This window comes from Microcaecilia unicolor, chromosome 10 (genome assembly GCF_901765095.1).
Source record: "Microcaecilia unicolor chromosome 10, aMicUni1.1, whole genome shotgun sequence".
NCBI classification, from domain to species: Eukaryota; Metazoa; Chordata; class Amphibia; order Gymnophiona; family Siphonopidae; genus Microcaecilia; species Microcaecilia unicolor.
In genome coordinates this window covers 215,158,828-215,447,185 of record NC_044040.1, presented here as the reverse complement: position 1 = coordinate 215,447,185, position 288,358 = coordinate 215,158,828, and the positions used below count along the sequence as shown (strand labels likewise).

At 45.0% G+C, this 288,358-nt stretch overlaps 6 protein-coding genes and 1 pseudogene across 9 annotated transcripts in view; 4 read left to right on the top strand and 3 right to left on the bottom strand.

Moving 5' to 3' along the window:
* The window catches only part of LOC115478387, an 85,640-nt pseudogene extending 34,973 nt beyond the window's left edge, over positions 1-50,667 (bottom strand).
* A 19,785-nt stretch (positions 50,668-70,452) lies between these two features.
* On the top strand, positions 70,453-126,074 carry LOC115479253 (organic solute transporter subunit alpha-like). Of its 2 annotated transcripts, none has more exons than XM_030217094.1 (9): positions 70,453-70,530; positions 97,923-98,017; positions 99,638-99,792; positions 106,608-106,681; positions 112,417-112,575; positions 118,937-119,048; positions 123,645-123,791; positions 125,457-125,562; positions 125,766-126,074. In XM_030217094.1, exons 1-9 carry the CDS (start codon positions 70,487-70,489, stop codon positions 125,909-125,911), a joined length of 1,038 nt encoding a protein of 345 aa, XP_030072954.1. In that variant the 5' UTR covers positions 70,453-70,486; the 3' UTR covers positions 125,912-126,074. The 2 variants fall into 2 exon arrangements, with proteins under 2 accessions (XP_030072954.1, XP_030072955.1); XM_030217095.1 differs by lacking the exon at positions 70,453-70,530 and adding an exon at positions 77,446-77,551.
* A 4,803-nt stretch (positions 126,075-130,877) lies between these two features.
* LOC115478491 (choline-phosphate cytidylyltransferase A) lies at positions 130,878-179,930 on the bottom strand. 3 transcript variants are annotated; one of them, XM_030215859.1, is made up of 10 exons: positions 179,836-179,910; positions 178,449-178,541; positions 169,520-169,683; positions 156,579-156,678; positions 152,969-153,085; positions 151,919-152,070; positions 143,863-143,941; positions 137,017-137,159; positions 135,755-135,943; positions 130,878-133,928 (listed from the first exon to the last, which is right to left on the bottom strand). In XM_030215859.1, exons 3-10 carry the CDS (start codon positions 169,628-169,630, stop codon positions 133,719-133,721), a joined length of 1,101 nt encoding a protein of 366 aa, XP_030071719.1. In that variant the 5' UTR covers positions 169,631-169,683; positions 178,449-178,541; positions 179,836-179,910; the 3' UTR covers positions 130,878-133,718. The 3 variants fall into 3 exon arrangements, with proteins under 3 accessions (XP_030071719.1, XP_030071718.1, XP_030071720.1); XM_030215858.1 differs by lacking the exon at positions 178,449-178,541 and having other exon boundaries at positions 179,836-179,930; XM_030215860.1 differs by lacking the exons at positions 178,449-178,541; positions 179,836-179,910 and adding an exon at positions 177,161-177,180.
* On the bottom strand, positions 140,079-143,547 carry LOC115478490. Its single transcript, XM_030215857.1, has 2 exons — positions 143,396-143,547; positions 140,079-143,314 (listed from the first exon to the last, which is right to left on the bottom strand). The coding sequence occupies exons 1-2, from the start codon at positions 143,538-143,540 to the stop codon at positions 140,244-140,246; spliced, it is 3,216 nt and encodes a 1,071-aa protein (XP_030071717.1). The 5' UTR covers positions 143,541-143,547; the 3' UTR covers positions 140,079-140,243.
* Positions 179,931-180,080: 150 nt separating the features above from the next.
* Positions 180,081-200,119, top strand: TCTEX1D2 (Tctex1 domain containing 2). The gene is made up of 6 exons (XM_030216096.1): positions 180,081-180,298; positions 188,659-188,792; positions 192,478-192,547; positions 194,233-194,296; positions 198,676-199,293; positions 199,816-200,119. The coding sequence occupies exons 1-5, from the start codon at positions 180,234-180,236 to the stop codon at positions 198,721-198,723; spliced, it is 381 nt and encodes a 126-aa protein (XP_030071956.1). The 5' UTR covers positions 180,081-180,233; the 3' UTR covers positions 198,724-199,293; positions 199,816-200,119.
* Positions 200,120-242,843: 42,724 nt separating this feature from the next.
* On the top strand, positions 242,844-273,415 carry PDCD1 (programmed cell death 1). Its single transcript, XM_030216674.1, has 6 exons — positions 242,844-242,909; positions 244,052-244,245; positions 256,327-256,677; positions 262,716-262,871; positions 264,445-264,479; positions 272,559-273,415. Exons 2-6 carry the CDS (start codon positions 244,167-244,169, stop codon positions 272,739-272,741), a joined length of 804 nt encoding a protein of 267 aa, XP_030072534.1. The 5' UTR covers positions 242,844-242,909; positions 244,052-244,166; the 3' UTR covers positions 272,742-273,415.
* An 11,978-nt stretch (positions 273,416-285,393) lies between these two features.
* Positions 285,394-288,358, top strand: part of LOC115478770 (receptor-transporting protein 3-like) — a 15,207-nt gene continuing 12,242 nt past the window's right edge. Inside the window, exon 1 of the mRNA XM_030216369.1 lies at positions 285,394-285,536. The gene's annotated coding sequence lies outside the window, so the exon portion shown is untranslated. The remainder of the gene's footprint in view (positions 285,537-288,358) is intronic.

Sequence of the window (288,358 nt, the reverse complement as noted above, 5' to 3'; positions counted from 1 at the left end):
GGGGTGGGGTGATCACTGAGGGACCCACCCCACAATAGCCAGGCCCCCTGCAACCAGTCACAGAATCTATGACAAGGCAGAATTGGTGTGTAGAGCCTGAGCTCTTCCATTAAAACTTGGGGACCATGGGTTGGTTTTAGCAGACAATGGAAAAGGTGCCGGTACTCAAATGCCAGGCCACCCTTCAGGGGTGGGGTGATCACTGAGGGACCCACCCCACAATAGCCAGGCCCCCTGCAACCAGTCACAGAATCTATGGCAAGGCAGAATTGGTCTGTAGAGCCTGAGCTTTCTACTACTACTACTACTTAGCATTTCTATAGCGCTGCTAGGGTTACGCAGCGCTGTACAAGTTTAAACAAGGGGAAGGACAGTCCCTGCTCATTAAAACTTGGGGACCATGGGTCAATTTTAGCAGACAATGGAAAAGGTGCCATACTCAAATGCCAGACCACCCTTCAGGGGTGAGGTGATCACTGAGGGACCCACCCCACAATAGCCAGGCCCCCTGCAACCAGTCACAGAATCTATGACAAGGCAGAATTGGTGTGTAGAGCCTGAGCTCTTCCATTAAAACTTGGGGACCATGGGTTGGTTTTAGCAGACAATGGAAAAGGTGCCGGTACTCAAATGCCAGGCCACCCTTCAGGGGTGGGGGTGATCACTGAGGGACCCACCCCACAATAGCCAGGCCCCCTGCAACCAGTCACAGAATCTATGACAAGGCAGAATTGGTCTGTAGAGCCTGAGCTTTCTACTACTACTACTACTTAGCATTTCTATAGCGCTGCTAGGGTTACGCAGCGCTGTACAAGTTTAAACAAGGGGAAGGACAGTCCCTGCTCATTAAAACTTGGGGACCATGGGTCAATTTTAGCAGACAATGGAAAAGGTGCCATACTCAAATGCCAGACCACCCTTCAGGGGTGAGGTGATCACTGAGGGACCCACCCCACAATAGCCAGGCCCCCTGCAACCAGTCACAGAATCTATGACAAGGCAGAATTGGTGTGTAGAGCCTGAGCTCTTTCATTAAAACTTGGGGTCCATGGGTCAATTTTAGCAGACAATGGAAAAGGTGCCATACTCAAATGCCAGACCACCCTTCAGGGGTGAGGTGATCACTGAGGGACCCACCCCACAATAGCCAGGCCCCCTGCAACCAGTCACAGAATCTATGACAAGGCAGAATTGGTCTGTAGAGCCTGAGCTTTCTACTACTACTACTACTTAGCATTTCTATAGCGCTGCTAGGGTTACGCAGCGCTGTACAAGTTTAAACAAGGGGAAGGACAGTCCCTGCTCATTAAAACTTGGGGACCATGGGTCAATTTTAGCAGACAATGGAAAAGGTGCCATACTCAAATGCCAGACCACCCTTCAGGGGTGAGGTGATCACTGAGGGACCCACCCCACAATAGCCAGGCCCCCTGCAACCAGTCACAGAATCTATGACAAGGCAGAATTGGTGTGTAGAGCCTGAGCTCTTTCATTAAAACTTGGGGTCCATGGGTCAATTTTAGCAGACAATGGAAAAGGTGCCATACTCAAATGCCAGACCACCCTTCAGGGGTGAGGTGATCACTGAGGGACCCACCCCACAATAGCCAGGCCCCCTGCAACCAGTCACAGAATCTATGACAAGGCAGAATTGGTCTGTAGAGCCTGAGCTTTCTACTACTACTACTACTTAGCATTTCTATAGCGCTGCTAGGGTTACGCAGCGCTGTACAAGTTTAAACAAGGGGAAGGACAGTCCCTGCTCATTAAAACTTGGGGACCATGGGTCAATTTTAGCAGACAATGGAAAAGGTGCCAGTACTCAAATGCGAGGCCACCCTTCAGGGGTGGGGTGATCACTGAGGGACCCACCCCACAATAGCCAGGCCCCCTGCAACCAGTCACAGAATCTATGACAAGGCAGAATTGGTGTGTAGAGCCTGAGCTCTTCCATTAAAACTTGGGGACCATGGGTTGGTTTTAGCAGACAATGGAAAAGGTGCCGGTACTCAAATGCCAGGCCACCCTTCAGGGGTGGGGGTGATCACTGAGGGACCCACCCCACAATAGCCAGGCCCCCTGCAACCAGTCACAGAATCTATGGCAAGGCAGAATTGGTCTGTAGAGCCTGAGCTTTCTACTACTACTACTACTTAGCATTTCTATAGCGCTGCTAGGGTTACGCAGCGCTGTACAAGTTTAAACAAGGGGAAGGACAGTCCCTGCTCATTAAAACTTGGGGACCATGGGTCAATTTTAGCAGACAATGGAAAAGGTGCCATACTCAAATGCCAGACCACCCTTCAGGGGTGGGGTGATCACTGAGGGACCCACCCCACAATAGCCAGGCCCCCTGCAACCAGTCACAGAATCTATGACAAGGCAGAATTGGTCTGTAGAGCCTGAGCTTTCTACTACTACTACTTAGCATTTCTATAGCGCTGCTAGGGTTACGCAGCGCTGTACACGTTTAAACAAGGGGAAGGACAGTCCCTGCTCATTAAAACTTGGGGACCATGGGTCAATTTTAGCAGACAATGAAAAAGGTGCCGGTACTCGGTACCCCCGAGTACCCCCTCAGAAAAAGCCCTGATAATATGTAAACCACTTCGGTTGTACCACAGAAAGGCAGTATATCAAATGCATAACCTTACCCTTAAAACAGTGAAAAGACAGTTGACTGAAAATTCACCAGATCAGACTAAGGGTGCCAGAGAAATAGCTTCCCCCAAAAGTAGGCCAGTGCATTTCTGTGGGAGAAGCAGTTCTACCTTCTACGGCTTAGAAAAACTTTGGGGCCGTTTTACAAAGGTGTGTAAGGATCTACACGCATGCAGTGCATGTCAAATCAGCATTACCACCTGGCTAGTGCGTGCATCTAATTCCAAGTTTGGCTTATTTGCTTATTTCCGATCTGAAGAAGAAGGGTTACCTTCGAAAGATAATCAAAAAATGTATCAAATTAGTCCAATAAAAAAGGTATCATCTTATTTTCTTTTCTATATTTTGATTTATTTCTATTCATTACCTATAGAAAAGTTTCAGAATCTTCTCCTCCTTTCTAGCTGTCCTTCATTTCAGGAGAACCCAAAGTACTTTCCATGTTGCCATATTCCCTTTACAGTGTATCTATGTCAATCTCTCTAATGCAAGCTTGGACTACCTCATAAAATTCTTCAAAGGGCACAACACTTGCCAGAGCTAATTTGGACACTTAGCTAAGAAAGCTGTTTTCCGAGAACCTGTATCTGTTATATATTTTCGGCTCTTCCATACCAATTTAAAAAGCCACTGTCACATTTAGGATTTGAATTTAATTTCGTATACTTCTGAATTCAAGCTGAGTTACAAATTCAGATTCAGTGGGTAGGTCCCTGCCCCTAGGAACTTACAATCTAAAAGCCTTACTTACCAGGTAACCGTAGAGTGTTAAATTTTCATCCAGGGAGATCACCACATTTATTTTAGTGCTGGCATTGGTCCTTAAATTAATACATATACTTATTGTCACTCTCTAAATAGATGGTGGAGGCGTGGCCTTGTGTTTAGAGCACTGGTGTTAAAGACATCCAGAGGTGGCCGGTTCAAATCTCACTTCTGCTCTTTGTGATCTTGGGTAAGTCACTTAACCTTGCATGGCCTCAGGTACAAACTTAGATTGTGAGCCCCCAGGCACAGATAAATACCCAGTCTACCTGAATATAACTCACCTTGAGCTACTACTGAAAAAGGTGTGAGCAAAATCTAAATAAATACATGTGGAGCCCCATTTTAGACACAACACAGAGACTGGAATTGAGATGTCCAGGTAAGGATATGCTCGATTCCAATGGTATTTTAGGAAAGGATCCATAGATATAAAGCCTTTTCTAAACTACCTTGAAAACAATTTTTTCTGTGTGCTCATATAATTTTCCAGGGACACTCACAGACCTCACAACTGGTTTCACACACTCACACAAAACGCAAGGCAACCCGGAAGTAGACACGGCCCTCGATATACAGCTATCAGGAGGACATGTGACTCCAGCGGAACCGGTGCCCTACTGACAGCGTTACATGGAAGGCACTGTCCCATGTCAGTCTGTTGCCTAAAGTTTAGATAATGTTTTATTATTTGTAATGGTTGATCAGTATTTTGAATAATGTTTTTATATGTATTTATTTTCAGGGATACATTACACAGCCAGAGCACTTGGTTCATGGGTTCCTTGAGACCACTCCATTGTGAAACATGGTCCGTGTAAGGACCCGAAAGAATTTCAAAGCTAAGTGCCTTTGCATTTGATTACACTTGGTGAATATTTAAAAAAATATGAAAAATAGTATGCGATGATTAGAATCAGTGGGACTACAGTTTAGACCATTCTTGTCTGTGAGTGTCCTTAGAAAATTATATGAGCGCACATAAAAAATTGTTTTCAAGGTTTTCTATATAGGACTTATATTGTAACTGTTTGGTGATTATTTTATCTCTGTGGATGTCCGTAGAGCATTACTTTATTTCGCAGAGGTGTTGTATGTATTGTTCCTCTCGTTTTTGGAACTGGGATTTTCTAAAATACCTGCAGGAATGCATGGGGATGTGCCAGCTATGTGTAGTGGAAAACAACCGTGTTGCATGTATGGAAAACATTAAGGGGGGGATTTTATATATGGCGACTGAACTTGTGCACGCAAATTTGGCAGTGCGGGCCAAATTGCGTGTACAATTTAATTAACAAGCCAATCAGTGCCGATAATTGGCCAATAACAAGCAATTATCGGCACTAATTAGAATTTACGCACGCAACTTTCTAAGCATATTCTGTAAAGTGCAGCACATAAATTCTAAAGTGTGGATCTCAGAAGGGGTGGGGCATGGGCATTCCTAAAAACTCTGCATAGTGTTACAGAATATTCTCGATCTGCGACTAAGTTAGACACGGGAATTTACAACAAGTGTGAATGACTGTGCTGCATCTTAGTCATGGAGACGGGTGTATGCGTATTAAAGCAGACCTAACTCTAGGCGAGGTTTATAAGAATCCCACTAACAGTGGAAAGTTGGCAACTTATAAATATAAGTTCTGGTAACAAACCTACATATGTGACTGCTGCTAATTAGACATGTGAGGCTACAACTGTCATTATTTGTAATTTGGAGGGGAAAATAATGGGGGATCAAGGAGGATACTTCCCTTTGTGCCTTCTGTAAAGGGATGGCAAAAATGAGCAATTCTGAAAAACTTCTGCATGCCAAGGAGCAGATGTAAATCCTGACGAACAGATTTTCCTACATAAGAAATAAGAATACACATGTAGATTTCAGTCCTGCCCCACGTCCTCCTAATTCTATATAAGATGCCACATTAGGCAGCTCTAGGCACCTAATTCTAGGCGCTCAAATGGGGGTAAACGACAGTCAGGAGTCCAAATGGGGGTAAACGACAGTCAGGTGCTCAAATGGGGGTAAATGACAGGAGTCCAAATGGGGGTAAATGACAGTTGCTCAAATGGGGGTAAATGACAGTTGCTCAAATGGGGGTAAATGGCAGTGAGGAGTCCAAATGGGGGTAAACGACACACAGGAGTCCAAATGGGGGTAAATGACAGTTGCTCAAATGGGGGTAAATGACAGTTGCTCAAATGGGGGTAAATGGCAGTGAGGAGTCCAAATGGGGGTAAACGACACACAGGAGTCCAAATGGGGGTAAATGACAGTCAGGTGCTCAAATGGGGTAAATGACAGTTGCTCAAATGGGGGTAAATGGCAGTGAGGAGTCCAAATGGGGGTAAACGACACTCAGGAGTCCAAATGGGGGTAAATGACAGTCATGAGCCCAAATGGGGGTAAATGACAGTCAGTTGCTCAAATGGGGATAAACGACAGTGAGGAGTCTAAATGGGGGTAAACGACAGTCATGAGCCCAAATGGGGGTAAATGACAGTCATGAGCCCAAATGGGGAAAAATAATAGTCAGGAGTCCAAATGGGGGTAAATGACAGTCAGGTGCTAAAATGGGGGTAAATGACAGCAGTCCAAATGGGGGTAAACGACAGTCATGAGCCCAAATGGGGGTAAATGATAGGAGTCCAAATGAGGGTAAATGGCAGTCAGTTGCTCAAGTGGGGGCAAACAGCATTAGGCACTATAAATTAGTGCCTGAGTGGTTTAGTGTATAACTGCAAAGAGGGCGGGGCATGGCCAGGTCACACACAGGCACCAATCTTATAGAACCCTGCAAGCTACACGCCCAGGTGCCAACACGTACACGGTGGAGGATTAGGCTGGTATTCTCTTCAGGCCAGCACCTCAGAGATCCTTAGGACTGTGTTTGAATCACCCCAAGCCTGTCTGCGTCACTTGCCGCTTCCAAATACAACTGGCGATGCTTCACAGCAGTGGTGTGCTGGAGCAGGCTCGCAAGAGCCGGTTGTTAAGTTTTTAAGAATTTTGGGAGCCGGTTGTTAAAGTAGGGCCCTCCATGGCTACTTTAACAACTGGCTCCCAAAATGTGGGCTTGTGCCCCCTGCTGAATTATCTTTTACTTTGCTGGTGGGGATGCTGAGCTCTTCCAGCCAAGTAAATAGACAACTGCTGCTCCCCACTCCTTGTTTCCAGCTCTGGGCAGCAGGCTTGGACTTCTCGAGCATGTGAGAGAAGTTCCAGTATGCTGCTCAGAGCAAGACGTAGGGAGTGGTGGCAGCCCATTTATTGGCTGCCAGCAAAGGTATGCCTAGCGTGCCCACATGAAGGGAGAGAGGAGAGAGAGGCAAGTGTTGCTCCCCCCGGCCCCCCCTGGCCCTTCCAACTGCAGAGCTGGCTACGTCCGGAGAAAGAGCCTGTTGTTAAAAATTTACCAGCACACCCCTGCTTCACAGCCTGGTAGACTTCAGTGACTACAGGACAGAGTAGCACAGGAAGGAAAAAGGAGCAGAAACACCATGCTGACTGCAGGACAGGTGTCCCACACTGGCACCTGCAATGTGATTTCTGATACCTGCTGCACTGCCCAGGCTGCAGAGGAAGTAGCAGGCAAAGCCACTCTCAGAGCGGTACTTGGCATTGGCAGAAAGTGAAGCTACAATTAAACTGTTACAGCACCTGAGGCACCTTCTCCCCACACAGCCAAGCCTGGAAGCGTCTTAAAAACAGGAACACCCAGAGCAACGCTGCAACACTCCAGCCGCCTCAGTTCTGGTCCTGACAATATGTTGCAACACTACTACTACTACTACTACTTAGCATTTCTATAGCGCTGCTAGGGTTACGCAGCGCTGTACAATTTTAAACAAGGGGAAGGACAGTCCCTGCTCAGAACACTCCAGCCGCCTCAGTTCTGGTCCTGGGGTCCTGTTGTGTCAGGGGTCGTAAACAAAGCAATGTTAATTATTTATTTATTTATTACATTTGTACCCCGCTCGTTCCCATGTACAGCAGGTCCAGTGCGGCTTACATAGTAAAAGAAAGCATCTTACATGGTAAAGAATACAGTAAAAACAAGGAAATGTAGGAACAGTATTATAAATTGTGATGATCATAACTACAATACAAAGCACTGCACGGATCGACTTTCACATACATGAGCACACAATACTGGAATACACTACCCCGCAGCCTGAAAATGACCTACGAACTGACCGACTTCCGCAAACTACTAAAGACTTATCTCTTCGAGAAAATCTACGGCAAGGATCAAAACACATAAAGCCCATGCAATCTCATAGACACGCACCAATACACTCTCTGAACCTCTACTCCCGCGCTCTCACCATTCTTAAACCCTACCTACTGACCAAATTTGTCAGACCTCCCTATTCCCTCGACTATGTTTCCCCCCTCTCAACTCACCCCTGTTATAATCCACTATTCGATCCCCTAAGAATATCTTGAACTTACTCTGTCTTATATAATTCTTCACAATGTAACCCATAATTGTACTGCAACCAACTGCACTTCCATTTTTACAATGTATTGTAAGCCACACTGAGCCCGCAAATAGGTGGGAAAATGTGGGATACAAATGCAAATAAATAAATAAATAAATAAATAAATATACTTACGTTATGAAAGGCATTACAAAGGACATGTGAAAAGAACTTAATGAACTAGAATAGGGAAGGTAGACAAGGATATGACAGGTGAAAGGGAAGGAGAATGGGAGGGAAATGGTCAAGGATGGAGGGAAGAAGACGAGGGATTGAGTATAACATTGGGGTCAGAGTAAACGTCGACGTCTTAGCAGGAGTATCGTAGGTGATCTGGTGGAATTAAGCTGGTCCATTAGGGTAAACTTGTTTGAAAAAAAAAAATGGGACTTTAACATTTCCCTGAAAGATAAATAGTGATTAATAGCTCGGATGGGTCTTGGGAGAGCATTCCAAAGTTGACTACCCACCCCCCACCCCCAACACCCAGTCTACTATCCGTATTTCCGCTACCACAAGGAACATAGTGTGTAAATCTGTGCACACGGTACCAACCCTCTAATACAAACAGTGCTCCCATGCTGCTGTTTGTTATTCTTTATTTTCATGTTTGTTCCTGTACTTCTTACATCAAAGACAGATCTATGGCTCATGACCAAGTTTCTAAGACAAAAGGCAATCCGATAAAAGGCTTCGCTTGAGATGATTTCTTTTGCTCCATGAACACATTCTTTTTCAGGCCTCATTCTCCAGCTCCCCCTTTCCTCTGGCCAAACACACTTGAAATTGAAGCTGGCTGCTTTATCCTATACATAACCAGATGATAATAGGCTGCAGCACACTTCATTTATTGTATATTCGGTTCACACAGTTTTGTTGGTATCTCGGAGTGGAGGAGTGTTTAGGGTGGTGGACTTTGGTCCTGAGAAACTGAGTTTGATTCCCACTTCAGGCACAGGCAGCTCCCTGTGACTCTGGGCAAGTCACTTAACCCTCCATTGCCCCATGTAAGCTGCATTGAGCCTGCCATGAGTGGGAAAGTGCAGGGTACAAATGTAACAAAAATAAAATAGATACTATTGGAGATTCTACATGGAATGTTGCTACTATTGAGATTCTGTTGCTACTATTGGAGATTCTACATGGAATGTTGCTATTCCACTAGCAACAATCCATGTAGAAGGCTGCGCAGGCTTCTGTTTCTGTGAGTCTGATGTTCGTGCAGGACGTCAGACTCACAGAAGCAGAAGCCTGCGCGGCCACATTGGTGCTCTGCAAGGGCCGACATTCCATGTAGAATCCCAAATAGTAGCAACAGTGGAGGAGTGGCCTAGTGGTTAAATAGTAGCAACAGTGGAGGAGTGGCCTAGTGGTTAGGGTGGTGGACTTTGGTCCTGGGGAACTGAGTTCAATTACCACTTCAGGCACAGGCAGCTCCTTGTGACTCTGGGCAAGTCACTTAACCCTCCATTGCCCCATGTAAGCCACATTGAACCTGCCATGAGTGGGAAAGCGCAGGGTACAAATGTAACAAAAACAAAAAGTGAAGCCTAGTCAGGTATGGTATATATTTCCCCCTCTCCAGAGTGCTTACAACTAGGTTTTCACCTGAGGCAACACATAGTGAAATGATTTGCCCAAGGTCACAAGAAACACCAGGGGCTTAGGGGACACACAAGGAACTTACATGGAAATACTTTTGAAACAAATAAGAAGAAATATTTTTTCACTCAGTGAACACAAGTATCTTATTCTACCGTAATACCATTTTGTATTTGTTCTTTACCGGCTTGGCGTACGCCTACGGTATTATGTAAGCCACATTGAGCCTGCAAATAGGTGGGAAAATGTGGGGTACAAATGCAACAAATAAATACCATGTAAAATGAGTTTATCTTGTTGGGCAGACTGGATGGACCGTCATTTACTATGTTACTATGGGTTTAAAAAAAAGGTTTGGACAAGTTCTTGGAGGAAAGGTCCATAGTCTGCTATTGATATAGACAAGGGGAAGCTACTGTTTGCCCTGGGATTGGTAACATGGAATCTTGCTACTATTTGGGTTTCTGCCAGGTACTTGTGACCAAAAATCCATCAAGTCCAGCATCCTGTCTCCAGCAGGTCACAAGTATCTGGCAGAACCATAAGGTGTATCGTTCATACCCAGAGATAAGCGGTGGCTTTCCCAAACCTACATAGCTAATAATGTTTTATGAACTTTTCCTCCAGGAACCTGTCTAAATGGCAGCGATGCTAACTGCCATCCTTGACCACATTCTCCTGCAACAAATCCCACAGCGTAGCTGAGCCTTCAGTGAAAAAATGACTTTCCATATTTTTTTAAATCAATCTCTACCAGTCGAATTCAAAGTAACTCTTAAATACGAGCCTGAATTCTCAAAATCAATGTATTTTCTGCACTCCAGAAGCATTCTGCTTTAGATCTCATTCATCATATATCCCCCGTCTTGTTCAATAGAAGCAGTTATCCCCATCTCCGTCCCTCTCTCTCTCCTCATGGAAACCCATTAAGATACATCCTCAACCTCAATCTTCTTATTGTACCTGCTGAGATATATCACCCTTTTGATTTCTGATTGAAAGACAGATAATATGCATTTGCTATTTTGCTCAGGAATTGCTGGGTTTTTCCTTCCTCTAAGATGACAAACCAAATATCCCATGACTTTACTTCAATCATCTTTCAAAACCGCTTATCAAATGATGGTGATTCATCTGTAGGTCCACTTGAACAAATGTATTTTTAGCCATGAAAACAGCCAAAGTAAAAAGTCCCTTTCCAACCTACCCAATATTAAATGGGAAGATCCCTAGTACTGCCAATTTACTAGACATAAGTACTTTTGTAGTACAAAACGTTATGTTGCCATCCAGAGATAGTGGAGCTGGCCAGTGACTACATTTATATATTTACTAGTAAAAAAGTCCCGTTTCTGACACAAATTAAACGGGCGCTAGCAAGGTTTTCCTCGGAGTGTATATGTTTGAGAGAATGTATGTGAGAGTGACTGTGTGAGTGAGAGAGAGTGAATGTGCGAATGTGTGTGTGTGAGAGAGTGAGTCTGGGTGCGAGTGTGTCTGTGAGAGAGAGTGTGTGTGTGAGAATGAGAGTGTGTGCAAGTGCGTATGTGAGACACAATGTGAGAGAGTGTTTCACACAGATACAGTGTGTGCGAGAGAGAGTGTGTGTGAGACACAGACTCTCTGTGAGACTGAGTGCAAGAGAGTGTGTGAGTGACTGTATGACACATAGAGAGTGAATGTGTTACAGTGTGAGACATTGAGTGTGTGAGAGTGAGAGAAAGAAAGACATTGACTGTGAGAGAGAGAGAGAGAGTATGTGAGAGAGAGAGAGAGAGTGTGTGTGACAGAGATACCTCCCCCCCCATTCTGGTGTCAGGCCCCCCTCCCTCCCTCTGGTGTCAGGCCCCCCCTCCTCTCTCTCTGGTGTCTGAGCATTACTGTGCAGGACGCAGAGCTCTGGCTGTGCTTCAAGGAATTGACCAATCCTATTTAATAGAATGCACCTCCAACATTCTGAAGCCGAGAAACCTCGTGTGGTTGATCACTTCTGCTTGTGACGAACCCGGAAGTACGTGATGTCAATTCAGGAGATGGATACAGAGAGAAGGAATGCCTCAGCCATGCAGTCAGCTTCAGAATGTTGGAGGTGCATTTTATTATATAGGAAAGGAACTGACCAATCCTATTTAATAGAATGCACCTCCAACATTCTGAAGTCGAGAAACCTCGTGTGGTTGGTCACTTCTGCTTGTGACGAACCCGGAAGTACGTGATGTCAATTCAGGAGATGGATACAGAGAGAAGGAATGCCTCAGCCATGCAATCAGCTTCAGAATGTTGGAGGTGCATTTTATTATATAGGAAAGGAACTGACCAATCCTATTTAATAGAATGCACCTCCAACATTCTGAAGCTGAGAAACCTCGTGTGGTTGATCACTTCTGCTTGTGACGAACCCGGAAGTACGTGATGTCAATTCAGGAGATGGATACAGAGAGAAGGAATGCCTCAGCCATGCAGTCAGCTTCAGAATGTTGGAGGTGCATTTTATTATATAGGAAAGGAACTGACCAATCCTATTTAATAGAATGCACCTCCAACATTCTGAAGCTGAGAAACCTCGTGTGGTTGATCACTTCTGCTTGTGACGAACCCGGAAGTACGTGATGTCAATTCAGGAGATGGATACAGAGAGAAGGAATGCCTCAGCCATGCAGTCAGCTTCAGAATGTTGGAGGTGCATTTTATTATATAGGAAAGGAACTGACCAATCCTATTTAATAGAATGCACCTCCAACATTCTGAAGTCGAGAAACCTCGTGTGGTTGGTCACTTCTGCTTGTGACGAACCCGGAAGTACGTGATGTCAATTCAGGAGATGGATACAGAGAGAAGGAATGCCTCAGCCATGCAATCAGCTTCAGAATGTTGGAGGTGCATTTTATTATATAGGAAAGGAACTGACCAATCCTATTTAATAGAATGCACCTCCAACATTCTGAAGCTGAGAAACCTCGTGTGGTTGATCACTTCTGCTTGTGACGAACCCGGAAGTACGTGATGTCAATTCAGGAGATGGATACAGAGAGAAGGAATGCCTCAGCCATGCAGTCAGCTTCAGAATGTTGGAGGTGCATTTTATTATATAGGAAAGGAACTGACCAATCCTATTTAATAGAATGCACCTCCAACATTCTGAAGCTGAGAAACCTCGTGTGGTTGATCACTTCTGCTTGTGACGAACCCGGAAGTACGTGATGTCAATTCAGGAGATGGATACAGAGAGAAGGAATGCCTCAGCCATGCAGTCAGCTTCAGAATGTTGGAGGTGCCTTTTATTATGTAGGATTTATTAATTACATTTGTACCCCGCGCTTTCCCACACATTGCAGGCTCAATGCGGCTTACATAGTAAATACAATTACAAATATCCCATGACTTTACTTCAATCATCTTTCAAAACTGCTTACCAAATGATGGTGATTCATCTGTAGGTCCACTTGAAAAAATGTATTTTTAGCCATGAAAACAGCCAAAGTAAAAAATCCCTTTCCAACCTACCCAATATTAAATGGGAAGATCCCTAGTACTGCCAATTTACTAGACATAAGTACTTTTGTATTACAAAACGTTATGTTGCCACCCAGAGATGGTGGAGCTGGCCAATGACTAGATTCTATCCACACCTACAAAATAATGGGATTGGATTTGGGTGTTCAAAACAATGCTTCACTAAACATTAACAGCCAAAATAAGCAAGCACAAATTTCCCAGAAACACCATGTTCCACTAATGCTGGTTCACATTGTGAAGAGGTCCTGTATTCCCCTGATGCAGCTCCAGTAAAGCAAAACAGGGAGCATCCCTGTTGGGATTTTGAAGAGAAACGGGACTTGATATACTGCCTTTCGGAGGTTTTTGCAACTACATTCAAAGCGTTTTACAGATATTCAGGTACTTATTTTGTACCAGGGGCAATGGAGGGTTAAGTGACTTGCCCAGAGTCACAAGGAGCTGCAGTGGGAATCAAACCCAGTTCCCCAGGATCAAAGTCCACTGCACTAACCACTAGGCTACTCCTCCACTCATTCCACCAATAAGAGCCAACCTCATCAGTGATGTCACAATGGCTTGATTGCCGATACAGTTCCCCAGGATCAAAGTCCACTGCACTAACCACTAGGCTACTCCTCCACATTCCACCAATAAGAGCCAACCTCATCAGTGATGTCACAATGGCTTGATTGCCCGATACTTGGCTCACTTCTGATATTGTGATGTCATAAGGGAAAGGGGGAAAGGGAAATGGAACATGACATACCGCCTTTCTGAGGTTTTTGCAACTATATTCAAAGCGGTTTACATATATTCAGGTACTTATTTTGTACCAGGGGCAATGGAGGGTTAAGTGACTTGCCCAGAGTCACAAGGAGCTGCAGTGGGAATTGAACTCAGTTCCCCAGGATCATAGTCTACTGCACTAACCACTAGGCTACTCCTCCACTTATGACTATGACTGTCACTTTATTTATTTATTTATTTATATATGTATGTAAAAAAACTTTTATTCTGCTGAGTCAAATGTCCTTGGTGGATAACAATGTCTACATTCATAATATAAAACCAGCAACATCCAGTGATACATACATCGATGCCATCTGTATTCTTCACAACACATTAGAGGAGTGGCCTAGTGGTTAGAGCACCGGTCTTGACATCCAGAAGTGGCCGGGTTCAAATCCCACTGCTGCTTCTTGTGATCTTGGGCAAGTCACTTAACCTTAAATTGTAGCAGCCCCCAGCCCAGCAGTACCTCCCACCCACAGCATGCTGTCATATTTGGTGCTACAAAAATATATTAATTTTTGTATTGCCGGTGTGTACCCGGTGGTAATCACTGCCCGGTTACTGCCGGGTTAGCGCGGGAGCCCTTGCCACCACCTCAATAGATGGTGGTAAGGGCTCCCCCCCCCCCTCCAAAAAAAATGGCCGCGCTGCCACACAGCCATTTCTTAAAAAAAAAAGAAAGACCTACCTTGTACTTGCTGTGGTAAAAGGGGACCTTGGCGTTCATCGAAAACACTTGCCACCACAAGCACAGGCCCCCTTTTGCCGAAACTTGGTAAAAGGGGTCCCTAGATTGTCAGCCCTCCAGAGACAGAGAAATACCCATTGCACCTAAATGTAACTCACTTTGAGCTACTACTGAAAAAGGTGTGAGCAAAATCCACATAAACAAATAAATAAACAAGATTCTGAAATCCCAAAGAGTGACAAGATTCCATGCAGAATCTCAAAGATCAAAGAGTAGCGACATTCCATGTAGAACCCCAAAGAATACCAAGATTCTGGAGTGGAGGAGTGGCCTAGTGGTTAGAGCACTGGTCTGCTGCTCCTTGTGATCTTGGGCAAGTCACTTAACCCTCCATTGCCTCAGGTACAAACTTTGATTGTGAGCCCTCCTGGGACAGAGAAATATCCAGACTACCTGAATGTAACTCACCTTCAGCTACTACTGAAAAAAGGGTGAGCAAAATCCACATAAATAAATTAACATCTCATCACCTCACAAAGCATTTAAAACTCTGAATACTCTGAAAAAAACTTCATTGGCTCCCATTAAAGGATCGTATCATATTCAAGGTCTGCACCTTGGTTCATAAAATCATTCATGGAGAGGCCCCATCATGCATGTCAGACCTAACAGATTTGCCAGCAAGAAATATAAGTAATTCATCACGCACTTTTTTGAACCTCCATTACCCCAACTGCAGAGGTCTTAAGTACAAATCTTTACATGCATCTGGCTTCTCTTATACCTGTATGCAACTATGGAATAAACTACCTAACACCATAAAATCTGCATGATCTGGCAACCTTCCGAAAATTACTAAAAACCTACCTGTTTAAAGAGACTTACAAAGAGAATCCTCCGTAATGTCTTGACTAATCTACATCAGTACTTGCCAATATTGAACTCTCTTAATTTAGACACTTTAATCCACATTATCATTATTGAACATTATACCTTGTCTTACCCCCCACTCACATATTCCGAATTACTGACTTATTACTTCTAATTTACCTGTTTTTCTTTGTACCTTATTTGCAACAATATTTTGTATTCTGTTAATGATGTCCGCCTTTGCGACATAATGTAAGCCACTTTGAGCCTGCAAATAGGTGGGAAAATGTGGGATACAAATGCAGCAAATAAATAAATAAATAATTTTCTATCCGCTTAACTAAGTTCTCTCATCTCACCATATGCCTGTATAAACAAATATGTTTTCAGCTCCTCCTTGAACATCCTGGATTTTTCATAACCTCAATGGCAATCTGTTCCACGTAGAGGAACCCGCTACATAAAAAAATAGATGATCCAAATTCATTTAGTTTCACCAAAGGGTACGTCGGTAAATCAAGTATTAATTGATCAGCAGATCTCAATGCTCTCGGGGGCTGAAACTTTTGAAGCTTGGACCATGATAATCTTGAAGACTAAGCATAAGATCTTAAACTTAATTTGGTACTCTATAGGGAACCAAAGTAAATATTTCAACACTGGAGATATGTTTTGTTTTTGTTACATTTGTACCCCACACTTTCCCACTCATGGCAGGCTCAATGCAGCTTACATATTGTATACAGGTACTTATTTGTACCTGGGGCAATGGAGGGTTAAGTGACTTGCCCAGAGTCACAAGGAGCTGCCTGTGCCTGAAGTGGAAATCAAACTCAGTTCCTCAGGACCAAAGTCCACCACCCTAACCACTACGCCACTCCTAGTGTTCATATTGACTCTTGCAATACAATTTTGTGCAATGTTGAAACTCCCAGCAACAGACTATTGCAGTAGTCAAAGCATGACACAATTAAACTTTGAGCTACTATCTAACGTTAAAAGGGGTAAGTAGACCCCTTCAAGCATCAAACTGATCTCAATTTTAAAAATACCTGTTTCAAAATTTAACTTATTTGCAATTTCATTGTAAGCCCGGAGTCCACTATAACCCCTAAATTCCCAAGATCGCATTCAACGGGTATAGCTTCACCCTCAAACTGAAACACTACCGGCACAACAGTTGACGTATACAATGTCAACAGTACAATTGTAGGGGGGGGGGGTCTTTTACAAGCGCGTGCTAAATGCTAGAGAAGCCCATAGGAATATATGGGTGTCATGTGCTAAAAACACTAGCATACCTTTGTAAAAGGAGCCCTTAGTTTGTTGCACTAGAAGACAAAAAAAAAAAAAAGATAAGTACATAGTTCAGAATTAAACTTAAGTTGAATGGAATAATTCATAGAGTGACATGTTGCTGATCTGGACACAGTTGAAGTACAAAAGGTATTTTGGGGAACCAGGGGACACAAGATGAAGCTAGAATATGGTAGATTTAAAACAAACAGGAGAAAGTTTTTCTTTACTCAGCATGTAGTTGGATGAACTCTGGAACTCGTTGACGGAAAATGTAGTGACAGCAGCTGGCCTTACAGAGTTTAAAGGGGGTTTGGACAGATTCCTGAGGGAAAAGTCCATTGAACATTATTAAAAATTAAAATTTTTTTGGGGGGTGGAGGGGGGGTTGCCGGGTTCTTGAAGCCTGGATTGGCCGCTGTCGGAGACAGGATGCTGGGCTTGATGGACCATTGGTCTTTTCCCAGTATGGCGGTGCTTATGTTCTTATGTTCTCACAACTCATAGAGTAGGGGTTCATTAGAGCAGATTTAAATGAGGTCTTTTTTCTCCACTGCCTTTTTTGAAATGATATTTAAATACTTAGATTAACGTGTGCACGTTTTTGGCTGCTTACAGTAATATTTGATAAAGAGAAGGAGGCAAGCTACTTTCATATGAGCTCGGCTTAAAATAGCGGAGCACTGTTACAGAATTTCCCTCCATAGCGGAAAGTACATGGCGAGATGTGGTGGGATTTCTGCATAGTGGAATCCAGCTTTGTGCTTCTTACTGTCTGCCGTCCTGCAGTTCATGTTCATGTTGTGTCTAGTGGTTGTTTATTTCCTGAGTCTTAACTGCCCTTATCTATATTTTTGGAATCACGGAGTGTTCTCTGTGGCCTGTCCGTCATCAAAATTTAAAAAGGCGACGGAGCAGCAATGTTGTAGAATATTCGCCTTGTCATTTATGATTTGAGTTTTTCTATTTGCATTTGTTTGGCAATTAAAAGCAGGCATCTGCTATTATGACAATAATTAATTCCTAAAATCTCCCATTTATTTTCTTTTGGATTGAAGGCGTGTATTGGAAGTGCCCAGCTTTAGTTATCAGATAATTATCCAAGTTCTGTTCCTGAATATCGTCAATCAGGGTCGGACTGACCATGGGAACAATAGAGCAGTGCCCGAGGGCCCATAGCAGTGGGGGGGGGGGGGGGGGGGGGAAGAGGTCCAATCTCCCCTAGATTTTATCTAATTTAATCACTTTTGACAGGTGTCTAGTGGCCCATGGCCCTTATTACCCAAGGGTCCAGTACACTGTCAGTCTACCCCTGTCGGTAATGTCTGGGTAACTCCTGACTCTTCCCCCCAGCCTACCCTGGCTCTAAGCAGAGAGCGCCGTGCTGGTCAGACAGGATATTCACTGGCAATATCTGGTTATGTATATCCTGTGAGGTCTCGGTTGTGCCAGGGTAGGATCCTCTCCTCCTTACTTAACTAGTGCTGAATATTGAGCCTGTAGATCTTTAAACCTGCTCCCTCATGTCTTTATATCCACTAATGCACGACCCCTGTAGATCAAGTCAGTGAGCGCACGGCCACACTGTAGCGTCCTCTGGATTCTATATATGGTCCCTATTTTGGGTACACTTTGAGATATGTGCATCAGTGGTGTACCTAGCTTGTTTGCCACCAGGGACAGGTCACTGCTGCTCCCTCCCCTAGCATGTCCCCCCCCCCTCCCCGAAGCATGTCACACCTGCCCGAAGTGCATCACCCCACGCACCACCAACGCAAGGCGGTGTGCAGAGCAGGTGCATGGCTGTCTGCTCTGTCGGTCCCCTGCCCCGGAACAGGAAGTAACATCAGAGGGGGCAGGGGACCGGCAGAGCCAACAGCCGCACACCTGCTACACACACTTCCTTGCTGCCTGCACCCGGGAGCAGACCACCCCCACTGCCTCGCCCTTGGTACGCTACTGATGTGCATGCAAACAGATTGGATAATGAACTCTGAACCATCAATTAGCATCAATAATTTGTTGCTAGAACCAGTGGTGTAGCTACGTGGGGCCAAGGGGTCCTGGGCCCCCGCAGATTTGGCCCTCGACCCCCTGCCGATGACCCTCTCGACCCCCCCTCCCGCCGCCAACCCGCAGCCGCCGTGGGCTACCTTTGCTGGCGGGGGACCCCAATCCCCGCCAGCCGAGGTCCTCTTCTTCCCATGGGCATCGTTCTGTTTCTGACGTCCTGCATGTTGTACGTGCAGGACGTCAGACTCACAGAAACAGAACAAAGCCTTGCAGATCAGCCAGGCAGGAAAGGTAGGCGATGGCTGCGGCAGGGGAGGGTTGGCGGCGGGAGGGGGGGGTCGAGAGGGTCGTTGGCAGGGGACGTCAAAGTTGGCGGCGGCGGCGGGGAGTCGGCAATGGCGGGGGGGGGGGGGGGGGAGTCGGTGGCACCGGGGGGGGGGGCTAAAATGTGCCCCCTCACCTCGGCCTCTGGACCCCCCTCCTGCTGAAGTCTGGCTATGCCCCTGGCTAGAACCCAATCATTGACGGTTCAGCAACAAATTATTGATGCTAATTGGCATGCGCATCTGGATGCGCACTATCTATAAGGCACAGCACCTTACTCCCAAAAGAGGGTGTGTGATAGCGTTTTGAAAAGTTGCGCGTAGAATTACATAATACTGCCTAGCCGCGTTGGTATTTATACCAGTTTCAGCAGGTGTAAATCCAGTGCCCAAAAGTTAGGTACAGGATCCACACTAAATGTTATATTCTATTTAAGTCCTGCTCCTTTTATAGAATAGCGCATATTGCGGGATTCTATATATCACATCTAGCATTCTGCGCTGAAATCTAAGCGTATTCCATAAGAACGTACCTAACTTAATTGGCTTAACAAGCCAATCAGCGTTTTTAACAGTACTTAACAAGCAAAAAATGAGCACTAATTGGCAGTAATTAGAATTTACGCACACAACTCGCTAAACGTATTCTGTAACGAACTGCACCTAAATTCTAAAGCGCGCAGTTCAAAAGGGGCATGGGCATTCCCAAATTTACACGCGTTATTATAGAATATGGCCCAGTGTACGTAAATACACGTGCAGGGATTTGTGCTACGTGTAAATGGAGGCGCATAGTTTTAGGCGCTGGGATATCAACTAAATGTATATATACTGGACCTAATTTTGTAGCATACGCTTAGGCGGAAATGTTTTCTGAGTGGATTTTTTTAAGCGCCGTATATAGAATCTGGCCCTTAGCACTGAATTTTTTTCGACACCTATGTTTTGTCGCTGTTTACTGAATTCCCTCCTGGCTGTGCAGAAGCACAAATGATACGTGCTCAGGGTCGCTGAGAGACAAGGCCAGGCCTGGGGCAAGGCCGCCCCGCTGCTGCCGCCCCCCGTCGCTTGCCCTGCCGCTGCTGCCCCCCGTCGTTCGCCCTGCCGCTGCAGTCCGCGGTCTCACCTGCCTACCTCCACGGCTCTGGGCCCCCTGCATTAAAAGCGGCAGTCGCAGATCGCCTCTCATCTGGCCTTCCCTCCCTGTGTCCCGCCCTCATCTGATGTAACTTCCGGTTTCCACGAGGGCGGGACACAGGGAGGGAAGGCCCGAAGGGAGGCGATCTGTGACTGCCGGTTCGAATGCAGGGGGCCCGGTGCCGAGGAGGCAGGCAGGTGAGACCGGGGACTGCAGTGCCGGTGGCCTGAGCCCGGCGCCAGGCCCCCCTTGGAGGTCCGGGCCCGGGGAATTTTGCCCCCCCTGCTCCCCCTCTCGGCGGCCCTGTACGTGCTATGCTATCTTGATGTCCTGAATAAGTTGCAACCTTTCTGGTGGGTTCCCTAAGCACACTTGCTCCTGGAATGACTGACTTCAATGGTGATCCTGCTGGTCCAGGCCTGACTTCTTTTTCCTTTTTAGTTTCCACTACCTGACCTTGCCCTGACACAGAGGTAGCTCTGCATTAGCCTGCTCCTTGGCTTCTAAAGTGTTCCCTGTTTCAAGTCCTTGCCGGAGTAATTAAAGGATATTCCCTGTAGGCGCCTTACAGTCTTTCATCTTCTGCACTTCCCCATTCTGAAAAGCCTCAGATAACAGCAGATTAATTTCTCACTGCTATATTTGAAAACTGCAGAAATACGACTTTTGCTGTAATTACACTTGGATCAAGCAAAAACCCTGGAAAACCAGCAACCTATCAGCAAACGACAATAATTACATATCTTTGCCTTTGCTCTACTTATCCCAGTGTCTCATATAAAAGACATTTTGTTTCCTTGGCAGTGGCCAGCACTCGGAGATTAGGGAGTTATAAAAATCTTTATCGTGGGTGAAAGCGGCACTGTGACTGCCTGTTGAGGCTTTGTTTTCGTCATACACGACAGAAATTTAAAATAAATCTGCATTAATGGAAACAGACCACGAGGGGAAGGCATTGCAGTAAGAGCATCTGGATTTATAATGAGCTTACAGCAAACCGTTCCCAAAGGCCCCTGTTTTATACAGGGAGAGTCTGTGTCACACGAGGCAGAAATCATGAATAACTGTGGTGTATGAATTAATAAATGAAAAACACTCTAGTAAACGTTGAGTTTTCTTCAGATTTTTTTAGTGCCCGAGAAAAGATTATCTTACTCTCTCTTATACCAGAGGTGTAGCCAGAGCTGTCATTTTTGGGTGGGCCCAGAGATAAGATGGGTAGGTTTTCCAAAACGCAACCCTCCCTTTGTCCTGCAGCTCTGTTCCTCTCCTCTTCCCCCAGATCCGGCACCCCCACCCCCCCCCCCTCCATGGCCTGGCAACTCCCCCCACCTCAGCACCTTCGTCAACAGCAGCAGCAGCAGCAATGCACATCAACTGCCTACTACGCTGGCCCTGCGCAGGTTTCCCCCTGCTATATATACTGCCAGAGAGGAAACAGGAAGTGATGTCAGCAAGGCCGGTTGAACAAAGGGAAGCCCTTGGGGCCAGTGCACAGGTAGCAGACATGAATTGCTGCCGGTGTTGGCAAAGGTGCTGAGGTAGAATGGGGCGGGGGACAAATGCCGTACCTGGGGACAGAGGAGAGAAAGAGAGGAGAGCAAGGTGGCTGCCACTGAACTGTTTTGGGGACCAGATAGCCCACCCATAGCTACAGGTTGCCAGGTGGAAAATTTTTTTCCCACCCAATCCAGCCTAAAAACAGCCCAAAACCCGCCCAAACTCAAACCCCGCCCCTGACACCCCCACCCCCGCGTCATCACCCCCGCCCCCGCCGTCATCAACCCCGCCCCCGCCGTCATCGACCCCGCCCAGAACGTCACTAACCCCGCCCAAAACGTCACTAACCCCGCCTCCCGCGGCCAAAAAAACCGCCTGAAAACCGCCCAAAATCAAAAGAAAAAAGCCCAAAAAACCGCAACCCGCCGCGGGCAAAAATTTCCGGGGCGGGTCGCGGAAAACCACCCAATTGGCAACACTGAGCTACACCAGTGTCTTATACCAGCAACTGTTCAGTAATTTGCAGAAGAAAGAGCATATTTGCTAAGACATGATAGAAACGTTTAAATATCTCAAGGGCATGTACAGGAAGAGAGCCTTTTTCAAATGAAGGAGAGCTCTGGAATGAGGGGGCATATGACGAAGTTAAGAGAAAATAGGCTTAGGAGTAACCTAAGGAAGTATTATTTCACAGAAAGGGTGGTGGAGGTGTGGAATGGACTCCCGGTGGAGGTGGTGAAGTCGAGGACTGTTCCAGAGTTTAAAAAGGCATGGGATAAGCATGTGGGATCGCTTAGGAAGAGGAAGAATTAGGGGTTACAGAGGATGGGCAGACTCGATGGGTCATGTGGCCTTTATCTGCCGTCATGTTTCTATGTTTCTAAGGTGAGCCAAGCCGTAATGTGAGCTTAGCACACTGAGAAAGGCTTTACTGCAGGATGCACTAAAATGTCATGTGGTAGCTTTCCTGTTTGCAAGCGCAAATCGCACACTATTTATTTTTTTTTTGATCCACGGAATCTTAGCGGAGATTGGGTGGCAACACCGGTAATTGGGAATATAAGCCAGTGCTGGGCAGACTCCTACGATCTGTGCCCTGAGAATGGCAAGGACAAACCAAACTCGGGCACACATATGTGGAGGGGCATAATCGAACGGGGCGCCCAAGTTTTCCTGAGGCCGGCCCCGCACGACGGCCCCGTTAAGGGGCGGGGAAACCGCTATTATCGAAACAAGATAGGCGTCCATCTTTCGTTTCGATAATATGGCCGGGGACGCCCAAATCTCAACATTTAGGTCGACCTTAGAGATGGTCGTCCCCGGTTTTCGACAATAATGGAAACAGAGGACGCCCATCTCAAAAACGACCAAATCGAAGCCATTTGGTTATGGGAGGAGCCAGCATTCCTAGTGCACTGGTCCCCCTGACATGCCAGGACACCAACTTGGCACCCTAGGGGGTACTGCAGTGGACTTCAGAAATTACTCCCAGGTGCATAGCTCCCTTATCTTGTGTGCTGAGCCCCCCAACCCCCCCCCCCCCCCACAACTGTACACCCCTAAGGGGTGAAGGGGGCACCTAGATGTGGGTACAGTGAGTTTCGGGTGGGTTTTGAAGGGCTCACATTTACCAGCACATGTGTAACAGGTAGGGGGGGGGGGCCTGGGTCCACCTGCCTGACGTGCACTGCACCCACTAAAACTGCTCCAGGGACCTGCATACTGCTGTGATGGAGCTGGGTATGACATTTGAGGCTGGCAAAAAAAAAATTTAATTCTTTTTTTTTAGGGTGGGAGGGGGTTGGTGACCACTGGGGGAGTAAGGGGAGGTCATCCCCAATTCCCTCTGGTGGTCATCTGGTCAATTCAGGCACCTTTCTGAGGCTTGGTCGTGAAAAAAAAATGGACCAAGTAAAGTCGACCAAATGCTCGTCAGGGACACCCTTCTTTTTTCTATTATTGGCCGAGGACACCCATCTCTTAAGCATGCCCCAGTCCTGCCTTCACTACACCTCCGACACGCCCCCGTGAACTTTGGTCGTCCCCACGACGGACTGCAGTTGAGGGTGCCCAAAATCAGCTTTCGATTATGCCGATTTGGGCGACCCTGAGAGAATGACGTCCATCTGATTTGTGTCGGAAGATGGGTGCCCTTCTCTTTCGAAAATGCCCCTGAAATTATCACATACCGTGTAAAATCAGTTTATTTTCTTGGGCAGACTGGATAGATTGTTCAGGTCTTTATCTGCCGTCATTTACTATGTTACTAAATAGCAAAGTATCTAAATAAGATGTCGGCATGTTATGCCTTTTTTGAAAAAGTAAGTGAAGTTTAATATAAACAGGTCTCAGAACCAAAAGCTGTATTCATAATGCCCTTCTGTGCAAGCATTGAATTTAAGAATGCCAAAGGATCAGGCTTCTTTCCTGAGACTTGTGGCCCTGGAGGAAATTGCTTAATTCATGAGGTGAGCATCAGAACCAAACATTTCTTTCTGTTTAACAGCAAGGAAGCCAGATTCCTGGGTTAGTACTCAAAAGGCATGTGATGACTTGTGAGGCAGACGAACTTTCAGGGGATTTTCTACAAACGACTCAGTTTTACCAGAATGAAAGCACACAGCTAGGCGCTTCTTAAAGCTTCAGGAGCGACTGACTTCAGTTATCCTTCCCTGGTGAACTATTTCCAGATCCAGAACATTGTATAATTAGTGGGGAAGCCTAAATTTACTGTTAATTCACTGGACATATTCATTCGCTCTCTCTGGGTTTCATAAACCTCCTAATTCTAAAACGGGACACTTAAATGTAAGCGTTTCTTGCATGTTCAAACTTATGCCCAAATGAAATTGAACTGTTCCACAAAATTAGTGAAACCAAAAATCGTGGAACCCTTACACATCCAAATGACAGGACAATCTAGTGACCACAAAAATGTTTCTGCAAACATACAACACTTTTTTTCAAAGACTTTTTTGTGTATGCATTTGCGCGATTTTTGATTTTATGTTTAAATGTAAACAATACGAGCACTTCTGCGGGCGAATGCACACATGCACATAAGTGCTAGAACCGCGTTTAGTGTTATTCTTCAAAGTACGCACAGGAAGAGGGGCACTTACTGGGGAGGAGCCTGGGTGGGGCACTCGGAGCTCTCACATGTGTAACTTGCAGAATACTAGGGACAGATCCCTGCACAGGCCTACTGGGCACAGCCCAGGGGCCCAAAGGTCTGGGGGCCCCTTCTCTTTATCAAAGTGGGCTTTGCGTAGCAGGCTACCTGTACAGTTCGATGATTGTAGTTTTCAGGAATGTGATAAATCTATATATATAAAACTCACCCTCAACGTTCTGAAGACAGTGACGTCAGTGAAGCCAAGCCCTGACTTCCTTCAAAAAGGTTTGAAGGTTCGTGGTGGTGAAGCCACCAAAATCGCTCCGGGCCCCGCCCTCGAGGGAGGAGCAATGGCAGAACAACGAAGGGGTTGGCAGGGAGGGAGGCAGGGGGTGGGAAATCACTACGGGCCCCGCCCTCGAGGGCGGAACAATGGCAGAACAACCAAGGGGTCGGCAGGGAGGGAGGGAGGCGGGAAATCGCTATGGGCCCCGCCCTTGCGTCAAATATCATGACGTTGAGAGTGGAGCAATGCCACAACAACGAAGGGGTTGGCAGGGGGGGTGTTGCTGACGAAAACCTTGCTAGCGCCTGTTTCATTTGCTCAGAAACGGGTCTCTTTTACTAGTCTATTTATAAACTCTGCGGAAACCCTGATGTTTACCATTTATTAATGCTCATGTCAATATCCTAAAACACTAGAACATAAGTATTGCCATACTGGGTCAGACCGAAGGTCCATCAAAGCCCAGCATCCTGTTTCCAACAGTGGCCAATCCAGGTCACAAGTACCTGGCAGAAACCCAAAGAGTAGTAAGATTCCAGAATCCCAAAGAGTAATGAGATTCCAGAATCCCAAAGAGTAGTAAGATTCTGGAATCCCAAAGACTAGCAAGATTCCGGAATCCCAAAGAGTAGCAAGATTCCATGTAGAACCCCAAAGAGTAGCAGGATTCTAGAATTCTAAAGAATAACTACTACTACTTAACATTTCTAAAGCGCTAGTAGGGTTACATAGCGCTGTACAGTTTAACAGAGAAGGACAGTCCCTGCTCAAGGAGCTTACAATCTAAAGGACAAATGTACAGTCAGTCAAATAGGGCAGTCAAAATGGGACAGTGTAGATTTCCTGAATAGAAGCATAAAGGTTAGGTGCCGAATGCGACGTTGAAGAGGTGGGCTTTGAGCAAAGGTTTGAAGATGGGCAGGGAGGGGGCCTGGCGTATAGAATCAGGGAGTTTGTTCCAAGCATGGGGTGAGGCGAGGCAGAAAGGGCGGAGCCTGGAGTTGGCGGTGGTGGAATAAAATCTATAAGGTGATACCTTTGCATTGGACTAATTTACGTTTAAGACTGTTTATTGAACTTGTTTGTTATTGAAAATAGTATACAAACATACAACATTAATATGCAAAGAAGTAGAATAACATACCAAGCACTTTTTATTTTGAGATCCTCCCCAACCCTTAAAACAAATGAACAGGTAACACCAGTAGTCAGTATAACAAACAGTAATACAATAGTTAGCATAAACAGACAGAGGAATTGGTTCCTTATACCACTCCAGCAATAGTATACTAAGAACATAAGAACAGCGCTGCGTACGCCTTGTAGCGCTATAGAAATGCTAAATAGTAGTAGTAGTAACAGCCATACAGGGACAGACCGAAGGTCCATCAAGCCCAGTATCCTGCTTCCAACAGTGGCCAAGCCAGGTTACAAGTACCTGGCAAGATCCTATAACAGTACAATACATTTTATGCTGCTTATCCTAGAAATAAACAGTGGATTTTGCCCAAGTCCATTTTAATAATGGCTTGTGGACTTTTTTGGTCAGGAAGATAGCCAAACCTTTTTTAAACCCTGCTAAGCTAACCGCCTTTACCACATTCTCTGTCAGTGAAGTCCATAGTTTAATTATAAGTTAAGTGAAGAAATATTTTCTATGATTCATATTAAATTTACTACTTTGTAGCTTCATTGCGTTCTCCCTAGTTGTAGTGTTTTTGGAAAGAGTAAACAAGTGATTCACATCTACCCATTCCACTCCACTCATTATTTTATATATCTCTATCATATTTCCCCTAAGCCGTCTTTTCTCCAAGCGGAAGAGCCCAAGCTGCTTTAGCCTTTCCTCAAAGGGAAGTTGTCCCATCCCCTTTATCATTTTCATCACCCTTCTCTATATCTTTTTTGAGATGAGATGACCAGAATTGTACACAGTATTTGAGGTGCAGTCGCACGATAGAGCATAACAAGGGCATTATAACATCCTCATTTTTGTTTTCCATTCCTTTCCTAATAATACCTCACATTCTATTTGCTTTCTTAGCCGCCGCTGCGCACTGAGCAGAAGGTTTCAACATGTCATCAATACTGACACCTAGATCCTTTTCCTGGTTGGTCGCTCCTAACATGGAACCTTGCATCACGTAACTATAGTTCGGGTTCCTCTTTCCCACATGCATCACTTTGCAGTTGCTCACATTAAACACGTCTGCTATTTGGATGTCCAGTCTCCCAAGGAAGCTTGACTAGTACCCAGATGCACCCCTCTGCCATCTCAAAGTTGCCCTGCATAGCAAGGGGCTCATCTGGGAGTTGAACCCAGGACCTCTCACACCCAAAGCCAGAATCATACCCCTAGACCAAGAAGCCAGTTAACAGATGTTTCTCACTATCTACCGATTCTCATGTCAGTCTGTAACCACTGGAACAGCAACAAATTAACCGTGGCTGGCAAACAATTCGAGTATTATTTGATTTATAATCCTCCTTGAATTGGATGTTTCTGGATAAAGCAGAATGCCAGTGTCAGTTTAAATTAAACAGTCCTTGGCATAATGCAGATCACCAGATATAACAATAGCAGGTCCATGAGAAAATGTTTAAAGGTCGAATTAATCTGCAAGTGTGACATCGGAAGAGACTATAACGAACAATAAAGAGGTGAGTTCCAAAACCTGTTTTCAAAAATCAGTTCATACCAGAAAGAGAAAACCTTTATAGACAGCCATAAGATGTGTGCAATTTGTACTAAAAGGCATTTATTCCTAAGCTTTATGATATTCAGTGGAAAATTTTCTTACGTTAGATAGAATTCTTCAAAAACAAATGTGCGTTTATCCAGAAAACGGCTTTTCGTATTTCACAGGTTTTGGAATTCACCTCTTCAATTGTCAGGTGATGATGGTGCAAAACTAAGGTCCCTGTTTACTAAGATGCGTTAGTGTTTTTAGCGCATCTTGGGTGTCACCCTTGGGTGTCTTTAGCATTTAGCATGCGCTAAAATCATTACGCACCCTAACAATGTAGAAAACAGCTGGCTTGGTATTGGTAGCTCACTTAAGTGCTGTGCACCGCCATTGGCAGGCCTGGGTTTGATTCATAGGCTCAGCTTCTGCTCCCCAAGTCATCTGGGACTGTAAATGTTCAGAGTCAGCTTTCACAGCCCTAAAGTGATGCCATACTGGGACAGACTAAAGTCCATCAAGCCCAGTATTGTGTTTCCAGTAGTGGCCAATACAGGTCACAAATACACAAGTACCTGGCAAGAACCCAAAACAGTAGAACAGATTTTTGCTGCTTATCTTAGAAATAAGCAGTGGAGTTTTCCCAGTTCACCTTAATAATGGACTTTTCTTTTAGGAAATTAACCAAACCTTTTTTAAACCTCGCAATGCTAACTGCTTTTACCACATTCTCTGGCAGTGAATTCCAAAGTTTAATTACACATTGAATGAAGAAATATTTTCTCCGATTTGATTTAAATTTACTACTTAGTAGCTTCATTGTGTGCCCCCTAGTCATAGTATTTTTGGACAGAGTAAACAAGCGATTTACCTCTACCCATTCCATTCCACTCAGTATTTTATAGACCTCTATCATATCTCCCCTCAGCCCGTCTCTTCTCCAAGCTGAACAGCTGTAGCCACTTTATTTAGCCTTTCCTCTTAGGGAAGTCATCCTGTTCCCTTTATCATTTTTAATACCCTTCTCTGTACCTTTTCTAATTCCGCTATATCTTTTTTGAAATGTAGTGACCAGAATTGCTCACAGTATTCGAGGTGTGGTTGCACCATGGAGCGATACAAAGGCATTAGTACATCCTCATTTTTGTTTTCCATTCCTTTCCTAATAATACCTAACATTCTGTTTGCTTTCTTAGGGAAGTGGAAAGGAAGATCGGGGAGATATAGGATAAGGGGCTTGGAAGATAGAGGGTGAAAGGGAAGATGGTGGGATGCTGGACGTGGGGGTGGAGGAGAGGTAAGAATGGATGTTGGACACGGAGGGAGGGAAGATCAGGGGAGATGCTGAATATAGATGGATTTAACAAAAATCAGGGGAAATGCTAGATATGGGGAATGGAGGGGAAGAGGGGGTGATTCTAGACTGGGAGTAGAAAGGAAGATCAGGAGATGCACTAGATATGGAGGGTTGGAAGGGAAGGGAGGCAGAGATGCTGGATTTGGGGGGTAAAAGGGATGATCATGGGAGACGCTGGCCATTAAAGGGTGAAAGAGCACAGGAGAGATGCTAGACATGAGGGGAAGAATGAGGGAGATATTGGATATTGAGGTACAAAGGAAAATCAGGGGAGATGTTGGATATGGGGGGTGGAAGTAAGTGAGGGAGATGCTGGATATAGAGGGTGGGATGGAGGAGAAGAGGGGGAGATTGGCATGGATATGAGGAAGGAAAGAGAAGGCAAACTACAGATAGGTGCAGTAGAACAGAGGGAGCATAAAGGTTGAATGGTGAGAAGGAGTGATGAAACAAAGCAGATAGAGAGAGGCATAAAAATAAATGAAAGAAAGCTGAAAGTGAAAGATCAATGTCAGAGAAGGATATATGGGAGGAAGTGAAGAAGACAGGAAAGAGAAAAGAAATGGCAAATGGATAGGAGACCCTAAAAATAGAGTTGAGAAAAGCAGAAACTAGAGACTTGGGACCAACATGGTTAGAAAAAGAAAATCACCAAACAGCAAAGGTAGAAAAAATCATTAGTGATTGGAGTATGTCAGTTGTGTCTTTGTATTTTGCACAGTACATGAGGAAATGCATCTCCTTCTGTTTCTATGGTGTTGCACTGCATGCAGAGTGTGGCTTCTTGGGTTTTCAGCTTAATTTATGTCAACACATTTCTGTTTTTAGTTTGTGATAGTTTATTCTGTAGTTGGTGAGGGTGTATGTGTTCAGCATGTGTGACCGAGGCCTGTTGTTCTGTTTCTACGGAATTTCTATGTAGGGATCCATAGTAATCTGGCTTCTTAAGTATTCCCAGTATCCCCATTGATGTTATAGAACCCATTGCAGTATTTACAGTGTCCATCAACCGAAGCAGCTCAGCCAGAGGCTTGAGGTAGGCATCAAATAAAATGGGAGAGCGTATGGATCCCTGTGACACCCCACAGTTCAGTGACCAAGGTAATGATGTACTGTTGCTCAATAGAACTGATTGTTGTCTGTCTGACAAATAAGATTTGAACCATGTAAGTACTCTGCTACTGATACCTTTTTCTGCCAGTCTTGTAAGCATGATATTATGATCCACAATATCGAAGGCTGGTGAGAAATCTACCTTCCTTGTATTTTACAAAAGGCTCCACATTCAGCAAGCCTTTTGAAAGCATATAGGAAATTATATACATCATGACCTGAATGTCCCAAGTCTGTTTAGATGCCCTGCACAACATTGGGCTTTACACTTATTTATTTATTTATTTATTGCATTTGTACCCCACATTTTCCCACCTATTTGCAGGTTCAATGTGGCTTCCATAGTACCGTCAAGGCGTTTTCCCAGTCGGTTGATAACAGATACAAGGTTGTATAGTGATCGAATGAGTTATAAGTGGAGGGTCGCAAGGGATGATGATTGCTTGTTGTCCAGTACGATTATAGTCTTGCTGTTTTGCTGGGTGAAGAGGTTTACGTGGGGTCGTTGGGGTAGGCCATTTTGAAGAGGTTGGTTTTTCGTGATTTCCTGAAGTTCAGGTGGTTGTGCATTGTTTTCACAGATTTGGGGAGGCCATTCCATAGTTTTGCGCTTATGTAGGAGAAGCCGGATGCGTAAGTTGTTTTGTATTTCAGTCCTTTGCAATTTGGGTAGGGTAGGTTTAGGTAGGATCTTGACGATTTGACTTTGTTTCTTATTGGCAGATCTATAAGGTCTATCATGTATCCTGGGACTACGCCATATATGATTTTGTGGACTAAAGTGCAGATTTTGAAGGTGGTCTGTTCTTTGATTGGGAGCCAGTGCAACTTTTCTCGAAGAGGTTTGCCATTTTCGAAGCATGTTCTGTTGAATATCAGCCTGGCTGCTGTGTTTTTGGGTGGTCTAGAGTTTTTTTATGAGTTGTTCTTTGCAAACCGCGTAGATTCCGTTGCAATAATCTGCATGGCTTAGGACCATTGATTGTATTAGATATCAAAAGGTTGCTCTTGGGAAGAAAGGTTTTAATCGTTTGAGCTTCCACATTGAGTAGAACATTTTCTTTGTTACTGAGTTTACTTGGGTCTCAAGAGTAAGGTTGCAATCAAGTGTGACGCCAAGTATTTTCAAACCTCGCTCTGAGGTAGGGAGGGTATGTCCTGGAGTATTTATGGTTGTAGGTTTGTACTTGTTATGTTGAGAGGAAAGGATGAGGCAATGTGTTTTTTCAGTGTTTAGTTTCAGTTGGAATGGGTTAGCCCAGGATGTACAACTTAACTCAACGATGAAGCTTATTTCTGGAACCCTGAAATCTGCTTTAGCTGAATGGCTATCGCTATTGTCGAATATAATTCTGCCTTATATTTGAAGGGATGCAGCAGTACACAGAGAAAGTATATGAATCAACAGTAATCCAGACCTCCCAATTTATAAAGATCTTCAGAATCCTCTTAATTGCCATATAATCTTCTAAAAGCCTTTTAGTGCATAAGCTGAATACCTTTTGAATGAATATCACTGAAGAATCTTGAAGGAAAGTCTTGGGAAAATACATATTTCCATATCTAGTGCCTGCCCCAACAATTTGACAACCAAGTTTTAACCTGCCACCTATGTGTGGACAACTGTTAATATGTTTTCAGCCGGACATGGGCGAATGTGTGGCCACCAGATGTTTAATTGGTACTTAGCAAAGCATCTACCTGTGAGTGAATGACTGGAAATCTGGATTAGACCGTGGAGAATTCAAATATAGATCAGACTGTGGCGAATATACGTACGAACATCCTGCTCCACATTCAAATCTGAGACTGATTTGTCAGAGTTGCATGTACTCTTTAAAAGGCACATTAAATGGGTTTCAGAAAGTAGAATTAAATCTCTGGTGATAGCTTCATGATCTTAAAGCTATATGAAAGAAACAAAACGATTTATGTGGAGCAGAAATACACAAAATATGAATGCAGACAGACTAAAGGAGAAGCAAGCTCCATTTGAATACCAGTCAGCAAAGTATTGTGGTTGTAATACTGACCCCAGTGTATTTATTCATTTCCAGAGGTGCAACTCTTTTATCTAATACATGTATGCTATATCAGTGTTTCCTAACAAGTCAAAATGAATATGCATGAGATATATGGGAGATCCAGTGTATGTAAATCTATGCTAATACATCATGCGTATTCATTAAACATCCTATATAATAATTCTCACCTCCAACTTTCTGACTTGCTGCCTGGGACCGTGGCTCATTCCAAGTTGGTCTGCTAGGCTCCGTAGATCAGGCTGACATCACCGTAGCCATTGTGATGTCAACTTCAGAACCCGGGGGGGAGGGAACATGCCTCACAGCTCATCCATGTCCAGAGGAGGGTCACTGGACATGGGTGGCTGGAGGGGGGCAGGGGAGAGAGGAGGGTCGCTGGACATGGGTGGCAGGAGGGGGGCCAGGGGAGAGAGGAGGGTCGCTGGACATGGGTGGCTGCAGTGGGCGCTGGGGGAGAGGAGGGTCGCTGGACATGGGTGGCTGCAGGGGAGACGAAGAAAACCTTGCTAGCACCCGTTTCATTTGTGTCAGAAACAGGCCTTTTTTACTAGTATCCTATAAAGCAGACCAGTATCGAGTTGGGATCTCCTGCCCTATATCATTACCAACTAGTTTCTATATTATTTTCAAAATATGACCAGAGGTACTTTTCTGGAGCCATATGGTAATCCTATCTACAAGTAATGTATTGTATAATGTTATCAGGACTCCTGCACTCACCCCTTCACCCCCCTTCATCCCCCTTCTCCCAGATGACAGAACCTGTGTTACTGTCCCATTCCTTCTAGCCTGCATTGGTTGATCCAGCTTTATCTGGGTCCACCAACCCCTGCAGGATGCAATAAAAGGAACAAGGTAGCAACACTGGGTGCATCAGACAAGAGAAGAAGGGGTGAGTGCTGAGTCTGCCATCAGTGCTTTACAGTTTCAGGAACCCGCATCCTGTCATGCCAGTAGGACTCTGCTTTCAGCCTCCACTACCTGATAGATAGACACAGGGCTTTCTTTGAGGGGGTGCTTGTGGGTACTGAGTACCGGCACCTTTTCCATTGTCTCCTAAAATTGACTTGTGGACCCCAAATTTTAATGAAAGAGGTCAGGATGTACACACTAATTCTGCCTTGTCATAGATTCTGGGACTGGTTGCAGGGGGCCTGGCCATTCTGGGGTGGGTCTCTCAGTAATCTCCCCACCCCTGAAGGGTGGCCTAACATTTGAGTACCGGCACCTTTTTTTGCTAGAAAAAAAACACACCGGATAGACACCACTTTCTAGTTCCATGTGACTGGGCAGTTAGTCCAGACAGGCTTGTCCAATCCTTGAGAATGCAAGCAGATCAGATTTTCAGGCTATCCCTGACAAATAGGAATGAGAGAGATCTGCATACAGTGGATATACTGGGCATGGAAATTTTTCTCATGACTATTCGTTATGGATATCCTGAGACCCTGACCCGTGTGCAGCCCTCGAGGATTGAAGTTGGGCAAGCCTGGTAAGAAGAGGGGGTTTCTTTGTGTGTGCGTGTGTGTGTCCCCTCCAAGGCTTCTCTTTCCTTCAGTTTCTCACCAGAGAGCTATCATATGTGTCTCCCTGTACTTTACTTTCAGATATTTCTTCTTTGTGGGCCGGGGTAACTGCCACAATCTTCTGTGGCTAAGAATCCAGCTCCTTACTGAGGAGATCTTTTACTAAAGATTAGCTTGAGTGGTCTGCAGCAGGGCCCATAGGAATAAAATGAGACCTGCTGCAGAAAACTCGAGCTCACCTAGTCACCTTGAGTAAAAGACCCCCCCCCCCCGGAATGACTTGCAGTGCCACTAGGTTTCCCCCCCCCTCCTCAGTGGCTTGAAACAGCTGTATTGCCGTGTTACTATGAGGAATAGGACCACTTAGGCTTTTGCCTGCCTGAGCCTTAAGTTCGCACTTTTTCCCCGCCACTGTAATTTCTTGACCTTCCCTGCCTGCTCTTTCTTCTGTGAATTGCCTATCTGTGAGCACAGTCTGGGAGGGGACATCCTCCAAGCAGTCCTGTGATCTTCATCTCTCAGCAGCAGATGGTACTGAGAGGAACTCATTTCGGGGTACAAATATGTTTTAAGCAGGAGAAGCCTCTTATCAGCCGTGCACCAGGTCTGACAGACACACACAGAAAAAGTTACCTAGCACCAAGGCGACTTTCAGTTCACAAGACGAGAACGTTGAAGACATCATTCATAAAAATCAAAGGTGAGGGTTACTGTGAGGTACCAGGCATTTCTCACTGTCCTGAAACCTCTAGACACTCTGGTTGGGAGACACTTTTCTTTACAATACTCATATCCAACGCAGGATTAACCCTTCAATGGGGTCTAGCCATTGGGCCTTCCACCATAATAGAAATACTTTATTGAACCCTCACAAACCTATAAACGCCAGTATGTTCACTTCTACATCAAACACATCATATTAAACTGGAGGCTTTAATGTACACCAGACCCCGGCAAGCAGTCTCCTCCCCTTTTGTCCTCCAGATCCCAGCAGGTATCCTCAGCCGCGAAAACTTGCAACAGTTAGCTGATGGCTCACTCTTGCCTGCGCCTTCCTGTGCGGCGATTTTGCTTCACAGCAGACCGATGGGGGCCTGACGACACCAAGGGGGGAGGGTAACACATGGCACAAGCTGATGCCACCTCAAATGCCAGCTTAATGATTCTAGCAGGGTACCACTACATTGTATCGGCTGATGCCACTTCTTTTCAGATGGCAGCTTAATGATTCTAACAGGGTGCCACTTCATGGTACTGGCTGATGCCTTCTCTTCTCAGATGCCAGCTTAGTGATTCTGCATAGTACTAGCTGATGCCACCTCTTCTCAGGTGCTAGCTAAATGATTCTTGGAAGTGTCAAGTCTCCAAGTTTCTTAATATTTATTATCCTGCCTTACAATTTAATGAAAAGAATGGGTTAGGAGTCCATGGCACTGACTGATACCACCTCTTCTCAGATGCCAGCGTAATGATTCTGGGAAGTGCTACTGCACTGTATATGTAAAGTTAAGTTGGCAACGCTGGAAGGTGCCAGGCATTATAATCGTATATTAATTTGTTATATACTGATATGTAGTGCTGCATATAGTGCCTTTTCCTCCAACAACTGCCTTTTCATAGGTACGGTTGTTGGTCTTTGAGTCCTGGGAGTTAGTGCTGTTATGGTAGGTATTGGTTAGGTTTTGAGTATATTTTTGCACAAGTTTGTGCATCATTTTTTCCACTAGAGGGATTGTATGTTGGCCTTACTGAGAGGACAGCAAAACTTTAATATAATTTTAATTTGTTATAACATCATACAAAGTTTATAAAATTGAACGTACGAGCATGTGTCACTTTTTTCTTTCTAGAGAAGTTGGATCAGTGTAATTATTATTATTTATTACATTTGTACCCCGCGCTTTCCCACACGTGGCAGGCTAAATGCGGCTTACATAGTAACAATATAAAGAAGAATATACAGTTTGTGGTAAACGCAAAATTAATGGGGTTATCGGAATAAATAAGTTGAAACATAGGAGGAATTGGGTTCAGAAGGAAATGAGCATTGGGAGGTAGGTGTAGAAAGATGGAAAGGAATGGATATGGGGTAGCAAAAAGGCTAATGGGAAACATGGTCAATGTATAACTGTTGTCTATAAGAATCATGTGGACAAGTTTTGGTTAAGTTGGGTCATTAGAGTTGGCTATCTTGAAGAGATGGGTCTTCAGTGCTTTTCTGAAGGGCAAAAGTCCGTTAATGGTATGGATAGGTCTTGGTAGAGCATTCCAAAGCTGGCTACCTAAAAAGGAAAAATTGGATGCGTAGAAGGATTTGTACTTAATACCTTTGCAGTTGGGGAGGTGTAGATTAAGGTAAGTACAGGAAGACGTCAACCTGTTCCTGGTTGGGAGGTCGATAAGGTGATTTATGTAGGCGGGGCCTTCTCCGTGTAATATCCTGTAAATCATTGTGTGGACTTTAAAGTTAATTCTTTCTCTGATGGGGAGACAGTGAAGTAATGGACTAAAAGAATAGCATCTGCACAGTAGTAGGAACTAATAGTAAAAGTCTGAATTAGAAGTGGACTGAGAAAAAGATTAAAGAGATAGGATGGAAGAATTGAGCCTTGCGGAACATCACAGGAAAGAGGGTGCAACGATGAACAAGACGTCAATGAGTTTATGCATTAAAGAAATAATCTTAAAAGAGATCCCAAAAGTTAAATTGTGAGCCCAGTAGGATTCTTGAAATCGAGATCTTACAAAGTGAAAATGAAAGGAACCTTATCCTCTCCTTGGTCACCGGACTGTGGTGTCCCTCAGGGCTCTCCACTATCACCCATTCTGTTTAATGTAACGATGTCACCACTAGATAACAGACTAGAAACAGCAGGATTCGAAACTTTCATATATGCTGACAATGTTACCATATACATAACCTTCAAAAAGAACATTGAAGACATCTTACAAAAGGCAAAACTTGGCTTAAATTTGATGGAAACCTGGGCCTCAGAATCCAAACTAAAGCTAAGTAAAGTGAAAACTAAATTAATGGTTACAAACAATTCAGAATACGGCTGCTCGTATCATCTGTCAAGCCTCAAGATATGACAGGGCCAAACCACTTTTATATCGTCTTCATTGGCTTCCGATAGTTTATAGAGTAAAATTCAAGGTTCCCACTTTGACATATAAAGCGCTCCATTTAGCAACCCCATCTTACCTTGCCAATCTTACTATTCCATACACACCGACACGAACACTCCGTTCACTCAATAACAATAGACTAGTGATCAGGGGCGTAGCTAGGTGGGGCCATAGGGGCATGGGCGCCAAGTGGTTACAACACCAGTTTTACAATCCAGACGTGGCCGGTTCAAATCCCACTGCTGCTCCTTGTGATCTTGGGCAAGTCACTTAACCCTCCATTGCCTCAGGTACAAACTTAGATTGTGAGCCCTCCTGGGACAGAGAAATATTCAGAGTACCTGAATGTTATTCACCTTGAGCTACTACTGAAAAAGGTATGAGCAAAATCCAAATAAATTATTGGAGATTCTGTTACTACTATTTTACATGGAATGTTGCTATTTGAGATTCTATATGGAATGTTGATATTATCTGAGATTCTACATGGAATGTTGCTACTATTTGAAATTCTGTTGCTATTATTTGAGATTCTACATGGAATGTTGCTATAGTGGAGGAGTGGCCTAGTGGTTAGAGCACTGGTCTTGTAATCCAGAGGTGGCAGGTTCAAATCCCACTGCTGCTCCTTGTGATCTTGGGCAAGTCATTTAACCCTCCATTGCCTCAGGTACAAACTTAGATTGTGAGCCCTCCTGGGACAGAGAAATATCCAGAGTACCTGAATGTAACTCACCTTGAGCTACTACTGAAAAAGGTGTGAGAAAAAAATCTAAATAAATAAAGATTCTAGAATTCTAAAGAATAACAAGATTCCATGCAGAATCTCAAAGAGTAGTGACATTCCATGTAGAACCCCAAAGAGTAACAAGACTCTTTGGGGTGGAGGATTGGCCTAGTGGTTAGAGCACCAGTCTTGCAATCCAGAGGTGGTTGGTTCAAATCCCACTGCTGCTCCTTGTGATCTTGGGCAAGTCACTTAACCCTCCATTGCCTCAAGTACAAACTTAGCTTGTGAGTCCTCCTGGGACAGAGAAATATCCAGAGTACCTGAATGTAACTCACCTTGAGCTGCTACTGAAAAAGGTGTGAGCAAAATCTAAATAAATAAAGATTCCATTCAGAATCTCAAACAGTAGCAACATTCCATGTAGAACCCTAAAAAATAACAAGTGGAGGAGTGGCCTAGTGATTAGAGCACTGGTCTTGCAATCCAGAAGTGGCCGGTTCAAATCCTACTTCTGCTCCTTGTGATCCTGGATAAGTCACTTAACCCTCCATTGCCTCAGGTACAAACTTAGATTGTGAGCCCTCCTGGGACAGAGAAATATCCAGAGTACCTGAATGTAACTCACCTTGAGCTGCTACTGAAAAAGGTGTGAGCAAAATCCAAATAAATAAATAAATAAGAAATGGCACAGCTCCAGACTATATGGTACCATTAATAAACTTACCTCAAAGAAACACTAAATATGATATCTCAGACTACACCTCCCAAATTGCAAAAAAGTGATCTATAAAACTGTCCACTCTGTAGACTTCACTTACTTAGGAACCAAATGGTGGAACTCCTTACCACCCAAAATTGGAAATGTACAGAAATATACTAGATTCCGCAAAATCCTCTAATCGTTCCTATTCAAACAAACTCTCATAAAGAACAGTCATATCTCAAACAACTAATTTACTTGAATTGGTTATTACTCTATTTACCATTAACCTTCTCTTTGCTTCATGTACAATTTCTCATTCATAATAGATTTTCTGAATGTTAAACATCCATAGTTATCCCAGTACGTTTATGATACTGTATTGTAAAATTGGATTCTTACAACAAATTACTTTCTTATGCATTATTCTTTGTTATGTATCCTATACTGTTTATTGTAAGCCACATTGAACTCAAACTTGTGTGGGATATAAATGTCATAAATAAATAAATAACTGTTTTAGTTGTACCACAGAAAGGAGGTTTATCAAATCCATTCCCTCACCACATACTGGTTCTTCCTTCAGTTCCTTCCAGTTTGACTCCACTGGTATCTCACTGTCTTTTGAAGGCAGATGCTTTTGATACACTACGGTGTTTTATTCTCGATTCGGTTCCTAAAAGAGAACATGGAAGCGACTGGAATACTTCCCTGTTAACGCTGTGAGAAGGAATTAAGAACAGTAGAGCTTAAAGGCTTGAATGACAAAACTGAATGGCACCTCTCTAATGATTTCTTACATTGTTTTTACTTGCACAATCCTTGTGTTTTTCGCTGTTTGGTTCTGCATTTTATTCTTATCTTTTTTAATATCACCTGGCCTCTTTGGATCTGACTGATGACCCCTTGTTCTAGAACCTGTTTTCTCTAATTATTTCACCACTAGGAATACCTTGGCAACCCAGGTACAAAATGTCATCTAATAAAGTTGCCTGAATCTGAATATGTTTCTGAAGAGCTGAGTGGTAACACTAGCACAGGTTTTGCTGCCACCTAGAGTGGAAGCCAAGAATTACCAGGAAAATCAGGAAAATACGAGTAGAGTTTAATCCTGCCCAAGCCACGTCCCCTTGTGTTGTGTAGATTTCCATGTGTATAGAGCAGCTTTCTGAACCCAGTAATTCCACATGTATGCAATATAGGCATATAAATGCTGCTATTTACATGCGGATATGGTTCTAAAACAGGGGTTCTCGACCTTGGGACACAGCTAGCCAGTCAGGTTTTCAGGATACCCTCAATGAATATACATGAGATGGATCGGCATAGAATGAAGGTAGTGTATGCAAAATTATCTCATGCATATTTATTGTGGATATCATGAAAACCCGACTGGCTGAGAGTGTCCCCAGGACTAGGTTTAGAACCGCTGTTTTAAAATAATGGCTAAAGTGTGATCCACACCCACCCCGCCCCACCCCCTTTCACACTCTCACTCCGCCCCTTTTCACACCCTCGCTCTGCCCCCTGTCACATTTTCCCCTCCCCCCTGTCACACACCCCATCACCCCCCCTCCCCGTCACCCCCCTCCCCTTACCTTACTACTGCCCTGGTGGTCTAGTGACCTCTTCGGGGCAGGAGAGAGCCCCCTCTTTCTTGCCCGGAGCCTTGCCCTGCATGCATCCTTCCTGTTGGTGATCTCAGCGCCGATTCAAAATGGCCGCCAAGAGTTGAAGTCTTGCGAGGTCACGTCAACTCTCGGTGGCCATTTTGAATCGGCGCCAAGATCACCAACAGGAAGGATGCATTGCAGGGAAGCGCTCCGGGCAGGAAACAGGGGGCTCTTTCCTGCCCCGAAGGCGGAAGAAGTCACTAGACCACCAGGGCACTAGTAAGTAAGGGGAGGGGAGGCTAGCAATCTGCCCGTTTGTCTGGATTTCTGGACAAATGGGCAGGCTGGTGGGCGGGCCGCCCTGTAGGAAATCCGGACAAATGGGCAGATTGACAAAACCTGCCCAGTTGCCCGGACATATGGTAACCCTAACCCAGTGCATCCAGGGGTTCTCAACTACACTGGCTACCAGTACCTTACAGGGCTAAATTTAAAACTCTATGTTTGATTTTCAAGGTCCTCAGACAAAATGGGCCAGAGCACTTCAAGAATAAGTTAGCACTTTACACACCTTTGAGACATCCCTCAAGGAGCATCACTATCTGTACCCTCATCAAAAGAAACTGTACGACGTGATACCTGCCAGAAAGCCTTCTCAGGAGTAGTCCCCACACTCGGGAAGCAGGTGAAAGCCTGGCTCTTCTCCTAAGTGTTTCATACATATGGCAACTGACTATACACTCATTCTGCACCTGGACTACACACCCTGGAACTTAGACCAGTTCCTTATATCTTGCTTAACTGTACAAAGAACTTGCTTTGAATTTAGCCTCCCATTTAGTTATCCCAACTGAGTCTGTACCATCCATCTTGTCCACATCTATATATCTTCACTTGGCCTCTCAGCTACATGGTAAGCAGTATTGTAGAAAAGCATTAGCATCATATCTATGTTATTTGAATGTTCTAACGTGTGTTTATTAGCTTGTTCCATTTCTAGTAAGCTAACATCATATTATATCTATGTTATCGAATGTTCTAATGTGTGCTTATTAGGCATTTCATTGGTATTATGCTGACCATATTATATCTATGTTATTTGAATGCAGTGCTGTTAATTGTGAATATTTTTATACTGTTTCACGTTAGTCCTTTTATTAGGGTGTAATTTGCTGTTCTCAAGTTTACCTCTTTTCTTGTATTTATGTTTTATATTTGGTTATTTTACTGTTATTATGCTGTTAACTGCTGTACACTGCCTTGGACAAATAAATCTCAATAAATAAATAAACCCAGCCCACGGGGTACACCAAGCCAGTCAGGTTTTTAGGATTTCTGCAATGAATATGCAAGAGAGATTTGCATACAATGAAGTCAGTGCATGCAAATTTATCTAATGCATATTCATTGAGGATATCTTGAAAACTTGGCAGGTTGGGTGTGGCCCGAGGACTGGGTTAAGAAGTGCTGATTTAGTCTGAAACCAGAGGATGGATTTTTTTTTTTTTTTGAACCGGTGCCTTGTTTCCTTTTTTAGAGATCACTCATCAGAAAGGCAGAAAGGAAGGAGGGAAGAAAGATTTTCACCTGTCAGTGATTCAAATCTCTACTGCCGAGAACAGCTGCACTTTCAAAGTATCATCAGGCTTTGGGGGTGATAACGGTTTTGTAAGCATCAGACATTGTTAAACCAGCACTGACAAAAACACGAAACAGGTAGTAACCTCTGCATGTGGTCCAAAGTCCAAAGCAAGAATAGAGGGTGCAACAAAACACAACCAGCCAACGGGTTGAAGTCAGAGAGTCCTTTATTCAAAGCACCACTAACTGGACCCAGGTATTGGTGCTTTGTATAAAGGACTCTTTGACTTCATGTCATTGGCTGGTTGTGTTTTGTGGCATCCTTTAAACCAGCGCTGAAACATTCTGGGACATTTATTTCATTATTTATTATTTATGGCATTTCTATCCCATATTAGCAGCCCAAGTGAAACTCAGGTTCAATGTGGCTTACAATCCTATCTAATAATTCTCACCTCTAACGTTCTATCTTCCTGCCTGTGCCCGTGGCTTTCTTCAGAGTTGGTCTGCTAGGCTCTGTAGATCAGGCTGACGTCACATAGAACGCCAGAGCTGGAGGAGGAGGGGCGAAAGGGGCAGGGCACAGGGGCGGAGCCGGAGCTTGAAAGAAACAGAAGCGTTGAGGGGCGGAGTAGCCCAGAGCGTCGCAACCAATGGCAGGGAAAGAAAGGTCGGAGTCCTTCTTGGGCGTGAGCGAGGGGGCAGAGCCTCGGAGAGCGTGATGCTGTGCCTAGCCGGCGCGCGGGTGCGCTCGCGCGTTCCTGCGCTTGGCGCGGGGGAGGGGGGATCTCAGGAGTTGGAGCAGCGCTGCAGAGGAGGAAAGCAGGTGACGGCTGCGGCTACCCCTTCGGGCCCCATGGGAGGGTGTGTGGGCAGCCGCCACGACTCCTCGGAAGGGAGGGAGGGAGGGAGGGAGAGACCTTGAAACTGGGAGGGAGGGAGGGGGGGACCCTGAAACTGGGAGGGAGCTTGAAACTGGGAGGGAGGGAGGGAGCTTGAAACTCGGAGAGAGGGAGGGAAGGACCCTGAAACACGGAGGGAGGGGCTCTGAATCTCGGAGGGAGGGAGGGACCCTGAAAGTCAGAGGAAGGGAGGGAGGGGACCCTGAAAGTCTGAGGGAATGTAGAGTCTAAATGTCTAGTGTTTGGGATGAATCCTTATGGTATGCCCAGTGGCGTAGCAAGGGGGGGGGAGGGAGGGGCGGTCCGACCCGGGTGTCAGCTCGGGGGGGGGGGTGCTCTCTGCCAGCTCCCCCCCTTGGTGAATCAACACCCCCCCCCCCCCGACCAGCTCCCGCACCCTACCTTTAAAAAGAATATCGGGAGCACGCCTGCCCTGCACGTAAAAGAAATGTGGACCTCGGGTCTTCCCTCGTTCTATCTGTCCTGCCCTCCGCTGATGCAACTTCCTATTTCCGCAAGGGCAGGACAGACAGAGCGAGAGAAGGCCCGACGGTCCACATTTCTTTTACGTGCAGGGCAGGCGTGCTCCCGATATTCTTTTTAAAGGTAGTGTGTGGGAGCTGGTCGGGGGTGGGGGAGGGGGGTGCCATCGTGCTGCACCCGGGGGGGGGGGGGGTGCAACAGCGAACCGCCCCGCCCCGGGTGGCAGCCCCCCCTGCTACGCCACTGGGTATGCCTTCTTGAACAAGTTGGTTTTCAGTAGTTTACGGAAGATTGCCAGGTCGTGCATTGTTTTTATGACCTTTGGTAATGTGTTCCATAATTGCGTGCTTATGTAGGAAAAGCTAGATGCATACAAACAAGCAGATGATTTATCTGCTTACTTCCGTGTCTGATATTCAGTGGACCTAACTGTTTTATACTATTTTATTGATTTCGGCATTTCTACCTTACATTTTCCAAATTCTATTGTTTCAATGTGGCTTACATAGAACGAGGGAGTTACAATGAAACAGGGATATCCGATTCATATTGATCAATATGGCTTGAGGTAGGACAGGGGTATCCATACAAAGATAGGAAGGAAGGGGTCTGGGTAGTGGAAGGATATCTATTAGTAGAAGGTAGTGTGGGGTCGGGTCCAGGCTAGAGGAGGAGAGGACGCTACGGAGTAAGAGATGGCAATTCATAACTGATTTATAATGGGGCTTCGTGGAAGGATTTTTTGACAAAGTATGCCTTTAGCTGCTTACGAAACATCAGGTAATTTTGTCCAAGCATGTTAGCATTTTAGGGAGTGCATTCCAGTTCTTAGTGCATAGACAGGTAAAGCCCGACGAACAGACCGTCTGGTATCGTAGACCCTGGCAGCTGGGGAAGTGGAGTGTGAAGTTGTCCTGTGCTTCGGTGTGTATATTGCATAGCGGTAGGGTTATTAGGTCTGACCTGTATTTAAAGTTAGGATTGATACTTATGCGGTCCACCTAAATGGATAAATGTTATCTTAATAGCAGCTAAATATCGCTCTTTATGGATACATTTTGGCCCTGCCCCAGAACACCACTGGCTACTCATTTTTGAAAATGGATAATTTTTGAATGGAGTTATCTGTCCAAAATTCAGCATCCTCTGACAGAGCACATGGGCCCTGTATGGAAGACAATACAGAGCTCTTCCTATCACAAAGGTCCCATGGAAAAGTACTGCAGGCATACATTGTTGGATGGAGCCAACTTAATTGCTTGTCGGGTCCCTGAGACCAGGGCTCCACTTTTCTCTCCCTCCTCTTCCTTGTTGTTGGCCCCCTGGTGGTTTCAATCACAATGGCCTTTCAATATCAACTGTCATCCCATCCACATACATCAAACTCTTAGTCTTCCTCCTTTTTATTCCTGTCCATTTTCTGTCCCTTTTCTTGTGCATGGAATGCTAGCTCAATGTCCAATAAACTAATCCAAATTCACTCCATCCATCTCCTTCATCTGACTGAGCTCTGACTTTCCTCTAATGCCCTTCTCACTTGATGCTCTCTTGTTGGAGGTTACCTCTTCTCCCATGCACCTAGCGTGGAAGGGCTGCAGCTGTGGTACCAGGGTGCAACTCTTCCTCTGCTGTGGTTTTAGCTTCTTCCTTTCAGGAGCCTACCATCTGTCAGTTCACATCTGTTGACCCTCCTCCTCCTCCTCCTTCCTTTCTGACTTTGATGCTTTCGTCTTGTTTGCTTAACTTCCACATTAATGGCCTCTCTCACTCTCATGCCTCAAAGTTTCTTCCTCATATGACTTCCATTTTCTTTATGCTGTATCACCCTGTGATAGCATTGTCATTGTACTGGGTAGTAGCCCATCACATGTACAGGCAGCTGACAGTTTAAACCAGAAAAAAAAAGTCTCTATCATACTTTTATTCATGCAGTTGGGTTCACTACATTTATTTTTTTTATTTTTATTACATTTGTACCCCGCGCTTTCCCACTCATGGCAGGCTCAATGTGGCGGGCAATGGAGGGTTAAGTGACATTGCCCAGAGTCACAAGGAGCTGCCTGTGCTGTCCTCAGTTCCCCAGGACCAAAGTCCACCACCCTAACCACTAGGCCACTCCTTCACTGTTGCTACTATTTGAGATTCTACATGGAATGTTGCTATTCCACTAGCAACATTCCATGTAGAAGTCAGCCCTTGAAGAACACTAATGTGGCCGTGCAGGCTTCTACATGGAATGTTGCTACTATTGGAGATTCTACATGGAATGTTGCTATTCCACTAGCAACATTCCCAGAGTCACAAGGAGCTGCCTGTGCCTGAAGTGCGAATCGAACTCAGTTCCTCAGTTCCCAAGGACCAAAGTCCGCCACCCTAACCACTAGGCCACTCCTCCACTGTTGCTACTATTTCAGATTCTACATGGAATGTTACTATTCCACTAGCAACATTCCATGTAGAAGTCGGCCCTTGAAGATCACTAATGTGGCCGTGCAGGCTTCTACATGGAATGTTGCTAGTGGAATAGCAACATTTCATGTAGAATCTCCACTAGTAGCAACATTCCATGTAGAATCTCCAATAGTATCTATTTTATTTTTGTTACATTTGTACCCTGCGCTTTCCCACTCATGGCAGGCTCAATGCGGCTTACATGGGGCAATGGAGGGTTAAGTGACTTGCCCAGAGTGTCAAGGAGCTGCCTGTCTGAAGTAGGAATCGAACTCAGTTCCCCAGGACCAAAGTCCACCACCCTAACCACTAGGCCACTCCTCCACTGTTGCTACTATTTGAGATTCTACATGGAATGTTGCTATTCCACTAGAGAAGTCGGCCCTTGCAGATCACCAATGTGTCCGCGCAGGCTTCTGCTTCTGTGAGTCTGACGTCCTGCACATACGTGCAGGACGTCAGACTCACAGAAACAGAAGCCTGTGCAGCCTTCTACATGGAATGTTGCTAGTGGAATAGCAACATTCCATGTAGAATCTCCAATAGTAGCAACATTCCATGTAGAATCTCCAGTAGTATCTATTTTATTTTTGTTACATTTGTACCATGCGCTTTCCCACTCATGGCAGGCTCAATGCGGCTTACATGGGGCAATGGAGGGTTAAGTGACTTTCCCAGAGTCACAAGGAGCTGCCTGTGCCTGAAGTGGGAATCAAACTCAGTTCCCCAGGACCAAAGTCCACCACCCTAACCACTAGGCCACTCCTCCACTCAAAGCCTGTCCTCTCTCCGCAGGCAAGTCAGTTTATTTTATTTATTTATTTATCTCATTTGTACCCCACAGTTTCCCAACAGCGTCAGGCTCAATGTGGCTTACAGCGCACCACAGAGAGAGACGCCAATGCAGTATAAAGAAGCTAATACAACAGAAAACCTACACAAAAAATAATGGGGAGGATGAGGAAGGGGTGGGAGGAGTAGGGGAACCAGGAGAGAGGAGGGAAGGGGAATGTGTCCAAAATTGTCTGTAGATTGATGCGCATCCAACAGTGGAGACACATGCTGAGTCCTTGGGATAAGTGTTTCCAAATAACATGGTCTTAAGTGATTTCCTGAAAGTTTAACATAAGTAACCCTTCGATGTAACCACCACAAAGGCCTGGTCTCTAATGGTCTGACAGTCAAACACAAAAATGGGTTCTAGCAGTCTCTGTATAGAAAGGCCTGTCCTACTTTACAAGCTATAGTATTCAAACTCTTTCTCAGCAATCCTCCAGCGATGTCTGGCCAGGTTTGGAGGCTACTGCGAGCAAGGAAAGGAGACTAACTTCAGCCACTGTTGGCAGGTCATAGTAGATGACAGCAGATAAAGACCTGTACGGTCCATCCAGTCTGCCCAAAGAGATAAACTCATTATATAAGGTATGAGGTGGAGGAGTGGCCTAGTGGTTAGGGTGGGGGACTGTGGTCCTGAGGAACTGAGTTCAATTCCCACTTCAGGCACAGGCAGCTCCTTGTGACTCTGGGCAAGTCACTTAACCCTCCATTACCCCAGGTACAAATAAGTACCTGTATATGTAAGCCGCATTGAGCCTGCCATGAGTGGGAAAGCACGGGGTACAAATGTAACTAAAAAAAAATACAACATATGTATACCTGAACTTGATTTGGCCATGCAATTTTTAGGTCAAAGAGCGTAGAAGTCTGCCTGGCACTGTCCTTGTTATCGAAGACCTTGATAAGCTCCATTCCAGCCCATCCAAATCTATGCAGCCATGATCAAGGCACAAACTGTAGAAGTCTGCCCCGTACTGGCTTTGCTTACTCTTTGGATCCAGTCTGAGCTTCTCTGATTCTCATTTTCCTCTAGGCCACACCCTCCTGCCTAGGCCTCCACGGTTTGGGATTCTAAAGATGGCCTGGAGAAGATGTGCCTTAAGGGGAACTAGGTTTCACCTAGGCACTTCCTCACCCCCTTCCCCCTCTGACCAACATGGCCACAGACTCCTCCAGTACAATTCTTTGCCTCTCAGTCACCTTTTGGAATCTCTAGCATACCAGGCAATTATTTCTGTTAGAATTGCTGGCTCTTGGAACACCCTGGGTAGTGCATTCCATATCTGTGGGCTGATCTTTTGGCGTTTCTGGGCGGTAAGTCCACTAGGTTTAACATGTAGAGTGGGGCATCTGCGTGAATGATTTTGTGTACGGTTGTGCAGATCTTGAACTCAATTCGTTCCTTGAGCGGGAGCCAGTGTAATTTCTCTCTTAGGGGCTTCGCACTTTCGTATTTAGTTTTTCCAAAAATGAGTCGGGCTGCAGTGTTCTGGGCTGTTTGGAGTTTTTTAATGGTCTGTTCTTTACAACCTACGTATAGAGCGTTGCAGTAGTCCAGGTGACTTATCACTAGTGACTGTACTAGGGTGCGGAAGATGTTTCTTGGGAAAAAAGGTTTTATTCTTTTGAGTTTCCACATTGAGTAGAACATTTTTTTCGTTGTATTCTTCACATGGGTGTCAAGTGTGAGGCTTCGGTCAATAGTGACTCCAAGAATTTTCAGATTTTCTGAAATGGGAAGTGTGCAGTATGGTGTGGTTATGTTGGGGTAGTTGTTTGTATTATATTGGGAAGTGAGAACTACACATTGAGTTTTTTCTGCGTTAAGTTTTAACTGGAATGAGTCTGCCCAGGAGTGCATGATTTGGAGGCTCTGATTGATCTCGTTGGTTATTTCGTTTAGATCACTTTTGAACGGATGTGGATCGTGACATCATCAGCATGAACCAGAAGGACAGAAGTCATTTGGGCTGAAGAAAGGAGGAAGCAATGACAGCTGAATTTACCTACAGGAGAGGCAGCTTTGGAGATGGGAGAGTCAGTGCCAGTTGGGGGGGGGGGGGGTCACACCTGGGGGGAGGGCGTAAGTAGAGAGTGCTAGAATAGGGTCTTGAGGCTGGAAGCAGGTGAGTACTGGGAGCCAAGCTGGGGAGAGAAGTGGACAAGTAGTGGGGCTAACTCTGAAGGGAGAAGAAAGAAAGTAGGGATGGGTGGCCAGAACATTTTTGTTCCTTTTGGGTTTTTCCTGGTTTTTTTAGTGCATACTTCTCTTGAAGAATGTGTGCTATATGCACTCTCTACTACTACTACTACTACTATTTAGCATTTCTATAGCGCTACAAGGCGTACGCAGCGCTGCACAAACATAGAAGAAAGACAGTCCCTGCTCAAAGAGCTATGTAATAAAAGTGAGCCAAGTATAGGACAATCAAGCCATTGTGACATCACTGATGAGGTTGGCTCTTATTGGTGGCCTGAGGCATTATGACATCACAATATTAGCTCTGGTTACAAGAGACTACTACTACTACTATTTATCACTTCTATAGCACTACAAGGCGTACGCAGCGCTGCACAAACATAGAAGAAAGACAGTCCCTGCTCAAAGAGCTTACAATCTAATAGACAAAAAATAAAGTAAGCAAATCAAATCAATTAATGTGAACGGTGGAGGCGAGTGGTTACAAGTGGTTACGAGTCAAAAGCAATGTTAAAGAGGTGGGCTTTCAGTCTAGATTTAAAGGTGGCCAAGGATGGGGCAAGACGTAGGGGCTCAGGAAGTTTATTCCAGGCGTAGGGTGCAGCGAGATAGAAGGCGCGAAGTCTGGAGTTGGCAGTAGTGGAGAAGGGAACAGATAAGAAGGATTTATCCATGGAGCGGAGTGCACGGGAAGGGGTGTAGGGAAGGACGAGTGTGGAGAGATACTGGGGAGCAGCAGAGTGAGTACATTTATAGGTTAGTAGAAGAAGTTTGAACAGGATGCGAAAACGGATAGGGAGCCAGTGAAGGGTCTTGAGGAGAGGGGTAGTATGAGTAAAGCAACCCTGGCGGAAGATGAGACGGGCAGCAGAGTTTTGAACCGACTGGAGAGGGGAGAGGTGACTAAGTGGGAGGCCAGCAAGAAGCAGATTGCAGTAGTCTAAACGAGAGGTGACAAGGGTGTGGATGAGGGTTTTGGTAGAGTGCTCGGAAAGAAAGGGGCGGATTTTACGGATGTTGTAAAGAAAGAAACGACAGGTCTTGGCGGTCTGCTGGATATGAGCAGAGAAGGAGAGAGAAGAGTCAAAGATGACCCCAAGGTTTCGAGCTGAGGAGACAGGGAGAATGAGAGAGCCATCAACAGAAATAGAAAACGGGGGGAGCGGGGAGGTGGGTTTGGGGGGGAAAATGAGAAGCTCGGTTTTGGTCATATTTAATTTCAGGTGGCGTTGAGACATCCAGGCAGCAATGTCAGACAAGACAGTGCAGGAAAGAGTGTGCACTAGTGCATTACACAGATCGTGCACACACTTATTGGTGAACAATATTTGTTTCAAACAACAGCCCATCCCTAAAAGAGAGTCTGTGTGTGAAAGTAAGAGAGGGAAAGAGAAAATGACAATACAAGAAGGAGAGTGAGAAAGATAGTGTGGGCAAGGTAGAGTCCATGGGACGGGGAATGTGGAAGAGAGAAAGTTACTGCCATGAACCTACAAGAATCTCAAGGTGACCAGAATGCAAAAGTTCCCAAGCGTTATCTTCCTTGCATCCTGTGTGCCTTTGCCTCATCTCTCCTCTCTTCAGAGGCAGCTTCTTCCAACACCATTTTGGACATATCTGCCCCACTCTCCCCTGCTGTATAAAGCCCAAACTTGGGCCCCGATGTGCAAAGGTCCTTCACTAAAGCCAACGGCGCAGACCCCTATAGCACAAGAACAGAGCAGAAACCTAGCTCTCAAGTGCTCAAAAGAAATGGTATTCAAACTGTACGTGCATTACGAAACCAAGAGCAAGGGGGAAGAACTACCTGGTGCACATGTGCAAGAGTTTGGCAGTAAGTACAACCTTTATGTGCATGCCCAGGCAAGACCAGAAGTGCAAGCATACATCAGGGTTATTCTTCTGCACCTTTAAATATAAGTGTTCAAAAATGTTCACTTGAAAAGCTCATATTTAAGTGCGGAAAAACAAGTGCCAATGCTTGCTTGCATTTTCTGTTTTGCTTGGGCTCGCACATTTTTGTTTCTTGCTATCAGCTGCTTCTTAAAGAAGACAAAACCAACAATTTAAAATGAGAAATTCTCAAGCAATGCTATCTTCAAAACCTTCAATGCCACCCCCGAACTAGCTCACCTTCAGAGTTTGCTTCCATGTCAGATGGAGGACCTTCAGCCACTGTTATGTCTACAGTCCCTGCAGCTCTGAGCCCCCTCTCCTCTCCTTGCTTTGAAGAAGGAGGTGTCAGAGTCAAAATGCGTGCCACAGCCCACACAGCCTTGTCCATAGCTGCCCAGGATGGCAGGTAGGAGTCAGAGGCTACCACAGTAGTAGGTCGGGAGTGAGGAGGGGCAGCGTGTGATGATTTTAATCCTCAACTTGCCGCCCGAGTCACATTGGCCCTGAGAAGGAAAGCTTTATAGTGCACAATCAGACAGCACAAAATTCGATTATGGGCTTCAAAGAATAACCTAATGGTTAGTACAGTAGGCTTTGACCCTGGCAATCTGGGTTGAATTCCCACTGCAGCTCCTTGTGACCTTGGGCAAGTCACTTAACCCTCCATTGCCCCAGGTTCAAAAGCCCTCTAGGGACAGAAAAAGTACCTGTATATAATATGTAAACCACTTTGAATGTAGTTGCAAAAACCTCAGAAAGGCGGTATGTCAAGTCCCAGTTCCCTTTCCCTATTTGAGATTCTACATGGAATGTTCCTACTATTGGAGATTCTATATGGAATGTTCCTACTATTGGAGATTCTACATGGAATGTTGCTATTCCACTAGAAACATTCCATGTAGAAGCCTGCCCTTGCAGATCAGCAACACAGCCGTGCAGGCTTCTATTTCTGTGAGTCTGACGTCCTGCTCATATGTGCAGGACGTTAGACTCACAGAAACAGAAGCCTGCGCTGCCGCATTGCTGATCTGCAAGGGCAGGCTTCTATATGGAATGTTGCTAGTGGAGGAGTAGCCTAGTGGTTAGTGCAGCAGACTTTGATCCTTGTGACCTGAGTACAATTCCCCCTGCAGCTCCTTGTGACCTTGGGCAAGTCACTTAACCCTCCATTGCACCAGGTTCAAAAACTTAGATTGTGAGCCCTCTAGGGACAGAAAAAGTACCTGTATATAGGGCCTTATTCTATAAAGGTGATGCTCCTCAATTTAAGAGCATAATTTATGGTGATAAATTACAAGCATACTATATGAGCCAAAATAGATTATGCTCATAATTTAGGAGCATCACCTTTATAGGATAAGGCCTATAATGTGTACAGTGCTGTGTACAACTAGTAGTGCTATATAAAAGATTAGCAGTAGTAGCAGAGAAAAGCAAATGTTACAGTTAAATAACACTTCCCTTCCCAAATTACAGGACATAGTCAATCAGTGAGTTTTTTTTTTTTAAACACTGACCACAGTGGTCAAAAGATATCCAGGTATTCAGTGCCACTCTCTGGATAAGAACATAAGAACAGCCATACTAGGGCAGTGCAGTGGTCCATGAAGCCCAGTATCCTGTTTCCAGCAGTGGCTAATCCAGGTCACAAGTACCTGGCAGAATCTCAAAGAGCAACACGATTCCAGAATCCCAAAGAATAGCTAAATTCCAGAATCCCACAAAGTAACAAGATTCCAGAATCCCACAGAGTAACAAGATTCCAGAATCCCAAAGAATAGCAAAATTCCACAATCCCACAGAGTAGCAAGATTCCAGAATCTTAAAGAGTAGCAAGATTCCACAATCCCACAGAGTAGCAAGGTTCTAGAATCCCAAAGAATAGCAAAATTCCAAAATCCCACAGAGTAGCAAGATTCCAGAATCTCAAAGAGTGGCTTTGAATATCTGGAGAATGCAGTTAGCACTGGAACTTACCCAGATAGGGCTGGATTCCATATATGGCACCCAAATTTGGGTGCCAAAATAATAAGCGCCAAGCGCTGTTTATAGAATAACTCTTAGCGCAGGGATCCACGCTCAATTTTAGACACACGGATTTACACCAACTGAAACCTGCTGTAAATCCTTGTGCCTAAATCAGGCGCTGATCTGCATTATTCTATAACACTGTGCAGAAATTCTAGGAATTCCCCAGACCCACGCATGCTCTTCCCATGGCCACACCCCCTTTTAATCTGCGCTTAAAATTTATGTACACCTCTTTAGAGAATACCAACTACCAAGATGCTAATTAGCTCATTCAATTAAATTGTGCACGCAAATTGAGCACCTGTCCAAATTTGTGTGCGCAATTTTGAGCACCATATATAGAATTAGGAGGATACTGTTTATATTTATATTCAGTTTGCTATCTGGATAACTTAGGACATCAGCCTTTTTGCTGTCCAAGTTATCTGGATAATGGACTAATATAAATACAATCCGGATAAGTTCCAGGACCATCCTGATCCCCCCACTCTCTGGATAATGCTGAGGTGGTCTTAAGGATATGTAAAAGCACCGTCTGGATCAGAAGAGTGCTTTTCAGTATTGACCCAAGAGTTAATAATGTAAATCACCACGAGTATCAGATATTGAAAAAGTATACGGAAGAACATTCAAAACTTTCCAAAGTCACACAAATAGATATTTCACAACTAGTTGTTATGTACTTCCTTTCCAGGAGGGAACTTAATCTCAAACTCTATACATCTGGTAAAATAAAGAACTGAAAGCTAACCGCCCGGGGTCCTGTCAAAGGGGCGGTTGCAGAATGAATCAGAAAATCATAAAGATTAAAACACAGCCTGGGGGAAAGCAGTGCGAAGAGGAGGTAATTCTAAGTTCTGCTCTTTGAACAGTCACCCTGGGTTGATGCATCATGGCACCTGGTAGCACCAGTCCTGATGGGGGGTATTTCCTCAGCAATCTTCCCTTCCATTTGTCACACCCTAATGTCACTGTTTCCCCTGCCTGCATACATGCAAAAATCCTTCATTGGATATGTCCTGACCTGCTGCCTCTTCCCTTTTGCATTCAAACCAGTGGCCTAGATAGATGGTTATTTTTCTTGGGGGGGCTGAGCTAAAGTGTATGGGCACAAATTTTGCCCTTTCCCCTGCTTTCTATGCCCTGACCCTGTGACCCTCAACTCAAAATTGTAAACACCTGAGCTGGCAGGGATCCCCCAAGCCCCGCTAGCTGCTGAAGAAATCCTCCCCTGGCATGCTCAGATTTAGTGCATGCATGAAGACCAAGTATATTGGGGAGGGGGGGAGGGGCATGGCAGCAGCCCATTAAAATGCCACCAGTTGTGAGTACAGGGAAAGGAGATGGGATTTGATATACTGCCTTTCTGTGGTTACAATCAAAGCGGTTTACATATTATATTCAGGTATTTATTTTGTACCAGGGGCAATGAAGGGTTAAGTGACTTGCCCAGAGTCACAAGGAGCTGCAGTAGGAATCGAACTCAGTTCCCCAGGATCAAAGTCCACTGCACTAACCACTAGGCTACTCCTCCACTCATTCCACCAATAAGAGCCAACCTCATCAGTGATGTCACAATGGCTTGATTGCCCGATAGTTGGCTCACTTCTGATATTGTGATGTCATAATGGAAAGGGGGAAAGGGAAATGGGACTTGATATACTGCCTTTCTGAGATTTTTGCAACTACATTCAAAGCGGTTTACATATATTCAGGTACTTATTTTGTACCAGGGGCAATGGAGGGTTAAGTGACTTACCCAGAGTCACAAGGAGCTGCAGTGGGAATTGAACCTGGTTTCCCTGGTTCTCAGGGCCACCAGAGAAGGACCTCTTCCACTGGCGGGGCTTGGAGATCCCCGCCAGCCATAGCAACGGAGGGGGGGGGGAGCCTGAATCAAAGTGGGTAGGCTCAGGCCTTCTGCTCTCTCCCCTCCCCCATGTCTCTGCCACTGATTGAAACTACATATCTCCTTTGCTTTGATTTTCGTGCATCCCATCAGTCTCCAATGATCCCATCAGTCTGCTAATGGCCAAGTCCAGGGACTTGATTGTCATGTTCCTGGTGCAAAGGTGGTGGAACAGTGGTAGAAAGATCTCCTTTTTCCATGTCCAGCCTATCTAGTGGTCCAGATATAGAAAATCTAAAATGAGCTTCTTGGGGCCTTTCTCTCTTCAGTGATTGAACAGGTTCTAGTGAACGGAACGCAAATGGTCTCTTAGGACGTATTGACCGGCATAAAAGCACATGCCATGAGCTGATGGAGCATAGCTTGGTTTTTTTTCAGTGCATAGCCCAGAAACTATGGAATATGCTCCCTATACACCTTAAAATGCAAACCCCCCTTCAACAATTTAAAATTGACTTAAAGACATTCCTATTTGTAGGTGAATATACTTAACACATTTCCTTTACAAACCAGAAGTGATAACTGAATGCATAGCATAATCCAGTTGTGTTCCCTCCCCTCCCCTCCTATCCTGTTGAGGCAGCCATGGGCAAAGAAAGTGTTAACTCTGAGAAATGATATTAAAAGCTTGAAGTTTGAATTCTAGCTTTTTACCTTGCAAGCAAGATAAAGGAATGCAGGCTGGAATTAATTACTAGAAGTCTAGCGTTTGCCGGGCTGGGTTAGAAAGGTCAGAGACAGGAATTTCTTTCACCCTTGTGAATAATGAATGCTAGCTCAACATTTGTATACTGTTAGGCATACTGTAGTTTAAAGCTGAAATACTATTTCAGAAGTTCTTGATATGTAGATTTTGTTATAAGAAGATAGCTTAGATATATAGACCATTATAAGTATGTAGAATATGTCTTATAAGGATGCTTACTTTAGAATATGCTGTATTCTGTGTAAATTAATAATTCTGTGTGGAATGTTTGTATTATTCTTTGTCTGACGTTCTAAGCAAAGACTGTAGTGAAGAGGTCAAACATGTGTTTTGACTTATCTGCAGTTCTGGCTGGTTCAATGTATAAGCTGATAGGTGAACGAGGTCAGGACTAGTCAGCTCTCTTCTCCTTGATTAATTGTAGGTAAATGTAGAAATGGTCCTGAATGCCATTAAGTAAGATTGGCCCTTGACCCCTTTAATGAATACCAGAGTTTAGTTAGCAGTTAGTACTAGGAATATGAGAAATCAATCATAATAACATGTAAGAGACTGGAGCCCAAATGTCTGGTGTAAGGGGCCCCAGGTCACAGGTCAGTTTAGGATGCCTGGAACCTATGTAACTGATATTTTTAAAGTAATGATTGGTTGAGGCAAAGTGACCAATCTATTCCTTAACCAATTGGAGAGTAAGGGGGGGCTAGGCTAGGAGGGGGATAGAAACTGTATTTAAGTAAGAGCAGAAGCAGTTTACGTCAGAAGAAAGGAAGGAGAGCTGAAAGAAAGCTGGAAGACAACAGGAAAGGAAAGAGAGCAGAAGGAACAGACAGAAGAGAAGAGAGCTGAAGAGGACAGACAAAAGCCATAACATCCAGAGAGAGAGAGAGAAGAGAGCTAGAACTGATGTCCTGCTTTGTTTGCTGGCAAATAAAGAAGATTTCTCCCTCATTCTGGTGTGTGCTGTCTGACTCCTGAAGTATCACAAATTCCTATCTCAATTCCTGCAACAATTCTTGGTGGCAGCGGTGGGATGAATCCTGCATTAATCCCAGCACCCAACTGACTGGAGAACATTCGCCGGGTATGTATTCTGTATTTTGTATTGTAATTCTAGCTAGAAAATTGTAAATCAGCCCCTCAAAAATTGAGGAAGGAGAGCCTGATCAACTCTCAGCGAAGGCCCTAGTACCTTCTAGTCGTGGGGACTAGAAGCGAAACCGCTTGAGCTTATCTGTATCTGAGAAATCTGAAATTGTTGGGTGGGATTTTCTGTATGGAATGTGTGATGCGTGAATGTTAAAAGAGTGGGGACCCCTTACCGCAAATCCAAAAACTCCCTCCCTTTTGTGTGTTGTAACTGTAAGCATTATGGGTGGGACATCATCTAGACAAATTGCTACCCCCCTAGATTGTATGCTTAAGAACTTCAAAAAAGGATTTTTAATTAATGACTATGGACAGACTTTAAGCTCAAGTACTTTAAGAACCTTGTGTGAAGTTGAGTGGCCATCTATGGGAGTGGGGTGGCCCCCTAGTGGCAGCTTAGATATTGAAGTAATCCGGAAGGTTTACAGCATAGTTGTAGGAGAACCAGAATATTCTGAACAACTCCCTTATATAGATTCCTGGGACAGCCTTGTGACTGACCCTCCCTCGTGGTTGAAAACTTATATGGGATCCCCAGTAAAATTCATGTTAGGTCGTGTTCAAAGAAAGATTAGAAAATCTAAACTAGAAGAGGGAAAGAGCCCCAGGAAGCCTACCACCCAATCGGTGGCTTCCGCCCCTACCCTGTCCGAGAAACCCATACTCTCTGATGACCCCTCAGACCTTGAGCCACCACCTTATGGCCCATTGTTGGGGTTCCGTGCCACCCCTAGAGATCCACGCCGCCCAGCCCAAGCTTCTCCAGCACAGGCTTCTCCGGATAGTTCTTCCCCTCCTGTGCCACACCTGCCACACCCTAGGTTGGACTTTTCACCCAGTCTCTACCCTTCTCTGCCACATCCTCTCCTGTTAACCTCCGAAGACCCGCTTTGGGTTCCACTCCCTGACTCCTCAACTCCTGACAGCCCAGCCTCTCCCTCTAATACCCCTACCCATTCATTAGGGGCCCGGCATCCCTTTCAATGGACTGAATCACCTGTGACCACCTCTCAGTCTATGAGTACCCCTTCCCAACCCTCAGGGGTTCAACATACCTCCACTGAATGGGTTAGACCCGCTGCAATTACTTTTGAGCATGATAGGAGGGTAGCTCCTAGCTCTACCTCAGGTTCCATTCCCACCTCCTCGAGAGTTCTGCCACTCCGACAGGTAACCATCACTCGACCGGATCCTAATAATGAGGGTCAGGTTATACAGGCACAGGCCTATCAGTATGTACCCTTCACAACCACCGATCTCCTGAATTGGAAGACGCATTACCCCTCTTATACTGAAAAGCCTCAGGCAGTGGTGGACCTAGTGACTAGCATTATGGCCACCCATAACCCAACCTGGACTGATTGTCAACAACTTCTCCTGACCCTCTTCACAACTGAGGAGAGGCGGAAGATTTTGCAAACTGCTGAGGCCATCACGCGAGAGCGTGTCCCCGGGGGGACACAGGACCCAGAGGGATGGGTTAGAGCTTGGTTTCCTCGCGCAGCTCCAGATTGGGATCCAAATGATGGGCAGCACTATGAACTGTTGTCTGGCTATTGCCGGGACTTGCTGGAAGGTATGAGGAAAGGCATAAAGAGGCCCATTAATCTGGCAAAGGTCTCTGAAATTCTCCAAGGGGCAACTGAATCCCCTGGGGCCTTTCTAGAGCGACTAATTGAAGCCTACAGAACATACACCCCATTTGACCCTGAAGCCCAAGAAAACCAGAGAATGGTGAATAGTGCATTGGTGGCCCAGAGTATGCCAGATATCCGGAAGAAGTTGCAGCGTCAGGAGGGATTCGCAGGGATGAATACCACCCAGCTAATTGAGATCGCAACCAAGGTTTTCATTAATAGAGATCAGGAGGTGCACCGAGAGGCTGACCGGAAGATGCAGAAGAAGGCCGACCTTTTAGCGGCAGCCATTACTAATTCCACCCTTAATCGAGGTCGACCTCTAGCTAATGGGAAGCCAAAGTGGGACCCCGGACCACCAGCCAGGCCCCGAGATTCCTTCAATCAATCCCGGCCAAGGGGGGAGAATCCCAGACCAAGATTGGAGAGGGATCAGTGTGCCTATTGTAAGGAAAGAGGGCACTGGAAAGATGAATGCCCCCAGAGGCGCCAGGGACTGAGAAGGGGACCAGGAGATCGAGGAAGCCGAGGCCGAGTTCGAGAGGGAAGATATGAGCCTCCTGAATCTGACATCATCGGGATAGCTGAGATGGCAGAATGGGACGAATAGGACAGACCGGGTTCCTACAAACTGGGCTCCCAGGAACCTATGGTCAAGTTAACTATAGGGAGCCGCTCAATTCCATTCATGATTGATACAGGAGCTGAACATTCTGTTGTGACGGAGCGATTAGCGCCTGTGTCTGGAAAAACTGTCCGAGTGGTGGGAGCCACGGGGGTGCAGAACCGGAGGCCCTTCCTGACAACCCGTAGATGCCAATTAGGCTCACACACAGTCACTCATGAATTCCTGTATATGCCAGACTGTCCAATCCCTTTGTTAGGTCGAGACCTGCTGTCCAAGCTTAGGGCCCAAATTTCCTTTGACTCTGATGGCCAGACTTCAGTCTCCTTTCGGCCCCCGATATCCAGCCCTAAGGGTATATTGAGTTTCTGCTGCCCCCTTGAAGAAGAATGGCGGCTGCATCAGTCGCATGGCCAAGTTGACCTACCCCTGGCAGACAGCTTTCAGGTCAGTGGGGTATGGGCAGAAGATAATCCCCCAGGGTTGGCCCGAAATATTCCTCCTGTACATGTAGACTTACTCCCAAGTGCCCGGCCAATCCATCTTCGCCAATACCCAATTCCCCGAAAGGCTCTGGAAGGGATTCAAGCACATCTGAATCGTTTGTTATCCCATGGAATTATTCGTCCTTGCCAGTCTCCATGGAATACGCCACTATTGCCAGTTCAGAAGCCAGGGACTGAGGACTACCGGCCAGTCCAAGACTTACGAGTGGTCAACAAATCCACTATTTCATTACACCCTGTAGTGCCTAATCCATATGTCCTGCTAGGATTGATACCTTCTGGAGCTACCCATTTCACGACACTAGACCTAAAAGATGCCTTCTTTTGTATTCGGGTGGCCCCCGCCAGTCAATTGCTTTTTGCCTTTCAATGGGAAAACCCAGTAACAGGAAGGAAGCTTCAGTATACATGGACCCGCCTGCCACAGGGGTTCAAGAACTCCCCCACTATTTTTGGGACAGCCCTAGGGCAAGACCTTAAGACTTTTAAATCTGAGCCTTCCAGGCGAGTTTTACTCCAGTATGTAGATGACCTCCTGATTGCAGCAGTGACCCAGGAAGAGTGTTTTGAGGCTACCAGAGAATTGCTGGAGCTACTCTTGGATGCAGGCTATAAGGTCTCACGCTCAAAGGCCCAACTTTGTCAGTCAGAAGTGAAGTATCTGGGCTTCTGTATTTCCCAGGGAAGTCAGAGACTGGATGCTAGTAGGAAGCAAGCAGTTGCTGCAATTCCCCAACCCAAGTCCAGAAGAGAAGTTAGGGAATTTCTGGGAGCAGCCGGATTTTGCAGAATTTGGATTCCAAATTTTGCATTGATGGCGAAACCCCTTTACCAAGCCACAAAGGGGGGTGAAAAGGAACCATTTGAATGGGGACCTACAGCTCAACAATCCTTCATTGCTATAAAGAAAGCCCTACTCCAAGCCCCTGCGTTAGGCCTTCCTGATGTGGAGAAACCTTTCTCATTGTATGTCCACGAGCGACAGGGGGTTGCTCTGGGTGTGCTGACCCAGATGATGGGATCCTGGCAGAGGCCTGTTGCATACCTGTCTAAACAGCTGGATGGAGTGGCTAAAGGATGGCCAGCCTGTATGAGGGCCATTGCAGCAACAGTCTTACTGGTCCAGGAAGCTGATAAGTTGACCTTGGGGCAAGAACTGGTTGTTAAAGTCCCCCATGCAGTTCTCACCCTCATGGAGTATAAGGGCAACCACTGGTTTACAAATAACCGTATGGTTAAGTACCAAGCTAGCTTGTGTGAGAATCCACGGATACACCTGGAAACAGTGGCTACATTCAATCCTGCTACTCTTTTGCCAGCATCTGAGGGACCACCAGATCATGACTGTATCCAAACTATGGATGAAGTGTACTCCAGTCGACCAGATCTTAAAGATGTGCCTTGGAGGGACCCAGATGTAATTTATTTCACAGATGGAAGCAGTTATGTGGAGAACTCTAAGCGACTGGCAGGCTATGCTGTGGTGACAGAGGACAAGGTGATAGAAGCAAGAGCCCTGCCCCAAGGAACTTCAGCCCAGAAAGCAGAACTTGTGGCCCTCATACGAGCTCTGGAGCTAGCAGCAGGACTGGTAACCAACATTTATACTGATTCTAAGTATGCCTTCACAACCCTACATGCTCATGGAGCTTTGTATAAGGAAAAGGGACTCATAAATGCTGCAGGCCAACCTGTTAAGTATGGACCTGAAATACTTCAGCTGCTAGAGGCTGTTTGGGCCCCCAAGAAGGTAGCTGTCATTCACTGTAGGGGACACCAAAGAATAGATACTCCAGTGGCCCGAGGGAATCGCCATGCTGATCGGGTGGCCAAGGAAGCTGCTCGAGGACCCCCAGCAAGTACTGTGACTCCCCTGTTCCAAATCCGACTGCAAGAATGGACACCTATGTATACCCAAATGGAAGAGAGATGGGCTCAAGAGGAAGGTGCAGTAAGGAGACCTGATGGCTGGTTACATCTCCCTGATACCAGAGTTCTGGTGCCACGCCATCTAGCTTGGCCTGTAGTGTCTCAAGCTCATGACCTATCACACTTAGGGAAAACAGCACTAGCCCGCCTACTCAATCGAGTAGTGGTGCTGGAAGGATTGGATAGTCTGGTTGCCACTGCCTCTGCCCGATGTACTCTCTGTGCCCAGAATAATGCTCGTCAGGGACCCCGTATTCCACCAGGAGTTCAGTCTAGAGGACTAACACCCTTTGAGTCCCTAGTTATAGACTTCACAGAAATGCCCAGGAGCGGTAGGCTCCGATACCTCTTGGTCATGGTCTGTACCTTTTCTGGGTGGGTGGAAGCATATCCTACAGTCACTGAGAAAGCCACAGAAGTAGCTCGAGCTCTCCTTAGGGATGTCATCCCCAGGTATGGATTGCCCCTTGCCATAGGTTCAGATAATGGTCCCGCCTTTGTTGAAGCTACACTTCAGGCCCTGTCCCGCGCATTGCGCATTACCTGGAAATTGCATTGTGCCTATCGTCCCCAGAGTTCAGGGCAGGTTGAGCGAGCAAACAGAACCTTGAAAAATAGCCTAGCAAAGATTTGTCAGGAAACCCAATTGAAATGGCCACAGGCATTGCCACTAGCCCTCTTCCGCCTCCGATGCACCCCAACTAGAGGAACAGCCCTCTCTCCCTTTGAAATTGTGTATGGGAAGCCCCCAGCCATTTTACAGGGAATTAAGGGAGACATAGGGATTTTAGGGTCTGCCCAGGTGCAGGAGCAGGTAGCCCTCTTGGGAAAGATAATTTCTGAGCTTCAGTCTTATGTGAGAGAAATAAACCCTGTCCCCTTCCAGGCTCAGGTACATTCCTTCCTGCCAGGGGATAGAGTTTGGGTGAAAGATTGGAGGCTTCAGCCTCTGGGGCCCCGGTGGAAAGGACCTTTTACTGTTTTGCTTTCTACCCCTGCAGCTGTGAAGGTCGCAGGGATTACTCCATGGGTCCATTGGTCTCGAATTAAGTCTGCTGATCAGACTGAGCCCAGCACGGATCAGACGGAGCCTAGACAGTGGAGAGCAGAAAGTGATCCAGCGGAGCCATTGAAGTTGCGCCTGACCCGAACCAAAGAATCTACTAGCTGAAAAGAAGGGTCAACTGCATACTGCAGGAGCTGCTGAACTTCGGCTTCACACTGAGACTCTTTCTTGCCCAGATTCTGGCTTTCTTGGAATTTGAAAGCTTGATCCTTGTCAGTTGAGGGTCTATCCCAACTGGTATAAGAACTCAAAGACTGAGAACACTATATTAGAGTAATCTGTGATTAGCACAGACTGTTGAAATATTATTGCTTAATTAGTTTGCTGTATTTGTTTTAGATTAGGAAGAAAGAAAATGTTAGTAGTTTGGATGCTTTTGTTGTTTTCTACTCCTTGCCTCCTTGTTCCTAATACCCCAACTCGCTCCAACCTTTGGTTACACTCTGTCCAGGAACTAATTAGTCAGGCAAAGATTACTTCCCCTTGTATTGTGTGTTCCCGATTTTCTCCTTATACCACAGATGTCCCAGCTGTTCCTGTCCCTGTGCAACTCCCAGCTCTTATACCTCCCTATTTTTCGAGTTCAGGCCCTTGGAGCCAGGATTATACTTGGTGGTCCTTTTATAATGCTACTTCCCCCTATGACTCTTCTCTAAGGCCAGTTTTTACGTCTCCCTATCCAGCTTCTGGAGTGTTTTGTTTAACAAGAAGCATCTCAACTGTTCTTCCCATTCCCTGTAACTATACTAATGTTCTCCCAGAAAAAGGAGAATCTGTGTGGGTAGTTTCTCCAGGTACTCCTATGTGCCCTGCTACCGTACCTGCAGATTATGACCCAGGTGATTATCTGGCTCCTAAGCGTACCACTGAGAAGACTATAGTGTCCAAGCTTATTTTCTATTTTCATAAGTCCCCGGGGTATGAAGAGTTACTAACAAATGAGCAGCCTGTCACAATTGGGGATTGGCGCCTATGGTGTGCAAAGTCTCCATTTCGTCTTCGTTCCCCCTGGGATAGGGGCTCGCATTATGGGCACCCTAAGTACCCTGTCCAGCCTGAGCCAACATTTATTGGGAACTTTCCTCACCCTCTCCTTGGTCATTACTGGCTCTGTGATAATGTCCTCCACATGATTCTTCCCTCCACATATGATTTTTGTGTATTGGTAACCTTGAATTATTTTCCTAAAGTTATTCCTCTTAAGCCACTATCCCCGCACCGTTCTAAGCGAGAGGCTTTGTCCTTACCCTCCTCCGTTGCCACAGAGGATGAGGCGATTGAATTAGCCCTCCAGTATATTAACTCTACTTATCCTCTGACTAAAAAGAGACTTGTAGCCCTTTCTGCCACGGCCTGGATTCCAATTGGAGGCCCGGTAGCGGGTATTACTGAACTAGGTATGGCTACTCGGAGACTTCAGTCCCTACTTCATGTTTTAGTTCATGAGCTGAATGTGGTAGTCAATGCATTGCAGGATCAAATTAATGAATTAAGTATAGTTTCTCGGTATAACCGTATGGGCCTTGACTATCTCTTTGCAGCCCAGGGTGGTCTCTGCACAGTGTTAAATTCTTCAGAGTGCTGTACTATTGTCATAAATAGGACGCATGTAGTTAGGCATGCCATGGATAAAGTCCTACAGTTGGCTAGCCTTAATGTGGAGGATTACCGAGGAGGATTAGACCTTACCTCCTGGTGGTGGTCATTGACCTCCTGGATACGTCCCTTGTTCATTTCCCTAATAGTCTTAGTTTTAGCAGGGTTGTTGTTTTGTTTCCTGGCCTCATGTGCTTCGGCAGTATGCCGTCGGACCTTAACAAGTAGGGTAATGGTGGTTCATAAGTCTATTCCTAATTAGGATCACTATAATCTCCAGAGTTTGAGTTGTGAGACTTATCTCTGCATAAGCTGATTTTAGTCTCAAAGGGGGGAATGAGGCAGCCATGGGCAAAGAAAGTGTTAACTCTGAGAAATGATATTAAAAGCTTGAAGTTTGAATTCTAGCTTTTTACCTTGCAAGCAAGATAAAGGAATGCAGGCTGGAATTAATTACTAGAAGTCTAGCGTTTGCCGGGCTGGGTTAGAAAGGTCAGAGACAGGAATTTCTTTCACCCTTGTGAATAATGAATGCTAGCTCAACATTTGTATACTGTTAGGCATACTGTAGTTTAAAGCTGAAATACTATTTCAGAAGTTCTTGATATGTAGATTTTGTTATAAGAAGATAGCTTAGATATATAGACCATTATAAGTATGTAGAATATGTCTTATAAGGATGCTTACTTTAGAATATGCTGTATTCTGTGTAAATTAATAATTCTGTGTGGAATGTTTGTATTATTCTTTGTCTGACGTTCTAAGCAAAGACTGTAGTGAAGAGGTCAAACATGTGTTTTGACTTATCTGCAGTTCTGGCTGGTTCAATGTATAAGCTGATAGGTGAACGAGGTCAGGACTAGTCAGCTCTCTTCTCCTTGATTAATTGTAGGTAAATGTAGAAATGGTCCTGAATGCCATTAAGTAAGATTGGCCCTTGACCCCTTTAATGAATACCAGAGTTTAGTTAGCAGTTAGTACTAGGAATATGAGAAATCAATCATAATAACATGTAAGAGACTGGAGCCCAAATGTCTGGTGTAAGGGGCCCCAGGTCACAGGTCAGTTTAGGATGTCTGGAACCTATGTAACTGATATTTTTAAAGTAATGATTGGTTGAGGCAAAGTGACCAATCTATTCCTTAACCAATTGGAGAGTAAGGGGGGGCTAGGCTAGGAGGGGGATAGAAACTGTATTTAAGTAAGAGCAGAAGCAGTTTACGTCAGAAGAAAGGAAGGAGAGCTGAAAGAAAGCTGGAAGACAACAGGAAAGGAAAGAGAGCAGAAGGAACAGACAGAAGAGAAGAGAGCTGAAGAGGACAGACAAAAGCCATAACATCCAGAGAGAGAGAGAGAAGAGAGCTAGAACTGATGTCCTGCTTTGTTTGCTGGCAAATAAAGAAGATTTCTCCCTCATTCTGGTGTGTGCTGTCTGACTCCTGAAGTATCACAAATTCCTATCTCAATTCCTGCAACACTGTCATATAGTGTAGCTCAACCCCTTCTTCCCTCACTGTCACTATTATTCTATGCACCCCTCCCTTTATTTTATTTTTTTGTTACATTTGTACCCTGCGCTTTCCCACTCATGGCAGGCTCAATGTGGCTTACATGGGGCAATGGAGTGTTAAGTGACTTGCCCAGAGTCACAAGGAGCTGCCTGTGCCTGAAGTGGGAATTTAACTCAGTTCCTCAGTTCCCCAGGACCAAAGTCCACCACTCTAACCACTAGGCCACTCCTCCACTGTTGCTACTATTTGAGATTCTACATGGAATGTTGCTATTCCACTAGCAACATTCCATGTAGAATCTCCAATAGTAGCAACATTCCATGTAGAATCTCCAATAGTATCTATTTTATTTTTGTTACATTTGTACCCTGCGCTTTCCCACTCATGGCAGGCTCAATGTGGCTTACATGGGGCAATGGAGGGTTAAGTGACTTGCCCAGAGTCACAAGGAGCTGCCTGTGCCGAGAATCTAACTCAGTTCCTCAGTTCCCCAGGACCAAAGTCCACCACCCTAACCACTAGGCCACTCCTCCACTGTTGCTACTATTTGAGATTCTACATGGAATGTTGCTATTCCACTAGCAACGTTCCATGTAGAAGTCGGCCCTTGCAGATCACCAATGTGGCCGCGCAGGCTTCTGCTTCTGTGAGTCTGACCATGCAGGACGTCAGACTCACAGAAACAGAAGCCTGCGCAGCCTTCTACATGGAATGTTGCTAGTGGAATAGCAACATTCCACGTAGAATCTCCAATAGTAGCAACATTCCATGTAGAATCTCCAATAGTATCTATTTTATTTTTGTTACATTTGTACCCTGCGCTTTCCCACTCATGGCAGGCTCAATGCGGCTTACATATTGTATACAGGTACTTATTTGTACCTGGGGCAATGGAGGGTTAAGTCTTTCTACTAGAATGTAAGACGCTCAGACATTTTTTGATGAACGGGATAGAAAGTCCTTAAATAAACTTGGAAATCTGGAGCAGAGTTTGGGTGAAGCATGGGTAAGGTCGTGCATAAGTTGTAAAATTTGCTAACCATACATGTAGTTGAATAATTTAGGTACGGACATTTACAGCTTAGCAGGAGTTAAACCTTTGGGCCTACAAGATAGATGCAATTTCTGCTGCTTATGCTAATATTTTACAGACACACGTCGGAGAAGGGAGCTCTGTAAAATAGGGGTAACACAGTGATTCCCAATCTTGTCCTGGGGGGGATCCCAGCCAGTCAGGATATCCACAATGAATAGCAGAAAAGAAAAACGTGGTGAAATAAAACAAAATGTATTCAGCGCAGATACATAAAATCAGCGTATAACTTTTCTCTAACAGCACAACGTGGCCATGTTTCGCCCTCTGAAGGGCTGCGTCAGGAGCTTAACTTGAAACCAGCAAGGACAGTCCAATGTTTTCCCTGTCGGGTTAGTGCAGTGCAGTGCAGCGCAAAGAATAAGGCTCAGAAGCAGTGAGTTGTCTTTTTCAAGCAGCTGCTGGCAAATGGGCGATTAGTGAAAAGTTGTTTTTATATATCTGGGCTGAATACATTTTGTCTTATTTCACCACGTGAGCCTGCTTTTCTTTTCTGCTGTTCTGGATCTTGCAGATCGCTTGCCTGTGTGCGTTTTGGGACCTTCTTTCTTTGCAAGGCAAGATAATCGCAATGGATATTCACGAGATTGATTTGCATACACTTTGAGGCATATTTTCAAAGCACTACATTTCTATGGAACTTTGGAAGGCTAAGTGCTTTGAAAATATGCCTTACTGTCTCCTTGGCATGCACTTCTATCTCATGTATATTCATTGTGGATATCCTGACTGGCTAGAGATCCCTCAGGACAGGTTTGGGAACCCCTGAACTGACATTTACATGGCAGTTTCACCTATTAATGTTTAGAAAATACCAATGTGTTTTTTCTAGCAAAAAAGGTGCCGGTACTCAAATTCTAGGCCACCCTTCAGGAGTGGGGTGATCACTGAGGGACCCACCCCCAATAGCCAGGCCCCCTGCAACCAGCTACAGAATCTATGACAAGACAGAATTGGTGTGTACAGCCTGAGCTCTATTATTAAAACTTGGGTTCCATGGGTCAAATTTAGCAGACAATGGAAAAGGTGCTCAGTACCCCCAAGTACCCCTCAAAAAAAGCCCTGGAAAATACACTCATGAATGCCAAAACTGTGCTTACGCATTGTACACATCTTTCATAGCATGTATTTTACAAGACTGGGTGGAGCATGACCAGGACTCACACTTACACACATAGCTTATAGAATACTACAAAGTTACACGCACATCTCCGGCTGGTGAAAATCCTCACACCCAGTTTCTATAACCGTGCGCCTAAATCTTGGGAACACTCCTGACCCGCCCTCAGGGCTGCAGAGAGGGGGGGAGCAAAATTGCCCGGGCCCAGTGCCGGCAAGCTTCGTCCTCCCTTCTTCCAGGTCTATTCTCTCCTGCGTGTCACCCAGGATCCGGATGATTACATTAACACGATATTGCATTAATGCAATCATCCGGGTTCCGACTCCTGGCACACAGGAGCAGGAGAGGACAGATCGAGGGAGCAGTGTCCTTTACATAGAGAGACGCTTTTGGTATTTTGTGCCTATATGTATAATCCATGGGGTGGAGATTCAACGGGGTTTAAGCAGGTTCCTCCTGAGACACCAATCATGCATTACAGAGTGTATCCAATTTGAGGTTAAAATCGCTACTGTAAATTGAAAGTATTAAAAACAAAATCCTTTTGTTTTAAATAATCCAAAAAGTACCACAGACAGGAGCTCTGCTGGCTTTTTTTCCTAACCACAAGTACCTCCCTGCCATACCCCCAGGGCCTAATCAAATGAGCTCAGCTGGGTCAGTTAGAAATATCAGCTGTATTTCAAGAGCAGGAGTGAAGTGTGGTTGGCTCCTGGCCTCCATTATACTTTTAGAGAGCTTCTCTCCCTGCTCCAACTACACACTTAGAGGGTCGATATTCAGAGTGATTTTACCAGTCAGAAATCACTTGTTTGGGTCTAACTCAGTGGCGTAGCCAAGGGTGGGCCCAGGCCCACCCACTTTGGGCTCAGGCCCATCCAGTAACACTACACCTATGATGTGGCTGGCAGGCATTCTTCCCAAGCCCCACCAGCCGAAAACTCCCAACAACTGTCCCTCCTGCATACCTTGTAAATAGATCTTCACCTGCAACAAGTAGCGACTGATACATACTGCTCACACCAGCCTAGGGTTACCATATGGCTCCAGAAAAAGGAGGACGGATTGAGCCAGCCGGGTTTTACTTCCATTGAAGCAATGGAAGTAAAACCAGGCTGGCTCAATTACTTCCATTGAAAGCAATTGCTTTCCATTGAAAGCAATGGAAGTAAAACCCGGCTGGCTCAATCCGTCCTCCTTTTTCTGGAGCCATATGGTAACCCTACACCAGCCCCACAGCCTTCCCTCTGACATAGCCCCGCCTATGCGGAACAGGAAGTTGCATCAGAGGGAAGGCTGTGGGTCCAGCATGAGCAGTGTGTATTAGTTGTTGCTTGCTGCCGGTGAAATTCTATTTAAAGGGTATGCGGGGGAGGGGGGATATTTGAGAGACCATATGACATGTAGGCAAGAGAGGGAGAGACCTAATCACTTGTGGGACAAGGCGGAGTTCTTCTGCCCACCCATCTTGGGCCCAGGCCCACCCAAAATTGGGTGTCTGGCTACGCCCCTGGTCTAACTGCTGATTTTCAGCGGCATTTAATCAGTCAGCGCCATTGAAAATAACTGGTTAGTGCTGAACTGAAAACTGGCTATTGGGGGGGGGGGGGGGGGCATTCCAGTGGCGGACTCGGTACTTGACCGATTAAATGCCGATATTCAGCACTTAACCAGCCAGGTTAACCACATGACAGTCAGTCCTGTCTCTGTGCTGTAATCCTGTGTCTGAACTGTAATTCACCTGGATCATGGGTTTGCAAAGGCATGAAATTAAAACCAAAATTCAAATTTAAAACCATCCAGATTTGGGAAGGATCTTCCACTGGTTGAAGTTTAGTGGAAGGTGTTCAAAGATCTTTCAGCATAGATTTCAAATCTGCATGGAAAAGAACTGTTACGTTCCCGGTTAGGGATTTCCAAGGATAATTACATAAGAAGATAAGCATTGCCATACTGGGACAGATTGAAGGTCCATCAAGTGCAGCATCCTGTTTCCAACAGTGGCCAATCCAGGCCACAAATACCTGGCAAGATCCCAAAAGAGTAAAACAGATTTTATGCTTTTCCCAAGTCCCTCTTAATAATGGTTTCTTCTACGAATCTGTCCAAACCTTTTTAAAACCCTGCTAAGCTAACTGCCTTTACCACATTCTCTGACAACAAATTCCAGAGTGTAATTACACATTGAGTGAAGAAATATTTTAAATTTGCTACTTAGCAGCTTCATTGCATGGCCCCTAGTCCTTGTATTTTTTGGAAAAAGTAAACAAGTGTTCACATCTACCTATTCTACTCCACTCAATATCCTCTATCATATCTCCCTTCAGCCGTCTCTTCTCCAAGCTGAAGAGCCCTAGCCACTTTTGCATTATTCATAAGGCTAATATTTGAAAGGGCACTTCATTCTGTAATACCTCTTTCTAAACTATAGCACTCAGTAACTTTTCTAGAGGTTACCACTTCTGTACAATATTAACTTCTAGAATGAAGTGAATGCTGTTTAAATGCTCAGGCGTTAGTCATTAAGAACCAGGTCAAGCCTGGCTTTTACTGTCATCTTCCTGCGTCTCAACCTATCTGTGGATTGGAAGGAAGCGTTGGAACTAAAGTGGTTGTGATGAACAGTTGCCTAAACCCAGGCCAGTAGAGTATCTAAGGAGGCTTCGGCAACTGAATTGTCCCATAGGGGACAGCAGCGACTGACTGGATCTGTGTGGGTCTTGGGTTTCTGGGCTGAAAGAAAGAGGAAGGGGCCAAAGCTGGGGAAGGGCATACACGGAGAGTGGCAGAACAGCATCTGGAGACAAGAAAGGGGTTGAGTCCTGGGGTTCCCTGGTAATGGGAGAAGCGGAAGAATGAGGAATTGTAAAAGATTCCCTTGAACAGTACTTGCAATAGTGAAACAGGCTGAAGTCCTCATTACTTAGCAAAAACATTAAATAATCTTCGAGTTAATTATCTACCTCTGTGAGTTCTCTAGTCCAAACATTGCCCAACAATGAGTGTAAACTAACTCAGTCCAAAGGAATTGAAGAGGAAACATTAAAGTTTATGAGGAACCCCAAATACGTGGCAGGCTTACAGGGTCGACTGCTGCATGACCATTAAGGGAGAGACATTATATTTGGGGGGAGAGGGGGCAGAGTCCTCTCTTGCATCTCCCAGTTCAGTCCCCAGATGTTTCCCTTCCTTCTTTTCTTCTATCTCGATTCTTGGACCAGTTCACCCTCTCCCTAGCTTGATTGTTGGTCCAGCCCACTCTGTCTAGCTTGATCCTTGGTCTTCTTTTCCTTTCATCATCGTCTCCTTTTTTTTTTTTTTTTGCTAACCTCATGAATCCAGCTGAGCCGGTTGGGCAGCAATACCCTACTAACAGGTAGGCTGCTTTGGGAAATGTAATCAGGATTAGTCTACAGAAATATTTCTCTACAGAAAGGGTAGTGGATTGTGTAACAGCCTCCGAGTGGGGATGGTGGAGGTGAGAACTGTATCTGAATTCAAGAAAACATGGGAGAAGTGCCAAAAATCTCTAAGGGAGAGGAAAGGGTTGGGCTGCTGCTCTGGATGGGCAGACTGGATAGGCTGGAAAAGGAAGTAGCCTCGTGCTTAGAGTAATGGACTGAGAACTTGAGATGCCAGGGTTTGAATCCTGCTTCGGACACTCTTTGCGATGTGACTTTATTTCCCAGTGACAGTACTCAGCTTGTAAGCTACTGAGGGCAGGGACATTTTGTACTTGAAGACTTGTCACACATGTCCAGTAGTGCTACAAAAATAATTAAGCATGTTTTTTTTTCCGTCATCATTTCCTATGTTTCTACTGCAAAGGTATTAAATACAAATTCTTCTACGCATCAAATTTTTCCTTTTTAGGTAGCCAGCTTTGGAATGCTCTACCAAAACCTATCCGTACCATTAACGACCTTTTGCCCTTCAGAAAAGCACTGAACACCCATCTCTTCAAGATAGCCTACTCTAACGACCCAACTTAACCAAAACTTGTCCACATGATTCTTATTGACAATAGTTATATCCCATATCCATTCCTTTCCATCTTTCTACGCCTACCTCCCAACGCTCATTTCCTTCTGCACCCAATTCCTCCTATGTTTACTTACTTATCCGTTAACCCCATTAGTTTTGCGTTTACCACAAAGTGTATATTCGTCTTACGACTTTGTAATTCTTTATATTGTTACTATCTAAGCCGCATTGAGCCTGCCATGCGTGGGAAAATGCGGGGTACAAATGTAATGAATAAATAAAATAAATACTTATTACCAGAATATCTAATCTCAGTCAGACACGCAGAACACAAACTGGCCAATGTTTACAACCATTTAACCAGCCAGGAATGGCTCCTGGATGGTTAAATGGTACTTAACTGGCTATCTGACAATATTTAGTGGGAGACAACCAACTATCTCCCGCTGAATATCGCCAGTTGGTGTTTAGTGGATAGCCGGTTATATTATACTATATAACCAGCTATCTGCCAATATACAGCGCATTCTGGCTAAGTTTGGTAGCCAAATTAGACTACTGAAATGGCAGAAATAGGTTTGGCCAGTTCCAACTTAACCAGCCAGAGCTGAACGTCGACTTGGCTGATTAAGTTGAAACCAGCCAAAAAAAAAACCTGGATGCTCAAAACGAGCCGTGCCGGGCCGCAGCATTCTGAATCATCTGCAAAGCCTGAATCCTGGATTCAGCAATACCCAGATACAGCGCATTGCAGAAATCGATTCGAGAAATCATCGTACTCTGCACTACAGACCTAAAATCATGTTTTGACAACAGATTTCAACCTGGTCAGTAGTACTGCTGCACCGTCTTATAGAAGGCCTGACTCTACCCGAGAAAAACCTTTGTAAAATTACCCTCCATCCCCCTCATTGTATTTATTTATTTGTTGCATTAGTATCCCACATTTTCCCACCCATTTGCAGGCTCAATGTGGCTTACAATATGTTACAACGACATTTACAGTCAACGTGTAATTAAACTCTGGAATTTGTTGCCAGAGAATGTGGTAAAGGCGGTTAGCTTAGCGGAGTTTTAAAAAGGTTTGGACGGCTTCCTATAGGAAAAGTCCATAGACCATTATTAAATGGACTTGGGGAAAATCCACTATTTCTGGGATAAGCAGTATAAAATGTTTTGTACATATTTGGGATCTTGCCGGGTATTTGTGACCTGGATTGGCTACTGTTGGAAACAGGCTGCTGGGCTTGATGGACCTTTGGTCTTTCCCAGTATGGCAATACTTATGTAGAATAAGAATTTCAGAATATAGATACAGATAAGGTGTAATCTTTAGTGCCTAAATGTGAGCGCTGTTTGCACACCAAGATTATACAGAGAAGGGGAAATGGTACATAAGTACATAAGTAATGCCATACTGGGAAAAGACCAAGGGTCCATCGAGCCCAGTATCTTGTCCACGACAGCGGCCAATCCAGGCCAAGGGCACCTGGCAAGCTTCCCAAACGTACAAACATTCTGTACATGTTATTCCTGGGATTTTGGATTTTTCCAAGTCCGTTTAGTAGCGGTTTATGGACTTGTCCTTTAGGAAACCGTCCAACTTCTTTTTAAACTCTGCTAAGCTAACCGCCTTCACCACATTTTCCGGCAATGAATTCCAGAGTTTAATTACACGTTGGGTGAAGAAATATTTTCTCCGATTTGTTTTAAATTTACTACACTGTAGTTTAATCGCATGCCCCCTAGTCCTAGTATTTTTGGAAAGCGTGAACAGACGCTTCACATCCACCTGTTCCACTCCACTCATTATTTTATATACCTCTATCATGTCTCCCCTCATCCGTCTCTTCTCCAAGCTGAATAGCCCTAGCCTCCTTAGTCTTTCTTCATAGGGAAGTCGTCCCATCCCCGCTATCATTTTAGTCGCCCTTCGCTGCACCTTTTCCAATTCTACTATATCTTTCTTGAGATGCGGCGACCAGAATTGAACACGATACTCAAGGTGCGGTCGCACCATGGAGCGATACAACGGCATTATAACATCCTCACACCTGTTTTCCCTAGGTTGCGGGGTGGTAGACTTAGGAGTAATGTCAGGAAATTCTTTTTCACGGAGAGGGTGGGCAGATGCATGGAATACCCTCCCAAGGGAGGTGGTAGAGACAAAAACAGTGACGGAATTCAAAAAAGTTTGGGATGAACACAGAGGAACCTATTTAGAAAATAGATGGTAGAAAACAAAAATAAATTATTAAAAAAAAACACTTAAATGGCTGCAGGGGCTCATTCTTCCGCTTCTCCCATCACTAGGGAACCCCAGGACTCAACCCCTTTCTTGTCTCCAGATGCTGTTCTACCGCTCTCCGTGTATGCCCTTCCCCAGCTTTGGCCCCTTCCTCTTTCTTTTTTTTTTACCTAAGTATGTAATTTGGAAGTCCCCTTGCATTCCATTTTTATTTTCAGAAAACGATAAACTACTGTTTGATTTCTTAGTTTCTGTGGCATTGAAATTAATAATCTGGCATTGGAAAGATAACTCTCAAGTCAATGTTATCCTTTGGTGGAACTGGATTTTATTACACAAAATCTATGAGCAGTCTGCAATAAACTCTGGACATAAAATTAGTCATCAGAAATGGAAAACTCTTGACCTTTTTCTCTCATCTGCAGCTTAAACTTATAGAACTTACTTGCTTGAACTCAGCTTTGTATACCTTATCATATTGTGCATTAGCAACTATTTACTACTATTTAGCATTTCTATAGCGCTACAAGGCGTACGCAGCGCTGCACAAACATAGAAGAAAGACAGTCCCTGCTCAAAGAGCTTACAATCTAATAGACCAAAAATAAAGTTAGCAAATCAAATCAATTAATGTGAATGGGAAGGAAGAGAGGAGGGTAGGTGGAGGCGAGTGGTTACGAGTCAAAAGCAATGTTAAAGAGGTGGGCTTTCAGTCTAGATTTAAAGGTGGCCAAGGATGGGGCAAGACGTAGGGGCTCAGGAAGTTTATTCCAGGCGTAGGGTGCAGTGAGACAGAAGGCGCGAAGTCTGGAGTTGGCAGTAGTGGAGAAGGGAACAGATAAGAAGGATTTATCCATGGAGCGGAGTGCACGGGAAGGGGTGTAGGGAAGGACGAGTGTGGAGAGATACTGGGGAGCAGCAGAGTGAGTACATTTATAGGTTAGTAGAAGAAGTTTGAACAGGATGCGAAAACGGATAGGGAGCCAGTGAAGGGTCTTGAGGAGAGGGGTAGTATGAGTAAAGCGACCCTGGTGGAAGACGAGACGGGCAGCAGAGTTTTGAACCGACTGGAGAGGGGAGAGGTGACTAACACATGTTGTTGTTGTTTTTTCCCTCTTGTGTTATATGAATCTTTCAAAAATCTAATAAAAATATTTAAAAATAAATAAATTATTTTAAAAAAACACTTAAATGGCTGCAGGGGGTGGACGTGTACGTGACGCTCGGACGGCTACTTCGGCAGTGAAGAACTAAGGTCGATGCCAGGCAGACATTGTAGGTCTGTGTCTGTATATGGCAATCCAGTTTAGGATAGGCTGGAAAGGGTTTGAATGGCTACTTCAGTAGCTGGACAAGAGGACAGTGCTTTGTAGACTTTTACGGTCCTGGATCCGCAAATGACAAGACGGATTTGGATAGGCTGCAGCAGTGGTGTAACAAGGGGGGGCGGTGGGGGTGCTCCGCCCCGGGTGCACACCGCTGGGGGGTGCCGCGGCGCGCGTCTGGCTCCGAGTTCGCTATCTTCGCTCGTTCACTGCAGCTCCCTCTGCCCCGGAACAGGTTACTTCCTGTTCCAGGGCAGAGGGAGCTGCAGCGAATGAGCGAAGTTAGCGAACTTTTTGGAGCCGACAGGCGCGCGCAGCGGCACCCCCCCCAGCGGCGTGCACCCAGGGGGGATGTCATTTCGCTGGGGGGGGGGGGCATCGGTGATCCGCCCCAGGTGCCATCCTGGCTAGGAACGCCACTGGGCTGCAGTGAGTTTTGACGGCAACTCCAGTAGTTGGAATATAAGGACAGAGCCGGGCAGACTTCTACAGTCTCTGTCCCAGAAACACCAAAGAAAGACTCGCGATAAAGTAGATAATATCACATTCATTGTTGATTAAATCATTAATTGATAATGAGTGTGACTGTTGGGCAGACTGGATGGACCGTTCAGGTTTTTATCTGCCGTCATCTACTGCGTTACTATCATTACTAGTACATACACACATGAATGTCACATTCACACTTGTGAGTGCTGTGTGTGCACACGAGTTATATAGCGCATTCACAGGGAGAGGCACATGGGTGGGGCATGAGCATGTCAAATAATCAGGTTATAAAATACCATCAGTTCACGTTAAAATGCTGCATTTAAGTGCGCCATAGACATGGCGTAAGTGGGCACATCTAAATGTTGGCATGCAAAGTTGGCCCCAGATGCTGTTATAGAATTTTAGTGTATTGAAATTTACTATACCACTCAAGTGACGAGCAGAGCAGAGCGGTTTACAGGCTAAACATAAAGTAAGAAAGGAGAGGTTCCAATGGACCTGGCACTAGACACTTCGGGGACTCAGGAGAGGACCTGATAAGCTTGGTTAAATAACCAAGTTTTTACATCAGCCTTGAAACTACGGAGCTCCAAAGGAAGGCTGTTCCAGGTGGAGGGAGCTAAAAAGTACACCTGGTGGACTCAAATTGAGCTGCTTTAGGGTTGGGCAAAACTAAACGCTGGTCATTTAAAGACCGGAGGGTTCTACTAGGGCAGTGCGGTATGGTGAGGTTGGATAAGTAGTCTGGGATTCCAGACCTCGGAGCCTTAAAAGTTAGAACTGCAACCTTATAAATGATTCTCTGCTTGACCGGCAGCCAATGGTGATTCTTAAGTAGATGGGTGGCATGATCCATCCGGCGAGCATGGCACAGCAATCTGATGCCACGCTCGCCGTTCAGATCATGTGCTGCAATTTACCTCCTAACTTTTGGCACTCTTTGTACAATTGCCCCTAGAGGGCAACCGAAACCAGTTTCTTCCCTTTTGGCTGAAACCAAAACTGCAGCTGAAATTCACTGCTCAGTGTCAGCCAAAGCCGAAACCGAAACTGTCCCGGTCCCAGAACAGGAATAGCCCCCACTTCCTCATCCCCCTGCCCCAAACAGAACCTCTCTTTCCACCCAGAGCCCCCCAGGCCACTGATGTCTAGTGGGCTAGTTCAGGCAGGAGAAATCCCCAGTCACTCCTGCCCATGCAAACCCCACTGACAAAATGGCTGCCGGGACCTCCCGCAGCAATTTCACGAGACTGTTGTGAGAGGTCCCAGCAGCCATTTTGAGATTGGAACCGACACTGGTAGGAATGGCCGAGGAACGTTCTTACCTGTGAGTCCAGGAGAGGAGCTCCTTGTGTTTGGAGAGAGAGTGGGGGTTCCTTGTGAAAGGGGGAAGGAATAGGGGATCATTGTGTCAGAGGGGGGATAGAGCAAGGGCTGCTGGCTGCACAGCTCAATTGCAGCCAAAAATGCACCAGCATTTTCAGCTGAAACTGAAACAAGACCAAATCTGATTTTTAGGCCAGTTTTGGCCAGAGAAGCCAAAACTAAAACCAAAATTCAATCAGCCTCTATTTGCCCCACCCCCCCATGTTCACATTTTTTCCAGCATAAAAAGCAGGTGGAAATGATAACCCACAGCGAGTTTTAAAACAAAAGCATGCACTTTCCCTTTGAAAACCGATGCAAAAATCCCAGTGGTGAAAAGTACAATATGGTCTTTATGCTGGCAACGGCAGTTTGAGAATTACTCAGCCCTGTCTTATTATTTTGGCAACATGTAAAAACTGCAGAACTGCCAAGATAGCCGGTTCCAGGAGGGAGACTTTTGCCAGTCAAAGCTCTTGAACTTACATCTTAAAACAGTGGGGTATTTATAATCCTTGTTTTACCCATTGAAATCAGTGCTGCACGTCCCATATAATGTATCAGGATAAAGTTGTCTGAAATCTAAGACTGGCGTTAAATCTCCCCCCTAGCGTTGGGCAACTTGGCAGCTGTGAAACGGTCTAATACAATTTCCTAAATCTGAATCTATGGCCAGGATTCTCATGGGTGCTCTGTTTGCCTCTGTAACCTCCTGTTCACTGTGAGCTCTTAACTGCCTCCACGTTCTCTTGGTGACTGGAAGAGCTGAGAGTGGGGAAACTGGGGGGCAATGCCCTCTAACGCCTGCCTGTGAAGCCCGGCCTGCAAAGAGGCAATGACCAGAGACACAATGACCTTAGGGAAAGATCAGAGTTCCCCTTCAGTCAGGAGAGAAGACTGAGCGGGTTGGGTTGAGCAGAGCACGGGAGGACCTGAACAGAAGGCAGAATGGCGACCCCGGCTGAGTTCGAACCAGACCATAGGTAGCAGCTTCTTCTCTTCCTGGTGCAGGTCTCACTCTTCTCTCTTAACGCATGTTTCTCTGCCACAGGCGCGTCTCAGTCTGGGTTGAAAACTGTCTTGTTTCATTCATTTGCAAATAGCATAGCTACAGTAATTTTAAACTGCAATTATTGCTAAAGATACAATTGGAACTTCTACTTATCATTTCTAAAGCGCTACCAGACGTACGCAGCGCTGTACACTTGAACATGAAGAGACAGTCCCTGCTCGACAGAGCTTACAATCTAATTAGGACAGACAAACAGGACAAACAAGAGATAAGGACAAAGAGCAGAATGATTCCGGAATCCCAAAGAGTAGCAAGATTCCGTGCAGAATCTCAAACAGTAGCAAAGATTCCGGAATCCTACAGACTACTACTACTACTTATCATTTCTATAGCACTACTAGACGTACGCAGCGCTGTACACTTGAACATGAAGAGACAGTCCCTGCTTGACAGAGCTTACAATCTAATTAGGACAAACAAGAGATAAAGGAATATTAAAGTGAGGATGATAAAATAAGGGTTCTGAACAAGTGAATAAGGGTTAAAAGCAGCATCAAAAAGGTGGGCTTTTAGCTTAGATTTGAAGACGGCCAGAGATGGAGCTTGACGTAGCGGCTCAGGAAGTCTATTCCAGGCATATGGTGCAGCAAGATAAAAGGAACGGAGTCTGGAGTTAGCAGTGGAGGAGAAGGGTGCAGTTAAGAGAGATTTACCCAGTGGAACCACTTAAAACATATTTTTTTAGCTGACAAAAATACATAAAACTAGGATCTTCCTGTGACAAGGGACGTAGAACACAAGGGTTTTGAAGACGGCGTATTTTCAAAGCACTTAGACTTACAAAGTTTCATAGGTTACTATGGAACTTTGTAAGTCTAAGTGCTTTGAAAATGAACCCCGGTCGTGTTGTTATTACACGATAAGCCTTCATTGTGTTCTACCACCAGGATAATGTCTCCAAACAGGTTACTTTTGCACATACTATGACAGGAATGAACCTCACCCCTAAGCCAGGGTGTGAGGAGGGAGGATCTCAGTCTCTCAAATTTCCTGTTAATGCTGACCATGATACTTGCATGATGCCAAAGACAGCTTCCTTCTGGAGGTCATAGGATGTAATATGCATAGGCGTGCTTGGAAATTGCTTTTTAATCAGGCCTGTAGCATCTATTCTCCTCCTATTTATATCCCACTTTCTAGCAGCAATCCTTAGTAGGGAGTCATTGCACCAGAGCTCCCTCTGGAATCTTCTATATCCAGCCATTACGTGTCATCATTGAGCAATGGCTTCTTCCTGTATCGGGCAGTCTGTGAACACTGCTTCCACAGCAGTGGATGGGCCAGGGAGCCGGGTCCTCAGCATGCCATGGCAGCGTAAAACACTTGCAATGTGCCACCAGGTTAGCCCAGAAGTTAGCTTCTTAAAATACAGAAGAATGGACTTGGGAAAAATCCACAATTCCAGGAATAACATGCAGAGAATGTTTGTACGTTTGGGAAGCTCGCCAGGTGCCCTTGGCCTGGATTGGCCGCTGTCGTGGACAGGATGCTGGGCTCGATGGACCTTTGGTCTTTTCCCATTGTGGCATTACTTATGTACTTATGACATGATAGAGGAATATAAAATAATGAGTGGAGTGGAACAGGTGGATGTGAAGAGTGTGTTCACGCTTTCCAAAAATACTAGGACTAGGGGGCATGCGATGAAACTACAGTGTAGTAAATTTAAAACAAATCGGAGAAAAGTTTTCTTCACCCAACGTATAATTAAACTCTGGAATTCGTTGCTGGAGAACATGGTGAAGGCGGTTAGCTTGGCAGAGTTTAAAAAGGGGTTAGATGGTTTCCTAAAGGACAAGTCCATAAACCACTACTAAATGGACTTGGGAAAAATCCACAATTCCAGGAATAACGTGTATAGAATGTTTGTACGTTTGGGAAGCTCGCCAGGTGCCCTTGGCCTGGATTGGCCGCTGTCGGGGATAGGATGCTGGGCTCGATGGACCCTTGATCTTTTCCCAGTGTGGCATTACTTATGTACTTATGTTATTTGTCATACCAGATAATAATACTCTGCAGATGAGTTTCGGTTACCTTTCTTTGTCTTGCTCTCTGACTGTCCGTTAGTTTCTCAGACTTACACAGAGACTTTCTGATACACTGAATGTGCTGGGGAATCTTCAGTGAAGAAAAGAGGATTTTCTAGCATCAGAGAAATAATACATGAAAACATAAACCACTCCTTCTACTCAGAAAACCTTTGTCAGATAACTATATGCCACCTTTATAATGAAGTCGTTACAACCTTTTTTTTCCCCCGCAATTGCTGGGGGAGATTACATAGTACTTTTTGACAACACGTATTAATCTTTCCCTCCTCTTTTTGTAGACGTGCACTTTGCAGAAATGTATCATGTTATAACTTACTGACATTTATCATATTTTTGTTATGTGATTATTCCATAGCGCTGTTAAATGTTTATGGTTTACTGAAATGTTATATATACTGCTCTTCATGAGCGCACAGCAAAGTAGTTTACGATCAAATAAATGTAAGGAAAGGAACATCGATAAAATGGATAGGATAGAAGAGATGAGAAACTTCCCGAGCCTGTACGTCTAGCCCCGTCTTTGGCCGTTTTCAAGTCCAAGCTAAAAGCCCACCTCTTTGACGCTGCTTTTGAGTCCTAACCACTGCTCACTTGCCTGTACCTTTCATCCCCTCCTTTTAAATTCCCCTTACCTCTTAGTTGCTCTGTCTGTTACCTGTCTTATCTAGATTGTAAGCTCTTTGAGCAGGGACTGTCTTTATGTGTATGGTGTACAGCGCTGCATATGCCTTGTAGCGCTATAGAAGTGCTAAGTAGTAGTAAGTAGTAGTAGTATACAGGCTAAAAGCAACTCCCCCCCCCCCCCCCCACAAGATTCAGCCGGTGGCAGGCAGCACGGTTAGCTGTTGCTGCCAGCGCTGACCCCAGATATCGAATGCCAGGCCGTATCCGGTGACCGGCATTTAATATTCGGTTTCAGTTTTGGCCGCGGCAACTTAACCAGTTAAGTGAATATTCAGCGCAAGCTGGTTAAGCTAATGGTGGTTAAAGATAGGTCTGCTATTAGCGGTCTATCTTAACTGCTCATCGTAGCCAATTTAGCACTGAATATTTGCGCAGAGCCAGCTACGTCACATGACGTAGCTGGTTAGCGGCTAGCTGCTAAGCGTTAATATTCAGCGGCGATAACCGGCAATACCGCGCTAAATATTAGCGCTTAGTCAGATAAGCACTATTTAACTGGCCAGGGGCCGTTTCTGGCCAGTTAATTAGCGCTGAATATCGGGTCCAATGTGTAAATTTCTGATACTGTATCATGTTAGTCCTATTACTAGAAATCAATTTGCTATGTCCAGGTTTACTTCTGATTCTATTTATGCTTATATTTGGTCATTTTACTATTGTTTTGCTGTTGAAATTGTAAGTTTTATGTCAAACTAGTAAAAAAGGCCCGTTTCTGACACAAATGAAACGGGCGCTAGCAAGGTTTTCCTTGGAGTGTGTATGTTTGAGAGATTGTATGTGAGAGTGACTGTTTGAGAGTCAGAGTGAAAGTGTGAGTGTGTGAGAGAGAGAGTGAGTCTGGGTGTGAGTGTGTTTGTGAGAGAGTGTGTGTGTGAGAATGAGAATGTGTGCAAGTGTGTATGTGAGACACAGTGTGAGAGAGAGTGTGTGTATGAGACCAAGCGAGTGTGTGAGTGACTGTGTGGCACATAGAGAGTGAATGTGATACAGTGTGAGACAGAGTGTGTGAGAGTGAGAGTCAGAAAGACATTGTATATGAGAGAGAGAGAGTGTGAGCCGTGCCCTCCCAATCCATGGGCATCTGTCCCCTGCCCCCTCCATTCATCCTTTTCCAGCAATTCCCCTCTCTCCCTGAGCCCTGCCCTCCCAATCCATGGCCATCCATGTTTCTCTGTCACCTGCCCCCTCCATCCCTATCCAGCATTTCCCCTCTCTGCCTGAGGCCTGCCCTGCAATCCATATCCATCCATGCCCATCTGACCCCTCCATTCATCCCTATCCAGCAATTCCCCTCTCCCTGAGTCCTGCTCTTCCAATCCATGCCCATCCATGCTCCTCTGTCACCTGGCCCCTCCATTTTTCCCTATCCAGCATTTCCCCTCTCTGCCTGAGGCCTGCCCTGCAATCCATATCCATCCATGCCCATCTGTCCCCTCCATTCATCCCTATCCAGCAATTCCCCTCTCCCTGAGTCCTGCCCTTCCAATCCATGCCCATCCATGCTCCTCTGTCACCTGGCCCCTCCATTCATCCCTATCCAGCATTTCCCCTCTCTGCCTGAGGCCTGCCCTGCAATCCATATCCATCCATGCCCATCTGTCCCCTCCATTCATCCCTATCCAGCAATTCCCCTCTCCCTGAGTCCTGCTCTTCCAATCCATGCCCATCCATGCTCCTCTGTCACCTGGCCCCTCCATTTTTCCCTATCCAGCATTTCCCCTCTCTGCCTGAGGCCTGCCCTGCAATCCATATCCATCCATGCCCATCTGTCCCCTCCATTCATCCCTATCCAGCAATTCCCCTCTCCCTGAGTCCTGCCCTTCCAATCCATGCCCATCCATGCTCCTCTGTCACCTGGCCCCTCCATTTTTCTCTATCCAGCATTTTCCCTCTCTGCCTGAGGCCTGCCCTGCAATCCATATCCATCCATGGCCATCTGTCCCCTCCATTCATCCCTATCCAGCAATTTCCCTCTCCCTGAGTCCTGCCCTTCCAATCCATGCTCATCTGTCACCTGGCCCCTCCATTTTTCCCTATCCAGCAATTGCCCTCTCTACCTGAGGCCTGCCCTGCAATTCATATCCATCCATGCCCATCTGTCCCCTCTATTCATCCCTATCCAGCAATTTCCCTCTCTCCCTGAGCCCTGCCCTCCCATCCATGCTCCTCTGTCCCCTGGCCCCTTCATTCATCCATTTCCAGTAATTCCCCTCTCTCCCTGAGCCCTGCCCTCCCATTCCATGCCCATCCATGCTCCTCTGTCCCCTGCCGCCTCCATTCATCCTTTTCCAGCAAGTCCCCTCTCTCCCTTCCATGACCCCCCCCCTCGCATCCATGCTCCTCTCTCTCCCATGTCCCAGCCTGGCCCGCCCTCTTCTCCCCCCCCCCTTCGCATCCATGTCCCCCCCTTCACATCCATGCATCCCCCCTCCCCTTCGCATCCATGCATCCCTTTTTTTTTTTCTTCTTCGTTTTAACTTTACCTCCGTGGCGGTTCGTGCAGCGAAACGTCAGGGAAGGAGGCGGCGCTCCCGACGTCTTGCTTTCCCTTCGCTGTCTCCCGCCTTCTTTTGAAGGCGGAACACAGCGAAGGGAAGGCTAGACGTCGGGAGCGCCGCCTCCTTCCCTGACGCTTCGCTTCCGGATTTGTTTGGTTTGAGGTGAGGGCGGGGCAAAGACGGCTGGCTGGCTTGAAGGCTTCACACCACGAATCCACGAACCCTTCAGCCTGGGAGTGACGTCAGATGGCTTCATGGCTTCAAGGCTTCAAGGCTTCAGGCTTCAGGCTTCAAGGCTTCACAGAACGTTGTCCTCAGAACGTTGAGGGTGCGTTTTATTATATTAGAAGATTGTGCCTACTGTATACAGCCTTGGGTGAATCTCTTCATAAAGGCAGTTAATGGATCGTAATAAATAAATACACAACTGTAAACTCCTGAGTACTGGATGGCTTGGAACTCAGTGATCCTGGAAGCATGTGTCCTGACTGTTTGCTGCTTTTATTATGAACTAGTATAAAAGGCCCGTTTTGGTAGGCAATGAAACGGGTGCTAGCAAGGTATTCCCCCCCCCTCCTCCCTCCCTCCCTGTCTCCAGATCTCCCTTCCTTATTCCAGACCCCCCTCCCTCCCAGACTCCCCTCCCTCCCTTGCTTCCTTCCTTCCTTGCCTTCTGAGTTCCAGACCCCCCTCCCTCCCTCCCTTCCTTCCTTGCTTCCTTGTTTCCGAGTTGCAGACCCCCTCCCTCCCTACCAGTTCAAGGCCCCCTGACGCCCGTCCCTCCCTCCCAGTTCAAGGCCCCCTCACACCCCTCCCACCGAGTTCCAGATTCCCCCTCCCTCCGATTTCAACACCCCCCTCAGCGTTAGTGACCCCTTGACCCCCTTGCCGCGACCCTGTCGACCCCCCCCCTTCCCGCAGAAAACCCTCCCCCTTCGCCGTTGCGTACCTGTGCTGACGACAGACACATTTCTCTTTTTCTCTGCGCCGGCGATTGGTGTTGTTCGGGTGGCGGATAGGTCCGTTATGCGTCTGAGCGATGCGATTCAACGTCATGACGATCGGGCGCTAGCAAGGCCCCACCATCCCTCCTCCTCTCCCTCCCAAGGTGAGTTGGTGAGTGTGAGTGCTCCGCCCTCGACGTCATCACGTTGTAACGCGAGGGCGGGGCACACACTCATGGGCAAAAGCGATCTACACAACTACGGAAGTTCCGGTTTCATTAGAACGTTGGAGGTGCGTTTTATAGAGAGAGATGGTATGTATAGAGTGACGTTAGTCCACTTTTAAAGGTAATAAATAGAAATAAAACAAAACAGAGAAAAGAAACTAAGATGATACCTTTTTTATTGGATTAACTTGGACTAACTAACTGAGGTTCATAATGGTGGCAGTTAAGAAGGTAAAGGAAGTTTACCTGAATAAACCAGACACTGGAAGAGAACACCAGGAGCCAAAATGGTTTTGTCTCACTGCCAGCTGGATTATGGATTACTAGTAAAAGAGGCCCGTTTCTGGAGCAAATGAAATGGGCGCTAGCAAGGTTTTCCTCCCCAACACCCCCCCCCCCCCCCCCAGGGGTGTGCTGGTAAATTTTTAACAACAGGCTCTTTCTCCGGACGTAGCCAGCTCTGCAGTTGGAAGGGCCAGGGGTGGCTGGGGTGGGGGTGGGGAGCAACACTTGCCTCTCTCTCCTCCCTCCCTTCGTGCGGGCATGCTAGGCATACCTTTGCTGGCAGCCAATAAATGGACTGCCACCACTCCCAACATCTTGCTCTGAGCAGCATGCTGGAACTTCTCTCACATGCTCGAGAAGTCCCAGCCTGCTGCCCAGAGCTGGAAACAAGGAGCGGGGAGCAGCAGTAGTCTATTTACTTGGCTGGCAGGGCTCAGCATCCCCACCAGCAAAGTAAAAGATAATTCAGCAGGGGGCCCAAGCCCACATTTTGGGAGCCAGTTGTTAAATTAGCCATGGAGGGCCCTACTTTAACAACCGGCTCCCAAAATTCTTAAAAACTTAACAACCGGCTCTTGTGAGCCTGTGAGAGCCTGCTCCAGCACACCACTGCCCCCCCCCCCTTCTCCCTCCCTCCCTACCTACCTACCTACTGACCCCTTCATCGTTCTGATGCCATTGCTCCGCACCTCCTGAACGCACCGTATGCCATTGCTCCGCCCTAAGTGTGTGACGCCATTGCTCCGCCCTCGACGTCATCACGTTTGACGCGAGGGCGGGGCCCCGAGACTTGGCGATTTCGGTGGCTTTTCACCATCACGAACCCTTCAAACCCGTCTTGAAGTGACGGAAGTGACGTCAGTGTCTTCAGAACGTTGAGGGTGAGTTTTATTATATAAGACTAGTAAAAAAGGCCCGTTTCTGACACAAATGAAACGGGCGCTAGCAAGGTTTTCCTCGGAGTGTGTATGTTTGGGAGAGTGTATGTGAGAGTGACTGTTTGAGAGTCAGAGTGAAAGTGTGAGTGTGTGTGAGAGAGAGTGAGTCTGGGTGTGAGTGTGTTTGTGAGAGAGTGTGTGTGTGAGAATGAGAGTGTGTGCAAGTGTGTATGTGAGACACAGTGTGAGAGAGAGTGTGTGTGTGTGGGCGAGAGAGAGAGTGTGTGTGAGACACAGATTCTCTGTTTGAGTGAGTGTATGAGACCAAGCGAGTGTGTGAGTGACTGTGTGGCACATAGAGAGTGAATGTGATACAGTGTGAGACAGAGTGTGTGAGAGTGAGAGTCAGAAAGACATTGTATATCAGAGAGAGAGTGTGAGCCGTGCCCTCCCAATCCATGGCCATCTGTCCCCTGGCCCCTCCATTCATCCTTTTCCAGCAATTCCCCTCTCTCCCTGAGCCCTGCCCTCCCAATCAATGCCTATCCATGCTCCTCTGTCCCCTGCCGCCTCCATTCATCCTTTTCCAGCAAGTCCCCTCTCTCCCTTCCATGACCCCCCCCCCCTCGCATCCATGCTCCTCTCTATCCCATGTCCCAGCCTGGCCCGCCCTCTTCTCCTCCCCCCCTTCGCATCCATGTCCCCCCCCCCCCTTCGCATCCATGCATCGTTTTGGTTTTTTTTTTTCTTCTTTTTCAATTTACCTCCGTGGCGTTTCCGGCAGCGAAGCGTCAGGGAAGGAGGCGGCGCTCCCGACGTGTAGCTTTCCCTTCGCTGTGTTCCGCCTTATTTTGAAGGCGGAACACAGCGAAGGGAAGGCTAGACGTCGGGAGCGCTGCCTCCTTCCCTGACGTTTCGCTTCCGGATTTGTTTGTTTTGTCGCGAGGGCGGGGCAGAGACGGCTGGCTGGCTGGCTTGAAGGGAGGCTTCACACCACGAATCCACGAACCCTACAGCTTCAGTGACGTCAGATGGCTTCACAGAACGTTGTCCTCATTAGAACGTTCACGGTGCGTTTTATTATATTAGATCTGCTTTTCTGTTTTTTGGTATATGGCTACTTTAAATTAGGCCACTTTGCAGCATAACGTACAAGTACATCGCAATAGCAGTAATTTTCCTTTCCGTTTGGTATATGGAGTACTGCTCCTGGATTTCTGGTGAATTATTATCGTATTGAGACTAACACAGCGTGATGTTTACTCCCTTCAAGTGGGAGTCTGGTGGGAAAATCACGCTCTGAGCTGCCTTGGACAATGTTTCATTAGAACAAAAACCGGAAACTCGAATTAATTTATCAGCATCTCCTTCTTTCACATCTTTACAATTATACTTAGATATAGACACCACCATACATGATGTGACAAGGCTGATTTTCAAAGCACATAGATTTACAAAGAGGGGCATTTTCAAAAGGGACGTCCAAATTGCGATTTGGACGTCCTTCCAAAACGGCAAAATCTAGGGGCGGGGAAACCCGTATTTTTGAAACAAGATGGACGTCCATCTTTCGTTTCGAAAATACAGTCAGGGACGTCCAAATCCTTAAATTTCGCCATCCCTAGATTTGGACGACCCTAGACATGGTCATTTCTGATTTTCAGTGATTTTCGAAACCAAAGACGTCCATGTCAGAAACGACCTAATGCAAGCCATTTGGTCATGGAAGGAGCCAGCATTTGTAATGCACTGGTCCCCCTGACATGCAAGGACACCAACTGGGCACCCTAGGGGGCACTGCAGTGGACTTCACAAATTGCTCCCAGGTACATAGCTCCCTTACCTTGTGTGCTGAGCCCCCCAAACCCACTACCCACAACTGTACACAAGTACAATAGCCCTAAGTGGTGAAGGGGGGCACCTATATGTGGGTACAGTGGGTTTGTGGTGGGTTTTGGAGGGCTCACTGTTTCCGCCTGTCTGAAGTGCACTGCACCCACTAAAACTGCTCCAGGGACCTGCATACTGCTGTGATGGACCTGAGTTTGATATCTGAGGCTGGCATACAGGCTGGCAATCAATATTTTTAAAGATGTTTTTTGAGGGTGGGAGGGGGTTAGTGACCACTGGGGGAGTAACAGGAGGTCAATGCCGATTCTTTCCAGTGGTCATCTGGTCATTTTGGGCACCTTTTTGTGCCTTGATCGTAATAAAAACAGGTCCGGGTGAAAACGTCCAAGTGTTCGTCAGGGACATCCTTGTTTTTTTCGATTATGGGTCAAGGATTTCCAAGTGTTAGGCACGCCCAAGTCCAGCCTTCGCTATGCCTCCGACACGCCCCCTTGAACTTTGGCCGTCTTTGCGACAGAGCGCAGTTGGAGACGTCCTGAATCGGCTTTCGTTTATACTGATTTGGACGTTCCAGGGAGAAGGAAGTCCATCTTCTGATTGATGTCGAAAGATGGATGTCCTTCTCTTTCGAAAATGAGCCCAAAAGTCACTTAGGCTTTGTAAGTCTTTGTGCTTTGAAAATGAGCAGCAAAATATGAATCCTTATCCAAAGCAGTTTATAACCAAATATGAGCAGAAGGGCTCTTTTACTAAACCACGTAGCCACCTATATGCACCCGTGTGCCAATTCGGAACTACAGCCCGGCTACCGCGTGGCCCGGGTGGTAATTTCATTTTTTACGTGCGCCGAAAAATATATTTTATTTTCCACTGTGCAGCGCTAACTGGGTGGTAATCGGCATTGTTTGTGTGCTGACGAATACCGCTCGGTTAATGCCTGAGACCTTACCGCTAAGTGAATGGGTGATGGTAAGGTCTCAGGCCCAAAATGGATGTGCACCAATTTTCATTTTGCCGCATGTCCATTTTTAGCCAAAAAAAGGTCCTTTTTTGCAGGTGCGCTGAAAAATGGACCTATGCACATCCAATGAACGTGCCTACACCAGCGTAGGCCACTTTTCGGCACACCCTAGTAAAAGAACCCCCAGAGTATCAAACATATAGAGACTGGACTTAGAATCCTAATGTTTTTGTAACATGGGTTGCTTTACGTGATCACTGCACAACACGACGCGGCATGAAATCTTCATGCTGGTTTCATGGAGAAGCATTCCGTTGATCTTTCTTCCTTTGTGGTGGTCTGTGATGTCATAGAAGGGCACTGTAATACAATGTGGCATAGAACTTTCTGGCTGTTGTTATGGGGAAGCATTCCGTTGAATTTTATTTTTCCTTTGTGATGGTTTGTGAAATCATAGAAGGGCACTGTAATACAACATGGTATGGAATCTTCTTGCTGTTGTCACGGGGAACAATTCTGCTGATTTCTATTTCTTTGTGGTGGTCTGTGATGTCGTCTAAGGACACTGTAACACTGATACCTCAGCAAGTAATTGTAATGTGACTTTGAAACTAGCTTAGATCTCTGTCCTTGTGTACCCTGAAGCACAAGGCCAAAAGCCAAGTGACTGAGGCATCTGAACTATCTCCTGATTTCATAACTGTGTCCTCTCCCTGCCAAGGTGGAAAAATAGCTCAGGACGCAGAAAGTGATACTATACGGGCCTCAGTCAGGGCACTACCACTGGGATACCAGTTAATTGGGGTCAGCATGGGTGTACACAGAAAAATAGTGTTGTTACACTCAGTTCTAAAAAAATTGCTACCATGCCAAAAACTGAGGAGACACAAAGGTTTCCCCTGCACTGCTGAAACTTCCAGCTACGCCTATTGAAGAAAGACCCTGATATACCTGGATTTTAGTTCTTGGGGACCTCCATCCTCCACCTCCAACAGGTCTGCTTTTGAGGATATGCAGACTAAATATTCATGAGACACTTAGAGGGGCATAATTGACCAGAAACGCCTATCTCCATGGGCGTTAATCTCCGAGAACGGGTCCGTGAAGGGGCGGAGTGAACCGTATTTTAAAAAAAAAATAGACTACTACTACTACTACTATTTAACATTTCTAGAGCGCTACAAAGTGTACGCAGCGCTGTACAAACACAGAAGAAAGACAGTCCCTGCTCAAAGAGCTTACAATCTAATAGACAAAAAGTAAAGCATTTAAATTTAAAATATTTAAAATAAAAAATTTAAAATAGACGCCCATGCTTTATTCGCCAAGGTGTGAGCTGGGCGTTTTTGCTTTTCACCGATAATGGAAAATGAAATCGCCCAGCTCAAAAACGAATAAATGCAAGGCATTTGTTCGTGGGAGGGGCCAGGATTCATAGTGCACTGGTCCCCCTCACATGCCAGGACACCAACCGGGCACCCTAGGGGGCACTTTTACAAAAACAAAAAAAAGGTAAAAGAGCTCCCAGGTGCATAGCACCCTTCCCTTGGGTGTTGAGCCCCCCAAATCCCCCTCAAAACCCACTGCCCACAAGTCTACACCAGTACTATAGCCCTAAGCGGTGAAGGGGGGCACCTACATGTGGGTACAGGGGGTTTGGGGGGGTTGGACGACTAGTAGCATTAAGCAGCACAATTGTAACAGGTAGGGGGGGGATGGGCCTGGGTCCACCTGCCTGACGTCCACTGCACCCCCTAACAACTGTTCCAGGGACCTGCATACTGCTGCTTGGGAGGAGGGTATGACATTTGAGGGTGAAAGTAAAAAGTTGTGAAACATCATTTGTTGTGGTGGGAGCATAGGCGTAGACTGGGGGGGGCGAGGGGGGGCAGTGCCCCCCCAAACGACGCGAGGCGCTGCCGCGCCATTAGTTAAAAAAAAAAAAAAAAGTTAAAAAAAAAAAAAAAAAACACATGCAGGCACGCGGTCCTCTCCGTCCGCTTGGCTTCCCTGCCCTCTCTATCTGCGTCCCGCCTTCCTCTGACGTCATTTCCTTTCGGGCGGGACGCAGACAGAGAGGGCAGGGAAGCCAAGCGGACGGAGAGGAGCGTCTCCGTCTACTCCTCTCTCTTCCTCCCTCCCTCCGGCGCAGGCAGCAGTCTTTTCCAGCGTTCCTGGCAGCGGTAGCGTTGTACACGCTGCCTTTGGCTCTGCCCTGAAGCCTTCTCTTCAAGTTCCTGTTCCCGCATAGGTGGGAACAGGAACTTGAAGAGAAGGCTTCCGGGGCAGACCGAAGGCAGCGTGTATATCGCTACAGCTGCCAGGAACGCTGGAAAAGACTGCTGCCTGCGCCGGAGGGAGGGAGGGAGGAAGAGAGGGGGTAAACGGAGTCACCATCTTGGACCTCGCGCGGGGGGGAGGGGTGGGGAGCAGAGGGAAGATGGATAGTACTGGGAGGGGTGGGGAGCAGAGGGAAGGAGCAAGAGATGGATGGGACTGGGAGGGTGGGAAGCAGTGGGAAGGAGCAGGAGATGGATGGGACTGGGAGGGTGGGAAGGAGCAGGAGATGGATGGGACTGGGAGGGGTGGGAAGGAGCAAGAGATGGATGGGACTGGGAGGGGTGGGTGGGGAGCAGAGGGAAGGACCAGGAATTGGATTGGACTGGGAAAGGAGGTGAGCAGAGGGAAGGAGCAGGAGATGGATGGGACTGGGAGGGGTGGGGAGCAGCGGGAAGGAGCAAGAGATGGTTGGGACTGGGAGGGGTGGGGAGCAGAGGGAAGGAGCAAGAGATGGATGGGACTGGGAGGGTGGGAAGCAGTGGGAAGGAGCAGGAGATGGATAGTACTGGGAGGGGTGGGGAGCAGAGGGAAGGAGCAAGAGATGGATGGGACTGGGAGGGTGGGAAGCAGTGGGAAGGAGCAGGAGATGGATGGGACTGGGAGGGCGGGAAGGAGCAGGAGATGGATGGGACTGGGAGGGGTGGGAAGGAGCAAGAGATGGATGGGACTGGGAGGGGTGGGTGGGGAGCAGAGGGAAGGAGCAGGAATTGGATTGGACTGGGAAAGGAGGTGAGCAGAGGGAAGGAGCAGGAGATGGATGGGACTGGGAGGGGTGGGGAGCAGCGGGAAGGAGCAAGAGATGGTTGGGACTGGGAGGGGTGGGGAGCAGAGGGAAGGAGCAAGAGATGGATGGGACTGGGAGGGTGGGAAGCAGTGGGAAGGAGCAGGAGATGGATGGGACTGGGAGGGTGGGAAGGAGCAGGAGATGGATGGGACTGGGAGGGGTGGGAAGGAGCAAGAGATGGATGGGACTGGGAGGGGTGGGTGGGGAGCAGAGGGAAGGACCAGGAATTGGATTGGACTGGGAAAGGAGGTGAGCAGAGGGAAGGAGCAGGAGATGGATGGGACTGGGAGGGGTGGGGAGCAGCGGGAAGGAGCAAGAGATGGTTGGGACTGGGAGGGGTGGGGAGCAGAGGGAAGGAGCAAGAGATGGATGGGACTGGGAGGGGTGGGGAGCAGAGGGATGGACCAGGAGATGGATGGGATTTGGAGAGGTCAGGCACAGCAGAGGGAAGGAGCAAGAGATGGATGGGACGGAGGGATGGTGAGCAGAGGGAAGGAGCAAGAGATGGGAGGGTGGGGAGCAGAGGGAAGCCTACTGGAAAGAAGACACTGCATAAAACAGAAGACACTGGGATCAAAGCGAATAGAAAAACTACATGATCAGACAACAAAGGTAAATAAAAGTTTATTTTATTCATAATTTATTAATTGAAATGTGTCAGCTTTTTGAAATGTGCATCTGTGATATTTTGCCTGTAAATTTCATTTCCTTCCTCCATATTAGCATATTCATTTGCATATGTATATATGCAAATGATATGCTAATATGCTCCGCCCATTTTTTGCCCCCCCCCAAATGAAACAGTCAAACTACGCCTATGGGTGGGAGGGGGTTAGTGACCACTGGGGGAGTCAGGGGAGGTCATCCCCGACTCCCTCTGGGGGTCATCTGGTCATTTAGGGCACTTTTTGGGGCCTTATTCGTCAAAAAACAGGGTCCAGGAAAAGTGCCCTAAATTCTAGCTACAAACGCATCCATTATCGGCGAAGGGCGCCCATCTCTGTTCGGATGATAACCACGCCCCAGTTCCGCCTTCACCACGCCTCCGACACTCCCCCGTCAACTTTGTCCGCATCCGCGACGGAGTGCAGTTGAAAGCGTCCAAAGTTCGGCTTTCGATTATGCCGCTTTATTTGTTTTTGTGAGAAGAACGCCCATCTCCCGATTTAGGTCGGAACTTGGGCGTTATTCTCGTTCGATTATAAGCTGGTTAGTCTATGGTTTGAGTAATTTGTGTGATAGGGTATGCTGAAAACCAAGCTTGGCTGGAGCAGATTGAAGATGGAGTTAAGAGCTATTTATGCAAAGGGTCAGAAGACAGCAAGATATGTCCCCCCCCCCCCCCCCCACCAATATTCAAAAACATTTAACCGGCCAGGGTCGGCACCTGGCTGGATAAATGCCCCATAACCATCTATCCAGTGGGAGATAGCCAGCTTTCTCCTGCTGAATATCTCTGGTTAACAGCTAGCAAATAGTTATATCAGCCGACATAACCAGCTCTCTGCTGATTTTCAGCCCCACTTTAACGGCTGTATTTGGCTCCTTGAATACGTGGGATATCTTTGGCCGGTTAGAAGATAACCAGCTAAGTCTGAATATCAACACAGCTTGTTATCTTCTAACCGGCCAAAAATAAACCGGATATTCAATGCCAGGTCACCGAAAATGGCCCTGCATTGAATATCCGGCTTTAGCTGGGCTAACTTCCGCGGTCTGAATATCGGCCCCATACTGTCTGCAAATCCCAAAACACCAGAGAATATAGTGATAACTTACCAGTATAGGTGGCCCTGTTTTTTCTACTGTATTTATTACTGGGTGGCATTTTAACTGAGTTTTTGGGTCTGATCCATTTTGTGACCTATGGGCAGTGGCGTACCAAGGAGGGGCGGTGGGGGCGGTCCGCCCCAGGTGCATGCTTCTGGGGGGGTGCCACGCGCCTGTCGGCTCTTTGTTTTCATGCTCCCTCTGCCCCGGAACAGGTTACTTCCTGTTCCGGGGCAGAGGGAGCATGAAAACGAAGAGCCAGCAGGCGCGCTGCACCCCCCCCCCCCCAGCGGCATGCACCCGGGAGGGGGTTCTTTCGCCGGGGGGGGGGGGGGGCGCTGCACCCGGGGGGCGGGGCGCATCAGCGATCTGCCCCGGGTGTCAGCCCCCCTAGGAATGCCACTGCTTATGGGGGTTTCTCGTGGGGCAATTTCTCCAAAGGAGTTAGTTTTGTGCATATAATGACAGGAATGAACCTCACTCCTAAGCCAGGATATATGGAATGTGATCTCAGTCTCTCAAATTTACTGCTAATGCTCGCTGTAGTACTTGGATTGTGCCAAAGAAAAGCTTCTTTCTGGAGTTCATAAGATGTAACATGTATGTAGGCAAAATATACAGATGCTCCTGAAGTTCTTTTTGATCAAGCCTTTGGCACCCAAAATGATGGGAAATATTTCTATATCCTTCTGCCACGTTTTCTTGGTCTTGGACTGCATTTCATAGTACATAAATACCTAAGTGTTGCCACACTGGGACAGACCAGAGGTCCATCAAGCCCGGCATCCTGTTTCCAACAGTGGCCGATCCAAGTCACAAGTACCTGGCAGAAACCCAAAGAGTAGCAACATTCCATGTAGAACCCCAAGGAGTAGCAAGATTCTAGAATTCTAAAGAATAACAAGATTCCATTCAGAATTTCAAAGTGTAGCAACATTCCATGTAGAACCCCAAGGAGTAGCAAGATTCTAGAATTCTAAAGAATAACAAGATTCCATTCAGAATTTCAAAGTGTAGCAACATTCCATGTAGAACCCCAAAGAGTAGCAAGATTCCATTCAGAATCCCAAGTACATAAGTACCTAAGTGTTGCCACACTGGGACAGACCAGAGGTCCATCAAGCCCAGCATCCTGTTTCCAACAGTGGCCAATCCAGGTCACAAATACCTGGCAAGATCCCAAAAATGTACAAAACATTTTATGCTTAAAGATCGTTTCTCACTCTATACAATTCACATGGGGGGGGGGGGGGAGGGAGATATCAGATAAAATACTTTTATTTAAAATTGTATTTTATTTTTATTGAATTTTCTATTTTCAGCTATTGTATAGGAGTGTGGTAGCCGTGTTAGTCCACTCTTAAGGTTATCAATAGAAATCAAACAAAATAAAACATGGAAAAGAAAATAAGATGATACCTTTTTTTATTGGACATAACTTAATACATTTCTTGATTAGCTTTCGAAGGTTGCCCTTCTTCGTCAGATCGGAAATAAGCAAATGAGGTAACAGATAGTATATATAAGAGAAACATCAAAGCATTACTTTGACAGTCTGACAGAGTGGGAGGGTGGGAGTATGCATGGGGACATCAAAGCATTTCATTGATATTCTAACAGGATGGGTGTTGGTAGGTGAGAGGAGGGTAACTCTGTTTCTCTTATATACACTGTCAGCTAGCACATTTGCTTATTTCCGATCTGAGGAAGAAGGGCAACCTTCGAAAGCTAATCAAGAAATGTATTAAGTTATGTCCAATAAAAAAGGTATCATCTTATTTTCTTTTCCATGTTTTATTTTGTTTGATTTCTATAGATTCTACATGGAATGTTGCTATTCCACTAGCAACATTCCATGTAGAAGTCGGCCCTTGTAGATCACCAATGTGGCCGCGCAGGCTTCTGCTTCTGTGAGTCTGACGTCCTGCACGAAACAGAAGCCTGCGCAGCCTTCTACATGGAATGTTGCTAGTGGAATAGCAACATTCCATGTAGAATCTCCAATAGTAGCAACATTCCATCTAGAATCTCCAATAGTAGCAACATTCCATGTAGAATCTCCAATGGTATCTATTTTACTGTCATAGTAATGCTTGAATGTTTTCACTTATATACACTGTCAGCTAGCACATTTGCTTATTTCCGATCTGAGGAAGAAGGGCGACCTTCGAAAGCTAATCAAGAAATGTATTAAGTTATGTCCAATAAAAAAGGTATCATCTTATTTTCTTTTCCAGCTATTGTATGTATGCTTGTCTGGTTTGTATCTTTCAGGCTCACTACACAGATTTAGACTATACCTCTCTCTGCCCTCTCATCTCCCGGTATGTGTTTCAAGCCTCCCACCTTATCCCGTGACACTCACTTTGCAGATTTGGACTATACCTCTCTCTGCCCTTTCATCTCCCCGGATCTGCAGTCCTCTCCTAGTATAAACCAAAGACACCCCCCCCACACACACACACACATTGCTTTTGGTAGTGGGATGTCACTATGTTTCTAGCTGTCCTTCAGTTTTTAGCTTTATTGACTTTAATTTACCTGTATTTGCCCCATTCCGTGTTTTGTTATGGCGCCATATTTCGGGTCCTCTCCTAGCAGTTGCAAGTGGAACTGGTCACTTTTTCACCCACTTTTCATGGCAGAGATCTTATTTTATATATTGGTAGCTGAACTGGTTGGATGAAAGCGTTGAATTTGTTTTCTATAATCTAAAACAGTTGAAATAATTCTGATGGTTATTATTGACGTAAGGTACGTGAACTATTAAGACAATTGATCCATGATATCTGAGGGAGCAACTGGCGAGTGTGACAGAAACATAAGAGCATAAGAGTAGCCATATTGGGTCCATCTAGCCCAGTATCCTGTTTTCCAAACAGTGGCCAAGCCAGGTCACAAATGCCTGGCAGAGACCCAAATCATGGCAACACTCCATACTACAAATCCCGGGGCAAGCAGTTGCTTCCCATGTCTGCCTCAATAGAAGACTATGGACTTTTCCTCCAGGAAGTTGTCCAAACCTTTTTTAAACCCAGATACACTAATTGCTGTTACCACCTCCTCCGGCAAAGAGTTCCAGAGCTTATCTATTCATTGAGTGAAAAAAAAATTTCCTCCTATTTGTTTGAAAAGTATTTCCTTGTAACTCCCTCTAGTGACCCCTAATTTTTGTACTTTTGAAAGAGTAAAAATCTATTCACTTCTACTGGTTCTACACCACTCAGGATTTTGTAGACCTCAATCATATCTCCCATCCGTCTCTTTTCCAAGCTGAAGAGCCCTAACCTTTTTAGCCTTTCCTCATGCGAGAAGATTTCCATCCCCTTTTTCATTTTGGTCGCTCTTCTTTGAACCTTTTCTAATTCCACTATATCTTTTTTGAGATACGGCGACAAAAACTGAATTCAATACTCAAGGTGTGGACTGAGGAGTGTAATTATCCAGAGGAGACACATATTGTACACCAGAAGAGCCAACTCTGTGGGTGCTGAGCACCCCGATATTGAGCAATGTCCTTTATTGTGTCCAAGAAAGAGTAATATGTGCTTTTGGCACCCCCAGTTATTTTGAAATGTTGGTGCTTTTGTTGTACTAATAGCTCTGGGCAGTCTGTGTGTGAACCGCTATCGGGGACGGCGAAGACGAGCTTGAAGACCCCTGAGGAAGGCTTTGCAACTGAAACACGGACTGTGTAGGGTCCAAATTTTTGGTGCTCTTACCACTGTGGTTTCGGTACTGGTCTTTTGGACTTGGTTTTCTTCCACTCTTGTGTACTTTGCTGCTTTTGTTGTACTCCAGAAGCTCAGTGTCTCTATTATTATGTAGTGGTATTCCTGTCAGCTGAGTCCCTGTGAGTATATATGAAAAACTGTTTACCTGACCATAACCTCCAGGGCCTAATCCTTGTCTCAGGCCTCTACTATAGTGGGCAGACTTATACAGTCTGTGCCAGAGCTGGTGGTGGGAGGTGGGGTTGGTGGTTGGGAGGTGGGGATAGGGCTGGCCAGACTTATACGGTCTGTGCTAGGGCTGGTGGTTGGGCGGTGGGGATAGTGCTGGGGCAGACTTATAGGGTCTGTGCCAGAGCTGGTGGTGGGAGGCGGGGTTGGTGGTTGGGAGGCGGGGATAGTGCTGGGCACACTTATACAGTCTGTGCCAGAGCCGGTGGTGGGAGGCGGGGATAGTGCTGGGCAGACTTATATGGTCTGTGCCAGAGCTGATGGTTGGGAGGCGGGGTTGGTGGTTGGGAGGCGGGGATAGGGCTGGCCAGACTTATATGGTCTGTGCACTGAAGAGGACAGTACAAATAAAAAAGTAGCACATATGAATTTATCTTCTTGGGCAGACTGGATGGACCGTGCAGGTCTTTTTCTGCCGTCATCTACTATGTATATGTTACTATATAATGATATTACTAGTTCAAATTCCAAGTTCCAAGTTTATTTATGCTTGATGTACTGCAAATCGTGGGACATCTATGCATTGCATAATATTCCTATGTCTCTGTGGGGTCTCTTTCCTGTGTGGGGCCTACTTCCTGTCTCAGACCTGCATTATGGTATTCATGATATTCTCCTGTGTCCCTGTATCCTCTTAGACCTGTTTCCTGTAGAAGATGGACATTATGCTACCAAATGAGGACTCAGTTTTTGGAGGAAGAATTATGGCCTTTCCTGACTGTTTTTAGCCATTCACTCCAGATGCATTCTGGTATCGTAGTTCAGATTTGACATGGAAGACGCAGGGGTATAAATTCAATAGTTAAAAATGATAAAAGCTTCTTTTCAGGGACCCTTTCCACTTCATGGCTGTGCTGTGCTTCAGTGTTAGAGGAATTCCTATGTCTCTGGACCTCTATAATGCCCCCTACAACCACTGCACTTTGATTCATTTCTAGTGAGGCTACAGATGGTGGATGAGGCTGTCTAGTTGATGGATTTCAGCGTTGTCTGCATGTATCATTCGCAGGTTGTTAATCATTTATTTGGACTTTTTTTCTTTTGTAGACTGCCTCAAAATCTTACTGACCTACTTATTACCAACTACAGTGTACCTCCAGCTTGTCTCTCAAAACCACCAACCTCTGCACAACTTTTTCATGGTAAGTCTGGGAAAGTCCAGCCTGCTGGATTATATCAGATGATAAGTAGAGGAGTGTGGTAGCCGTGTTAGTCCACTCTTAAGGTTATCAATAGAAATCAAAGAAAATAAAACATGGAAAAGAAAATAAGATGATACCTTTTTTATTGGACATAACTTAATACATTTCTTGATTAGCTTTCGAAGGTTGCCCTTCTTCCTCAGATCGGAAATAAGCAAATGTGCTAGCTGACAGTGTATATAAGTGAAAACATTCAAGCATTACTATGACAGTAAAATAGATACTATTGGAGATTCTACATGGAATGTTGCTATTCCACTAGCAACATTCCATGTAGAAGGCTGCGAAGGCTTCTGTTTCTGTGAGTCTGACGTCCTGCACGTACGTGCAGGACGTCAGACTCACAGAAGCAGAAGCCTGCGCGGCCACATTGGTGATCTACAAGGGCCGACTTCTACATGGAATGTTGCTAGTGGAATAGCAACATTCCATGTAGAATCTATAGAAATCAAAGAAAATAAAACATGGAAAAGAAAATAAGATGATACATTTTTTATTGGACATAACTTAATACATTTCTTGATTAGCTTTCGAAGGTTGCCCTTCTTCGTCAGATCGGAAATAAGCAAATGTGCTAGCTGACAGTGTAGCCCACCCTGTCAGACTGTCATAGTAGTGCTTGAATGTTTTCACTTATATACACTGTCAGCTAGCACATTTGCTTATTTCCGACCTGAGGAAGAAGGGCAACCTTCGAAAGCTAATCAAGAAATGTATTAAGTTATGTCCAATAAAAAAGGTATCATCTTATTTTCTTTTCCATGTTTTATTTTCTTTGATTTCTATTGATATCAGATGATAGAAAGCCATCAATGTTGGGACTAGTATAGTTAATACATAGTAGTTATAGCACACAGCCTCACCAGCTACTGAATTCTGGGTATTAAATAACATTCATAATGTACTTTAGATATTCAGCAGCTGGATATCACGGTATGGAAATGAGTACAGAGGGTGACTCTCTTCCTACAAGAGTAATGAGATAGACAGATGTGGAGCAGTCCCGGGGTTGTCCCAGGGTCTCTGTAGACTTTCAGCATCAGTTTCTCTTAGAAAACCAGAACTACAAGTCCAGAGATGCAATGGAATAAAACCAGGACTGGATCAACCTGTACCTGCTGACACAGATCCATCTGGCAATGGTTTCTGGAGAGAACGGGAGAAATATGCTCATCTCTAAAACTTGGCTTCTCAACTTGGCCTGGGTAACTCAGTGAAAGTCCTATGTACTGCTATGTGGAAAGATCCTGGTTCTACCCCCAAAGTTAGGTCTTCTACTCCCTGGGTCAGCAGGGGATGGGGATGCGGAGGAGGAGGAGGAGGAGGAAGTCATAGTCATCACTCAAGGGTGACACCTGCTAGCCAGATACCAGGCCTGCAAAGGCCTACTGAGGACAATGCACTGGAAGAGACCTTCTCTCCTTAACTAGGATGAATAGTACAAGATAAAAGATGTTCTTGAGACCAGCATGCATCATGCATGACCTTATGAAAGAATTATCATTAACGCATGGGGTCCGAGTTGGACAAAGTAACTTGTTTTTCTTTCTTTTGCTCCAGCGCTGGATACACTGGAACTTTCCATCTTTGGGATCCTGACATTCCTCACCGTGCTATCATTCATCATCTTTGTAGAAAATGCAGCTTATTTGTCCAAGAAAATTCGCTGTTCCATTAAGCAGACAACTCTCATTTGGAGTAGTGCGACACCTACTGTGAGTTGAAGCTTTGTTTTATCTGAGGCTAGGGAATTATACTCTTCTGCAGTGTCTGAATCTAAAATATATTCCAGCACCTTCCATTGCAGGGATTGAATGGTGTTCTAGTACTCTGAATGTGTTTAATCGAGTCTGACGTTCAAAACTCTTTTTCGAATAGTGGAACCAAAGTAAATATATTCTGGAAGGGTTTAAGGCTGAGGAGAGAAATGGGTAAGACTTGGATCCACTCAATAGCTCTTAATGGTTCCTTATCCAGGAAAAGCACAAGTCCCTCTGCTATCAGAGCGCATTTTCAGCAGTCCAGAGGGGCGGCATTTGGATTTCTTCATACTTGGAACGAGAGTCAAAGGTTAGCAGACAATCCAAGGTCAAAAATGAGGTTTACCATTTATTGGAGACTTAATATGCCACTATTTAGCAAACTGCCAAAGCAGTGTACACATAAATCCTAAAATTAGGAAAGAAATACAACTTAATATACAGTAGTACGTACTGTAGAAAATAAAGGAGAAACAGAAACTTGACATAACCTCTAGCTGCCAAATTCTATAAATGGAACCTGAAGTTGGGTGCACAAAGGTATGGCCAGTTCTAGAATAATTAGCTAATTGGTGCTAAATTGGCACTTAATTGGAGATAAGTACCGGTAATTGGCATTGACAAGCACCAATTAGCACCTGGAAGAGTAAACCTGCATTTTTTAGCATTAAATCTTAGTTGCCAATTTCTGGACCATTCTTCAAACTTCGCTAGATTTATTTATTTTTTTTTAAATTTATTTGTTGCATTTGTATCCCGCATTTTCCCACCTATTTGCAGGCTCAATGTGGCTTACATGGTACCGTGTCGGCATTCGCCAATTCCGGTATGAGCAGATACAAGGTGATATTATGGTCGAATAAGGATCGTATATGATATACACATTGGTGATCTTAGCGGGGAAGAGTTAAGTATGTTCGTTACGTGCTTTGACTTCGTTGTGTTGCAGGTGTTCAGTCTTTATGTTGGGTCGGTGGGATATGCCTTTTTTGAACAGGTTTGTTTTTAGTGATTTCCGGAAGTTTAGCTGGTCATACGTTGTTTTTACGACTGGGTGTCCACTCTGTTACACAGTTTGTATCATCCACAAAGAGACAAACTTTACCAGACAGTTCTTCTGCAATATCACTTTAGAAGAATGTTAAAAAGAGCCAGCCCAAGGACAGAGTTAACATCCTTTTCCTCGGAGCAAACTTCATTTATCACTGCCCTCTGTCTCCTTCCACTTAACCAATTTTTTACCCAGTCAGTCACTTTAGGGCTCATTCTGAGAGCACATGCTTGTTTTTTTAATTATATCTGTGGAACCCAGTGGCGTAGCCAAGGGTGGGCCCGGGTGGGCCCAGGCCAACCCACTTTGGGCTCAGGCCCACCCAGTAGCAGCACACCTATGATGTGACTGGCAGGGATCCCCAAGCTCCACCAGCTGAAAATTCCCAACAACTGTTCTTCCTGCATACCTTGTACATAGCAGATCTTCACCTGCAGTGAGACGCAACTGATACATACTGCTTGCTTTGGCCCCACAGCCTTCCCTCTGATGTATTCCCGCCTATGCGGAAACAGGAAGATGCATCAGAGGGAAGGCTTTGGGGTCAACATGAGCAATGTGTATTAGTTGCTGCTCGCTGCTGGTGAAAATCTGTTATTTAAAAAGGTATACAGGAGAGGGGGGGGATGTTTGATAGACCATATGGCATGCAGGCGAGAGAGGAAGAAACCAAATCACTTGTTGGAAAAGGCAGAGTTCTTCTGCCCACCCATCTTAGGCCAAGGCCCACCCAATATTGGGTGTCTGGCTATGCCCCTGGTGGAACCATGTAAAAAACTTTGATAAAATCCAAGTACACCACATCTAGCATCCCTCCCATATCCAACTGTTTGGTCATCCAGTCAAAGAAATCAATCAGATTTGTCTGAGAAGACCTGCCTCTAGTGAAACCATGCTATCTTGGGTCTTGCAGAACATTTGATTCTAGAAACTTCACGATCCTCTGCTTTAGAAGCATTTCCATTAGCTTACTTGCTACTGAGGTCAGGCTAACAGACCTCTGATTCCCAACCTCCTCCTTACTTCCGCTCTTGAGCAGAGGGACCACATCTGCCCTTCTCCAGTCCTCCGGGACCACTCCAGACTCTTAAGGAAGCTTTGAAAAGGTTAGACATGGAGCCTCTAGAACAAAGGTCCTTGAGTACCCTCGGATGTATCCCATCAGGCCCCATCGCTTTGTCTATTTTTAGTTTAGCTAGCTCCTCACGAACACAAGTCTTTTGAGAATCGGTCCTGGTCTATCACACATCCATTTCCATTAGCATTTGTTTTCTGCAGTCTTCCCCCTGACCTTTCACTATGAACACAGAACAGAAATAATTGTTAAGCAGTTCAGCTGTATCTTTATCAACTTCTACATATTCCCGCGGGAGGTGGTGGAAATGAAAACAGTAACGGAATTCAAACATGCGTGGGATAAGCATAAAGGAATCCTGTGCAGAAGGAATGGATCCTTAGGAGCTTAGTCGAGATCGGGTGGCAGAGCCAGTGGTGGGAGGCGAGGCTGGTGGTTGGGAGGCGGGGAAAGTGCTGGGCAGACTTAAACGGTCTGTGCTAGAGCCAGTGGTGGGAGCAGGGCTGGTGGTTGGGAGGCGGAGCTGGTGGTTGGGAGGTGGGGATAGTGCTGGGCAGACTTATATGGTCTGTGCCAGAGCCGGTGGTTGGGAAGCGGGGCTGGTGGTTGGGAGGCGGGGATAGTGCTGGGCAGACTTATACGGTCTGTGCCAGAACCAGTGGTGGGAGCGAGGCTGGTGGTTGGGAGGCGGAGTTGGTGGTTGGGAGGTGGGGATAGTGCTGGGCAGACTTATACGGTCTGTGCCAGAGCCGGTGGTTGGGAGGCGGGGCTGGTGGTTGGGAGGCGGGGATAGTGCTGGGCAGACTTATACGTTCTGTGCCAGAGCCGGTGGTGGGAGACGGGGATAGTGCTGGGCAGACTTATACGGTCTGTGCCAGAGCCAGTGGTGGGAGCAGGGCTGGTGGTTGGGAGGCGGAGCTGGTGGTTGGGAGGTGGGGATAGTGCTGGGCAGACTTATATGGTCTGTGCCAGAGCCGGTGGTTGGGAAGCGGGGCTGGTGGTTGGGAGGCGGGGATAGTGCTGGGCAGACTTATACGGTCTGTGCCAGAACCAATGGTGGGAGCGAGGCTGGTGGTTGGGAGGCGGAGTTGGTGGTTGGGAGGTGGGGATAGTGCTGGGCAGACTTATACGGTCTGTGCCAGAGCTGGTGGTGGGAGGCGGGGCTGGTGGTTGGGAGGCGGGGATAGTGCTAGGCAGACTTATACGGTCTGTGCCAGAGCTGGTGGTGGGAGGCGGGGCTGGTGGTTGGGAGGCGGGGATAGTGCTGGGCAGACTTATACGGTCTGTGCCAGAGCTGGTGGTGGGAGGCGGGGCTGGTGGTTGGGAGGCGGGGATAGTGCTGGGCAGACTTATACGGTCTGTGCCCTGAAAAAGACAGGTACAAATCAAAGTAGGGTATACACAAAAGTTAACACATATGAGTTATCTTGTTGGGCAGACTGGATGGACCGTGCGGGTCTTTTTCTGCTGTCATCTACTATGTTACTATGTTATGTTCATCCTTGAGCCTCACAATGCCATTTTGGCACTTCCTCCTATCACTTACATAGCTAAAAAAATGTCTTTTACTTTATTGGCTCTCTTTTCCTCCATTTGTATCTGTGCTTTCCTGACAGCTTTTCCAGCTTCTCTTAGCTTTTACAGGTATTTTTGCCTGTCTTTCCTCTTTCTAAGATCTCTTGAAGGCTAACCTTCTTTCCCTTACCTTTTCAGCTAGTACATTAGAGAACCAAAGCAGCCTTCTTTTCCACATATTTTTATGCATATTTTGTCGCCTTTAAAATAGCTACTTTCAGGTTTGCTCACTTCTGTTCCCATCCAACTAACAACCTTCCTTGAGATATTCCCCCATCTTGACAAAGTGACGTCTTTTGAAGTCTAGAACCTTGAACCTTGAATAAGCCCTCTCTTCCTGTGCCATAATATTGACCCACACCATCCGGTATCACTAGATGCCAAATGATCACCCCCCCCCCCCCCTAATATTGGAAATACTCTCCCCGTTTGTAAGCACCAGGTCCCGAATAGCTCCATCCCGCTTGGGCTCCAGTACCAATTGCTGGAACATTTCTTCCGGTAGCGAATCCAAGGTCCCCTTGCTTCTAGTTGACCCTGCTGCAGGGACGCCTCAATCAACATCCAGCATATTAAAATCACCTATTAATAGTACTTCCCCTTTCATAGCTATCTGTCCGTTTCTTCTGACTGTGAAGGAGGCCTGTATATCACACCACTTTTTTTTTTAGACAGAGTTCGACTCAGCTGTTTACAACAAACATATACCAATCAGCAGGTCTCCCTTCCACTCTTTGGCCCAGGTCAACCCTGCTTAGTGGGAATGCTTCAATGCGGGCTCCTGTTTCCTCTGGCACCTGCTGCCTCTCAGCTCCTGCCTCACACATCCATGTCTCCCTCAGTTTAGGTGCTCCCTGAGGTTGCACTTAAGTGGTATTCTAACAAAGGACCAGCAACTCCCATCATTTCATAAAAAGGAAATTTGATTTTATTTTCCACAGCTCAGTTATCACCATTTCCACAGCGCTTGATACTGCCTCATCTCAAGTCATTGACATTTGTTCACATTCACAATGCCCAATTGAGGTTCATCTCAAACCTTGCTGAATATCGTTCATTACACTTTAATGCCACCTTATCCCTCTTCAGGTAGCTACCAGTTGTCCTGCTGATCAAAAGTTCATTCCAACATACAGTTTTACTTTCCTGCTCCTTTAACGCTCTGGGTTACTCACTGCCACAGATTCTTTCCCAGCTGCCTCAATTCTCTCCTTCCAATTTTAATCAGTTGAGGAAATACAGCAGCCAGTAAACCCCTCACCTTAACACCGGAAGCCTGGGCGAATGCAGACACCTCCATACTCTCCTCCTTACTCCTTTCTGCCTCTTCCATTTTATCCCATGCTATCTCTTCCTCCTCCACCCAGGGCTCTCTCAGCTGCTCCTCAATCCCCTGATTGGAAACCATCTCCCAATCCTGCCCCTCCCCCTCCACTTCCTGTGAGTCCTGTATTGGGTCAGGTGCATTGTGGGGATGGTAGTCCCTAGCCTTACTCCTCATTCTAATCAATCTCTTACCCACCAGGGGGTGAGCTTCTCACCTATAAGGGATGTGTGCCTGCCTCTTTAGCTCCTTCCTGGGCTGCTCTCGCTTTCCTCGAGGTCGTCCTCTCAGCAACCCCTTACAATACCTAGAGTTACTGTCATGTGCTAACGTCATTAATTTGTGTCAATAACTTGGTCTTATTCCATAAAATAGGAGGCTATGGTAAAATAACACTCGTTAATGGCATTAGGGCACATACAGTGCCGATAGTCTCTTTCTCCCTGTCTTTTGTAGTCCAGTGGGGAGGAATTGGAGGGTTAAGGCTGGAATCAGAGACACTTCTTTCAACAACAAAAAAAAACCCTACCAAAAGTGGCATAAATCTGCCAAACCAATTTTCAGACGTTTTTCTATGAAGTCCATCAGAAGAGCGTTCAAATCACAAGGGGGCATGTCAGGGGCGTGTTAAAGGTGGGATCTGGGCGTTCCTAACCCTTGGATGTTTTTCAGCCATAATGAAACAAAACAAAACCATCCAGGACTAAAACTAAGGCATTTTGAGTTAGACCTGTTTTTATAATGAATAAGGCACAAAAGGGAGTCCTAAATGACCAGATGACCACTTTAGCGATTCAGGGGTGACCCTCCCAATACCTCCCCCAGTGGTCACTGACCACCCCCCAAAAATGTGAATAAAAATATGACTTCCCAGCCTCAATAACAGCCTCATATGTTAGAGCCAGGTCTATGAGGGCAGCATGCAGGTCCCTGGAGTAGTTTAGTGGTCAGTGCAGTGCACCATGGCGTGGGGGACTCTGGTCCCTACCTCCCTCTACCTGTCACATTTGTGGAGGAAACTGTGAGTCTTCCAAAACTCACCAGAAACCCACTGTACCCACATATAGGTGCCCCCTTCACCCATAAGGGCTATTGTAGTGGAGTACAGTTGTAAGCAGGGGGTTTTGGGGGGCTCAGCAGACAAGATAAGGGAGCAATGGTGAGATGTGTACCTGGGAACATGTTTTTTGAAGTCCACTGCAGTGATCCCTAAGGTGCCCCATTTATCTCCTGGGATGTCTGGGAGACCAGTCTTCTAAAAATGTTGGCCCCTCCTACAATCCAATGGCTTGAGTTTCTACATTTTTCACTTGGACTTTTTTTTTTTATGGACCCAAAAAAAAAAAGTCCAGAGCACAAAACCTTTTTAGAAAAAGTATTTTCAAAAACAAAAGATAGACATTTTTCTTTTTGGAAAATAAACTTCTTTCTTATTCAGATTTTGGACGTTTTGTGCAAGACGTCTAAAGTCAGACTTGGACGTCATATCGAAAACGCCCCTCCACGTTCCATAGACAGCAGAATGGGTTGGGACACTGGGGCTAAGGCCCTACCAATTTATTCCCAACATAGCATCACCAACTAGAGATCTGGGGAGGGAGGAGGGAGAGGCTGAAGCTTGGTTTATTTGGTCCCTCCAACCAAAGAGGTGTTCCACTGCCCCTGCCTTTGGTGGAGAAAGGCCCTTTGTGAAGTTTCTCCTCCTGAGAAAACTCTAACCATCTGTTCCTTTCTTCCTTTCCCAGGTCGTCTCTGTTTTCTGCTGCTTTGGGCTGTGGTTCCCTCGATCCATGATGTTTGTGGATATGTTCGTTGCTACGTAAGTAACAGTACCAGATCATGTTGTGTCTAATTCTGCAAGCAAGGACTACAGAAACGCACAAAGCATCATATTGAGGGCCTGGGCTTGGGTGATGAAGATTGTGAAAACCATGAGATGGGGATTTTCTGTATGATCTGTAGTATTTCTGTAATTTATCACGAGTTTCCGGTTCCCCATGACTTTTACCCAGTTTCTGCTTGTTCAGTGGCACCGGAGGCCCTACGAGAATCTGTAGGTCAAAAGATCATCATGTGCTCAGAGAGCTTTAATAATGTAAATTATAATGTAATTATAACCCTAGGGTGATATTCAAAATCCCTTGAGTGATACCCGCAGAAGTGCTTTTTACTGTAATTTTCAAAAATTTTCAACTTTTTCAAGGTTACACTCTTGATACAGAAAGTGTTATAACAGTTTAGAATTTCTAGGTAAATAAGGTAACATAGTAACATATAGTAACATAGTAGATGACGGCAGAAAAAAGACCTGCACGGTCCATCCAGTCTGCCCAACAAGATAACTCAAATGTGCTACTTTTTGTGTATACCTTACCTTGATTTGTACCTGTGCTCTTCAGGGCACAGACTGTACAAGTCTGCTCAGCACTATCCCCGCCTCCCAACCACCAGCCCCGCCTCCCACCACCGGCTCTGGCACAGACCGTATAAGTCTGCTCAGCACTATCCCCGCCTCCCAACCACCAGCCCCGCCTCCCACCACCGGCTCTGGCACAGACCGTATAAGTCTGCCCATTACTATCCCCGCCTCCCAACCATCAGCCACGCCTCCCACCACCGGCTCTGGCACAGACCATATAAGTCTGCTCAGCACTATCCTCACCTCCCAACCACCAGCCCCGCCTCCCAACCACCGGCTCTGGCACAGACCGTACAAGTCTGTCCAGCACTATCCCCGCCTCCCAACCACCAGTCCCGCTTCCCACCACCGGCTCTGGCACAGACCGTATAAGTCTGCCCAGCACTATCCCCACCTCCCAACCACTGGCTCTGGCACAGACCGTATAAGTCTGCCCAGCTCTATCCTTGCCTACCAACCACCGGCTCTGGCACAGACCATACAAGTCTGCCCAGCACTATCCCCGCCTCCCAACCACCAGTCCCGCTTCCCACCACCGGCTCTGGCACAGACTGTATAAGTCTGCCCAGCACTATCCCCGCCTCCCAACCACCAGCCCCGCCTCTCGATCTTGACTAAGCTCCTGAGGATCCATTCCTTCGGCACAGGATTCCTTTATGCTTATCCCACGCATGTTTGAATTCCGTTACCGTTTTCATTTCCACCACCTCCCGCGGGAGGGCATTCCAAGCATCCACTACTCTCTCCGTGAAAAAATACTTCCTGACATTCTTCTTGAGTCTGCCCCCCTTCAATCTCATTTCATGTCCTCTAGTTCTATCGCCTTCCCATCTCCGGAAAAGGTTAGTTTGCGGATTAATACCTTTCAAATATTTGAACGTCTGTATCATATCACCCCTGTATAGGTAGTTTATAACACTCAAGTCCAACATAATATGGATCCAAGTTACATTATACAGGAAATACAAAGAAAAAAAAAATTAAAGGTTTAGTCAGCACCTAGCTAGGACAAAATAAATTAGAAACTTAAACTCCTTCCGTTCTTTTAGAAGATATGAAAGATGTCAATTGAGAAGGATCCAGGAAAACGTATTTAGAGGATTTATAACGAATAACGCATTTACAAGGAAACCTCCCAGTTGGAGAATAGCAGGTTTCAGCAACAAAAATTGTCTTCGTCTTTTCTTTTGAAATATCAGGAAACATATTTATACATAATCCCAGAAAGAGTTTAGCTCTATTCTTAAAAAAATAAACGAAAGAGCCATTGCTTGTCAGGATTTAAGACCACGGTTGCTATCAGAGTAGCTGCTTGCACTTGCTCAGTTTCAGAAGATTCTAGAAATGTTGTCAAATCTAAAGATTCTGTTTTATCCCCTTGGGGAGTCGCTTTTTACTTTTAAAATGTGCAGTTTTTCTCTGTTGAAGTCGATATGTAGCTAAACTTTATCGTCATCAGCAGATCAGGAACCAGGGGGCATCTAGTGGCAGGGCCAAAAGTTATACAAGTAGTGAAACTATTAAAACACGATCTGGATAACTTTATCTGTGTAAGTGAACTGCAAAAATTACAGTCCTAACTTTAAACTGAAAACATAAGTTTAGCACTGCATATTCAGTAATCCAATTTATGCATATAGGCCTGTTTAAACTCCACTTAAAAGGTATCCAGATAACTTATCTGGATATTTATATATGTGAATATCGTCTTCCCGCCTCACCCCCTCCCCCTGTGCATTTTTACATATTTACATAAACACGCTCTTAAAATGTCTCTTTTACAAATGATTATTTTGAAGAGAGATGTTGTAAGAAAAAGGATGTCTATAATCACAGTATTGTTCTTTTTGCTAGGATTTTGAGTTTGTGCTGCACTAAAACTCCTTCAGTTTATCCTATCATGGTTTTCTCTGCAAGTTAGCTACAAAAATGGGGATCTTTAACACATTTATCAATTTTTTTTATTATATTCCCTGTTCAAACTGATTTTAATGCATCTAATTTTTTTCTGATTCTTGATGGTATATTTATATGTTTTGCAATCATTAATGGCCCTATTTCCTTGGTGAGCTACAACTTCACAGAGTTGAACTCAAACCAATTGTGTTCACCAGAACACGCTCACTGGTGACATGTGAAGCCCCGTTTTACATAGAACGTAGAAACTGGAACTGAGACATCCAGGGCGGTACACAGGGCTGGACCCCAAGTTTTAATGAGAGCTCAGGCTCTACACACCAATTCTGCCTGGTCATAGATTCTGTGACTGGTTGCAGGGGGCCTGGCTATTGTGGGGTGGGGTCTCTCAGTGATCACCTGAAGGGTGGCCTGGCATTTGAGTACCGGCACCTTTCTTTGCTAGAATAAATGCACTGGCGGTATATGTCAATGTCTGACAGTATTTGAGAAAAGGATCCACTGATGTGGAGCCTTTTCTTAAATACACGCAGGATGGACGTGTGTTATATTGGCTACTTGTGACGGGAGCATCTATTTAGGTGTCTAAAACATCAATGGCAGCAATTTGGCAACTTAAGATGTCTAAATGTTGATATTTACATGTGTCTGTTGGTATTTCAAAAGCTAGACATGTAACTACCAGCACACGGGCGACTGTGTTCACCATTTTGGAAATTTACATGCCTATCTGCTTCCAATTATGCAGAGAACTTGAAATTATTTGGCACAATCGAATTTTGGGTGGAAAAAGTAAGGGGAATTAAGGGGACAACCTCCCTTAATCGATATTCAGCGGGGGATAACTGGCTAGTTGAATATCTGTGATTGGTGACCGGCGGGTAACCGGTTATATCATGCCATAGAACTGGCTATCTGCCGATTTTGAAACTGGGTTTGGCAGGTCATGTTTGGCCACATCAAACCCTGGCATATCTTTGGCTAGTTTAAAGATCACCGGCTATATCTGAATATTGACATAGCCAGTTATACTCAGCCGAAAACCCCCTGGATATTCAATGCTGGTCACTGGAAAAAGCCCGGCATTGAATATCCGGGTTCAGAGTGGACTGCGGGGAAACAGTTGGGCTATCTGCCACTGTCTGGGAGTAGACATTCCTGGGGAGTAGTTTGAAGTGTGCGGAGAGAAGCTTGCGTATATTTTATAAAATGTGCATGAATACGCATAGTGCATGCATGTACACACGCATGTACACACACATACACACATATTTACATCTTCAGAGCAGTATTTATTTATTATTACATTTATATCGCATATTTTCCCACTGATCGCAGGCTCAAAGTGACTTACAAAGTCTGTAGTGCAAGCGACAGCACAAGAAAAACAATTATACAAATTGACTACTGCAACCTACTCCTGACCGGCCTCCCATGTAGCCATCTATCCCCTCTTCAGTCCATCCAGAACTCTGCCGCACGTCTTATCTTCCGCCTTAACCGATATACTCATATCACCCCTCTCCTCAAGTCACTCCACTGGCTCCCGATCAGGTACCGCATACAGTTCAAGCTTCTCCTACTCACCTACAAATGCACTCGATCTGCGGCCCCTCCTTACTTCTCTACCCTCATCTCCCCTTACGTTCCTACCCGTAACCTCTGCTCTCAAGACAAATCCCTCCCTTCAGTACCCTTCTCCACCACCTCCAACTCCAGGCTCCGCCTTTCTGTCTCGCCTCACCCCATGCTTGGAATAAACTCCCTGAGCCCATACGCCAGGACCCCTCCCTGCCCATCTTCAAATCCTTGCTCAAAGCCCACCTCTTCAATGTCGCCTTCGGCACCTAATCACTACACCTCTTCTCAGGAAATCTTAACTACCCCAACTTGACATTTCGTCCTTTAGATTGTAAGCTCTTCTGAGCAGGGACCGTCCTTAATTGTTAATTTGTACAGCGCTGTGTAACCCTAGTAGCGCTCTAGAAATGTTAAGTAGTAGTAGTAGTAGTAGTAGAATAAGATATAAAATATCAATTTAAGCATCAAAAGGCAAGTGATAGTGACAGGTAATTATTGTCCTTGGATCTGAATGTATAGTAATAGTTAATTCAAGTTAGGTTAAACCTGGGGAATAAGCCTTCTTAAACAATACTGATTTCAATCATTTTCGGAAATTTAGGTAGTTCTGTGTAGATTTTACTTCTTTGGGTACAGCATTCCATAATTGAGTGCCTAGATATGTAAAGTTGGCGGCGTAAATTGATTTGTACTTGAGGCCACTACAGTCTGGGTATAAGATTGTGCGTCAGCAGGGGCTGCCCGACCTGAAGCGGGGGCCTCAGGTGGCACTCTTCCGGGAGCAGCAGCTCCCCCTTCCTTCCTTCACCCCGTTCCCCGAGTTTACCTTCTTTTTACATTTTTTTAAAAGTTGGTGGCAGCAGGCGATTCCCATACGCTGCCCTGCCACCGGCACCCACCTCTTCTCTTTATTGCTGCTTATTTCACTACTACTACTACTACTTAACATTTCTAGAGCGCTACTAGGGTTACACAGCGCTGTACAAAATAAACAAAAAGGACGGTCCCTGCTCAAATGAGCTTACAATCTAAAGAACGAAATGTCAAGTTGGGGCAGTCTAGCTTTCCTGGGTAGAGGTGTAGAGGTTAGTTGCCGAAAGCGACATTGAAGAGGTGGGCTTTAAGCAGAGATTTGAAGATGGGGAGGGAGGGGGCCTGACGTATGGGCTCGGGGAGTTTGTTCCATGCGTGGGTTGAGGCGAGGCAGAAAGGGCGGAGCTTGGAGTTGGTGGTGTTGGCTCCTCAGAGGCGGCCACAGTAGAGAAGAGGGCAGGGCCGCGTATGGAAATCGCTGCCGCCTTCTTTTGGAAAATGGAGAAAAAAAAAGGTAAACTCGGGGAACGGGGTGGAGGAAGGAAGAGGGGAGGTGCCAGAACGTGGGGCGGGGCCAGGATCTCAGTCCTGCCTCAGGCAGCATCTTGCCTTGGGCCGTCCCTGTTCATCGGTGTTTGTGTGGTATCAGAGCTGAATCCGGGAACCTGTTTTGTAAAGGACACATCAGCACCTACGTTGGGTTTTTAAAACAGACTCCTGTTTGGACTTCTCACCTAGACGCCTGGTTATAAAATCAAGCCCTGTCTGTCCTGTTCCGTGTTCCTCATTCAGATATTCTCTCTCTCTTTTGTTTCTTTTTTTAGCTATTTCTCCTTTCACTTCTATCTGATACTGATGGTGATGATCCAGGGCTTTGGTGGAAAAGAAGCACTGGTGAAAACCCTACAAAACAAGGCCATGGTGATCAGTACTGGTCCCTGCTGCTGCTGTTGCCCCTGCTTACCTCGCATGAAAATGACCATGTAAGAGCTTATGAATTTCATTGTCTTAAAAAGGGGGAAATCTATGTCTAAAATGAGTGCAAGAAGGTTTAGAGATAGACATGATAAGAACATAAGTGTTGCCCTACTGGGATAGGCCAAAGTCCATCGAGCCCAGTATCCCATTTCCAACAGTGGCCAATTCACAAGCACCTGGCAGGATCTCAAAAAGAGTAAAACGGATTTTATGCTGCCTATCCTAGAAATAATAAAAAAATATAACAAAAAATGGCAACCCTCCACCACTTATAATTTGAACCATACACAACAAACTGTCAGTGGAGCAGCTCACACTTCCTAGAAATAAGCAGTGGATTTTCCCAAGTCCGTCTTAATAATGGCTTATGGAGTTTGCTTACCGGAAAGTAGCCAAGCCTTTTATTTAAACCCTGCTAAGCTAACCACTTTTGCCACATTCTCTGGCAACAAATTCCAGAGTTTAATTACACATTCAGTGAAGAAATATTTTCTCAAATTTGTTTTGAATTTACTATTTTGTAGCTTCATTGTGTGCACCCTCTGGTAACAAATTCCACAGTTTAATTACATGTAGTATGACGAAATAGTTTCTCCAGTTCATGTTAAATTTACTACTTGCATGCCCCCTAGTCCTAGTATTTTTGGAAATGGTAAACAAGCAATTTAAGTCTACGTGTTCCACTCCACTCAGTATTTTATAGACCTCAATCATATCTCCCCCTCAGCCATGGGACACAGGGATACAGATTGTTTTGGATATAAGTCTCAGAAATTTTGCTGGCTGTGGGAATTATGGCAAAACTTGGTAGCCTGAGTGTGGGCTAAAGTACTCACCTTGTATGAAAGAAAGTTGAATATGACAGCCCATTAGCAGAAGTGATGGAGTTCGCCACTGTAACAGATTCAGGGCACACTTGGGACAGATATGGAGGGCAGTGGTATGTACGGGTTGAGAGATCAAGTAAAAGGCATGTTGGTGGGGTGGATGAGGCAGCATTGGGTTGCTTGTATATGGGAATTTATGTGCTAATTGACCCAGAGTAGAAACTGGATGGAGCATTTCTGTTTTTATCTGCCATCATCTTCTGAGCGATTACAGCATGGCTCTCGCTAGTGACATTAGGGTCCACAGTAACATGGAGCAGCAGAGTGTTGATAACAGTCCATCGTAGAACAGTTTGCTATTAGCACTGCCAGCTCTGCTATTTAAATTGGAAGAGAAACTTTGGGAGTCACACCCAGTAGCAGTACACCTATGATGTGGCTGGCAGGCATTCTTCCCAAGCCCCACCAGCCGAAAACTCCCAACAACTGTCCCTCCTGCATACCTTGTAAATAGATCTTCACCTGTAGCAAGTAGCGACTGATACATACTGCTCACACCAGCCCCACAGCCTTCCCTCTGACGTAGCCCCGCCTATGAGGAACAGGAAGTTGCATCAGAGGGAAGGCTGTGGGGCCGGCATGAGCAGTGTGTATTAGTTGCTGCTTGCTGCCGGTGAAATTCTATTTAAAGGGTATGCGGGGGCGGGGGGATATTTGAGAGACCATATGACATGTAGGCAAGAGAGGGAGAGACCTAATCACTTGTGGGACAAGGCGGAGTTCTTCTGCCCACCCATCTTGGGCCCAGGCCCACCCAAAATTAGGTGTCTGGCTAAGCCCCTGATCCACACCATGATTCTAGTGCAGATTTCCAACTTCTAAAGGAGGCTAATTTCAATGGTCTGTTCCCAGATGTTTTTAGATAGCATCTGAGAATCAGGTGATCCCATACATGTGCTGATTCACTAACACTTTCTCCTATTCTGTATTTGTGGAGAAAAAAAATCTTGGGGGGTGCTTTTACAAATCAGGCGGTAAGTCCAGTGCAGGCTTAGCACTCACTAAAAAGGAAGTAGCACCGGGCTACTCCCAGCGCACTGCCATATCTGCTGCTACAAAAATATTTTCATTTTTGTAGCGTCAGTGTGTACCCGGCGGTAAACGGGCAGTGCCATGCATTGCCTGGATACCGCTAGGTTAACGCGGGAGCCCTTAGCGGCACCTCAATGAGTGGCGGTAAGGCCCCCCCCCAACAAAAAATGGACGCACGGCAAGTGCTTCATGTGTCGCACGAGCATTTCCTCAAGAAAAGAAAGACCTACATTTTACCTGCCGCAGTAAAAGGGGGCCTTGGTGGGCATCAAAAAACACGTGCTGAACCCAGCGCAGACCCCCTTTTGCCGCAGCTTGGTAAAAGGGGCCCTTAGAAGTTTACAGATGAGTTCAGAAAATCCAGCTCCAGGTTATACCACAGGTGCTCAACAAGCAAGATTATTACTAGACTAAGCATCATCTTGGGCATTATAGTACAATAGAGCCCAAAGACCCCCGTTTGCATTTTCTCTTCATAAGAGATACAGTACATGGATAAGGCTTGTAGGAAGGACAGGATGGCCTGCACTGAAAATGGGCTGTACTGCGAGAGGACTGTTTCAGCACCTTCATCAGCAAAGGGGCTAGGTGGGCACCTTACAAAACGGCCAGTTTATTGAGTCATGAGATCAAATACCTGCAAAAAGTAGTATAAGTAAACCGCTTTGACTGTATCTACAGAAAGGCAGAATTATCAAGTATGGAATAAACAAACTTCATGGACTCATCGTCAACAACTCAAGCCTTAATAAACCGGTTAGTCTTCAGGTGGACATTATAAAGGAAAGGGAAATGGGACTTGATATACCGCCTTTCTGAGGTTTTTGCAACTACATTCAAAGTGGTTTACATATATTCAGGTACTTATTTTGTACCAGGGGCAATGGCGGGTTAAGTGACTTGCCCAGAGTCACAAGGAGCTGCAGTGGGAATTGAACTCAGTTCCCCAGGGTCAAAGTCCACTGCACTAACCACTAGGCTACGCCTCAACTCATTCCACCAATAAGAGCCAACCTCATCAGTGATGTCACAATGGCTTGATTGCCCGATACTTGGCTCACTTCTTATATTGTGATGTCATAAGGGAAAGGGAAATGGGACTTGATATACCGCCTTTCTGAGGTTTTTGCAACTACATTCAAAGTGGTTTACATATATTCAGGTACTTATTTTGTACCAGGGGCAATGGAGGCTTAAGTGACTTGCCCAGAGTCACAAGGAGCTGCAGTGGGAATTGAACTCAGTTCCCCAGCATCAGAGTCCGCTGCACCGAAAAATGTCCTGTGCTGGCGTACACACGCGTATTGGACACGCGCAGGTCCATTTTTCAGCGAGCCTGCAAAAAATGCCTTTTTTTTGGCTGAAAATGATTTTGCTGCACGTCCATTTTGGACCTGAGACCTTACCGACACCTATTAACGCGTTAACTGGGTAGTAATGGTCTACACGCTTACAATGCCGATTACCACCTGGTTGGCGCTGTGTGCCGGAAAATTTCCAGCGTGCTTATTGGACACATGTAAAAAATGAGATTATCACCCAGGCCACGCAGTAGCCGGGCGGTAGTTCAAAATGGACAAGTGTAGGACACGTGTACGTGGCTTAGTAAAAGGGCCCCTGTTTTTGGGTTGTTTAGATTTGTAGTTATGGCTACTTTTACTGAGCTAGTTGGCTAGGTAGAGTAAGATATGGTGAGTTGTCTTATCCTGCTGTTTTTGAGAAAAGAGCTAGAGGTTTATCACCCTTTAACTGATTTTAAGCCTTCGCTGGAAACTATTGATATTGTATTGACTAATGCAAGATCCATTAGAAATAAAATAGCTGTTTTATTTGATTTTATTAAGGAGAAATATCCAGATATTATATGTACCACCAAACCATGACTTGTAAGAGAGGAGGCAGTGGTAGTTAACAATTATGTTTTCTTCGGTATACAGCCTTTTCACAGTCACATGAGGAGAAGGGAGGAGGGAGGCAATGGTAATTGCTAAGGATGTTTAATTTCTTAATAAAGCTTGTACTTGTCATGCTGGTGAGGAAAAGTGAGCCTTTGGGCCACTGCCGAGGAGCAAATCACCCAAACAGGAGTCAAGGCAGACCACAGACAGACGGGCACAGGCCGGACTGGAGCAGCTGGACTGGAACAGAAGCACTAAGCAAAAGCAAGAGAATAGTCCATGAATCAAGCAGAGTCTTACCGGCAGGCAGCAAAGCAGAAGGGAAACCAGGAACCCAACAGAGTCTATAGGCTGGCAGCAATCAGTAGTAAACCAGGAATCGAACGGGGTCTTGGGCAGGCAGCAATCAGAAAAATAAACCAGGAAGCAAGCAGAGTCTTGGGCAGGCAGCAGACAGTAGAACAAACCGGGAAACAAGCAGAGTCTTGGGCAGGCAGCAGATAGTAGAATAAACCAGGAAACAAGCAGAGTCTAAGACAGGCAAAGAAAGCTTTCAGGGCAGGAACCACAACAGACCAACAAGGACAAGAACATAACTGAAGACCTCTGTTGCCAAGGCAAAGCCTGAGAATTCCCAGGTACTTAATAAAGGCAACATACAAGGGAGTTCACCAGGTAAGGGTGCTGCTAAGTTCCAAAAATCCCAAGACAGTCTCGAAGGCTAGAAGATCCAGACCGGACCGGCATGACTTCTGGAACATGAGAAACAGGACACAGACAGTCCATCGCAGCCACCAGGTCTGACCACCAGGTGGCGAGATGAATGAGAGCATGAAACATGGGCACAACCGTGACAGTACTGCATTGGAAGGAATTGAATTCCTTGTACTAAATTCTTCTATCATGAATATAATTCTCTGTTTTGCAGCCCCAGGTGTGTTACATAGCAATTATTTCCCTTGGGTTGAATTTTCAGCAGCTTTAAATTGTTCAAGTTCCAAAATGATTGTTTTGGGAAATTTTAATTTGCACGTAGACACTAATAGTTAATCATTTTTTTGTTACATCTGCCATATTAGGTTGGAAACAAATAGTTGAAGTTGCAACTCATAAGGGCAGTGCTATTTTAGATTTGCTTTTTATTGATAAGAATCTATCTTGTGATTTTGTTTGAGATAAAAGTTATCTCACCAGGCTCATGGTCTGATCACATGGAGATAAAATTTCAATTAAGATTGGAGAGTGAGAGATTAAATCCTAAAGCTCCAAATTTTTGGTACAACACTTTAGTTTCTTCTTTGGAGGAAATTGTGCTTTTGAAAGCCGCATGGCTAAATGGATGAACTGTCTAACCTGCCGACACAAATCAGAAGATGGGCGTCCTTCTCCCAGGGTCGTCCAAATCGTTATAATCGAAAACCAGTTTTGGACATCCCCAACTGCTTTCTGTCGCAGGGATGGCCAAAGTTCAAGGGGGCGTATCTGAGGCGTAGCGAAGGCAGGACTTGGGCGTGCCTAACACATGGACGTCCTCGACCCATAATGGAAAAAAAAGGGCGTCCCTGACGAGCACTTGGACGACTTTACCTGGTCCTGTTTTTCTTATGACCAAGGCATCAAAAAGGTGGCCGAAATGACCAGATGACCTCTGGAGAGAATCAGGGATGACCTCCCCTTACTCCCCCAGTGGTCACTAACCCCCTCACACCCTCAAAAAACATAGATTGTGTATTTGTTTCTGTTTTCATTTGAAAGTGCATAGTTCTATTTTGGCCTTTTTTTTTGCCTATGTTTATGGCTGTGACTCACTTGCTTCTGTAATGTTTCTCAAAACTCAATAAAGACTTCTACAAATTAAAAAAAAAACATCTTTAAAAATATTTTTTGCCAGCCTCAGATGTCATACTGAGGTCCATGACAGCAGTATGCAGGTCCCTGGAGCAGTTTTAGTGGGTGCAGTGCACTTCAGGCAGGCGGACCCAGGCCCATCCCCCTCCCTACCTGTTACATTTGTGGAGGAAACAGCGAGCCCTCCAAAACCCACCAGAAACCCACTGTACCCACATCTAGGTGCCCCCCTTCACCCATAAGGTCTATGGTAATGGTGTACAGTTGTGGGTACTGGGTTTTGGGGGGCTCAGCACACAAGGTAAGGGAACTATGTACCTGGGAGCAATTTATGAAGTTGGTGTCCTGGCATGTCAGGGGGACCAGTGCACTACGAATGCTGGCTTCTCCCATGACCAAAGGGCTTGCATTTGGTCGTTTCTGAGATGGGCGTCCTCGGTTTCCATTATGGCCGAAAACCGGGGACAACCATCTCTAAGGACGACCATCTCAGAGGTTGACCTAAATTTTGAGATTTGGGCGTCCCTGACCGTATTATCGAAATGAAAGATGGACATCCATCTTGTTTTGATAATATGGGTTTCCCCGCCCCTCCATTGGGACGTTTTGCGAGGACGTCCTCTACAAAATTTGGGTGTCTCTTTCGATTATGTCCCTCCACGTTACTATTTGTGTACATAATTCATTTTTACTGTTTGCAGGCGAAAGTTGAATATATTTATCCTTGGAGTTTGCCAGCTCGTTTTTCTGAAGCCAGTGTTTACCTTTATCGGCATAATGTTGTGGTCAGATGGGTCCTTTGATGTAGAAGATGTGAGTATGGAAGCTTTTCTTTGGGATGAATTTTCAAACAGTGGCTCGGCACTTCAGTTAGACAGGTACTTATGTTTTCAACCGAAAATGTGCTTAAATGTAGCAAGATTCTAGAATCCCAAAGCATAGCAAGATTCTGTACAGAATCTCAAACACTAGCAAAGATTTTGGAATCCTACAGACTACTACTACTTATCATTTCTATAGCGCTACTAGACGTATGCAGCAGTTCCTGCTCGACAGAGCTTACAATCTAATACTACTACTACTACTACTATTTAGCATTTCTATAGCGCTACAAAGTGTATGCAGCACTGCACAAACATAGAAGAAAGACATTCCCTGCTCAAAGAGCTTACAATCTAGTAGACAAAAAATAAAGCAAACAAATCAATTAATGTGTAGAGGAAAGAGGAGAGGAGGGTAGGTGGAGGCGAGTAGATACAAGTGGTTACAAGTCAAAAGCAATGTTAAAGAGGTGGGCTTTCAGTTTAGATTTAAAGGTGGCCAAGGATGGGGCAAGACGTAGGGGCTCAGGAAGTCTATTCCAGGCATAGGGCGCAGCGAGACAGAAGGAGCGAAGTCTGGAGTTGGCAGTAGCGGAGAAGGGAACAGATAAGAAGGATTTATCCAGGGAACGGAGTGCACGGGAAGGGGTGTAGGGAAGGACGAGTGTGGAGAGATACTGGGGAGCAGCAGAGTGAGTACATTTATAGGTTAGTAGAAGAAGTTTGAACAGGATGCAAAAACGGATAGGGAGCCAGTGAAGGGTCTTGAGGAGAGGGGTAGTATGAGTAAAGCGACCCTGGCGGAAGACAAGACGGGCAACAGAGTTTTGAACCGACTGGAGAGGGGAGAGGTGACTAAGTGGGAGGCCAGCAAGAAGCAGATTGCAGTAGCCCAAACGAGAGGTGACAAGGGTGTGGATGAGGGTTTTGGTAGAGTGCTCGGAAAGAAAGGGGCGGATTTTACGGATGTTGTAAAGAAAGAAACGACAGGTCTTGGCGATCTGCTGGATATGAGCAGAGAAGGAGAGAGAAGAGTCAAACAGGATAAACAGGACAAATAAGGGATAAGGACAAAGAGTAGCAAGGTTCCGTGTGGAATCCCAAAGAGTAGCTCGCCTTTCACCACTGCTGCCGCCGGGACCCCGGTAAGATGACTTTTAAGTTATGGGCGGCATGCAGGAAGGCGAGGGGCAGGCGAAGGACTGTTGTGGGAGTGGGAGAAGAGATTGGGCAGCGGGCTGGCTCCTGGGGAACTTCCGGTTCCGGCGGGGAAATATTAGGGGTGCTCGAGCACCCACAGCACCTACGGAGTCGGCGCCAATGCTCTTATCTGTACCCTTCTCCTCCACTGCTAACTCCAGACTCCGTTCCTTTTATCTTGCTGCACCATATGCCTGGAATAGACTTCCTGAGCCGGTACGTCAAGCTCCATCTCTGGTCGTCTTCAAATTTAGACTAAAAGCCCACTTTTTGTGAGGCTGCTTTTAACTCCTAACCCCTATTCAGTTGTTCAGTACCCATGTTTTATTTATGGTATTTATTTGTTACATTTGTATCCCACATGTCCCCACATATTTGTAGCCTCAATGTGGCTTACAAAGTTCCGGAGAGGTGAGTACAGACTCCGGCGGACAAATACACTGTAGAAGTACAATTAATTAGATTTGGTGTGGATTGTCCCATGCAGTTTGCAAGAATGGGATCATGTGGAAAGGGATTGAGTGTTGTCCGTTTCTTAGTTTAATTGTTGTGTTTCATTATTCGATGTTTATGTCAGTTCTGCAGGGTAAGCCTTTCTGAAAAAGTGAGTCTTTAGGTTTTTTTTTTCGGAAGTTTAGATGATTATTCATGGTTTTCAGTAATTCTCTTATCCCTTATTTGTCCTGTTTGTCTGTCTTGATTTAGATTGTAAGCTCTGTCAAGCAGGGACCGTCTCATATGTTCAGTGTACAGCACTGTGTACGTCTAGTGGTGCTATAGAAACGATAAGTTGATTAGGGACCGTCTCATAGTAGTAGTAGAAGCTCAAGGATTGGTATCATCTCTCAAAAAAAAGTGACTAAAATCTCCAGATAAAAAAAAGAGGTTTTAATGAATTCTGTTAAAGCAAATTGGTTGCCGGTTCAGACTAGAGTCTCCTTTAAAGCCTGTACAACTATTTTTAAGATATTGCACGAAATAGCACCACAATACATGCTGCCCTTGATAGTTTTTCCTAATCTTAGTAATGTAAGGCGGCTGAGACACTTTGGTGTTACATCTACCGTCCTCCAGGGCTGCCGAGAGACTAAGCCGGGCCCAGGGCAAGGCCGGCCGCCTCTACCACTGTCGCCTCCCTCTCAGGCCGCCGGCACCACAGTCCCAAGTCTCCACCCGCCCAACCCCCAGCCCCGTCGACAGCCCCCTCCGTCTGCCACCGGGCCCCCCGCATTCAGATCGGCAGCGCCTCACCTCCATGTGAAAGCGGAAGATCACCCCCCTTCGGGATTTCCCTCACTGTGTCCCGCCCTCGTCTGATGTAACTTCCTGTTTCCGCGAGGGCGGGACACAGGGAGGACCCAAAGGGAGGCGATCTGTCGCTTTCACACAGAGGTGAGGCGCCGCCGATTTGAATGCAGGGGGCCCGGTGGCGGATGGAGGGGGGCTGTCGACGGAGCTGAGGGCAGGCAGGTGAGACCGGGGACTGCAGCACCGGCGGCCTGGGAGCAGGAGAAGGAGAGAGACCCTGGCGCCGGGCCCCCCTTGGAGGTCCGGGCCTGGGGAATTTTGTCCTCCCTGCCCCCTCCTCTCGGTGGCCCTGCCCTCCTCTGAAGTCATGAGTCCGTAAGCAATCTGAAAAAGTTAAGTTTGAACTTCTGTAACTATTTTAATTTTTCATGTAAAAGGATGGGTTTTGGACTGTTGTATTACAAATTCTAATCTAATCTAAAATAAATACTTCTATACCGCAAACACCTTATACATTTCTATGTGGTTTACATAGAAGAGAAACCAGGCATACCTTGTACAGTACAATTCAGAATATCTAGTTACACAATTAAAATGGAGTGGCCTAGTGGTTAGGGTGGTGGACTTTGGTCCTGAGGAACTGAGTTTGATTCCCACTTCAGGCACAGGCAAATCCTTGTGACTCTGAGCAACTCACTTAACCCTCCATTGCCCCATGTAAGCCGCATTGAGCCTGCCATGAGTGGGAAAGTGCAGGGTACAAATGTAACAAAAATAAAATAGATACTATTGGAGATTCTACATGGAATGTTGCTACTATTGGACATTCTACATGGAATGTTGCTATTCCACTAGCAACATTCCATTTAGAAGCCTGCGTGGCCACGTTGGTGATCTGCAAGGGCCGACTTCTACATGGAATGTTGCTAGTGGAATAGCAACATTCCATGTAGAATCTCAAATAGTAGCAACAGTGGAGGAGTGGCCTAGTGGTTAGGGTGGTGGACTTTGGTCTTGGGGAACTGAGTTCGATTCCCACTTCAGGCACAGGCAGCTCCTTGTGACTCTGGGCAAGTCACTTAACCCTCCATTGCCCCATGTAAGCCGCATTGAGCCTGCCATGAGTGGGAAAGCGCAGGGTACAAATGTAATAAAAAGTAAATAGATACTATTGGAGATTCTACATGGAATGTTGCTACTATTGGACATTCTACATGGAATGTTGCTATTCCACTAGCAACATTCCATTTAGAAGCCTGCGTGGCCACGTTGGTGATCTGCAAGGGCCGACTTCTACATGGAATGTTGCTAGTGGAATAGCAACATTCCATGTAGAATCTCAAATAGTAGCAACAGTGGAGGAGTGGCCTAGTGGTTAGGGTGGTGGACTTTGGTCTTGGGGAACTGAGTTCGATTCCCACTTCAGGCACAGGCAGCTCCTTGTGACTCTGGGCAAGTCACTTAACCCTCCATTGCCCCATGTAAGCCGCATTGAGCCTGCCATGAGTGGGAAAGCGCGGGGTACAAATGTAACAAAAAAAAAAATGTAAACTAAATCATAATCCTTACTATAAAAACTTCTCAAACAGCCATGTTTTCAATGATTTCTGAAATAAAATAAGGCTATTAGAATATGCAATCATGAAAGGAAGCTCATTCCATAATTCAGTACCCGAAAAGGAGAAATGAAAAGCTGGGAGGTTGCCACCTGAGTCCTTGGAAATGTTGCTTGCAACCAAAGCCGTGGTTGAGCATTTGTGAATTTTGAAGGGGCAGCTGGAGATAAGCTGGGAGCAATAGTCAATGAGACGTTACTATTGGATATGATGTGATGAACATTGCAACATCAAGATTTTTAGTGTTTTAGTGGACAAGAGAGTCAGCAGCTAACAGCACTGGGCTAAGTGTTCACTTCAGATATTGTGGTGCACTATGACAGCAAAAGAGAAATGATTATAATCACTCTTAAATGTCTTTTACTGGAGACACTATGTGAGTGATTTATTATTTCAAGCGAGTGCTTTAGTATTGGTCCATAGGGTTATTGCAGGTGTTAAGAGTCCAGTATACAAGGAACTATTTGTTTATTGGTTTTCGTTATAAGCGGTGTCATAAATAAGTCCTCTGGCTTTTCCTACAGACTTCTCTGACAAGTTCCTCTCTCTGGATAGGCGTCTTCCTTGGAGTATCCATGACCTTCGCTCTGTGGCCCATTGGGATCCTTTATCAGGAAGCAAGAGTACATTTAGCAGAGCAAAACATAAAAACCAAATTTTCTGCTTTCCAGGTAATGTTGTTTATGGTGGTAATGGATAGATGTTTTTTTGCAAAATGTTACTGGTGAATGTCAAGCTAAGATAACCAGTATTGTATATTAGGCTTTGCGTTATTTATCAGCACAATAGTCTGAACTGGTTAAATTAGGCAAGATAGAAAGAAGTAAGACTAAAGAAATATGATCATTTTTTTCTCTCTAGAAATATATTTATCTGGTTAACCTAGGTGGCAAGTGGTTTATTAAAAGTTGACCACAATGTACATTCAACAGTATCAAGTGTACAAATAGTTGGACTTAGGGGCGTAGCTAGACTTCGGTGGGAGGGGGGTCCACAGCCTAAGGTGAGAGGGCACATTTTAGCCCCCCCGGCGCCCCTCCCCCGTCCCTTTCGACCTCCCCCTCCCGCCACCGACAACCCTCCCCTGCCACCGCCAGGTACCTTTGCTGAATAGCTATAAGAACATGTCACTTCTGGTTCCCACCTACACAGCAACAGGGGGTGGGTCTCGGTGGCAATGTGCAGCGTGCCTGAGCATGAGGCTCCACAGTGAGATCGCTGTTTACCCGGCTAACAGACATCATTGCGGTAGAATCATGGTACAGCTGAGAGGAAGGTTTGAGTGGAGGTGGCTGACCACAGGGAGGTGGCGAGAGGTGAAGATCATGGTGGACCATCTGTAGGATTGGGGAAAGGAATGAAGGAAAGATCATACTGGACCACGTAGGAGGGGAAGGAAGGAGTGGCCAGTATTCAGACTAGTGCCAGACTAACTCAGTGCATAAAGTTAGGACAGCCTTTTGATGTCCTAACTTTATGAGCTTACTTAGCTGGTGAGCAGACTATCATCCAAACTCCGCCCATAACCTAACCAGTTAGGGAATGGCTGGTAAGCAGTGCTATATAACCAGGCAGGACAGCAAGCCTCTGAATATCTACTCCTAAGAGTTGAACTGGGCATGGGATAAACATAAAATAATCCTCAGTTGCTGAAAGTGGATAGAGAAAACATGACCTAGCAACTGATTCAACAGGTTAAGAGGGTATTGGGGGAAACACAGCCTAAGTTACTAAAGGCAGGGAAAGTAGAAAGAACAGAGGTTAAATGAAAGCTTAGTAATCTCTGTGGTGACACCAGCATTCATGTGGTTGATAGTAGGCTGCAGGTTCTGTAATGAACAAAGTCTTTCCATAAATACAGGCATTCAGAAGGCTACATGAGGGACCTGGGAAGCTCGATTTACATCACCTTGGGATGTAGCTGTCTAGTAGGCTGTGAGTTCTGTAATTAACTAAAGGTCCTACTGAAAGGTTCATCCAGAAGACTTAAGAGGTCAAGTGTTGCTGGCTATTTAGATCATTACAGGGCCAATACGCTGTTGCAAAGGTGGGGGTGTCAGAGCAACAGTTGGTCAGTGCACCACAATCCCTTGAGCCGGCACCGTTACTATGTCTGCAGAATAGCCAATAAATCTGCAAAGGATATAATGCAGAACATTGCCCAACTCTGTATTAAATACAACAGTGCAGCCGTGGTCTGCTGCACTGGAAGAGCCTGAATGGGACAAGGTCTCCCACAGCTTCTGCAGATGGAGAGAACTTCCTGTGCTCATCTGTGTTCTGTAACCTTGTATTGCAAACAGAAAATTATTTGCTGCTTTTTGTTGGTGTCCTAGATTCTCCTGATCCTGACCGCACTTCAGCACTCCATCTTCTCGATCCTAGCAGGCAACAGCCAAATCGCCTGCGACGGTCTACATTCTTCCAAAGCAAGATCTCAGTGTAAGCCCAGACCTACATCTAACTCTGCTAACTTTCTTACGCTTTTGCTTTTTACAGTACAGGGCAGGTACCAAGCGGTTTATCTGTAAAGCTGCTAAGTCACAGCCTAGTGCAAGGTGCATCAGCTGCGTTCCTCCTGCCTCAGCTTTGGTATTTGCTCCTAAGAAATCTTTTTAACAAGTTTATTTCCCTGTTTGCTCAAGTGATGCACAACCAGTTGCTGATCGTGGAGACCTTCCTTCTGGCCATTGTTGTAAGGACGAGATACAGAAAGCGGGATGAGAAGGCAGGTTATGGTGGGCTGCCTGTTGTCACATTAGATGAAGACGCCGATGGAATAAAAGTGTAAGGAAAAAAAGGACCCGTTCTGTCACAACAATCATTTAAAGAAAGAATAAAGAAAGTCAAAGAAATCCTACAGGATGAAAAAAAAAAAGTTAATCCTGAAATTCTCAGCCAAAATGTATTCATTTGGAGCACTAAAAATGATAAAGAATATTTTCTTCTGCTTATTTCTGTGCAGTATTTTGTCAGCTGTTTGGCACACTGCATGTCTATACACTTTCTAAGTAGGTCTCTTCTCAAACACAAATAGCCTCTTTCTATGCAGCTGACACTGTAACCTTTTTTTCTAAAAATCAATAAAAGCATCACTTGAAATCTAATGGGTGGGAGGACACCACCCAAATACCTTGCAATGCCTGTACATCTGCTCTGAAGTTAAGAAAAAGCTTCAGTTCAGCACAGAGGAAAGGGGCCAACTGAAGTGTTCCAAGAAACATTTCTGCAGCCAGAGCTCTGATGGATATGGTTTCAGAGTTGTGGGTGAAGTTAGCTGGACGTAAAGGTTACAGAAACACAAACCCAGAGCAACAACTGCCCTTTTATGTGCACAGCCAACGGCAAGGGGAAACATGGTTTCTCCACCCTGCTTAGATAGCTGGAGCTCATATCCGTTGTTCAGCTTCAAGAAGCCAAACACAATCCCTCTGTCCTCTATGTGCACATATTTCCATCAGACTCAATTGCAAACCAAAAAGTATGCAAGGTTTGGGGTTTGATGCTGTTGGTACCACTGCTGTCTATCTTTTCACTCCACAGATTGTACCTTACCACTGATCATGGTGGACAGCTCCATTAGCCAGTCAGTACTAAGGGAGTTAGATTATTGGAGCAATTAACTACTAACGTTCCACCAAATTTTAATGGAATGAAATTCAGACACAACTGATGCTAGGTTCAAATCGAATGCATCTACAGCACCCTTCTCATGTACATAGAGGTCCCCAACTTCAAGAAAGGCGGCTGGTATCTAAGACCATTCTGGATGAAAGTGACAGGAGGGAATAGCGTCTGTTTTTCCCCATATATATATATATCTGATTTCTGTGGTCTCCCATCACCATGACAAATGAGATTTGGTTGGTGCGGATTCATAAGAATAGTTTTGTCAGTAATGGTCCCAGTGTTATGGAACTGCCAGGGGGGCTGGGGAAAGATGGATTATTTAACTGTTTAGGCGAGGGGCAATGACTTGGCTTTGTCAATAAGTTTTTGGAGCTTGCTGAGCCAAGCAGGATGGGTTGATGTTAATAGGCAGATTGAGAGGAGGGAATTTTGAGGATAAGTTGGGTGGGTATCGAGATCTGTTTTACCAAGTCTATGGTAGGGTTTTAATTAGAATTGGGATTTAAGTGGACTTATGGTAGGGGGGTTAAGTGGATATTGGAGTTTGTTCAATTGGGTTTATGGTAGGGGTTGGGTGAATATGGATAGAAATGTGGTGGCTGGGAGTGAGTTTTGGTGCTCATTTTCAAAGCATATAAACTTACAAAGTTCTATTGTAACCTATGTAACTTTGAAAATGAGCCCCATAGTAACCTATGTAATTTTTTAGGTCTGTGCGCTTTGAAAATGAGCCTCTTCTGTATTTCTGTTTTATTGTAAAATCACCTTGGATTGTCATAGATAAGGTAATATTTGTTTATATAGATAATAAATATACCAAGCCAGTGCAGCAGGAAGCTATGGGCTTCCCTATAGAAATTCCTATACAATTAAAGGGCCCTTTTATTAAAGCTTAGTGGGCATTAAATGGCGTGCAGCCTATTTTATACCTATGGGCCACAAGGCACTTAGTGCACATGCTAAGCTTTAGTAAGATGTCCCTTAGCCTAGTGGTTAGTGCAGTGAACATTGATCCTGGGGAATCGGGTTTGAGTCAGCTCCTTGTGACTCTGGGCAAGTTACTTAACTCTCCATTGCCCCAGGTACAAATAAGTACCTGTATATACCATGTAAACAGTCTTGAACGTATTTGCAAAACCCACAGAAAGGCGGTATATTAAGTCCCATTTCCCTATTTGAGACTGTACGTGGAATGTTGCTAGTGGAGTAGCCTAGGGGTTAGTGCAGCAGACTTTGATAAGTCCCACTGCAGCGCCTTGTGAGTCTGGGCAAATCACTTAACCCTCCATTGCCCCAGGTACAAATAAGTACCTATATACACTATGTAAACTGTTTGAATGTAGTTGCAAAAAAAAAAAAAAAAATCAAGGCCGTACATCAAATCCCTTTCCCCTTCTTTCAAGTAAGACTTATTTACCACTTTTTTCTACAGCAAGAATAATGCAGACATAGGCAAAACATTATTAAAGCCGAAGAACTATTCTAACTATTCCATAGCAGGGCAGTCTATACTTATAATGGCAACAGAATACACATTATTTTTATTTTTGTTACATTTGTACCCCGCGCTTTCCAACTCATGGCAGGCTCAATGCGGCAATGGAGGGTTAAGTGACTTGCCCAGAGTCACAAGGAGCTGCCTGTGCCTGAAGTGGGAATCAAACTCAGTTCCCCAGGACCAAAGTCCACCATCCTAACCACTAGGCCACTCCTCCACTGTTGCTACTATTTGAGATTCTACATGGAATGTTGCTATTCCACTAGCAACATTCCATGTAGAAGTCGGCCCTTGCAGATCACCAATGTGGCCGCGCAGGCTTCTGCTTCTGTGAGGTACGTGCAGGATGTCAGACTCACAGAAACAGAAGCCTGCGCAACCTTCTACATGGAATGTTGCTAGTGGAATAGCAACATTCCATGTAGAATCTCCAATAGTAGCAACATTCCATGTAGAATCTCCAATAGTAGCAACAGAATCTCCAATAGTAGCAACATTCCATGTAGAATCTCCAATAGTATCTATTTTATTTTTGTTACATTTGTACCCCGCTCTTTCCAACTCATGGCAGGCTCAATGCGGCTTACATGGGGCAATGGAGGGTTAAGTGATTTGCCCAGAGTCACAAGGAACTGCCTGTGCCTGAAGTGGGAATCGAACTCAGTTAATACTGTGAGCTATGACTCAGCTACTCTGTGCCTTCTAAAATGTAGAACTAGGAGAATTCAATCACTTTGCACATGCAGTCCAATGTGTTTCATGTAAATTAGTGCAAGCTTCATTCACTATACTGGTATGAAGTTAATTACAGGCATTCATAAGTGTAATTATCAGAGATTTTACTATCCTGTGTGCTTAGTGGTTGAACACGGTGGTCTTCTATCCTCTGCCTGAGTAGAAGGCACCTTGAGGTTCTCGTCCTTCATCTTCGTCACTTTTTTCTACTTGGGGTGAATCCTCGACCCTGCATTGTTAGGTGGGAGCTGGATACATGCAGAATAGTATACTCAAGTATGAATTTCAATAATTCTCTGCACCAAGGTAATAGCAATTTAAAACAAAACTACAGGGGTTAATATTCAAAGCAATTTAAATGGCCAGGAGAGGCCCATGGCGGTTTAAAGCGCTTGTGCAGGACTGTTCAGCAGTAAATTAACTGAAGAGTGCTGCTGAATATCTCCCCAACTGCTAATGCCGAAACCGGCTAGTTTGTGGGAAATCCGGGGGCGCAGTATGAGAACAGCAGAAACAAAACGGTTCTTTTACAAAGGTGTGCTATTTTTAGCTCATGCTAAATGCTGAGACACCCATTATATTTCTATGGGCATCTTGGTATTTAGCGCCAGCTATTTCTAGTGTGAGCTAAAAACACTAGTGCACTTTAGTAAAAGACCCCCCCCCCCCCCCCACTCCCGCTTTATCCAGTTAGCAGCAAATTTCAATGCACTGACTGGGCAACAGCAAAGGCGTAGCTACGTGGGGTCACAGGGGCGTGGGCCCCCACAGATTAAGCCCTGGCCCCCTCTACAATTGACCCCCCCCCCCGCATCAGGTACCTTGTTTGCTGGCGGGGGTCCCCAACCCCCACCAGCCGGAGTCTTCAGCACCGGTCGACTCCGGCGCCTTCGTTGTGTGATAATCTGTTTCTGACGCCTTACGTCCTGCACAGGGCTACATACAGGACGTGCACGGTGCAAGACGTAAGGAGTTCGAAACAGATCACCACACAGCGAAGGCACCAGAGTCGACTGGCGCTGAAGAAGACTCTTCGGCTGGTGGAGGTTGGGGACCCCCGCCAGCAAACAAGGTACCTGGCGGCGACGGGGGAGGGTTTTTGCAGTGGCAGCGGGGTGTCCAAAGTGGCGGGGGGGGGGGGGGGGGGGGGAGGTGGCTAAACAGTGCCCCCCCCCCCCAGCTCAGGCTCTGCTTCGTATATTCACTCCATTACTTGCTGGACTAATTTTCCACCAAGCAGAGTGCGCCTTTGGTCAAGGAGTACTAAGTAATCTATCCATAGAAACTGTTCAACTCTCAAAACATATGTGAGCGGGTTGTTCCTTAACAGTGGCACAATTAATTCAGACTCAATCCCTCTTTTCAAAGCAGAAAGGAAAAATGACTGATCAGTAACAGTTTCCCAGTGGACTCCAGGATTAATCAGGCACACAGTAAAAAAAAAAAAGGGAGGGGGCAGAACTCCAGTCAGCTATTTTAATTCTGGGGGGGGGGGGGGGGGGGGGGGGGGAGGCTTTTTGGATCATGACCAGGATTTTTGTGTTTTTTTTTTCATTTATTATTTAACAAAATCTTAAAATCTCCCAAGTAAACCCAGCCAGTGGTGCTCAGTGGCTGAAGTTGTTGGTGAATTCTCCACTATGTCTCAGTTATTTCTAGTGCCTCTCCCCTCCCTCCCCCCCCCCCCCCCCAGTATAGAACATGTCACATTACTACATGCCTGACAATAAAGGATAAGCCATGGGAAATAAAGCAGCTGAAGAATTTGAGAAGTTCAAAATAACCCGTGAAAAGCAGAAATCTGAGCAGACCAGACGACCTTCAAGATATGACCTAATCATACAAAGAACTGAAGCCCTACACCCCTTGTGAATATACACGCAGACTCAGGAGCCAACATTAGGATATCATTTATTCAAGTCAGATATCAATTCTTGATTAAAAATAGCAAACCGTGATGGCATCCAAATAAAAGCATGTGAGGAAGTCAATCCATGCGGCTTAACATTTATTCAGAGCCCTACTTGAATCTTAAAAAGGAAAGATCACAAATATATTCCAGAGGAACAGTGAAAAAATCAGTAAGGACTGCTTTGGGGGCTTGCGTGATCTTGCACTTGGCTACGTGTGATCTTATTGCTTGGACATTTATGCTATGGCTTTGCAGGCACACAGAAAAAGGTGCAAGAGACAGAACAAGTCGCTTGTAATTGAGAAAACACAAATACATGGTGAAGGTCGGAAGCTGTCCCTTGACGGGACTCACATTTCCTAACACTGAGCCTCAGAAAACCCACAACTTCCACACAACTAAACAAACCGTTACCTCTCAGAGTTCTCTGACTGAAGGGGGGTGGGGGGGGGGGGGGTCCACAAACTTGCCTCTAGTGTCTCCATGATCAAGGGACTTGGAAGTTGTGGAGGGGTTACACAATGAGCTCATAAATCATACCAGAGTGAGTCTTACTCACTACACCCAGACTGACAAACAGTAGGGTCAAACCTTCAAGACAAGCAGCACCAAAACTCACACTGTTGCACAAACCCAAAATACCAGCCAGGTGCTGACGTTTAAGAGAAGCAGCTTTCTTAGAATCACACGCGCTAATACAGCCACTATGATGAATCCATCTATTCCCAAGGGGCAAGGGCTCATTTGCGACAATGCTCTATACACTCACGCTTCCAGAGTAAATAAGTGATTCTCCTTAAAATATTCCTTAAAACTTCTCAACAAAACTGAAACTAATTACTATAGTAAACCTGTGCACCAGAATATTAAAGTTATGGAAATACTTAATGGTTTAATTGGAAGGACTGTTAAAAAACATTTTACATTCCAATCAAGAATATCAATGTTTTGTGACCCACTTAAAAATCTATACCTTGCCTAATCTCATAGAAACCCCCTCACACCAGAGCTCCACAGGGAGCTGGCTGAAGTCAAGTACCACAGGTGGCACCAACAAGGGTGGTTGTGGTACGGAAACCGAGCTGTCACACTGCCCAGTCACAGGGGCGAGACTGTTTGGCCAGTCACAGACTGGAACTTACAGTCCCCAGTTCTACCCACTGGAAATTGGTACAGCAGATTCCAAAAATGCATCAGAACAGAGTTGTCAGAAAACAGTCTAAATCTTCCTCCTGCAACTGGGTACCCTGGAAAATCTGCTTTCCTCCACTAGACACAACTGACCAACTTGTCAGCACCAACTGTAAGCTGTGCTCAGCTAACCGCCTACAAACCACGGCACACCCGTAATCGTTGCTAAAACCCTGCGTGGTAGCAGAACATGGTTTACCAGAACTGCGTTAATTAGTGAAGTTATCAGCCACCTATCACCACATTACAACAAAAGAATGCAATGAAGTGGCCGCACAAATTATTTAATTTGTAGAAAGACAAACTGACGACAACCGACGAGGACAAGACACAGGAAGAATGTGCACATATCCCAAATTCCTTACACAGAGAACATGTGTTCAGACAATATCACCTACGTTAGTATTAGTGTATTAGTTACTTCAGTGAGCAGAGCACAGCAGAGCTGTAGGTGGGGCTGTGATTAAGTAGTGAACTGTGTAAACAACCTTTGAAAATTAAGGCACATAAAAATAAAAGCCCATTTTCCTGTTAAACTGGTGCTAAAGAGCACGAATTGAATATTGCTAAGCAAAACCAGCTGATCTTCCTATGGTATACAGGTGAGGCAAGAATTTGTGCATCCCACTGAAAAGTGTACAGACCAGGAATGCACAGAAGTGCAGACGCTACACGGATACGTCCAAGTCTGATCATTAAAGAAATACATTTGCACACAGAGTACATGACCAGACAAAGAGGAAACAGAAGGATGGTGGTGGTGAAAAGGAAGAGTAAACCCCATCGAAGTGTAGTTGGGTTTCCAGATGGACAGGGAACGGCTTGCAAGTCCTGTAGCGGCAGTAGGACTGCCCTGCATTCACTGATTAATCTCAGACACGTCTTCATTGGCAAAGGACTCCCACGGACTGCCGCTTTCTGACTGTACACACAGACATATCTGGGTTGACGTTACTGTACTGCATGTCCCATGAGCTTCAGAGGTAAGATCAGGTGCAGAGGTCTCTGGGCTGGATGGTGTATTACTTACGGATGAAAGTTATAATCCAGCGGCCAGCCCAGCTTCTTTACCGATTCGGTGGGCACTAATTTATCCTTGCTACGCTTTCCTGCAGTTTAAAGGACACTGCTCATCCCTACCCGAGATCTAACCCTCACACAGAGGGAGAACACTGTTGCACACAAGTAGTGTTGAGGGATGTGGGAGGTGTGAAGGAAACCCAACCTGGGTATTTCTGCATTTGTCCAATAAAATTCTTCAGGATTCAGGAAGTCTTGTCTAAAAGTTCTGCCAGTTAAAAAAAAAAAAAAAATCTCGAATGCTGCTTCATTACAAGGCATCCGTGTCCCTCCGCCTCACATATTTTTCATTAAAAATAAAAATGTAGATTTCTCCAAAGAACATAAGGTAATCACCTGAATGTAAACAGTAAAAGAAAAAGGTTCTTATGCAAGGAAAACAGGCGGGCTCTGCCAGTAGCTTTCTTTCGGTCCCCACTCATTTCTCCAAGGTCTTGCTTTAGTTCGTGTAGGTTTTCACCTGCCCACTGCTGCCACTCTGTCCCACGCTCACAGCTCCGCTTGCAACTTAGCCTCAGGAGTTAAGAAAAAAGCAGCAGACTAACGGCTGTGTTAATCCTCTTCATCCTCACTGATGTCATAGGCTGTTATATCAGACTGTGAGTGGTGGGCTGGAGAAGTAGAAGGGGAGCCCTTGCCAGAAAAGGGCCAGCGAAATGATGTGGGGGAGGGGGAGCGTTCATGGGCAGGGCTGCTGCTTGGGCTCTGCTTTGGACTAATGGCTTGAAGCATTCGTCCTTTGCCTTCCTTCAGCATGTGTTTCTACATAGGAAAGAGAAAAGAAAGGTAAATATTAAATACTGCTCAGAGTTCACTGAAAGTTAAAATGTGTCAGCATTTGATTTATTTAGACTTTGCTCACACTTTTTTCAGTAGTAGCTCAAGGTGAGTTACATTCAGGTACTCTGGATATTTCTCTGTCCCAGGAGGGCTCACAATCAAAGTTTGTACCTGAGGCAATGGAGGGTTAAGTGATTTGCCCAAGATCACAAGGAGCAGCAGTGGGATTTGAACCGGCCACCTCTGGATTGCAAAACTGGTGCTCTAACCACTAGGCCACTCCTCCGCTTGTTACTCTTTAGGGTTCTACATGGAATGTTGCTACTGTTTGAGATTCTGCATGGAATCTTGTCACTCTTTAGGATTCCAGAATCTTGCTACTCTTTGGGGTTCTACATGGAATGTTGCTACTCTTGGAGATTCTGCACGGAATCTTGTCACTCTTTAGGATTCCAGAATCTTGCTATTCTTTGGGGTTCTACATGGAATGTTGCTACTGTTTGAGATTCTGCATGGAATCTTGTCACTGTTTAGGATTCCAGGATCTTGCTATTCTTTGGGGTTCTACATGGAATGTCACTACTCTTTGAGATTCTGCGTGGAATCTTGTTATTCTTTAGAATTCTAGAATCTTTATTTATTTAGATTTTTTCTCACACCTTTTTCAGTAGTAGCTCAAGGTGAGTTACATTCAGGTACTCTGGATATTTCTCCGTCCCAGGAGGGCTCACAATCTAAGTTTGTACCTGAGGCAATGGAGGGTTAAGTGACTTGCCCAAGATCACAAGGAGCAGCGGTGGGATTGGAACCGGCCACCTGTGGATTGCAAGACCGGTGCTCTAACCACTAGGCCACTCCTCCACTCCATTACCCCTATTATCCCCCTTTCTGTCTTTCATGTTAATGCACTTTGAGGAGCCCCTAAATAAAATCTTACATATTTTGTTCTCTATCACCCTCATATACCGAGGGTTGAAGATGTCACCATTTCTAGCACTATTTGGTCCATCCCTAAATTTACTTCAAAGCTATACATGCTTCAGGTTTCCCCAGTCCAAGGAGCAGGAATTGAACCTGGAATGAGATTTAATTCTTTACTGCTGGAAGAGCAGCCAGCTACACTTGAGACCACGAAGGTGACCCCCCACAACAGGCTTACCTGCCCCCAGACTTGTGGAGAACTTTCATCCAGCCCTGCACTGGGCTCCCTTTTACTTCTTCCCCTGATGGTAAAGCCAGTCTCTCTCTCCTCCTCACTCTTTCTAACCTTGCCCATGTAACAACAAAACCTGTATAAACAGCCACAAAGAGCCAGTTTCTACACACACAGAGTAAGTGTTGGAAGATTTAAAGGCTCTCAGTCTAGACATGCTGTAGCTGTGTACTGCAGGCTACTCTCGTGGCACACTGTGGCAGTGATATTTTAAAATTGGCTACGAAACAAGCCGATGGCGCGTATGGCTACTTTAGCAGATGACCAAAGGCATCTCCCCCTATGCCACCTTTCCTGCCTACACCAGGACACCACTGCACGCAAACTATCTTCCACGCCAGGCATTATGTGGCACTTCAAAATCCATTTGGAAACACAGCCATTTTCGTGCATTTATGCAGGCTGTGCCCTGCAATAATATTTTCTTCCTAGGAAGCACAGGCAGGCAACCAGTAGTGAAATCAAAGTTCATGCCAAAAGCAGTGACATACTGCCTTTCATTGCGTACATTTAATAGCCCCAAACAAGACAAGGCACTACCAGTGAAATAAAGCCTCTATGTTAGCTGCTGCAGCCTGATGTACTTTGGACCTACCAGAGCTCCTTCAGGCCCAAACATCTCCAGAAAGTTGCCAATGAACTCCCGGGACTTCTCTTCCCATTTCTGGATCAGGTCAATGCTTTTCTCCTCCACCTTCTGGACAAACTCCTTGGACTTCTCCTCCACATCCTTCACCTTTTTCTTGACCTTGTCCACACGTTCCTGCAGATTGTACTTCTTCTCCTGAAACAAGACCACAGCAATAAAAAGCTAAACATGTCGTATCCTACACAAAAAAGGTGAACATTTTTGAATATGTAACATAGTAACATAGTAGATGACGGCAGAAAAAGACCTGCACGGTCCATCCAGTCTGCCCAACAAGATAACTCATATTTGCTACTTTTTGTGTATACCCTACTTTGATTTGTACCTGTCCTCTTCAGGGCACAGACCGTATAAGTCTGCCCAGCACTATCCCCACCTCCCAACCACCAGCTCCTCCTCCCACCACCGGCTCTGGCACAGACCGTATAAGTCTGCCCAGCACTATCCCCGCCTCCCAACCACCAGTCCTGCCTCCCACCACCAGCTCGGGCACAGACCGTATAAGTCTGCCCAGCACTATCCCCGCCTCCCAACCACCAGTCCTGCCTCCCACCACCAGCTCGGGCACAGACCGTATAAGTCTGCCCAGCACTATCCCCGCCTCCCAACCACCAGCTCCTCCTCCCACCACCGGCTCTGGCACAGACCGTATAAGTCTGCCCAGCACTATCCCCGCCTCCCAACCACCAGTCCTGCCTCCCACCACCAGCTCGGGCACAGACCGTATAAGTCTGCCCAGCACTATCCCCGCCTCCCAACCACCAGCTCCTCCTCCCACCACCGGCTCTGGCACAGACCGTATAAGTCTGCCCAGCACTATCCCCGCCTCCCAACCACCGGCTCTGGCACAGACCGTATGCCCAGCACTATCCTCACCTCCCAACCACCAGTCCCGCCTCCCACCACCGGCTCTGGCACAGACTGTATAAGTCTGCCCAGCACTATCCCCGCCTCCCAACCACCAGCTCCTCCTCCCACCACCGGTTCTGGCACAGACCGTATAAGTCTGCACAGCACTATCCACGCCTCCCAACCACCAGTCCCGCCTCCCACCACCAGCTCGGGCACAAACCGTATAAGTCTGCCCAGCACTATCCCCGCCTCCCAACCACCAGCCCCGCCTCCCGATCTTGACTAAGCTCCATTTGTATCTTAAGAAACAAATGGAAACTGGTCAATAGCTTGGATATGTAAGCACATGGACTCACATTTATAAAGCTGACATTCAACTCTTTGGCTGTGTAACCTCTCTGTAGGTTTCTTCTGGCATACACATCATAATCCCGCACAATCCTGGTGATAATATCTGATGTGGAGATCCCTTCTGTCCTCTGAGTGGGTGCAAACATGCCTAGAAATCCAGGAGAGAGCGTGAAGTACATAGATTCTTTGCAAGTTCTGATACCGAGATCAGAATTGTCCAGAGACAAGGATATTCATGGATGTTCAAGACCATCCAGGTCCCTTGGCTAGTGCAATTCTGATCTTACTCTAACTCGGCGGTTCTCAACCTTTTTTTCAGTCAGGACACACCTGACAGACAATGCTCACTCATACATAACCCTCACAGACCTTTAGTCTGATACAGTATGTCAGATCTTATGAATAAAATATAAAATATGCAATGCGTCTGCCCCTCCCCCCCAAAAAAAACACCTGAAAGATCATAACTAGCATATTTTCTCCATAAAAGTTATCAAAAAATATCTATAAATTGGTTTTCATTCTCTCATGCCATCTGAGTAATAGCAATATAAATCTCTCCACTACTGAATTTACACTGTTTCGATAGCATTTGGGTTTGTAGGTGGTATATAAATACTACTAGTACTACTACTACTACCATCATCCACACTGAAATACAAAATCTGAAAAAAATCCTAACATACCTACCATTTAAATCAGTGTTTCCCAAGTCCGGTCCTGGAGTACCCCTTGCCAGTCAGGTTTTCAGGATATCCACAATGAATATTTATCAACTTGATTTGCATATCTTTTATGCATATTCATTGTGGATATTCTGAAAACCTGACTGGCAAGGGGTACTCCAGGACCGGACTTGGGAAACACTGATTTAAATGGTAGGTATGTTAGGATTTTTTTCAGATTTTGTATTTCAGTGTGGATGATGGTAGTAGTAGTAGTACTAGTAGTATTTATATACCACCTACAAACCCAAATGCTATCGAAACAGTGTAAATTCAGTAGTGGAGAGATTTATATTGCTATTACTCAGATGGCATGAGAGAATGAAAACCAATTTATAGATATTTTTTGATAACTTTTATGGAGAAAATATGCTAGTTATGATCTTTCAGGTTTTTTTTTTTTTTTGGGGGGGGGGGCAGACGCATTGCATATTTAAACATGAACCCGACCTCTAAATAGGCAGCACTGCAATATTACATGGGGGGGGGGGGGGGGATCCTAGAACACCAATACACCTACTACCAGTAAAACTGAACAAGTGGGACTACTACAGAGTGCTACACAGTAACTATATGCAACAGAATACCACACCTCCATGACACACAAAAACAGAGACCCTCACCAAATACAGAAAGAACAAAAGAGTCCAAGAAGTCATCCCTCTCCCCCCTTCTGGTCCAACAAATTCCCTGTACCTCTCCCCTCCCCTGGTCCAGCAATTCCCTGTCCCTTCTCTCCACCTTTCCCCCTTATAGATCAGCAGTTCTGTGTCCCATTTTTCCGCTCTGTATCCTCTCCTCTCCTGCTGTATGAAGGGAAACTTGCCACAGAAGCAAAAACTCACAGTAACAACATTTTTCAGCTAAGAAGCAGGAAGACTGAGGGAATCCGTGGGACCGTGTGAAGAAACAGTGTTTTAAGTCTGTATTGGATATTTTCCTCTTAAATGTCTGAAGTGTATTTCTCCTGTTTGGCCAGTAGATGGTGCATGTTTATGCTTAAAGCTGTTACAGAGGACTGAATTCTCTTTCTTTCAATTTGCACACAGATATTAGGAAGTTCCTGTAGTGATGTAACCAGTTTTTATTTGAAACTTGACTGTTCTGGACTTTGGTTGGCCTGGAGTTTGAAATTACTCAGTAGATGCTGGCTGTTGCTTCAGTTTCAGCCTGGGAGAAGGAGAGGAAGATCTCTTTTGCTGAAGCTCTGTGAACAGATATATGCCCTGATCTCCCCAGGTGCTTTCTAGGAAGTATGCAATAGTTTAGTTAGTGTTTTGATTGATCCTTATTTCAGTTACCTGTTATTGCTTGCCAATTGCACTATTTTGTTCCACTATTCAATATTTTTTAAAGAGAATTGTTTGTTTGCCCTGTTTGTCTGGCCTGATAAAGAATCCTGGTGGTTTGTGCGTTGGGTTTGTGAGTGATTTCTGGGAACTGTGGGACCACTGGGAATGTGGCTCCAGCAACCTAGAAATCACTGTGGATAATTTGAGAGCGAGAGACTCGCACAGAGGCGATTGTGACCCAGTCGGTGGGAGGAGGGTGCTAGTGTAGAGCACGAGCGGCAGGTGCAGGCGGACCTAAGCTGTGCTGGGTTTAGACCCTCTAAGTGGCTGCAGGGTAACCCAGGCGGATGGCTAGGTATTTCATGACAGACCATTAGATCATGAAGGAGCAAAAGGGATTCTCAGGGAGAACAAGGCCACAGCAGAGAGACTACACTGGCTCCACAGCTGGGCCTGAAGCTTGTGCAACCACTCCGTCCCATGGGCAGTGTTGAACAGGAACCCCCCCCCCCCCCCCCCAAGGTATTCTAACTGCATAGATGGAACCAAGTGGCTCTTTGTCTTGTTCACTACCCAGCCTAGGCCCTCTAGGAGCTCGGTCACCAGGGAGGTGGATGCTCTGGATTCCTTTTTCAAATCAGACCTGATCAGCCAGCTGTCATAAGAACATAAGAGTAGCCAAACTGGGTCAGACCAATGGTCCATTCTAGCCCAGTATCCTATTTTCCAAACAGTGGCTAAGCCAGGTCACAACTGGCAGAAACCCAAAATACTACAAATCTCAGCTGTGCTGAGCTGCTGATTCCCGCAGGCAGTGCAGTGTCTATTAGCTGGCATGCCCAATCACGCGGTTGGTCTGACAAGGCTGGTGTGCTCCTGCCTGTGGCCCAGTACTCCCTAGGCCCCTGTGGTTGTCCTGGGCTCCCAAGGTGGCTTCTTTTTCACTCTCCCTCCCAAAGCCCTAAATCAAGCTTGGCCCTCCCTCCCCCCCTTTTTTTTTTTAATCAAATTTCCCTGAACAATAGGGAAATAAAGTGAAACTGGGATGGCCAGATACTCTCAACTTTTTTTTAAACTTTTGTTGGACGACTTAGACTACCAAGAGCTGCAGGGTGCCCCCAGGGAGGGGAGAGAGATGATAGCCTACAACCATACAGGCAAGGGTCCAAGCCTGACCGCTACCCAGTCAACCAGGGACAGGAGCAAGGCTTAGGCTCAACCATGGTGCTCGGCCAAGAAAGTGCACATCGGGGAGCTAGGCCCAGGAACAACACCAGCCTGAACACCCTTACCATCTGCCGGAGGCATAGAAATACTTGAAGTTCCAGCAGAGCACCAGTCCTGGTGATGTTTTCTGTCTCTACCTCCACCTACTGGTGTGAAAGGGAACGCAATACTTGAAGTTCCAGCAGAGCACCAGTCCTGGTGATGTTTTCTGTCTCTACCTCCACCTACTGGTGTGAAAGGGAACGCAATACTTGAAGTTCCAGCAGAGCACCAGTCCTGGTGATGTTTTCTCTCTCTACCTCCACCTACTGGTGTGAAAGGGAACGCAATACTTGAAGTTCCAGCAGAGCACCAGTCCTGGTGATGTTTTCTCTCTCTACCTCCACCTACTGGTGTGAAAGGGAACGCAATACTTGAAGTTCCAGCAGAGCACCCGTCCTGGTGATGTTTTCTCTCTCTACCTCCACCTACTGGTGTGAAAGGGAACGCAATACTTGAAGTTCCAGCAGAGCACCAGTCCTGGTGATGTTTTCTCTCTCTACCTCCACCTACTGGTGTGAAAGGGAACGCAATACTTGAAGTTCCAGCAGAGCACCCGTCCTGGTGATGTTTTCTCTCTCTACCTCCACCTACTGGTGTGAAAGGGAACGCAATACTTGAAGTTCCAGCAGAGCACCAGTCCTGGTGATGTTTTCTCTCTCTACCTCCACCTACTGGTGTGAAAGGGAACGCAATACTTGAAGTTCCAGCAGAGCACCAGTCCTGGTGATGTTTTCTCTCTCTACCTCCACCTACTGGTGTGAAAGGGAACGCAATACTTGAAGTTCCAGCAGAGCACCAGTCCTGGTGATGTTTTCTCTCTCTACCTCCACCTACTGGTGTGAAAGGGAACGCAATACTTGAAGTTCCAGCAGAGCACCAGTCCTGGTGATGTTTTCTCTCTCTACCTCCACCTACTGGTGTGAAAGGGAACGCAATACTTGAAGTTCCAGCAGAGCACCAGTCCTGGTGATGTTTTCTCTCTCTACCTCCACCTACTGGTGTGAAAGGGAACGCAATACTTGAAGTTCCAGCAGAGCACCAGTCCTGGTGATGTTTTCTCTCTCTACCTCCACCTACTGGTGTGAAAGGGAACGCAATACTTGAAGTTCCAGCAGAGCACCAGTCCTGGTGATGTTTTCTCTCTCTACCTCCACCTACTGGTGTGAAAGGGAACGCAATACTTGAAGTTCCAGCAGAGCACCAGTCCTGGTGATGTTTTCTCTCTCTACCTCCACCTACTGGTGTGAAAGGGAACGCAATACTTGAAGTTCCAGCAGAGCACCAGTCCTGGTGATGTTTTCTCTCTCTACCTCCACCTACTGGTGTGAAAGGGAACGCAATACTTGAAGTTCCAGCAGAGCACCAGTCCTGGTGATGTTTTCTCTCTCTACCTCCACCTACTGGTGTGAAAGGGAACGCAATACTTGAAGTTCCAGCAGAGCACCAGTCCTGGTGATGTTTTCTCTCTCTACCTCCACCTACTGGTGTGAAAGGGAACGCAATACTTGAAGTTCCAGCAGAGCACCAGTCCTGGTGATGTTTTCTCTCTCTACCTCCACCTACTGGTGTGAAAGGGAACGCAATACTTGAAGTTCCAGCAGAGCACCAGTCCTGGTGATGTTTTCTCTCTCTACCTCCACCTACTGGTGTGAAAGGGAACGCAATACTTGAAGTTCCAGCAGAGCACCAGTCCTGGTGATGTTTTCTCTCTCTACCTCCACCTACTGGTGTGAAAGGGAACGCAATACTTGAAGTTCCAGCAGAGCACCAGTCCTGGTGATGTTTTCTCTCTCTACCTCCACCTACTGGTGTGAAAGGGAACGCAATACTTGAAGTTCCAGCAGAGCACCAGTCCTGGTGATGTTTTCTCTCTCTACCTCCACCTACTGGTGTGAAAGGGAACGCAATACTTGAAGTTCCAGCAGAGCACCAGTCCTGGTGATGTTTTCTCTCTCTACCTCCACCTACTGGTGTGAAAGGGAACGCAATACTTGAAGTTCCAGCAGAGCACCAGTCCTGGTGATGTTTTCTCTCTCTACCTCCACCTACTGGTGTGAAAGGGAACGCAATACTTGAAGTTCCAGCAGAGCACCAGTCCTGGTGATGTTTTCTCTCTCTACCTCCACCTACTGGTGTGAAAGGGAACGCAATACTTGAAGTTCCAGCAGAGCACCAGTCCTGGTGATGTTTTCTCTCTCTACCTCCACCTACTGGTGTGAAAGGGAACGCAATACTTGAAGTTCCAGCAGAGCACCAGTCCTGGTGATGTTTTCTCTCTCTACCTCCACCTACTGGTGTGAAAGGGAACGCAATACTTGAAGTTCCAGCAGAGCACCAGTCCTGGTGATGTTTTCTCTCTCTACCTCCACCTACTGGTGTGAAAGGGAACGCAATACTTGAAGTTCCAGCAGAGCACCAGTCCTGGTGATGTTTTCTCTCTCTACCTCCACCTACTGGTGTGAAAGGGAACGCAATACTTGAAGTTCCAGCAGAGCACCAGTCCTGGTGATGTTTTCTCTCTCTACCTCCACCTACTGGTGTGAAAGGGAACGCAATACTTGAAGTTCCAGCAGAGCACCAGTCCTGGTGATGTTTTCTCTCTCTACCTCCACCTACTGGTGTGAAAGGGAACGCAATACTTGAAGTTCCAGCAGAGCACCAGTCCTGGTGATGTTTTCTCTCTCTACCTCCACCTACTGGTGTGAAAGGGAACGCAATACTTGAAGTTCCAGCAGAGCACCAGTCCTGGTGATGTTTTCTCTCTCTACCTCCACCTACTGGTGTGAAAGGGAACGCAATACTTGAAGTTCCAGCAGAGCACCAGTCCTGGTGATGTTTTCTCTCTCTACCTCCACCTACTGGTGTGAAAGGGAACGCAATACTTGAAGTTCCAGCAGAGCACCAGTCCTGGTGATGTTTTCTCTCTCTACCTCCACCTACTGGTGTGAAAGGGAACGCAATACTTGAAGTTCCAGCAGAGCACCAGTCCTGGTGATGTTTTCTCTCTCTACCTCCACCTACTGGTGTGAAAGGGAACGCAATACTTGAAGTTCCAGCAGAGCACCAGTCCTGGTGATGTTTTCTCTCTCTACCTCCACCTACTGGTATGAAAGGGAACGCAATCCTATTTTGTCCAGAATAGTGAAGCCGTGACACTAAGAAATGCCAACTTACGATAGCTATTCTATATTGGTATCTGGACACCCAGATCCTGTTACAGAATTCATATTTAATGCCCAGCATTTTGGCACACTTTGAAGGCAGATCTATAATGTATTTAAGCTCACAAGGCTGTTTTCCAAGCTGTTGAATCCAAACTATACTTATATCTATACCATAAACCACATAACACAACCACTGCTAGCACGTTACAAGAGTCAGCCCATTCAGCCATTTCGGTAGCAAAGAGTCATTTAACTGTATATTGTAATCGAGCCTACAAATCTTGGAAAACAAAAAAATTATTTTTAGAGTGATTGAATAGATAAGCAGTTTTGCAGAATACATGTTTTTCGCAGAAAAAAAAATAAGTCATGCTGGTTTTCCCTCTATCCCTGCCACTTACCTGCCTCCTTTATGTGCTTGTAAACATCATCACTTCCTGCGGAGGAATATGGTATGTCATCATGAGCCACAAAATCTATCTGCAACAGGAAGAACGGAAAGCCACAGGCACATCAGTCAACAGGGCAGGCCAAGGCACCAGTCAGGTGCAAACATGTAATTTAAGGCAGGTCACTCTCCTTTTAAAGTATGAGAGGAGCTCGGGGGGGAGGGGGCCAACACACACTTTAGCTGCTTGATTTCTATATTTATTTTCTGTACTTTTATTCACAAAACGGACGACCACTGCATTTGATAAGGGAAAGACAGCAAGAGCCAAGGTGTCCTGTGTTGAATCTTCCAGTTCTGTAACAGAATGCTCTCAACTTCAAGTCGAGAACCCTCTAAGTCAAACAAACTTCAACCGACTACCTCCGAGCTCTGATCAGTAGAGATTTTTAAACAGACCACAGATTTACATATTCTAATCAGAAAACAGAAAAAATTACTTTGGCTATCTTTGTTATCTGGTTATATTTCTAATTATGATCAGAGCCCTGGTTTCTGCTTTCCTCCATCTTTTCTTGTCTCTTTCCTCCATTTCTTTGTACCTTTGTTCATTTTATTTTTCTGCCTCTGTCCAGATTTAATTCATTCTTAACATAAGAACATAAGTGTTGTCATATTGGAACAGACAAGGTCCATGAAGGCCAGTATCCTGTTTTTCCAACAGTGGCCAGTCCAGGTTACAAGTACCCTGCAAGGACCCAAAAAAGTAAAATCAGATTTTATGCTGCTTATTCTAGAAATAAGCAGTAGATTTTCCCCAAGCCCATCGTCATAATGGCTTATGGACTTTTCTTTTAGGAAATTATCCAAGGGAGTAGCGTGATCAACAGGACACTTCCAATTAAAACCAAGGAGATGAAAGGTTTTAATTGGAAGTATCCTGTTGATCACGTTACTCCCTTGTCTCTACGACTTCCCCTTTGTAGCGGATCCAGTTTCTCCACTTTTGTGGCTGTCTTTTGTTAGGAAATTATCCAAACCATTTTTAAACCCCTGCTAAGCTAACTGCTTTTACCACATTTTCTGGTAATAAATTCCAGAGTTTAACTACACATTTAATGAAGAAATTATTTTCTCCGGTTTCTTTTAAATGTACTACTTAGCAGTTTCACTGTATGCTCCCTAGTTCTAGTATTTTTGGAAACAGCAAAGAAGCGATTCACATCTACCCATTCCACTCCACTCAGTATTTTGTAGACCTCTATTATCTCCCCTCAGCAGTCTCTTCTCCAAGCTGAAGAGCCCTAGCCGCTTTAGCCTTTCCTCATAAGGAAGTCATCCTGTTCCCTTTATTTTCATTGCCCTTCTCTGTACCTTTTCTAATTCTGCTATATCTTTCTGGAAATGAAGTGACCACAGAGTTGCACACAGTATTCGAGGTGCAGTCGCACCATGGAGTGATACAAAGGCAATACAACATTCCCATTCCTTTCCTATTGGCTTTCTTAGCCACCGCTGCACACTGAGCAGAGGGTTTCAACCTATCCAGTCTTCGATTTCCCTGTCTTTACTGCAGCAACGTACAGATTTCCATCTCGTTCCCTCATCTCTGCTTTCTTATCCCCTAGTCTTTCACTATTGTCTCCCCATCCTTCCACCCCATTCCTCCCCTTTCTCTCCCATCCTGCTTCTCCCCCCTTCCACCATTCTTCCATTGAGCTCCTTTAAATATTTTAACACATTTGATATTTATTTTATTTATTTTAGGTACATTTATACCCCACATTTTCCCACTAGAGCAAGCTCAATGTGGCTTACAATATTACAAAAGGTTACAATGCACGGAGGGTAATGACACAAAAGTCAGGACGGGAAAGAACATAAGGATAGTACACGTTGGATAAACGGGTATAGGCAATGTGAGGAAGGTGGAGACTGAGCATTATTTGGGGGGGGGATAAGCTTTCTCAAATAAAAATGTTTTTAAGGATTTCTTGAATAGCTGGTGGTCGTCAATCACTTTTAGATGTCTTGGTAGGATGTTCCAAGACTTTGGGCTGACGTAGGAGAAAGAAGATGAAAAGAGCAGTTTGTATTCAATAGACTTGCAGCTTGGGTAATGTAGATTAAGGTAGGATCGAGCAGTCTCCAAAGCATTTCTTGATGGTAGATCTATCAAATCTAGCATGTAGGCAGGGCCTTCCCCATATATTATCTTGTGAGTCAATGAGCAGATTTTGAAGGTAATACGGTCCACAATGGGGAGCCAGTGCAGATTAAGCCACACTGAGCCCGCAAAAAGGTGGGAAAACGTGGGATTCCAGGGCTCTGTCCTTTCCTGGTTCTCTTCCTACCTCTCCCTCCGCACCTTTAGTGTTCACTCTGGTGGATACTCTTCTACTTCTATCCCTCTGCCTGTCGGCGTACATCAGGGTTCTGTTCTTGGTCCCCTCTTCTTTTCTATCTACACTTCTTCCCTTGGCTCATTAATCTCATCCCATGGCTTTTCCTACCATCTCTATGCTGATGACTCCAAAATCTACCTTTCTACCCCTGATATCTCACCTTGCATCCAAACCAACGTTTCAGCGTGCTTGTCTGACATTGCTGCCTGGATGTCTCAACGCCACCTGAAATTAAATATGACCAAAAACGAGCTTCTCATTCCCCCCCCCCCCCCCCCAAACCCACCTCCCCGCTCCCCCCGTTTTCTATTTCTGTTGATGGCACTCTCATTCTCCCTGTCTCCTCAGCTCGAAACCTTGGGGTCATCTTTGACTCTTCTCTCTCCTTCTCTGCTCATATCCAGCAGACCGCCAAGACCTGTCGTTTCTTTCTTTACAACATCCGTAAAATCCGCCCCTTTCTTTCCGAGCACTCTACCAAAACCAACCATCATCCACACCCTTGTCACCTCTCGTTTAGACTACTGCAATCTGCTTCTTGCTGGCCTCCCACTTAGTCACCTCTCCCCTCTCCAGTCGGTTCAAAACTCTGCTGCCCGTCTCGTCTTCCGCCAGGGTCGCTTTACTCATACTACCCCTCTCCTCAAGACCCTTCACTGGCTCCCTATCCGTTTTCGCATCCTGTTCAAACTTCTTCTACTAACCTATAAATGTATTCACTCTGCTGCTCCCCAGTATCTCTCCACACTCGTCCTTCCCTACACCCCTTCCCGTGCACTCCACTCCATGGATAAATCCTTCTTATCTGTTTCCTTCTCCACTACTGCCAACTCCAGACTTCGCGCCTTCTGTCTCGCTGCACCCTACGCCTGGAATAAACTTCCTGAGCCCCTACGTCTTGCCCCATCCTTGGCCACCTATAAATCTAGACTGAAAGCCCACCTCTTTAACATTGCTTTTGACTCCGTAACCACTCGCCTCCACCTACCCTCCTCTCTTCCTTCCCGTTCACATTAATTGATTTGATTACTTTATTTATTTTTTGTCTATTAGATTGTAAGCTCTTTGAGCAGGGACTGTCTTTCTTCTATGTTTGTGCAGCGCTGCGTACGCCTTGTAGCGCTATAGAAATGCTAAATAGTAGTAGTAGTAGTCTCTTGTAATCAGAGGTGATATTGTGATGTCATAATGCCTCAGGCCACCAATAAGAGCCAACCTCATCAGTGATGTCACAATGGCTTGATTGTCCTATACTTGGCTCACTTTTATTACATAGCTCTTTGAGCAGGGACTGTCTTTCTTCTATGTTTGTGCAGCGCTGCGTACGCCTTGTAGCACTTGTAGGGCTATAGAAATGCTAAATAGTAGTAATAATAGTAAAATAAAATTAAAACGGAGAGGTTGAGCATGATCAAAGCGTGTTTTGCCTAAGATTAGCCTTGCAGCTGTGTTTTGAGCAGTCTGGAGCTTTTTCAGAATGAAATTTCGGCAACCAGCATAAATTCCACTGCAGTAGTCAATATGTGATAGTACCAACCAGTGAGTAAAGGTTCGGAAGAGCTCCCTTGGGAGGAATTGCCTGAGACGCCTCAATCACCACATGGAGTGGAACATTCTTTTTGTGATGAGCTTAGCTTGACTGTCGAGTAGCAAGTGATTATCCAACAAGACACCAAGGATTTTTAGACTTTGTGAGATCGGAAGAGCATAATCCTTTGTGATGAGCGAAGTCGGGATTATTTTATTATGCTGGGACGAAAGGATTAGACACTGCGTTTTGTCTTTATTGAGTTTGAATTGAAACGTTATAGCCCAAGAATCTACGATGGAAAAACTAGCAGGCTATTGCGTCAGATATTTCTGCTAGTGTGGATTTAAAAGGGATATAGATGGTCACATCGTCTGCATAGATGAATGGATTGAGGCCCAGTTTTGATAAGGTTTTTGCTAGAGGAATCAGCATGATGTTGAAAAGAGTAGGGGAAAGGGGTGAGCCCTGGGGTACTCCACAATAAGCTTTCCAATGCATAGAGATGACAGATTTGGCTTTGACGAGGTATGTTCTCTGGAACAGAAAGCCCTTAATCCAGTTAAGCACGTTACCGCCTATTCCAAATGTATCCAATAGATGAATGAGGAGATTATGATCCACCATATCAAATGCACTGGAGATGTCAAATTGAAGAGTAGTGGTGAGGTTAAAGGAAGACCAGGCTGAGGAGGGACAGGATAGGACAGGAGGGAGAGTGAGAGTCAGGAAGGGTGGAGTGGTGGGAGAAAGAGCAAAGGTTGAAGAGCAGAGCGAAGATAGGAAGTTTGTTTGCCAAGAGGCTGCAAGTGATAACACAGAAAAGACAGAGACAACAGAGTAGCTTATCTTCCAACCATACTCTTGGCCTGACAGTACTCTGTAGTCGGGGAAAAAAAGAGCATGGTCTTCAGGAGAGCGCGATTTACTCCACCTTCGCTCAGCGGAGTGGAGATGAGAGCAGAGGAGCCGAATGGCAGGAGTGGACTGGAGGTGACATGGGAACGAGGGGGTTCTGTGGAGAGGAAAGCATGCCTGACAAGAAGGGAGGCACAGTGGTCAGTGGGAATGGAGGGAGATAGGGGCACCAAGTGTGTTAGGGACACAGAAATGTAAGAAATAGAAGCTTCACTGAAGGACCAAATGGGAACAGGAATAGGTGCTGGAGGAGCAGGGCGAGGAGGAGAGGGGAGGTGAAAAGTAAGGAGATGATTAGACTAGGGAATGGGAAAAGTGAGGAGGGAACAGGAGGGGATGCGAGAAACGGATGTAAAGAAAATCAAGAACATTGCCAGCCTTGAGGGTATGAACGGAAACATGTTGTGTGAGACCAAGGTTGGAGGTCAGGGATTGAAAAGATGTACAGAGATCAGAAGGGGGCAGATCAAAATTGCAAAGGAGGAGTGGGTGAAAAACAGTGGAACATTCAGACGAAAAGCAGAGCTCGTAAACAAAGTAGAAAGAGGAGGGGATGATAGAGTATGGTGACAGAGATGAGAGGACGGAAGAAAGATGAAGGATAAGAACCTCAGATATGGAGAAGGGCTTGGTCGTACAAGGGGTCAGTTGGAAAGGGGGTGAAAGACACAAGTTCCCGCCCCCCCCCCCCCCCCAAGGGCAACGAAGATGGAGGGAAAGGTAATCTTCCCCCCTCATGGGTCTACTTCACATGCCGCCCCCCCCCCCCCCCCCCCTGCTTCTTCAGCCCAGCAGTGGCAAAACAATTTACAGTAGTCCCGGGGCCGAAGACTTCATACACAAAGTCAGTTATGCCGGTTCCATGCCCTCTCCCCCCACCAAAAACATCAATTTCTTGTTCCAGGGCAGGAGACCAGCTGAACCAACAGCGCATGTATGAAAACTGCAGTCCTGGGACTACTGTAAGTTATTTTGCCACTGTTGGTCGGGAAAAGCAGCAACAAGGGAAGGGAGGTAAGAAATGTCCTCTCCTAGGCGCCACATACCTCTTGAGTACTCTTTGGGATATGTGTACCGTGTATTTGAGAACTTCTTCTCAACCCACTGAGCCAGTCAGGTTTTCAGGATATCCCCAATGTATATATGCATGAGATACCAAGGAGGAAGTGCGTGCAAATCTATCTCAAGCATATTCATCGTGAATATCCCCCCAAAAATGACTGGCTAGTTCTGCCCCAAGGACTGGGTTGAAAACCAAACATAGTAAATGACGGCAGATAAAGACCACCACACAGGAAAGTGTTTAGGGTTGTACCAGCAGCTCCACGCAGGTTAAAACTCCCCCCCCCCCCCCCCCCCCACACTCTAAGCCTTTGTTTAGGATTGTATGTGCCACTCCGTGCAGGTTTATTCCCAACCTCAAACCTTTCGTGAAGTGTGAAAGTCTTGTAAGTTTTGCCTCAATTCCAACCTCATTTTATGAATGGATCCCACATCTTTTGAATTCTATTAGTATCTGAAATAAAAGTTGCTTTAAATTAAGAGACTAAGGAAGACAATATTTATGAAAATTTGGGGCGCTTATATAGATTCTCTGTCCCATAAGGGAAAAAGTTCGGTCTTAAACATGCTAGATCAGCAGACAAACACATAAGTACCAGACATCACGAACGGAAGATGAGGGAAGGGTGGGAAGGCAATATAGGTCTGGGAGGAGGGGAGTTACATAATAACATTGGAGGCAATCTGTCCCAGTAGCAGATTAACGAACAGTTGAATTTGGTTGCTTGAGATATCAATGGAGGTTAGGAGGCATATGTAATGTCTGCAATAAGTGGGATGTATTAAAACCTTTGAAGGGGTGGGGGATGGAGTTGGGAGGGGGGGAATAATTTTGATGATGTTAAAGTCACCATACTTGCACTTAATGTGTTTTGTCACATATGGAAATATCTTGAGATGTTGTTGTGAATTTTGTTATATCATCAATAAAAATTGTTGAAAATTAAATTAAGAGACTACATTTTACAGTATGTTTTAAGATCCCTACTGCGTATTATGTCTGTTAAATTCGTCAGGCAAAGTTAATGTACAAGAAAAAAAAAAAACTACACAGCTACATGGTTATTTTTAGTTGCAGTAATCACAATTTCCCACAAACAACTGTTGAGAGTCCTCAGAAACTGGCACTCTCGCTCCTGCAGCCAGCCAAAGTAGTGTGATGTCCAAAAACCTGTCACAAGAAAAGGTCCCAGCCAGGATACCATGGAACAGGCCAGAAATTCAATATTAACTAAGTATCAAGACCAGGTTTGCCAGATGGGAAAAAATTCCCCAGCCCAAGCTGCCCAACAGGCTATCTGAGGGGTGGGGGTAGGAGTGTGCTCTGCCTCCTCTTTCCTCCACGACGTGACGTGCAGCTACTCTCTGCTTTGCTCCTCCTCCAGTGCGTGATGAGGTCATCACGCACCTCGCCTTCCTATTGGTCAAATTTGGAACCAAGCCTCATTCTGTCTCCAAATTTGACCAATAGGGTGATGACAGTAGACAGCTGGAAGGAAGAACCTGCCGTGGCTGCCCAAAATAAAAAACAAACCAGCTCAAAAAGTTGCGACTGCCGGAAAGTGCCCTTGGTCAGCAAAAAAAACCCCCAAAAACAAAACAAAAAACTTGCCCAATTCCGCAGGAAAACTGCCGAGTTTGCAACCCTGATCAAGACTCCACGCCAGCTAAATTTCCAGTGATATTTATAACATATGAAAAATTCCGTAACAGCTGCTCAGATTGCTTATGAGTTTTCAGACACACAAGGTGCCCTTCGTAGTCAAACACAATGAACCAGACTTATCACGTCTCAAAGTCCAAGAAGCATCTTCTACACTTTAGTTCTAAATGGAGGAGTCCAGTTATTTCTCTTCATGAGTACATCAGTAATTTTACAGAGCAATAAAGTGCCTGTCAGCAGGTTTCATCCTACTAATCAGTTAAATTTAAACATAGGTAGAGGGGGGAGGGGTGGGAGGGGGATTTAAATGTAAGTTTGTAAAAAGCTTGATGATGGTTTAGGCAGATTGGTTTGAGAACTAAGTAGTGTATATTTTACATTTGTAATTTTGTATGGTTGCACGGCTTGGAGTTATGTATTGTGCATTATCATCAATAAAAAAGGTTGAAATATAAAAAGAAATGCCTGTCAGCAGGACGTTGACGCTTCTTACCCTGTGCTCCGCTAAGAATTCTGGCGTCAGTGTCCATGGAGCATTTCTGACAACTTCATCCACGTAACGGCAGTGTTGCACAGCATCATAGCGTTCGTGTTCATTCATCACCGTGAAGCCTTTCAGATTGTGCGTCAGCTCATCACTGCACACTGGGAACAGAGACACTTGATACAGCTCAGCTATCACACACAACCTGTCACGCATACACTAAATAGCTCCATCACAAACGTAACATAAGAAGCCAGAGCAGACGTAGATGTTACTGCTAGCCAACCTGGCATGTTGCTAGCCACCTCATACCAGGATTCTTTGGCAACTTCAGAATACCAGCTTCCCGGAGAACAATTTTCAAAGCCATTTATGCAAGTAAATAGTGATTTACATTCATAACTGGATGTCTGAAAGTTGCCCGTTTTTTTTTCTGCCCAAAAATGTGATGTTCCAGTTTAGGGGGAGGAAAGTTTTCGTAGAGATTGGAAAACAGATAGTTTCAAGTACACGCCATGTGTTTTCCCATAAAAGAATTTACCTACAAGGAAAGCAAATGCAACATTCATAGATCCTTTTCCTTGAAATGTGGTATAAAAGTCAATAGGTAAAAAATACCTTGACATGGTGGGCTCTTTTAATGAGCATTGTTGGGACAAACAAACAGAAAGGGTACGTAGGGGAGGGGAGGGGAGGGGAGAAAAAGAGTTTCTCTTTCAAAATCAATGCTTCAATGAATCATTGCAGCAAGAGCCCTGAAAATACTCTGTATATATTATTGCTACTATACAGAGCTGAAACTGAGGCAGTCATACTTTTTTTTTTTGTTACATTTGTACCCCGCGTTTTCCCACTCATGGCAGGCTCAATGCGGCTTACATGGGGCAATGGAGGGTTAAGTGACTTGCCCAGAGTCACAAGGAGCTGCCTGTGCCTGAAGTGGGAATCAAACTCAGTTCCTCAGGACCAAAGTCCACCACCCTAACCACTAGGCCACTCCTCCATATAGTTTCCCCTTTGCACATTGAGGCAGCTCAGGCCAACACAAATTCTCCATACCTCCCACAATGAGGTACGTGTTTGGGAAAAGGTTCTTCGCCTGCATCAGAGCCCGGGCATGTCCAGAGTGGAAGAGATCAAATATTCCATCAGCATAAACTCTCACCGGCCGGTCAGCTGGAACACAGAACAAGATAAATAAATCACTTCAAGTGAACACGGAAAAATATATATTTTGTATAGCTGAAGACATATGGTCCACAGCAAACACAGATTTGTTTTTATTGAATATTGCTTTGAATTACTTTGTAAAAAAAAGTCAATTCAAAAATCTGAATAAACCATAAAAAAGTCCCCCGATAAACAAAGAAGCCATTTTCTAACAAATGCATTGCACTGAGTTTTGAAAGATATTTTTGCACAACGCTTTTGAAGAATGGTTAAAAAAAAAAAAATGTGGTAAGGGGAGGGGGCACTACAGGGAAAAACATCACACACTGGTGTCTACAGGGGCAGCTCAAAGCACTCTGCTGCCCGAAATGATGGATGAGATGGTGCCTCCTCCCCTCCATCAAGGTCCCCAAAATAGAAGGGCCCTCTAAACTCTGGTCAGGAAGAAGGGTGATCTCATGCATACTCAGTGGGGAAACCCCCAAAAGCCCTCACTTTTTCCAGTCTCTGGTTTCTGCTTTTCTCTTTATTGTCTCCGTTTCTGTTCAATTACTATTTCTTTTCTCTTACGCTCCCTTTTTCACTTCTTCTCGTACATCCATCTCCAACAGTGATCCTTCACTTTCAGCTTTCTTCCATTTATTTTTCTGCCTATCAAACATATAAATGGCGAGTGACCGTACTCACTCGCAAATGCGCAGTAGAGACTTCCCTGTCTGTCCCGCCCCCGCGTCAATACATGATGACGGGGGGAGGGGGGGGACGGGGGGACAGAGAGGGAAACTGTGTGAAGGGGAGGGAACCACCAAGGTTGCCACCGCTACCCCCCCCCCTCCGGAGTCGCCGCTGCTGCCACCCCTCCACCTGGCCGTCTCTTTGCTATTCAACGTACATCTCCGCAGCAGGCAGATCAGCTGCCGTTGGCCTTCCTTCCCTGCCTGTGTCCCGCCCTCGCTGACGTTACGTCACACGAGGGCGGGACACAGGCAGAGAAGGAAGGCCGACGGGAGCTCAGCTGATCTCTGCCTGCTGCGGAGATGTAAGTTGAATAGTGAAGAGACGGGCCGGGTGGAGGGGCGGCGGGGGGGCGGTGAACTCGGGGGGAGGGCTAGTCCACTCACATTTTAGCCCTCATCATCTCCTTCTCTTACCTGGGAGTGCCTGCTTACATACTCAATGCCTGCCAGCCCTCTCCAATCTAGATGTCCTGTGTCAAAAGGGAGGACTAGGCCAGAAGATGCTTCTCAGGCCTCACACTGCCATTTCCTTTTAGTTTTGCAATTTCTCGGACGAGTTGTTGTTGGCCAGGTCTAACTCCCACCAACTGCATACCTCCCCTCCCACCTGAAAGTTAGGTAAGCCAACCACTTCACTCAATTCTAGAGGCCACTGCTGGGTGTCTGGATATGACAGCTGTATCAAAGGTTGTCTCACACCAGCTGTTTCGAACAGCCTGTCTGATCAGAGACACCAAGCCGAGTGTCACATCTTTGTAACAATTCTTTTTTTTTGAGTTTGTTAGACATTTAATCATTTCCTTGTTAAACCAAGTGACAAAGCGCTGAAATTCTGTGTCAGGTAAATATTTGTCCTGCACCCTACATTCCAAAATCAGGGAATGCTATAGGATGGTATTTCTCAAGCCTGACCCTCCCCGTCCGCCTGCTCTCTTGTTTTAAATAAGAGTATTGTTTAAAGGTAAGTGTTTTAATGAGAAAATGAAAGGTTTGTCTATGCAACTCCCTTCCCAGTGCTGGACCACTGATTGTCTGGGTCCATGCTATTCCAAAGCACGTGTCCAAAGTACTGTAAGAGTACATAAGTACATAAGTAATGCCATACTGGGAAAAGACCAAGGGTCCATCGAGCCCAGCATCCTGTCCACGACAGCGGCCAATCCAGGCCAAGGGCACCTGGCAAGCTTCCCAAACGTACAAACATTCTATACATGTTATTCCTGGAATTTTGGATTTTTCCAAGTCCGTTTAGTAGCGGTTTATGGACTTGTCCTTTAGGAAACCGTCCAACCCCTTTTTAAACTCTGCTAAGCTAACCGCCTTCACCACTTTCTCCGGCAACGAATTCCAGAGTTTAATTACACGTTGGGTGAAGAAAGATTTTCTCCGATTTGTTTTAAATTTACTACACTGTAGTTTCATCGCATGCCCCCTAGTCCTAGTATTTTTGGAAAGCGTGAACAGACGCTTCACATCCACCTGTTCCACTCCACTCATTATTTTATATACCTCTATCATGTCTCCCCTCAGCCGTCTCTTCTCCAAGCTGTATAGCCCTAGCCTCCTTAGTCTTTCTTCATAGGGAAGTCGTCCCATCCCCGCTATCATTTTAGTCGCCCTTCGCTGCACCTTTTCCAATTCTACTATATCTTTCTTGAGATGCGGCGACCAGAATTGAACACAATACTCAAGGTGCGGTCGCACCATGGAGCGATACAACGGCATTATAACATCCTCACACCTGTTTTCCATACCTTTCCTGATAATACCCAACATTCTATTCGCTTTCTTAGCCGGGGGCTCAGACTTCCCTTCTCATGTGACTGTTTCACCGTTAAGTCCCACTTCTGTTAAAGTGCTTAAATGCAGAAATTATATCTTGGAGCAGACAAGCAGAGCATCTCTGGAAAGCATCTCAGTTGCATCACACGTGCAGAGGAGGAGGGGGAGCAGTTTTGAACTTCTCAGCACGTAGGCTATTACGCCTGCCAGAATCCTGCACATAAAACAAAACCTAAAAAATTCTGTACAAAAAAAATTCAAAATTCTGTGTGCAAAATTTGCAAGTTTGTTATAATTTAAACAAAGACCCCCTCCCTGTACAGAAATACCATCGATATTTCTTCCATCCCCCCCACCCTGCACCCATAGCATCCACCTTTTTTTCCAGCCCCCCATGCACCCACATACCACCCATAGTTTTTCTCCAGCCCTGCACCCACACATAGCGTCCACCCGCACTCACTAGTGAGCTACGATGAGGAGGATCTGCAGTGGGACTACCTCTTCGGGGGCAGGAAAGAACTCCACTCTTTCCTGTCCGCTGCAGCTGCTCTGGGCTGGTACCACTACTTCTTCCAAATGGCCGCCGAGACTTTCTGCGGTAGCCTCACACAATTACTGTTTGACGTCTTGGCAGCCATTTTGAAGTGGCGGTACCAGCCCAGAGCAGCTGCAGCGGGCAGGAAAGAGTGGAGTTCTTTTTCTGTCCCCAAAAAGGCAGGAAAGGAAGGCCCGGGGAAGGCCCGTCAAAGCTTGGGGAGCAGTGGGCCAGCTAGCCAGCCAGCCACCATTCCTGCGGTGAATGGTAGATTCTGCAGGAAAAATGGCAAATCCTGCAAGGCTAGAGAATTCTGCATTACACAGTTGTGCAAAATTCAGGCAGGAGTAAGCTCTATCACTGTAGGCTCCCATTTAAACAAGTGAGTGTGGTCAACAAAAAGAAGCCCCCCCCCCCCTTCCATAGGTCCGACTGAACTCACCATGTGTTCCTCGGACCGCCTCTTCCATTGTTACCCTCACATATGGCTTACTGTAGTCAACCTCCAGCTCATCAGAAAATGGAGCTGGCTCACTCAGAGTCTAGTGTGAAAAAGGAAAAGAAATTTTACCTTACAAACTATCCAATTAACCCTCTGGGCTGAAATGCTCCAAAAAACAAAGTGTAGCTACCGCAACATGCGATTAAAAAGGAACCTTTACTACTCTAGATGCAGAGTCCTGCTATAGAGGGAGATAGATCAGTCTCCATTCAGACCCCTCGCTTCCCGTCGAGAATATGTCCCTGGGAAACAGACCAGCTCTCCTTCTCTCAGGACAGAAATCCCCTCCGTACCCCTGAAGAAAGTTCCAATTCTTCAGTGAAATGTACCTTACCTTTTGCTATGAGCACAACGCTTTACATTTTCTGTGCACTACTGTCCCCTTGTGGCTTTCTTCAGTCAATGTTAGATATTTTTTCACAAGGTGCCACTAAATAGATTTGATAGGGTAAAGGAAGAGACAGCAGCAACTTTTCTGACTCAAGTATAATAAACATTTGCCTTGGGTGTGTGTCTGTGGGGGGCTTTGGGAAAGCGTGTGCCTATGTGTCTGTCTGGGAGGGGTGAGGGAGGGTACGTTTGAAAGGAATGATTCCCTAACTGCTGTGTTTCAGTGTGTCACTGTTTCTATGTCGCAGCTACTGAGATGTTTCTCCCACAGAAATGCACTGGGGCCATTTTTCACCAGGGAACCTCAGGTCCGATCTCTTTTACATGGGCACAGGATTTTTCTCCCAAGCCAAATCTGGTTCCTGTTCTATAAACATTTCAAAGAGTTATTTTGGCCTTGGGTAGGCAGATGGGCTGACATTCTAATGTATAATTTCTGACATTATGTTAGGCTGGAAAGGTTGGAAAGGAAGTCTAACAAAATTACAGGAGGTTGGTTTTTTTTTAATCCATGCCATGGCGGAGCCATGATTAAGTTCAAGGCTTGTATGCTACTGAAGGCAGCTTCTAAGCAGCAAATTTGCCTATGCTAGTAAGATTAGCCAGCACATGACCTTTGAAAAAAAGCAACCCTTGAACGAGGGTCATAACCACAGCTATGATAAGGAATCAAATAGGGTATGTCAGCAGGTGACTATGTACCCTAACAAGGCCAGTCCGACGTCAGACTCAAAGCAGGAGCATCAGAGACTATTAGAGAGCCGGTACTCAAACCAGTCAGAAGAAACTCAGGTACCACTGAACACGCTTCGGGATATCTGAACTTTATCACAAATGTCAGTCTGCAGTCCCACAATTCACAGCATGACACGAGTAAAAATCCCAGACCAACTCACTCCAGAAATCAAATTATTATGCAGGTGAACTCTGAAGATCTGGATCAGCTTCACTCAGAGATAAAATGGTACCTCAGAGATCTCTAAGCAGCTGATTTTAAGCACATGCTTTACACTGCACATGCAAAGAACTGAGGGCCAGATGCACTGAACTTAACGAGCCAGCAACGTGGTTTTTAAGCCAGTTTAGCGCGCAAGTAGTAAACAGGGACATGCACAAAAAGGGTTCTCCGAGCCATTTTCCTGTCACGGTAGCAGCTAACGAAAACGGAATGCAAATGAGCTAATTACTATTACAATGTGAATGCGATGCGATGCGATGCAGTACCATTTCCGACCCCATGCACCGTGGAAAACCTAACGGGAGGTCTGCACCTCTCGTTGGGGCTGCTGTGAGAGGGACCCAGGCAGAGGAAGACGCCCATCGCAAAAATCGGAAGAAAAAAAAAAACGTCCAAGTGCTCGTCAGGGACGTCCTTTCAAGTGCCTAACACTTGGACGTCCTTCACTCAAAAAAAAAAAAAAGGACATCCCTGACGAACACTTGGACGTTTGTTTCTTCAGATTTTGTGATGGGCATCCTTCTCTTGGACGCGTTTTTCTTACAACTAAGGTGCCCAAACCTCTCTCAGCCAATCACAGCACGTTTAGCTGTCACTGGTGTCAGCTAAATGCGCTGTGATTGGCTGAGAGAGGCATAATCGAAAGGGACGTCCAGTTTTGATTTGGGTGTCCTCGCACGTCCCAATCCCCGATTCTCTCTTTCTAGGGTCCCGCTCTCTCCTGCGCAATGCCCGGCAATTTATTGGTTGTAGATGGCTATTATACACGCAGCTTGCCTGCGTGTATGAAGCATTCTTTGGCATGCGCAGAGCAGCCAGCATAACGATTGGCTGCTCTGCGCGCGCTCAGCTGGCCGACTGGCTTCCCCTCCTTAGGAAGGAAATCGCGTGCAAATGAGCTAACAGCGAGCAGCTCATTTGCATGCGATTTCCTTCATGCATGCCCGTTTTTACTGATTCGCTAAGGGATCGGTAAGGGAAGGGTTCTTTCCATGGAGTTAGTGAATCTGGCTGTGAATCGTGCCAAATGATAGAAAGTCACTCCTAGAACTGATCATGGTATTGCTTTTACACAAGTAGTCTTCAAGGGAAGGTTCTGGGATTATTCCAGGAGCACCGTACTGGGAATGAACAAACAATTAGAGAAAGTCTTGCAGCTTACATAGAATCCACTACGGCCCAACAATACTCTGCAACACGTTATCTTTCTAATAATTGAGTTCATAATCTTCTTAAAACTACAAAATAAAACTAAACTTAGCAAAAGCCAGTGGTAGGGCTGATTTTGCCTCCTCCCCCCCCCCCCCCTCCATGAATGTGGCCATAGACAGAAGTATGTATGCAAGGCCGCCGCTTGAAGTCTCGGTGGCAGCAAAAGGCTCACCGGCAGCGGGCAGGAAAGAGTGGGTATCTTTCCTGCTCTGAAGAAGCCACAAGACCACCAGGGTGAATTGAGGTACGTGTGACGAGGGCACCCTGAGGCTCGGGGAAGGAAGGCAAAGCTCGGATGCCTAAATTTCTGCGAGAACCTTGCAGGACCTGGGTCCATCCCTGCGGGATCCCTGCTATCCCTGTTCAGCTCTCTAATCTGAAAACCTCCAGACGTAAGCCACCAGCAAAGTTCAAATGACCAAATGGACCAGGAGCAAATCACTCATAACCAGAAACTGGAAAGTGTGTCCATCCACCTGCTGGAGATAGAAAGTACTGAGCAGCTGGACTGGATTATCGAGAGATGTCTCAGCTCAGCTTTCAGTTATCTCCACCTGCTGGTTGATGGACATAGCTAGCCCACAGGCTCTGGAATACTGGGAAGCTATTTAAAGGAAGGAGGAATTAAACAGAGGATCACCAAATATGATGGAGAGCCTGGATTGTGTATATTATTGATCAGCCTATTTTATGTGGCAGTAGCAAGAGCTACGTCAACTGTAAGCTTGGCAAGACTGCGCTGGTATTTCAGCAGATGTGCCAAATAGGTAATCAACATTATGGGAAATATTAAGCGGTCTAAAGCCAACTGCAACTGCCAACTGCAAAGCTGTCGCAAAAAAAGTGGGAGAGCGACCAAGGATGCCAGAAACTGGAGGATGTTGAAACGATAAAATTATTTATCGTTTCAACATCCTCCAGTTTCTGGCATCCTTGGTCGCTCTCCCACTTTGTTTGTGACTTTGTCTTTACCGTGGGGTGTTTGAGTTCTCCGCTTGTTTGGCGGATTTTCTCCCACAACTGCAAAGCTGTGCCATCAAACACGGAAAATTACTTCAAAGATACAAAAAAAAACAACAACAAAAAACTGAATGTATTCCATCAACAGTGCCTGCGAAGAATTTTTCATGCTAAGGATGTAAAAAGAATTGAAGCGGGGCAAAGAAAAGCATCGAGAATGGTATAGGATTTGCATTACAAGACGTATGAGGAGAGACTTGCTGAACTAAACATGTATACTCTGGAGGAAAGGAGAAACAGGGGTGATATGATACAGACGTTCAAATATTTGAAAGGTATAAATCCGTAAACGAACCTTTTCCGGAGATGGGAAGGTGGTAGAACTAGAGGACATGAAATGAGATTGAAGGGGGGCAGACTCAAGAAAAATGTCAGGGAGTATTTTTTCACGGAGAGAGTGGTGGATGCTTGGAATGCCCTCCCACAGGAGGTGGTGGAGAGGAAAACGGTAACGGAATTCAAACATGCGTGGGACAAACATAAAGGAATCCTGTTCCAAGGGAATGGATCCTCAGAGGCTTAGCTGAGATTAGGTGTCAGAGCCGGTGGTGGGAGGCGGGGCTGGTGGTTGGGAGGCGAGGATAGTGCTGGGGAGACTTATACGGTCTGTGCCTTGAAAATGACAGATACAAATCAAGGTAAGGTATACACAAAAAGTAGCACATATGAGTTTATCTTGTTGGGCAGACTGGATGGACCATGCAGGTCTTTTTCTGCCGTCATCTACTATGTTACAATCACAATCACATTACAAATTAGCAGACCCTGCAAAAGTGACTCGCAGACGCTCCAAGATATTGTAGCTGAGCAAAGGGTCTGGTTGGCTGGACACATTCTAACTCTGCATAATTACCAACATCCCAAAATCGCAACGTGGTGGATGCCAACAGGTGGCAAGAGAAAAACAGGGAAGCCAAAGACGACCTGGAGTAGCCCATTCAAAAAACAGCTTCAGTACCTTGGCACCAACTAGGAAGGGATGGAAACTGCTGCGGTCGAGAGAACACCTGCTGCCCAAACAGACTTAATTCTAAGCCAGTCTAATTTTAAATTAGTGCAGATTTATTTATACGTCACCTCCTTAAAAAAATAAATAAAAATAAGGCACTTCCTGAACTACAATATGCAATTCTGTAATACTTAATGGTGTTCAAACTCCTTGACCATTGAAGAACATCCTCTCTATTCAAAGCCTTGCAAGTTCATGACCCAACAGTCAAACAAGAGGATGACTTCACATCCCTAACCAGGATATGCTTGTTTGAACAACTAGTTTTTTTACTAACCTGCAAAAAGGTCAGATTATGATCGGATGTTCTCAGGCAAGGAGTTCCCCCATTCCTTTACTTTTCTGGGATGACTGGTCCCTCTCTGCAGAATGCCACAGGCCCCCGAAACACAGCCTACTAAACTGGCTTGAAAAAAGTCATGCAAGGATATTAAAGGGTAACACTGTGAGATGAAGTTCCTTTTGCCCTTCACTCGATGCTCTGGCCTGGTTGGCTGTTGAATCCTTAAAGACAACTTTAGCCATAACTAAAGTTACGCTTACAATAAAATGTAATGGGGGCAGCCAATATTAGTGGTGAGATGTGGGCCATCACACTCAAAACCCCTCCCCACCCCTCAATTCTAGCTGATTTTTTTTTTTTAAGATTCTCTAACCAAGTAGGCAAATTCTTTGGAAGAGCATCAACCAAAGTAATGTCCAAAATGCATTCTCCAGTCCAGATTAGCAAAGCCTCTTGCAGAAGCAAGAATGTTTAAGTCTTAACTGATAACAGATTAATATTTAGGCTGGATTTGAAATATGGAAGCCCTGTAGATAGGTTTATGGAGACTATTCCAAGCAATTCAGTGCAGGAACCAAAATTGGGATAGCAAGGGAAGAGAATCCACCAACAGTGAGTTGGGCAAGACAAGAAAGAACCATGACAGAATCTGAAGAGGCAAATTAGATGCCTGCTGTTAAAGCAAAAGTAAGGAAGGGGGGACATGTTTGGCGCATGCACAGAAGAATTTCACAGTAAGCCCAACTCCTGTGCGCATGCACCAGGCAAACCCAAACTCGAAGAACAAATTGGCATCTGTTTCCTGTGCCTTTAAATATAAACTTTTCAACTATTTTATTTTTTAACTTGAAAGGCTTATATTTAAAATGCAGGAAACAGGCGCCACTGTGTGCTTTCACGTTTGCGAGCAGACTCACACACATTTGTTTCTCATTACTGGCGCTTAGAGGCTTGCACAGATTTCCTTCTGAACATAAGAACAAAAAAGACCAAAGGTCCATCAAGCCCAGCATCCTGTCACCAACAGTGGCCAATCCAGGTTGCAAGTACCTGGCAAGATCCCAGAACAGATCCTAGGAATAAGCAGTGGATTTTCCCAAGTCCATCCTAATGGCCTATGGACTTTTCTTTTAGAAAATTATCCAAACCTTTTTGAAACCCTGCTAAGCTAACTGCATTTACATTTTCTGGCAATGAATTGCAGAGTCTAATTACTCACCGAATGAAGAAATAGTTCCTTTGATTCATTTTAAATTTACTACTTTGTAGCTTGTGTGCCCCTAGTCCTACTATTTTTGGAAAGAGAAAACAAGCGATTTGCATATACATGCTCCATTCCACTCTATTTTATAGACCTCTATCATATCTCCCCTCAGCCATCTCTTTTCAAAGCAGAAGAGCCTAGCTGCTTTAGCCTTTCCTCACAGGGAAGTCGTCCCATCTCCTTTATCATTTTCGTCACCCTTCTCTGTACCTTTTCAAATTCCACTATATCTTTGAGATGCGGCAACCAGAACTGCACAAAGTATTCTGCTTCGAAATTAAAGAAACACTGTCAGATTTTAAAGAGAGAATAGTGAGAAATCCTCTGTTCAAGGAACCTAAATGCCTGTTCTGAGCGGGCATTATTTTTTCAGTGGCAAGGGTTTTTGTGCACTGTTCCCTGAGCATTGGGAAGGAATAGGAAATGACCTCATGAACATCCGTTTGACTACAATAGGCATGCTATTTCCACAAATCTTTGGTGTACTTGCTCCCCATGCTAGAGCCTCTGAGTATTCTGTGCTCACTAATGCGTGCGCTAGTCCGTCGCTATGGGCCTCTAGTGCCCGCTTTTGCTTCTGAGCATCGGGGGCATAAGCTTTTCTTGGATTTGCTGGGTACTACTGTCATTGTGTGAAAATGATTCCTGGTCATCAAGACCTCAATGATCTGCTGAAAGGTGGAGTTAACACACCTACGGATAAGCAGTCAACATCTGCACACTAGAAAGCATTCAATAACCTTAAGAGTAAAGTTATGACCACACCCATGCTGAGGTTTGCCAGACTGAAGCCTGCGGGTTTAAAATACCTCAAACATGATGACGCAGCAGCCCCTTCATAAACTTTGAGAAAGAACAAGATGAAAAGCTAAGGAGAATATTGTGCTCTTGCCCCAATAACTCACTCAAGTTAATTCCCCCAGGAAAGAACAATGGACAGAGAAAAGAACTCTATCCTGATGATTCACTTGAGATATGGGAAAGGTTAATCTCCTTGAGATAAAACAATGAACAATGACTAGCAGAGCTCTGGACTGTTAATTCATTCAATGAAAACTGACGAGCCCTGTGTAGACTGAGACCAGGCTGCTCAGGGCACTGGAAGAACAATGCTGGATTCCTGAGTGTAACTGAAGAGGGATTCTGTAGGCCAATGCCAGCTCTCTCCAATTAAAGTATAAAGCTGGATATTCACCCCATGTAACTGCACGAAGAATGGACATGTGATAATATCATAAAATCAGATTTTTCATGATTCGTTGCAAGACAAAAAAATCCTGTGGTAATTATGTAGCACAGTTATATAAATCTGAGTGCTCTGCATATATACAGTGGTCTCCTAACATTTATGGCGTGTCTGGTTAATGTATTTGATTGCTTTTTTTCTGGGGGAGGGGTATAAGGGACAAAATCAATGCTAGAAGACAAATGTCAAATTTGAGAGAACCCCCCCCCTCATGTTTCTAACAACAAATCCTTATCATCCAACACATTCCAAAAACTTATTGACACTGGAGCCCAATCTGAAAATCCTAGGAGTAACAATTGATCATTAACTATCGTTTGACCCATAAGTATCCAAAGTGGTGTCCAATATCTTCAAATCACTGTGGAAATTAGAACCCTAACTCAATCACTAGTATTATCTAAATTTGATTATTGCAATGTCATCTATGCAGGTCTAAAAACCACAAACAGGAAACTAGAAACTGCCCAGGACACTACTACTACTACTGATCATTTCTATAGCGCTACTAGACATACGCAGGTACTTTCTCTGTCCCTAGGGGGCTCACAATCTAAGTTTTTGTACCTGAGGGTTAAGTGACTTGCCCAAGGTCACAAGGAGCTACAGTGGGAATTGAACCCAGGTTGCTAGGCTCAAAGCCCGCTGCACTAACCATCAGGCTACTCTTCCATGGCAACTCGGCCTTGTTTTGGAGCTCCCGATTACTCTAAAGCGACCCCACTACTATTAAAATTACACTGGCTTCCAATAAATCCACACATCACATTCAAATTGTGTATTCGTCTATCAAATAATCTATGGTCTATCGCCATCTTATATGCAGAACCTCGAATTGCCAGTGCGTAACGTTAAGAAATCCTCCAGAGGCTTCCTTGTCTTACTTCCCACACTGAAATAAAATTTAAAAATTCACACTGCTGGATTCTCCTATGAAATGCACTAAGAGATGGAATTCCCTGCCTAAGCAATTATGTCACACAACTGAATATTTCATATTTCGCAAATTGCTAAAACATACTTGGTAAGATCACTGACAGAAGCAACTACCGTATTTTTCGGACTATAAGACGCACTTTTTCCCCCCCAAATTTGGGAGGAAAATGGGGGGTGCGTCTTATAGTCCGAAGGAAGAGATTTCCCTCCCTCCCTCCGAGTTCCGGATCACCCTCCCTCCCTCCGAGTTCCAGATCGCCCTCCCCCCCCGGCCCTGTCACCACTCACGCAATCTTCCCTGGTGGTCTAGTGATGTCGGGGCAGGAAAGAGCCCCCTCTTTGCTGCCCAGCGCGCTGCTCTCCGTCCTCCTGTATGCTGCCTGACGGTCTCGGCGAGATTCAAAATGGCCGCCGAGACTTCAATTCTCTGCGGCCATTTTGAATCTCGCCGAGACCGTCAGGCAGCAATGCATACAGGAGGACGGAGAGCAGCGCGCTGGGCAGGAAAGAGGGGGCTCTTTCCTGCCTCGATGTCACTAGACCACCAGGGAAGATCGCGTGACGTGAGTAGGGAGAAGTGCTGACAGGGCCGGGGGGAGGGCGATCCCGAACTCGGAGGGAGGGATTCGGACAAGACGCACCGGAGCACCTAGGTTTTACAGGAGGGAAAAAGGAAAATTTTTTTTTTCCTATTTCCCTCCTCTAAAACCTAGGTGCGTCTTATGGTCCGGTGCATCTTATAGTCCGAAAAATACGGTAATCCAATACCTAATCTACAGGTTGTAATATTCATGACGTTGCACTCTATTCACATAATTTGACAGTGCATTTGATACTATATGTTCTACGAAACTAGGAGTGGTTATCAAATGTTTGGGATAATGTGGGATACAAATGTCATAAATAAACTAAAGGACAGAATAGAGGGGGAATGGGGAGGGAATGGGGACCTCAAAAGCTCTAATAGATTGTAAGCTCTTTGAGCAGGGCCTGTCTTTCTTCTATGTTTTTGCAGCGCTGCGTACGCCTTGTAGCGCTATAGAAATGCTAAATAGTAGTAGTAGTAGTAGTCTCTTGTAATCAGAGGTGATATTGTGATGTCATAATGCCTCAGGCCACCAATAAGAGCCAACCTCATCAGTGATGTCACAATGGCTTGATTGTCCTATACTTGGCTCACTTTTATTACATAGCTCTTTGAGCAGGGACTGTCTTCCTTCTATGTTTTTGCAGCGCTGCGTACGCCTTGTAGCGCTATAGAAATGCTAAATAGTAGTAGTAGTAGTAGTAGTCTCTTGTAACCAGAGCTAATATTGTGATGTCATAATGCCTCAGTCCACCAATAAGAGCCAACCTCATCAGTGATGTCACAATGGCTTGATTGTCCTATACTTGGCTCACTTTTATTACATAGCTCTTTGAGCAGGGACTGTCTTCCTTCTATGTTTTTGCAGCGCTGCGTACGCCTTGTAGCGCTATAGAAATGCTAAATAGTAGTAGTAGTAGTCTCTTGTAACCAGAGCTAATGTTGTGATGTCATAATGCCTCAGGCCACCAATAAGAGCCAACCTCATCAGTGATGTCACAATGGCTTGATTGTCCTATACTTGGCTCACTTTTATTACATAGCTCTTTGAGCAGGGACTGTCTTTCTTCTATGTTTGTGCAGCACTGCGTTCGCCTTGTAGTGCTATAGAAATGCTAAATAGTAGTAGTAGTAGTGTAGCATCAATATTTCCTTTGCAATCAGTTTGCTTACTTTTGTTTTTTTTGTCTATCAGATTGTAAGCTCTTTGAGCAGGGACTGTCTTTCTTCTATGTTTGTGCAGCGCTGCGTACGCCTTGTAGCGCTATAGAAATGCTTAAATAGTAGTAGTAGTAGTAGTAAGACAAGGTGACCTTTTTCTATCCCTTCATCCACCATCCTCGGCAAGTCTTCCTATCCCACCCCTACCCTTCTAAGTCCCCCCCCCCCCCACCCCCCCACCAGTGATCCCCTCACCTTCCTTATGCCAGCTCATGGCTTGGATTTTTGTCCAGTCCTAATCTTCAAGGTTTGCCAACAGATCAGGCTTTCAGGATCTCTCTAAAATATATGAAAGATTGCATGCGTACTATATCCATTGTATGCAAATCTCCTTCATATATTTATTGCATGTGTATCTCACATTTTCCCACCTATTTGCAGGCTCAATGTGGCTTACAGAGTTTGGTTATGACATAATCATTCCATGATCTCAGATACAATTAGTAATGTACAAAGATTAAGTAAGGGAAGCGAGAAGGAAGGTGTTAGGCAGGATAGAAGGTGGACTTTAATAACTTCATGCATATTTGTTACAGATATCCTGAAAGCTTGATCTGTTGGTGGCCCTCAAGGACTGGAGCTGAAAACCACGGCTTAGAGGATCACGGAACAGCAGAGGAACCATTTGCTTCAAAACATATTTGTGCCCCCAAGCAGAAGGGCAACAGGGGGAAGAGGGGTTGGTGGTTGGGAGGCGAGGATAGTGGAGGACAGACTTATACGGTCTGTGCCAGAGCAGGTGATGGGAGGCGGGACTGGTGGTCGGGAGGCGGGAAATACTGCTGGGCAGACTTGTACGGTCTGTGCCCTGAAAAAGGCAGGTACAAATCAAGGTAAGGTATACACATATGAGTTTATCTTGTTGGGCAGACTGGATGGACCATGCAGGTCTTTTTCTGCCGTCATCTACTATGTGTGTATGTGGGGGGGGGGGGGGGGGGGGGGGGGGGCAATAGCAGAAAAGTAGCCTCGATGTAGCTGCTGCCAAAATTTTATTGGTCCAAATACTTGATAAGCACCAATTAATTTATACAGAAGGGAGCTCACAGTCAATCTATTCAAGATGTGCTCTACTTCAATCTATAGTTCCATCAATATTTCTTTCAAACACGGTCCGCTGTATTCAGGAAACCTAGCGTTCTTAAAAGGATCTGTCAGATCAGCGCACCTTCCCCTAATAAGGCTAAATGAGCCTAGCATATATCAAAAGGGGTGTAACGCAATCCTCATCAATCCCACCAGTGCTCTACAAAGATGTGTAAAAAAAAGTTGAAAATATATAATTAAGGATTGATGAGGATTGCGTTACACCCCTTTTGATATATGCTAGGCTCATTTAGCCTTATTAGGGGAAGGTGCGCTGATCTGACAGATCCTTTTAAGAACGCTAGGTTTCCTGAATACAGCGGACCGTGTTTGAAAGAAATATATATATTTTTTTACATTTGTACCCCGCGCTTTCCCACTCATGGCAGGCTCAATGCGGCGGGCAATGGAGGGTTAAGTGACTTGCCCAGAGTCACAAGGAGCTGCCTGTGCCGGGAATCGAACTCAGTTCCTTGATGGAACTATAGATTGAAGTAGAGCACATCTTGAATAGAAAGTTTTATTGGTGGCATGCGGAGCTGGATTCTTGCAGCAGTTCTGCAGGGCCTGGCCCATTCTACGGCATCACTGGAGATCAGGGGTCCCAACTTTAACTGAAGATGTTATCACCGTAGGTTTTGTAGGGACAGCTTAATTTCTGGGGCAACAACCTGACACAGTTCTGCCACTTCTTTTCCGAAACCAGAGTCAAAAGCAATAGGAATTATACTGCCCAGAGTTTAATTTCTGGCCCAACAACATGGAACAGCATTGTAGCACATTTTCTAGGTCCCAAGAAGCTGATTAGAACCAGTGATGTAAACCACTTCTGGCTCTTTTGTGGAAGCAGAGCTGCCGAAAAAAGTGAAGCAATCCAAGAGAGGTGAAAAGCGAGGAGCCTGGAATGACTGAAATGTGGAATTGGAAGTGATAGGAAAAGGTGCAATTCAGTGGGGAGTGGACAGCGAGTGAGCAAATGTGGAAATAATGTGATGCTGCTGGCCTCAACTCCTTTCCCTTGCCCCTGAGATGGCAAAAGGGGTGGTGGTGGTAATGCTTCTAAATTCCATCTGTTCAAGCAGGCTGAGGAAAGCAAGAAGTTCAGCCAGTCTGCCCCATCCCAGTGCTCCTCCAGACCCAGCTCCCACCAGTGCTCTACAAAGATGTGTGTGAAGTATATCTGTGTATGTGAAAAACTCTATGGGGCTCATTTTCAAAGCACAGACTTACAAAAGTGCCGCAGGTTACCACGGAACCTTGTAATCGAAGTGTCTCAATGTATACTTTTGAATTTAAGTGCTGCATGAAAAGCTATCCTTAAACATAAAAAGGGACTATTTCTAAACCACAGGGGTATTCCAATTGCATAGATAATCAAAATGGTGACAAGTATTTACAAGGGATATGTTTTCAGTTTGTTTGGGCCAAATTTTGGGGGACTTTTTCCCCTGTTTACTTCACTTTTGTTTTAATGAAAAAAAAAAAAAAGTTATTAATGCATGTTAAGTTCATTAACTTAACACACAGTAAACCAATTTACTGTGCACCAACAAATACAATTCCTTAGTATTTACGAGGAAGGGCTAAGAATAGTTTGGCAGTAATTCTACTTTGAAGTAAACTTTTCAGGCCTTGGCTCTCTCTCTCTCATCTCCTTCCTATTTACTTACGATTGTATTGCGTGGTACTTTCCGAGGTATTAGACCCCCATCTGCGGTGCCATTGGGTCCGTCTTTCCGTCTCTTCCTACTATTCATTTTGGTTGAACTCTGGGCTTCCATCTCAATAGGGTCCCAGCTCTGTGCAAGGCAGTACAAATCCCAAATAAGACATCCTGGAAAACAAAAGAATGTTTCTCCTGAGACTGAAAACTGACTACTGTAAGCAGAAGGCACCTTATCAAGGGAGTGTAATCAAAGAACATTACATCTGCTTAATTTGAGCTCTTTTACAACAATGCTGGCTGAATAATAATAATTTCATTAACTCTGGAGTGAGGCTGTCAGCACAACAGAAAGCAGCATGGAATGACAAACACAGACTTCCTTCTGGACAGCAGCTGACATGAGGAAAGGCTAAAGCGGCTAGGGCTCTTCAGCTTGGAGAAAAGGCGGCTGAGGGGAGATACGATAAATGTCTATAAAATAATGACTGGAGTTGAACGGGTAGATGTGAAGCGTCTGTTTACGCTTTCCAAAAATACTAGGACTAGGGGGCATGCAATGAAGCTACAATGTAGTAAATTTAAAACGAATCGGAGAAAATGTTTCTTCACTCAACGTGTAATTAAACTCTGGAATTCGTTGCCAGAGAATGTGGTAAAGGCGGTTAGCTTAGCAGAGTTTAGAAAAGGTTTGGACGGCTTGATAAAGGAAAAGTCCATAGACCGTTATTGAATGGACTTGGGGAAAATCCACTATTTCTGGGATAAGCAGTATAAAATGTTTTGTACTTTTTGGGGATCTTGCCAGGTATATTGTGACCTGGATTGGCCACTGTTGGAAACAGGGTGCTGGGCTTGATGGACCTTTGGTCTTTCCCAGTATGGCAATACTTATGTACTTATGACATGGGGTAGCATATCAATCACATATCAAGATCAGGTCTGCACCTGAAAGCCTAGGGATAATTAGACAACCTGGATAGATGCCAAGAACAAAAGAGGGAAGAGGTGAAGCTGGGGTCCTTCTGACAATCAAAAGGAAAAGGCGGTCCCGAGAAACTGAGGAAAAAGCCACTGGCAAGTTCTACACATACAAGACAGAGTTCACCAGCCTACAGCATGTCCGGCCTGGTTAATAGTGAAGTTCACAAACAGGGAGGGAAATGACAAGCCTGTAATTTGCTGAAACCTTTGGAACTGTGTTTCTCCTTGTGCACAGCAGAATGCAGGCGTGTGAAAATTTGTCAGCGTTTGTCAGGGGCTTTGATGTTAGCTTCAGAACTTAGTACAAGAACAGTACTGGGCAGACTTCTACGGTCTGTGCCCCGAGAAAGGCAAGGACAAATCAAACTCGGGTATAAATATAAAGTATCACATACCATGTAAAATTAGTGTATCTTGTTGGGCAGACTGGATGGACCGTACAGGTCTTTATCTGCCGTCATTTACTAGGTTACTATATCAGTGCAATACATTTGTGTCATTTAATTTTCAAACACAAGGAATAAAAGGGTGTCTTTACTGACTCACGAACCTGACTAAAGCAATGTCTGTTTGGCTGGCATTAAAATGAGCTTTTTGCAGGCTATGCTTTTGCAATGTGCTGAAAGAATAAGAGATTAAAAGGATCAGAGTGCTAAATGTGGGAGGTGGTCACCTCTGGCAGTGTTATCTTTGGAATGAGGAATGACAAAGCTTACTGGTTAAGCATGCGTCAGCCACAGAAAGCGATTATCTGCATCAAAATCACTCTGGTGACTTTCTTGCAGCCTATTATCTCAGAACCTGTTCCCAGAGGATGTGGTAACACTGGTTAGTGTATCTAGGTTTAAAATAAAGGTTTGGACAAGTTCCTGGAAGAAAGTCCATAGTCTGCTATTGAGATAAACATGGGGGAAGTCACTGCCTGCCCTGGGATTGGTAGCATGAATCTTGCTACTATTTGGGATTCTGCCAGGTACTTGTGACCTGGATTGGCCACTGTTGGGAACAGGAAGGGTTACCATTTGTCCGGATTTCCCCGGGCATGTCCTCTTTTTGAGGGCATGTCCGGGGTGTCCGGCGGATTTTGTCTGCATGCACGTTTGTCCGGATTTCTGGAGAAATGTGGGCGCGTGTGTATGGGCGATCGGCGCCGTGGGTATGGTCTCCCCTCCCCTTCCTTACCATGTTCCCTGGTGGTCTAGTGACGTCTTCGGGGCAGGAATGAGCCCCCTCTTTCCTGCCCGGAGAGCTGCCTCCCTTGTCCATCATCCTTCTCGGTCTCGGCTGGGGATTCAAAATGGCCGCCGAGAGTTGAAGTCTTGCGAGGCCGCTTCAACTCTCGGCGGCCATTTTGAATCCCCAGCCGAGACCAAGGAGGATGCAGGCAGCGCTCCGGGCAGGAAAGAGGGGGCTCTTTCCTGCCCCGAAGACGTCACTAGACCACCAGGGTTAGATAGTGAGGGGGGGGGGGGGGGGGGGGTTGTGACGGGGGAGGGGAATAGGGGGCGGAATGAGGATACAAAAGGGGCGTGGCAGGGGGGCGTGACATGTGTCCTCTTTTTCAGAGGACACAAAATGGTAACCCTAGGAACAGGATACTGGGCTAGATGAATCAGTGGTCTGGCCCAGTATGGCTACACTTACGTTCTTATATCTTCCTTCATAGGAATCCTGTTCAGACGGAATGGATCCTCAGGAGCTTAGCCGAGATTGGGTGGCAGAGCCGGTGGGGGGTGGCGGGGATAGTGCTGCGCAGACTTATACGGTCTGTGCCAGAGCCGGTGGTGGGAGGCGGGACTGGTGGTTGGGAGGCGGGGATAGTGCTGGGCAGACTTATACGGTCTGTGCCAGAGCCGGTGGTGGGAGGCGGGGCTGGTGGTTGGGAGGCGGGGATAGTGCTGGGCTGCTCTTAGTGTTTTGTATACCAGTGTCCTAATTACAATATTCTGCTTCATTACAAAATGTTCCGAATTATAAACTACCTAAACACTCTTCTTGGATCCTATGTGGCACAGAATTCAAAACTAAACTCAATAGGACTTGAAAGCATGCCAAGAGTAAGGGAATTAAATACCCATTGCTGTTTGGCTTTATATTTTGGAGCTTCCTTATATATATCGTAGAAGAACACTGCAAGGCAGACCGTCCTCATGATCCACGTCCGTGACACACTAACGCACATAAAGCACTAATACAACACAGGCAGCTGAAGAGCTATCTTCATCAGAGGCCTGCACAGGCATGACACCGATGCATGTGAAAGCAGCACAGAGAACAGAAGAGCATATATTCACCAGAGCCCTGCACAGGCAAGGCACTAATGCACGTGAAAGCAGCAGAGAGAGTTGAAGAGCAGAGCTTCACCAGAGCCCTGTGCAGGCATGACACTGATGCATGTAAAGCATGAAAACAGCACAGAGCTGAAGAGTGGTTCTTTAAACACCTCATGCGGATGCCACAGTCTTACAGATAAAGGAGAGGGTACCAATTTCCAAAGATCAGACCTTCAAAGACCCACAGTACGATGCACTTTTTCACCAAACTGTGTCAAAATATAACAAGTTAAACATGGGACAAATCAAAGATGACTACAAAAGTGGACTGGAGGAGTGGTCTAGTGGTTAGAGCACCAGTCTTGATATCCAGAGGTGGCCGGTTCAAATCCCACTGCTGCTCCTTGTGAGCAAATCACTTAACCTTCCTTTGCCACAGGTACAAAATTAAATTGTGAGCTGTCCAGGAACAGGGAAATACCCAGTGTGCCTGAATGTAACTCACCTTGAGCTACTACTGAAAAGGGTGTGAGCAAAATCCAAATTCATAATAAAAAAACAACTCCCTCTATAATTAGTGACTTCACAAACTCCTCCCTTGACACCATTCCTAGTTAAGAAAGCCAGCCAGAAAAATCACACCCTTCAGCACAGTCACAGAGTAAAACAGCGGTCTGAAGAGTAAGTAAAATGAACTCTTCTGCTGAATAGCAGGCATTTCTGCTAAAGTTCATGCCAAATCATGTCACTGGCACGTATTAGAACACCAGATATAGCTAAATGGAAAATTACACACAACTTCCCTTCGTTGTTCCAACGATGAAATGACTGCAGACAGAGATGCACTGCTATTCATCTGTTGCACTTTAAAGAGACAAAAGTAGGTTCAGGCAACAGCTAAACCGTCCACAGGAAACATATTTAAGGGCAACTTTCCTCACACCTCTCAACTTCCTGTATAAATGTACCCAGCCATTGAGCCAATATCTGCTGATCCAACGATCACCATGCTTCTTACAGACCATACAATCTAAAATCCTTGGTGTTTTACAGTAAAAACATACATAATTCAGGAACATGACACAATTAGCTATTTAAAAACAAAAAAAAAAAAACCTAGCATAAAAATACAATATTAGTACAAACATCATTTTTTTTTACTACAGTTTAAATCACAGTCCAGCAAGAAAAACACCTGTCTTTTAGGTATCTGTAGGCATTAACAGTATTTACAAGCAATTTACGTCTAACCGTTCAACTCCGCTCATTATTTTATAGACCTCTATCATATCTCCCCCTCAGCTGTCTCTTCCCCAAGCTGAACAGCCCTAGAGGCATATTTTCAAAGCACTTTGGGAGGCTAAGTTCCATAGGTTTCTATGGAACTTTGGGAGGCTAAGTGCTTTGAAAATATGCCTCCTAGTCACTTTATCCATTCCTCATACAGAAGTCATCCCATCCCCTTTATCATTTTTGTCACCCTTCTCTGTACCTTTTCCAATGTCACTCTATCTTTTTTGAGATGCGGTGACCAGAATTGCACACAGTATTCATGCTGCAATCAAACTATGGAGTGATACAAAGGCATTACAACATCCTCATTTTTGTTTTCCATTCCTTTCCTAATACCACCTAACATTCTATTTGCTTTCTTCACCACCGCTGCACATTGAGCAGAGGGTTTCAACGTATCATTTGTGATGACACATAGATCCCTTTCCTGGTCGGTGACTCCTAATGTGGAACCTTGCATCACGTAGCTATAGTTCGGATTCCTCTTTCCCACATGCACTTTGCTCCAATTTCTGAAAAGGTCTAAATGAAAGTGCTAAAAATAATTACATGAGGGTCAAAGGCTAGTTAACCAGATTTCAAATGCAAAATATACAATTAGTAAGTTTTGAAGTAGCCGAGCAAAGGTCAAGGAAAATTGCAGGACAAATAGAAATGATATTACAGTCTATATTAAATCACTATTCTGAACATTTCACATGTCAAAGGATTGCCTCCAAAAATATCCTACGGAGTCGAACAGGGATCTCCCCTCTCCTGTTCAATGTCATTCCTTGCTTCAATACACCTGGTCTTAATGAATTACCATTATCCTACATGGATGAAATCCTGCTTCTCTTACCAGTGACAGCATCAAACAAAGATACAACTCAGTCTGTAGCGAATGGAATGACTGTTGTTAGTGCCTGGACTCTGACCAATAAACTGAAAGTGCAAAAAACCAAGGTCCTGTGGTTCCAAAATCAGGGAATTGAGGTCCCATCAGCAATATCTTTGTCCAGTGGTCAAAGCTTTACAGTCAAGTCCGCAACCAGAGTACTAGGGGTCTTGTTTGATTCTTCACTCACCTTCTCTTCCCATAATAACCATGCTTAAGTTCTTTGAGTACAATTGGATGTATGCCATCCGGTCCAGGTGATTTACTACTCTTTAATTTGTCAATTTGTCTCAATACATCTTCCAGGTACAGCCAAAATTTCTTTCAGTTCCTTAACTCATCTTAAACTGCACTGGCTTCCCATAACAGAAAGATTCAGGTTCAAAGCTGATTATTTAGTTTTTTCAAATCTTACAGAGTTTCACCTCTGAACTGACTAGGACCGCTTTGCTACATTTGGTCCAGTCTAACAGACTGAAAAAACAAGTGATGCTAGCATCACCATTTCAAAAGACAATTCGAAATATGTTTTCAGCTCTCTATTCTCTGTACTTGGAATTAAAATATGGAACTCTCTACCTATTGCCATCAGAACAGAAAACAGCTACAAGAGGCTAAAAACCTCTCTTCTCCCAAAGACTGCTTCATAGCAATCTGACACTGGGATTGACCCTGGAGAAGCTGCCCATGGCCAGGCTGGGCCTAGGAAGAGAAAATGCAAAGAAGCTGAGTGCAGGCCCCCACGTTGCAAAATGCCTCCCACTGTCATATTAATGTAATCTACTGTAACAGACAAAAATGTAGAACTGGAAAGTAGTCTCTCTCCTCAGGCAGAGGTGAAAAAGCACAGCAGCCTAGCAACTAGCTAGCAACAGGTCTGTTCAGATGTGAAAGCCTTAAACATCTCAAACATTGCAGAGGGTTGGGAAAACTGCCTGTGCAACTCTGGAACATCTTGTTCACTGACTAGTAAATTAAAGACACTGCCAACCAAGCGGAATGTTCCACCGACAGCTTCATTTAAAGCTACGAACGAAAGATAGGGAGTGGAGGAGTGGCCTAGTGGTTAGGGTGGTGGACTTTGGTCCTGGGGAACTGAGTTCGATTCCCACTTCAGGCACAGGCAGCTCCTTGTGACTCTGGGCAAGTCACTTAACCCTCCATTGCCCCATGTAAGCCGCATTGAGCCTGCCATGAGTGGGAAAGCGCAGGGTACAAATGGAACAAAAATAAAATAGATACTATTGGAGATTCTACATGGAATGTTGCTACTATTGGAGATTCTACATGGAATGTTGCTATTCCACTAGCAACATTCCATGTAGAAGGCTGCGCAGGCTTCTGTTTCTGTGAGTCTGACGTACGTGCAGGACGTCAGACTCACAGAAGCAGAAGCCTGCGCGGCCACATTGGTGATCTGCAAGGGCCGACTTCTACATGGAATGTTTCTAGTGGAATAGCAACATTCCATGTAGAATCTCAAATAGTAGCAACAGTGGAGGAGTGGCCTAGTGGTTAGGGTGGACTTTGGTCCTGGGGAACTGGGTTCGATTCCCACTGCAGGCACAGGCAGCTCCTTGTGACTCTGGGCAAGTCACTTAACCCTCCATTGCCCCATGTAAGCCGCATTGAGCCTGCCATGAGTGGGAAAGCGCAGGGTACAAATGGAACAAAAATAAAATAGATACTATTGGAGATTCTACATGGAATGTTGCTACTATTGTAGATTCTACATGGAATGTTGCTATTCCACTAGCAACATTCCATGTAGAAGGCTGCGCAGGCTTCTGTTTCTGTGAGTCTGACGTACGTGCAGGACGTCAGACTCACAGAAGCAGAAGCCTGCGCGGCCACATTGGTGATCTGCAAGGGCCGACTTCTACATGGAATGTTTCTAGTGGAATAGCAACATTCCATGTAGAATCTCAAATAGTAGCAACAGTGGAGGAGTGGCCTAGTGGTTAGGGTGGACTTTGGTCCTGGGGAACTGGGTTCGATTCCCACTGCAGGCACAGGCAGCTCCTTGTGACTCTGGGCAAGTCACTTAACCCTCCATTGCCCCATGTAAGCCGCATTGAGCCTGCCATGAGTGGGAAAGCGCGGGGTACAAATAAAACAAAACAATTACTGAACATGAGAATTCCTATACCCATGTCAAGATTCATTATCTTTTGATGAAGAATAAGTTCTTTAATAAGCGAGAGAAAAGCAACTGGAATACCTTCCTTCTCCAACAGAAATTTCAGATGTTACTGAAGCAAAGAGTAAGATGTGATTGGGCGCCTTCCCCGTCTGTACTGCACATGCTGCCACTTTTGTTTCCATTTCATTCTTGATGTTGGATTTCTAAGACTACTGGTCCTGCGAATGACATTTTCTCTCTTCTTGCTGCATTACATATTCCTTCAATTGCTATACTGTTCTTAAACAATCAGAGCAAATATACAGCAAGTAAAAAGAAAATGAGTTAAAAATCTGAAAAAGGGTAAAAATGGAACTTATAACAAATGAAGAGGTTATTCTACTAAAGCGTAATGTGCACCCTATTTTATGTTTACAGGCCGCACTAAGATATCAAAAATCAGAAGAGTCTGAAATGAAAAACCATCAACTAGATTTAACCAAGAATGGATCCTAAGGAGCTTAGCCGAGATTGGGTGGCGGGAGGCGGGGATAGTGCTGGGCAGACTTATACGGTCTGTGCCAGAGCCGGTGGTGGGAGGCGGGGATAGTGCTGGGCAGACTTATACGGTCTGTGCCAGAGCCGGTGGTGGGAGGAGGGGCTGGTGGTTGGGAGGCGGGGATAGTGCTGGGCAGACTTATACGGTCTGTGCCAGAGCCGGTGGTGGGAGGCAGGGCTGGTGGTTGGGAGGCGGGGATAGTGCTGGGCAGACTTACACGGTCTGTGCCCTGAAAAGGACAGGTAGAAATTAAGGTAAGGTATACACAAAAAGTAGCACATATGAGTTTATCTTGTAGGGCAGACTGGATGGACCATGCAGGTCTTTTTCTGCCGTCATTTACTATGTTATGTTACCTCCAACCCAAAATATTCAGAAATATCAGCCCTTTACTTTGTAGAATCAATTCTCTAAAGTAATGAACAGAAGAGGCAAGGGTGAACAGAAGTTTTATAATGGTACAGAATTACATATTTCACAGCAGGATATTTAATGTGCTAGAGGCCTGGGAAGCATTCGGCTAGCATACCTCTTCAGCTTGTAAAGAAGCTAAGCCCATGATTTACATAAAGGAAACATGTTTGTGTAACACTTTAAGGAACGGCGGATCTCTACACTGAACTCTTCTACGTATGTAGGGTGTGTCTTTCTGCTACTCCACAGAGCCAGTTATACTGATCCCTTGAAAACAGACAGCTCATTTTTTGCCCCACTTTCATAGGAAGACCCAACACTTGCCATCTTTGATTTTGTGTGAACCATTTGTTTTACACGTGTGTCATTCTCATGTGGGTTTTCCCTGTATCTTAATGTAAACACAGACAATACCTTATAAACTGTAATACTTCTGTGAAAAGTCGGCAGAATTTTTAATTTCTGTGCAAAATTTGGCAGGGAAGATGTCAGTATTAGCTGCACAAGCTAGAAGGAAAAAGAAATGTGGCTATGTCAGTACACATTGATTCAAAGAGCAAAACAAACAGCTACATGGAGTTGGAAGAAAGAGGGAGAGATGCTAGGCTGGGGTGGTTATGTCATCCTGCAAAAGAACCAAAAAGGAAGAAAGATTCAACTAGGTCCCACTGCACTACAGAGCTAAAGGCAGATGGGTCTGGCTGGAAAAGGTATAAAGAGCTACCATCATTTTTCAGTGCTGGCCAAGGAGTGGGAAATGTACTTCAAACAGAAACCAAGGCACAGTGAATATGAAATTCAAACTTTAATTGATGGCATTAGATGATGACTTAACACGGTACCAAGATTTGGCACAGATGTGCCTGTCTCAGGAGTCTCTTAAAAGTACTGTGAAAATGACAGTCACAAATAAATGTATCTTCTGTTGTAAAAATAGCAGTCGAAAATGAGCCTATCTTCAAAGACTCAATTGCTGATAGAGGTCTTGAAAAAAGGCCGTTCATGAAGAGTAGATGGTCTGAAACATCAGCACTACTGGTGAATACCAGTTAACTTCACATGCTGTTAATCTGCACTCACAGATAGCGGTGGTCTTTGAAACTATCTACTCTTCATGAACAGTCTTTTTCAAGACCTCTATCAGCTATTGAGTCTTTGAAGACAGCAATCAAAAACGCGCCTATTTTTACGCATTTGTGACTGTCATTTTCACAAAACTTTGAAGCTATTCCTGAGACAGTCAGATCTGTGCCCCAAACCATGTGAAGTCATCATCAAACTTTGAATTTCATATTCTGTGTCCCCTTGTTTTCTGTTTGAAGTGCCTGGATCCGTTCCCCACTCCTCGCTTTCCTGTGGGCTTCTGGAGTTCTTTCCACACATCTGTGGTTTGTTTCCAGTGAGGCTAAGCCAGGGATCCTCCATGAGGAGGAGGAGGATCAATGAGAGAGTAAGCTGCTGGGTAGCAGGGAGAGAAAGCAAGCTTAAAAAGATCTGTGGAAGGAAGGAAGAAGAGAAAGCCACAGGGGAATTGGTGGTGGTGGTGGTGGGGGGGGAGAAGAGACAGAACCACAGGGACATTATGAGTTTGTGGGGTGGGGGAGAGAGTGAACTTGGAGTAAAGAGTTTGGGGCCTTTTCAAATATCCCTGAGAATTTCACAGAAGTAGTTTTGCTTCTCTTAACACCTAAGTAGTTCCCGACCCGATGCGGCCTAAGGTTCACGGAGCCCCCACCCCACCCCCAGTGACCAGTCCAGGTTCCGCAGCGCCACCCCCCCCTCTCCACTTCCCCAGTCTTACCAATTTGCTGAGGTCACGGCGGCAGCCAGCGAGCAACTACTACGATTCTAACAAGACAACCCCCTCCCTCCTCCCCACCCAGAGACTTCCTTCTAGCACCCGCGTTCCGCCCCACCGGAAGCAGGAAGTGGCGTCAGAAGGGGCGGGACGCGAGAGAGGAGGACGACTTAGCCACCGCACGTGACGAAAGACTCCGGAAGACAGGTGGCCAATCCGAACTCCACGAGGCTTCGACCCAGTGACGCCAGGATGACGTCATTTTGGGCGCCGGAAGTAGGGCGGCGGCGGCGCGTCTGTCTAGGCTGTGGCTGCCATGGAAACCGTCCGGTCCTGCTGAGCTGAGCTGATGTCCAATTACACCCCTTCTGCTTCTCCTCCTGTAATAGCAAAGCGGGACTATGGGGGAAGCGCACGCGGAGGTTACCGAGAACTCCTACACCATCAGACCCAACTTCCACCATAAGTGAGTCCACTGATTTGAGTGGGGTGCAGTGCGTTTTTTCTAGCAAAAAAGGTGCCGGTACTCAAATGCCACCCTTCAGGGGTGGGGTGATCACTGAGGGACCCCACCCCACAATAGCCAGGCCCCCTGCAACCAGTCACAGAATCTATGACAAAGTAGAATTTTTGATGCTGCTTTTAACTCCTAACCTTTGTTCACTTGTTCAGAACCCTTATTTTATCATCCTCACTTTAATATTCCTTTATCTCTTGTTTGTCCTGTTTGTCTGGCCTAATTAGATTGTAAGCTCTGTCGAGCAGGGACTGTCTCTTCATGTTCAATGTACAGCGCTGCGTACATCTAGTAGCGCTAGAGAAATGATAAGTAGTAGTAGTAGTAGTCTTTGGGATTCCGGAATCTTGCTACTCTGGGATTCTAGAATGTTGCTACTCTTTGTGATTCTAGAATTGTTCTATTTTTTTTGTCTTTATCCCTTATTTGTCCTGTTTGTCTGACCTAATTAGATTGTAAGCTCTGTTGAGCAGGGACTGCTGTCTCTTCATGTTCAAGTGTACAGCACTGTGTACGTCTAGTAGCGCTATAGAAATGATAAGTACTAGTAGTAGTCTTTGGGATTCTAGAATCTTGCTACTCTTTGGGATTCTGCAGAGAATCTTGCTATTCTCTGGGATTCTAGAATCTTTCTACTCTTTGGGATTCCGGAATCTTGCTACTCTTTGTCCTTATCCCTTATTTGTCCTGTTTGTCTGTCCTGATTAGATTGTAAGCTCTGTCGAGCAGGGACTGTCTCTTCATGTTCAATGTACAGCGCTGCGTACGTCTAGTAGCGCTATAGAAATGATTAGTAGTAGTAGTAGAATTGGTGTGTAGAACCTGAGCTCTTTCATTAAAACTTGGGGGTCGAGGGTCGATTTTAGCAGACAATGGAAAAGGTGCCGGTACTGAAATGTGAGGCCACCCTTCAGGGGTGGGGTGATCACTGATGGATCCACCCCACAATAGCCAGGCCCCCTGCAACCAGTCATAGAATCTATGAAAAGGCAGAATTGGTGTGTAGAGCCTGAGCCCTTTCGTTATAACATGGGGAACACTGGGTCAATTTTAGCAGATAATGGAAAGGGTGCCGGTACTCAGTACCCCCTCAAAAAAGCCCTGGGGTGTAAAAAGGGGACGGACCCACTGATCTGGGTAAATGCAGATGGAGACTGAGAACAAACTGAACTACAAGTATTATTATTATTAGCATTTGTATAGCACTACCAGACGCACGCAGCGCTGAACCCCTGACACAGACAGACAGTCCCTGCTCAATAGAGCTTACAATCTAAAAATACAGACAGACAAGTCAATTAAGGGCGAGGGAAGTAATGGGTGAGAAGGGAGGAAGGGACAAGGGGAGGGCAACTGTGGCTAGGAGCCAAAAGCAGTGGTGAAAAGGTCGGGTTTCAGCATAGATTTGAACACAGGTAGAGATGGAGCTAGATGTACAGGCTCAGGAAGTCTATTCCAGGCATAAGGTGCCACGAGGGAAAAGGAACGAAGTCTGGAGTTAGCAGTACAGGAGAAGGGGGACAACAAGTAACCCTATAAGTGGGCTGTGCAGTCCTCAGAAAGCCAGTCTGTTCTCAGTCTCAGCTGATGGTAGCAATGGTAAGCCTGTGCTGTCCGATGAGTTGGGGGCCCTGGGTTTTAGTTACTGTGTAGTACTGCCTGGGCTGGTGTTTTGATTTGTTTCTAAAAGGAAAACTCTCTCTCTCTCTCCAAAAAAACAAACAAAAAAAACCTACAAACAATATTTGTTGTTTATTTCCCACCTCTCTGACTGCTGGATTGGGGCTGAGGTCCGCAGGGGTCTCTCTGGCCCTGGGGGTGTCAGACCTCGGTGGCCAGGTTCCTCTTCCCTTTCCCCACTCATCCCCTTCTGAAGGTGTTTTACTTTGGTGTGCTTTGGCTGTCTGGCTCTGCCTTCAGGCAGACTGGCAGCCTTGAGTATTGTGGAGTCTCAACCGTCTCTCTGGGCACTGTTTGAAAAAAAAAAAAGTGGGAACTGAAGAGAGAGAGATGCACTGAAACCCCCCCCCGAGGTTATTTCTCTGCGGCAATGATTTCCATATCATTTATGAATATGTTAAATAGCACCGGGCCTGGTACAGATCCCTGTGGCACTCCACTGTTCACCCTCCTCCGTTGAGAGGAATGACCATTTAACCCTACCCTCTGTTTTCTGTCCAATAACCAATTCCTAATCTACACCAGAACCTTGCCTCTTATCCCATGACTCTTTAATTTTCTCAGGAGTCTCTCATGAGGAACTTTATCAAAAGCTTTCTGAAAGTCTAGATACACTACATCAACTAGCTCACCTTTATCCACACGTTTATTCACGCCTTCAAAGAAATGAAGCAAATTGGTGAGGCAAGACTTCCTTTGGCTTAACCTATGCTAACTCTGTTCCATTAAACCATGTTTGTGTACGTGTTCCTTAATTTTATTCTTTTTAATAGTTTCCACTCTTTTGCCCGGCACCGATGTCAGGTTTACTGGTCTGTAATTTCCCTGATCACCCCTGCAACCCTTTTTAAAAATTGGCGTCACATTGGCCACCCTCCAATCTTCAGGTACTACAGATGATTTTAACGGCAGGTTACATATTACTAACAACAGATCAGCAATTTCATGCTTGAGTTCTTTGAGTACCCTTCAGTGTATTCCATCTGGTCCCGGTGATTTGCTACTCTTTAATTTGGCTCAGTACATCTTCCAGAGTCACTGAGATTTCTTTCAGTTCCTCCACATCATCATCCTTGAAAACCATTTCCGGTTCAGGCAGATCTCTTAACATCTTTTTCCGTAAAGACAGAAGCAAAGAATTCATTCAGTTTCTCCGCTATGTCCTTGTCTTCCCCGAGTTCCCCTTTTGCTCCTTGATGATCTAATGGTCCCAAGGATTTCCTCGCAGGCTTTCTGCTTTTGATGTACCTGAAAAAGTTGTTACTGTGAGTTTTAGCCTTTGCAGCAAGTTTCTCTTCATATTCTCTTGTAGCCTTCTTTATCAGTCCTTTGCATCTAGCTTGACAGTGCTTATGTTGCTTCTTATTTTCTTCATTTGGGTCCTTTTTCTATTCTTTGAAGGACAATCTTTTGGCTGTAGTGGCCTCTTGTACTTCACCTTTAAACCATGCTGACTGTTCTAATTGCCTCCTGCTCATGTTTCATCTATTCTTACTGTACACCGCCTTGAGTAAATTCCTTCAAAAAAGGCGGTAAAGAAATCCGAATCAAACATATAAATGGCAAGAGGCGTACTCACTCGCAAATGCGCAGTAGAGACCCTCTCTGTCCCGCTCCCGCGTCAATACATGATGACGGGGGCGTGACAGAGAGGAAACCTGCACACCTGCGAGTGAGGGAACCGCTGTCGCCACCGCTCCCCCCCCAGGGTTGCCGCTACCGCTCCCCCCACCCACCCAGAGTCACCGCCGCCGCCACCCACCCTCCACCCGGCCCGGGTACCTGGCTTCACTATTCAAACCGCTGGAACGCAGCACACAGCTCATCTGAGCTGCAGTTGGCCTTCCTTACCTGCTTGTGTCCCGCCCTCGCCGACGTTACGTCACACGAGGGCGGAACATACGCAGAGAAGAAGGAAGGCCGACGGCATTTCAGATGAGCTGTGTGCTGCGTTCCGGCGGTTTGAATAGTGAAGCCAGGTACCCGGCCCGGGGGGGTGGCGGCGACCTATCCGGGGGGGGGGGGGGGGGGGTGGCGGCGGCGACCTATCTGGGAGGGAGGGTGGCGGCGGCGGCGACCTATCCGGGGGGGGGCTTTACAACCCCCCTTCCTTTACTAGCCCATTTTTACGGGCCAACGGCTAGTAAATAAATAAAAGGTCAGACTACACTGATGAGGCAGGAGAGACTCTCATCTACACTCGTTCATGGCACCATGTTGGTTCCTCAGCTACTAAAATGGTGCTATATTCATCACTTAACCAGCTATGAGTTACCGCTTAGACAGGACTGACCTTTATGTGGTCCTATTTATGTGGTTACCTTCTCCGTTTAAATGCTGAATATTGGCACTTAACTGGCCAAGCGCTGACTCCACCCCCAGAAAATCACCCAACATTGTCAATGGCACTAGCCTGTTAGATGCAGCTGGCCAGGAGCTGTTTCTGGCAGGTTAAATCGCTTTGAATATCAACCCCCAGACTATTTCCCCCAAGATTATGACCTGAATTTACAAATTGTGGGTCTTTCTACTGTTCCAAATAAATCTTGAATAGAAATAGTTCTTGAATATATAAGTTAATGGATGAGGGACATTTGTATGCTAGAAATCCTTACCGTCCAGGAACTTGGTTGAAGAGTTAGCAGGGCATCTGCCGGAGGCCAGTTGTATTTTTTTTTTTACTGAAGATCCAAATTGAAGAGAACTTTTCCAACTCACTCAGTCCATCAGCAGCAGTTCTAAGGGCATAAGTACAGGAACTCATCCTGATAATTTTGGCACAGTCGCCGCTTATACATATGTTCAGTGGTACTACTTAAGTGGATATTGCCTCTGCGAGTGCTCGAATTTACGTGGCTGAAAGTCAGTTCCAATCACGTTATTAAACAATTGAAGATTTAGGGGCCCTTTTACTAAGCTGCAGAAGGCAGTAGGGCATGCATCTCACAGGACACGCTGAGGTGTCCCACGATAGTATGCCAATCAGTGTACGCTAATCCTGTGCTAAAAAATAGTTTTTATTTTTTGGTGCAGGAAGTGTGTCTGTGGTTGGAGAGTAGGCGTGCGCTGCACTAATTGGGTAGCGCAGGTACATTGCCGCATGCTGCCTGAATAGTGCGGGATTAACGCGGGAGGGAGCCTTTACCACCTAGTACATAGGTGGCAGTAAGGGCTTCCGTGGTAATGATCACATGGAAGACCTGAATATGTCTACCCTAGAGGAGAGGAGGGACGGGGGAGATATGATACAGATGTTTAAATACTTGAAAGGTATTAATATATATACAAATATTTTCCAGAGAAAGGAAAGTGATAAAACTAGAGGACATGAATTGAGGTTGCTGGGTAATAGACTTAGGAGTAATGTCAGAAAATTCTTTTTCACGGAGAGGGTGGTGAATGCCTGGAATGAAGGCGTGGGAAGAACACAGAGGATCTCTGATTAGAAAATTATAGAAAAAAACAAAACATAAAGGGTTGCATATGTGTTTGCAGGTTAAGTGGTGCTTAGATGGCGACTCTGGCTGCATCAACTAAGGCCAGTGTTGGGCTGCCTTATATGGTCTGAGTCTCGCATATGGAGATCTGGTTTAGAGTTTCGATGGACATTCCAGTTGTTTGGAACGTGAGGACAGTCTAATACTCAAGAAAACTGAAAAACAGCCAAACACAATCCAAAGGGTTGTGTGGAATGAATGTAAAGAAATGAGGAAAGTGGGAAATACCCTCAGAAACCAAGGCTCCTGCCAGGGTCTAATCAACAAGACACTGTTGTCTATAGAAGACTTTGTGCCCGTGATCAAATTTCTTTCATGGGGTAAATATTCCCTACTTCACTCATTCAAAAATGCCCATATAGGAGCATCATGCAAAATTGCCCATAATAGAGTACAGATTTTTCATACAAAAATGCCCATAATAGAGCACAAATATTAAAGATAACTGAGTAACAAAAACTGATCAAGCTACAGCATAGCATGCATCAACTTAGCTTAATAAATGCTGGCTTGGCAACCCCACAGTTCAACTGTATTCGTTTCACCCATAACAGGGCTTCATCAGGAACCACTCAGTTGGATCATACTGACAGGGGTATCGGTCTCAAGCTGACTAAACTTCTCTTACAACCTTCGTTGAGACCGATACCCCTGTCAGTATGATCCAACTGAGTGGTTCCTGATGAAGCCCTGTTATGGGTGAAACGAATACAGTTGAACTGTGGGGTTGCCAAGCCAGCATTTATTAAGCTAAGTTGATGCATGCTTTGCATAAGGATAGCGATGGGCTGACCTCTATGGTCTATGTCCCAGAAACACCAAAGAAAGACCATGGTCAAGTATATAATATCATCATGTTCATTGTTAATTTAAATCTTGAATTGATAATGAATGTGACTGTTGGGCAGACTGGATGGACCGTTCAGGTCTTACTACGTTACTGTGTTAATAGGGAAATTAGCAAGTGGCCATTACAGAAAAATATACAATTGCAGCCATTTTACTGCCGAGCCAAAAGTGGCCACAGTGTGCGTTAAATTCACGCACTACAAAACAGCGCCGGACACTTTTTTTTTTCTTTTTTAATCATTTCAAAGAGGTGCTTTATTGAAACCTTGAAAACAACCAGCATAAATATGAACAAAAACAAACGGTTCATATCAAACCTACATATTATCTCTCTATATAACTAAACAACAACCTTGACTTTTGCACCTCAAATTTATAAAGTTTTTAGAGCCGGCCACTTTGGGTGTGGCTTAGTAAAAGGGCCCCTAAAAAAAATAGGTTTTTGCTCACAGCTTCTTGTGCCTAGCGATTGCTGCACTTTTGGAAGAAGGAAGGGGATTTAGAGGAGTAAAATTCAAGGTGGACCTTGGATTCTTCTCCCTCTGGTGTCTGCACAAACGGCAGGAAAAGTACACAGGTGCTGTAGAAGTGTGTATTTTACACTAGCTCTTCTCAAAATGAACTGCTACTTCTACGACTACCACCCCATATGCGGTGCTGTACTCAGACACGTAAAAGTAACTAACTTGTTAGTCTCACACACACAGGGAGTGACACGGGCTTCACATACTGCAGCAGGACACGTTTATCCACTCCTACCCTAGCTGAGATAATATTTAACCATCTCTCTCACCTCATGGGCACCTTTCTTTAAATTAGTCACGTTATCTATATGTTCCATCTTTGCTTATACCCTTCACTATCAATTAAAATATTCTATTATGTATTGTGTTGACATTCCTTTGTATTGTTATTTGAATATTTTTACTGCTGTAATTTTCTATTTCTCATGTTTGATTTATTCTTACTGTACACCGCCTTGAATGAATTCCTTCAAAAAAGCGGTAAATAAATCCTAATAAATAAAGAGAGAGTCCCTACTTAGCAGAACTTAGAACCTATTCAAGACAGACAAACAGGACAAATAAGGGACTGTGGGAATGGTTAAAACAGAGATGGGTACTGAACGGGTGAATAGGGGTCAAGAGTTAAAAGCAGCCTCAAAAAGGTGGTCTTTTAACCTAGACTTGAATAGGGCTGGACTCAAGAAGTCTATTCCAGGCGTATTGGTGCAGCAAGATAGAAGGAACGGAGTCTGGAGTTGGCAGTGGAGGCGAAGGGCACAGATAAGAGTGATTTATCTGATGAATGGAGTTCCCGGGGAGGGGTGTAGATAGAGATAAGAATGGAGAGGTACTAAGGAGCTGCAGAGTGAATGCACTTGTAAGTCAATAAGAGGAGTTTGAACTGTATGCGGAAACGGATAGGGAGCCATTGAAGTGACTTGAGCAGAGGAGTTACGTGAGTGTGGTGACGCTGGCAGAAGATAAGTCAGCAGTCTCATTTAATATTGTGCATTCAGTAACGCAAGTCTCATTATTTATCAGCTATGCTTAAGACAAATTAATCCACACATTTGTCAGCGAGGCCGAGCATTTTTTAAATGCAATTCAGAAAACAGTCCTCTTAATGTTTTAAATGCTTTGCGTTCAGTTTCACAGTGTTTTCCAGAAAGTTGCCCTAGGAGCAGATTTAGAAGGCCATTTGCATATCAGACCTGATGTACAGATACCCCAAACAGCAATAACTAAGAGCAGCTTAGCAGGTTTCTCTGAGATGGAGTTGATAAGGCCAACGTATGACATTCCACAGGTAGAATAACTACACAATAGCAAATGCTGACATTTACAGTGTGTGATGGTAACATGGAAATGTTGCTGGTTCTTTTATTTTAAAATAAACCTTCAGCCCACATCTTGCAGTTTCAGAGGTTTGTAGTGTTTTCAGTTAATCGTCATTTACTATGTTACTATAATAGAGAGGAAGGGTTGTTTGAAGACTGCATTGATCACTTCTGTTCTAGGGACGTTGTAGTGGTCTTTAGAAAATGACCATTGTTTCGGTCATCTCCCTTAGGTATCCCTGTTGAAAGCTTAATTTTATAAGAAAGTGATTATTCTCCTGGAGCATCTGTCATAAGCTGTTTTTTTTTCATCAGCAGAATTTTGCTGTTGAAAAATTGACCTCAAGTGTTATGAGAGAAATGCAATTATTTATACTGTATCTTTCACCCAAATGGGATTGTGCCACTGTGCAGCTCATGGTCTTTCCATCGTTTCTCAGGTTCCGAACAGGTCCAGTGAAAACATGCATCCAGAAGGTCTTAAAGGAGACTCTGCTTAATAAAGAGTACATCCCCGAGGAAGTTCCACAGTTGACCAAGTCTTTGTCTGAAACCATTAAGAATAAACTGAAAGGTAATAAAGGATTTGGGATAACTTTGGAATGTTCATTTGATACAGCAGACCAGTGTAAATTTATTCACCACAAACAAGTTAAGAAAGATAAAAACAATCAAAAAGCCCGACACGGCCATGTTTTGCTCTCTTAACGGCTGCGTCAGGGGGAGAATAAGTGCAGAAAGGCAATATATCAAGTATGGAATAAACATAAACAGATTAGAGGAACACCGACTTGTCACTCTTGGGGAGGGGGAGGATTTTAAACTGGAAGATGAATCTTTGGTTCTCAAAAGAAATCCATCAACATCTCCACTTCTCCAGGATGGATGTGGTGTAGCAAGGACACAGATTCTGTACCTGATTCTTCTGTCCGCAGATCACAAACACTCCTGTGAGACTGGATCCCGTTTCCATCCGAGTGCAGGAGTGGAGTGGAGGAGTAGCTTAATGGTTAGTGCAGCGGGCTTCGATCTGGCAACCTGGATTTGATTCCCACTGTAACTCCTTGTGACCTTGGGCAAGTCACGTAACCCTCTATTGCCCCAGGTACAAAAGCTTAGATTGTGAGCCCTCTAGGGACAGAGATATATCTCCATATAATTTGTACAGCACTGTGTATGTCTAGTAACTTAGTAACATAGTAAATGACGGCAGATAGACCTGAACGGTCCATCTAGTCTGCCCAACAAGATAAACTCATTTTACATGCTATTTAATACTTTTTATGTATATCCGAGTTTGATTTGTCCCTGCTTTTCTCAGGGCACAGACTGTAGAAGTCCGCCCTGCACCGTTTTTTATTCTCCAAATACTGGCGTCGCCACCCAATGTCCACTAACATTCCGTAGATCCATTCCTTCTAAACAGAATTCCTTTGTGTTTATCCCACGCATGTTTGAATTCCATTACCGTTTCCACGTACCCACCACCCTCTCTGTGAAATAATACTTCCTGACATTACTCCTGAGTCTGCCCCCTTCAACCTCAATTTATGTCCTCTAGTTCTACCACCTTCCCGTCTCCAGAAAAGGTTCGTATGCGGATTAATACCTTTCAAATATTTGAACGTCTGTATCATGTCACCCCTGTTTTTCCTTTCCTCTAAGGTATACATGTTCAGGTCAGCAACTCTCCTCCTGTCCCTCTAGTCACTGGAAGGGGATGAAATCTAAGGAATGTCATCACACACACCCCTCTCTCCTGGAAGGGACAATATAACACACATAGCGCTATAGAAATGATTACATAAGAATAGCCATACTGAGTCAGACCAATGGTCCATCTAGCCCAGTATCCTGCTTCCAGCAGTGACAATTCCTGGTCACAAGTACCTGGCAGAAACCCAAATAGTAGCAACATTCCATGTTACCAATCCCAGGGCAAGCAGTGGCTTCTCCTATATCTATCTCAATAAGAGACTATAGACATTTCCTCCAGGAACTTGTCCAAACCTTTTTTAAACCCAGATACGCCTACTGCCATATTCACCGGCTTAACTATTCTTTGAGTGAGAAAATATTTCCTCCTATTTATTTTAAAAGTATTTCTATGTAATTTCATTGAGTGTTCCCTGGTCTTTGTACTTTTTGAATGAGGGAAAAATCAATTCATCTCCACCCGTTCCACTCAGGATTTTGTAGACCTCAATTATATCCCCCCTCAGCCGTCTCTTTTCCAATCTGAAGAGCCCTAACTTCTTTGGCCTTTCCTCATATGGGAGCAGTTCCATCCCCACCATCATTTTGGTCACTCTTCTTTGAACCTTTTCTAATTCCGCTATATCTTTTTTGAAATACAGCAACCAGAATTGAACACAATACTCAAGGTGAGGTCGCACCATGGAGTGATACAGAAGCATTATAATATTCTTTGTCCTATTTTGCATGCCTCTCCTAATAATTCCCAGCATCCTGTTTGCTTTTTTTGGATGGTGCCACACACTGAGCAGAAGATTTCAGCATATTATCTACAATGACACCTAGGTTTTTTTTTCTCGATGCTGGAAGTGGGCCCTAGTATCAGATAACTATGATGATTATTCTTCCCAATGTGCATCACTTTGCATTTGTCTATATTAAATTTCATCTGTCGTTTGGATGCCTAGTCTTCCAGTTTCCTAAGGTCTTCCTGTAAGTTTTCACAGTCTGCATGCGTTTTGACAACCTTGAATAGTTTTGTGTCGTTCCGATTTCCAGATCATTTATAAATATCCTAAATAGCACCGGTCCCAGTACAGATCCCTGCAGCACTCCACTATTTACCCTCCTCCACTGAGAAAAATGGCCATTTAACCTTACCCCCTGTTTTCTGTCCAATAACCAGTTTACAGTCCACAGAAGGACATTGCCTCCTATCCCATGACTCCTTAAGTTTCACAGGAGTGTATTATAAGGTACATTGTCAAAAGCTTTCTGAAAATCTAGATACACTACATCAACCGGCTCACCGTTAACCACACGTGTATTCAAGCCTTCAAAGAAATGAAGCAAATTGGTGAGGCAAGATCTCTCTTGGCTGAATCCATGCTGTGTCTGTCCCATTAAACCATGTTTGTCTACGTGTTCTGTAATTTTATTCTTTAAAAAATTTCCACTATTTTGCCAGACACTAAAGTCAGGCTTACCAGTCTGTAATTTACCAGATAACCCCTGGAAACGTTTTAAAAAATCGGTGTCACATTGGCCACCCTCCAGTCTTCGGGTACTACGGACGATTTTAACAACAGGCTACAGATCACTAGCAGCAGATTAGCAATTTCATGTATGAGTTCTTTCAATATCCTGAGGTGTATTTCAACCGGTCCAGGTGATTTATCACTCTTTAACTTGTTAATTTGGCTCAGTACATCTTCCAAATTCACCGAGATTTCTTTCAGTTCCTTCGCATCGTCACCCCTGAAAACCATTTCCGGTATAGGTAGATCTCTTAAATCTTCTTCCGTAAAGACCGAAGTAATAGTAGTAGTTTAAAACACTCACCCCCTATGGTTTAAATGTGGAAAGTGACCTTGAATCTGTTCTTATTCATAAGTACATAAGTAATGCCACACTGGGAAAAGACCAAGGGTCCATCGAGCCCAGCATCCTGTCCACGACAGCGGCCAATCCAGGCCAAGGGCACCTGGCGAGCTTCCCAAACGTACAGACATTCTATACATGTTATTAGTGGAATTGTGGATTCAGCTCCTGATGCAACCCTTAATAGGGTGAAACATGGTCGTGTCAGGCTTTTAGAGTGTTTTTATCTTTAACTTATTTGTGGTGAATAGATTTGGACTCTAAACATTTTATACTGCTCTGTTCTATTTCTGCTGTTCTGGATCTTGCAGATCGTTTGCCTGTCTGTTTTCATGGGCATTTGTTTTATATCCTGCCTGCTCAGAAGCAGTAAGAACGGCTTGTACTGCATGCCCTCGATATTTTGGCTGGACAAAATTTGCAGCTCATGGTTCTGATTATTTGTCTGTACAAGTGCTTTCCCAGCATAAAAAGTTTCTGGAGGCTTGTCTCTGCCATTCTGTCAGGCCTGGTCCCTGTGTTGGATTGTCAGGGCTTTTACACTAGACCCTCTGTATTCACCGCTCAAAAAACTAAATACAGCTAATTTTTTTGTTTTCATTAGTGTTCCTTTCTAGTGCATTTAACTTCCACAAAGTGAGATACAGTCTAACAAGCACATTTCAAATGTTCTTTCTCTTCAGAGATTGGATTTGACAGATACAAAATTGTGGTGCAGGTGGTAATTGGAGAACAGAGGGGCGAAGGCGTGAAGTAAGTTTCGGTTATCATATTTATTTTATTTAGAATGCTTATCAATCGTCAAATCTCTCTGGTAGAAAGTGAGGAGCAAACATACACAGATAAAAATCATTTACACAAATTCACACCAAGCAGTAACATTTAGCAGCAGAGCATAATAACACAGAACGGTGAAAGAGAGTAACACGCTTTCCCTGACTTGTGAAAGATCTGTCCTCCTTTTCCGTCTTCACATCATTGGGTATCATCAACTAGGAAATTCAGGGGCCCTTTTACAAAGACGGGTTGGGCTACCATGCGTCAAATCGACATCACCACCCGGGTAGCGCCCCCACCCAGCTGTAATTTCGTAGTAGGTGCGCAATGTTTCCCGCAGTATTTTTCTATTTTCTACCTTGGGGGGGGGGGGGGGGTTCCCGGTGGTAATTGGCAGCAGCGTGTAGCGCGTGAGCCTTTACCACTAGGTCAATGGCTACTTTTAATTCTAGCGCATGGCCATTTATTCCACCATTAAAAAACGCCTCTTTTTTTCTCCAGCTGCAGTACAAAATGGCCCGGCACGCGCCAAAAACACCCACCCACACTACCGCAGGCCATGTTTTACTGCGGCTTAGTAAAAGGCCCCCTCAATGACTGACACCAAGTCTATAGGATTGCCAAAACAGTTGTACCTTTTGCACTACTGCAGGTGTCCTGCATTCTCCTTTTTTAATGGATCGGGAATGGGCATGTGCAAAAATGAATACTACCAAGCAGCCGAGTAAGGGGCGTAACCAGACTTCGGTGGGAGGGGGGTCCAGAGCCTGAGGTAAGGGGGCACATTTTAGCCCCCCTCCTGGCGCTGACGACCCTCTTGACCCCCCCTCCCGCCGCCAACCCTCCCCCGCCGTCGCCTATCTTTGATGGCGGGGGACCCCAACCCCCGCCAGCCAAGGTCCTCTTATTCCAGTGCAAGGCTTCGTTTTGTTTCTGTGAGTCTGACGTCCTGCACGTACAACGGGAGAGGGGGTTCGAGAGGGTCGTCGGCAGGGGGGTCCAGGGCCAAATCTATGGGGGCCCTGGCCCCACGTACATAAGTACATAAGTAATGCCATACTGGGAAAAGACCAAGGGTCCATCGAGCCCAGCATCCTGTCCACGACAGCGGCCAATCCAGGCCAAGGGCACCTGGCAAGCTTCCCAAACGTCCACTGCCTGGAACGCCCCCCCCCCCCCCCCCCAAGTAAAAAATACAAAAATATTTTCTACCGTGGGATTTGGCATGCCCTGAACTCAGAATTACTGCCGAGCACACGTGCTGCCCTGGCGGTAGTGTGATTTGGCCCGTTCTACCCTCCCGTTAGCCCTCCCGCGCCTTTGTAAAAGGGCCCCTCAGTAACTGAATCCCAAAATATGATACTGCTCATGCACATGTACATTTGTTATTGCCAGGGGGGGGGGGGGATTATGACAAAAGATATGCATTAAATTAATCTTGTTAGGCTTGCATTTGCCACCAGAACAGAAGCTTCCAGTTCACTTCATTACACGATCCTCTGTACGGTTCAGGAACTGTTGCAGTGGTCTTGCAAAACCTGTAACCCCCCCATCCAAGTTGTGGCTCGAAAATTACACAGTGAAGAGGCAGTTCCTGTTTGGCCCTGGCAGCTAAAAAAGAAAGCTCTCTAAAATGTGACATCTTTCCCTCTTTTCTTTAGAATGGCTGCCAGATGCTTTTGGGATGCAGACACAGACAACTACGCTCAGGAAGTGTTCATGAATGTAAGAAACAAAAATGTGCCTATATTTCAGGTTAACACAGATAACAAAGTCTTGTGTTTTAATGGCATCAACACTGTCCCTTTCCCTCTCTGTCCTCCCTGCTCTCCTCTGCTCCGTTGAACTGGAGATGACTGCCAAACACAACGATTCGCTTGCACTAAATGATAAGATGCCTATTATATTCCTATGGGTGTCTTATCATTTAGCGCCTCCTAATCGTCAGTGCGCAGTAAGGAGTCATTTTACAAAGGCACACTAGCTAATGATTAACATGCACTAAACGCTAGAGATGGACATCTCTAACGTTTAGCACGTGCTAAAACCGCTTGCATCCCTTTGTAAAAGGACCCCTAAATTTATTAGTGCGTCTTAGTAAAAGGACCCCAGAACTTGCTAGTTGTCCACCTAGATTAAAAAAAACAATTATGAAATGATTTCTTTTGCCAGCTTTTTGATTTGGGTTAATTTCCATGCTTTTTGGTATTAAACTATTTCTTTCTTTTAAATTGAAATAGGCCAGTCTCCAAGCACCCCCTTGTGGGCACACAGGAGATCATCAAGCAAGTATATTCTGGGCTGACAGAGTAGTGATATCCAGCAGTCTACCAATCACAGTAAAATATAGTGGCATAAGTTTGTACAGATTGCTTTTCTGTGATCTGGATGGATGAGTTATATTGCCCTCCCCTTTATCCTATCTACTATCGTAGTTCAACTCCTCCATCCCACCCTGCCCTGTCTTGTCAATACTGCACCCTTTTGATACTTTTTATTAGATGGTCTAATGGGTGGGATAGTACATCTGAAATAAACTTGAACTAATGGTTAAATATCACTATTATCCATACAGCTTCAAGCCTTACCCCACCCATTTGTACACATGTCCCTTTTGTAGAAGGGACAATCTTTTATTTTCTTATATACTGCCTGCAAATCCAAAAGCTATTAAAGCAGTGTACATTTAGGTACAGTAGGTATTTTTCTGTCCCTGGAGGATTTACAATCTGAGTTTGTGCCTGAGGCAGTAGAGGGTTGAGATCATAAGGCGTTGCTGTGGGATTTGAACCAGGCTAAAAACATAAGAACACAAGCATTGCCTTACTGGGATAGGCTGAAGGTCCGTCAAGCCCAGTACCTGTTTCCAACCGTAGCCAGTCCAGGTCACAAGTACCTGGCAAGATCCCAAAACAGTACAGTACATTTTATGCTGCTTATCCTAGAAATAAGCAGTGGATTTTCCCCAATTCCATTTTAATAATGGCTTATGGACTTTTCTTTTAGGAAGATATCCAAACCTTTTTTAAACCCCGCTAAGCTAACGGCTTTTACCACTTCTGGTTCTCAGCCTGCTGCTCTAACCATAAGGCTGCTCCTCCACTCTAGCGCAGTTCAAACAAAGGTCTTTATGCGGCCAGCACCTGATACTGGCAGCATGGTTTTGTAAATTGACCTGTGTTTGCTTTATAGTCCCATTTTAAAGCCAGGGCCATTTTGATCCTAAATTTCAGAATTAAAAATTGAGAGTAACCATTAAGTGCACTGCAACAAATTTTTGTTTAGGAAGTAAATCAAGCAGACTAGATTACATTACAGAGATTCTTATGTTCCTCAAACACCTAGGGCTTCTTTTACAAAGCCACACTACCTATTCAGTTCCTACGGGCTTCCTCTCATTTGCCGGACAGGAATCGCTAGTGCAGCTTTTTAAAAGAAGCCCCCAGAGTGTTCTTTGGGGATTACAGAGTCAAAGAGAACCAGGCAGTCCCTGGGACCTAACAGTGCAAATACACGAAAGCAAGACTAATTGACAATCTTGTACCTTCATTAAAAAAAACCTGAGGACTGACAGTGTGAAAAAACGTAAAAATGAGTCTAATTAGAATCCAGAAATTACTTTAAAAAAAAGTTTTAGTACCTTTCTAAAAAGTAGATAATTCTATATCCTTCTGATTTGAATTGGAAAAATATTCCAGATAATCTTCAAACGAAAAATTTCGACCACTTAACTTCAAGATGTTCTCATTCCGTAGTCCATCATTTTGAGCCAATAGTAGAAACTTAGATTTTTCTTTGTTAAGTTTCAAACGGTGGTTCTGAATCCCTTATCTTAATAGCAGTATTTTCAGATGATTTAGAAACAGGTATTAAAATTGTAATATCATCAGCTTAATTTCAATTTTTATAACCAGCAGAACTTAGTTCCAGTAAGGCCATTAATATGTTAAACAGCTTTGGTGACAGAGGAGAACCTTGTGGAACTCCGCATTCAGCCCCCCCCCCCCCCCCATATTTCCAATAGAGTACCTTTAAATTTAACTGTATATCTTCCAAATGTGAGAGAGCCTACAAACCAAGACAGCACATTTTATCCAATGCCAATACTGTCCAAGATTCCTAATAGCAGTTGGTGATGTACCTGGTCGAACGCACTGAGGGGCCCTTTTACTAAACTGCGCAGGTACCTGCGTGCATCCTACGTGCATCAGTTTGGAGTTACTGCCTAGCTACCACGCGGCCCGGGCAGTAATTTCATTATTTACGTGCGTCCGCTATAAACGCCGGAAAACAATTTTTATTTTCCTGCGTGCGGCGGAAACTGGGCGGTAATCGTCATTCTGCGCACGTAGACGATTACCATACGGTTACCACGTGAGACCATACCGCTATGTCAGTGGGTGGTGGTAAGGTCTCAGACCCAAAATGGACACACGACAATTTTTATTTTGCCGCACGTCCATTTTCGGCAATAATTTTAAAAAGGCCTTTTTTTACAGGCGCGTAGAAAAATGGATCTGCGCGTGCCCAAAACGTGCGCCTACACTAGCGCAGGCCATTTTTCAGTGCACCTTGTAAAAGGACCCCTTGATAAACTGAACTGCAGAACTATGCCGTTTACCTAAAAGCAATCTGCCCTGAGCAAGTAATGCATTGAGTACTGTTTCCGTGCTGAAATACTTTGGCCTCCACATCCTCATCTGCCGTCATGTTATGCCTCTGCGCTTTATCCTTTTAATCTGATATACTGTCTTGTCAGTCTGTCAGATGTAAGAGATCCTGACCAGCACTTACCTTGTTACTGTATGACTGGTTAAAGAAGGGCATGAGAGAACCATTATTAAGGTTATGTTGTCACCGCTCGCTTTAACTTTCTTCTTTGTAAATTTCTTGAAAATAGTGGATTGGGTCTCCCCTTGTATTGTTGACGGGTGAAAGCCGGGAGAACAATGACCTGTATTTGTTTTTCTATATGTGACCATCTCTGGGAAAAGGTGACTAAAGGTGGCCAGTTTTTCATGTCAGGGGTCCATAAGCAGTCTGCAAAAGTTACGAGGGGCTCGGATTGTTGTATTACAAATGATTTGCTCTAACAGAGTTCATTAAAACCTCATTTTTTTAGTCACCTTTTCCCAGAGATGATCCCATGTATTTCTGTAGTGCAGCGTTACATGGGTAGTTCTAATGGGGGCTTTTCTTTTCTGTAAGAAGTAAGGGTACTTGCGAATTATTATGGAAATGTGAATAAAAATAAAGTTTAAAAGAATGGGTTTCTGCTAGGTTCTGGTGAAATGGATTGGCTACTCTTATGTTGTTTTTTTTAAACTTTATCTTTATTAAGCTTTTTAACAAACATAATTTCACATTTATGAATGATAATACACAATTTGGAAATAAATTATATAGACAAGCAAATATTTTTTTAAGTTTCAAATAGTTATCGACCACAAGAATAAGAAATCAATCCAAGATGTAAGATTAATAATATAATCTAAAGGAAATAAACATACATTGTAAATTATAATAATGAAGCGTCACGTCCCGAGTGATTCACTCCAAGGCTGTTAAACAGTGTACATATGGGATTAAACCACTACATTAACCTCTTCCCTACTGATTAGAAATTCCTCTAGCTGTTTGGGGTCAAAAAATTGAAACTGTTTAGATTGAAACACTATTCTACATACACAAGGAAATTTCAACAGGAAGGTAGCTCCTATTGCCACAGTTCTTGTGCGTAAAGCCAAAAAGGCTTTACGCCTCTTCTGAGTCTCTCTTGATAAGTCTGTGTATATTCTTATTTTTGACCCCCAAAAAACTGAATCCAAATGTCTTAAAGAAAGTCTCAGTACTGCATCCCGATCCATCTCCAAGGCAAATGAGACTAATAATGTTGCTCTTTTCGTTATAAAGTCTAATGATGACTCCAAAAAGGTAGTCAGATTCGTCACTGCCCCACCTTGAGGAAATGTTTCTGATTCCATTCTAGAATCAGTTGGCAAATAAAACGCTCTAGTTGCTACTCTTATGTTGTTAAAGTCATTAATAGTACAGGGTCATGAACAGTTGTAACCTAATGCATGTCTTTCCTCTTTTATTCTCAGGACAGTCTGTTCTGTGTGGTAGCTGCGTTTGGTTGCTTCTATTATTAATATGTTGGGAAACGGCAGAAGAGCTCAAGCTTGTTTTGCAGATTCCTTGGGTACATGCCAGTGAGCTCATCTTCTCAGAGTCAGCTTGGCAGTCGGCACAGTTGACCAAGTTGAAATGGCCCTGCCCCGATGGTGTACAGTGCAAGCGCTTCGACAGACAGGAACAATATGAATCCACTGAAAAGCTTTGCTGCAGCTGGGGCTTGTCTCCCTCCCTTTAATACCCTGTGCCGCAGAAGTTATCTGATTGCAGCTGACAGAAGGCAGCAACAGGCCACATTTGGAAGAAGACCTTGACACTGGAATAATGATTTGTTCAGTAAAATTATTTCGGCTGCTTTCGTAGGTTAAAAGGGTAATTCTGTAATCTAGGCATCCACCTTTACACACCCCTCTTGTGCACATGTCTCAAATAGTAACACTACACTTAATGATGAAGGGTGCCAACAAGACCCCTGCTATTCTGTAAAAGCACATCTGACTCACTTAGCACGTAGATATGAAGGGGGGGGGGGGGGAAGGAGGGCATACACATGACTGGTGCATAGGCTGGACACGTATGCATATACCGTATTTTTCGGACTATAAGACGCACCGGTCCATAAGACGCACCTAGGTTTTAGAGGAGGGAAATAGGAAAAACATTTTTTTCCTTTTTCCCTCCTCTAAAACCTAGGTGCTCCGGTGCGTCTTGTCCGAGTTTTGGACCTCCGTCCCGTACTTACACGATTCCATGTTCCCTGGTGGTCTAGTGACGTCGGGGCAGGAAAGAGCCCCCTCTTTCCTGCCCATCGCGCTGCTCTCCGTGCTCCTCAATGCTTCCTGACGGTTTCGGCGAGAATCTCGGCGGCCATTTTGAATCTCGCCGAGACCGTCAGAAAGCATTCAGGAGCACGGAGAGCAGCGCGATGGGCAGGAAAGAGGGGGCTCTTTCCTGCCCCGACGTCACTAGACCACCAGGGAACATGGAATCGTGTAAGTACGGGACGGAGGTCCAAAAACGCTACCTTCGGACTATAAGACGCACCCCCCATTTTCCTCCCAAATTTTGGGGGAAAAAAGTGCGTCTTATAGTCCGAAAAATACGGTAAGTTACACCCCCTCTATGGCATGTAAATGTTATGCATGCCAAGACCAGGATTCACTAGTATTCTGTAGCAGAACCTGGGCATCCAGGCGCCATTAGAGATTAGGATCTTCCTACGTACCTTTGGGGCACCAGGGAGGAGGAGAGGACCATTACAACTGGCCTGAACTCGGAGCCTTTCCTATAGCTGCACCTCTTTGAAGTGTGCCAGTGTAAGGTATTTAAAGAGCACAAATCTCCAACAGTGAGAAAAAGAAAAGTCCCACAGTGACTATGTGAGGTCTGTGTAAATAAAAATGACACATTTTATTCTGTTTCCTTGATTCCAACAAATATATCAGCTGTAGAAACTTGTTCATAGAGTCTGAAAAGTATTTGATGAAAGAAGATGCCCAGCGTGATTCATGAAATCCTTTCCAACCTTTGTGTGTTTCTGTTTTTAGTGTGTCCCTCAGCTAACTCTCCCTTCTTCAGTCGCAGGGGTGGTTTAAATGAGGAAGTTACCAAACATTCCATTAGTTTGAAAAGAATGTGAAATTTTGTTTCTTTGATTCCTGCTAGACCCGTCCAGACTGAGAGGTTATGCCACACTACCAGTACATTGAGGCAGAAAAGCTGAACTTTCCAGTGACATCACTGGTATAAGAAGCGTAGAGGCCGACTGAATTTCGGTTTTGGCACTGAAACCAGCCCGAAATCCATATTTGACCTTGTTTTTGTGTCAGCTGAAAATGCCTGTGCCTTTTCAGCTGTGTCCTTCCCCCCCTCTCCCCTGAGGAGCCATGTCTGTTCCTTCCTCTCTCCCTGACACTGACCAAGGGACTTGCACCCTAGGGAGTTAGCCTCCTAAAAATCTTGCTGCACTACTAAACCTGTGCTATCTGCTGGAGGCAGAGAAATACTGATAAGTACCAGGTGATGTCATTAGAAAGTTCAGCAGCTTTGCCTCCATCTGCTGCTAGGGTGGCATAACCTGTCAGTCTGGCTGAAAAGAAATAATAAAAGCAAGTGTGATAATATATCTGACCTTTAGATGTCACCATCAACAGCTTTCAAAGGATGCATTTTATAGTGTAACCACATGATGTCAGTATCCAAAGGCAATACATATCGATACACTTTTTTTTACCACCTAATAGGCAGTTCTCACAGCAACCTATAACAGACCACATGGTTCAATCAGTAGGTGCTACAGTAGAATTTAAAACAGAAAATAAAATATGCATTAATCATTAAGAGCCTGAGCAGCAGTGGTTAGGTTGTGGCGCTAGAGAGAGGATCAAGTGGGGTGTAGAAAGCAGGAGCAGCACGCCTCAGGGAATTATTTTTACCCCTTTGCACGGGCATATGTCTATGTCCGTGTGTGTGTAAAACACTAAAATGCCTATCATAGTGTGCACTGAATCCACTAGTCGTGCCTTAGTAAAAGGGACCCTTTCCTTAGTTTCCCCTTGATCCCATTCCATTAACTTTTTAGATAATTTTTTTCCCTAGATGGGCAGATGTTCTGAACTCCTTTTGACAATTTCTTACCAAGATTTCATTGAGTTGGAAAGAATAAAAAAAAATGTAATATATCAAATAATATAAATCATGTACAAATGTTATCAATTATTCAAAGATGCAAAAGGTTAAAATTGAGCTTCTTCAAAAACTATCAACAAATCCATTGGAAAATAAAGTATGGAAAACACATTTCTTGGGGGAAAAAGTTCCTGAGAGGTCAAATAGGTCCCTGTGAACCAGTAGCTGTCCTGCTGCTGTATCTCTGGTGACACCGTTGGACTTACATGGTAACAAGGCCGTGATTTTGGCTGTCTTCATGCAAGATAGGTGCCTAATTTTTGCCAGAGAATAAAAATATTTTTACAGGGCAATATTCAAAAATACTCACATTAAGTACTTAGGCTGCAGGTACTGTGCCGTTACTGTTGCACCAGTTTTCCAGTGGAAAGAATGAACATATGGTATTGTTGGGCGCTTTTGCTAAAGCTTAGTGTTCACTAAGGGCCTTATTCTATAAAGGTTATGTTCCTAAATTTACCCTCTTAAAATTTATGCTCTTAAATCATGAGCATAATCTATTTTGGAGCATAAATTTTAGTATCGAAAAATTTAGGAGCATAACCTTTATAGAACAAGGCTCAAAATGTCTAAACAGTCGTCCTGAATAAGATCAAGGATTACAGACACTTGGGCCCTGTTTACTAAGCCGTGCTAATGGCGCACTGGCAATTTTAGTGTACGCTAATGATTAGAAAGTGCTAAACGCTGTTGCCGATAGAAACATATGGGTGACTAGCTTGCGCTAAAACCACTAGCGCACCTTCATAAACAGGGCCCCTTATTTCTCACAGATCTAGCATTAACCAAACCCATTTTTAAATTAACATAAGAATCACCGCTATTGATTATTTTTTTTCTCATGGGATCTCTATCAAACATCTCTCCCTAATTCTCTCCCCATGGCGATTACTCAAATTCCCATGGTGCCCATTCCCTGTAATCACTGAAATAGTATAACAGCACATTATCACACTTTAAACATAAAGGGCCCAGTTTACTAAGGTGCGCTAGCGTTTTTAGTGCATGCTAAAAATTTGCATCTGCTAACACTAGAGACACCAGCATTAGAGTGTGATAAAAGTGCGTGCCTACAGAGTAGCTTAGTAAACAGGGCCCAAATGTTGTTATTTCAACTGTGGATGTCAGCTCTGCACATTAAAAGCCAAAAAACTGAATTTTTTTGAGGCCTTGACATAGCGGAATTAGAACAGATTCCAAGAAGAGCGACCAAAATGATAAAGGGGATGGAACTCCTCTCATATACGGAAAGGCTAAAGAGGTTAGGTCTCCAGCTTGCAAAAGAGACAGATGAGGGGATTTAAGACTGAGGTCTACAAAATCCTGAGTGGTGTAGAACGAGTAGAAGTAAATCGATTTTTTTACTTGTTCCAAAAGTACAAAGACACTCGAGGAAGTTACATAGAAATACTTTTAAAACAAATAGGAGGAAATATTTTTCACTCAACGAATAGTTAAGCTATGGAGCTGTTTGCCAGAGGATGTGGTAAAAATAACAAAATACAGGAGACAAATACAACAAGCAGATCTAATTGCCTGCATACAACATCCCAGACTCAAAAAGTGATGGGGGACAAAAGCATGAAGGAAGAAAATGCATACTGCCACCAAGAAGAAAATCGTCCTTGAAGAGATTAAGCATGGTCAACAGTATTCTGCAACTACCTGCATAAAGAGCCAAGTTTGAAACTTTAAATGAGAAGATTCTAGTCAAAGCTTATTAGGGAGGGAGTTCCAAAGACAAAGGGGTAAGATATATAAAAGATTGGCAAAGTAACTACGATGTCTTGGGTAAAATGCTTGACAGGCCTTGGAGAAGAACTTTGAACTTGAGCCTACAGATTGTGGACAACCAGAGGAGAAGCTTAAGGGCTGTGGTTTATACAGTCTGTAGCCTTTTCAGGCCATACTCGAACTATCATCCAAGTTGTTACTATAGTCTAAGCAGTTCAAAATAAGTTCATTGAGCAACAGTTGAAGATCTTTCCAAGAAGTATCTCATAGAGCACATTTTCCTCAAAGAAAAAAACAAAACACCCTAACAACCATACAATCAACTTTTTCCACTTTATTTTCCATCCTTGATGTTCAGTAAGTGTCATTTTTTCATTTCTTCCCTTGGACGAAAACCTTGGTTGAATTCTTTTGCCTCTTATTACTGTTGCTACGTAGGGTCAGGTATAGATTGGGATGACGGTTATGACAATGATATTCTGTTTATTGATTCAAGTCCTTATTCAAACTTTGTCCCGGAGGCAAAGAATGGCTTAAATCTTTGATAGATCAGCCCTGTTATGCTAAAAGCAACACATTGGTTTCCAGAAAGCTTGACCTAGTTCTGTTTTGCAGGAGCACAAGCCTCATTCTGAGATACGGAGCGTGACGCGATACCATGCTCTATGGGGGAGACTGCAGCCCATGCAAATAAGCTAAACATACTGTTAATTTCTGAGAAGGGAAAGCAGAAAATCTACATAGCGAGCTATTATTTGGATTCAGTATTAACCATATCCTGTTTGTATACCCAACACCCTATCTACTTTTGATATTCACTTAGGTGAATCATCCACCCATAGCTGCATTTTAAGCTTTCAAATAATGTGTACTTAATCACTTATTTTATCTTTCTATTGGTTTCTTTATTCTGCAGCTGCCAGAACACTACTAATACGCATCATTTCTATAGCTTGGAATATTACATTAGTTTATTGCAACCTTTTGAACTGCATAACCAGTGTGTTTTTTCTAGCCAAAAAGGTGCCAGTACTCAAATGCTAGGCCATCCTACAGGGGTGGGGTGATGAGGAACCCAATCCACAGTAGGCAGGACCCCTGCAACCAGTCACAGAAACTGTGACAAGGCAGAATTGGTGTGTAGAGCCTGAGCTCTTTCATAAAACTTGGGGTCCATGGGTCAATTTTAGCATACAATGGAAAAGGTGCCAGTACTCAGTACCCCCAAGTACCCCCTCAAAAAAAGCCCTGTGTATAACTCCACTATGGATTTAAAGGTATGTAGCTGTGTCTGTAAAGTGCAGGGAGCAACAATCTGGCTTGAGACTCAGCCTTACGACTGACCTTGTATGGGATCCTTTCCTTTAGTTTGAATCCCAGCTCAATCGCCAACCTTGTGTTTCACACTAGCAAGTCAGTTTATATCCCTGCAGGTCAGTTTTGACCTTAATGTGTCCAGCCAGTCCCTCCCCCTTCTGACTTCTATGTGTTTCACTTGGTTCTAAGCCCAGCTCTGCCTCAGCTAAGGCCTTCACTTTATAAATCTGTAAATGTATCATGCTAATAACTATTACAATCTAATGCCTGAGTATTCAGTTGCCTGCATATGTACTCCTGAATTAGCATACTGGTAAAAGAATTCTGTGGAGCAAATTGACATTATCAGTGCATTACTGTTATTTGGTTCTTTTTTGTTTTCTGATTTGGATGGAAGTTTGTAGCATTTACTTCTCTCTGAAAGGAAAAGCTGATGGCTATTTTTGACATCGTTGACGAGAAGTGTGAAAAAATCTTCAACATCTCTATAATGCAGTTTGGTTTCTATCCTTATTATGGAACTGGAAATATGTCTAACAGAAAAAAAAAATCAACATTTGTATTAGCAAATACCAAATAAAAGCTGTCCACAGAATAAATCTTCTGCTTGTTATAACCAAGGTTTGTTCTATGATTTGTTCTTAGATTTCATTTCTTTATTGTTGTGATAAAGTTTGGATCTGCTGCTTACTCTCATGCTTTTTGAACAATTACATGTGAAGCGTCTGTTTACTCTTTCCAAAAATACTAGGACTAGGGGGCATGCAATGAAGCTACAAAGTAGTAAATTTAAAACTAATCAGAGAAAATTTGTTTTCACTCAATGTGTAATTAAACTCTGCAATTCGTTGTCAGAGAATGTGGTAAAGGCAGTTAGCTTAGCAGGGTTTAAAAAAAAGGTTTGGCCAGCTTCCTAAAGGAAAAGTCCATAGACCATTATTATAGTGGACTAGGGAAAAGCCACTGCTCATTTCTGGGATAAGCAGCATAAAATGTTTTGTACTTTTTTGGGATCTTGCTAGGTATTTGTGACCTGGATTGGCTACTGTTGGATGCTGGGCTTGAAGGACCTTTTGTTTGTCTCAGTATGGCAATACTTATGTACTTTTGTACTTATGAGCCCAAGTAGCTAAACGCTTCTTTGCATGTGTAGGTCTGTAAAAAGTGATTGTTTGGGTTAGTTCTTTCCAGGAAGGATTAAGAGAGTTTCCCTCTTAATCCTCTGTTTCTTATTTTCCCCTCCAAAGATAAAATAAACTATTGCAGCCTCCTGTTGTCACTTAGTGGCATGTACACTTGTGGGTTTTTGCAAAATGGCAAGAATACACATAGATCTTAAAAACGTAAGTTGTGAAAACCCAACTTGCATGTGTAGGTGTTTCATAACATAAACCTGTGAATTACGTGAATTACGGAGGATTGGAAAAATAGTACCGTTTGCTGTATCACATTGGCCCTTTTACTAACGCTTAGCACACGCTAATGGATTTAGCGTGTGCTACATGTTAAGAAACCTCACTGAACCACTGCCCCCCAAAAAGATTATTTTTGGTTCCATACTACTGGAAGAATCCCTGGATGAGTACAGACCCAAAGTGTTTGACGTAGCGGTCGCAATTGACCTTAAATCTGTGCTATCAAATTGGAAAGACAATACACAACTTATTGTTCACTTCTGGTGGGAGACTGTCATACAAATTCACAAATTTGAAACTTCCCTAGCTGACAAACGTCACACAACTATGCATATTAACAAAGTATGGTTACCTTTCAAACAATACCTGATGTCAAAATCGAATATTTAATGGAGTCCTAGGGGTTAAAATTGGTAGCCATTTGAGAATAGCACTAATATTATTATTATTATTACTTTTATTTTAGTGGTAGTAGTCTGTTCTTCACCTTTAAGTACTCTTTTATTTTATTTTAGTCCCTTTGCATTATAATGTTTTATTTTATAACACAATGTAATCTTCTTCCCCTATCATGATATCAAAATATATTTAAATCATCGTCTACAGTTTATATTATTGTGCGTTGCACACTTATGATTAAGAGACATAAATATCTGTGTTTCTACCCGATTGTCATATTATCTTTAGGCATTCATTTTATATACTTCATTCTTTGTTAAACTTTTGTAATGGAAGTTGATTGCTTTCTCTTGTTTCTAATGTTGCAAAAATTCAATAAAAAATCCTGAAAAAAAAAGAAGCCTGTTTTATACCTATGGACTTCTTAGCATTTATGGGGAGATTCTATTTATGGCGCCTAAATAATCCGCATGAAAAACATTGCTGACTAAGCTGTTATATAAGTGGTGCCTAGATTTAGGTGCGGTATATAGTAACATAGTAGATGACGGCAGAAAAAGACCTGCACGGTCCATCCAGTCTGCCCAACAAGATAAACTCCTATGTGCTACTTTTTGTGTATACCTTACCTTGATTTGTACCTGTCCTTTTCAGGGCACAGACCGTGTAAGTCTGCCCAGCACTATCCCCGCCTCCCAACCACCAGCCCCGCCTCCCACCACCGGCTCTTGCACAGACCGTATAAGTCTGCCCAGCACTATCCCCGCCTCCCAACCACCAGCCCCTCCTCCCACCACCGGCTCTGGCACAGACCGTATAAGTCTGCCCAGCACTAGCCCCGCCTCCCAACCACCAGCCCCTTGATTTGTACCTGTCCTTTTCAGGGCACAGACCGTGTAAGTCTGCCCAGCACTATCCCCGCCTCCCAACCACCAGCCCTGCCTCCCACCACCGGCTCTTGCACAGACCGTATAAGTCTGCCCAGCACTATCCCCGCCTCCCAACCACCAGCCCCTCCTCCCACCACCGGCTCTGGCACAGACCATATAAGTCTGCCCAGCACTAGCCCCGCCTCCCAGCACTGGCTCTGCCATCCAATCTCTGCTAAGCTCCTGAGGATCCCTTCCTTCTGAACAGGATTCCTTTATCTTTATCCCACGCATGTTTGAATACCATTATAGAATGCACATAGTTGATATCCCAGCGCCTAAAACCACATGCCTTCATTTACACCAATGAAAATGTGGCGTAAATCCCGGCATGTAGATTTACACACACTGGGCCATATTCTATAACTACGTGTGTAAATTCAGAACTCCCACAAAATGCCCATTTCCCCACCCATAACCATACTCCTTTCTGCCTCTGCACTGCGTTACAGAACATGGAGTAGAGGAGTGGCCTAGTGGTTAGAGCACCGGTCTTGCAATCCAGAGGTGGTTGGTTCAAATCCCACTGCTGCTCCTTGTGATCTTGGGCAAGTCACTTAACCCTCCATTGCCTCAGGTACAAACTTAGATTGTGAGCCCTCCTGGGACAGAGAAATGTCCAGAGTACCTGAATGTAACTCACCTTGAGCTACTACTGAAAAAGGTGTGAGCAAAATCTAAATAAATAAATATCCTAGAATTCTAAAGAATAACAAGATTCCATGCAGAATTTCAAAGTGTAGCAACATTCCATGTAGAACCCCAAAGAGTTACAAGATTCTTTGGGGTGGAGGAGTGGCCTAGTGGTTAGAGCACCGGTCGGTTCAAATCCCACTGCTGGCTGCTTGTGATCTTGGGCAAGTCACTTAACCCTCCATTGCCTCAGGTACAAACTTAGATTGTGAGCCCTCCTGGGACAGAGAAATATCCAGAGTACCTGAATGTAACTCACCTTGAGCTACTACTGAAAAAGGTGTGAGCAAAAACTAAATAAATAAATACAATATGCTTAGCAAGTTGTGCACACAAATTCCAATGAGTGCTCATTATTGCTTGTTAAGTGCTGTTATCCATGCTAATTAGCTTGTTAAGCCAATTAAGTTATGCATGTTGTTATAGTTATAGAATACGCCTGGATCTCTAGACATGCTACATAGAATCCTGGGGTTAGTGCACTCTAAGCTTTAGTAAACAGGCTCCTAAATGAGCAACTCTTTGGAATTTCAGAACAAATATTGTAGGACACAGGAAGGTGCTGTGGGTGCTTGAGCACCCCCAATATTGAGAAAATTCCTTGTATGTGTCCAGGGATGGGTTATTTCCATTGGGCTTAGCACCCCCAATAATTTTGAAAAGTTGGCTCCTATGGTCTTGTGTTAAGCAGAGCCTTTCAGGCAGTACATTCCAGAGTGTGGGGGCTACTCCGGAGAAGGCTCGCTTGCGGGTATCACATCGTGTAATATCTTTTGGAGAGGGTGTGAATAGTGGGAGGACCTTAGCGTCCTTGGCGGTGTGTGGAGGATCAACTCTGTGGGTGCTGTAGGTGCTTGAGCACCCCCAATATTGAGAAAATTCCTTGTATGTGTCCAGGAAGGGGTTATTCCCATTGTGCTTAGCACCCCCAATAATTTTGAAAAGTTGGCTCCTATGGTCTTGTGTTAAGCAGAGCCTTTCAGGCAGTACATTCCAGAGTGTGGGGGCTACTCCGGAGAAGGCTCGCTTGCGGGTATCACATCGTGTAATGTCTTTTGGAGAGGGTGTGGATAGTGGGAGGACCTTAGCGTCCTTGGCGGTGTGTGGAGGATCGACTCTGTGGGTGCTGTAGGTGCTTGAGCACCCCCAATATTGAGAAAATTCCTTGTATGTGTCCAGGGATGGGTTATTTCCATTGGGCTTAGCACCCCCAATAATTTTGAAAAGTTGGCTCCTATGGTCTTGTGTTAAGCAGAGCCTTTCAGGCAGTACATTCCAGAGTGTGGGGGCTACTCCGGAGAAGGCTCGCTTGCGGGTATCACATCGTGTAATGTCTTTTGGAGAGGGTGTGGATAGTGGGAGGACCTTAGCGTCCTTGGCGGTGTGTGGAGGATCGACTCTGTGGGTGCTGTAGGTGCTTGAGCACCCCCAATATTGAGAAAATTCCTTGTATGTGTCCAGGGATGGGTTATTTCCATTGGGCTTAGCACCCCCAATAATTTTGAAAAGTTGGCTCCTATGGTCTTGTGTTAAGCAGAGCCTTTCAGGCAGTACATTCCAGAATGTGGGGGCTACTCCGGAGAAGGCTCGCTTGCGGGTATCACATCGTGTAATGTCTTTTGGAGAGGGTGTGGATAGTGGGAGGACTTTAGCGTCCTTGGCGGTGTGTGGAGGATCGACTCTGTGGGTGCTGTAGGTGCTTGAGCACCCCCAATATTGAGAAAATTCCTTGTATGTGTCCAGGGATGGGTTATTTCCACTGGGCTTAGCACCCCCAATAATTTTGAAAAGTTGGCTCCTATGGTCTTGTGTTAAGCAGAGCCTTTCAGGCAGTACATTCCAGAGTGTGGGGGCTACTCCGGAGAAGGCTCGCTTGTGGGTATCACATCGTGTAATGTCTTTTGGAGAGGGTGTGAATAGTGGGAGGACCTTAGCGTCCTTGGCGGTGTGTGGAGGATCGACTCTGTGGGTGCTGTAGGTGCTTGAGCACCCCCAATATTGAGAAAATTCCTTGTATGTGTCCAGGGATGGGTTATTTCCACTGGGCTTAGCACCCCCAATAATTTTGAAAAGTTGGCTCCTATGGTCTTGTGTTAAGCAGAGCCTTTCAGGCAGTACATTCCAGAGTGTGGGGGCTACTCCGGAGAAGGCTCGCTTGCGGGTATCACATCGTGTAATATCTTTTGGAGAGGGTGTGAATAGTGGGAGGACTTTAGCGTCCTTGGCGGTGTGTGGAGGATCGACTCTGTGGGTGCTGTAGGTGCTTGAGCACCCCCAATATTGAGAAAATTCCTTGTATGTGTCCAGGAAGGGGTTATTTCCACTGGGCTTAGCACCCCCCAATAATTTTGAAAAGTTGGCTCCTATGTTGTAGGAAAGACTTTGCATCAACAGCTCCTTTTCTAAAGTATTACAGGAATTATGCGCATCCCAACCTGGATATATCAATTCCAGTTCCTCATTTTATCTAAAACGGGGCTGATAGTGTTCTGTAATGGGATCACTTACAGGTGGAGGTTGCTGAAAGCTATTGCTCTTTATTACTTTTTCATGGAAAGGGTGGTAGATATGGGAAATGCCCTCCCGCGGGAGGTGGTGGAGATGAATACAGTAATGGAATTCAAACGTGTGGGATAAACACAAAGGAATCCTGTTTAGAAGGAATGGATCCACGGAAGCGGAGATTAAGTGGCGATGCCGGTAATTGGGAAGCGAAACTGATGCTGGGCAGACTTCTATGGTCTACGCCCTGATCGTGACTGAATAGATGTCAGACTTGTGAGTTCTTGTACCAAAGTAGAGCGCTGCTGAGCCCGGTACTCAGACCAGGCTCTGCTTGGCAGCCGGACAACCCTGGGTTTCACCTGCGCTGACCGCCGTTCCCCAGAGGTTGAGCCCCTAGGTGCAGGCGTCCCGCAGGACCTACGAGACGGAGCTGGAAGCAGGGTGGTGAACGTATTGGTCAGGCAGGCAGGCAGGCAGGCAAGAGAGTGATCCAGGTACAGGCAAAGTCAATAGGCAGGCAGCAAGCAGGGGAGTAATCTAGGAACAGGCAATGTCAACAGGCAAGCAGCAGGCAGGGTAGTAATCCAGGCACAGGTAAAGTCAATAAGCAGGCAGCAGGCAAGAGAGTAATCCAGGTACAGGCAAAGTCAACAACGAAGGACAAGTAGATAAGAAGCAAACTACTGATAAGTAACACATACCAAAGTAGAAGCCGAAGCATGGGGTCCAGGAAGAGCTCAGCTGATAAAGTGCTGGCCTCTGATATCAGCAGGAACCAGCAGGGAGAACGAGCATAGCCATAGGATAAGAGCAGGGGAAGGAGGACCCGGAAGACCAATAGGAGAGAAGCAAGGGAAGCCAGGTAGAGGGAGAGCAGACCCAGGTGGGTGGAAGCAAAGCAATTAAGGAACCTGCAACCACCGGTCTCTGAACAAACCCAGAGAAGAACTACACACACATGGCCCAGGGCAGTGCCAGTCAAGTGTGTGTGTCGATGGGACCCCACGCAGCCCGAGGACGCCACTTGCGTTGAGGTAGGGAACATGACAACAGATATGGATGAGCTGGAGTGTACATTTTAAGGGGCTTTGACCTTAGCTTCAGAACTTTTAGTACAAGAACAGTGCTGGGCAGACTTTTACGGTCTGTGCCCTGAGAATGGCAAGGACAAATCAAACTCGGGTATAAAGTATCACATGCCATGTAAAATGAGTTTATCTTGTTGGGCAGACTGGATGGACAGTTCAGATTTTTATCTGCCATCATTTACTATGTTACTATGGTAGTGTAGGTGTGGGTTTTGGGCACGTGCTGATTCATTTTTCAGTGTGCCTGTAAAAAAGACCTTTTTAAAATTTTTGCCAAAAATGGACGTGCGGCAAAATCAAAATTGCCAGCCATTGACCTAGCAGAAAAGTCTCACACGGTAACCAGGCAGTAATAACCTTCATATGTCAAATGCCACTTGGCTCTCCTCCGAAATGAAAATTATTTTTCGGTCGTATCGGACATGCGCCAAAAATGAAATTATCGCAAGAGCCACGTGGTAGCAGGGCGGTAACTCCATTTTGGCATGCGTCGGGCACGCATTGATGCTTGTGCAGCTTAGTAAAAGGGCTCCTATACTTGGGAGACCTACTGGATGGAAACTTGATTCAGTTTGGTGCTCAATGTATAGTAGTTTCCAGAAGGAAGTGCAAAACCTTTCATACTGGTTCAATTGTAGTTCAGTTAACTGGGGACCAGGGACATGAAGTTCTGTCACTGGTTACACAGCCGGTGGCAGGTTAGGATTTGAATTCGTGTCTCAGGAACTCTTTCATAAGTACATAAGTATTGCCATACTGGGAAAGACCAAAGGTCCATCGAGCCCAGCATCCTGTTTCCAACAGTGGCCAATCCAGGTCACAAATACCTGGCAAGATCCCAAAAAAGTACAAAACATTTTATACTGCTTACCCCAGAAATAGTGGATTTCCCCCAAGTCCATTTAATAACGGTCTATGGACTTTTCCTTTAGGAAGCCGTCCAAACCTTTTTAAAACTCCGCTAAGCTAACCGCCTTTACCACATTCTCTGGCAACGAATTCCAGAGTTTAATTACACGTTGAGTGAAGAAAAATTTCAGATCACACCTCAGTGCTGGAGCCCCACCTCTTTCCAGCAGGACTTTTCTGCAGGCCAGGAAAAGATATAAAAATGAGAGCGATCTCCGTTGTAGGCAATATTAAAAAGCACTCAGTGTTACAGAGCATGGAGATTTGCATACCGGTTGGTGCAAACTGCACAGTCCTTTGAAGTGTGAGAGATCTGTTGTAACAGCTTTCATTTTGTGGAACATATATACCAGTAAGCTTTTGCTTTTCAGCCGTTCTGCATAGCTGCCCGTTTGATTTTGTGAGATAGCAGGCAGGTTGCTGAAGTTTTAATTATAGCCACACAAAATGCAGCTTACGGGTCCGTTTTATGCTTGAGCTTTCTTCCTGTTTTCAGTCTTATTTTGCAAAGACAGTTACTTAAAAATATATATACAAGGGACTATCCAGTCCCCCTCCCCCGATATAACTGAAATGTGAGCTACATGTGGGTATTATCTCTGTGTGAGATACTGTTGTGTTGCAGAGAGTGGGAGGCAGTATGTTGAAGCTTGGAGTAGAGAGTTCCACGGGGATAGAAATTTCACCCGTCCCTGCTGGAATCTAATTTGTCCCCGTCCATCCCCACTGGAATCTCCTCCATCTCCGCCCATCCCCTGTGCTAAAATAACGTGTCGTGGTAAAATAACTCAACAGTAACCCATGTTGATAGCGTCCCCTCTCGGTGCTTATAGGGATTTCAGTGCTATCAACCATATTCATAAATTTTATTAGTGCTATTCTATAATGCCTCTGTATCGCTCCATGGTGCAACCGCACCTTGAGTACTGCATTCTGTTCTGGTCGCTGTATCTAAAAAAGATATGGTGGAATTAGAAAAGATTCAAAGAAGAGAGACCAAAATGATAAAGGGGATGGAACTCCTCTCGTAAGAGGAAAGGCTAAAGAGGTTAGGGCTCTTCAGCTTGGAAAAGAGACGGATGAGGGGTGATATGATTGAGGTCTACAAAATCCTGAGCGGTGTAGAATGAGTAGATCGATTTCTCACTTGTTCCAACAGTACAAAGACTAGGAGACACTTGAGGAAGTTACATGGAAATACTTTTAAAATAAATAGGAGGAAATATTTTTTCACTCAACGAATAGTTAAGCTCTGGAGGATGTAGTACCAGAGGTTAGCGTATCTGGGTTTTAAAAAAAGGTTTGGACAAGTTCCTGGAGGAAAAGTCCATAGTTTACTATTGAGACAGACATGGGGAGGCAGCTGCTTGCCCCAGGATTGGTAGCAGGGAATGTTGCTAATAATTGGGTTTCTGCCAGGCACTTGTGACCTGGCTTAGCCACTGTTTGGAAAACAGGATACTGGGCTAGATGGACCATTGGTCTGACCCAGTATGGCTACTCTTATGTTCTTACGTTACAATTACCATGGCACACGGAAGAAAATTGCACATGGTCTGATTGGCTCACATGTGCTACGGTTTCATCAATCATATCATGCACACGGATGAAGTAGCCAGAGCGTATCACGTGAGACTGTACCCAGGTGAGCAGGGCATTTGGAGTGGAACATTTGAAGGGATTCAGTGGTTCATATTTTGCACTGAGGGAGACGTGGATCTTAGTTGTTACCATTCCTGCATTTGAAATATTGCCCGGTGCCTGCTAGAAGCAATTTTCTTTCAAATTTAGGGGATGGTAGTTCTTCTTATTCTTGGACAAATTATCGTCCACTTTAAAGGTAACAAACAAAAGACAGGAAGATACAGGTAATACTTTTTATTGGGCTAAATTTTAATGCGTTTTTTTACAACCTTTGAAGGCAGCCAGGGATATAATTGTACCAATATATATCACAGGACCCCACAGTTAACCCACATGGGAAAAACATTCAGCATAAAGGAATCTTACTTACGCTGTTCTTCAAATGTTGTATATATTCAAGGTATATTGGGGAGACAGGACAGATGCTCAAGACAAGAATCAACTCACATAGATACCACATCAAACACCACAAAGCAAGTAAAGTTGATAACTGTGGGTGAGCATTTGTCAGAACCTGGGCAGTGCATCAAAGACCTTATGGTCAGAATACTAAGAGGAAACATGAAAACAATCCAGGAACAAAAGACCTTTGAAGTTAAGATGATGAAATATTTTGACACCTACCCAGAACTTAATAAGGATCTGGATTTCTTTTCACATAAACTAAAGGGAAATGGGACTTGACATACCGCCTTTCTGAGGTTTTTGCAACTACATTCAAAGCGGTTTACATATATTCAGGTACTTATTTTGTACCAGGGGCAATGGAGGGTTAAGTGACTTGCCCAGAGTCACAAGGAGCTGCAGTGGGAACCAAACTCAGTTCCCCAGGATCAAAGTCCACTAGGCTAGTTAGTGCAGTAGACTTTGATTCTGGGGAACTGGGTTTGATTCCCACTGCAGCTCCCTGTGACTCTGGGCAAGTAACTTAACCCTCCATTGCCCCTGGTACAAAATAAGTACCAGTATATACTATCAGGCTCATTTTCAAAAGAGAAGGACACCCATCTTTCAACACAAATCGGAAGATGGGCATCCTCACAGGGTCGCCCAAATCAGCATAATTGAAAGCCGATTTTGGGCATCCCCAACTGCTTTCCGTTGCGGGGATGACAAAAGTTAATGGAGGTGTAGTGAAGGCAGGACTTGGGTGTGCCTAACACATGGGCATCCTCAACCCATAATGGAAAAAAAAGGTTGTCCCTGACGAGCACTTGGACGACTTTACCTGGACCTGTTTTTATTACGACCAAGCCAAAAAAAGGTGCCCGAACTAACCAGATGACCACCGAAGAGAATCAGGGATGACCTCCCCTTACTCCCCCAGTAGTCACTAACCCCCTCCTACCCTCAAAAAACAACTTTGAAAATCTTTTGTGCCAGCCTCTATGTCAGCCTCAAATGTCATACCCAGTTCCCTGACAGCAGTATGCAGGTCCCTGAAGCAGTTTTAGTGGGTGCAGTGCACTTCAGGCAGGCGGACCCAGGTCCACCCCCCCCCCCCACCTGTTACAATTGTGGTGGTAAATGTGAGCCTGCCAAAACCCACCAGAAACCCACTGTACCCACATCTGGGTGCCCCCTTCACCCGTAAGGGCTATGGTAGTTGTGTACAGTTGTGGATAGTGGGTTTTGGGGGGCTCATAACACAAGGTAAGGGAACTATGTACCTGGGAGCAATTTGTGAAGTCCACTGCAGTGCCCCCTAGGGTGCCCGGTTGGTGTCCTGGCATGTCAGGGGGACCAGCACACTATGAATGCTGGCTCCTCCCATGACCAAAGGGCTTGCATTTGGTCGTTTCTGAGATGGGCATCCTTGGTTTCCATTATCGCCGAAAATCAGAAACGGCCAAGTCTAGGGACGACAAGCTCAAGATTTGGGCGTTCCCAACCGTATTATCGACATGAAGGATGGACGTCCATCTTGTTTCGATAATACAGGTTTCCCTGCCCCTCCACCAGGACATTTTGCGAGGACGTCCTCAGCAAAACTTGGGCGTCCCTTTCGATTATGCCCCTCCACGTAAACCTACAGAAAGGCAGTGTATCAAGTCCCACTTCTTTTCTCCTATTGGAGACCCAATTTCTGCTTGCTGGCCTCCCTTTGCTATATCAATTGTACTTCTCCTTTTTGTCTTTTTTCCCTCATTCCTTTCCTGGCATTGTATTGTACCTGTAATTAGACACCAGGCGTGAACTGTCTATATAGCTTACCAATAGGTGGTATATCAGATATAAAATTTGAAGATTGCATTCAATAAGGAGATTTGAGAAGTTTATGGAAGACAGACTCACGTGATGCTGTTAAGCACAGCATTCAGGGGTATAATCCCATCTTCAGGCCCCTGAAGGGTATGACGGCAAGAGACCACATTGCAGTTGCTTTGTTCCCTTCTCAGCATCAAGATGCTGGGTTAAATCAGATGCATCGAAGGACCAGTGATGCGCAAGAAGAAAGCTTCCTGAGGCCATCCTCTTTACACATTGACTGTAACCTGCTGGGGGGGTGGGGGTGGGGGATAGAAACTATCAGGGAATGATGGACTCTGATGAGATGTACTGGAGAGAATTTGAAAAAAATGAATGCGTATCTTTATTTGAAAACCCAATGGATCTTTTTCTTGCTATTCATTTTTACATTCATACGTAAGTGTTATCACAGAGCATGTAAAGTACAAAGACTTTTGGAAGCCTTTCATCTATTAATGTTACTCTGCCCCAGTGAATTCAGTGACTATTTTCCTTAAGGTTTAAGCACAGAAGGAAATTTTCCCTACCAGAAACATAGGTCATAAATATCTTAACCTGTTAACCTTCTACTTATTCGCATTCTAAGGGATTCAAAAGTTACGGGAGGATTTTTCTTTACCCTGTTTGCTGCTATTGCATACTCAGAGATCCATTTCCTTGCAAGAAACATAGAAAATGACCGCCTGTACCTGCAACATTGCAAGGAAATACATTTAGTGCATACGTCATCTTGATCAAGTAACTTCTACTACTACTACTACTACTTATCATTTCTATAGCGCTATTAGACGTATGCAGCGCTGTACACTTGAACATGAAGAGACAGTCCCTGCTCGACAGAGCTTACAATCTAATTAGGACAGACAAACAGGACAAACAAGAGATAAGGGAATATTAAAGTGAGGATGATGAAATAAGGGTTCTGAACAAGTGAATAAGGGTTAGGAGTTAAAAGCAGCATCAAAAAGGTGGGCTTTTAGCTTAGATTTGAAGACGGCCAGAGATGGAGCTTGACGTACCGGCTCAGGAAGTCTATTCCAGGCATATGGTGCAGCAAGATAAAAGGAACGGAGTCTGGAGTTAGCGGTGGAGAAGGGCGCAGATAAGAGAGATTTACCCAGTGAACGGAGTTCCCGGGGAGGAATGTAGGGAGAGATGAGAGTGGAGAGGTACTGAGGAGCTGCAGAGTGAATGCACTTATCGGTCAATAAGAGGAGTTTGAACTGTATGCGGAAACTGATAGGAAGCCAGTGAAGTGACTTGAGGAGAGGGCTAATATGAGCATAACGATCCTAGTGGAATATTAGTCGTGCGGCAGAATTTTGAACAGATTGAAGGGGAGAGAGATGGCTAAGTGGGAGACCTGTGAGAAGCAAGTTGCAATAGTCTAAGCGAGAGGTGATAAGAGTGTGGATGAGGGTTCTGGTAGTGTGCTCAGAAAGGAAAGGGCGAATTTTGCTGATGGCAGTCAGCAAGATATACCCTTATCAGACTGCCCACTGACGATTTATGCAGTGGAGTAGTCTACTAATATTGTAGTGGGGCCTGATGTTAAGATGGGGTGGGCAACAGGTAGAGTGGCTGTTGATATCGCCTCCAGTCCAGTTCTTCTTTCACCTTTGCTGCTGCCACTGTCTGGGTGGGCCTAACTCTAAAGTGAGGGGCCAAGGCCCACTCATGGCTTTACCCTTGGCTTTATGATGTCAGGTGGTGAATCTACGGCACAGTTCAAAGTATGGTGCATGAGTAAATCTACTAGCACTCTAGTATGCATCCAGATGTTGCAGCTTGGTGCTGAACCATTGGGTCCAGTGATACCAGATAAGCTCCAGACTGGTTGGGCAGTGGTTAACTCTTTTCCATGGGGAGTACTGTGTCTAATAAGGTCTTCATTCTTTCATAATAATAAACAATAAGAAACAAAGTCAGATCATCAAGATCCTACCTAAACCTACACTACCCAAATTGCAAAGGACTGAAATACAAAACAACTTACGCAGCCGGCTTCTCCTACATAAGCGCACAACTATGGAATGGGCTCCCAAAAGCTGTGAAAACAATCCACGACCACTTGAACTTCAAGAAATCACTAAAAACCAACCTCTTCAAAAAGGCCTAACCCAACGACCCCACGTAACCCTCTTCACCTACCAACACAGCATGACTATGATCGAACAGGACATCATGCAATCTTCATCCATTCTGACCCTCCACTTATACCTCATATGATCACTATACAACTTTGTATTTGTTATCCACTGACTGGGCAAACGCCTTTGACGGTACTATGCAAGCCACAGTGAGCCTACAAATAGGTGGGAAAATGTGGGGTAGAAATGCAACAAATAAATAAATAAATAATGACGGTGGAAACCTGGAGGCTTTACAGCTCCCGTTTTGCACATTGTGGAGATCATGTATTTTAAAAAAATGTTGCATTTGTTTTCTGTTTTTCCAGCACCAGGTATTTGAGTTCCATTTGAGCTATGATCAAGGTCATTGTAGTATCGTGAAAATGTCCAGCCTTTTAAGGACTAATCACTTTCATTGATTTTGTAGTATGGAGTTCTAATGGAGAAATCTAGATTCTTTGCAGGTTGTGACATCTTGATGTCTAAGGATGAGACTGAGGCGATGTCAAAAACACTGTTGGATTTATCTTACATTGCTCCATCAAACAAATTGCAAGCTTCAGGGTGGCTGGTTTTAATTTAATGCAAAATTTTGTAAAATTCTAAATCAGCAAATTATCTGATAGCATTTGTGCAAGCAGTGGGTTGCCTGCACTGTATAGTCAAGCAACGGAAATGCAGGCGTATGGAGGTAGTGGTACTTCAGGGGCTTGAACACAGGATGGAAAGGCCTATAGCTACTGTACCATGCGTGTCATACCTCAGCTACGTCAAGGTCATTTAGTCAAAATGGAAAAGTGTCATTGGTAGCTTAGTCATCCAGATAACAAGCAGAATTGAATATGCAGGATGGTGCGTACAACTGCTACTGCTGCAAGAGCGAAGAAAGGCGAGTGAGTCTACAGGCGCAGATTTCAAACTCGGCTGTGGCTGCAACAATGGAACATTCCAGTTGGATTTCCGGCCTATAGATTTGAAATCACACAAAAAAAGTCCCTGGTTCAAAGTAGGTTGTTGCCTTTTCTATGTTCTGTACTAATGAATCCAGTGACTGTATAGACTTCATGGTATCTACAGCTTGAATCATTTTAATTAGTACAACAGATTAAACAGCATTTCCTGTCTGCCAGCAGCCATGTGAGCTCTACAGATGTCTTAGACAAGAGGTCTTAAGTCCTGAGTCTTGCCCGGGACTTAGAAGCCTGTTTTCTTCCCACTCACTTTACCGTGTTCCGGTTTCCAGGAAAACACAAATGGGTTTTGTCAGAATGTCCACCCCACTCACTCATACGTCTGAATTGACATTTCTAGTATGAACCTGAAACTCTCAGCTAAGGCTACTTCACCAAATCTGTTCTAATACATTTTATGAAAGTGTCACCTACAAAGCTAAGATTTTACTAATGTGTTCTTTCAGACTCAGGGACCATTCTCAGACTGAGATGTGTCTGACAGCAAGGCAGGGCTCAAACTGGCAAGAAAAGACCATCGTGGGGATTTGACCTGAGAATAGAAAGCTCTATTAAGGGAAAGCATGCTTGCACTTGTCTCTGATAAGGTAGTGGGGATACCGTATGTCATTGTAGTGCGGTATAGAGACAGACAGTGCCTTTTTACCTGTCACGGCTTCGCCATGCCTCCCGCCTTGACGCACATTTCTTCCTGGCATGTCCCACAGTGCTCCCCTTGGCAGTTCGCTGGCACAGCTGCCTCCGGCATCTTGGGTGGCAGGGTCATAGAGCCTTGTGGTACTTCCAGGTGCTGGTCTCCTAGGGTACGCGTGCTCGCCAAAGACCTGTCCTTTTTGGGGCAGTGCACAGGAGTTCCGGGACACCTTGGGAGCTCCACTTTCGGTCTTGGGACTATTTGATGGGGAGGGTTTGTTTATGTTTGTTTATTTTTATTTCTTGATATACTGCCTTTACAATGGTGAGATCAAAGCAGTTTATAAACAATAATAATAATAATAAAATTAGAAAGAAAAGAACTTCTTAAATGATAGGAAAGAATTATACAAACCAAGGAGCAAAAACAATCATGCAGTAAATAAAACAAAAAAATATAATAAAACAATATTAAAACTTGCTTTCCTCATACAGACCCACTAGCAGTCAGGCTGTCAAAAGCTAGAGTAAGGAAATGAGTTCTTGCCTCCCCTCAGGGCCTTTGCAACAGGTCTCCAGAAGCTGTGTCTTGTCTCCAGTTTTAGCCTTGCCTCATGTGTCTCCTGTTCTTGCCTTGTCTCCAGTTCAAGCTTTGCCTTGTGTGTCTCTTGTTCAGCCCTGCCTTGTCCTGCTTTCCCTCATCTGGATCCAGTTCTTGCCTTGCCTGCCTTGTCCAGTCTTGCCTCGTCTGTCTCTAGTTCCTACCTTGTCTTCAGCCAAGCCTTACCTGCTCTGTCTGTCCCTAGGCCGAGCCTGCCTTGTCTAGAGCTCTGCTTAGTGCTGTGTCTAGCCCAAGTGACTCGCCTGCAACTAGCAGGACTGCGGCTTTAGCCCAAGTGCTCACCTCCCCTTAGTTCATGATAAAACCTTTGTACATTTTTTTTTTACATTCTGCCATCTAAAAATTACAATTCGAAATGCATTAAAGGAAGAGTTTGTTTAACTGAACTACATAACATACTCTACACTTTCAGCATAAAAAAGCAATTTTAGAAATATTCAAAAAGTAGCTAAGAAACCAACTAGCCTTGATCGCATATCTTCACACCCTTTATTTTTAGCAAACTCAGATTAGCTCTGGTTCCAAAATATATTTTTTACTACTACTACTATTTAGCATTTCTATAGCGCTACAAGGCGTACCGCGTACGCAGTGCTGCACAAACATAGAAGAAAGACAGTCCCTGCTCAAAGAGCTTACAATCTAATAGACAAAAATAAAGTAAGCAAATCAAATCAATTAATGTGTACAGGAAGGAGGAGAGGAGAGTAGGTGGAGGCGAGTGGTTACGAGTCAAAAGCAATGTTAAAGAGGTGGGCTTTCAGTCTAGATTTAAAGGTGGCCAAGGATGGGGCAAGACGTAGGGGCTCAGGAAGTTTATTCCAGGCGTAAGCCACACTGAGCCTGCAAATAGGTGGGAAAATGTGGGATACAAATGCAACAAATAAATAAATTGTGGGTATCTTGAAAACCCAGAGGACTGGGGTGAAATGGTATTAAAAATGTGAAAACGAGTAAAAATGCAGAAGGCTACAGTAAGCAATCAGTCCATGTAAAATATATACATAAAAGCGAAGCCTAAAAGTGTAGAGGTCTGATTCTGGGCCCAAAAAGAAGCCCCGTTATAGGTCTGAACGAGTAGGACAGATGAAAATGAGTTATCTGGAAGGTATCACTATTGTTATTATTAGTAATTATAACTATATATATAGCGCTACCAGAAAAACGCAGCGCTGAACACCTGACACAAAGAGAGTCTACAGTGGAGTCCCAAGATTAAATAAGAGTGCTTGGTATAAGTGAGAAACAAACGGAGAGGAAAATCCCGCCTCCTAAGTTCCTATAGACTGGCCCCGAAAAACGATCTCCATCTGCCAGCTAAACCAGAATCAAGCTACTACTACTACTACTATTTAGCATTTCTATAGCGCTACAAGGCGTACAAAAAAAAAAAAAGTAAGCAAAGCTCACAATCAAGATGTTTCTATTGTATGACGTGAATTTGAGGCAATGATGTAAACATGCCAAAAATGGTACTGCAAAAAGAACTCTGGGATAAAGTTACTCAAAGGTAAAGAATGGGGGAGTCATAAGAAATTTTTGATATCTTTGAATGTCCCTTGGCACAAAGTTGGGTTCATCTTTGTAAAATAGAAACAGTTTAGCACCAAGACGCTACCTATCAAGCTATCCCTTCAAGCCAATAGCTGTTGGCTTACGAAACCGCTGAGGAAGGTCAGTGTAAGGCCTAAGATTACTTGAAAAGGGGTTTCTGGCTGAGACTAGGAAAAATAGCAGTTTCAAGATTACTCCAAAAAATATGGCCTTTATGGGAGGGTAACAATAGAAGTAAGGACGATTCACAATAAGCAAACAAAAAGGAGCAAGTTGTAAAACCAACAGTGATGCATAAATAAATAGATACAAAAATAATCAATGAAAATAAATAATTTGGATAAAAAGAATTCAATCATAACTATACAATACAATACGATGCTTCTAGTCCGCAAACACCTTGACAGTTCGTTGCGGATTACAAAAAAGGAAAAGTGGAACATAATTTCCAGGAAATGCACCTTTACTAAAAAAAATAAATAACCAAATTAAATTCCATAAAATTTCTCAACCAACCAAGTTTTCAAGAATTTGCGAAAAACCAGATAGCTTGATTTAACGCGAATATCCTCAGGTAACTTATTCCATAATACAACAGCCTGATAATATAATGAAGTATTAAGGATAGATTTATATCTGAGTTGCTTAATTGAAGGAAACTGAAGCAACATTAAGTTATGCAATTTATAAGAGCAGGTTGAATGAAGTAAATTTGCTCAATTAACCAAATGAAAAGGGGGCTAACCCATTCAGTACCTTTAAATCAAAACTACAAAGCTTAAATTGAGCCCTTGCCTCAGTTGGATTCCAGTTCATAACTGAATACAATAACACACAAAACCCACCATGGACATGGTTCAGCATCAGCTTGCATAAAAGATAAGAAATTAAGAGCAGATAAATCAATGTGGAAAATGGAAATATTTTCAGACTGTTAGCATAGAAAAGTACAATTAGTTTGCATAACCGATCTATTTTTGCACCTCTTGGTTTTTACACCTTGCTTGCCTTTCTTCGTTTTCTGTACGGGAGTGTGACAAAAAGGAAGCCACTGCTGAAAAAAAGCCTTATGGTATGCCGCATGCTGTTTTTACATTTAGGGGACACCTAGTTTGGTCTTGTGGTCCGGTGAGACCAAACAAGTACTTTGTGGTTTTTATTCTAAGCAATATGTTTGGCATAGAACAAACAGCATTTCACACCACACTAACACAATCCCTGTACTAAACCATTTCTCTACTTCAGGAAGCAGGTGAAAGCTTGTCTCTTCAACCAAGCCTTTAGTGGAAGAAGTAACTAACTTGTTAGTCTCACTCACACACACAAGGAGTGACTCGGGCTGCACATACTGCAGCGGGACATGTTTATCCACTCCTACCCTAGCTGAGATAATAATTAACCATCTCTCCGACCTCATGTGCAACTCTCTTTAAATTGGGCATCTTATTTTCTAACTCCTCTTACTCTCTTACCTATCCATATGTTCCATCTTTGCTTATACCCTACGCTGTCTACTAAAATGTTCTATTACATATTGTGTTGACATTGTAAGTAGTATACTATCCAGCTTATAACTGAAAAAGAAAAACACCTATATTGCGACCCAAATCGGGAGATAGACGTTTATCTCACAAAAATGAATAAAGCGGTATAATCGAAGGCCGAATTTGGACATTTTCAACTGCACTCCGTCACGGATGCGGACAAAGTTGATGGGGCGTGTCGAAGGCGTGGTGAAGGCGGAACTGGGGCGTGGTTATCAGCCGATCAGAGATGGGCGCCTTTCGCCGATAATGGAAAACAAATATGCATTTTTATCGAGAATTTAGGGCACTTTTCCTGGACCCTGTTTTTCCACGAATAAGACCCCAAAAAGTGCCTTAAATGACCAGATGACCACTGGAGGAAATCGGGGATGACCTCCCCTGACCCCCCCAGTGGTCACAAACCCCCTCCCACCACAAAATATGCCGTTTCACAACTTTTTATTTTCACCCTCAAATGTCATACCCACCTCCCTGGCAGCAGTATGCAGGTCACTGGAGCAGTTATTAGGGGGTGCAGTGGACTTCAGGCAGGTGGACCCAGGCCCATCCCCCCCTACCTGTTACAATTGTGCTGCTTAATGCTTAGTCGTCCAACCCCCCCAAACCCACTGTACCCACATGTAGGTGCCCCCCTTCACCCCTTAGGGCTATAGTAATGGTGTAGACTTGTGGGCGGTGGGTTTTGAGGGGGATTTGGGGGGCTCAACACACAAGGGAAGGGTGCTATGCACCTGGGAGCTCTTTTACCTTTTTTTTTGTTTTTGTAAAAGTGCCCCCTAGGGTGCCCGGTTGGTGTCCTGGCATGTGAGGGGGACCAGTGCACTACGAATCCTGGCCCCTCCCACGAACAAATGCCTTGGATTTATTCGTTTTTGAGCTGGGCGCTTTCATTTTCCATTATCGCTGAAAAACAAAAACACCCAGCTCACAAATTGTCGAATAAAACATGGACGTCTATTTTTTCCGAAAATAGGGTTCGGTCCGCCCCTTCACGGACCCGTTCTCGGAGATAAACGCCCATGGAGATAGACGTTTTCGTTCAATTATGCCCCTCCATGCCATACTTTGTATTGTTATTTGAATGTTTTTACTGCTGTAATTGTCTATTACTCATGTTTGATTTATTCTTACTGTACACCGCCCTGAGTGAATTCTTTCAAAACGGCAGTAAATAAACCCTAATAAATAAATAAACGGTGGTAGCATCATTATATTGGGGAGATACTTTGCAGCAGTGGAGGATTATGAAAAGGGAGGGCAATATGGAGGATGCAAAGTACAAAGCAGGCCCTGGAGGAAAATGTGTTCCAGTTGCCGTAGACCTGAGAGTTGACAAGATTCACACTGTCAACACGACGCCAATCCAAAGCACAAAGCAAAAGCCGCAATGGAATTATCAAGAAGAAAGTGAATGCCCTTGAGTACCCACTGTGATGGTGCCAGGTCGGCTGCCACCCGGGGCGGATCGCCAATGTGCACCCTCCCCCCGGGGTGCAGCACGACACCCCCCCCCCCCCCCGGGGCACAATGACACCCCCCTGACGCATCAACCTCCCCTGGGTGCACGCCGCTGGAGGGGTGCAGAGAGCGGCCGCGCGCCTGTCGGCTCCGCTGGCTCCCTGCTCCCTCTGCCCCGGAACAGGAAGTAACCTATTCCGGGGCAGAGGGAGCAGGGAACCAGCGGAGCCGACAGGTGCGCGGCCGCTCTCTGCAACCCTCCAGCGGCATGCACCCGGGGTGGACCGCCCCCACAGCCCCGCCCTTGGTACGTCGCTGAGTACCCAGTCAAAACTCTGACTTGAATCCTTTAGAAAATCTGTGACAGGCTTAGGGCCTTGTTTACTAAGGCGCGTGAGTGTTTTTAGCGTGCACTAAAAATGAGCAGGCGCTAACTCTACAGTCACCCGTATATTTCCTATGGGTGTCTCTTGCGAGAGCTAAAAACATCAGTGTGCCCACAGCTCGGCTTAGTAAACAGGATCTTTAGACTACAGTCTAGAGATGATCCTCAGCCAAACTGAAAGAGCTTCAGCTATTCTGCTGAGAATGGGGAAAACCCACCATCCTGCTCATTTTCAAACGAGAAGGCCGGCCATCTCCCGACAATATAGTTATACTAGCAAAAAAGGCCCGTTTCTTTGAGAGATGAAACGGGCGCTAGCAAGGTTTTTGTGTCCAGCGACCGTCCCCTGCAGGCACCCATGGCCAGGGACCCAGCTGTCCCCCAACCCTCCTCCAGGCAGGCACCTGTCCGCTGCTGTTGCTGGCGCTCCATCCCCCGGCCCCCCCTGCAGCCACCCATGGCCAGGGATCCAGCTGTCCCCCAACCCCCCCTGCAGGCAGGCACCTGTCCACTGCTGTCGCTCCATCCCCCAGCCCCCCCTGCAGCCACCCATGGCCAGGGATCCAGCTGTCCCCGAACCCCCCCTCCAGGGACCTGTCTGCTGCTGTCGTTGGCGCTCCGCGATGCGGTGTGCAAGTGAAAAATGTCCGGCGAGGGGCAGGGGGAGATGGCGTTTCGTGGAGTGTGTTTGCTCCGCCCTCGTCGTCATCACGTTGTGACGCGAGGGCGGGGCACACACTCTTCGGCAAACCGGATATCTATCTCGCCCGCTTCAAAGTCCCGGTTGGAGGCTTCATAGAACGTTGGAGGTGCCTTTTATATAGAGAGATTTCTGTACAAAAATGTGAAAATTCTGCATGAAAGGGGAGGTGCTGTTGCTGGGGGATTTCAACCTACCAGATGCGGATTGGAATGTCCTAAGATGTTTCTATTGTATGAAGTGAATTTGAGGAAAGATGTAAATATGCCAAAAATGGTACTGCCAAAAGAACTCTGGGATAAAGGAAATCATACCAAACACTGTTCACCCTCCTCCATTGAGAAAATGGCCATTTAACCCTACCCTCTGTTTTCTGTCCAATAACCAATTTCTAATCCACACCAGAACCTTGCCTCCTATCCCCTGACTCTTAAATTTTCTCAGGAGTCTCTCATGAGGAACTTTATCAAAAGCTTTCTGAAAATCTAGATACACTACATCAACTAACTCACCTTTATCCACATTTATTCACACCTTCAAAGAAATGAATCAAATTGGTGAGGCAAGACTTCCCTTGGCTGAACTCATGCTGACTGACCCATTAAACCATGTTTGCCTATCACGTGCTCTGTAATTTTCTTTATAATAATTTCCACTATTTTGCTCGGCACTAATGTCAGGCTTACTTGGTCTATAATTTCCCAGATCACCCCTAGAACCCTTTTTAAAAATCGGCGTCACATTGGACACCCTCCAATCTTCAGGCAGTACGGATGATTTTAACAACAGGTACATATTACTAACAGCAGATCAGCAATTTAATGCTTGATTTCTTTGAGTACCCTGTCTTTGTCCAGTTTCGCTTAAGCAGTTAAGTACTACTACTACTACTACTACTATTTAGCATTTCTATAGCGCTACAAGGCATATGCAGCGCTGCACAAACATAGAAGAAAGACAGTCCCTGCTCAAAGAGCTTACAATCTAATAGACAAAAAATAAATAAAGTAAGCAAATCAAATCAATTAATGTGAACGGGAAGGAAGAGAGGAGGGTAGGTGGAGGCGAGTGGTTACGAGTCAAAAGCAATGTTAAAGAGGTGGGCTTTCAGTCTAGATTTAAAGGTGGCCAAGGATGGGGCAAGACGTAGGGGCTCAGGAAGTTTATTCCAGGCGTAGGGTGCAGCGAGACAGGAGGCGCGAAGTCTGGAGTTGGCAGTAGTGGAGAAGGGAACAGATAAGAAGGATTTATCCATGGAGCGGAGTGCACGGGAAGGGGTGTAGGGAAGGACGAGTGTGGAGAGATACTGGGGAGCAGCAGAGTGAGTACATTTATAGGTTAGTAGAAGAAGTTTGAACAGGATGCGAAAACGGATAGGGAGCCAGTGAAGGGTCTTGAGGAGAGGGGTAGTATAGGTAAAGCGACCTATAGTGCTAAATATTGCACTTTACTGGATAAAAGAGAACCAGCTCCGTAAACCCAGATATTTAATGCCAGCGTCCGGACATGGCCTGGCATTGGATATCCGGGCACACCTTCAGAAATGGCCGAAAAAGTGCTGAGTGCTCCTGGCTGAAGATCTCCATCATTAAATATACCACAATGCTCTTGAAACAAACGTTCTGACTAATAGCCAGACTATTACAAAAAAAGGTTTAGTAATAAAACAAAAATGAGCTGAAATTCATAGCAGTTGTTTTTGGCAGATAAGAGTTTCTTGACACACCTGCCCTGCTTGTGGAAAATACTATGAGTGGAACATTTCTTCAACTTTTTAAATTTCTGATCTACAGTGCCGTAAACATAAAATTTCAAAAGAACAATGATACCAATTGTATTTCAGAATACAAAAAATATATATAAATGCAACTAAAAATCCTTTGACCACAACAAAATCCTGAAAACTAAATAGACAGGAAAATAGCCAGTCTATAATCAGTTTTAACAGAGCATGCCACCCAGTTAAAAATAACCCGTCTCAGTTGCCCCAAAGGATCTCATTAAATAGTCCAAAAACAGAGGGGAAAAAAAGACATGCAATGAACTGACAAGTGCGCTGACGCTGTGGGGGAAATGGAAGGGACAAAGTTGACCAAACTAAACCCCCTCCATGCTGCGATTTGGGTTATTTTCTAATCATCTTGTATTTAGGTCATCTGCTGCTCTACAGTCAGGTTATAGTTTACTTTTATCACTGCAATAGGAATGGACTGCTACTAGGTCTAAATTTGACGTGCCCTTGAAGGTTGAATGGTTGGGTCATCCGGGCTTAAATTTGAACCAATGAATTGAAAGACCACACAGATGTTTGTCCGTGTTTGCTGTAGACCGATCCATTGAAACAGGTCTCCTTTCTCAAATCTAGAAAGCTGGAGGCCTCGATTGTGATCATGAAAGCGTCTTCTGGTTTCTGTCTGTAGGAGGGTAATTTTAGAGCAGGGTGCTCAGGCAGAAAAGGCACACTGACCTTTTATGTTATTTATGTATTTATAAAATCAAAAACACAGCTTCACACCTGCTGTGTTTTCCAGTGGAGGTAGGAAAAAACCGTCACTCTGCTGACTTAAATTAGTGTTAATATATGTGGAGAAAAAAGCTTCAGTAACGCCACCCAGCCAGACTGAGATCATCAGACTACAAGGCGTGGGCCCAGATCAACATCATCTAGCTCAAAAAAAAAAAAAAACTCCACAGTATTTCAATTAAAGCTAAATAGGTGATCAAATAATAGGTTAATTCCTATCTCCAAAGATCACAGAATATCTGACCTGTGCACTACTTTGCAGTCTTATAATACCTTTATACTGCCGACTACTTATCTTGACTCCAATGTCTGTGGCGTTGCGCTCTCATTCAGTACCATCAATCATAACCCAACAGGGAGTCCCCGTTTCGCTGACGCTGCTTCAGGGGTTCGGCCCACTTGTAAAGTTCTAAATTTCAATTTTTCATCTGCTGCTATTCATAGACACGTATATCATCCGGTGTCTCCTTAGGCTGCAACCCGAAAGCTAGCCGCATTTATATCCCGCATTGGCCCAAGTAGAACTCAGGTTCAATGTGGCTTACATATCAATTAGAAAAGCAAGGACATGTTCAAATATATTAACAGAAAGTAAAATACATCATATTTATTATGACTTCTGTATCCCACACAGAGTTCAGATTCAACGTGGCTTACAACCCAACTATAAGTAGGTACTATCTCTGTCCCTAGAGGGCTCACAATCTTGATTTTTGTATCTGGAGCAATGGGGAGGGGGGGGGGGGGTGGTGGTTAAGGGTCACAAGGAGCTGCAGTGGGAATTGAACCCAGGATGCTGGAATCAAGGTCTGCTGCACTAACCATTAGGCCACTCCAGTAAAACTTGAGTAGGGAACAGATGTAATTAAATACTTAGGGGGTCCTTTTACAAAGGCACGGTAAAAAATGGCCTGTGGTAGTGTAGGCGCATTTTTTAGGCTCACTGGGCCACTTTTTTTTACTGTGGTTGGGAAAAGGCCACGAAATGGGTGTGAACAAAAATTAAAACTAGCAGGCACCTCTTTACGGCCTGAGCCCTCACCGCCAGCCATTGGCTTAGCAGTAAGGGCTCATGCACTACCCATGCGGTAACCATTAGGACCGCTGAGAGACTAGGCCGGGCCCGGGGCAAGGCCGCCCCACCTCTGCCCCCCTCCACCGCTCCCCCTGCCGCCCTCTGTCGCTCCCCCCGCTGCTGCAGTCCGCTCTCACCTGCCTGCCTACACGGCTCCGGGCCCCCTGCATTCAAAGCGGAAGTCGCAGATCGCCTCTCTTCTGGCCTCACCTCCCTGTGCCCCACCCTCGTCTGATGTAACTTCCGGTTTCTGCAAGGGCGGGACACAGGGAGGGAAGGCCCAAAGGGAGGCAATCTCTGACTGCTGCTTCGAATGCAGGGGGCCCAGAGCCAAGGAGGCAGGCAGGTGAGACCGGGGACTGCAGCGCCGGCGGCCTGACCCCGGCGCCGGGTCCCCCTTAGAGGCCCGGGCCCGGGGAATTTTGCTCCCCCTCTCGGCGGCCCTAGTAACCATGCAATGTGCACCAACATGTTTGTGCTACTGATTACCGCCAGGAAACCCCCGCAGTGGGATTCAGCACAAGCCAAACTCAGAATTACAGCTGGGTGCATGTGCTACCCTGGCAGGAATGCTGATTTGGCATGCATTACCTGCACATAAGCTCTCCTGCAGCTTTGCAAATGGACCCCTTAGTGATTTAAGGAGTGGCCTAGTGGTTAGAGTGGTGGACTTTGGTCCTGGGGAACTGGGTTCGATTCCCACTGCAGGCACAGGCAGCTCCTTGTGACTCTGGGCAAGTCACTTAACCCTCCATTGCCCCATGTAAGCCGCATTGAGCCTGCCATGAGTGGGAAAGCGCAGGGTACAAATGTAACAAAAATAAAATAGATACTATTGGAGATTCTACATGGAATGTTGCTATTCCACTAGCAACATTCCATGTAGAAGGCTGCGCAGGCTTCTGTGTCTGTGAGTCACAGAAGCAGAAGCCTGCGCGGCCACATTGGTGACTGCAAGGGCCGACTTCTACATGGAATGTTGCTAGTGGAATAGCAACATTCCATGTAGAATCTCAAATAGTAGCAACAGTGGAGGAGTGGCCTAGTGACAGTGGAGGAGTGGCCTAGTGATTAGGGTGGTGGACTTTGGTCCTGAGGAACTGAGTTCAATTCCCACTTCAGTCACAGACAGCTCCTTGTGACTCTGGGCAAGTCACTTAACCCTTCATTGCCCCAGGTACAAATAAGTACCTAAGCCGCAATAAGCCTGCCATGAGTGGGAAAGTACGGGGTACAAAAAATATGGAGGAAAAAGTCTAACGGGCTAGGAGAGTGGGAGGTGGGATGAGGTAAAAATTAATGCCATGATATAATCATAAGGCCAGAATGTAATCATGCTGTCGTATAATTTTAGGAGTTTTTTTTTTTTCCAATTAGTCCATGATTCATTGGATTTGTCCTTGATCCAAATTCTTTCTTGCCTTCTACATTTACGTTTCATTTAAGAAACAAGTACAACATATGTGCTTATCTGCATTTATCAGAGAGTCTGCCCAATAACTCTCACACAATATAACATCTGCTGTGTGTGTGCAGGAAGAAATTGGGGAAGAGACATGTATTTTCTACAATACACTGATAAGTGTTAATCCTGCCCCGCCTTAGACAGGTTTTTAGATATGCATCCTCCTGGTTCAGGCTCCCAGTTCCCTCTCCCAAAGAATCTGGTAATTAAACGAAATAATCATGATCTCCCTGAAACCACCACTCCAGCTAAATGGACTGTTTGAAAATTGTCCACCCATCCCTGCAGCTGGGAGGCGGGACTGGTGGTTGGGAGGCGGGAAATACTGCTGGACAGACTTATACGGTCTGTGCCCTGAAAAAGACAGGTACAAATCAAGGTAAGGTATACACATATGAGTTTATCGTGGGCAGACTAGATGGACCGTGCAGGTCTTTTTCTGCCGTCATCTACTATGTTACTATGTTACTATGAAATGCACTGATGGTTCTTTGCTCTGATTTATAGCTGCTCTTTGCTGCCCCCTAGCAGCTGACTGCAACTGCAGGTGACTCTCTAGCCTGCCTAAAGATCGAGCCGGCCCTGCCACCCATAAAAGTGCAAATATGATACCGCCCCCTCCCCATTTTAGGTGTATTTTTACTGGAATGGGAGTCCTCAGATGTACAAAACTCACTCAACGCAGCATGAAAAGCATTGTATAATGAAAATATATTCCAATATGAACTTGATAGAAATCCTATATAATAATTCTCACCTCCAGCGTTCTATCTTGCTGCCTGTGTCTGTGGCTTTCTTCGCAGTTGGTCTGCTAGGCTCCATAGATCAGGCTGACATCACGTAGAACGCCAGAGCTGGAGGAGGAGGGGCGAAAGGGGCAGGACACAGGGGTGGAGGCGGAGCTTGAAAGAAACAGAAGCATTGAGGGGCGGAGTAGCCGACAGCGTTCCGACCAATGGCACGGAAAGAAAGGTCGGAGTCATCCTTGGGCATCAGCGGAGGGGGCAGAGCCACGTAGAGCGTGCTGCTGTGCCAGTGCACGGGTGCGCTCGCGCGTTCCTGCACTGGGTGTGGGGGAGGGGCGACCTCAAGAGTCGTAAAGGTGTGAAAGAGGAGGAGAGCAGGCGATGGCCACGGCTGCCCCTCCAGGCCCCATGTGTGGGCAGCCGCAACAACTCGGAGGGAGGGAGGGAACTTGAAACTCGGAGGGAGGGAGCCTGAAAGTCGGAGGGAGGGGGACCCTGGCACACACTCTCATTCTCACACACACACTCTCTCTCTCACAGACACACTCACACCCAGGCTCACTCGCTCTCTGTCACACACACACACTCACACATTCACTCTCTCTCTCTCTCTCACACACAGTCACTCTCACACACACTCTCTCAAACATACACACTCCAAGGAAAACCTTGCTAGCGCCCATTTCATTTGTGTCAAAAACGGGCCTTTTTTTACTAGTATTTAATAAAACTACATTAAATTACATACAGTGGGGGAAATAAGTATTTGATCCCTTGCTGATTTTGTAAGTTTGCCCACTGACAAAGACATGAGCAGTCCATAATTGAAGGGTAGGTTATTGGTAACAGTGAGAGATAGCACATCACAAATTAAATCCGGAAAATCACATTGTGGAAAGTATATGAATTTATTTGCATTCTGCAGAGGGAAATAAGTATTTAATCCCTCTGGCAAACAAGACCTAATACTTGGTGGCAAAACCCTTGTTGGCAAGCACAGCGGTCAGACGTCTTCTGTAGTTGATGATGAGGTTTGCACACATGTCAGGAGGAATTTTGGTCCACTCCTCTTTGCAGATCATCTCTAAATCATTAAGAGTTCTGGGCTGTCGCTTGGCAACTCGCAGCTTCAGCTCCCTCCATAAGTTTTCAATGGGATTAAGGTCTGGTGACTGGCTAGGCCACTCCATGACCCTAATGTGCTTCTTCCTGAGCCACTCCTTTGTTGCCTTGGCTGTATGTTTTGGGTCATTGTCGTGCTGGAAGACCCAGCCACGACCCATTTTTAAGGCCCTGGCGGAGGGAAGGAGGTTGTCACTCAGAATTGTACGGTACATGGCCCCATCCATTCTCCCATTGATGCGGTGAAGTAGTCCTGTGCCCTTAGCAGAGAAACACCCCCAAAACATAACATTTCCACCTCCATGCTTGACAGTGGGGACGGTGTTCTTTGGGTCATAGGCAGCATTTCTCTTCCTCCAAACACGGCGAGTTGAGTTCATGCCAAAGAGCTCAATTTTTGTCTCATCTGACCACAGCACCTTCTCCCAATCACTCTCGGCATCATCCAGGTGTTCACTGGCAAACTTCAGACGGGCCGTCACATGTGCCTTCCGGAGCAGGGGGACCTTGCGGGCACTGCAGGATTGCAATCCGTTATGTCGTAATGTGTTACCAATGGTTTTCGTGGCGACAGTGGTCCCAGCTGCCTTGGGATCATTGACAAGTTCCCCCCTTGTAGTTGTAGGCTGATTTCTAACCTTCCTCATGATCAAGGATACCCCACGAGGTGAGATTTTGCGTGGAGCCCCAGATCTTTGTCGATTGACAGTCATTTTGTACTTCTTCCATTTTCTTACTATGGCACCAACAGTTGTCTCCTTCTCGCCCAGCGTCTTACTGATGGTTTTGTAGCCCATTCCAGCCTTGTGCAGGTGTATGATCTTGTCCCTGACATCCTTAGACAGCTCCTTGCTCTTGGCCATTTTGTAGAGGTTAGAGTCTGACTGATTCACTGAGTCTGTGGACAGGTGTCTTTCATACAGGTGACCATTGCCGACAGCTGTCTGTCATGCAGGTAACGAGTTGATTTGGAGCATCTACCTGGTCTGTAGGGGCCAGATCTCTTACTGGTTGGTGGGGGATCAAATACTTATTTCCCTCTGCAGAATGCAAATAAATTCATATACTTTCCACAATGTGATTTTCCGGATTTAATTTGTGATGTGCTATCTCTCACTGTTACCAATAACCTACCCTTCAATTATGGGCTGCTCATGTCTTTGTCAGTGGGCAAACTTACAAAATCAGCAAGGGATCAAATACTTATTTCCCCCACTGTATATGAAACCCCGACATGGTTATGTTTCAGTTTCCATCTGCATCGGGTGTAAAACAAATATATTCAGAGACAGGGTTGGCCCAAGGCAATCTGCAGCCTGAGGCAGGGATGAAATGGCGCCCCAGCCCCCCAGCATCGTGCCCCCACCCCCGCCAACTCCTTTCTGCATCCCCAGCCGGAGTCTAGCATCTCTCCCTCCCAAACCTACCTTCCTTTTTGTTGTTTTCAAAAGTCAGAGGCGGCTGCAATCCCCATACGCTGCCCTGCTGCTGGCACCGGCGTCTCCTCTGTACAGCGGCCCGTGTCCGAGGAAACAGGAAGTTATGTCCTCAGTACAGAGGAGGCAGCAGGGCAGGCTATGGGGATTGATGCTGCTGACAGCTTTTGAAAAACAAATCAAGAAGGTAAGCTGTGGAGGGGCTTTGAGGAAGGAAGTGGGGGGGGGGGGAGATGCCACTCCATAATGAGTGCTGTCTGAGGCCCCCGCCTCAGTTAGTCTCAGGGCCGCCGAGAGCCGGGGCCCGGGACAAGGCCCCCCCGGGCCCCCCACCCGAGGTCGCCACCCACCTGAAGTCGCCGGGCCCCCCTCCACCCGCTACCGGGCCCGGAACTAACCTTAAGCCTCCTTCTTTCACTTCGCGCAAACAGCAGCAGGGCAGACCTCTCTCCTCCTTCCTTCCGTGCCCCGCCCTCGCGGACATTACGTCAGGCGAAGGTGGGACACGGAAGGAAGGACTGGCCTGCCCTGCTGCTGCTTGCGCGAAGTGAAAGGAGACTTAAGGTTAGTTCCGGAGCGGGGCGGGCGGGCCACACTGCAGCGGAGGCCCGGGCCCGGGGACTTTTGTCCCCCCCTGTCCCCCCCTCTCGGCGGCCCTGGTTGGTCTAATGGTAGGGCCGTCACTCTTCAGAGGCTGTCACTACTCTTTCAAAAAAAAAAAAAAGACCAATTATGTTTTCTGAGGTTTTACTTTTGCCTTATTCTGTATAGCGATTGTACAACCATGCTTTTTTCCCCTCTTTTCTTCTTTGCGGAGTCTGTCTATCTGTATATATAACCTATGCTGAGAATAGGAGGAGGCACAGTGCCAGGGGGAGGGAATCCCCCCCGCCACAGTACAAGTAGAAATGGGCTGCTGTGGCATTGGTGAACAGGGTCTAATTGCCCCAGGGATCCCAAGCCCTGTGGCTCAGAAGGATCAAGGGGGTGATGATTTTCTGTTTCCTAAGGAGACAGTCTGAAGCCTAAGAGATTGTTTACGTGTTGGAGGTTCAGGTATTGTACAACATCTCGACTGGCTCAAAGACAAGGATATATAAAAATGTATAAATAAATAAATCCCTTGGTACAGGAAGAAAGTGGCAGCAGTGAAGAGGAGCTGAATGCGCCTCAAGGATCCCAAACCCCACAGAACCCAAAGAATGGGGCAGTAAAGACAAAGTGAATGTGTCACAGGGATCCCAAGCCCCACAGAACCCAAAGAATGGGGCAGTGAAGACAAAGTGAATGTGTCACAGGGATCCCAAGCCCCACAGAACCCAAAGAATGGGGCAGTAAAGACACAGTGAATGTGTCACAGGGATCCCAAGCCCCACAGAACCCAAAGAATGGGGCAGTGAAGACAAAGTGAATGTGTCACAGGGATCCCAAGCCCCACAGAACCCAAAGAATGGGGCAGTAAAGACACAGTGAATGTGTCACAGGGATCCCAAGCCCCACAGAACCCAAAGAATGGGGCAGTGAAGACAAAGTGAATGTGTCACAGGGATCCCAAGCCCCACAGAACCCAAAGAATGGGGCAGTGAAGACAAAGTGAATGTGTCACAGGGATCCCAAGCCCCACAGAACCCAAAGAATGGGGCAGTGAAGACACAGTGAATGTGTCACAGGGATCCCAAGCCCCACAGAACCCAAAGAATTGGCCAGTGAAGACAAAGTGAATGTGTCACAGGGATCCCAAGCCCCACAGAACCCAAAGAATGGGGCAGTGAAGACAAAGTGAATGTGTCACAGGGATCCCAAGCCCCACAGAACCCAAAGAATTGGCCAGTGAAGACAAAGTGAATGTGTCACAGGGATCCCAAGCCCCACAGAACCCAAAGAATGGGGCAGTGAAGACAAAGTGAATGTGTCACAGGGATCCCAAGCCCCACAGAACCCAAAGAATGGGGCAGTGAAGACACAGTGAATGTGTCACAGGGATCCCAAGCCCCACAGAACCCAAAGAATTGGCCAGTGAAGACAAAGTGAATGTGTCACAGGGATCCCAAGCCCCACAGAACCAAAGAATGGGGCAGTGAAGACAAAGTGAATGTGTCACAGGGATCCCAAGCCCCACAGAACCCAAAGAATGGGGCAGTGAAGACAAAGTGAATGTGTCACAGGGATCCCAAGCCCCACAGAACCCAAAGAATGGGGCAGTAAAGACACAGTGAATGTGTCACAGGGATCCCAAGCCCCACAGAACCCAAAGAATGGGGCAGTAAAGACACAGTGAATGTGTCACAGGGATCCCAAGCCCCATGGCACAGCTGCTGTGGCCATAGTGAAGAGAAGGAACTGGAATTTAAAAAAAAAATGTAAGGCAAGGCTGGAGGGAGGGTAAAGAAATCAGGAGTCCAGTGTAGAGAGCTGCATGGGGAATGGGGATTGTGGGATTCCTGCAGGGATGCAAGAAGTTGCTGTGGGATTCCCATGGGAGTGTAGTCAAAATCTCTGGCGACACCAGAATGAGGCTTGGAACCCTCGTTGATTGAATAGTGAATACCCTCCAAAAAACCACAGGAGGCAATTGGGGTCAGGAGGAAACAGAGGGCTGCGAGCAAGCAAGTAATAGCATTGACTCCTGTGGGGATGGAATGGATCCTAGTCGGTACAGGTGCGTATGGGTTAGATTCCTTTGGGGATGGGAGAAATTTCTGTCCCCGTGCAATTCTAGTCTAGTGCGAGAGTGTGTGGGGAGGGGAGAAGGGAGGAAAATTCTGGTCACTGCATCTCAAAAACAGATATAGTGGAATTAGAAAAGGTACACAGAAGGGCGACGAAAATGATAAAGGGGATGAGACAACTTCCCTATGAGAAAAGGCTAAAGCGGCTGAGGGGAGATATGATAGAAGTCTATAAAATAATGAGTGGAGTTGAACGGGTAGATGTGAAGCGTCTGTTTACGCTTTCCAAAAATACTAGGACTAAGGGGATTGCGATGAAGCTACAAGGTAGTAAATTTAAAACGAATCAGAGAAAATGTTTCCTCACTCAACGTGAAATTAAACTCTTGAATTCGTTGCCAGAGAATGTGGTAAAGGCGGTTAGCTTAGCGGGGTTTAAAAAAGGTCTGGACGGCTTTCTAAAGGAAAAGTCCACAGACCATTATTTAATTGACTTGGGGAAAATCCACTGCTTAATTCTGGGATTAGCAGTATAAAATGTTTTGTACTTTTTTGGGATCTTGCCGGGTATATGTGACCTGGATTGGCCACTGTTGGAAACAAGATGCTGGGCTTGATGGACCTTTGGTCTGTCCCAGTTTGGCAACACTTATGTACTTATGAAAGTGAGGAAAGGGAAGAAAGAGGGGGAGTGAGTGGTTACCTTGAGCGTGAATGAAAGAAAGGGATATGTGCCTTTTGTGTCACACCAGAGATGTGCATTTTTCAACTTGTGCATCTGTGGGAAAAAATGCTGAGTACACCTGCTCGAAGCCTGTGCATTGAGAGTCGGGCTTAACATTGTTTATTTCCAAGCACAGACTAGTAGGAGGAAGAAAGGACCATGAACGAGGCCTCACCACAGCTTGTTTCCTGCAAGAATTTATTAATCAGCAACTGCACATGGAAGATTAAATAGTTCACCACAACCACAGGTCCTGTGTCCTCAGAGTATGGGGTTTCAAGAGTGGAGATACTTGCTCTTGGGATTCAGTGTTTTCTCGATTTACCGTAACCCTTCGGTGTTTGCTGGTCAGGAAAAAATAACAAAGCCAAAACAAAAACGGAAGACACTTTTCTGTTCTTCCAGGAAATGCTGTGCAGCCAGCTCTACAAACAGAGGTGTAGAAAGACCAACCTTTATTGAAGAAATAACTGGAAAATGAGTACAGGAAATGAGCTGTTTATTCTTACAGGAGGCTAATAGATACATCTGACAGCTGTTTATCAGTGGTCTGTGATTAAATCTGGCAGAAGAAGAAGATAACAAGATATACATTCCTCCTTAATTTGAACCAGCACTATCCAAAGTCCTCTGAGATCTTCCCAGACCCTCCAGAAAACTGATATGGGGTCATCTTTGACTCTTCTCTCTCCTTCTCTGCTCATATCCAGCAGATCGCCAAGACCTGTCGTTTCTTTCTTTACAACATCTGTAAAATCCGCCCCTTTCTTTCCGAGCACTCTACCAAAACCCTCATCCACACCCTTGTCACCTCTCGTTTAGACTACTGCAATCTGCTTCTTGCTGGCCTCCCACTTAGTCACCTCTCCCCTCTCCAGTTGGTTCAAAACTCTGCTGCCCGTCTCGTCTTCCGCCAGGGTCGCTTTACTCATACTACCCCTCTCCTCAAGTCGCTTCACTGGCTCCCTATCCGTTTTTGCATCCTGTTCAAACTTCTTCTACTAACCTATAAATGTACTCACTCTGCTGCTCCCCAATATCTCTCCACACTCGTCCTTCCCTACACCCCTTCCCGTGCACTCTGCTCCATGGATAAATCCTTCTTATCTGTTCCCTTCTCCACTACTGCCAACTCCAGACTTCGCGCCTTCTGTCTCACTACACCCTACGCCTGGAATAAACTTCCTGTGCCCCTACGTCTTGCCCCATCCTTGGCCACCTTTAAATCTAGACTGAAAGCCCACCTCTTTAACATTGCTTTTGACTCGTAACCACTTGTAACCACTCGCCTCCACCTACCCTCGTCTCTTCCTTCCCGTACACATTAATTGATTTGATTTGCTTACTTTATTTTTTGTCTATTAGATTGTAAGCTCTTTGAGCAGGGACTGTCTTTTTTCTATGTTTGTGCAGCGCTGCGTACGCCTTGTAGCGCTATAGAAATGCTAAATAGTAGTAGTAGTAGTAGTAGTAGAGTAATCTAAGAAAGTATTATTTCACGGAAAGGGTGGTGGAGGCATAGAATGACCTCTCGGTGAAGGTTGTGGAGTCGAGGACTGTGTCAGAATTTAAAAAGGCATGGGATAAGCATGTGGGATCACTTAAGAAAAGGAAGAGTTAGGGGTTACAGAGGATGGGCAGACTGGATGGGCCATATGGCCTTTATCTGCCGTCATGTTTCTCTGTTTTATTTTTATTTTATTTATTTGTTACATTTATATCCCACATTTTCCCACCTATTTGCAGGCTCAATGTGGCTTACATAGTACCGTAAAGGCATTCGCCAAGTCCGGTAGAGAAAAAAATACAAGGTGATATTCAGTGGGTTTTTTTCTAGCGAAAAAGGTGCCGGTACTCAAATGTCAGGAGACCCTTCAGGGGAGGGACCCACCCCACAATAGCCAGGCCCCCTGCAACCAGTCACAGAATCTATGACAAGGCAGAATTGGTGTGTAGAGTCTGAGCTCTTTCATTAAAATGTGGGGACCATGGGTCGATTTTAGCAGACAATGGAAAAGGTACAGGTACTCAGTACCCCCTCAAAAAAAGCCCTGGTGATATTATGGTCAAGAAAAGGTACATGTGTTTCAGGTACCATGGGGATAGAGGAGAGGAAAGGTTATATGGTGTCCATTACGAGCTTTGGTTCAGAGCGCAATAAAGCATGATTAAGAGGGTAATCCTATAAGGGACATGAGCGGGTAGAACAGTGTTTTACATGTTCAGGTGCTCCTATAAAAATGCCCAGGAGTCTAAGCTTGTATAAAGTAGTAATACCATCCAATAGAGAGGCAAACCAGGAGCGGTGATGTTATGAATGGGGTCAGAACCCCTCTCAAACTTACCTCTTTCCTGGGGGTCAGCTTCTTAGCTGGCTTCTGTTTCTTTTCTCTGTCCTTTCTGAGCTGGCTCTGTCTCTCTGTGCTGGCAGCTTCCAGCAGCATGGGGTTAATTGTTTTACTTTACTACAGCTGTGTGGGTGGACTGAGTTAGCGCTACCTCTCTTTGGGTGTACTGGCTTCAAGTGCTTCACGGTGTTGCATTGGTGTGGGTTGGGCCTCTCTGGGTCAGTGTGCTTTTGCCTGGCTCTAGGGAGAGTGACATCATCTGGGAAGGCCTTGATAAGGAAGTGGTGTTCTTTCTTTCGGGGCCTTCGCAACGTTTGCTTCTGGCTGCTTGCTTTAGGTCCAGGTTAATTTAGTGCAGTGTGCACTTGTGACTTGTGTGTTTGACTTCCCTGTTTTTCCCTATTGTTACGGTGTGTAGCACTGCTGTTGGTGCAGTGCTGGAGTTTGGTGCTGGGAGCTCCCTTGTTAGTAAGTGTTTAGGAAGCACCTTTTGTTGTTTGGGTATTTGGCTTTCCTGCTTGTTTCCTTGTGCTTTCCCCGCTTTTCCTCGTGACCTGTGTTTAGCTGCTGTAGCTGGGTGCTTAGGAAGCACCAGTGTTAGGTCTGGCGTTTGTCTTCCCTTCCTTTTCCCTTGTGGCTTCCCTGCACTTCTGTTAGTGTAGGGCGTAGGAGCATCCCTGTTAGTTTCTGTTAAGAGCACTGCTGATAGTGGAGGGCTTAGGAGCTCTTTGGTTGGTGCCGGGCTTAGGAACACTTTTGGTCAGTTTAGGAGTTAGGCGCACTTCAGCTACAGCCTGTTCTAGTCCTGGTCCCTGTGTCGTCCAGTAAGTCCTGCCGGCTACTCAAACCCAGGAGCTCAACTCCTGGGGGGCTTAGTAGCTAAGTGCAGGTGAAGCTGTGTGGACCAGTCCAGTGTCCTCCTGTCCGGGGGATTCCAGTCCAGTGTTCCAGTCCGGGGTTCCAGTCCTGTGTCCTCCAGTCTGGGGAATTCCAGTCCCGTGTTCCAGTCCGTGTGTTCCGGCTCACTGGGCGGTGCCTGCAGTCCCTGCCGGTGTCGGTGTGCTTGCCCAGCATTGGTTGGTGGGTTTTGCCTGCTGCTCTCGCTCCTCGTCAGCAGCCCAAGGGCTCACGTTTGCTCCAGAGCCCGGCCCCGCGGGCTTTGAACCTGAGAACCCGACAGGTGATCAGGAGGCTGACCTAACACAAGGAGTCCAGGGTGAAGAAGTGAAGATGCAAAGAGCTGAAACGCTGGTGCATTGGATCTTTGCAGGGGTGTAGCCAGACAGCCAGTTTTGGGTGGGCCTGGGCCCAAGAGGGGCAGGCAGAAGAACCCCATCCCGTCCCACAGGTGATTTGGTCTCTCCTTCTCTTGCCTGCATGCCATATGGTCTCTCAAACATCCCCTCTGTCCCGCATACCTTTTAAATAGCAGATTTTCACCGGCAGCGAGCAGCAACTAATACAGACTGCCCATGCTGGGCCCCACAGCCTTCCCATTGATGCAACTTCCTGTTTCCGCATAGGCGGGACTATGTCAGAGGGAAGGCTGTGGGGCTGGTGCGAGCAGTATTCACCTTCAGGTGAAGATTTGCTATTTACAAGGTATGCAGGAGGGACAGAGGTTGGCAGTTTTCAGCTGGTGGGGCTTGGGAATCCCTGTCAGCCACATCATAGGTGTGCTGCTACTGGGTGGGCCTGGCCCCCACCCTTGGCTACGCCACTGAGTCTTTGTTCATCAAATAAATCCTATTTGTGTGAAGTACTGAGGTCATATCATGCTATTTCCATCATCGGTTGCTCACCCTGGACTCCTTGTGATGGGTCATCCTGCTGATTAAAGTAAGAGCACCGACACGACGGTAGCGGTTTACAACCGAGCACCTATAGGAAACGTGAAAAAATGCATAAAGGCAGCAAACGCGTGGATGAGCTTTAATAAAAGTGCCGAAAAGAGAGTGACAGTCGTTCTTTGTATGAGCGTCCGACTCTTCAGCGGTGTACGGAAAACATTCAGAGGCAGAGGCCAAACGAGGAGCAGTGTGTAGGAGTTTACCATTTAGCTAACAGAAGCAAACGGCAGGTAATCTAACACAGAAAATCTCTTTGTACTAACTTGGGGTTAAAGCTTGGTGGAAAATATCTCGGAGGGCTGAGTTTCCCTTAGAATATCTCCTTTTGTTTTCCTTCATTTCAGAGGCCACTCGAGATGCACCAAGAAATCTCTCCATAATTCATGTTGTTGGTGGTGAGTTTCTTGGCTTTGTGGTCCAGTAGAAGCCTCGACTAATGGTTACACTAACTTCCATCGCACAAAAGTACTTGTTTGCTGCTTGATTGCATGCCATTGTCTGCCATAGTTCGGATCAGTACTGGATTTTGTGGCTACTGTTGCATCCTCCCTCTGTGGGAATCTCTCATTCACTGCTCATTTCCTCTTTGAATTCTGTCTTTGCAGGTGTTCTGTTCAGCTGAAAGCCAAGCAGCACGGTCGAGCTGCAAACAGGGACTCGAATAAGCTTAGGTACTGTTTAATTTAATTATTTGCTCAGGATACAGTAATACTTACAAGAGGTCGTAATTTAATAACACAAGTTTGCCATCAAAGTATAAATAAAAGGGAGACATTTTTCGAAGAACATTGGCCATTAAAAAACCCCACACGTGTTCGGAACATTACAAACCTTGTCTGCTTCCTCACTCCATAATTTAATACAGCGGACCAAGAGAGTTCAATGTAATATAACGTAGTCTCTAATGCAAGAATACATCCCAAACCCAAATGCAGATAAAATCATTACATATAAAAAAGAGCTATGATAAACTAGTATATTATAAAGGCATTTTTTAATATGTCAGTGACTACAGAATGAATAAATAAATACGGCCCTTAAAACTAAAAGAAACAGGTTGTATCCACGAAAAGTGGCCAGGAATACCCAGTCTAAAACTGCCCTCTATAGTCATCTTCTCATTTCCCAGTATTTATCACCTTTACTACTACTACTTATCATTTCTATAGCGCGACTAGACGTAGGCAGCGCTGTACACTTGAACATGAAGAGACAGTCCCTGCTCAACAGAGCTTACAATCTAATTAGGACAGACAAACAGGACAAATAAGGGTTAAGGACAAAGAGTTGCAAGATTCCGGAATCCCAATGTAGCAAGATTCTGTGCAGAATCCCAAAGAATAGCAAGATTCCGGAATCCCAAAGACTACTGCTACTACTACTTATCACTTCTATAGTGCTACTAGACATACGCAGCACTGTACACTTGGACATGAAGAGACAGTCCCTGCTCCACAGAGCTTACAATCTAATTAGGACAGAAAAACAGGACAAACAAGAGATAAGGGAATATTAAAGTGAGGATGATAAAATAGGTGAATTTTAACTCAGAAAGGAAGGGAAGCATCACTTCAGAGTATCCAAAGAGCAGAAGAGAGATTTTGGAACAATAGCAGCAAATAACAGACTGAGTCTGCTGTGGCTCCAACGTCATCTTTCACGCAACATCTCATCTGAGAAAATGCTGGGGGTGGAGAAGGGAGGAAGAGCATTTCCTTCTGAAGGTGCAAAGCAGTGAGATGGCAGCGCTGTCTGTGAATGGCTGAAGTTGAGTCTATCAGCAGTAACACGTGGCATTGCTTGCTCTATACAGGAGCGGTCAGTGGACACACAGCACGGACGAGGGCGCCAACTGAAAGAAGAGGTGCTACCAAAGGGGCACGTAGCCCCTTGTCCTGGGCAGTTCCACACGGTGCTGTCTGAATGCAATGAAGTGCCTGAAGCTTATCAGCAGCATCTGTGTCATGATGCTCTGCCAGGTGCCTTCGATTCTTCTAACTCAATCCGGTATGTACATGGTTTTTTTTTTTCTTCTTCTGATTGTAGACAAGAGCGGTGCTGCTTTGCCCACAGAAAAGGTGCACATATAACCTTCCTTTCCTTAAACAAAAATAGTATGAAACAAAACAGGCAACACAGAAAAAAATCTAAAAACAGAAACAAGTGATGCTAGAAAGTCAGAAACCTCAATCTGAAGGTTAGTCCAGACAATGCTTTTGTAAATGAAATTGAAATTTTATTTTATTTGTGAGCGGTGTAGAATGGGTAAAAGTTCAAAATGTAAGTATTGCACAAAAGGAAAGTATGTCAGGCCTTATTTCAGCCCTTGATTCCTTACGCTCCTGGGCGGATTTTATGATCTCAAGACCAATATTGTTTTGTGGTACCAATTATTTCTAAGGCAAGACTAGACTGGACAAAATATTCTGATTTTTTTTTTTTTTGTCTTTTTCCCAACACTTTGGAATGCATTTCCTTTATCTTTAGGGAGGGAGACTGATTATACAACATAGTAACATAGTAGATGACGGTAGAAAAAGACCTGCCCAGTCCATCTAGTCTGCCCAACAATTTAAACTCATATGTGGTACTTTATGTAAATACCTGACCTTGATTTGTTTCTGCCATTTTCAGGGCACAGACCGAAGAAGTCTGCCCAGAACAAGGCCCACCTCCCAACCACCAGCCCCGCCTCCCCCTACCGGCTCTGCCACCGGCTAAGCTTCTGAGGATCCATTCATTCTGAACAGGATTCCTTTATGTTTATCCCACGCATTTTTGAATTCCGTTAACGTTTTCATCTCCACCACCTCCCGTGGGAGAGCATTCCAAGCATCCACCACTCTCTCCGTGAAAAAATGCTTCCTGACATTTTTCTTGAGTCTGCCCCCCTTCAATCTCATTTCATGTCCTCTCCTTTTACCGCCTTCCCTTCTCCGGGAAAGGTTTGTTTGCGGATTTATACCTTTCAAATATTTGAACGTCTGTATCATATTACTCCTGTTTCTCCTCTCCTCCAGGGTATACATGTTCAGGTGCGCAAGTCTTTCCTCATACGTCTTGTAACGCAAATCCCATACCATTTTCGTAGCTTTTCTTTGTACCGCTTCAATCTTTTTTACATCCTTAGCAAGATACGGCCTCCAAAAATGAACACAATACTCCAATGACTTGTACAGGGGTATCAACACCTCTTTTCTTCTGCTGGTCACACCTCTCTCTCACCGCCTTGTCACACTGTTTTGTCGCCTTCAGATCCTCAGCTACTATCACCCCAAGATCCCTCGCCCCTTCCCTACCTATCAGACTCTCCCCACTTAACACATACATCTCCCGTGGATTTCTACACCCTAAGTGCATCACTTTGCATTTCTTCGCATTGAATTTTAATTGCCAAACCTTAGACTATTCTTCTAGCTTCCGTAGGTCCTTTTTCATGTTTTCCACTCCCTCCCGGGTGTCCACTCTGTTACAAATTTTAGTATCATCCGCAAAAAGGCAAACTTTACTTTCTAACCCTTCAGCAATGTCACTCACAAATATATTGAACAGAATCGGCCCCAGCACCGATCCCTGAGGCACTCCACTACTCACCTTTCCCTCCTCCGAGTGAATTCCATTTACCACCACCCTCTGGCGTCTGTCCGTCAACCAGTTCCTAATCCAGTTTACCACATCGGGTCCTATTTTCAGCCCATCAAGTTTATTTAAGAGCCTCCTGTGGGGAACCGTGTCAAAAGCTTTGCTGAAATCTAAGTAGATTATGTCCATAGCATGTCCACGATTCAATTCTCCGGTCACCCAGTCAAAGAATTCAATGAGATTCGTTTGCGGTAATGTGGGCATGTGTTTTGGACGCATGCAGATCCATTTTTCAGCGCACCTGTAAAAAAATGCCTTTTGGGGGGGGGGGGGGGGCGCCGAAAATGGACATGTGGCAAAGTGAAAATTGGTGTGCGTCCATTTTGGGTCTGAGACCTTACTACCACCCATTCAGTTAGTGGTAAGGTTTCACGCATTAACCAGGCGGTAGTGGTCACCACCCGTTCAAGTGCCGATTACCACCTGCACGCTGGAAAATAAAAATATTTTCCTGCGCGCGTAGTAGACGCACGTAAAAAAAATGAAATTACCGCTTGGGCCACGCGGTAGCTGGGCAGTAAATCCAAACTGATGCGCATTGAGCATGCGTAGGTGCCTTACATGGTTTAGTAAAAAGGCCCCTTTGTATCTGTTTATAACCTAAGTGAAGTACAATCAATACATTCATACAAATAAAAAAAACCCCAACTAATAATCACAACACAAATACACAGACAAAACCAAATAAAAATTACATATTTATACTTTACAAACTTGCATAAAAATGCGCCTTCAAATGTTTCCTGAAAATTGTAATCTCCTGTAAGTGCCCCCCTCACCCCGCAAACCCACATTTCTTCTGTCCAGAGATACCAGCAGTTGGCTGATTTGTCATTCAAAATAGGGACAGAGGGAGGCCATCACGAGGAGCCATGCAATCATTCCCCCACGCATATAACTAAAGCAAGGTAAAAGAAATGTTGGGGAGGGGGAGGAGAATGAGTATTACGTATTGCGTTGGCATTGTAAGTAGTAATACTATGCCATTGTTATTTGAATATTTTTACTGCTATAATTGTCTATTGCTCATGATTTATTCTTACTGTACACCACCTTGAGTGAATTCCTTCAAAAAGGCGGCAAATAAATTCAAATAAATAAATAATCCTGAATGCCCTGGGTGTAGAAAAGGCTTGTTCAGGTAGAAGTCTGAAAACGTGAAACTTGGTCAAACTTGGTCTTCTCCTACATAAGCGTGCAACTGTGGAACGCACTACCAAAGGCCATAAAAACAATGCACGACCTAGCAATCTTCCGAAAACTACTGAAAAACTAACCTGTCCAAAAAGGCATACCATAATGATCTATCCTAAATACTAGACAACTAGACTCTACATGAACTAGACAAAACCGAAATTTCCACACTAGACGGATAACATACTAATGTGGTAACACAGTAGATGGCGGCAGAGAAAGACCTGTACGGTCCATCCAGTCTGCCCAACAAGATAAACTCATATGTGCTGCTTTATGTGTATACCTGACTTTGATTTGTATCTGCCATTTTCAGGGCACAGACCATAGAAGTCTGCCCAGCTGTAGCCCCGCCTCCCAACCACTAGCCCCACCTCCCACCACCGGCTCTGCCGGTGCTACGTGCTACTAATGATAACCTACGTGCTAGTAATGAAAGTTATGCAATACGCACTACCACTTTATTTCATATACCGGAAATGATCTTTCTATAGTTGATTGTCTAACTTATTCTATAATTCACTTTATCATTTAGGAACTTTCTCTATCTGGAAATGGCGATCGCCATTACGGCATAATGTAAGCCACATTGAGCCTGCAAATTGGTGGGAAAATGTGGGATACAAAGGCAATAAATAAATAAATAAATGAAACATCCCTGAATTTAGTTCTGGGGTTACGTTTCCCTTTCTGGTTTTACCGAAATGATTCACTGTTCCATTACTGATTTAATCAAATTGCTGCGAGGTGATAGGCTGAAGATTCGTGACAGGAAATGTCTCAAGTTCCTGCCCTTAGCTGTGAAGTGTTCCACGGGAGGCTTTCTATTCTATAGTAATACATTCAAGGAAGACCAGTTTTCATATATCTGACAATGTTAGACTGACACTTACTTATTTTATTTATCGCATTTGTATCCCACATTTTCCCACCGTATGGCAGGTTCAGTGTGGCTTACATATTGCTAAAAAGGCGGTTACAAAATTTAGATTTGTAGAAGTCTAGTACATAATACAGAAGTACAATAAACGCGTAGGTTGATATAGTAGCATATTTTGAGAGAGGTTAATATTATTGTTTTCCATTTCTGAATGGTGGTGTGGGATTAGGCAGATCCAGGGGGGAAAGACTTCTTGAAAAGATGTGTTTTTAGGGTTTTTTTTTCCTGAATTGTAGGTAGTTTTCTGTGAGTTTCAGATCTTTAAAAAAGGTATCATCTTATTTTCTTTTCCATGTTTTATTTTGTTTGATTTCTATTGATAACCTTTAAGAGTGGACTAACACGGCTACCACACCTCTCTACTTAAGATCTTTGGGTAGTGAGTTCCAAAGTTGTGTGCTTTATTTATTTATTTATGACATTTTTACCCCACGTTAGCCCAAGAGTGACTCAGGTTCAATGTGACTTACATAACAATCAATTAAATGAATGATACATATTAAAAATCACATAAACAGCATTAGAACATGCAAATAACATTAGATGTGATGATACTAAAGATTTTCTACAATATGGCTTACCATATAGCTGAGGGCCCAAGAGCAGGTTTTTGATGCGTGGTACAAAGTCATTGGGATAATTTGTTTGTTAGCTCAATGACACCTAGATCTTTTTCTTGGGTGCTGATTCCCAAGGTGGACCCTAGAATCAGGTAACTACGATTTGGATTATTCTGCCCAATGTGCATCGCTTTGCATTTGCCCCATTAAATTTCATCTGCCATTTGGATGCCCAATCTTCCAATTTCCTAAGGTCTTTCTGCAATTTTTCATAGTCCGCATATGTTTTGACAACTTTGAATACAGTAGTTTTATGTCATCTGTAAATTTAATCAGCTCACTTGTCGTTCTTATTTCCAGATCATTTATAAATATGTTCAATAGCACCGGTCCCAGTACAGATCCCTGTGGCACTCCACTATTCACCCTCCTCCATTGAGAAAAATGGCCATTTAATCCTACCCTCTGTTTTCTGTCCAATAACTAGTTCCTAATCCACAAAAGAACATTGCACCCTATCCCGTGACTTTTTAATTTTCCAAGGAGTCTCTCATGAACACTATCCTGCTTATAATCGAACGAGAAAAACGCCCAAGTTCCAACCTAAATCGGGAGATGGACGTTTATCTCACAAAAACGAATAACGCGGTATAATCGAAAGCCGAACTTGGATGTTTTCAACTGCACTCCATCGCGGAAGTGTACAAAGTTGACGGGGGCGTGTCGGAGGCGTGGTGAAGGCGGGACTGGGGCATGGTTATCACCCGAACAGAGATGGGCACCTTTCGCCGATAATGGAAAAAAAGTATGTGTTTGTAGCTAGAATTTAGGGCACTTTTCCTGGACCCTGTTTTTTCACGAATAAGACCCCAAAAAGTGCCCTAAATGACCAGATTACCACCAGAGGGAGTCGGGGATGACCTCCCCTGACTCCCCCAGTGGTCACTAACCCCCTCCCACCACAAAAAATGATGTTTCACAACTTTTTATTTTCACCCTCAAATGTCATACCCACCTCCCTGGCAGCAGTATGCAGGTCCCTGGAGCAGTTGTTAGGGGGTGCAGTGGACTTCAGGCAGGTGGACCCAGGCCCATCCCCCCCCCCTACCTGTTACAATTGTGCTGCTTAATGCTTAGTCGTCCAACCCCCCCCAAACCCACTGTACCCACATGTAGGTGCCCCCCCTTCACCCCTTAGGGCTATAGTAATGGTGTAGACTTGTGGGCAGTGGGTTTTGAGGGGGATTTGGGGGGCTCAACACACAAGGGAAGGGTGCTATGCACCTGGGAGCTCTTTTACCTTTTTTTTTTGTTTTTGTAAAAGTGCCCCCTAGGGTGCCCGGTTGGTGTCCTGGCATGTGAGGGGGACCAGTGCACTACGAATCCTGGCCCCTCCCACGAACAAATGCCTTGGATTTATTCGTTTTTGAGCTGGGCGCTTTCATTTTCCATTGTCGCTGAAAAACAAAAATGCCTAGCTCACAAATTGTTGAATAAAACATGGACGTCTATTTTTTTCGAAAATAGGGTTCGGTCCGCCCCTTCACGGACCCGTTCTCGGAGATAAACGCCCATGGAGATAGACGTTTTCATTCGATTATGCCCCTCTATATCAGCCAACTCACCTTTAACCACATGTTTATTCACACCTTCAAAGAAATGAAGCAAATTGGTGAGGCAAGATTTCCCTTGGCTGAAGCAATGCTGATTTTGTCCCATTAAACCATGTTTGTCTATGTGTTCTGTAATTTTATTCTTTATAATAGTTTCCACTATTTTGCCCAGCACTGAAGTCAGGCTTATCAGCCTGTAATTTCCCGGATCACCCCGGAACCCCTTTTAAAAATTTGTGTTACATTGGCCACCCTCCAATCTTCAGGTATTACGGACAATTTTAACGACAGGTTACAAAGATCACTAACAGCAGATCAGCAATTTCATATTTGGGTTCTTTCAGTACCCTGGAATGACTACTATCAGGTCCAGGTGATTTATCACTCTTTAAACTTGTCAATTTGGGTCATTACATCTTCCAGGTTCACTGAACTTTCTTTTAATTCCTCTGCATCGCCACCCTTGAAAACCATTTCTGGTGCAGGTAGATTTCTTACATCCTCTTCTATAAAGACTAAAACAAAGAATTCATTCAGTCTCTCTGCTATGTCCTTGTCTTCCCTGAGTTCCCCTTTTGCTCCTTGATCTAATGGTCCCAAGGATTTCCTCGCAGTCTTTCTGTTTCTGATGCACCTGAAAAAGTTATTACTATGAGTTTTTGCCTCTGTGGCAAGTTTCCCTTCATATTCTCTTTTAGCCTTGTTTATCAGTTCTTTGCATCTACCTTGCCAGTGCTTATGTTGCTTCTTATTTTCTTCATTTGGCTCCTTTTTCTATTCTTTGAGAGATGTTCCTTCGGCTCTAATGGCCTCTTTCACTTCACCTTTTAATCATGCTGGCTGCCATTTGCTCTTCTTTTCACCATTGTCAATACGTGGAATACATCTGGTCTGGGCTTCCACAATGGTATTTTTAAACAACATCCATTCCTGATTTAAAGTCCTAGCCTTTGCGACTGATCCTTTTAGCTTCTTCTTAAAGACCATTTCCCTCATTTATTGCAGTTATCCTTTTGAAAATTAAATGCTGCTACAGTAGATTTCCTTAGTGACTCCACTCCAGATAGCTCCCCACTATTTCCCAGCTGACCTAACCTCTCGTACTGTGCCCTGCATTCCATTAAGGACTAGATCTAAAATAGCTCCCCTTCTTCTCGGTTCTTGGACCAGTTGCTCCAAGAAACAATCATTTATTGCCTCTAGGAATTTTACCTCCCTAGCATTTTCTGGCGTAACATTGACTGGATAAATATTGGGGAAATTGAAATCACCCATTACAGTATTATACTGTTGCCCAATTTGCCAGCTTTCCTCATTTCTGTAAACATTTCTTCTTTTGTCTGTTCTTTCTGTCCTGGTGGATGGTAGTACAGCCCTACAAGAATACTTCTTCCCTTCACACATGGAATTTCTATCCATAATGATTCCTCACTGCTACCTGTTTCATGTGGGGTGTTTATTTTGTTTGACTCAATTCCTCTTTAACATAAAGCGCAACCCCCCCTCCAATTTGATCCAATCTATCATTGCAATATAATTTGAACACTAAAACACAGTGTCCCGTTGATTGTCCTCCTTCTACCAGGTCTCTGAGATGCCTATTATATCTGCCTCTTCAGAGCCGGTGGTTGGGAGGCGGGGCTGGTGGTTGGGAGGCGGGGATAGTGCTGGGCAGACTTATACGGTCTGTGCCAGAGCCGGTGGTGGGAGGCGGGGCTGGTGGTTGGGAGGCGGGGATAGTGCTGGGCAGACTTATACGGTCTGTGCCACAGCCGGTGGTGGGAGGCGGGGCTGGTGGTTGGGAGGCGGGGATAGTGCTGGGCAGACTTATACGGTCTGTGCCAGAGCCGGTGGTGGGAGGCGGGGCTGGTGGTTGGGAGGCGGGGATAGTGCTGGGCAGACTTATACGGTCTGTGCCCTGAAGAGCACAGGTACAAATCAAAGTAGGGTATACACAAAAAGTAGCACATATGAGTTTATCTTGTTGGGTAGACTGGATGGACCGTGCAGGTCTTTTTCTGCAGTCATATACTATGTTACTATTTAGCTCTATATACTCCAACTCTCCCATCTTATTTTTTAGGCTTTTAGCCTTTGTATAAAGGCACTTCAAACTGTGTTTTACCCTTGCATCTACAAGCTGCTTAGAAGTTGACGGGGATGATTTGCATCCTTTACTCTCTTCTTCCCTTAAATACTCATGGCTTTCCTTTACAGTTGTTGAAACCTCTCTATTGGGCTTCCCTAAATGCTCTGTTTTAATAGTATCCTTCAAGAATATTTCACACCAAACCATGAACTCCTGGGCAACTGTCGGCTTTCCCCCATTATAGTTTAAAAGCTGCTCTATCGCCTTCTGATTTGATACTGCATTTATGCCGAAAGGCACCAAAGCAGTTCACAATACTATAATTACAAAGATGAAAACATATATACAAGATCTCAAAATACAGGATTTTTATCAGTTTAACATATACAATACAGAAGTAATTCAGGGGCCCTTTTACCAAGCTGCGGAAAAAATGGCCCTTTGCTGGCGGCAGGGACCCTTTTTACTCCAGTGGGTAAAAAAGCCCCCAGCACACATGGCCATGCGGTAAGAGAACTCTTACTGCATGGCGATGTGGCAGAGAGCCCTTACTGCCACCCACTGAGGTGGCGATCAGGGCTCCCGCGCTAACCCAGTGGTAATTGAGCAGTGTACGGTGATGCCTGATTACCGCTGGGTTACTGTCGAGCAAAACATTTCCAGAGGTTTTCTTTTTCGCTTAGAAATGGCGCACGCTGAGTCCCGGCGGCTGTGTTGGGCATCGGCAGCCCTGAAAGAGCGAGCAGTAAGCCCGGGTTGGGCTTTCCGCCGCTCTGTAAAAGGGCCCCTCTGTCTTTTCCATTGCAGTTACCCAAAATACTGAACATAAAGTCAGCTTTTCACAGCTTTGCAAAATTGCAAATAGCTTCCCATGTACCCGATGTCCTTAGGCTCCTGTCCAGTTCAATCCCGCTGAGCTGGCTGGCTGCCAGTATTCAGTGGTACTAAATATCCCCACCAACTGGCTGTCGCCTCTTGGCTAGGTTAGGAGTGAGCTGGGGCTGGAGTTTGAAGAAATGGCAAATTAGCCAGTTAGCAGCAATATTCAGTCTGCTAACCGGCTAAGTAGGGGTATAAAGTTAAAACAGCAAAATGGCTGTCCTAAATCGATGCAGTGAGTTAACCGGGAGTATTAGTCAGTGCCCGGTTAACGTCCAGGACAGCGGACTTACGTAGAGGAGCATAATTGAATGGGCCACCCATCTATAAAGGTGGCCATCTCCGAGGATGGCACCACGAAAGGGCGTGGCAACCCATATTATCAAAACAAGATGGGCGGCCATCTTTCGTTTCGATAATACGATCGGGGTAGGCCTAAATGTTGAGATCGCCAACCCTAGAGATGGGTGGCCTCGGTTTTCGCCTATAATGTAACCGAGGACGGCCATCTCAAAAACGGCCAAATTCAAGGCTTTTGTTCGTGGGAGGAGCCAGCATTTGTAGGGCACTGGTTCCCCCTCACATGCCAGGACACCAACCAGGCACCCTAGGGGGCACTGCAGTGGACATCACAAATTGCTCCCAGGTGCATAGCTCCCTTACCTTGTGTGCTGAGCCCCCCAAAACCCCCTCAAAACCCACTCCCCACAACTCTACACCACTACCATAGCCATTAGAGATGAAGGGGGGCACCTACATGTGGGTACAGTGGGTTTTGGGGGGGGGCTCAACATTTTCCACCACAAGTGTAACAGGTAGGGGAGGGATGGGCCTGGGTCCGCCTGCCTGAAGTGCACTGCAGTACCCCCTAAAAACTGCTCCAGGGACATGCATACTGCTGTGATGGAGCTGGGTATGACATTTGAAGCTGGCATAGAGGCTGGCAAAAAATGTTTTTTAAAGTGTTTTGTTTTGGGTGGGAGGGGGTTGGTGACCACTGGAGGAGTAAGGGGAGGTCATCCCCGATTCCCTCCGGTGGTCATCTGGTCAGTTTGGGCACCTTTTCGAAGCTTGGTCGTGAAACAAAAGGGACCAAGTAAAATCGGCCAAATGCTCGTCAGGGCCGGCCTTCTTTTTTCCATTATCGGCCGAGAGCGGCCATATCTTAACCATGCCCCAGTCCCACCTTCGGTACACTGCTGACACGCCCCCTTGAACTTTGGCCGTTCCCGTGATGGAAAGCAGTTGAGGGCTGCCAAAATTGGCTTTCCATTATGCCGATTTGGCTGGCACTGAGAGAAGGCCGCCCATCTCCCGATTTGTGTTGGACGATGGGTGCCCTTCTCTTTCGAAAATAAGCAGGATAGTAACATAGTAGGTGACGACAGATAAAAGACCTGTATGGTCCATCCAGTCTGCCCAACAAGATAAACTCATATGTGCTACTTTATATGTATACCTGACCTTGATTTATCCTTGCCATTTTTGGGGCATAGACCATAGAAGTCTTCCCAGTACTTGGCCCGCCTCCCAACCACTGATGCTGCCACCCAATCTCCGCTAAGCTTCTGAGGATCCATTCCTTCTGAACAGGGTTCCTTTATGTTTATTCCATGCATTTTTGAATTCCGTTACCGTTTTCATCTCCACCACCTCCCACGGGAGGGCATTCCAAGTATCCACCATTCTCTCTGTGAAAAAATACTTCCTGACATTTTTCTTGAGTTTGCCCCCCTTCAACCTCATTTCATGTCCTCTAGTTCTACCGCCTTCCCATCTCCAGAAAAGATTTGTTTGTGGATTAATACCTTTCAAATATTTGAATGTCTGTATCATATCACCCCTGTTTCTCCTTTCTTCCAGGATATACATGTTCAGGTCAGCAAGTCTCTCCTCATACGTCTTGTAACGCAAATCCCATACCATTTTTGTAGCTTTTCTTTGCACCGTCTCAATTCTTTTTACATCCTTAGCAAGATATGGCCTCCAAAACTGAACACAATACTCCAAGTGGGGCCTCACCAACAACTTGTACAGGGGCATCAACACCTCCTTTCTTCTGCTAGTAACACCTTTCTCTATACAGCCTAGCAACCTTCTAGCTACGGCCACCACCTTGTCACACTGTTTCGTCACCTTCAGATCCTCAGATACTATCACCCCAAGATCCCTCTCCCCATCCATACCTATCAGACTCTCCCCGCCTAACATATACGTCTCCCGTGGATTTCTACTCCCTAAGTGCATCACTTTGCATTTCTTCGCATTGAATTTTAATTGCCAAACCTTAGACCATTCTTCTAGCTTCCGTAGGTCATTTTTCATGTTTTCCACTCCCTCCGGGGTGTCCACTCTGTTACAAATCTTGGTATCATCCGCAAAAAGGCAAACTTTACTTTCTAACCCTTCGGCAATGTCGCTCACAAATATATTGAACAGAATTGGCCCCAGCACCGATCCCTGAGGCACTCCGCTACTCATCTTTCCGTCATCCGAGTGAATTCCATTAACCACCATCCTCTGGGGTCTGTCCGTCAACCAGTTCCTAAGCCAGTTCACCATTTGGGTCCTATCTTCAGCCTGTCAAGTTTATTCAAGAGCCTCCTGTGAGGAACCAACTTATTCAGTGCCAGGAGCCAAGAATGCCCTGCATCGAATAACCAGGGTTAGGTCAGCCCGGGGCTGGAAGCAGCTTGCAAGGGGCTGGAATTTACCCTGTAAGTAGCCTTTTCTTTAGAGTTATAAAATACTAGTGCCATTTTTAAATGCCATTGTGTTTACCATTCAGGAGGACATATTTAAGTTCTAGAACTTATTAGAAGAAGATGTGGTAACAGCGGTTAACGTATCTGGGTTTAAGAAAGGTTTGGACACATTCCTGGAGGAAAAGTCCATAGTCTGCTATTGAGGGCACCGCTTGCCCTGGGATTGGTAGCATGGAATGTTGCTACTATTTGGGTTTCTGTTGGGTACGTGGCCTGGATTGGCCACTATTTGAAGCAGTGTCTATTCTTATGTTCTTATGCCTGTCTAGCTAAAAATTACTGGATAAGTTAGCAATAGTTGGCTTCCTAATACCTTTGTTGTTTGGCGAGTAACAGGATATGCATCAGAAAGAAGTAACAGCTACTGAATAAACTGTACATTTGTGGTCTCTCTTTGTCTTGGTAGATGGCAAGTTGGTTTTAAGACGATCATTCCCAGAATTACCGCCACATCCAGGAGCCACAGTGAGGTTCTCCTGCAACATCTCCATGGTACAGTACAATTACGCTGAGCTGAGGATGAACTGGTATAAGACGTGCTACTCCAGCAAGTCTGACATGATTGTACAGTTTTCTCCTCAAAATACCAGTGTCACAGATGCACGGTTTGAGATCCGCTGGAACAGAACCACTGGCATTGCAGAACTGAGTATCAGAGACCTCTGGTATAATGACAGTGGCAGTTATTGTTGTATGCTGATAGATGTAACATCACGAGGCATCTCAACGAGCAATTTACTGAATCTCACAGTGACAGGTATGTCTTGAAGGGGTTTTGCTGGTAGACAAGCTTAGTAAGGTTTTCATCAGGTTTTCTGTATGAAGAACTGGAAACATCTTTCTGATGCATACCCTGTGATTGCTGAGGGCATTTTAGTTCTCGCGTCCTGTGTGCCTTTGGAGTCTTTAGGAGACTCTTCGTGCCATCAAAGTAGATATTTTCAGCCCTTGGAAGTTCACTCAACGTGTGGGTCTCTCCACAAAATCACCAGTGAGGAAGTGAAAGCGCTGGAGAATATATCCCGATGGACTGGATGACTGCTGGATGGTTTTATTTATTCTGCCTCGCCTCACCCTATGCGTGGAATCAACTTCCTGAGCCCCTACGCCTAGCCCCCTCCCTACCCATCTTCAAATCCTTGCTCAAAGCCCACCTCTTCAATGTTGCTTTCGGCACCTAACCTTTATACCTTTCAGGAAATCTAGACTGCCCCAATTTGACTGCCCCTACTTGACTGACTGTACATTTGTCCATTAGATTGTAAGCTCTTTGAGCAGGGACTGTCCTTCTATGTTAACTTGTACAGCGCTGCGTAACCCTAGTAGCGCTTTAGAAATGTTAAATAGTAGTAGTAGTATTTATTTATTTAAGGGGAGGGCTTAACAGTTCCTCCTTCCTCATTTCAGCTCAATGGGAAATAAAATTGGGATTTGAGCAACATAAACCTTCATTTGCATCTGTGTGGGGATTTGCCCCCTTCCTAACACTGGTCCTATTCTGGAGTTTGTATCAAGCTTCCTTCCCAAATCCTATATCCTGGGCTCTTAATGATGACCAGCCTCTTCCCTCCCCCGCCCCTTGCATGTTCCTTGGTGCGGAAGAGCCAGCTTGTGGATTGAACTGGGGGCCCATACACATGGCAGTGCACAGCACTGCTGGTCAGCCACAGGGGCCAGTGCTGACCGTTAATTGAAAACACATTTTTCTTGCCCAGCAGTTTCCTCCAGTTCGTTCGGTTTTCCATTTCCATTAACACCTGCCCTCTGTTGAGCTTCACTGCCACGAATTTCCATTTGCAACTGTGTTGGAGCATTCCTGTATTTAAGGAGTACACATGTACAGTCCTTGAGGGCTGCAAACTATTTAGGGTTTCAGAATATTCCTAATAAGTTTGGCATGACATAGAATAGCAAAGCCTATTACCTCCTATGTATGTCAATCTATCTTATGCCAATTCATTAGGGTAGTTCTGAAAACGCAATTGGTTTCTGGCCTTCAAGGACTGAAATTGTGCACCCCTGTCCTATTTTTATAATCCAAGTCCACCCTTTCTCCTCCCCCCCCCCCCCCCCCCTCTGCACACTTGGCCCAACCCAATGACTGTCCTTGGCCTAAATCTGTAGCCCACAGCAATTTCTGCAACTCAGCATGTGTATCCTGAGTCTGGCCAGTAGGTGTCACCACTGTGCAATGGCTGAGATGCCCTCCCCTCCAGAGCCTGCGGGAGTGAGGGAGTAGCCTAATGGTTAGTGCAGCGACCGGGGAACCAAGGTTCAATTTCCACTACAGCTCCTTATCACTCTGGGCAAGTCAGTTAACCTTCCATTGCTCCAGGTGCAAAATAAGTACTTGCATATAACATGTAAACCACTTTGATTGTAACCACGGAAAGACGGTATATCAAGTCACTTTCCCTTTCCCTCTGCATCACTCCCCAATCCTTGCTGGTACATGGACTGGGAGATGCAGACATAAATGGCTTTTTGTCAGCTACAGCTAATTTGGATCTTCTCTTCAAATTTACATAACTATCTAATCTGCTGAAATCCTACTGTTTAATAATAAAACTATGATTGTGATCCCCGGGTACAGTAAGGGCTTTGTATGTTCTCATTAATCTAATGAAAATTGAACACAATAGATGCCTATAGATAATTAAAAGAGCACACGGCAATCTGCTTGCATTTGAAACATATAAACTAGAAACAATTGATTGTGTCGGACACGTACCAGTATAAGGAAAATTCTTTCTGCCTGGTTTCAACTCTGTTTATACATTTCCCCCTGGATTCTATATAGTTCGACTTGAGTTGCTTATGCAAATCTGGTTGTATTCTGGATTTTCCCCACGCAACTTAATTAGCTGAACAAGCCAATCAGCACCGATAATTGAACTTAACAAGCAATTACTGACACTAACTTGATATAGTTAGAATTTACACGCAACACATGTCTAAGTGCATTCTATAAAGTGATGCAAGTAAATTCTAAGACCTGGATCTAAAAAGACGGCACAGTCATGGGCGGGTCATGGATGTTCCTAGAATTTACGTGTGCTGTTATAGAATATGTCCGTTTTGCATGTAATTTGGGTGTCAGCATTTACTACTACTACTACTACTTATCATTTCTATAGCGCTACTAGATGTACGCAGCGCTGTACACTTGAACATGAAGAGACAGTCCATGCTCGACAGAGCTTACAATCTAATTAGGACAGACAAACAGGACAAACAAGAGATAAGGACAAAGAGCAGAATGATTCCGGAATCCCAAAGAGTAGCAAGATTCCATGCAGAATCTCAAACAGTAGCAAAGATTCCGGAATCCTACAGACTACTACTACTACTTATCATTTCTATAGCACTACTAGATGTACGCAGCGCTGTACACTGACCATGAAGAGACAGTCCCTGCTTGACAGAGCTTACAATCTAATTAGGACAGACAAACAGGACAAACAAGAGATAAGGGACTATTAAAGGGAGGGTGATAAAATAAGGGTTCTGAACAAGTGAATAAGGGTTAGGAGTTAAAAGCAGCATCAAAAAGGTGGGCTTTTAGCTTAGATTTGAAGACGGCCAGAGATGGAGCTTGACGTAGTGGCTCAGGAAGTCTATTCCAGGCATATGGTGCAGCAAGATAAAAGGAACGGAGTCTGGAGTTAGCAGTGGAGGAGAAGGGTGCAGATAAGAGAGATTTACCCAGTGAACGGAGTTGCCGGGGAGGAATGTAGAGATGAGAGTGGACAGGTATTGAGGAGCTGTTTAGTGAATGCACTTATAGGTCAATAAGAGGAGTTTGAACTGTATGCGGAAACTCATAGGGAACCAGTGAAGTGACTTGAGGAGAGGGCTAATATAACACTGACGGAATATTAGTCGTGCAGCAGAATTTTGAAGAGGAGAGATGGCTAAGTGGGAGACCTGTGAGAAGCAAGTTGCAATAGTCTAAGCAAGAGGTGATAAGAGTATCTGATGCGTGGATGTTGGAGAATATAAACTGGTCAAATATAAAGTCAATGAAGTTGGTCTTTAAAAAGACCTTTAGGTGAAAAAGACTTACTCGTCGATGGGTTAAGTTACCAGTCTTTTTCACCTAAAGGTCTTTTTAAAGACCGACTTCATTGACTTTATATTTGACCAGCTTATATTCTCCAACATCCGCACATCAGATACTCTCTGCCCATTGAGACTCCTGATGCAGGCCTAGCGGCCGAAACACAATGTTTGTGTCGAGTCTTTTTATCTATTAAACGTTGTTTTTTTTTTAAGAATTCATCTCTCCAGTCTTTGGTTTCCGTGGTCAAACATCCCACTTTTTCTTTTACCTTGTGTCTCCCGTGGGGCGTTCGAGTTCTCCGCCTTTGGAGGATTTTCCTCTCACATTGCACAACACTATTGTAACTTCACCAAAATGTAAACTGTAAGCCACTTTGAACCAAAAGTTGGTTGTGGATAATAGTGGGCTACAAGAATGCATAAATAATTAAATACAAGCAGTTAAATCTTACCCCTATGTTTACAAAGCCATACACTAGTGGCTGCCGATGCAGTAATGCCAACACAGCCCATTCAAAGTAAATGGGCTGTGTCAACATTACTACTACTTATCACTTCTATAGCGCTACAAGGCATACGCAGCGCTGTACAGCATACATGAAAAGACAGTCCCTGCTCAAAGAGCTCACAATCTAAATAGGACAGGTAAACAGACAGAATAACTAAGAGGTGAGGGAATTAAAGAGGTGGGGATAAAAGGGTACAGGGCAAGTGAGTAGTGGTTAGGAGTCAAAAGCAGCGTTAAAGAGATGGGCTTTTAGCCTGGATTTGAAAACGGCCAAAGACGGGGCTAGACGCACAAGCTCGGGAAGTCTATTCCAGGCGTGAGGTGCAGCGAGATAAAAGGAACGGAGTCTGGAATTAGCAGTAGAGGAGAAAGGGACAGATAAGAGAGATTTATCCACAGAACGAAGTACCCGAGGTGGGGCGTAGGGAGAGACAAGAATGGAGAGGTATTGCACATTAGTGCACGGCAGCTGCTAGCATGGCTTAGTAAACAGGGGGGGGGGGGAGCGAGGGGGGGAGTCATTCAAAATTCCTTCTCTTTATTTAGATAAATTAGAATGGGTAAAATTGCTTTCTTTTACCAAGCTGAATTAGCTTATTTATTTAAAAGTCTTCTATTCCACTTAATCTGTAGTTCTTAGCAGATCAGACACCATCAGCCTGCAGTAAGTCATGCATTAATGGGATTTTTGGTTAGGAGGCAGAGGGTGGGGCATGCGCTGGACTTGCTGTGCACTGACTGAGTTAATGCAGAAGCTCTAAATGCATCTGCATTATTTAACAGCAACTTTAATGCACGGACAAAATGTGAGAATTCAGGGACCACCTCTTCTTGATCCCGCTGTGCGTTAAAATCCTGTAAGATAAGCCCAACATTTAATGCACTTTAGCCAAGGGCCCCGTTTTTTTGCAAAATAAGAAGTGGATCAAGCCCGGAGGGAACTTTAACCAGAAAGTACAATATTTAGTGGTTAATGATGTGGAAAACTCCATCTGCACTAATACTGAGCCGCAAACAAGTGGATTTAGCTGGATATTCAGTAGCATTTTAACCAGAGAAGTGTGGTTGAATATCCAGGTACATTAACCTGGTTCTCTTTACCCTACTCAGTGGGTTTTCAGTATTAACCTCAATGTTGATCCTTCCCTATAAGACTAACTGCTCTGATACCAAGTAGTACAATGTAACGTTGTTCAGGTCAATACACAGAAGTATTTATGTGCTTGATAGAGGCACCAACTTCCAGAGCTGGCTAAAGGCATGAACCCTGTCAGGCACCGGCTTAGGGCACCAAAAGCCTGCCTCACCGGCTCATCCTTCACAGCTCGGTGGTCCCTTCCCTGATCACATGCTGGTACCTCTATGGGCATATAAATAAATGCCCCTCTTTAATTTTGCTCACATATGCTTCCACTTTACAAAATGTTTTTGATTATTCATAGAAAATGCCACCTATGTACTGCCAAAAACATCAAGCACAACTCTTAAGTACAAACTACAGAATGACATTGGGACAGGGACAGGGCCAAGCTTTGTCCCCATGTAGTTCTCTAGTATTACCTGCCCATTGTAATTGTGTGATAATGGAATCTGTGTGGAAAATACTCTGACCTCAGAGAACGCAATGTTGTATAAAGCCTTAAATGACTTTCAACGGTCCAAGTTAGACCTGAAGCCTGAACAGGGGTTATACTATCTATAGAGCATAACCCATTCCCCGGCAGCCGATGAATATCATTGGAGGGGAGGAGGGAGAGAAAAGGGGGGGGGGAGGAACAGAGCTGAGATGATAGAGGAATATGATCAATGGACTAGAATTATGATATATCAATATGCGAGCCTCTCAGATAGCCGGAGGAGATCCCAGATGGAAGAGGTTGGAGAATGTTTATCATTGGTTATACATGTTGTTGTCATATGTTTCGGGGTGGTTTATAGTAAAGGGGGGGGAGGTTGGGATGGTAGGGAGGGGACGGAGGGCATGGAGGGAATATACAATCAAAAGTTTATGGATATTGCTACAAGTGCATTAGGGATGTTTTTTTTTTGTGCCTGATCTTCGGAGGAGTTCTGTTCAGCCTCATGCGTTACATGTCTTGAAATGGTTTATTTGATGAAAGTTCCATAATACAAAACCGTTTAAACATAAAGCCTTAAATGACATTTCCCACTCCAGTCATGGCTGTAATGACTAATCCTGATATCTCGATCTGCTCGTACCTTAGAAAAAATAGAAGAACCATCCACTGTCACTCCGGAAGTGGTCCCGCCACACACCAGTAACATCACAGTACCAGTTAGCGTGACATCGGCTAGCATTGCAGTCCTGCTGCTCCTGCTGTTGGGATACGTTTTGTTTCTCCTCATTCGCAAGACTGAAGGTAACGGATCTAGGACTTTCTGCAAAAAAAAATACATTATTAAAAAGGGACAAGGGAAGGAGCTTGTCCTATCATGAAACCGGCCCTTGTCATTAATTATTACAAAGACTTAAGGTTTAGGTGGAGAAGAACAGGGGTTCCAAATTCTCTCCCCCACCCCCCCCCACCTCATTCTTATTCTGTGTCTCCTCCTCCCCAAAAAGCCCTTTTGAGAAACTCTTGGATGAGCAGGAAAAAACATCCATAGAATGAAAATGATATTGATTTGTTCTTTAATGTCACAGTCCCAGTATTCCCGGCGCCCTTCCTCTGGTTCCCTTAGACCTCTTCTTGGTGACCTCTGAGCTAGTGTCGAAGAGCAAAGCTCAGCTCCAATAGTTTAATGGTCAGGGGACTAAGGAAAACTCTTTCAGTACCTTATTAGAAATTTAACAGCAAAGTCTGATAAGTTATACATTCTTAATTCCAGAAGGGAAAAGACCACCCAGGGGTGTCAAAATAGTAATAACTTATGACTTGACTTGTTCCATATTTCTAACTTGTGACGTTCAAAGAAGGTAGGTGAGATTTATCGTATAAACCAAAAATTTGTTAAGAAATACATCTTCTGTCGCTTGAAGATTTGCCGAGTTTAGATGCTACTTAAACTCAGTCTAGTTTTGCTTTGGGTGGGTGTACGTATTGTTGGAAAAGTATGATATGCTTTAGCACCATTCAGAGTTTCTTTTTGAGACTGTCCCAGGACTGGAATAGCAGAGGCGTTGGGCTGTCTGAAGTGAGCTTCACTAGCAAACCCAGCTCTTGCGTGCCTAGTTTCAGGTCCCAATTGCATTAATCAGTTCCATCTTGAACGCTTTCAACCTTGTCTCTGCTCTGAAATATTGTAGATAGGGTTCTAGTACATTCTGACTCACCACAGCCAAGCGCTGACTAGAGTACACAACCCACGGATGAAAGAATAAGTGCACAAAAGCATAAAGTGCTCCTCAATGTATTCAGAGGACCCACAGCCTACATGGTGGTTACACATTCAATCAGTGAGTGGAGATAAGGTATTTCCTTTAGCTGTGCAACTAAGCAGGCCACGCTTCCCCAGGGATGTGCGTCTGTACACCAGGCCCAACACACACTTCAGAGATGGGGAACAGCGTTGAAACTGATGACCAGGTTATGTATTGTAGCTGACTAGAGCAGTCAGGGAACTGTTCAATTTCTCTTTCATTCTTCCAAGATCATAAGGGGCTTCATGTGCAGGATGCACACGAGATAATGGACGAATGGTGTTTGTTTTATTTCATATTTTTGTATCCACGTCCGGATTTTGAGAGTTGGATAACCACAGCAGGCTACATTACGGAGCCCCCTGACCTGTCCTTAGCAGAATAATGCAGCATTATTTAAAGTATTGTCAGATAGCAGATGTGCATTACTTTTGCACTGACATTTCTAGGTCTGGATTCTTGCGCAGTTTTGTATCTGTCTTGAGCTCCTGGCGCAGCACTGAGATGATGTCTCTGGTAACTGCCAGAGTCCAAGTCTGATCTTTCTAACCGAGTATGTATTCCCTTCACAGAGCGCAAGAAACCGCAAAGTGACAGCAAACATTTGGTAAGATTTTTTTTAAAAATTAATTTTGCCTGCTGAATTGTTGAAAATTAAGATTTTTGTTATTGAAAAGCACAGGTTTTGAATTGTTTTCAGATAACACATTGACAATACCAACTGCAATGTACATTCAGAATTAAAGATACACCCCCTGATAGGAATGGATCCTCAGGAGCTTAGCCGAGATTAGGTGGCAAGAGCCAGTAGTGGGAGGCGGGGATAGTGCTGGGCAGACTTATACAGTCTGTGCCAGAGCCGGTGGTGGGAGGCGGGACTGGTGGTTGGGAGGCGGGGATAGTGCTGGGCAGACTTATACGGTCTGTGCCAGAGCCGGTGGTGGGAGGCGGGACTGGTGGTTGGGAGGCGGGGATAGTGCTGGGCAGACTTATACGGTCTGTGCCAGAGCCGGTGGTGGGAGGCGGGACTGGTGGTTGGGAGGCGGGGATAGTTCTGGGCAGACTTATACGGTCTGAGCCCTGAAAAAGACAGGTACAAATCAAGGTAAGGTATACACAAAATGTGGCACATATGAGTTATCTTGTTGGGCAGACTGGATGGGCCATGCAGGTCTTTTTCTGCCATCATCTACTATGTTACTATGATATTTAAACTTTGCAGTTAGTGCCAGCTGCTCCCCCGATGGTGGCATTGAAAATCCAGGTATAGGGATACCTGGCACCATCATCTGGGTATCGACACCTGGAGAACTATCTGGTTAACTTCAAAAAGCCTGTTCTGAATATTGCCGATACCTGGATAAAATCTGGCCCTACTGATATGATCTATTCAGTGCCAATTATGCCGCGGAACATCCTTGCATGGCCCTGTGAATGGGACCTGCCCTAGTAAATATAATTGAGAATCAGGGATACCACAGTTCAAATCTTGCTCCTCCCATCCTTGTGATGAGTCACGTTGCTGCAGGAGGCTGGCAAAAAGCGGCTACAAAACCAAAAAGGGAAAGGGGATAGGATTTGATACACTGCCTTTCTGTGGTTACAATCAAAGTGGCTTATATATTATATGCCATTACGGCAAATGTAAGCCACATTGAGCCTGCAAATTGGTGGGAAAATGTGGGATACAAATGCTACAAATAAATAAATATACAGGGATTTATTTTGTACTTGGGGCAATGGAGGGTTAGGTGACTTGCTCAGCGTCACAAAGAGCTGCAGTGGGAATTGAACCCAGGTCCCCTGCTTCTCAGGTGGCCATTAGGCTACTCCTCTACTCTGTAAGTCACCAGAGAGGCAGATGTATAATTCACAATAGTTTTAATGAAAAGTACTAACAGTAAGCTTAGGGTCATTGAGCCCAAGTGAATGCTTAAGGCCTTGAGCACTCTGTCCCCTCTGTCTCCCTCAGCTCCTCCAAGTCTGCTACTCTAGCTTCAAGAGAATGGGCTCATTCTTTGAAAGCTAGGAGCTCTTTGCATTGAGCACACACATATAACCTCTCACCAACTGGCAGATAATCATACATTTGACAATCAATGCAAAAGACTGGATAGCACCCCTCTTGCTGTTGGACTGCTGTCTGCATCTTAGTATTATAGAGTTGTTTAATTAAAACTTCTTAAGGTTCTAGGGATATAAGATGAATATAAAGAGTCTTAAGATTATATGGTTTAATATGTAATTTATTTAGTGTTTGCTTCTCAGTAACTAATTAAATGTAATTAAAAAATCTAATGAAAACTCTCCTCTTGTCCTAATTAGAATAATTGACTATAAATGAAGAGTTCAGCTAGAGGTGGGTGGGAGCTGGGGAGGGGGGGGGTGGTAATGAGGACTGAACTAGGCCCTGCTGTGCCTTCTAGAGTCTAGCTGTTAATACTGTGGCAGAAAGTTCAAGTTTTAAAACTATGGGGAAAAGACTTGTGCTGAGTCAGTTCTTCAACTGTTGCAATGTTTTCTTCAATGCGAACTGATTGGACCCTGCTGCTTCCTGACTTGCGATCTCAGTTGAGCCCATTTTTCACAATTTCTTCAAAACACATTCTATGCTTACCCTCTTCCACCTCTTTTCTGAAAACTCTTGTACCAGTCTGTAAGAACCATGCCCTTTTATCCAGATACAAACTTTTAATAAGGATCTGATCCCCCTGACAGAAAACCATGGCAACTCTTAAAGCAAAATGGCATCTGTGTGTACCATGACGATAATCGTGATTGTAGGCTTACTGCAAATTTATTCAGGATGATATATTCCAAATTTTATTGAAATTTAGTCAGGTTTTGACAAGTTATGCAGAAAACAAACTTTGTATATTTTTTTTAAATAAACACTGTGTGTGTATGGATACATGTATGCTTATGTATTTGTAAACCTTTTCGAACTGAAAGATGCTCAGGGTGAGTTAACAAAGTTTAGAACAGATGGAACATTCAGTATTGACAGGATAGAAAGCTTGTCTCTGTACAGTCAACAAAACTGTCCTATATTCTTTACAAAACTGGATTCTCTGTGGACCATGATGTCTTCTATGAAACCAAATAAAGGGTTAGCCAGGAGCTTTCATGCGCACATCTGAAGAGGGGACCAACATCATTTTAGAGGCTTCTGTATGATTTGATCTTTGGGATGGTCCAAGGAAGGATGTCACGATGTGTTGAGTCATCTTTTTCTCTTCACAGTAATTCCAGCCATTTCCCACTCACGACATAGGTCTTGTCTTTATACTGTTTTGTCTTTGTTGTTCTAGCTTGTCAGATTTAGTTACATTTTAATGTTGTAATCGATCGGGGTTTGTGTGACTTCTTTCCTTTTCTGTTTTTCATACCTTTGTGATTCATTTCTGTGGGAAGCTCCCCCCCCCCCCCCCCCCCCCGTTTTATGTACATCAGTATTTCCTGCAATAGTTTAGTCTCTGTTTAGTCAGGGAACCCAGAAATTAGACAGTTGCAGATTTGGATTTCAATTTTAGTTTGATTACTCACTTTTTCAAATTGAGTGCAATACGAATTACAATGCATATAGAGTAGGTAGGTAAATGCCTGCAAAAGTTGTGCAAATTTAGGGTTGTACCAGAGGTAATGGAGGGTGAGCTTTGCCCAACACTATGGGTAGCATCGGTGACAGAAGCAGGACTTGAACACTGACTTCCCTTGATCTCAGCCCAGTGCTTGTTTGATGAGGCTGTATGTTCTTTGAATACCTGCAGGTTCAAAGTGACTCAACAAGTATATCTATTTATCTCTCTCTCTCTCTTTATGTATATATATTTATTTATACATACATAGAGGGGAACATAAGAATGTAAGAGTAGCCATACTGAGTCAGACCAATGGTCCATATAGCCCAGTATCCTGTTTCCAATAGTGGCCAATCCAGGGTCACAAGTACCTGACAGAAACCCAAATCGTGGCAACATTCCATGTAGAACCCCATAGAATAGCAAGACTCTGGAATCCTAAAGAGTAACAAGATTCCATGCAGAATCTCAAAGAGTAGCAACATTCCATGTAGAACCCCAAAGAATAGCAAGACTCTGGAATCCTAAAGAGTAACAAGATTCCATGCAGAATCTCAAAGAGTAGCATCATTCCATGTAGAACCCCCAAAGAATAGCAAGATTCTGGAATCCTAAAGAGTGACAAGATTCCATGCAGAATCTCAAAGAGTAGCAACATTCCATGTAGAACCCCAAAGAATAGCAAGACTCTGGAATCCTAAAGAGTAACAAGATTCCATGCAGAATCTCAAAGAGTAGCATCATTCCATGTAGAACCCCCAAAGAATAGCAAGATTCTGGAATCCTAAAGAGTGACAAGATTCCATGCAGAATCTCAAAGAGTAGCAACATTCCATGTAGAACCCCCAAAGAATAGCAAGATTCTGGAATCCTAAAGAGTAACAAGATTCCATGCAGAATCTCAAAGAGTAGCATCATTCCATGTAGAACCCCCAAAGAATAGCAAGATTCTGGAATCCTAAAGAGTGACAAGATTCCATGCAGAATCTCAAAGAGTAGCAACATTCCATGTAGAACCCCAAAGAATAGCAAGACTCTGGAATCCTAAAGAGTAACAAGATTCCATGCAGAATCTCAAAGAGTAGCATCATTCCATGTAGAACCCCCAAAGAATAGCAAGATTCTGGAATCCTAAAGAGTGACAAGATTCCATGCAGAATCTCAAAGAGTAGCAACATTCCATGTAGAACCCCCAAAGAATAGCAAGATTCTGGAATCCTAAAGAGTAACAAGATTCCATGCAGAATCTCAAAGAGTAGCAACATTCCATGTAGAACCCCAAAGAATAGCAAGACTCTGGAATCCTAAAGAGTAACAAGATTCCATGCAGAATCTCAAAGAGTAGCATCATTCCATGTAGAACCCCCAAAGAATAGCAAGATTCTGGAATCCTAAAGAGTGACAAGATTCCATGCAGAATCTCAAAGAGTAGCATCATTCCATGTAGAACCCCCAAAGAATAGCAAGATTCTGGAATCCTAAAGAGTAACAAGATTCTATGCAGAATCTCAAAGAGTAGCAACATTCCATGTAGAACCCCAAAGAATAGCAAGATTCTGGAATCCTAAAGAGTAACAAGATTCCATGCAGAATCTCAAAGAGTAGCAACATTCCATGTAGAACCCCAAAGAATAGCAAGACTCTGGAATCCTAAAGAGTAACAAGATTCCATGCAGAATCTCAAAGAGTAGCAACATTCCATGTAGAACCCCCAAAGAATAGCAAGATTCTGGAATCCTAAAGAGTGACAAGATTCCATGCAGAATCTCAAAGAGTAGCAACATTCCATGTAGAACCCCAAAGAATAGCAAGACTCTGGAATCCTAAAGAGTAACAAGATTCCATGCAGAATCTCAAAGAGTAGCATCATTCCATGTAGAACCCCCAAAGAATAGCAAGATTCTGGAATCCTAAAGAGTGACAAGATTCCATGCAGAATCTCAAAGAGTAGCAACATTCCATGTAGAACCCCCAAAGAATAGCAAGATTCTGGAATCCTAAAGAGTGACAAGATTCCATGCAGAATCTCAAAGAGTAGCAACATTCCATGTAGAACCCCAAAGAATAGCAAGACTCTGGAATCCTAAAGAGTAACAAGATTCCATGCAGAATCTCAAAGAGTAGCAACATTCCATGTAGAACCCCCAAAGAATAGCAAGATTCTGGAATCCTAAAGAGTGACAAGATTCCATGCAGAATCTCAAAGAGTAGCAACATTCCATGTAGAACCCCCAAAGAATAGCAAGATTCTGGAATCCTAAAGAGTAACAAGATTCCATGCAGAATCTCAAAGAGTAGCAACATTCCATGTAGAACCCCCAAAGAATAGCAAGATTCTGGAATCCTAAAGAGTAACAAGATTCCATGCAGAATCTCAAAGAGTAGCAACATTCCATGTAGAACCCCAAAGAATAGCAAGACTCTGGAATCCTAAAGAGTAACAAGATTCCATGCAGAATCTCAAAGAGTAGCAACATTCCATGTAGAACCCCCAAAGAATAGCAAGATTCTGGAATCCTAAAGAGTAACAAGATTTCATGCAGAATCTCAAAGAGTAGCAACATTCCTTACTACCAATCCCAGGACAAGCAGTTTCTTCCCCATGCTTCTCTCAATAGCAGACTATGAACTTCTCCTCTAGGAACGTGTCCAAACCTTTTTTAAACCCAGGTATGCTAACCGCTGTTACCACATCCTCCGGCAAAGAGCTCCAGAGCTTAACTATTCGTTGAGTGAAAAAATATTTCTTCCTATTTGTTTTAAAAGTGTTTCCATGTAACTTCTTTGAGTGTCCCCTAGTCTTGGTACTTTTGGAATGAGTAAAAATCGATTTATTTCTACTCGTTCTACACCACTCAGGATGTTGTAGACCTCAATCATATCTCCCCTCATCCATCTCTTTTCCAAGCTGAAGAGCCCTAACCTCTTTAGCCTTTCCTCATACGAGAGGAGTTCCATCCCCTTTTTCATTTTGGTCGCTCTTCTTTGAACCTTTTCTAATTCCACTATATCTTTTTTGAGATACGGCAACCGGAACTGAATGCAATACTCAAGGTGCGGTCGCATCATGGAGTGATACAGAAGCATTGTAGTATTTTCGGTCTTAATCATCATCCCTTTCTTAATAATTCCTAGCATCCTGTTTGCTTTTTTGGCTACCGCTGTACACTGTGCAGAACGTTTCAGCATGTTATCTACAACGACACCTGGATCTTTTTCTTGAGTGCTGACCCCAGCATCAGGTAAACTATGATTCAGATTATTCTTTCCAATGTGCATCACCTTGCATTTGTCCACATTAAATTTCATCTGCCATTTGGATGCTCAGTCTTCCAGTTTCCTAAGGTCTTCCTGGAATATTTCACAGTCCTCACGTGTTTTAACAACCTTGAACAGTTTTCTGTCATCTGCAAATTTAATCACCTCACTCATTCCGATTTCCATATCATTTATGTTAAATAGCACCAGTCCCAATAGTGATCCCTGCGGCACTCCACTGTTCACCCTCCTCCATTCAGAGAAATGACCATTTAACCCTACCCTCTGTTTTCTGTCCAATAACCAATTCCTAATCCACATCAGAGCATTGCCTCCTATCCTATGACTCTTTAATTTTCTCAAAACGATGTGGTATTTGCAAAGTCTAAAGATACTTTAACCCATATATACATACTGCCCTTTTAAATGAATTGCTTGGAGAAAAAGTATCCACCCAGATTTGCACTTCTTCTTTTTCTGTGGATACTTTTCCACCCTAGCTAACAGTATATTCTGGATTAGTTTGAGGTGGGAGTTGCCCGGGCCCCAGCCCTTTAAGGGGCATCCTTAGTGAAGCTGATTAATATCAAGATACAGTGTTGTGGTGCTTGGCCCTGGCTGGACCTTACATCTTAGTTTCTGCCTGGGTCTCCAGTGTGTCCAGTGCTGGACCTGAATACGTACAATTTTTAAACTGCAAAATAATGCAGGCCATAGCATCCCTTGCCCCTGGGAACACCTCTGCTAAATGCAGGTGAAAGCATAGGTACACGTCAGATAGGGAACGCCTTGAAGCCATTATTGCGGGAGTTGATTGTTTTCCCTACTTTGTCTGTCTGAAAACTGCTCTCAATGCTGATAAAAGTATAAACTGTGTGGACCAAGTGGCACACTTTTACCCACATCGAAACTGGGCACGGGCAGCTTTCATTTTCAAGTCTTTGCGTGTCCTTTCCAGCAAAAGTCTGCATGTGCAGCAGAAAACGGCTGAACCTGACTGCGCATTCAATGTACCCCAGAATGTTGCAATGCAAAAGCCTGAGCACACTTTCAGTTTGAAAATTGGTGCAAAACTGTGGGTACAGCCCCAATGTGGGACTGTTTGAAAATTGTTTCTTGCCAGGTACTTGCGACCTGGATTGGCCGCTGGTGGAAACAGGATGCTGGGCTTGATGGACCTTCGGTCTGTCCCAGAATGGCAACACTTATGTACTTATGTCTCCAGAATGAGAAGAACAGCTCGATTGTAGACAGTGGTTGTGCTGTATCTAAAAACTTAGTAGCAAACAGAAATTAAAAAAAAAAAACTTTATTTATTTAACTACCTAATTCCACTCCATGTCACCTCCATATTTTAACTATGTATTTCTCTCTTTCCGGAATTTGGTGATCACCATCACGGAACAATTGTAAGCCACATTCAGCCAGCAAATAGGTGGGAAAACATGGGATACAAATGCTACAAATAATAAAATAATAAAATATGATGGATTTGGTGCCAGAGTTTGGAACTGTGAATGTTACTGGTTAACCAATTGCAGTAACTGTACGTAACGTGAGTAACAGACAGCAGATAAGCTGCAGATCTCTTTCTGACTTGGATTCTGCATTATCTGCCTCTGAAAAACTGCAGGTGTATGGTTGAAACCTAAAGAGTTGTCATAAAAATATTTTTCCTTCTATCTGCTGGATTTTTCAGTCCAGCTTGGACTCTGGATACTAACATTAAATTCTAATAAACGTTACTGTCATATAACCGATCACTTAGACTGATGATCTGCTTCACAAATCTGTAATATTTTACAGTGACTGAACTCAGATTCTGTTTTTTTTCCTTCTGTTTTCAGGACAAGGAACCTCAGGCCCTTCCCGTGTACACTGTGGACTATGGCGTGCTGGAATTTCAGACAGACGGAAGCACTAAAATGCCCCCGCAAGTCCCTTCACCTGATAATGTGGAGTATGCGACCATCATCTTCCCAGAACCTGAGCCTGCCAACAAGAAGAAGAGAAGACAGAAACCTGTGTAACAGACTGTCCCGTTGGCCTTTCTTCTTGCGTTGTATTGCACAAAAATCCCGTTTTAGTCTTCTCCATAGTCTGCCCTACCTGGGTGTCTAAGAGGCAAGGGGAACTGAAATAGTTGTACATCTTGCCGTGACTATCGGCGAAACATGCCGATCTGCTTCACTAATAGTTCCAAACTACACTGGTAAGGAAGCCCCTGTCGGGGTGCAGTGAACACACTGTACTGGGGGGTTCCAAAATGATTTGCTTTCTCTCTTTGTCCGAGGAAGGTTAGTGGATTTAATTTAAGAAGATGGACTTTTCTCTCAGAGCTCATTCATGTACGCTCTGAATTTTGTGTTGAGGTGCCCTCGCTTCCTAGATGACCCTGGCTGCAGAGCTGGTGTTTTGGGGTTTCACCCCCCCCCCCCATTCTTATACAGATGAGGAGGAAGGGGCTCACCCAGAGCACCTCAGAGTTAGGCCAGTAATAAATACATTCTGATTTGGGCACAAAATCTATTATTTGCATTTATAACCTCAGAGGACCCCCAAAACTCTTGCTAATTCCAGTGGCCAGAACAGGCCCCCGTTTATTCATGATCTTGGTGCTAATGAAGCTTGTAGGGCAACCACGTCCCAAAAGGCCCTTAGAGAAGTGAGCACTGGGAATGTCACGTCTCGCAGGTGGAGGTGCAAAGTTTTTTTTAATGCCCCCACCATTCCAAAAAATGGTCAGCCAGCCGGCCTACCTCTCACTAGACTCTTACTGATTTCTTGATGGGGTATGGTCGGGGGTTAGGTCTTTGAGGTAGTAGGGAATGCCAAAGGCTCCCCATCACCTCTATGATTTCCTGCAATTCTGGGGGATATTGTTTGGCCATCTGGTATTAGTTTTTTTTTTCTTAAACCAAAAGATATTCAGTTGTGGATGATAGGGAGAGGAATGGCCTACAGGAAAAAGGAGGTGACAGTGCCTGTACATGTCTCTGTTGAGACTACATTTAGACTACTGTGTACAGTTCGGGAGAAGCACCTGCAAAAAGATATAACAGGATGGAGTCTGTTCAGAGGGCGGGTACTAAAATGGTCAGTGGTCCTTGGCATAATGCGTATGGGTACCACACACATACCTGGAGTGAAAAGATCACATAAACTAACGTCCAGGTAAGTGGGAACCAGCGCTGAATACTGAACGGCCCTATCATAGTTTCCAGGTCTGCCAAAATCTGGATATTTAATCCAGGTGCTCACAGCAGTGGCGTAGCTATGTGGGGCCACGGGGCCTGGGCCCCCTCAAATTTCCTCTGGGCCCCTGGGGTAGCTGAAGCCTTGTCCAGCGCCGGTCTCCGGCGCCGCCGCGTTGCCTGCCCTGCTCTTTCTTCCCTCTCACATCCTGCACGCTCCTTTTAGTGAAACTGAGCAGTTTCATTAAAAGGAGCGTACAGGACGTGAGGGGGAAGAGAGAGCAGGGCAGGCAACGCGGCAGCGCCAGAGACCGGCTGGAGAAGACTTCAGCTAGTGGGGGTTTCGGACCCCCGCCAGCCAAGGTATTTGCTGCAGCAGTGGGTGAGGAGGGAGCGGCAGGGGGAAGCAGCAGGGGGGCAGCGAGGTAGGGGGCGGTGGACGGGCTCTTGCCTCCCCCACCTTGGGCTCTTGCCTCCTTCCACCGTGAGTTGTGGCTACGTCCCTGGCTCACACATGGCCAGCATTGACTATCCAGAATTAATTCATCCTGTAGCTGATGGCTGCAGGTTCATTATTGCCTGGGGAGGAGCCCTTTAATGTTACCAGAACAATTATTTATATGGTGAAGGTCTGTTTTGAGTGTGTGCGTTTGAAACTGGCTAATGAACAGAAGGACGTTTCTGCGTTCCTTGGTTTAGCACAACAGTGTAGTAACTTTTCAGCCTGTGATATTCGACTCCTTTTAATTCCTGTTAAATTTTCCAGACGACCTGTGATAAAGTGTACTGTACAAATGTATTTTAAAATAAAAGTGTAAATAGAAATGCTCATGCTTTCTACCTGTTTTCTCCGATACTAATGGATGACCTCTGAGAGATGGAGTTCCAGAATCACCACAGGACTTTCACCTCCCTGACCAAATACTGTGTGTCTCTTAGCATTAGAAATGTAGCAAATGGGCTCCTAACTTCATAGAGATTGAATGCATGGGATCTGTATACGTCAATTTGAAGACCCCTGAAGAAGGCCGGTTGGCCGAAACACGGACCGTGTAGGGTCCTAATAAACTTTTTTGGTGCTCTTACTCTTTCTGGTTTCCATCTGGTCTATTTTGGTTTTCTTCCGCTTTCTTTGTTGTTTTATGTGTTTTTTTGCGGGAGACTTGGACCCTCTTTTTGTTGGTTTGGCTATAAATCAGAACATAAGAATAGCCATACTGGGTCAGACCAATGCTCCATCTAGCCCAGTATCCTGCTTCCAACAGTGGCCAATCCAGATCATAAGTACTTGACAGAAACCCAAATTGTAGCAACATTCATGCTACCAATCCCAGGGCAAGCAGGGGCTGCCCCATGTCTGTCGCAATAGCAGACTATGGACTTTTCCTCCAGGAATTTGTCCAAACCTTTTTAAAACCCAGATACACTGATTTCCTTGTTTTTGTAATGTGATACTTGAGGGTAAACATTTTCAGTTTGTAGACCCAAAACAGTTGAAAGAGTTTATTGATGCAAGAGTTGATGTGAATATAGTAAACCTTCCCTAATTAGCAGGCTGGGTTCTGAACCAGAGGAAGCATTTTTGTTACATTTGTACCCCGCGCTTTCCCACTCATGGCAGGCTCAATGCGGCTTACATGGGGCAATGGAGGGTTAAGTGACTTGCCCAGAGTCACAAGGAGCTGCCTGTGCCTGAAGTGGGAATTGAACCCAGTTCCTCAGTTTCCCAGGACCAAAGTCCACCACCCTAACCACTAGGCCACTCCTACTCCTACATCTATTGATTGTTAATTTTTGTATTTTTTTCTTTCTTTCTTTTTTTTGAATTTCCTTAATCTTGGAATCAAATTTCCTTAACTTGTGGACAAACGGGCTATAAAGATATATACTTATTATTTTTGTTTCCTAATGTTAAATAATGCCGATTGCATATTCACTTTAAGTGGTGATGTATTGGAAAATTTAAATAAATAATTAAAAACAAAACAAAACCCAGATACACTAACTACTGTTACTACATCCTCCAGCAAAGAGTTCCACAGCTTAAATATTCGTTGAGTGAAGAAATATTTCCTCCTATTTGTTTTAAAAGTGTTTCTATGTAACTTCCTTGAGTGTCCCCTAGTCTTTGTACTTTTTGGAAGAGCGAAAAATGGATTTACTTCTACTCATTCTACACCGCTCAGGATTTTGTAGACCTCAATCATATCTCCCCTCGGCCGTGTCTTTTCCAAGCTGAAGAGCCCTAACCTCTTTAGCCTTTCCTCATACGAGAGGAGTTCCATCCCCTTTATCATTTTGGTCGCTCTTCTTTGAACCTTTTCTAATTCCGATATTTCTTTTTTGAGATATGGCGACCAGAACTCATCACAATACTCAAGGAGAGGTCGCACCATGGAGTGATACAGAGGCATTATAATATTCTTGGTCTTATTTACTCCCCCTTGGGCCTGAGAAATTTTGCCCCCCCTCCCCCCTCTCAGTGGCCCTAAGTTTTAGCCCCTGAGTGGAGGGCAATTTTCACTATCTTCAGAGGCTCCAAAGAAAATCAGAGCATTTTATTTCATGTTTATTACAATTTTCTGAATCACTTTTTTTTAACATGTAAATCAAATACTAAAATATTTCTAGATATCTACCCTGGATGTGCCATCCTCAAAATCTTACTCTTTGAGATGGTTCCCCTTTGGCATCTTTCCTAAAGGAAGCTGAGGGCGGGGGTGATATATAACAGGTAGGTCCAGGGGCGTAGCCAGACAACAGACTTTGTGTGGGTCTGGGCAAGAAGTGGGTGGGCATCAAGTGCTTCCCCCCCCCCCCCCCCATGAAAAAAATGTCTCAGCTGGCGGGAAAACACTTCTTTCCACCTTGGCAGTCTGCAGCAGGCTTACGCTGAAAACTGAGCATGTGCAGGTGCCAGTATCATGGAGAGTAGCATTTTCGTTACCATCAGGGGGAAGTTTTCAGCTGACGGCGCTTGGGATCCCCACCAGCTACTGCTAAACTGATGGGTGGGCCTGAGCCCTAAATGGGTGGGCCCTGGCCCACCCAGGCCCACCTGTGGCTACGCCACTGGGTAGGTCCACTGTGAGACATGCTAGGACAGAAACCTGGAGGGGGTTCCAAATCTGCCAGCAGGATGTGCTTCTTCCAGCTTCTGCCAACCTTAGAACTCCCTAATTGCCATGGTTCCCCTTCCCCCTTCCGTTCAACACTGACCCTGAAAATAGGAGGGAAATCTGGGTAGTCATGATACAAGATCAGTAGTTGTAATTGAACTGGAAACCATAAAGTGCAAGAGAAATAGGCTAGATTCCCCTCTACCCCCCCCCCCCCAACCCCCTCCCCCCAATTTCTATTATTATAATAATTAATTTTGCATTACATGCATTACTATTGATGCTTGAATTATTACAATAATTTTTTTGTATTCCTACTGCCATTTGCTGCTATCAAGGGATCAGCGGTCTATATGACCCCCAAATTATACCCCTTGATGTTACCAATTGTGCAGTGATTGATGGGCAGGATGAACTTTGTCTCTACAGCCCCCACCAGTTGCAAGAGCAGGTGGCCAGGTCTCCCTCCTTGCGGCACTGTTTCAATTAACAGCGATTTCATGTATATTGTTGGTATAGTCATAAGTGGAGCTGATTCTGAGCTGTGTAAGCAGCACACTCTCACTGATGGGGTGAGAAGTCGAGGCGTGCGTGGGGGAACGCCGTCAGCAAGTTTTGTTTTTCATTTTCCTGTAAAACACTTTGTGCTACACACTCTAGTCACTCAGACTTTCCACTCAGGCATCAGAATATGAGAAAAATGTCAGACTAGGAGGCCTTAGCCTGGAGCTTAGGGCTCTCAGCTTCATCATTGCATGAGCAGAAGATTTCTATCAAGGAGAATCCCCTAGTTTAAAGCCAGGACACCAATATTCTAAGAGGTACACTTGTTTTGTGATGACACTTTGCCTCATAAAGAGGCTTCAACCAGGACGTGACATCTTGGCAACATCCGTGTAAGCTCTGCTATGTAACAGTCCTGAAATCTCCACGCAGGGCAAGGCAGCAAATATCGTCCCCTGAAAGCAAACGTGTTTTATGAATACTTAATGCGAAACAGCGCAAACAAGAAGTGACGTTGAACGGGTTGATTATAGATCACCAATAATATAGCAACTGTTCAGTTTTTTTTTTTTTACTTGAAATACGACCTTTCAGAAGTTGGATCAACTTATTGTGTAAGGAGCCTAGTGTTTGCGTAAACACACTGCGGTCCTTTACTGAGGTGCGTTAACAGATTAGTGTGTGTTAAGTGCCATGCAGCTCACAGGAATACAATGGATTGCACGGCATTTGGCGTGTGCTAATCATTAGCGTGTTTTAGTAAAAGGAGTCCATTGCGTTTATTCTCATAGATGCCCTTTTAATTAATTTATTTATTTGTTACATTTATACCCCACATTTTCCCACCTGTTTGCAGGCTCAATGTGGCTTACAAAGTACCGTAAAGGCGTTTGCCATTCCAGTTGATAACAAACACAAGATTGTGCTGTGGTCAAATGAGATAGAGGTGAATCAGGCGTCATGGGTCAAGGGAAAGAGGATGGTAGATTGTCCAGTTCGATCTTTGATTATGTTGTGTTGCAGGGTGTGGGGATTTATGTTGGATTGTTGGGATAAGCTTTTTTGAAGAAGTGGGTTTTTAGTGACTTCCGGAAGTTTAGGTGGTCATGTATTGTTTTCGCAGCATACGGGAGTCCATTCCATAGTTGTACGCTAAAGTAGGAGAAGCTAGATGCATAAGTTGTTTTGTATTTTAGCCCTTTGCAGTTTAACAAAGCGTCGGTAAGCCCATCGTGCACCATTTCCCATAATGGGGAAAATAGGGCTTGATTTGTTTTGCGCGGCGGTTGCCTGGTAGTAATCGCGCAGCGCTGCATTCTACCCGGTTACGGCCGGGTTAGCGCGGGAGTCCTTACCGCCACCTCAATGGATGGCGGTAACCGCTCCCGCCGCATGGCCAAGCGGTAAGAGCAATCTTACTGCACGGCCATGTCTTTTTGCAGTCTTTTTACCCACTGCGGTAAAAAGGGCCTCAGCGCGTGGTAAAAATGGCCGCTACCGCAGGGTCTTTTTTTTTTTTACCACAGCTTGGTAAAAGGGCCCCATAGAAAAATTAAGGACCCCTGAGGCAGGCACTGCTGAAACACGGCTGTGTTGGGTCATCAATAAATTGTTAACCTGAGTGTAACTCCAGTGACATCCTTATCCCCTTGGCTGTGTCCACTTTTTGTTCTTTCAGAAGTTTTACAGCAATTTAGTATTCAAGAAGGTGTTACAGCAGTGAACTGAATTATCTATTTCATTTTATGCAAAAAATGGCAGATGTGACACTTTTGCTTTCAGGCACCAATATCTGGTCTTTATGCTATACGAAAGCTTCTAAAGAGGAAGCAGAGGCATGCAATAATCACAATATCGTTTCTAACTGAGTGCGGTGTAGTGAACTAACTATGGGCAGATTAAAAAAAAAATCTGTTGTTACCAGGGATTGGAGAACACTTTCCAGCTTGTCTCCTAGCCTGTGAAATATTGGGAAACCCATTGCGATTCCTGGAGTGTGTTTTCTTAATACATTTTAAAATGAGCTTTTGAAGCCAATACCGTCTTCTTCAGATCAGAAATGAGCAAATGACAAATATCAGAATAATAATTCAAACATAAAAGCATTGTCAGTGACAATATCTGAGAAGGTATTGCTAATCAAAAAATGTACACTGGAGGATCTCAGACGAGGAAACGTCAGTAAAACTTTAAGCAAATGAAGACACATGTCGCAGAGCCTGAAAAAGAAATCTAAATTTGCAGGTGGGGGGACCCCGAGCACCCTGTCTGTCGGGTAGCACTTGGATAATGCGAGGGACTTGATCTGAGAAATTTCATTCCTGCTCCATCTCTCCTGCTTTACTAGAAACTTGCAGAGTCAGCTGGATTTTCCTCATATCAAGAAAGGCTGCTGCCAAAATTCAGCAAAAGAGACTCTTTGATATGAGTGAGTGTTCTGATTTTTTTCATAATGACTTCAGAGAAGCTTTCAAGGGAGGGAGCCAAAAGCCACGGTGGTCTTTCATTGTGGTTTTCGTGCTCTTTGACAGCGCTTCCGTCTCGTCTGAGTGAAAGAAGCAGGGCCTTTCGCCCTCCACTTTCAGCTTGAATGTTTTTGTTACTATCTTTGCAGACGGTGTGGACACACCTGATTTTCAGAAATCAAAGTCTTAGGTGATACAAAACACGAAAAGAAAAACAACAACTGGCAGATGTGCCCTTTATTGCGAAGGATGACCAAGGCATTAATGCTATGCTCATGGTTGAAAAAGAGGCTGAACTCTGAAGCTTAGGAAAGTGGGAGGGAAGTTCTGGAAGTCAAATTTAAGTCCCTTTTACCTAAAGGGCAGTAAAATCTGGGCACAGCGCCTCCTACTGTGGGACTTCCCGATGCACTATGCCCAGATTTACCGCCTCAGTAATTAGGGACTTTTAAATACATATTTTTTGCAGGTTCCATACTAAGGTCCCCTTTCACTAAGACGCATAGGCGCCTGTAAGTGTGTCAAATTTGAACTACCGCCTGCCCTAGGAGGTAATTCTAATTTTGACATGCGTCCAAAACACGCGGCAGAAAATAATTTCTGTTTTCTACCGTGTGGCGCTAACTGGACAGTAATGGGCAGTGTACAAGGGCCCCTAAGGTTTGTACCTGGGGCAATGGGGGGTTAAGTGACTTGCCCAGAGTCACAAGGAGCTGCAGTGGGTATCGAACTCAGTTCCCCAGGATCAAAGTCCACTGCACTAACCACTAGGCTACTCCTCCACTCCTTTAACTTTAGCCAGTTCCCAATCCGCAATGGGAGATTGACTCTTATCCTGTGATGTTCTTAATTCCTCAGGAGTCTCTCATGAAGGACTTTATCAAATACCATCTGAAAATCTACTACTACTTGACATTTCTAAAGCGCTACTAGGGTTACGCAGCGCTGTACAGTTTAACAAAGAGGGACAGTCCCTGCTCAAAGGAGCTTACAATCTAAAGGACGAAATGTCAAGTTGGGGCAGTCTAGATTTCCTGAGTAGAGGTGTAGTGGTTAGGTGCCGAAGGCGACATTGAAGAGGTGGGCTTTGAGCAAGGATTTGAAGATGGGCAGGGAGGGGGCTTGGTGTAAGGGCTCAGGGAGATTATTCCAAGCATGGGGTGAGGTGAGGCAGAATGGGCGGAGCATACAGCATATCAACTTGCTCACCATTAGCCACATGTTTATTCACGCCTTCAAAGAAAATGTCCTACTAATAAGTACATAAGTAATGCCAAGGGCACCTGGTGAGCTTCCCAAACGTACAAACATTCTATACATGTTATTCCTGGAATTGTGGATTTTTCCCAAGTCCATTTAGTAGTGGTTTATGAACTTGTCCTTTAGGAAACCATCTAACCCCTTTTTAAACTCTGCCAAGCTAACCACCTTCACCACATTCTCTGGCAACGAATTCCAGAGTTTAATTATGCGTTGAGTGAAGAAATATTTTCTCCGATTTGTTTTAAATTTACTACACTGTAGTTTCATCGCATGCCCCCTAGTCCTAGTATTTTTGGAAAGTGTGAACAGACGCTTCACATATGTATCCCAAATGTCTCAAAGAGTAATGAAAAGCAATTGCTCACAAAAATGGATTTGAAAAAGTGTCTGGATCACCAACAGCCCAATTAAATTAATTAATGTCTATCAATTTCTCAGAACATTCAAACATTTTTCATGTACATAATTAGTGGATGTTTTATGTAACAGGGAGACCGTCAGAAATCAACGTCGCCAAAACAAGCACGAATTTAAGGTGACACAACTACTAAAATCAGTAAATCATTTTCTTTGCTCAAATACCATCATTGGTCTCCCTGTTTATATGAGCTATTTGTGTGTTGCTAACACTGCATAAAATGATTGTGAACAAGAGTCCAGTTCTACTAGAGTCCGTTCCACCTAGGTCAATCCAGTTCATTTTTGACCTGTGATCTAACCCACAAAGATTCCAGAGTGCATTTTGCAGCCCTTTTACTGGGTTCAATTCCCACTGCAGCTCCTTGTGACCCTTGGCAAGTCACTTAACCCTCCATTGCCCCTGGTACAAAATAAGTACCTGAATATGTGTAAACCACTTTGAATGTAGTTGCAAAAACCACAGAAAGGCGGTATATCAAGTCCCATTTCTCTTTCCCTTAAAACAGGGGTGGACAACCTCAGTCGCAACCCAGTTGGGTTTTCAGGATTCCCCCAATGAATATGCATGAGATCTATTTGCATGCACCACCTCCACTGTATACAAATACTGTAGATCTCATGCATATTCATTGGGGAAATCCTGAAAACCCAACTGGGTTGTGGACCTCAAGGACCGAGGTTGCCCATCCCTGGGTTAAAAAATAGAAAACAGAGAGTTGAGTAAATGGTAAGTTCTCTCAGTGGAGGAAGCCAAATAGTGGAATACTACAAGGATCTGAACTGGGACCAGTTCTTTTAACATATTTATAAATGACAAGAAAATGGGAATGATGAGAGATGTGATCAAATTTGCAGCCAACATAAAATCATTCAAGATTGTTAAATCGCAGGTGGGCTGTGAAAAATTGCAGGAGGAGCTTGAGAGACTGGGTATCCAAGTGGCAGATGAAATTTAAGGTGGGCAAGTGCTGAATGAAAGATCAATCTAAACTATAGCTACATGATGGGGTCCTTTTACAAGCCCGTGGTAACAGGTGGCCTGCGGCATAGGAGCCGGCTCTGTGGGTGCTTCAGCACTCCCAGCATTAAGAAAATTCCTTGTATGTGTCCAAGGAAGGGGTTATTTCCTTTGGGCTTAGCATCCCCAATAATTTTGAAAAGTTGGCTCCTATGGCCTGCCGTAGTGTGGATGTGTCTTTTGGGCGTGCACTGAGCCACTTTTTACCGCGTCTGGGAAAAAGGCCATTTTTTTAATGGGCAAGGAAAGAGGTGTGTGCAAAAATTAAAAGTAGTGCGTGCCTATTTACGGCTTGAGCCCTTACCGCGCTGACGATTACCGCCAGAAATGCCCACCGCAAAATATTTGCTGCTGCGGGATTTGGCATGCACCATCGGGCGCACGTACTACCTTCCCACACCTTTGTAAAAGGCCCCGACCCCAGCCAGGAAAAAAGAATTTTTTTGCAATAACCTCCACTTTGAAAGAAAAGAGATATGAATATAAAAGAAAATGGAAAGTCTACATCTTGTTTAAATATTTTGATGAACAGTCAGTTGTGCGTATGCGGAGAAGTTTTTTAAAGTTGTGCAAAGAAAAGCTACGAGGATGGTATGGGATTTGCGTTCCAAGACGTATGAAGAGAGACTTGCTGACCTGAACATGTATACCCTGGAGGAAAGGAGGAACAGGGGTGATATGATACAGACGTTCAAATATTTGAAAGGTATTAATCCGCAAACGAATCTTTTCCGGAGATGGGAAGGCGGTAGAACGAGAGGACATGAAATGAGATTGAAGGGGGGCAGGAAAGATGTCAGGAAGTATTTTTTCACGGAGAGGGTGGTGGACGCTTGGAATGCCCTCCCGCGGGAGGTGGTGGAGATGAAAACGGTAACGGAGTTCAAACATGCGTGGGATAGGCATAAAGGAATCCTGTGCATAAGGAATGGATCCTCAGAAGCTTAGCTGAAATTGGGTGGCGGAGCAGGTGGGGGGAAGAGGGGTTGGTGGTTGGGAGGCTAGGATAGGGGAGGGCAGACTTATACAGTCTGTACCAGAGCCGATGATGGGAGGCGGGACTGGTGGTTGGGAGGCGGGAAATACTGCTGGGCAGACTTATACGGTCTGTGCCCTGAAAAGGACAGGTACAAATTCAAGGTAAGGAATACACATATGAGTTTGTCTTGGGCAGACTGGATGGACCATGCAGGTCTTTTTCTGCCGTCATCTACTATGTTACTATCTACTGTGGCTAGATAGTTATCTCCACGCTTACCATTTGTCGATCACTTTTGTCGAAAGAACACAGCAAGTGTACTGTGATAATTGGTATAATTCACATCCGATTCAGACTCCTGATGCAGAGACGGATGAGGGGAGATATGATCGAGGTCTACAAAATCCTGAGTGGTGTAGAACGAGTAGAAGTAAATCGATTTTTTTACTTGTTCCAAAAGAACAAAGACTAGGAGACACTCATGGAAGTTACATGGAAATACTTTTAAAACAAATAGGAGGAAATATTTTTTCACTCAATGAATCGTTAAGCTCTGGAACTCTTTGCCGGAGGATGTGGTAACAGCGTTTAGCGTATCTGGGTTTAAAAGAAAGGTTTGGACAAATTCCTGGAGGAAATGTTCATAGTCTGCTATTGAGACAGACATGGGAAGCAACTGCTCGTCCTGGGATTTGTAGTATGGAATGTTGCTACTCTGAGATTCTGCATGGAATCTTGTCACTCTTTGGGATTCCAGAATCTTGCTATTCTTTGGGGTTCTACATGGAATGTTGCTACTCTGAGATTCTGCATGGAATCTTGTCACTCTTTAGGATTCCAGAATCTTGCTATTCTTTGGGGTTCTACATGGAATGTTGCTACTCTGAGATTCTGCATGGAATCTTCTCACTCTTTAGGGTTCCAGAATCTTGCTATTCTTTGGGGTTCTACATGGAATGTTGCTACTCTGAGATTCTGCATGGAATCTTGTCACTCTTTAGGATGCTAGAATCTTGCTGTTCGTTGGGGTTCTATATGGAATATTGCCACTATTTGGGTTTCTGCCAGGTACTTGAGACCTGGCTTGGCCACTGTTTGGAAAACAGGATACTGGGCTACATGGACCATTAGTCTGACCAAATATAGCTACTCTTATGTAGGCCTAGTGGCCAAAACACAGCCTGTGTCGCGTCTTGGGTGTTGAAAAATAAAAAGAACCTTTTTAAGCACATCAGTGTTGTCGGGTGTGAGGTGGTCACCTTCGTTGTGTGTTTGGTGCCTTTTCATATCTGCAGAGGCCTGTTCTTCTGTGTTTTGGTTTGGTTTGGTTTTATCAAAGAACACCATATATTGGAACGATTTTATTTTGCACTTATATATTCTGATATGGTCATCTTTTGCTCATATTGTCCTGACTTGAAGAAGGTGGTTCTGGTCTTCAAAAGCTGGTCAAAAAATGTATCGTTAATTCAATTTAAAAAAAAGATTATCATCTTATTTTCCATTTTCTGTTTATTTCTATTTATCACAGTCAATATGAGTGAGGCATACCCTGACTATGGAAAGAGGAGGGAGGTTTGCCCTTTTGGTTTTGAAGTGACGAACTGCTCTAAGTTGCTTTCCCCTCTGACTTTTACTGTTGCCACTTCCGATCTCTGCTTTGTGTGTTGTGCAACAGAAACCAATGCTGCAAACCAGGGCGAATGCAGAAAACATCTGTTCTAAACATTTGGTGATATGGAGGGGCCCCATTTCCAGCTCTGCATGGGCACATGTGCTTCCAAGGGTTGAAGAATGAGAAGCATTGGGACAGGGACCTCATACTAATAGGATTTACATTGCACAGTACCGGGTAAAAGGAATGTAAGAGCTGGGACACGAGGGAGATTGAGTAAGCTAGTACGCAATACATTTGCATGAGTTAAGGTTTGCGTCAGGGAGACTTGATCACTCATCTTGGTTTTGACTTTTCTGAAGAGCTGTATTAGAGCTGCCAACCGGCTCCAGATTTGCCCAAAAGAGTTGATCAGCTCCAGGCTTTACCCCATTGCATGCAGGGCCTTATAGTCTTGCTTTTCTTATCGAATCCAGTTTGGATATCAAAACTAAGAAAACGGTAACGGAATTCAAACATGCGTGGGATAAACATAAAGGAATCCTGTTCAGAAGGAATGGATCCTCAGGAGCTTAACCGAGATTGGGTGGCAGAGCTGATGGCGGGAGGCGGGGATGGTGCTGGGCAGACTCTGTGCCAGAACCGGTGGTGGGAGGCGGGGATGGTGGTTGGGAGGCGGGGATAGTGCTGGGCAGACTTATACGGTCTGTGCCAGAGCCGGTGGTTGGGAGGCGGGGCTGGTGGTTGGGAGGCGGGGATAATGCTGGGCAGACTTATACGGTCTGTGCCCTAAAGAGCATAGGTACAAATCAAAGTAGGGTATACACAAAAAGTAGCACACATGAGTTATCTTGTTGGGCAGACTGGATGGACCGTGCAGATCTTTTTCTGCTGTCATCTACTATGTTACTATGTATGTAAAACTACAAGTCCCTCGATGCAGTGGGGCAAACCCTAGACTGGATCAACCCTGTCAGGTGAATCTGGAACCAGTTGGCTTCCCTGGAATGTATTGCCCATGGAAAGTCCTGAATTGACACCAGTCACTGGCATTTATTCACAGAACTAATACAGCGACACTGTGGCAGTACCGATACTCCACCTCCCACTTCTCCCCCCTTCATACTTCTCTCAGTATGCTGCAGTCCTGCTCTTGGGGGGACTAGTTCATGGGGGTGAGACACTAACTCAGTCTCCGCATCAGTTCAGTTCTTGGTGCCTCTGCCGAAATAGCCCAAAGTGGCCCCACTTTTACTTCACCTCCCACCAACTCCTTCCACACACTGAACAATGTTCAGATAGCCAGGACTCTCGATCACCAACATTAACGGTACCCATACTGTCATGGGGCTGCTCTCTGGCTCCGTTTCTTTCAGGATGGGCTGACGCAGTGCTGGTTTGACCTCAGGGCCTGCAGGGACTTCTGGTTTGGATCTCCCTAGGAACTAGAAATACATCCTGTAGGCAGTAGGGGAGTAAGACCAGTTCTGTCCCTTCTAGATATTCCTGAATTTTTGTTCATATAAAATTTAAACAGCAGAAACCAGATTAACATTTCCCAGGTCAATATTCAAAGATATCCGGCTATCTGCTGAAGTTATGTGGCTATTTACCATAGCCACAGCTATCTGGGGGATATTCAGTGGTTCTAACCAGATACTGTCATTCAATTTGTAACGAACAAAAAAGGAAGGACAGGAGATCAACAAATATACAGTGAAACACTTATTGTGAGGGTCTGGATTATGCGTGATGACAACATGCCTCCAGATGATTATGGGTTTGTCCATGAGACTTGTTTGTACACGGTATCATTTACTGTTTATTATTTTTACTATATTGTAGTTTATTGCAAGGGAAATCAGAATGGTTCACAAAGTATAGTCATACTGCATTAAGAACTCCAAATTAAAATAGGAAAAGAGACTGGCATACCTTTCATATAGGAAAACCAAATATAAAACATCAAAACAATTATATTTTACCAATCACACCAAACAAATATCTCAGTTTAAAATCTAGTTGCACGATTCTATGCAATAAAATTTGAACGGAAGCTAAATCGTCAGCAGAGATCAAATACTAATTTAAAATAATACGTCTTTAAAGCGGTACGAAAGAGGGGATAAGCTAATACATGACTATCCAGTGGCATGATCCAGAATATCTCTGAATATCTTACAGACTCTGCACAGACAGAGAATGGACAGCCCTGGCAATTACCTGGATATTTCCAATTGCCTCATTCTCTACTCGTGGAAAAACTTTACAAAATTATCCCTTAACTGGGTTACCCACATCTTTTGTTTTTGCAGGGGACTGATATGGTCATAACTCTTAATTATCTGACAGTCAGAGCAGACTGGATTAGTTTGTGGAGTGTTGCGTTAATAGTATCAACTTATTGTGTTCTGTCGCCCTCTGCCTGAAAAATGGGAGCATAACAGTCACAGGTGAATTGTAAGGGTGACCTGATAGTCAAGGAGATATGAACTATGAACAAAAATCAGTATATAATATATTTTCATATTTTTCAATCATCAGAATATCCTATTTTTAAAAACTATGTATGTATGACACAAACTATATTTTAATTAACGTGAAAAGGGCAGAAGTATGCCATGGTATTTATTTATCTACTGTAACGATTACAAACTACAATAACAGCTTATGCCAAATTGAACTAGCTTGATAATTATCAAATAAAACTGTGTTATAAAAATTGAAATAACTGGAACCTCAAATCTCTCCATAGGGGAAACTGCAACATTTGCAACTAATTTAATACTCACTATCACTCTTGGGAGTCCATTCATATCATTGGTTCTTTAGGGGGAAAAAAGGACCAGTATGAAAAAAACTCTTTCTTAGTAGAAAAAAAGCCACTGGTACAAAAAAAAAAATACTACCGTGTTTCCCCGAATATAAGACACTGTCTTATATTAATTTTCCCTCCCCAAGACCCGCTAGGTCTTATTTTCAGGGGAGGTCTTATTTTTTTCACGGAAACATCGGGGTCGCCACCCCCACCCAAGGTCGCCCCCCCAACTGAGGTCGCCGGGGCCCCCCT

What these genes read in the sequence shown, in the direction of transcription:
- LOC115479253 (XM_030217094.1), top strand. Translation starts at nt 70,487, where the DNA reads ATGAATCCAGCTGAGCCGGTTGGGCAGCAATACCCTACTAACAG. An exon ending in GTGGATATGTTCGTTGCTAC is followed by an intron (nt 106,682 to 112,416) that starts GTAAGTAACAGT and finishes TTCTTTTTTTAG; the next exon opens with CTATTTCTCCTTTCACTTCT. An exon ending in CCAAATTTTCTGCTTTCCAG is followed by an intron (nt 123,792 to 125,456) that starts GTAATGTTGTTT and finishes TTGGTGTCCTAG; the next exon opens with ATTCTCCTGATCCTGACCGC.
- LOC115478490 (XM_030215857.1), bottom strand. Translation starts at nt 143,540, where the DNA reads ATGCTGGGCATTAAATATGAATTCTGTAACAGGATCTGGGTGTCCAGA. An exon ending in GTTCCCTTTCATACCAGTAG is followed by an intron (nt 143,315 to 143,395) that starts GTGGAGGTAGAG and finishes TCACACCAGTAG; the next exon opens with GTGGAGGTAGAGAGAGAAAA.
- LOC115478491 (XM_030215858.1), bottom strand. Translation starts at nt 169,630, where the DNA reads ATGGAAGCCCAGAGTTCAACCAAAATGAATAGTAGGAAGAGACGGAAA. An exon ending in CACGTACCTCATTGTGGGAG is followed by an intron (nt 152,071 to 152,968) that starts GTATGGAGAATT and finishes CTCTGTTCCCAG; the next exon opens with TGTGCAGTGATGAGCTGACG. An exon ending in TTGGGCCTGAAGGAGCTCTG is followed by an intron (nt 133,929 to 135,754) that starts GTAGGTCCAAAG and finishes TTTCCTATGTAG; the next exon opens with AAACACATGCTGAAGGAAGG.
- TCTEX1D2 (XM_030216096.1), top strand. Translation starts at nt 180,234, where the DNA reads ATGGGGGAAGCGCACGCGGAGGTTACCGAGAACTCCTACACCATCAGA. An exon ending in AGACCCAACTTCCACCATAA is followed by an intron (nt 180,299 to 188,658) that starts GTGAGTCCACTG and finishes ATCGTTTCTCAG; the next exon opens with GTTCCGAACAGGTCCAGTGA. An exon ending in CTCAGGAAGTGTTCATGAAT is followed by an intron (nt 194,297 to 198,675) that starts GTAAGAAACAAA and finishes TTTTATTCTCAG; the next exon opens with GACAGTCTGTTCTGTGTGGT.
- PDCD1 (XM_030216674.1), top strand. Translation starts at nt 244,167, where the DNA reads ATGAAGTGCCTGAAGCTTATCAGCAGCATCTGTGTCATGATGCTCTGC. An exon ending in GATTCTTCTAACTCAATCCG is followed by an intron (nt 244,246 to 256,326) that starts GTATGTACATGG and finishes TTGTCTTGGTAG; the next exon opens with ATGGCAAGTTGGTTTTAAGA. An exon ending in CCTCATTCGCAAGACTGAAG is followed by an intron (nt 262,872 to 264,444) that starts GTAACGGATCTA and finishes TTCCCTTCACAG; the next exon opens with AGCGCAAGAAACCGCAAAGT.